Genomic DNA, 256953 nt, shown 5'->3' with positions numbered 1-256953 from the left:
TTCTGAGAAGGATATTTTGTGTAAAAAGCATGAAGAATTTCATCCACTAAATATTAAATATTTAAGGGGGGTTTTTGGTCAAGATTTGTAGTTCCATAAGCTGTAGACTTTCTTATTTGTTTCTTATTTTTTTCTGCATGTGAAAATAAAGTGTAAAGGAAAAAACCCAACATAGATGCTGGCAAATACTCATACTATCCAATATATTCAGACTTATTTAATTAACTTGTCAGGCTTGGTTTTTACCAAGCTAATTCTGTGGCTATGACAAATTGTATCTTCCAGATCTGATTATTCATTAAACATCTACTGTGAATTTCAGGTTCCTGCATGCTTAAAATACAGTACATGTATAATGGGATTAAGAATTAAAATGTTTCTTAATTTTATTTAATTTATGACTTTCAATTACAGAATTTAAATTCTAAGGATGCTGCAGAACACATCAGTTAACTATACTGAGCTAATTAACAATTATAATAACTTTTTTGGACTGCAGCTCACATATTTTCAGACCTGAAAGAAATGACTGGATTGCTTATTACTGATATTAGCTTAAAAGCTTTGCTTTTGTTTCAGTGGTGGGCACATTTTAATCCACTTTTGGAGTAAATAATGAATGACTGAATCATCATTGCATTTATCAGAAAGATTCAATGGTGAAATTAAACATTATTTTAGAGTATTGTTTTCCACTGTTTCTTGAATTGCATAGTGAGGTCTTGGGATGAGCATTTCCCTGCTGTACTACTATACAAAACTTTGCTCTCCTGTGGTTGTGGAGCAGGATTAGAGTTGAGGTTCTTGGTAGCTGCTGCTCAGAAACCCCAGCCTGACCCAGCACACACAAATGGCTACAGGGAGGTTCCCTCAGATTCCTACAGATTCTGGCTTAAATAGGTAAGAGCTGTGTTACAGTTGATACATTATTTTCATATGTCTGTTTCTCTGGAAAAAGTGGTTTCATGCTTTCTATCATAAAGATGACATATCACACACACATATATATATTATTTTTTTTATAATGAACTATTGTCTCCTTGTGGCTGACTTTATTTTTTCCATTCAGTGCTATAAGAGAACCGTAAGCACAATCTTAGGTAAAATTTGCATAAGAAATGATTTGCAGCAAGCAGCCAACCACCACTTCATTATACTCACAGGAAACCCCTTCCCCTCTCAACAAAAGAAAAATTTAAAAATAGGGCTCTGTATGCAGAGCCTGATGTTATCGCTGCTGACTTCAGCTGCACTCCTGTCATTTATGACAGTTGTGTAGTTTGCACAGGTCTTCACAGGCTGAGAATATGCAGAGAGAAATGCAACATTTTTGAAAACGCCATTAAAGTAACAAGCAAGAAGGAGGACTCAGTGTTTTAAGTTTAAAAAAGAACACAAGCTTCCCAGTGTCGTTCTGACAGATCTTTTAATCTGTGAAGGAAAGTAACACCTGGACAAGTTGCCAGAGTTTGCTTTTTCTTCACAAGTAACTTCGAACTCCAAATGAAAGACTTTTCCAAGAGATATTTTCTGGTTCAGCTACTGCTGCTGGGCTGGGAAATGCATTAATTCAAGCAAGTGCAACAGCTTGTGTTAAGAAGGCCTCACCAACCCTGAAATGAACTGAAAATCAACAAATTTTTGTATTTTACCAGGCAAACACCTGTCAGGAGGATTAAGATTTGCTGTCAATAGGGTGCACTTCTCACAGCCCTTTTATATGTGATATCTATGATGATACCTTATTACCTCCTTTCCCTCCATAACACCTTCCTCCGTGGCATCCTCTTGTGCATGGAGGAAGCCCCATAAGGCCATCTCATCTACTGATAATATGTTTTCAAGTCTCTTTTCTGCTGCGGTGCCTGTAAGTAAACAGCTGCTGTTTAACAGTTTGAGTGAGGTAGCTGTAAAACAGGAGCTGAAATAAAAGCATAAAACACTGCGATACAGAGGGCTTTTTTGCATTTGTCAGTCTCCCCCTCTCCAAAACAGTTATGGTGTTGTTCTCTTAAGAGTCTTATCTACGAAGGGCAACTCAAGTGCAACACAGAGCACTATGAACCTGTGGGAGGTTCTAATAAACATAAATTAAATATTTTAAACCAATTATATGAACACCCAGCCCCAGTTAACTGAGGCTGATTACATAAGCAGACATTTTGCTGCTGATGGTGTTTCTTCCCTGCTTGGCAAAAATAGCTGGAAAAGGGTTTTTTCTGATTTGTAAAAGTAGTTTGTGCCACTGCCAGTTTCATAGTAATATGAATCCAGTTTCACAGTCTGAGATGGAAAGCCTGGTTGAAGCCATAGTAGGCAACAAGCCCTGACTAGAAGTAAAATAATCCTTAAATATTAGGTTTTCCTCAGTGACACATTGAAGGGGCTGCACTTAAGGTGCTGTCTGGCATTCATGGTGAATTTTGCCTTTCAGTTTTTGAGGAAAGAAATGAATTCTGCAGTTAGGGATGGTTTCAATAGGGAAAGATTCAAAAAACCTTCCTGTTTTCTCTCCCTGACTCTACTCTGGTGACTTCACGTGTCATTTGACTTTGGGCGGAAGATAACACCTGCCTCCATGCTGCCATAAGATTAGCCTCATGTTTGTAAAGCACTTTGGCAACATTAGGAGCTAAGTGTTACTTGGGAGCCCTATGCTCCTGTTTCTGACACCACCCCAATACACAGGGCTTCAACAGAAGGCAGACATGTCTTTTACAAGCCCATGGCAGAGGATGCAAACAGCCTCCACCATAGCCACTCTTTTGAGGAAGCCACCTTTGTGAGGCCATGCAGTGCTTTAAAATGACAGTTTAATTTGTTCAGCCTGTCATTGTTAATATGCAGCTGTATATATTTTGTTGTCTTCCATTTTGTGGTTATATTGGGCAGGTTTTTCTTTTGAGCAGCAGCTCTGATTGGAGGGAATAAGAAAACAGAAGTAGAAGGGCAGAATTGTTTTATGCTTAGTGTCATTTTTCAGATGTTTTACTCGCCTGCCTCTGCTTCTTTGGGAAATGGGAAGTGTTCTTCCTCTCTTTTTTTAAGCATCTATGCATTTTCCTGTGCTCGTGGGAAAAGCAGCGGGGCAATGACCTAATTCAATGCAAATGAAAGGGATTTCCTAGCAAAGGATGGTAATTGGTGCAGTGCTGCAGGTATGTGAAAGCACTGAATTGTAACCTGGGACTACTGAGAAAGGAAGATCTCTGCCGTAACAGAGCTATAATCACCTCGCACTTTCACTAATTGCCAAGAGCTGGAGCTCTAAAGTGCCATGCTATTTTTTATACAAAATCTATTAAATTTCTACATCTTGGCCATTTTCTCCAGCTGTTCCTATCAGCCCTCATTATCACTGTCCCTCAGTAGCCAGTTTCAAAAATGAATGCAGTTCCTGCAGCCTTCCATTCATGAAACCCCTGTGGTAGAGGACACTGTAAAGAATAAAAAAGAGACAACTGCTCAGCACAGTATAATGAAATGGGCTGTAGGCCTGGCTTCCCCTCTCAAAATTAAACCAGGAAAGATCTTCCAAACACAATGCCTTGCCTCAAATCAGATTCTTACACACCTATCGCTGATATTCTGTGTCATGGGGGTGCTGATGGTCACTCCCCCTTATATTTTCTCACGTCCTTCAGCAGGTTTTCAGGAATAGACAATATGCATTGTGTTTTCGTAATAGTTCTTCATTCTCAGATGTGAACATCTTCTAAACATTTCTTTTATCTCTTACTAATTTTATCTATCTTTTCCTTTCCCAAAAAGTTCTAATGATATAGTTGTGTGTTCCAAGTATGAATTTCTTCAGAGTGATAGAAATCACAGGACAAGGTAAACCAAATAATTGAAAGAGAAGATTCTGTGGGAGCCTTGAAAAACAATTCTATTTTTCTTGCTACATGTGCAGATCCATCCAAGTGCAGAGGAGGCGAAATATGCTTTTATCTTGCTCACGGATCCTCATTTAACCCATCAGTTATGACCCCTCAGTTCAACATGTTAAAGCTAAAGACTGGCTCATCCTGGATTCTGGTTTCCAGGATGCTGATAATATTTTTCAAAACCAGATACTTTCTGGCAACATTTTGGTGCTCCTTGTTTAGAGTTTGTGTCCAAAGGTGGAACAGGGGCTGTTACAGCAGTGAGATTTGTTCAGTTTCTTTGAGACTGCTCTGGGAAGACCTGAAAAGGGAAGACTGATGGAGTCTCTGAGAGGACGTGTTACCAAGAAGTCAAAAGAGGGAGAGCAGGACTTTCTCTAGCAGCTTACTAAAGAGCTCCTTGTTTGCTTTTGGAGGCAACAGCATTTTCTATGCTTAACATTGTGACACTGTGACAATACCAGAAAAAGAAAGGTATTCAACAGTCACCATGTGCTTACTTAAATACTTGTCAAAGCAAAAGATTTCACAAAAAGAGTAAGAACTGTAAGGGCCAACACCCTTCTGCTAGTTAGGTACATCTTAGAGTGTATTTGTGCTCACTTTTATGCCTAAACTCAAAGTCTTCTTTGGCATTGAGGCCCTTTATTTTTCTGACACAGACCACAAAGTGTGGACACAGTGTGCAATCACAGCTTTATATAAGTATTCATTGCAAGGTCACTTCAAGACAGACAGAATTTAGGTGCATCTGAAGGCAATGAAATACCTGCAGGTAATGGAGTCTGATGTGATTATTGCTTGCAGATGTCCTGGGCACACTGGGGACCACTTGATGGCACAGATTTTCTTATTGAAGTGGATTTTTGATATGGGATTCACAGCTTTTAGGTGCAAAGTGGTGGAAGGGCTTGTTACAGTATTTTCTTAAGCAAAGTAGAATAAAAAAACCCCTAGGATCTCTCTGTAAATAAATATCCCGAGCTTCAGCATAGTCCTTCAGATAGGCTGTCTCTTTTTTTCCCTCCTGAATAATGCTTTGGATAGTATTTGAGAAAGGATGAAGAAGGGGTAATGATAAATTGATGATAAACTTCTAAGAATTAAGAAACAGGACATAAAGTTATTCATTTTAAGGATGAGTAACAGCTGAATCACAACACTTGAATTGGCAGACCCTTTGAATCTCTATTCCAAGTGAAATTCCAAAATAAGAAGTCACTTCAAAACAAAAAAATAAACTTGAGGTTGCCCATGGAAGTAGATTTTTGGATTTTTTTCCCCAGCACAACATTCTGAATGACATATTTGTTTGTCCTTTACTAATTTTCCCTCATGTTCTTTGAACAGCCAATAGTTTTGGCTCTCTACCATGCAGTGACGTGGGAAGCTGAAGAGAAGAAAACTAAAAAAGCCTGATTTCCTCAGATTTTTGGACTGTTGAGAAGCCAGGACTTGGAAGTCCTGGAAAAACCGTCACATGAGCATCTGTTTTGGAACCTGGATCTGAGGTATTGTGGGATAATTCATACGACGACAGAGACTAATCACAAGGGCCTTGTCATTTAAATGCTCCAATTACTTTTTTTCTGCAATAGCTTCTGCTCTTCTCCACATCCCACAATGCATTCCAAGGCTACTATGATAATTGGAAGTATATTCCTGTGTGTGAAGTGGACTTTAATTAGCACCTAAGGGGCACGTTCTGGTGTCCTGACTCATGTGACATGGATGTACTTCTGAGTCGCTCCATCACAGCCTGTGGGACTGCTCATGAAGAAAGGTACTTCCTGGCCCAGACAAAGGCTGGCTTGGAAGCTCTGAGCCACCCAGATGGGACAAGAGGCTCCACTGAATCTCCAGCATGCAATGCCATGGCCCGGGGCCCTATAAAACAATAGTTACACTAACACTTCCAATTATTTTGCTCAACTAATAAGCAATATGAGTGGCTCCAGATTTTAAGTCTGTGAACAATGTAGAAACACTGTAAAAACTGGGATTGCAGGCTGCCTTGTAACAAATTAGTAACTTTAACTATTACATGAGTCATCTGTAAAATGGACCCTGAGTTACGAAGATACACACCAACTGTGGGGGATATAATGGAAAATTAAAATTAATGTGACATAATACTATTTCATTTACAATAAAAGTACTGCAGATGGAAGTGATGGGAAAAGTGTGTGGGGGGCAAAAGTCCACTGATCAGTATAATTACACCCATGCATCTGCTTCCCAAAGGCAATTTCAGCTCAGTATCAGCACCTCCTGCCAGCCATAGAGAGAGACATCTGTGAGCTGACATCCCAGCTCCTGCTCCGTGGGATGAAGCTGGCAGCCAGGGTGAAAAGAAACAAAAGGCACTGATTGAAACAAAAAGCCTAGTCAGCAGGTTCTTCAATCATGACGTAATCAATCTGTTTTTTCTTTTTTTGTCTCGATGCTATTAATTGCGTTTCGAAGCCTTTGCAAAATGCTCTTCCCTGATGATAAGAAAACATTCTCTCCAGAATCAGTTATCTGGCTCTTTCCTTATTCCAAACCCACTTGCATTCAAAATCCTTACCTGGAGGACCATAGGTGGAGATGTCACTAAATACAGCTTCTTTCATGGTTACTACAGAATGATGCATGTCTCTGTCCTTTTCATGGACATCCTGTGACAATCCAGCAGGAAAAACCAGGGCCAAGTTATAAATCCCCTGGGCAGTGTCTCAATTGCACTATCTCTGAGAGTCAGGTCCTGCCCATAGTGACACCTTGGGATTAAAATGTCAGCAAGTACTTAATGAAAGTTGTTATCTATTAATTATTTCATAACTCTGTAGAATATTTATGAAACTATGCTGTAAAGAATTATTTAGACTTGAGAATTATCTTAATTGCGCTTAGACTGTAATTACAATGTACTGAGGTTACTGATCTCTTCTGAATGAGCTCAATGGTAGTCAAGTATTTTAAAATCCTTTAGAGTGAGGAAAGAGCTGAAGTTATTTAAAAACAAAGTTCTGCCTCAGAGTACTCTGAGTAGCATGTCCATCACAAATGTAGTAAGGAAATATATGAAAACTAAAAGGTGAAAAACAGGTCTTAATCGTTTAACATATTTCTTTCCTGTATTATCAAAATGTTGTGCAGGATTTTATCAACACCAAATCTATTTTATATTGTTAAAAGACAGTAAAATGCTTTAATATATAGCATGAATAGGTTTAATGTCTCCTGTTGAATCTAATGTAACTCATACAATGTGAAAGTCTAGTTATCTGCCAATGAGACAAAGCCAATCCTTTTATATCTTACATTTTGGAAATTATGCACCATTCTCTTCTAAATGAAATAACAGTCCAGCATACATCCTGCTAGGTAAAGAACTGTCATCTATAATATATTGCTTTTGGCCAAATAACCCTTAGCATGAATGAAGGTAATTATTTTATTGTTCAAAACACAGGTCTCGGTATAAACACAGTGACTGGGTATAAATGTTGCTTTCAGGATCAATATTTATAAATCATGATTGTTGTTGGGCTGATGCTACATTTACAAATGGAAACAAATCTTTTTTAACCCCTTTTATCAGCAAGCCTTGCAATCTCAGCTTAAGATTTAGGCAGCATCTTTGAGACTTCGTTTTGACACATAACTCCCAGCAGCTCGGGTTTGGCAGAGCTGCGAGGCCCTCACACAGTCTTGGTCCCATCTTCCCTGCTGCCCTCCGGAGGGTTGGTGCGGACGGGAATGGCGGGAGCGCGGTGAACAGCCGAGCTCTCTGCTGCTGCAGCACAGGTCACTGCCTCTGAAAGCAGGCTCCTCTCTCACCAAGACACAGGAAGGTGTGTCTGCCTTGGCCCATCACACAGATCGGAGCCCACTGGTGGGACCACACCTGCCCATCATTCCCACCATTTCTAACACTGGAGAGACGGCGAGCACCCCTTCCTTCGCAGAGGTGCAAGCTGGCACACAGCCTGGGCAGCCAGAGCACACGTGGGTGTGGGGAGATGGCTAACTCATCTCTCTCCAGTGACTTGCCAAGGAGGGCAGCTGACTGGTTCTGATTAATCACCCATTACACAGATGACTGAAGTCATATGAGGCAAACCCTTTTTTGGGGGCTTAAGTGATCAGCAATATGCCACCTGCAATTCTCACCTCCAGTTATCTCTTTTGGTAATGATGCTATACTCTGCATGAAATAAGTAATAGTTTAAATAATTTTTCAAGGTGATGCACTGTCCTTTGCTGTATATTTAATGGCTGATGAGGAGATAAGTCTACATCGACTTTACCTAAAATGGAAAAAGCTGGGTTTATAGTTGTCCACAATAAAATATCCAACCTGGCCTATACTGGAGCAGCTTACAGATGTAGATTTCATTTGTATATTAAAATGTTGAATTTATTGTTACATAACTACATATCTTGCAGAATGGTAGTGGGATATTTTGGGTCAGCTCCCATTCATCTGATTCCCCCCTCTGCCTCCTGTTGTGCTTGTTTTCATCTGTGGCTGCCAGTTGCTCACCATCACACTGTGCCCCTCTGCAGCAGCCATCACTTTGGGGTCTTGCCCTTATTTTCATCAGCTGGTGCTTCTCTTACCCCATCCTTGCTGTCTGTAGTTTTGGCAGTAATTCAACCATATTACAGTATTTCTTGTCTAGGCTTGACTAGAAATCTTAACATAACCGCTTTGGTTTGCTGTTGCAGTGAAGATCCTCTGTTATCTGCTATACAAGATGGGCAGGTTCTTATAAAAATTGTTTTTAACAATTACTGGTCTTTTTTTCAGTCATTCCAAACATTTCCTAATCTCATAGGCTTAGTCACTGTAACAAGGATTTCCAGTGAACACATATTTCTCTACAGAAGGCAGACGATGTTACAGAAATGTATGTAACACCCTGGCACACATTTAAGAAAATAAAATACAATGGCAGAATTCCTTGTGTATTCACTGATGATTTGATTTGAGTATGAATAGTAGGGTCACAGCACAGCTAAAGTACAGTGGGTGCAGTGTGGCTCTAGATATTTATAAATAAAACCACCTGACTTTCATGAAGACTGTATCATTATAAATCAATGTCCTTTGAGTTAAATACAGCCTTTAGATATTATCAAAAAATTGCCTCCAACCTGGCTGGAATCCCAGGGACTCTGAGATATCTTGGTAACTTTGTCACACATGACCTCTCTCTACCCTTTCACACCTGATGCTGCCAGAGAGATTTTGGTGTTTTTGAAGACAAGTCAATCTGTTGGTTTGCACAAACCACTGCACAATTTTATCACTGCTGCTCCCTAGTCCTTATGATAAGCCAAACCTTCCCTTACTAGAGGAAATTGTTCGCTCTCCATCTTGCCTTGAAAGAATGAACTTTTAGCTTTGGCTTATCCTAGTGTATTTAGCATTGAAGCATCTTCCGTGTAAACTGTCACAGCTGTGCCCCAAACGTTTCTCCACATTCAGTGTTTTTATGATGGGACAAAATGAGTGTCTCAACCCAAAGCAAATTTTAGTAAGGGTTTTACATGCTCTTATTTCAAATACTCCATTGAAAATTTCCCCTCCAGTGCAAATTAATCTACTCATGCATTCATTCATTGATTTTCTCACTCCTCCTGTCTCTCCACTTATGCCTCATTATCCTCTTTCATTTCTATCTTGCACTTAGCATCCCTACTCCTAAGAATAGAGGAATGGGCAGGACCTTCTTGGTCTGTTCCGTTGTGTATTAACCTCTATCTTTTAAGCTGCTTGTGTCCCACCAATACTCCAGCTTAAAGTCTGTTCCAGATCCTCACTTTTTCACACATTTAAGAATTTTTTCTGTTTTCCAAAATAGAGTTATTAATAGCTACCTTAGTCTCCTTTGTTTGCATGTTGTACTAGCATGGACAAAAACCCAACAACCTTATTTTCCCACTTTTGCTCTCTGACCTTCCCAGCCCCTTTACCTGTATTGGTATTCCTCATTTCTCAATAAACCACTGGGCTTCAATTCTCTGTCCTGGGGGTCCACAGACTGAAGGATATTAGCAGGCAGATCTTAGTAGAAGTAGGCAGGGACTTTTTACTAACTAGAATCACCCTGTGATGGGAAGACAGAGATAGGAAAATGTCATTGCAAATAATGAGACAATTCCTCACTGGAACAAGAAATCAGTACCATTCTTTCCACTCCTCTTTAAAAGAACCCCTCAGTTCAAAGACAAGCTGTAAACAAGAGTGACTTTCAAAATGGGAAAGAAGCACATCACTGACAATGGTCTTGGGGAAGAACAAGAGCTGTGAGAGCCTCTTCTTTATTTGCTGAAGAAGACAGGAAGGGCTTCCAGGCAGCTTATGCCTCATACTCCTTTCAGTATAGTATCTCCAGTACTGGCATGATGCCTGCTAGCATGCTTTTGGGCTTGTGCAAGCAGGCTACCTGGAAAGAAATTCATGTGATTTAGGTAAGGCAATATCACCCCAGGGCAATAAGGAATCAGCAGTGTTTGTATCATTCAATCTCCATTCCAGAAGACACAAACACCATGTGGGTACCAGGAAGTGGCAAACCTTGATGTGCAGTGCCTGTCTTAAAAACAAAGGTCATGCAGCCCTGCGATCTTTTAATTATTTTTTAATTTTAAATTTTGACTGATCTGTTATGTACTGTTCCAAGTAGCATTGCTTCTTCAGTGACAAGGTCACCTCCATTAATGCCTGGTCATACTACATGTGGTGACTGGAAGACAGACATTTGCAGGGATGGAGAAGTTTCTGTTTGCTTCTGTCAGTTTGTAAACACTTCTTGTTAAGTATAGATCCAAAGAAAAGTTTAAAAGAAGAAATAAAAGTAAAAGCTGCAGAATGGTATATGCATATTCAGCAACTATGCTTCTTGCAAGACTGCACTGGCAGATTCAGGAAGCAGCAGTGTATGACTAAGTAGAGGAGACATGCACAGCCTAAAAACATGGGTGGGCTGGTGAGGACAACCAGTTGCTGGCTTCTGTTGGAAACAATTCTCTCTTTCCTCAAGGCCTGAAACTGGATTTTAAACATGGGCACTAGACATTCACAAGAGATGCCCAGCTTTTCATTATCACTCTATGGCTAACAGTTTAGTCCTACAGCTATTACAGTTTATTAGACCTTTGTGCAGTGACATTAGCCTCCTACTCCCATGCCTTCCTTGTCCAGTTCAGTGCTCCTACAGTATGGGACTGTTTATCTGGTGCGACCTATTTGCTGTGGAGATTGTGGGTGGGGCAAGAGGTAAAAAGCCTCTTTACACACATCACTTCCACCAGGACAGTCAAGCCCTCTCCCATTTTCCTATCGAGTGTATTTAATGTGGATCTCACTTCTACAGCTTGAATTCTTGCTTCTCCCTGCCACTGCACATCAGTCACATTATTCTTAGCTCCCTGCCTGTCTCTCGCTTTCCTCTCTAAAATTTTAGTTTATCCCCATTTGCCCTTCCCCCTGCCTCCCTTCATCCTCAGGACACAGTGTCTGTTTCTTTCATTTCATGCTACCTCCCTAAAATACCCTCACCCAAAAGAGTGATTACTTCTAAGTTCACAACAGATAAACTAAGGTACCCATGGACTGAAGTCAGTCCCAAGTTATAGGCTGCACAGTTCTGAAAAGCAAAACTTAAGGACTTCCCTTAAAAACTGAAAGAGCAATTTTAAGGAATGTTTATAAACTTAAAATACTTCTCTTCAGGTAAATGTACAGTGCAATACTGTATAGATGGGATTGAGCCTGCTCTGTCCCCCTCTTCTGCACAATACTCTGTCCTGCCTTGACTGCCTGACTTCTAGGCAGGAACAGGTGAAATCCCACACTGATGCCAGTATACTACTGCTGACAGCAGGGGCAGCTCTTCTACGGCTAATTGATTTACCTCTGGTTTTCAGATACTCTGAAGAATTTTTTTTTAGAAAATTTTAGGAGGCTCTTGAGGGGTGAGAACAACATACACTTGAAAGGACTATTTTACTTCTTTGATGATATTTTTATGCTTTATCTATTCTGTGCTGATTAACTGTTTTTAGGTATATGCAGGGATTTTTTTAGACAATCACTGTAAACAGTGTGTAAGGACAGCATTAACGCAGGTTCAGTCCAGCTTGTTTGTGTTCTTTTCCTTATCCCTTGCAACTGATCCCTGTTTCTCTTTGAAAGGGAGTCAACAGGAAGCATGACACTCTGGGGAAGGATGTGTGACAGCATTAAACTTCCTGGTGAAGCTTCATTCTTCGTACTATCACAGCCATAAGCATCAGTGCCATGAGTATCCTTACCTACTAATCCATGAGAAAGTCTCTTTCTTAATACGTTAGCAGTTAGATTAGATTCACCTTATACACTGCTTTGCATGGATAAAGAAATTTTGCAAGTTTATGTTAAATGTGGTTTTAGTTATCTAAAAGAAATAAGATATTATGTTAAAGAGTTGGGGGTTTTTAAAATGAAAGACAGAAAAAGAGTGGATTATGTCTGTTTTGATTGAAAAGGAATCATCATAAAACACAAGCTAATAGTTGCATATTCTAAGGATCACTACAGAGAAAATGCTGAGAATGCCAATTTGAATCCATAAGAAAAAGTGATCAAATATATTTACTGATAGCTGAAGTACTCGAATCCGAATGAAGTCATGCTTGATAAAGTAATCTCAGGATGCATGTTACAATGACATAATAACATGTTTCTACCCATCAAAATCACTTTGTCATTCAACCTAAAGGTCAGATGACAGAATGGCTCCAGATTTAATTTTATCATCCCAATTGACAAGGAGTCAGTTCCCACTTCCAAGATATTTGGATCCCTGATGTCCTTTATTATTCATCCTTGCTTCATTCAGCAGGCAGCATCTGGAAAATACATTCCTCGTTTTCATGAGTTGCAGAGTGGGCAATGGCCAAGGCAGGGCTTCCACATGAACAATGTTTATGAGATGTGTGGAGACCATTTTATTTTCCTAAGAATTTTACCTAAGAGAAAACAGACAAAGCCCGTGGGAGTCAAAAGTAGCTTTGCATTTGTCAGCCTTTGCCCCTGGGCGTGTCAGGCAGTTCTGTAAGCCCTGCAGTTCAAAGCATTTTAAGGAATGTTTTCTTGCAACATATTTTACTTAGCGCAGCCAAGCCTTGAGTGAAGGTTTCTGGCACGCTCTATGCAGAGAAAGTTTCAGCACACATAATCACTTTAAAAAAACTTGTAATTACTGCATTTCCAGACATTTATACATGACAATATTTTCTGGATAGTGAGCTTTTCTGGATAGTGCATAAAAAATTACCTGAGTGAGGAATATTGAGCGTTGGAGAAAAAAGTTTTGCTGGAGCAGCATAACAAATCAAGAGATTGACTAATTTGATTTTTGGGCACCTACTTGTAAATCCATGGCACTTACACTTTCAAGAGAAACTTTTTAAGCCTTCCCCCAAAACCATGGGTGTCCACAGAAGCTTGTGCTATGGCAGTCATGGTGTCTGATCCTGAGAACATTCAGTACCTACTATTTTTAATTATATGATGGGAAACTGTTTCATGTCTGAGAAATAAATGCCTTTTCTATACCTCAGGGAAAGAGTTGTGCAATCCCGAATGATTTGCCATGCCTAGGCTAGTCTTTAAACTCCTGGTTCCAACTATATGAGAAACTGGAGCTCCAGAAAGTCGGGTTCCCATCCCAACCATATGCCTTATAAGGAACTTTTCTTGCCTGTCACTGTTTAATAATCCCATAGAGTTGAAGCCAAAGCTTTGGCATGCTGCAGGATGGCCTATGGGTGCGCATTTCCATCTGAACATCAATATGTAGATAAGACTGATCCGTTGATCCTATAAAATGACAGATCTTTTATTACTCTGTGATTGCATAGTAAACCAGAGCAAAACAGGGCAAGTGCAAATCTCAGCCCTATGTGTTTCTCATCTGGAAACTGAACTCAAAAAAACATTTACAGACCAAATACTGCAAATAAAAGCCTGGGGTTCTGGTTATCTTACATCAACAGGATCTTTTTAATACCAACTTCAGGTTTATGGGGAACATATTTTTGTATGTTTTACTACACTAGAATAGCTTTTATTTTGGCTTCTCCAGGAGAAGTGTGAAGGAGTTGGGCCTGTTCAGCCTCGAAGAGATGACTGAAAGGGGACCTCATTAATGCATACAATTATCTAAAGGGGGGATGCCAAGAGGAGGAAGCCAGGCTTTTCTCAGTGTTGTCAATCACTAGGACACGAGGCAAGAAGTAGAAACTGATGCACAAGAAGTTCCACCTGAATATGAGGAAGAACATCTTTACTGTGGGGGTGACTGAGCACTGGAACAGATGGTCCAGTAAGGTTGTGGAATCTCCCTCGCTGGGGATATTCAAGAACCATCTGGACATAATTCCGTGCAATGTGCTGACCCTGCTTTAGGAGGCTGGAGCAGATGACCCACTGTGGTCCCTTCCAACGTGACCAATTCTGTGATTGTGTGAGCACAGCAACTCCCCAGCTAGTGTATACGGCTCCTCTGACTTAAAGGACATGCGTGGCTGCTCTTGTTATAAATATTGTCAACGGCTTAGCCTAAATTAAGAATTAACAACACCAGAAGGCTCGAATCCGCTATATATAGATTTCTGTAACTCTCCAAGTTGGCTCGCGTATTTCTGGCTCCCCAAGAAATGAATGCACGGCGTTGTGCCGGCGCCTGTTGAGGATGAATTTATTCTGCATTGGTTTCCCCGCGGCAGCAGTGGCAGGGGAAGGGGCAGGGTGCGGGCGGTGGCAGGGGCAGTGGCAGGGGCAAGGACAGCGGCAGTGGCAGGGTGAGGAGCAGCGGTCCCGGAGCCGCCCGTGCCCGTGCCGCCGGCCCTCGGGCAGCTCAGCCCTCGCGCGTCCCTCCCACCGCTCGGTTGGGGCGCGGGGTGAGGCGAGGCCGGGCCGTGCCGTAGCAACCACGCGGTCTCCAGGCTACAGCGGCAGTGAGGGCGGCCGGGCAGGCGGCGGTGAGGCCGCGGCCGAGACAGGTGAGGGCGGCCGGCCGGGCGCCCCCGCACTGGGGGAGCAGAGGAGGCGGCGCAGGCGGCGGCCCCGGTCTCGCCGCAGGGCAGCGGCAGCCCGGCCCCGGCGCAGGGGTGTGCCGCCGAGCCGTGGTCCTTCACCGCAGAGGCCCGGCTTCCCTTCACCTCCCGTTCCCGGGCGGTGTATACGGGGACGCGGCCGGTCGCCTCAGGTGGCCGCTGCGAGGGCGCAGCGCCGGTGAGCGACACGGCCGGGACTCACGCTGGCCCTTGCCCCGCTCTCCGCTCTTCCTCAGACCCCGCTTTGGTTTTGCTGGAACACCTCTGCCCTGTTTGAGAAGGGACCTCATTAGTGTATAAATATCTAAAGCGGGGGGGGGGGGGGGGGGGGCGGAAGAGGTGCCAAGAGGAGGGAGCCAGCCTCTTCTCAGTGGTGCCAATCACCAGGACACGAGGGAAGGGGCAGAAACTGACGCACAGGAAGTTCCACCTGAATATGAAGAAAAACTTACTTACTGTGCGGGTGACTGGGCACTGGAAAAGATGGTCCAGAAGGGTTGTGGAGTCTCCCTCACTGGAGATATTCAAGAACTGTCTGGACACAATCCTGTGCAATGTGCTCTGGGATGATCTTTCTTGACCAGGGAGATTGGAGCAAATGATCCACTGTGGTCCCTTCCAACCTGACCCATTCTGTGATTCCATTATTCCATTTCTGCAGTGGGCAGCCACTAACCTCAGGCCCCTGCACTCCCTTCATCTGGGGTTCAGTCCTTCAGGTGGTATGTGAGGCAGCTTCTTGGGCTGTAAGGTGTGTGGGCTTTCCCGAGGCATTCCCACCTGTTGGGGCAGCCCAGCGGAATGGCCTCAGCAAACATTGCCACCCGCACATGTGTTACACACGCTGAGCTGGTGGTGGGTTACGGCTTTAGCATTTTGTTTACACTGGCCAGAGCGGAAAGGGTAGAGGTGCCCAGAAGAACTCTGGTTCATGTTTTGAAAATAACCTGTTTGGATTCAGATCTTGGGCTGAAGATTATCCCAGCTATCATTGTTTTTGAGCTCGCTGTTTCCAAGACTTGAGGTAAAACTCACTGTTTCCATTGGAAGTTGCTTCATCTGCTTTCAAATGCTCCTTTTCATACAGAGCTAGCATTTCACATCCAGGTGTTGTTCAAGGAACTGGGGGTGGTGCTGGAGGCTAAGGCAAGGAAAAACCTGTTGCCATGCCCCTGGGCATCTGGAAAATGAGGTAGCACCTGGGATTCATTCTCTGATGCAGGCTGCTGCTTGAATTGTGTCTCAGCTATTACCGTGGTACTTTTTCTTCATTTGGAGAGAAAAATGGCACAAGCCTTGTGGCTTGCTGTGGCCTTTCACTATAGGCGTTGTCTGCCATGGCTCCCCTGTGGCAAGGGCTTCCTTTTAATGCCCTGATGCCAAGGCTAGTCAGGGGTTGTGCTGCACAACACCTGGGGTGTTAGGGTGCAGAACAAAGTCCTGCTTTTTTCAAGTCCTCCCTGCCCTTCACACTGTTCATGTCTTTCTTTGTGAGCAGGGCAAAGACTGGAATGGTTTATATGTTTCCACATGGGTATTTAAACCTGTGTAAGAGGAATAAATAGCATGTTCTATTCTGCATTGAAGAAAGAGGGAGAAAGCTAAGTCTTTGGGTTAAATATTTTATCCTGTTTTTGCTTTTCCTGTGGGAAAAACTGCTTGATGGCAATGGCTAACAGCTGGCCTGCTAATGATTCATAAATATCCCTCATTCATTCATCTTACTTATTAAAAGAAAAAACCAAGTCAATGGCAAAGAATGATGTCTGAAAGCAATACACTCAGCCAGTGTATGCTACCTTGCTTTCTCTGGTGTTTTGTCTTCTGTTCATCTGCTGTCTTATTCACAGTTGGGCCTTATACCACATTCACACACGTAATTCCTTTTCTTTGTGAATCATCTTGTAGTCTTAGGCAAAGTTATAAATCTCTTCACAAAATTGCATCTCAGATACTCCTAGGTTTCCTCATAAATAGAATTATAGCAAAGGTAAGGTATACTGCAAAATAAAAGAATATGATACAACTGGCTGACAGCAGGCCAAAGCACCACACTCATTTTTCTAGCATATTGGCTCTTTTTTATGATAATTAAGGGTGAAGGAAGGGAAACAATATTACCAATTTCCTGATTTCCCACTTTTGAGCTTGTGTATCCCTGTCAAATATGACTTCGGCCTTTCTTGAGATGGGAAGTAGCTATCCATTTTAGTTTGTAATATTTTTTTGCTTGAGGAAAATCCTGATCTCATCCTTCTGCAGCTTATTATTGACTGGGCATGTGGAGCTGGTCTCCAGTTCATATTGACCTGTGCATGGCAATGTTTTAATTTTTTTATAACATAATGATTCCTCAGGGTTTCAGAATAAAGCAAAGAGGAGCTGCTGGTCAAGAGATCTGTCATGACTGCTAATCCATCTAAGAGACTTGCTTGGAGTGACTGTGAGTATTTCATCACTATTTTTGCATAGATTCCATGTTTTCCTAGATAACTTCCAGTTTTCTTTGGAGTACTGTGGTGTGCAATGCTGGCTGTGTACAAGCCATTCTGAAGCTGTGCCACTCTCACCTGGGCTGTGTATGGGGTGCTGTGCTGGCCTTTATGTATTTTTGGAGAAGGAAACTGGGAATGACTGTTCAAGTGACTATAAACAGTGCCTGACTATATTCAAAGCTCGAGCAGCTGCAAACCTTCACCTGCCTCTCTCTAGAGTTAACATTTGTCACTGCTGCTTCTGCACAGAGCAAAGGAGGGCTGGTAAAATGCCAGCCTCTATAGGCATGCCAACCTCTATAGGCATGCCAGCCCAGCGTCCTGCTTGTAGGACTGATGACTGTGAAAGAACTCGTGCCAGTCTACACTGTATAGAAGCCCTGTCACTGTAAGATGGTTTCTGAAGATAAGACTCTAATTTCCTTTATGTAGTGTTAACTGAGGAACTGTCTATCTAACGAACTTTTCAAACCAGGTCAGTTGTTATAATACTTGAATTTAGCAGGGAGTTCTGATCACTTTCCATACTAGACTGAAGGTTATTTTGAAGGCATTAAAGATGGAAGTACCTTTCTTTGTATTTTGGGCCAGTTTGATACATGCTATGCATTTACGGGCAGTTTATGGTATATGGGCAATGGAGGACTGGGATACACTGGATGATGTTGGTACTGGGGAAAATGAACAGAAATTTCCAAAGTCTACAGCAAGTAAACTTAGATACAGCAAGGGTATTTAATCAACTAGAGCCAGCTTAGCTCATGCAGAGTATTTTGGGAATGAACAGGAAATACCAAAGTCCTCCTAGAACCTCTGTGCTGAGGAACAGAGGCATTATTGTTATTATTGCTTCCATTTCTGCCTCAGCACTCTGGGCTCTGAGCTGCCACTGCTGCCAAATACAAGTAGAGCTAGCCTAGCAAACCATACTTCCTTGCTGAAGTGTGTTCCACGTCCTGTAGAACTTCAAATGAACCTAGACCTTCATGTCCATGGTTTCTTATGCATGCACGTGGTCCATCACAGCCCAGAGCGGAAACTGACAGAATCATCATTTACACTTGAGGCAAGTGATGTGATCAGAGGGAATTTCACCAGCCTTGCAATAAAGTCAGGATCTTCTGGGGACAATGCTATTGCTTATGGTAGGAGTTCAACATGCCATTTTTTGGAACTACTTGTTTATTGCATAATACTTCTAATGTGTACATAGTGATGGTCTGACAATTTTTGAATGCCTATTATGTGTTCTGATTTCCAAGACTTAGGAGAGATGTCTTAGGAGCTGGGAGAAGTGCCGTTTGGCAAACTGGACTTAGATTTCAGGGCTTGAATTTCAGCATACAAGAGATGTTTCCTTTAATAAATTGAAGGTGAATGTATATGGATGAATAAAAAGATACAACAGCAAGTGGATGTGTAGGACTGAGAGCAGCTTTCCAGATTAAGAATATTATTCAGTATGAAAGAAAGAAAACAAGAGGTGAGCTTTATGTGTATACAGAACCGTGGAATACAGGTAAAGAAAGGAGGCAATAAAGGTAAAGAAAGGAGAAATTCATCTTGTTCAGTTTTGAAATTGTTTGGTTAAAATATAAAGGTTTTGTTTCCCTCGTTTCTCTTTACAGCAGATGCCTTTCATTCAAAGCACAGACAAGTTCCTGAAGATTCCCACGAGGTCGACAAGAAGAAATCAGAAGAGAAGGAAAAGAGACTGGCGGTCAGTCAATGGAGAACAGATGTACAATCCCTTGTTTCATCTTCTAAATGGCTTCAATGTTATGGTCTCAAAAGAAACAAATTGTCCCTGTCCCAGATTTTGTCACAGATTGGATTCCAGCACAGGAAAGGTATAAGACAAATCGATAATAGGATAATAAATCCCCCAACTTTGAATAGTCTAGAGGGTCGCACTCATTCTGCACCCAATGTACACAGTGGAGATTTTCATATTGTCTATTACGGTAATGGCAGAAATGAAAGCCGTATCCACAGTTGCTGACATTGCCAGTTCAGAGAACTGAGACACTCCATCTCCTTTTGATATGAGAAGGATTTAGGGTCTGAGAATGGCTTTCCTTACTCAGTTGTACTGTTTCTTTACCCTAGGCTGCAGTTCACATCCTCACCAATTTAGCTGTAGCTGGGAAATAGCTGGTGCTGCTGAGACTGTTAATCTTTTTCTTGCAAATAACACGCGATAAGATCTCTGTCTCCTTTCAGATGGCAAATATAATGTATGCCATGCCATAATCTGTGATTTAATATTGATCATCAGGGTTAGTAAATGTGCTTGGGAGTAGTATATTATTTCCAGGTATCCAGCTTTAAGGAAAAAGTTAAATTTAATTAGAATTCAGTCTGCTTTTCATGCAAAGTCAGACTATAGAAAAATGTTCCTTTGCAGTTATCTGACAGCTGGAGGGGAAGAGTTTGCTAATAATTATTAACCACTGCCATAATGGTGCTTTGCCGAGCATGGTAATATATTCTTTTCTTTGAACAGCTTGCTGCCTGAGAAGTAGGAATTGTAATGTATCACAATAGTTCTAGGTTGCATAATTTAAGATTTTGGCTGGCTTGTGTCCATGGGGCATTCAAAGATCACCAGTGCAGTTCCTGATATCTTGTGTGTTGCAGATTAAGAAGAAGCTGTTAAGCAGGGTTAAAGTTGTTACAGTATTAGGAGCAAAATGTACTAGCTTGGCAGGGCATCATGGTGCACAGATAGCTGCTTTATGACGTTCACTATTCCCACCCCTAATGTTTCCCTATCAGTGGAGATCCTGGAGAAGATTTCTAGCTACTGAAAGTGCAGAGTGCAACCTTTTCCTTAGATGCACTCACTTCTGCACCCACTGAGTTGTGTAAGAGAACAGCATTATCTGTACCAGATTTTATATTATGTTTGATAGACAAATATTTGCAAGTCCTGTTGTGAGGTTGCCTAAACCTCACAATAATTAAAGTCCCATGTAGTTTTTGGCCTATAAGTAATTAGATGTGGTTTTTTTCCTCACTTCTGACTAAACTGGCAGGAAGCAGCAAAAGCAGGGCTGCTCTATGGGTGGAAAGTGAGCCAGGAGCCAAAAGGGACTGCAGCCCAGGCTGTGCCCTCTCTGAACAGGATACAGTCCTGCAGCAGGGCAAGGTAATTAATCATGTCTAGGGTCCAGCCAGGGAATGCAGCCAGGCACAACAGGAGATGCAGCCAGAGGCTGAGAGCCTCAAGTACCCATCATAGATATAACCAGAAGATAACTGTAAAATCAAAACAGAATTAGAATTTCTTTCAAGTTTCTTAATGTCAAGAGTCAATACTGATGCATGTGCCTCACACATGGATGACATACACATCAGCCTGAAAAATACCTGTTTGAAGTAGTCTCAAAGATTAGCAACTTGATCTTTTGTAAATTTTACTGTAGATTATGTGACCACTTTGGGGAAACCAGTGGCTTCTCGGTATGCAGATGGTCTGTTTCCTCAATACAAGAGAGCACAAGATGGCAGCGTGTATAATGTAAGTGTGGCTGACTTGTGGTAACTTCCCTACGTGCTTAGAAGTTATTATCACTGTTGCAGAATGATATGACTAAAATGCCTTCCTATGGCATAAAATACTTACATTCTTTGTGAGTACTTTATCTTTTGATTTTTTTTTTCTGTTTTGTCAAACTGTTAGTGATAACTATCAGTGGTAGAAAAGCTAGACATCTTTTTTCCTTTCTAAGTCTTAGTCTCTTGCCTTGGTGCAGCATTGCAGTAAATCTTTTCCAGACAAGATTGCAGTTTCTAAGCAACATCTACCCTGTCTTGAAATACAGAATCCTTAAAGAGAAGATGCTCAGAATGAGTTAAAAAAAATAAAATTGTAATCAATAAAACAAATGGGGACATGGAAAGAGGAAGACAAAATGTGCTGTCATTGCCAATGCAAAGCAGTGCTTTGCTTAGTGCCAGCAGGTCACAAAAGGCTCACCCTATTCTATAGAGACAGCTAGCTGGATCTCTGCCCGTGCTCATGTTCTAAGGAATGTCTTAGCAACAGCTGCTGGCAGCCCCATTGTTAAGAGCATGGATTCTGATTGAAGAGATGTGCATGTGAGTGTGGAAGGGAGAGAGTTAATTTATAAAGGATTTTACAAAAGCAAATGGCTTGTCATTTTTTCTGATGACTAGAGTAACTTTTGAGGCACAAAGCTTAAAAATGGGTAAAGAACGATTTCAGGGAGCCTTTCCCCCTCATTTTATGCCCATTAATTCAATATGAAATACCTACACATCTTCTAATCTTTGGACATGGTGTGAGCAGCAGGAAGGACATTTTTGCTACTATACAAAATCTGGTCAGATCTCCTTTAGGATATTAAGTACAAAATTGTGTACAGTTACCACAGGCTTAGAATAAGCCATTCAAACCAGAGCAGGTACTGAGAAGAGCTGGTAGGATGAACTGCAGTGGAGTGATGATCTTATAAGAGGGCTTGGTTGATGCTGAAATATAAGCCTGAAAGAAAACAGAAGAGGGGTAGTATTATTGCCCTTGAATGCTACAGAAAGGCAAATTACAGGGATAGGGCAAAGCTGTAGTTTTCTCTGCTAAAGGGCATGCTAGTCCAAAAATAAATGGGTATGAACGGCCATGAATAAAATTAGACTGGACAGTCAGAAGTTTCCTGGCCCTCAGAGAAATGGAAATCTGCACTTGCTTTCTATGAGTGAGAGGATATTTGAAGAAAAGTGCTTTATTTTAAGATGGAGTTTGGTCGATGTAGTGCAGTAAACTTTGTATGAATCTGACTGTCATAGGAGGAAACTGGATTTCTAAGTGCTCCTTCCCAGGCCGACATTCCTTTGGCAGACTGCCTGAGACTTTGTATCTGGGAGGCACATTACAGGGCCGAAGCTGATATTAAAGAACACAGAAAAATAAAAATGAGAGGGAGATGTGTGCAGACTGACACACAAAATATCTTCTCCCTAAGAAATGTTCTTGTTTAAAAACATTTGTGTTTCCAAGGTTTTGTACTTAGTCCTGGAAAGGAAGTTAGAGGTAAAAGGCAACCAGTAAATCAGCTCACATGGCCCAGAGCTATTGGGGAATCTGTGGTGCAGTTTTAGACTCACAGGTCATGGTGAATCTGTATACACTTACTCATTGGGAGGATGTGCTGGTTTTAATTTTAATACTGATTCTAGATTTTTCTTTACTGAAAAGGTATGGGAAGTTTTAGTTGTTGATTGCAGTTATCTGAACTAGATTTGCCTAAGTACCTATCCACAAATAGTTAATCTGTAATGCTGGGCATTGTTAGTGTTCAAACAAGAAACATTTTATGTTTTCCTTCCAAATGCTAAAGACAAGGTGGAGATTGAAGTGCCCTAGAACCAAACCGTATGCTGCCTTGTACTGCTGTAAAATTTTTTTAAAAGCCAGTCAAAGTTCTAGTCTAAGAAGGTACAAAGTTTCTGTGTCCTTGTTTGTTCACCCATCTGCTCTGCAGCCCTTTCTACATCCTAGCCTGTGTTCAGCTCATTCTAATTGCTGCAGTTTTGAGACAGACTAGTCAGACAACCCATTGGCACCGTCCCATGCTCACATAAAAAGATTATGAAAAGCAATTAGGACAAAATGCAGTGCCTTTTCTTTATAGCTTAGATGCATTTGTCAAGTATTTGCTCTTGAAACAGTGGAAGGAAAATGGGTTGTTTTCACTGCTACCTTGGCTGGCATGTCTGACACTTACAAACTAGCTATTGCAGCTGTGCTAAGCTTGGGGCTGCATTTGTATTATTTGTTTTGATATTCAATTTCCTTCTCTCCCTTATTTGAATAAAGCTGACAGCCAAAAAAGAACTGATTCTTCATTTTGTGGATTGTCTAATGGGAGCTATTGAGCTATATAAGCAGCGAATGGAATGGTTAACCAGTGAGAGCCGGCAGATATTTGGAGTGATTCAAGAACAGTGCATTGTCATTGTGTTGGATTTTGGCATTGCAGCTCCAACTGAATTTGATCTTTGTCGGGATGCACTTTCTATGGTACTTGTGGAACAGGTGATCCAAATTGCCAGATTCAACCTCATTCGGTAAGCAGAAAGAGTCAGAATCATAGAATGAATGGTTTGGGTTGGAAGGCACTTTTAAAGGTGATCTGGTCCAACACCCCTGCAAATGGGCAGGGACACCTTCCACTACACCAAGTTGCTCAAAGCGGCATCCAGCCTGACTTCGAATGTTTCTAAGGATGAGGCATCTCCCACCTCTCTGGGCAACCTGCTCCTGTGTTTCAGCACCCTCATTATAAAAAAGTTCGTCCTTTTGTCTAGTCTGAATATAGGTTCTTTTACTTCAAAACCATCACTCCTTGTTCTATTGCTACAGGCCCTACTAAAAAGACTCTCCCCATTTTTCTTCTAAGTCCCTTCAAGTATTGAAAGGCCACAATCAGGTCTCTCCAGTCTGGACAAAGAAGTCCATGTCGGCCCATTGCTGGAGAATAAAAAAGAGTTGCATGTTATATGTGTTTGGATAAGGTGCTTTCTGTACTGGAAATTGTCGTGATTCATGTCATACTAATATCTGTAGATTTCCCACCAATTTTCACCCACAGTTATCCTGAACTTGCTACTTCCATTTAACAGAAGACCACTGTTAGCCCGAAGAACAGATAAAGGGTACCAGAACCCAAATACTGACACATGCCTTCTACAAAATCAGAAGGATTTGCAACAGCAGTAATACCCTTCAGATGTTGCAGTATTAGTGAAACAGTGAGGTTCTATCTGACCACCTATTGCATTCTTGTGTCTTTAGACATTATAGGTTTCTGCCTTGCAGCTAAATGTGCACTCCCCGAAGTGCCATAGGCACAGGCACAGCCATTTGTATATCTATAGATTTCCATGGTCACAGAAATCAGTTGCAGCAGTAGGAAAGAATAATAGATTTCCATAACAAAAGAAGATTTCCAAGCGCTTGTTGCCTAAGAGGAGTAAATGAATTTGCATTTAGTTAGAAGAATAGAAGCAGCTATTCAACTCTTACCTATCTGCATAAAGTCTCATATATGCATGAGAGTTTGAATGTGTAAGCTTGGGTTGGGATAGATGAGTGGAAAAAAATTATGCACAAATTAGGTCATATAATTTTAAAATTGGTTCTGCAATGTTAACTTACAATTGCATGGTGATTCTTAATGTTATTTTACCCAAGCATTGTCCTACAGATTTGATTCTGGTACCCTATCTTAATTCTCTAGATTGTGACACAACTGAGATTTGAAAAGGAGAGTAATACAATCACAGAATGGTTTAGGTTGCAAGGGACATCATAGACCACCTAGTTCCAAGCCCCCTGCCATGGGCAGGGACACCTTCCATTAGATTAGGTTGTTCAAAGCCTCATCCAACCTGGCCTTGAACACTTCCAGGGGTGGGGAATCCACAGCTTCTTGGGGCAGCCTGTTGCAAAAGTAGATATTTTCCAAAGAAGATGTTTTCCAAAGCAGATAACTTCCATAGTTTTTGATATCAGAGAACTTTTAAAAAGTGAAATGCAAAGCCAGGTCAAAATTGAAACAGTAATTATGGTCATCAATTTGTTTTTGCAGGACAGAGACTAAAGACAATATAGCATATAAATTATTACTTTAAAAGAATCTTGGGAAACATATTTGTCTTTTAGATTTGCAGGAAACCCTTCAAAATAGTTCTTGATGGAATGTCACAGATACTGGAACCAGTTGGTTTTTTAGTTCCTTTCTGCCTTTTTATGTACAAGTGCACAGGCACAAATGCTCATTGGCTTTGTACTTCTGTTCTTCCATTAAGACTACGGTCTTCTATCAATTAAAATACCAAAAAGCTTAGCATCACAAATTTTATTTTTGATGGGTAGCCAAAGATCAGCTGTATTACAAAAAAAAGTGTCAGTTAAACTGCTCTGACACAAAGGTCGTGGAGCAAGTTGTGGAACGAGACTTGTGCAAGATGCTTTTTTTTATGCACATATTTTAAAAACCTGCTTGAGTTTTTATGATAAGGAGAGTTATGAATCAGGAACTCTTTTAAAAAATACTTTATTTCTCCTGACCCTACTTTGGAAACAATTGTCGCAAAAAAATTCTTATAAAATTACGGTATTTTTCTAATGGTTTCATTTTTTCTCTGCTTCCTTATTGCAAGTATAGATTTAGTATCTGTGGTATATTGTAATTCTTACTTAAGAATATAAAAGAATTGTAATAATAGTAGAGCTCCACTCTCTTGTTCTGCCAGCGTGATTCTCACTGTTTCTGATTTATAGTTAATCTCATTTTCAGGGCTGCTCAGGATCTTATGAAGTGGCAACAGAAATGTACTCCTGTGTCTGAACATACTGTAAAGTCTGCAGTTACGTGGCTCTGGAAGCTGGACCATATGACAGCTGTCAGCCATACCAGCTCTGCTGAAGCTCTGCTGGAAGCCATGGGTGATGAAGCGGTAAGCTCATACATCTTTTCAGAAGCCTCGAGTAAATCCAAGAATATTCAGTGCTAGGCTGGCTGCTATGATTTGCCCTGATCAATGTTGCAAAGATAAATATTAATGACAGCATTTGGAAAGTTTTTTTCCCCTCAAGTGTAGCTGCATACTATGCTTAATGATTGTCTTTTTATGTAAATGCACTGTACTTTGAATGCAGAAACTTGTTTATTTTCTTTCCTAGAGTACCCAGAATAAATAACATTCAGTCGTTAAGGGAAAAAAAAACCATCTTCCTTTCCACTTTCTTTGCCATATAAGTTTTTCAGGGCTTCAAGTTTATGAGAAAATTTCTAGTACCAACATTATTGAAGGCAGAGAAGCAATTTTTATTTTGCTATGTATCCGACATGCTCATGAAAAGTTATATTTAAAATTCAAAATAGTGAGTACAGAGATATATGTAAATATTAACTCATGATAGGGCTATGCAAATCCTTTTTCATCAGCCAGGTGATAGCTAGACTTTCTTCCATGATAGAGACAAAGCATGCACAGTATTCCTGCAATTAAATGCTGTTCATTTCCAAAAGTACCGTGTTACTTTATTCATTAAAGCAGAGTAACAAGAAATGAAACATATATGCCAACATTTGAGCTAGTCACTTAAAACTTGTGTTATTAAAGGGATATTTCATGACTTTTCCTTACAAGGTATATTCTTTCACTTCTCTAACCCCTGAATTTAATGGAAAATTTGGCCTACTGTCTGTGGAGTAGAATCATTGGTTTTCACTGCCATTAACATCCATCCCTGTGCACAGATCCAATCCTAACTCCTTTGTAAATCTCTTTCTGGGACATTGTTTGAAGGAGAAGGTATTTTTGCTTGAGTTACCTTCTGCTTTCCTATGCTGCTGGATTCTCATCGAGATGAGCCTTGATGATTGGTAACTAATATTAAGAAGGAACTGAGTAAGGAGCAAATTGTTGACCAGTGAGCTTTTTTTTCATGAATTCTTTTTAAAATGTCCCCTCCATAAATTTTATTAGCATTTTCAATTTCCAGTATAATGCTGATTTCCTGATGAGTAATTAAAAAATTTTATTTAGATTTCAGCATTGTCTGGATGAAAATAAGTCTTGTTGGACCTGGTGGGTCTGTTTGAATAAACAGAAATTAAAATCTGTCAGACAGTGAGACATCTATTATTATTTTTTCAGATATTGGTGGGCCAGTATCGGGGGGAGTCAGTTGTGGCAGGTGCTCAACATAAACCAAACTTCAATGGCTCCTAAACAGAGTCATTATTATTCATAACTGACAGTTCACTTAAGTGCAACCTTCACTGTAGTGCAGATGGAGGATACCCCATTCAGTCCTAGGCAAAAGTTGTCTACTTACTGAGCAGTCATAAATAACTCATTCCTAAGAACTGGCTTCATTCACAGAAGTTGCTCCAAAACAGTAGCTCTTTTTTTTTTTTTTTTGCCCTAGACATGGCTCTTCTTGTCATTCCTTTAGCTGGTCTTTTCTTCCCATGTGTGGTGACTCCTTAGATTTTCTTTCCTTATGACCTGTCAATCCCAAACTGAAGATCAGTCTGCTGTAATGTTGCAATCCTTTGAGCTCTACCTGCCACAAATGCATCCACACTGTCTAACCTCCAGTTCTGTACAGGTGCCATTCCGTGAAGTGTGGATAACTCATCCAAAACACCTCCCAACCAAGATCAAGACTATGAGGAGCTATTCATGCTGTTCTCCTTTCTGTTCTTGTATGAATTTTGTTTAAATGTAAAAATTACAATTTTCAAAATGTGAAGGATTCATTTGAAAGGTTTTAATCTTTCCCCACTAACCTGTAAGGAACATTTCTTTTGTGGTATGTCATTGCTGGGTTTGTAGTTAAGTAGAGTGAATTATCTGGGGTTCACAATTTTTTTTTTATTTTCTTGTGAGGGGTTGGTTCTGTATCAGCTATGCCAAATAAACGTCAGCATTTTAAAAGTTGCAGAGGCAGGCAGTAAATCCCTTGGAGAAAGAGTGAAAATTTCTGTTCTTGTTGAATATCAAGTTTATGAATTAATGGCAGTCTTAAAAGGGAGAGGAAGAAGATGTGAATCCGAAGAAACACTGGGAAAAATGGTTGTGCAATATGCATGCATTCCTCTGGGCCAGGAGCCTCTTCAGCAAAAGCAGTAGGAACATGGTGTTGTCCAAGGACTGGGTCTCATCTGGGAGATCTGTGTGCAGGCTCAGATAGCTTTTTAGCTGGAGGAAGGCAGACAGGGAACTTGGTAAAACTGAACTAGAACACAGATGCAAGAGTTCGTTCTTTTTGTTTCTGTGTACCTTCTTCTAAAGCTAGTAAGTATTTTGTTAATCTTGCACTTTAATAAAACACATTCATTTTTTTCTTTACCCTTGGTATTTATCTAGAATTATCAGTGATGCAAGTACATCTGGTCCTGCTTGCTCCCAAGCAAGTGGAGTCTGTAACTATGGCCCCTGCCTCCCATATGGAGTGTCTCGACCCTCTGCAAGATCCAAGAGAAGTTCAAGGTGGCAAGATGCTGCTTCGTTAGTTTGCCTTATCCAGCCCGAAATTGGGTTGCTGCTTGGGAGAGACGTCTTCCAGTGTTGAGGAAGATGCCAAAAGGTAGATGAAGAAGGAAGCTTGAAATGCAGAAATGACTCAGGGAGCTAGAATACAAATCAGTATCAAAGGCAGTAGTGGAAATGTATGAGCACACTTGTAGGTGATACTGAATTTGCTTTACTACTGCATGAAATGACGTGAGTGCAGAAAGGTTTCCTCAGTGCTACCCCAGACTCAAATAGTTGTCTTTTGTGGTGCATGTCCTGGGATTCCTAGTAATATTCATAGAATCATAGAGTCACAGAATGGTTTCGGTTGGAAGGGACCTTAATGACCATTTAGTTCCAACACCCCTGCATAGGCATGTACACCTTTCACTAGACCAGGTAGCTCAAAGCCCCATTTAACCTGACCTTGAACACTTCTTGGGATGGGGCATTCCTAACTTCTCTGGACAATTGTTCCCAGTGCCTTACACCCTCATAGTGAAGAATTTCTTCCTTGCATCTAAATCTACCATCCTTCAGTTTAAGGCCATTCTCCCTTGTCCTTGTGAAAAGTCCCTCTCCAGCTTTCATGCCCCTTTAGATCCTGGAAGGTGCTATAAGGTCTCCCCAGAGCTGCCTTTTCTCTGGCTGAACAGCCCCAACCATCTCAGTCTGTCTTCATAGGAAAGATGCTCCATCCCTGTGATCATCTTTGTGGCTCTCCTCTGGACTTGCTCCAGCAAGTCCATGCCTTCTTATGTTGGGGGTCTCAGAGCTGGACACAGTGCTCCAGGAAGAGTCTCATGGGTGTAGAGTAGAGAGGCAGACTCACCTCCCTCGACCTGCTGGCCATGCTGATTTTGATGCAGCCTTAGATACAGTTGATTTCTGGGATGCAAGCACACATTGCTGGGTCATGTTGAACTTCTCATCAACCAACACCCCCAAGTCCTTCTCCTCAGAGCTGCTCTCAATCCATTCTCCACCCAGCCTGTACTTGAACTTGGGATTGCCCTTACCCAGGAGCAGGACCTTGCACTTGGCCTTGTAGTTCATGAAGTTCACTTGGTTCCTTGTCTCGAGCCTGTCCAGGTCCCTCTAGATGGCATCCCTTCCCTCCAGTGCATCAGACACCACACAGCTTGGTGGTGTTGGCAAACTTGCTGAGGGTGCCATCAGTCCCACTGCCCGTGTCACTGACAAAGATGTTAGAAAGTGCCAGTCCCCATATCGACCCCTCAGGAGCACCATGGACATTCCACTTGGACATCAAACTGTTCGCCCCAAGTCTTGGACTGCAACATCCAGTCAATTCTTATCCACTGAGTAGTCCATCCACCAAATCCACATTTCTCCAATTTAGAGTCAAGGGTGTTGTGCAGAACAGAGTCAAATGCTTGATGCAAGTCCAGGTAGATGGGGTCAGTAACCCCGTTGTAGAAGGTTACCAGACTTGTCAGGCATGTTTGCCCTTAGTGAAACCTTGTTGACTTCTTATTTTCCATGTGCCTTAGCATAGTTTCCAGGATGATCTGCTCCATACTGGGCACAGAGGTGAGTGTATTCAAGTGTATTTTTTCAGTTAAACAACTATTTATCAGGTATTTATCAGCTGGTATGTACCATGCTATAGGGCTGATATACTGTACATATTGTCTTGAAAGTCATCATGGGATAGCTGTTTGTTACATTTGTTTTTAATGATGGTGAAAATTTTGGAAACATACTCACCGTGAGGATTGTTACATGGATAAGTGCAGGTAACATAAAATCCCTCAAAATGCATTATTCAAGCAATAACTAAAGGACATTTCTTCAGCTTCTCTCTCTTCTTGCAATAACATTTTCAGAATGTAAGTGTGTGTAGTTATAGTAAACCTGCCAAACTCCCTCTGCCTTGGGAAGTATAAAAAATACAAATTATCTGTAAATACTAGCAGTAGCATTCAAATAATCACAGAATCACAGAATATGCTAAGTTGGAAAGGACCCACAGGATCATTGAACCCAACTCCTGGCCCTGCACAGGACCATGCCCAAGAGTCACACCATGTGCTGAGAGTGTTGTCCAAACGCTTCTTGAACTTTGTCAGGTTTGGTGCTGTCACCACTTCCCTGGGGAGCCTGTTCCTGTGCCCAACCACCCTCTGTGTAAAAAATTTTACTAATATCCAACCTAAACCTTCCCTCAACACAGCTTCAGGCCATTCCCTCACTGCTCACCACAGAGAAGAGATCAATGCCTGCCCCTCCTCTTCCCTTCATGAGGAAGTTGTAGACTGCCATGAGGTCTCCTCTCAGTCTCCTCCAGACTGAACAGACCAAGTGACCTCAGACACTCCTTATACGGCTTCCCCTCAAGGCCCATCTTTGTTGCTCTCTTTTGGACACTCTCCAATAGTTTAGTGTCTTTCTTATATTGAGGTGACCAGAACTGCACACAATATTCAAGGTGAGGTTGCACTAGTGCAGAATGGGACAATCACCTCCCTTGATTGCCATCTTTCCTAACCTCAGAATACATGCTGCCAGTAAAACTATGTCTGGTATAAAAGTTCCTACTTTTCAGCCCTGGCAAGGCACCAACATAGCATGTCTCTTGATAAAAGTGGCATATGGCACAGAACCTTTTTCTGACTAATGATGCAATTGTCTTTCCTTACACCTCTCTTTGGCTTCAGTTAACTTCTGTGGAAAGAGGCTTGCCTTGGACAGAATCAGACCCAGGGACTGTGGGACAGGTTCTTGTCTCACTTGAGGAAATTTTGTGTGGCCTTCCTTTGAATTACTAGCATAAATGAGAGGAAGAACCAAAGCTCTGAAAATCTCATAGCCCAAGTAGTGTATCAGTTTTACCAAATTTTCCTACCAATACTGAGCACAGGATGGTGCTGGAATAAATATCAGACATTTATGTAAAACAATGTCTTCCAATTACCTTTTTTTTCTGTTTAATGACAGGTTGAAGCTGTTTATTACTTTGCTGTGGGGGATGTTCCAGTGGACACGAAGCAGCTACTCCTTGAGAAGGTTTCAGATGGCTTCTGTCCAGTCAACACAGTGTCTTTCAATGCTAGGGATGATGAAACTATTCTTTTTCTGAAGGAGCTGAGCCGCTTGGCCTCTGGCAGGTAGGATAGAGAAGGACAGTAAAGATTTCAGTACTCATGAAGTGCTTTGCTGATAGGAATGGTATTGGGACATACCTGAATATAATCCATGAGGAAAATGAGACAGAGTAGTTCAGTAAGTGATCCGGGGATGGGAAAATAGGAGATATGAGTAGAATGCAGACCCTACTTAAACAGACCAGCTTTTTTTCGCTTATGTTCTCACTGGCTTGGAGAAAGGCCATTCCCTTTTTATGCCCAAAATTGTCTGTCATTTGCCTTTCTCTTGAAGTCTGGAAAACTGTTCAAGGGAAATGGTCACAACATGAACTGAAGTAAGTTTTTATTGTGTTGCTTTGTACATTAGTAGTATCCACAAGCACCAGAAAACGATCTAGAGTTTTGCTGGATCAAGTGCCATAGAGACATGTACTGGAAAGGAAATGCCTGTCCTAAATGAGCAGCTCATGGAATAACAGAAAATTGATGGGGTGTTATTCTTCAGGCCTGGTTGTGTGGAAAAGCAGTTCTGTACCATGCTTTCTAGCATCTTTTTTTTATGGTTGGTGGAAATTAATATATTCCACATGGCTTGTTGACTGCTTTGTCCTGGGAATCAGCCATGTGGTGAGAATCAGCCTTCAGTAGAAGTGGATAAGACGACTTAAATCTTGATTCTGTTATCAAAATAAGGAAAACAAATGAACAAATACCAAACCCACAAGACCAAATTCATGCTCAACAGCAAGAAGGCAGTAGGTGTCAGTAGGTGTTTGTCTGCTTAACAGAAGTCACTGTACAGATACAGACTTGTGAAATGGCTGCTAGCTTTTTCTGTTTCACTGTTGTTTGTGCAAGAGTGGGAAGCCCTCCAACAGTAGAAATCTCCCAAATGACAGCAGAGCAATTGGTAAGATGGCAGCTGCTTAGCTCTTTTATAGCCATCTGTGTTTAGAAATAGCTTTTAGGAGATGGGAGCGTCTGCCAAAAACAAGACTGTGGGAAAGTGTTATGTTTGCTCTGGTCTGATGTGTGTTTAAAATGATTGTGGTCATTTAGAAGCATGGTACCTCTATGGTACCAGGTACATTGCTAGTCACTATCCCTCATTTTCTTTTGGTAGTGTTTTTACCTTCTTTATTAAAGGAAAGTGAATGCTTCTAGTGTGGTAGAAACAGGCAAAAAGGGTTGTGGCAGGGAGCTGAGAGGAATTGTTTTGTTTGATACGATTCTCACTGTCGTCTTTTTACATGAGTCTAGCTTTTGTGCACAGACTTACAGGGACAGTTAATAACTTGCTGGTGGATATTTGCCCAATAACTGTCTATAAGTTTAAGTCAGCTTTCCCACAGGAACAGCCAAGATCATGGGCTTTTCATGGCTTGAACCTGTTTCTAGTGTAGTTCTGTTTTAGAAATGCATCTTTTTCCTGCTCTGAGAGCTTCTCTGTTTTGACAATGAGGATAAATGAAGTCTGCTTGGCATCCTGATTTGTATGTTGATAATGAAATAAATGCTCCTGTTAGTCTTTCAGCTGGGAGGATAATCTGATAAAAAGGTGTTAGTGTCATCTCAGACATCTTAAATTACATGCCTGCTCCCCCTGTTAAAAGCATTAATTAAAAATAGATTTCCAGGAAGAGTAAGGTGCCTTGCAGTAAGTAATATCAAAAAGAAAGAATATTCTACATGGGAAGACTTCAGGAAGTACATAAATGTAAAAAAAAGTTTGATAATATTAGTAATCTTACTGTAGTTGAAGCTTTAGATAAAATTCTGAAGTTGTATGTGTGAAAAACATCTCTTTAAAATTGGAGAAGTATTTATGTAGTTTGTGTACTGGTGGAAACTCATTTTGTATTACAGATTCCATGCTTTTGCTGAGAAGAATGACTGTAGAGATTCTGCTGGACCTGCACTAAAGTACGAAGAGGATGGAAAAAGTTTAATTGCCCTGAGCTCCAGAAAAGTGAAAGGGCGAATGCCACTAGGTAGACAATATAAACCCCAAGATTATTCTGATACTATCAGCGATATGTCAAAATGGAAATGCAGTATAGGAACTTGATGAGTGTAAAATCAAAAGAAACCTGTAGGTGTGGGTGGGGTGAGGACAGGACTGGTCTAATGGAAATTCTCTGGGTGGGAAGGAGAGGGCAAGGAAAAGAGGAAAATGGAGTAGAGGATGTGCATGTGATAATGAAAGAGAAGAGGAAAAAAAGGGAGAAGAAGATAATTTATTTAGGAATATGAAGAACAGTACTTGTGTGCTTATGCCAGTGACCTTGTGGAAATGTATAGAGAAATGGTAGAAAGGAAGAGTAGTGCAGAAAACCATATGATACAACAGCCACATCAATATAGGCCAAGTTCTTAGGTAATATAAGGGGATTAAATCAACATGAGATTTACTTGCTTCTCCCAAGAATTTGTCACTAAGACAGGCAAAAAGCACAGTAAAGTGACTGTCAAGAAAGCAGTGCAAAGTGCTGGTGGGAGAATTGATAGAAAAAATACCAGGAGGAAACAACCAAAATAAACAGTTTCACTGGTGGGTGGAGCTGGGCAGAAAGCTCAGTGTGTTTCTCATTAGTCACACTGCTACTTCCTCTGGGTACGTGTTCAGTGGGACTGGACTGTGGTTTCAGGCGGGGTGGGAGGAGAGGGGCTTGTGATATGAAGTGAGGCTTTGTGTGTCAAATTTGATGTCTTTTTCAGCAGGAGAGTAAAAAAAATACTTCTTTTAGACATCAGGGATCATAAGACGTTTTTAGTGTAATGGCTTAACACACACAGCCACCCACCCACACACCCACCCACGCCCCCTCGTTATGGTGGGGGCATTAATGTTGCCCCAAAGGTAGAACGGTGTTATCCTCTTCTCACTGTTAGGGCATATGTGGCATAAGGTGGATTTGTGGCTCATGTAAGGCTCATGTAAAGCCAGTCTTGAACTAACTGGCCTATATTTGGGTTGTAATCAAGTTTCTTGTGTACCTATCCTTCACTAGGACCATGATTATAACAGTACAAGAGAAAGAACCATTGTGGGGGGGCGGAAATAAAGGAGTGAGGTATCACCTGCTTTTTTGGGTTGTGAAGGGACACTCAAGCCTCACCCATGCAGAGTTCAGAAACCAACAGCAGAGTCTGCTTCAAAACACTATCCTTTCATACTAATGTGGAGCAGTATAATGCCTTCAGTCTGCCATGAGTGCTTTCTTGCTGTGCCACATTTGGGGGTGTGTGTGGGGGGAGCTGGCTCCCTCTTCCCCTGGGGCAGTCAGCCTGTTTCAATAGATGAGTCTAGAGCTCCTGTATGACTGAAATTACTTCCTCACCACTGTTTCTAAAGCTGAAAGCTGAATAGCGTTAATCGCTCAAAAGGACAGTAATCCCCTTGAAGTGCATTGTCTGTTGTGTCTTATTGCTATTATGGAGTAGAATTTACACATTAAAAAGGAACACAATTAGCTTTCTGCATTTACTGGGTATTACAAGCACAGTCATGACATCACTGGCAGCCAATTGGAGTGTTTCAGTCATATGCAGAATCTAAAGTCCTTTCAGAAAAGAAAACACATTGAAGACATCATTCTGGTCTGAGTCTGATTTCTCTTGTTTCAGAGACTCCTTCAGGGTGTAGTAATAAGGCAATAAAAATAAAAGTGTCGATTACTCACTAATGGGCTCTGAAACTGGTTCTTGGATGTGTGGCATAAACTACACAAGGAAATAAATAGAGAATGAACCAGAGATTTAATCTTCCAAATGCGGTCTTTCTAGAAAATAAAGGGAGGCACAGCAATATTTTGATTATGTTCCTTTTGCACCACAAATGCAGCAGCTGGAAACTGAAACTCATAACCATGTTTTATGGACTGGAAAAGCTGTTTTAAGGACATCTGATAGTTTCTGCGTATCCACTGAATATCAGCATTTTGCAAATATGGGATATCTTCATGTTCGCTCCTTTTCATCGGCTTAACCAAAACAAGTCAGAAGTGAACTATTTAAAATTTTAGATAAGCGCTCAGTTCTCCCCTATTTTGCTTCTTGAGCAGACATTTAGAAAACAAGTGTGAGAAACTGACAATTTTGAAATTTTTTACATCATATTGAGTGGGTGCTCAAGATCAAAACAGGTGTAACTCATTAAAGAATTAAGGTCCTTATGCTGGCAGCCTCAGATTTACTTATAGCAGAGAAATGCTTTTACATAAAGCCTAATTTCACCAATGTGATAATACCTCCTCATCCAGCACTAATTTTCCTGTTATCACTTCTGCCCACATTCTTTGTGCAGTTTATTCATCTGCAAAAAGATGTAGAATTAAGCAATCTTGTTATGTAGTTAAAATTATAAGTGGAAAGGAGGTGACGTTTAAGCTGGAACTTGAAGACATAGAGGGCAAGGAATGGTGGAAGCTGTGGAGAAAAGATGTCATTCTGAAAAAGGGCACATTTGTGTGAACTGCTTGGAGTAACAGGGTGAAGAGTGCTACATAAGGCTTGAAAAGCAGTGGTGCTTTGAACTAGATCCTGAAATGAACAGAGGGTCCTCGGTGGCTGACATACAAACAGTAAATTTCTGTGTAGTGGTTTCTGTGTGGTGGAATAGATGAGCTGGCATGTGTAGGGAAAATGCAAATGGACTGAAATCAGGATTTTACTGATGTGATAAATCCAAACAGGGAAGTGTCTGACCTCCTTGTGAACAGTATAAGGCTCTGTTCTTAGGTGTGCTTGGTTTTTTACATTTACTTGATTGTCACAGGAAAAATTTCAGGTTGTGTGTGTAAAAAAGGGAATCATAAGAGCGTCATTCCCCTGTATGACATTGAAGTCAATGACCCCTGTGCTGTTTATTTACACTGACATGGGAAAGATCGAACCCTCTCTTTGGAGAGCCAGGATAATGGCTGAAGAGCAGCTACTTTGCTACTCTTTGCAAAGATCATTGCCTCTGCTTTTTTCTCGTGTGCTTTGTCTAGTCTCAGCAGCCTAACCTTGGCCTAGCAAATCTCTTTGCTAATGTGTAGAGAGTGATGCAGATAGCTGTTCTGTGATACCACATGGGATACAAAGTTCATTTGCTTTGTCCATTTGCCCAATGGAAAAGGGACAGGATTGGGCTGCAGTGAGTTTGAGTGCTGTTTGACCTGGCAGGTATGCAGGTAAAAGCTGTGGACTACCCTCTTATGCTTCTTTGTGCCTTCATTCATCCCCCTCTAAATGGAGATTTTAAAAATCAGTGCTTGAGGGTATATTTCTGTGTTCTACTGCCACATGGAGGCTGAGAAAGGGACTGGCAGTGAAGAAAATAAATTTCCCCATCTTCCCTTGCTAGCAAATTCATTTTCAAATAGATTGTATTCCATTATATTTGGATTTGCTTGCTTCCACGGTCTAAGTCAGATAATCAGACAAGTAAGAAATACTTCTGTTTTCCATGATTTGCTTTTGTATTGGTATTTGCTTCCTGTTTCAAAGATATTGTAGATACTTTGTAGGCTTTTTTTTTTTTTTTTTTAAATATAGGCTTTTCCATTAGCAATATGGAAATCAAGTAGGTTACAGTGACTTGTCAAACCAGATGAGTTTGTTTGAGTGGAGGTACATGTGGGGAAGCTGCTTCTTTTGAGATTGTCTGCCAGTTAAATAACTGGGAAATGGAAATGAGGGAGTTATGAGTTTCCTTGTACATGTGCAAGTGTGTTTGTGCTTTTGCTTAGATCTACTGTCTTGCTTCTCTATTCGCTGGCGTCAGCAAAATGCTTCTGCCCCTTGCCACAAGCTTTCCCCACACCCTTCCTCATCCTCTTCCTCTTTTCCAAGGCCTCCCTTCTCCAGAGCAGAAACGCCTCTACCCGCGGGCAGGGCACTCCCGGAGCATTAGCCAGGGTGAGGCGCTCTGCACGGTCAGGATGGCTGCGGGCAGAGCCGAGGGAAGCCGACTGCGCTTGGCGCAGGCCGACGTGTGCGGCAGCGTGTTCAGGCCGGTCCCCTCCTGTGGGACTGGTGGCCACCCTCCTGCCATTGCAGTGGGGTGGGTTTTGAATCAGAACCAGGGCGTCCCCAGAGATCTGGCTGTTACACTGCCAGCCAGGGCACGTGGGGAAGTGCTTCATGGCAGGGGGAACCAGGAGGACCCTTTCTCTCCCTGGTTAAAGTCATTTTTAAAGACAAAATTATTCCTGGGACATGGATGCCTGAATGTGTGCAAGAGACAGTGGGCTTGGAGTGGTTGTGAACTGCACCCTCCAGAAAGGTGACTTTCTTTGGCTGGTGATCCCCAAAAAATGGCACATCTGAGGTGCGAGCAGAGGGAATTTAAACCAAATTAAATTTGGGTTCATGCTTTCTTGGCCATTTACCAATGATATGCTTTGAGGGATGGGCCACAGTTGAGAGCCACATCTGGAAGATACTATGCCTTGCATGTGTATGTAGGTTTTGATTTTGGGGGTTCAGTTTTGAAAGATACAGGGTTTTTTTTCCATTCCTCCTTAGCTGTAGGAGAAAAGAGGTTGAGGTAGAGGTGCAGCTGAGCTTCCTGTGTAGAGAGAGAGAGCTGCTGTGGATATCATTGCTTGCAAGCTTCTCTCCCAGTTGAATCCAGGAAAAAATGTTGTAAAAATGTTGACAAATAAAAGGTTTTCTAAGCAACCAGAATTTCCCAATGTGCAATTCTTGGTGCCTGCATTTGTCCTGTGTACCAAGTGACATCAAGCATAGTTGCTTTTAAGGGGCATGCAGTTTTACTTTGCTGTGCTGCAAGCATAAATAGGTAAAAAATATCTTCTCATATAATACCAATTAAATACATTTATCTTAATGGGGACAGTAACAATAATCCTGTAAAACTGATGAGTCTATAGCATCAATTTAAGGGGAAATGAAGCAACAAAATGATATAGTTGTTATTGTTTTAGAGGTAGTTGAAGTATACATATTTCTTTCACTATTTTCAAACTTTACATTAAAAATATTCATAAAATTAAATCTGGATGAAAGTAATTGATAGCTTGTGGAGGATATCCAGATTTAGTTGGAGACAGTGCCACTGGAATTGCATTCTTAACACCCTTAAACTTAGACTTATGTGCATGCATGGTTTGAATGCATGTGTTTGCATTTCTGGGGAGAGATTGCTTATAAAATAAAAGCTGACTTCTTTCTGAAATATTTGAAGAGAATACTTTTCTTAAGTTTAACAAGTAATGATTATAGCTGAGGTTTTTTCACCCTTTTGTGTTTTATGTTGTAGAATGATCTGCCTTACTAAAGCTTTTTGTGATTTCGGAAATGTTGATCTTTGTCCTAATGGTTGCAACAGATGTTTTTGAAATGCAGGAAGGTCCCAGGAGATGGCAGTGTATAATAACACAATTCAAAATATTTCTTGGAAGCTGAAAGCATTTCACAATTAAAATTGAGTTCTTATTTGTATTACATTCTTCTTCTTCTTCTTCTTCTTATTTCTGGAAAGTTTATCAAAGAACAAAATGATCAGGTTTGTTTGTTTACTGGTAGCCTACTTTAGTACACAAGTTTGCGTGTCTTATCTTTCATATAGTGAACCATCACTGTATATTAACTGAGCTACTGAATGATAATATACAGTTTGTCTTGTTCAGCATTTTTATGTGCAATTCATTAATGGGTTGTGATCTGCAATAGTTTGTAACATATATTTGTAGTTAGGATAGCTGATGATTCAGTTTCTTTTATATTTTTACTGTAACGCTGCACACAGTATCTCTGCATTGTCCTATATTACAGTTTAAACTCTGAGACTAACCTAATTTAACACATTTTTAATAATGATCATACTGCTTAGGTATACAAGGGGTCTCAATTTTAGTAGTTTCTCTTTGTGAAATAAATAAATATTTTTATTATTTTCACCAAGAAAGACATATCAGTCAAAATTAAGAAAACCTAAGAAAACCTTGTCTCAATTCCCGTTTTGGATTTTTCCATTTTTTTTTTTGACAATATAGCCTGGTAGTAAAAAAATTTTTTTTGGTAGCATTTGTTTATGACTGTTGAGAATTGTTGGGATGAAAATAAACTTATCTTTAGCAAAATTTCATCAGATAGTCATCAGGGAAAGAAGATTTAAATAAAATTAATTATGTACTTTAGGAAATGGAAAGAGTCAAAAATGTCTTCTCTTTAAAATGTCAAAACTGTGTTTAATATTTGGAGCCAAGTTTTGCAATGAAGTGCAGGGGGCAACAAGTGAATTTCAGTGTGGAGTTTTCTTATTATTTTCTGGCAGTGTTAAAATATATTTGCTTCCACTGTGGGAACAATCTGTGGCCAACTTTGGAGGTTAGGTCCAACATACTGAGCACCTCTCATATTGTGGAGCCAGCTTTGAGCCCTTTTTTGAAGTCTGTCAGAGAACACCACTTGTCATTGCAACAGGACCTCAAGAAAACAAGGTTATATGGCAACATCTGGATATACCGATGACTTTATGGTGATTGAGGAGTTATAAAAAGTTGAAATTGTATAAAAATGTGAAGCTCTATTTATTATTTCTTTTGCAGTAGCTGGTGTCTGTGAAGATGTCTTTTTGATCTGGAAGGAGCTGGAGGAAGCCAGGAGTACAGTGAGACAAGTTCAGAAAATTTTATCAGAATCTGACCGGTCTGCTTCTCAAGACGGTATCATTTATGTTTCTTTCAAGACAGCTACCATTACATTAACAATCAACATCTTTTTGTGAACAGTTTTGATTGCACATCAATTTGGGGATGATTTTCTCAGAAATGTCTATTTACAGGTTATAGCACCTCTATGTCTATATAGCACCTTTAATTGTTATCTAAATTTAGGATTGCTTAAAACTTTCCGATACAAATCTCTGTTTACTATGGCTTAAACTTGCTAAACTTTAACAGCTCAGGCTGAAACACACTATTTTTATTTTACCAGTGACTCGGTTTAGAAGTTACCTGGATTTTAAGATATGGAAATTACTTCGGGTTATTTTTCATTATCTCTTCCTGTCTGCCTGAACCAGTAAATCTTTAGCTTGTTCTACACAGTGCTGGGGAAATACCAATACTGTCCCATCACAGTTTTCTTGGGATAGCCTCCAACCTGGTAGCTAGTTCATTCCGTGTAAAGGGAAGAAGCGGAGGGATTGCATTTTTGCAAAGGCAGGGGTCTGAAAACAATTCAAAATAAGCACTCTGACAACTCCTGTCTTAAGAAACATGAAGGAATACCTACATGTCTTCATTAAACCAGTAGTTCTTGCCATTATGTTTGGCCTAGAACATGACTTACCTGTTGTTCTGTGCATATTGATTGAATTGAGCCCTGTTGGAGACAGAAGCATAGCTGGTTTCTGTAGTTCTGTTCTGGAAGGTTTTTACAAGGGACAGTGAGAAGCTACTCAGCCCCGCTAGGATGGAGATGCTCTGGGCATGCTATGAAGCAGAATGATGCCACTGACAAGACTTAAATACTAAAAGCTTAGGAATCTGTGGAGTCTAGGCACCTTCAGCATTGGACTGCAACTGAGGGGGTGGGTTTTCAGGATCACAGCCAAGATCATCAGTACTTAGTTTCTTAATTAGTCCTGGTTTTAAAATACTTACATGGTATCCAGTGGTATTTTTTTGTGTAAGTTGATACAAGATGCAGGTTGAATTAGCACGAGTCATGGGTGATTTTGTGTAGCTCTAGTACTGTTTTTGCAGTTGCTTTCACTTTGTCCAGATGGAGGCTGGGACCAGGTGGCCTTTTCTGGATCATCTGCTGAGGAATGCTTTGTACAATCAGTTGGTCAGTAACTTGAACTGTTTTGACATGTGTGACTGGTGTGGTGATGATAAAGATTTGAAGCTGAGAACTCTCTCTGGCTGCACTGGGTTTGAATTTCTGTCCATAAGATAACTATAGTTAAATCTAGAGGTTTTTTTCATCTCTGAAGGCACGATGTCATTTGTTATACTGATAAGAGCATCTTCTAAGGTAGCAGGACTTCCCATACGAAGTTAAACGTCTCTTCTGTAATGCATATGAACAAAGAGACCACAATAAAACTGCAAGGACAGCCTTAATGTCAATGTTTCCTGACTGCACAGCTTTAATGTTCTTTTAGTGTTTGCCTTGATACATAATAACTTCATAAATAAATTAAAAGAAATGAAAGTACAGTGTGATATATTTTTTAAGTTCTTCAGCATTATTTGGCTATTGCCCGTTGATCCAAATAACTGTAGTTTTTCAGTTTTCATGTGTTTTCTTCCCGGTTCTGCCTTCCTGATCTGTTTAAAATGTTTTGCAGCAAAATATCTCTATGTAAAGCATGTGGAAGAAAGAAAACAACAGTTTTCTTTTCAAAATTGTGAGCACATTTGTGACACTTGTTCTAAGGACCACAAGCAATCATAAAGCAAAGGTTTCCATATAAACAGGCTCTGATCGTGCACCTGCCCTGATGTTGGCTCATCTCTGTGTGTGTAAGGGCAGTGGATGCCTCCATAGGTTTATTTACAGGCTCAGGATCTCACTACTGTGGTCACTGTAGCTGCATCTAAACTGAGTAGACATTTATACCACCTTGGTCCACCAAAATTGAAGTGTGACAAAATAAATTCACCCTGCTATGAGACCCACTGCCTGGTCATTTGGTTTAGGTGTGGTTTACTGGGATAGTGATGAGTGAGTGGAGAGTCCCGTATCCTATTATTTTATCTGTATTATCTGTATACTGTACTGGTGTCCAGAGATGTGCAGTGCCCTACCTTAAGACAGCCCTTGGAAAATTTATAAGACAATATGACATTGTTGTTTGCCTTTTACTTTAAATAGCTGTCTCTAAAAAGATTAGTGTTAACCAATGGTCTTGACTGTATTTTCAATTATATCTCTATTGTTTCATTTGCTCAAATGATTCTCCTTGAAGTTAGACGTCTTATTCAGGAATACTTTCTGGCATTTTGTAATTCAACTACTAAGAATATTCCTTTTATATGTTGATCTTACTATTTATTGTCTTTGCTCCCTGTCTTCTGGTGTTTTTTTCCCAGTTACAAAGGAATTTGTTGTAATGAGTTGTCTGATAAGAAAAAGCCCCACAGCCGAAGTAGAGACTACTAAAAATCACTCAGAAATATCTATTCACTGCAGTGCTGTCAGAGCAAGCAGAACAAGTTTGAAAATTTTGATTCCACAATCAGAGTCTGTTTTTGAAAATAGCTTATCCAGAATGAACCATGTTATGCAGGAGATTTTGTTTGTTTTATTTTCTTTATTAGCAAACAAAGCTGATCATCCATTACCAAAACATATAACTGACAAATATTTGACATCCGAGAAGTGGTTGCAGAAGTATGGCTTGAAAGCTCAGAAGCTCACACTGTATGATGCACTTGCTGATTGTGTTTTTCGCCATGTAGATGGGCTTGTTGACATAAAAACTAAACCAGAGGATGAATGTTCACAAACTGATGCTGTGAGTATTGTTCATGTTCCCTCACATCCTGTAAGTTGTTTGTTTTTTCTTTTAAAGTTTCAAAACTTGATTGATGGATAAATTGATGATATAGTATATGGCCTTGTTGTTTTGTAGTTTTTGTTAAAATCAGATAATTAATTACTGAGACAAAGAGTGTCTTAAAGAGCTTTTTGAGAATGACTGCTTTAAGGACTCCTTGCTGGTTCACATAAAATCTAAAAGGGAGAATCAGAACTGGCTTAAGCAATGCCTTGGTTTTCTTTGTCTTTGTGGGGCAAAGATTGCTTGTCATCTTTAGAGGATATGCTAGTCTCAGCTGCTGCAGTGTCTTGCAGGTCCTTAAAATATTTGGATTAATTTGTCTTCTGTTTGTTTTTCTCAAGCTTTACCATTGCACTGTTTGGTAAGCTTCTGGTTTTTACTAGCTGCAAGAACAAAACCAGTTTCTATGGAATCTTGCTAGGAGCAAATTCTGTGACCACCATATCCCATGTTTATTTCTACTCCTGTTCATGTGCAACAAGCATGTACCTTTGAAGTTTGTTCCCCAAATATTAAAGGCACTGCAAAATAGTATGTTTTGGACATAAAATGTGTTTTCTTTGTTGTAGGAGACAAAGAGGAAGGTAATTCATGCAAGATACTGTGACAAGTTTGTACATACTCTCTGGAAAGATGGATCTGTAGTTCATGTATATGTTACTACAGAAAAGTATAAGCAGTACAAAGAGAAAATGAGGACAGCTCTCAGACAAGTGGAAGGAAGGTTAGTGTTCTGTCACATAAAATCAGTTTGATTATTTTACGTGAGCGTTGAAAAGTTTGACATTTACTGTCATAATAAGTTGAAGTGGTTGATAAACTGACAGCAGTTTATCAGTACTAAGCCAGAAGTCTATTTTAAATCAGAATCCTGTATGTAGGATTTCTTAGTAGCCATAAAGGAAACCTGATGAGGATTTCGAATTTTTTTTCTCCTTCTTAAACACAAGTGTGAAAGTCAGTCTGCACATTTTTGAATTACTGCTAAAAGTGCCAAAAAGTATTGGGACTATAAGGTGGCAGACAACTTCAAGAATCATCAAGAAAACTCAGTAAACATTCATCCTGTGTACTTAGGATCCCTTGCAACACCAAGAAGCACAGCTTGGCTTGTGCTCAAGTGGTTATCTGCGTTTTTTGCAATTTTGTGTTGAAGACAATTTTGAACAGTCTAGATCAGAGTCAGGGCATAAGCTATTAAGTAATGCACGTGATCAGAAGTTCACTGCTCAAACTAGCTGCCTAGTTTACATTTATGCAGCTGTACAGACACTTAGGTTTTGTATGAGATCTACAGAAAAATAGGCAGTCTAAGGTAGACCTATTTTAGAACAGAAAAAATAAATGTTGCTCTCTGTTTTGTATATATGGACAACGAGATGTCTCACTGAAGAAAGCAGGATGTAACTTTCATTTTATTGGTGAATTTTTCATTTTATTGTTGCCTCTTGACCAAAAGTACAACAGCCTGATTACCTTTATCAAGGTCAAATAGAGTTTTGTTATTGCTTCTGGTTTATCTTCATCTTACTGTATTTAAGGTAACATTTATATATGGTCAAAGGAAAATTTGAGAAAAGCAGTTTTGGTGAGTATGTATTTTTGAAATCCAAGTCAAGATTAAGGGCTTGCTGTTCTGAATGTTTCATCTAAACGTTAAGAAGTCTTGGTGGACCTCATCAAACACTTTGGGGGAAATAATCAGTGACAAAATAGCTATTGGTAGGTAATGTAACAGGATCCTTAAGTTTCCATGATATCATTATTTTTGAAACCTTTTGTAGAAATGAATATTTTTCCCAGGGCCATTATGTTCCATGTGTTAAATGTCTCTGTTTCAGAGTAGATGAGCATTTTATGACTGTCAAGGGAAATCAGATTTGGACTTGCTGCGGCCATTACTGAGGAAATGTTCTTGTGCACAGCAGTATGTATGCATGAATTTAACTGGCAGGCACATTCCAGTCCTGTTTAAAATGTAAATCTAATTCTGTATTTAAGGCTCAAGGTCCACAAACCACTGAAGCATCTGTGTTGTATTAAGCCTCTTTGAAGTGCTTAAGGTCCTTGGAGAATAGGTTCTCAAGTGGTTTCCTGAGAAGGGAGGCATAGTACTACGGACTTAAATGATTTACTGAGATAAGTCTGGAGAACAGATACAGGGACAATAGTTATAGTTGCTTCCACATTGGATTTCCCAGCCCAAACTACCTGATAACTGACTTTATAAAGGTGCTGTATTGTTTTGTCTTTTTTTTTGTCTGTGTCCAGATTTCTATTGAAATTAAAAATGTCTTGTGATGTTACATAGGGACAGGGGACTGATTCATCAAGGGCTTCTGACAGTGACTACTAACAGGTGCTTAGGGAAAGAGAATAAGAAGTACAGCAGCGACAAAAAGATCCTACCTTTCAGATTCTGATACACAGAGCCCCAGAGATGTTACAGAACAGGTTTTGATATTTTTTTTCCTCCCCCAGGATTAAGTGGCTTCAACAAGGAAGTAGAGGGCTTTTTGGGAATGTGTTTGAAGACGATGTCTATATTCTTATTGATACATCCCAGTCCATGAACAACAAGCTGCCACTAGTGAAGGAAAAAATATTTCAGCTAATACAGGTGTGATAAAGTGATGACTCTGAAGGCTGAGGAGCATTTTAGAGTAAACTGATCTTTTCTCGGTGGTTGTTACTCTACTTTTTATTTTTAAAATGTGTTTTTAAAATAGCAGCTTTATAAAAATATTTAGATTTTTCTTCATGTGCTCATTTTTCAGGTAATAATTTATATTTCCCCCTCATTTATACAACTCTTTGAAAAAAGCTAGAGAAGATACTAAAAATTATAAAGGCTTAAGTAGTTGTTTCCCTCAAGCCACCCCCTTCTAAAAAAAAAAGAAAAACAAACAAACAAACAAAAAGAAAAACAAACAACAACAACAAAAAACCCAAACCAGAAACAAGCTATGCAATGAAACACCTTTTGGCATTTTAATTTTTGCTTTGAAGCAGTGTCATCCAATTCCATTGGCTTGTTGTGATTTGTAATGTGTGTTCTAGATTCACTTTCATACTTCTACAATAGAGGGTGTAGAACATTTTGAACTTCCTTGCACCTTACACTGACTCAGAACTTTGCAAAGGGACTGGCAAAGTGCAGAAGTACCTCAAAAGCTGTGAGTACTGGAAGACACACCTAGAACAGGATTTGTCTTGCCTAGTTTTAGAAGTCTACAGTGATGTCACCTAAGCTTACATTAATATTTCAGAGACATGATTGATCTTTAATTTCTTTAGTGCTAAGAGAAGTAACTGAAATAAAAATTCAGCTTGGCATTGATAACAATCATTAGTAGGACTAGAAAAATTAAAACTATGACAGAGAGGTTTTTGAGCTAAGTGCTCAAGACATAGGGCATAGTATCTTGTGCTCCTCTAAGCAGATCAGCACTAGAAGTATATTAGATACTGTGCCAGAAGGTTTCACAGGCAGCTGCACAAAAATTGTGATGAAAGAGAGGCAAAGACTCCAGACTCTGAAAGTTTGTGCTCGCTTGCACAAATCTTCCCTGACTTATAACTTCTGTCCAAAAGCAACTTCAGCAAATTCTTGATTTTCTCCTGCTGTCTAGTTCCCCTTGCTAGTGCTCTTTATATGATTCTTGTTCTCCTCCTCTAGATGATATCTTACTTTCTTTCTGATTTCAATTTCCTCTGGTAAGCAGTGATATCTCTTTCTTACACCACTGATCATATCCAGTTTCATCTCTCTCTTTCATGCCCTCCTAGACATTTGCTATTTAAATTGTTTGAGAAATAGGAGTATATGGAGACTTATTGGGAATTTCAAGCAATCTTAATAGTTGCAAGCAATAATTATCTCTGGTTTTGTATGTCTCCCTGTACACCATAACATTTATTATATATGTTATAATTATTTATTGTAACCATATAATTAACTATATATTAATTAAAACTATTGCTATTACTCAGTATTTCAGGATACAAGTATTCTTTCTTTTAATAGTAGGTAAAATTCAGATGCCATCTCTTGCAGGAACAACTGAGACACAAGAAGAGATTTAACTTTGTGAAATTTAGTGCCCAAGCAGTGGCATGGCAAGAGAAACTTGCTGAAGTTAATGAGGAAAATTTGCAAGATGCTTGGCTTTGGATAAAAGGGCTTGAGGTAATGTGGCAGCTAATTATCACAAAGCATGCTTGCTTTGTATACAAAGTTGTATTTGTTTCTCCACTTTCTGTATGGCTGGGGTGATTTTGCATAGACTAAGTATTTGACTCGAGTAAGCTGAAAATATAGATGATGGGTAAACTTAAGTAGAACTGAATACAGTACGTCTTTCAGGTATAATAATGCTTTAACAATGGACCTGTTTATAAGATCATAATAATTCAAGTTGCAGCCTGCTATGTTTAGCAGCCACAATGCAAGCGTTGGCCAATTTGAATTCCGTAGGAACCGTATCATTGCTCAGACCTTGCATCTGAATTTGTCATTCTTGCTGCAGGGCTGCTGCATGGTTGAGAGGTGTTGCTGGCAAACTTACGGCTCAGAGGTGGTACAGGAAACCAAACCCAGCAAACTGGAGAAGCGTTTCTAGTTCTTTTTGATGAATAGACAGCTAACTTTAGGTGCCCTAGAAACATGAGAACAAACAGACCAAACCTCTGTCTATCTACCTGGTATTCTTTCTCTGACAGTTGCCAGAGCAGAGCTGCTTGTAGTCAGCCACAGTCATCCACCAGATTGTAACTATCAACAGCTTTAGGGCTACTTAATGTGTAAAATGTGGACAGCAATGTTATGAACACGGGACTGAAAATCAGTCATACAATGGTATAGATACATTGCACTTCATGTTTTCTAGCACAAAAACCCATGTTCATGTAATAAAACTCCTCAGCATTATGATAGCTCTTCCTCAGACTTAATTGGAAATTCCTGGGGAGGAGGGAATTGGGGAAGCTGTATAATACCTCTGAGACTACAAAGCAAGATCAATAACTTGGTATTCTCAGAAAATACTAACAGACCAACACACAGAGAAAAGGAAGTATTAGTGTGGCCTCCCTGAGTAGTTGAACATTTGTAACTGAGCTTATTTAGCCTTATTTTGCTGCCCTGCTTGAGGCTTGAGAACTTGGCTCTGTTTAAGTCATGTATGTTGTACAGCATCATGCAAGTTTAATAATACTTTGACCGACCGTATTTTGATACCACTTGTATATACATTAGTGAATGGCCTTTTCCATCATTATTCAAAAAATTTTGAATTTTTTGTTTATAAATTTCATTCTAAGTTCAGATCTAGATATCTGAAATGGAATAGGAAATGGCACAAGAACAATCTACTTTTTTCAGGGATGACATCTGCTGCTGACCTTTTAGCCTCTTTTAAGCATTGCAGGCATAAGTCTGAGATCAAAAAGCCGGATTTACAGTGAAGCTGAAATGAACAGAGGATTTCTCTGGAATATTAATCAGAGTAGATCTTTTGATCCCATTTTATGTTCTTTGGTCCCAGGATTATGAATGAGGAAGCTGAGCTATAAACAGTAACTTACTGCTCCTTAAAAAATACTTTAGATGTGATAACATTTAAAATTTTAGTGGTAGCAATGTCTTATAGTTGAAATAGGTCATCATTGTTTAAATACTGAGAAAATTGGTGTTCATTTGTAACAGTAGCAATTGAGAAACCTAAAATGAACAGCATTTACCATAAGGTACATGGTTATTTTCTGCACATCATCAGCATCCACCCTGTGTTCTGATGATGTGAAAAGAAGTGAAAGAAGCTGTTTTGTTTCAAATCTGTTCAAAACTATTATTGAAAGAGCCAAGATGGCCAATGAGCGATGTGTCTAAAACTTTATAACTACTAAAACATCAGGAGTATTAGATAAATTTAACAAGAGGAAAATGGCTGGTTATTTCTTATGAGTGGGTACTGGTAAGGTTTGCTTGTGAGTTAGAATAGTAGATTATAAAGTAGATGAGCTGTTGTGTTGCCTGGCCCACACAGTCTTATGCAGTCATACAGAGTAACTCTCAGAATGTACCTCCTATTCCATCTCACCTGATTTCCTTTGCCCTTTTAGATAGAACTGACTGCTCTTGGGAAGGACTGGAAGAAGTTTTAACACAATTAATAGGACTGAAGAAATAATGCTATCTCTTAGCATATTTTTGCATATATGGGTCAGTGTTAGAGATTTATATTTATCTTCTCTAATGCACTATATATGTGGATCCTAAGTCTGTTCTCACACCACTGCAATCCTCACTGCCCTCCAGAGCAGTACTCAGGTGCTATATAAGCATAAAACAGATTCTTGTCTTTTTAGAGGTTTTGCTTTGGTTCCATTAAAAGACTAAAACTTGATGAAATAGTTTTCCGTACTGGTAAAACCTTACATATACCTTTAGTTTGGAAGGTTTTGTACACAATGTTTGAAAGGTGGACGTTTGAAGATACAAAATGTATCTAATGGTTCCTACGCCATGAAACACATTTCAGTGAGTTTAGTGTAAAGAGAAGAAAGATACACTAAGTATGTGAATGACACAGGAAAAGTTCTAGAATTACTCCAATGGATTTTTTTTGTGAGAACAGTATTAGTTTACTGGGCATCTTTTGTTGCTATAGCTAACTTTTTTTGTGCTAAATCATAAATGATATTTACGTTAATGTGCCAAGGGGGTTCATGGGAGAGAATCTGAAAAAATAAGTTTGGACAACTAAGAACTCCTTTACCAGTTTTGGAGAAATAAACTTTTGCAACTCTTTTGTGTAACCTTTGAACTGTTTGGTTAAGTAAAATATGTGTTTCAATGGAGTGTTTCAAGGCAAGCAGGAGCATCAGTGGGAAAAATGAAGAGAATGCATCTTTTGTCTTACATCTTCCTATCTGTTTATAGTCTTTTAGTGATTGCTTTTGTTTGTACAGCTCAGATTGCTGCTGCCAGCATTTTGTTCATGTGTGTTTGCATAAGCACTGAATACCAATCTGGTACCAATTTATGTTACTTTGACACTTGCGTAGCTTTTTCTAGCTACGTGACATAAATGTTTTCATCATTTTATTAGTCATTTTGGTTCTGTATTATCCCTAGAATCAGTACACTGTCATTATGAATTTAAGAACAGAGGCAAAGGACTGTTAGTATTTATGGCTGTTTCTTTGTCTTTTTCTCTTTGGTTTCTTAGGTTGGAAGTTCCACAAATACACTCAAAGCTCTCCAGATTGCTCTTGCTGATACTGACACTCAGGCTATTTATCTCTTGACTGATGGGAGACCTGACCAGGTGTTTCTAAAATGAGAAAACAGAAAATGCAGAAAAGTGGTGTCAGAAGTTGGAATTAGGAGATGATTGTCATGCCTGCAGTGCTGAGTCTCATGGAGTCTCTTGCATGTTTACTGGCATTGTTTCACAGTTTTTCTAGCTAAGAGCATAAATTAATATTTTACCAAAGAATAATTTGGCTTCATGTACACTTATTCATATTCTTATTTTAAATATTTTTATTAAGTTCAAAATGAGTGAATAATTTCTTTTTTCCCTTGTTAATAATGTCTTTTATGAATTATGTTATACCTTTTTAACAGTTAAAAAAAGGAAATGGCTGATATTGCTTTTAACTATCAGAGTGCAACCAACACAACAATTATATTGCAAACATTGCTTAATTTGTCAAGATTTTTGAGTATTTTGAACAACTGAAATGTTATCAGAATTTCGAGAACTGAGTCAATAATTTTTTTCTACCAGATCCTTCAGCATTTTTGGAGATGGTAGATCTATTTTTTCACCTAATTTTTATTTGTTTATGGGAGGAGGAAACTAGCATTCTTATTTTCTCAGCCTCTATTTTGTTTCCTGGTATTGAATCAAATTTTCTTGGAACTAATTCAGTTTCAGAAAAATATCTACATTCATATACTTTCAAAAATATTTATATATATATATATATCCAGTGATACTAAACACTAATGTAGTAGTTTAATTTCCTATACATTAGTAATTTCTTTTAAAACTTCATAAACAAAGAGTACTGATTATATTACAATTTACATGATGTGCCTTAATGCATTTATCAGTCTGTCCAAATCTGTTTTAAATTAGCTCATTTAGCTAATTTCTGATTGAAATGGCAATCTGTATAAAGTGGATGTTTTTAACTGATCTATATCCATCTCTGACCAACTGATCAGAACAACTGATTAAATTCTTACAAATTCTCCATGTTTTGATAAATATGTTTCCAGATGCCACATTTTTAACATAAGGGTTTTTTTTATTTTTAGCCCCCCCAGATAATTTTGGCTGAAGTCCAACATCACTGTAAAATTCCCATCCATACTGTATCCTTCAACTGCGATGATATAGAAGCCAATAAATTTTTGTATGAACTATCAACTAAAACAGAGGGACGGTTTCATTATTACAACATTTATTTGAGTGATCCTGATACTACAGAGTTTATGGTTGTGAGTATCTGAAAATAAATACATTTGCTGCTTCATGCTACTTGGAAGAGCCACATGACTTGCATTATTGTAATTTTGTACTACAGTAGATTACTAAAAGAAGAGAGGGTTAATCCTAGTCAGATTTGACATGATATGAAAGCAATGATTTTTTTTGCTTGTGAAATTTTTCCAGACCACAACGAAATAGCCCAAATATAATGCAAAGTACATCTATAGTGCTATTGTTGCAAACACATTCTCCCTTCCCTGATGACCCCATCTGAAAACTAAAACCTGAAATTACGTGTAGACCAAATCAGCTCTGGAAGAAACACGTGATCTCTGGTGTTTCAGAAATAAGCTACTGTTTAAAATGAAAATATGGTTTGTATCCTGTTAATAAATAAGAGAATGCAGAGCTGAATTTGAATGATAATGATTTTATGGATTTTGTTACAAGTTTGTTCTACAGTAGCTGCTGGGATCTATAAGGAGTAAAATGACTAGAGTAACAGTCGTCTATGAAGTGTCACTAAGCAGCTCAACAATCCCCAACAGGAAATTTCTAAATAGACTAACAGAAGCACCCATTTGAAATGTATTCTTGCTTTTAATTAAAGTTAATTTTAGTTAACTCAGTGAATTGATTGCATAGATTTCAGATATGCTGGTAGTGGAACCATGAGAAGAAGCTGGAACAAGACAGTAGCGGGAAATTTGAACTTTGCAGACACCAGTCAGAAGGAAGATGTGAAAATAATCCAGCCCTTGAAAAATATCAGTGTACTGGGCAATTTCAGTGATTCTGCTGGTGTGGACTGTGTGACACTGCTCATGTTGGAAAAGCGAGGGCCAGAGTCTGTGTTGTCCATCTTCAGACTTGGAGATGGGAGCCTGTGGCCCTGTGGGAGCTGTAAAGGGATCATCATTGGAATTCCCTTCCTGTTTCCTCCTCTAGTCCAAATGATTCCTCGTCAGTTCCAGTGTTCACTTGAAGAGTATGTTTTTTGCTTCCCTGGGCCTGGGACAGTATGTGATACAGCTGAGATCTGTAGAATGACAGGCCACCACTTGTAATGTACATATCTTGTATTGTATTTTATTTATTTCCTTACTTATTTTCTTGCTTGCTTGGAATAAGTGGAGCTACTTATTACCTTATTCAGAAATACAGCTGTTCATATCTCAAGGGGTAACTGGCTAGTTAGGGAATGCTTGTCATTTTCCTAGAAAGGAAGAATAATTTGAAAGGCTATAACGCCTAGCACAAGAGCCTACCTGAAAGAGTATACAAAATTTGGAAGCTGTCCTGAGTCATTATTCAGAATTATTATCAGAACTTACATAGTTTCAGTTCAGAAATGAAACATATTTAGGAGTAATTGTACTGAAACATTTAATTTTTTTTTTTTAGAATAAAGACATACATCTTTTGAAAAGAGAAATTGATCAAGGAGAGAAAGATCTAGAGAAAGTAAAGACCTTTCATGAGAAAAGTCTGATGATGAATTCTCATAATGAAGATGATTATCCAGAGAATAAGTATGTCCTCATTCTGTTATTATCTTAATAATAGGTGGAAACATTTCTCCTTTTTCATTGTCTTGCATTTTTAACCTCTGACAGTCTATTTTTAAAATAAAGGTTGTTGCTCTCTTACTCTGGGGTTTTTTTTTTAACTGCCAAGGTAATGGAAAAGAAAAATCTGGAAAAATATTTTAATACTGTGATGCCTGAAACAAAATTATCTCAAATATACCAATAGTCTCAACATATTATGAATAATTAAAGCAAAGAGGGGAAATTATTTTTTTGTCTCCAACACAGTTGCTCCCTCTGACCTAGAGAATTCATGAAAAATTATTGTCATCTAAGTAGAGCTGGCTTGATACTTCATGATTAAATGGCTGCTCATTGGGATATGCTGATTGAAACATAAATTATGTACAAATATATTTGTGTATTTATTTGTACAGTGATAGTAAAAAACCATAAAAAATTGCATTAAAAGAAATCAGATTTTTAAGACAGAGATCTATTTAAAACAGTAATTTAAAGTAAAGGTATGAAAATAAAACAGATTAACAGTGGACAGTGATGTGTTATGATTTCATGTGTGTGGAACGGCAGGTAGGATGTCCAGAATGAAAATTTTTTTAAGTGTTTATTTGAGAATTTGCATATTTTGTTTTTTATTAATGCTGTGACATAGATATCTATGTATGTGTATATATATATGTGCATATATATGTATGTGGCAGATATTTTCATTGCTGATAGTAGACTTACTTAGCTCTTGGATTCAAAGTAGCTATTACAGAACATTCTGTCCTTACGAAAAATAGGGTGTTACCTTAAAAGTAATGAACGTCTTTTAAATAAACTAAGAAATTACTTTTAAATAATTTTAAAAAACTAAGAATATTTTAACCTCCTTTGAACTCTCCTTTGAAATGCATATTAGTATAACAGAAGAAAATATTTTGCACTGTTTGAAGCATTTGAAATCAGTGTTTAAATGACCAGAAAACTTCAGCTTAGTGTTTTTTAAACAGGTGTTATATATTTGCAGTAATTTCTTTTTGTCACTTATGAGCAGTAGTCACAAGCAGACACACACTGTGTCCCTGTATCTAAACACATTGAAGAGCTGAGTACTTCTCTTAGCAGTAGGCCGTGCTGTGCTTCAGAAGAACCATCAGTGCCATCACATGAGCAAACCTGGCAAAGCACTGCTGACAGTCCAGCCCGAAGAAAGAAAGCATTATATGCAGGTAAGACTCAAATGAGCTGTAGTTGTTAGCAGAATTCATTCACTGACTTGAAAAGATTCTGTGGCAAATGGCAAAAATCATCCCTCGTTTTGGGAACAAATTAAGTATTTGCTGACTTAAGTAATCATCATTTTGAAAATCTTAACTTCTCTTCATCTCTACTTTTCAGCCATCCTACTCATTTGGCCCAAACAGACAACAAATGTCTGCTCATTTGTGCTTTGTCACAGGCCCTGCCGTGGAAAAACAGCTATTTTAGCAGAATGTTTTTAAAGCACTGTATTTTAACAGTAGATATTAAACCCTAATCTATTTTTATTCTAAATAAGTGCATAATTGGCAAGAATGAAGAGGTGATCTTTCACCAATTACAGCATTACTTATACTAATGTTTCCCCTTACTACACTCATAATACTACATTTCTCCTGGAAGTGTCCTTTGTATGCAGTCTGAAACCAAAGTTACCCAGCTGAAGTAAAATAAACCCTCATCCTTGGGGAAAGTACAAAGTACACCTTAGTGTTGAAGTAGTTTTGTGTTTGAAGTCTTGTGTAGGCAGTCCCTTAAAAACTGAATGCCAAAGAGGAGCTCAAAAATCCCAAGCATGTATTTGAGCAGTAAGTTAGCTCTTCCTTTCTTTCCCTTTCAACAACTACAGATCAAACAAAGACAAGTCTGCTGCGAATCCTGAGCCATGTGAAATCTAGGGAAGAAAGCCCAGAGGAAGGAGTGTCTCCAGAGGAAAAGAGTTTTTCTGTCAAGAAGGGTGTGAAATGTACAGCCATTTTCAAAGGCAAGTTGACAGAACAAGAAGTTCGGAGTGGGGCAGGTGATAACATTTCTCCTGTTACATTTGTATCTAATGGTGCCTCGTTTGAGGCAAAACTGTGCAGATCTGCTGTACAAAGGACTGAAATTCAGCAGTTGGACATGAAGTTGGGTATTGTGACAATGCTCTTACAGCTGTGGCCAGACTCCTGCCAGTTCCCAAACTAGCAGTTTACAACAGGGTTTTCAATGGGGCTTAGAAATACATCCAGATAATTAATACGTAGTAATTAATACATAGTAATTAATGCATAGTATTAATTTCTTTCAGTAATTTGTCCAACTCCAAACTTTTTAATACATCCTCTAAGTCATGCTATAACCTTACCTATGACACTTAAAGATGTTTGACTTCTTTACATTTCAGCATCTTATGTTTAGTTTTTTACATATCTTTTATACAAATTTTCATAGTGGTGTACCTTAAATTAGCTACTCCTGGCCATCTCATTAGTGGTAGTGCTTGTTATCACATCTTGACTTGGGAAATAAGCTGGTTAACCATACGTTTTGGTCAAAAATAAATATACTGAAACAAATTTTGGTTTACAAAAGAAATTGCCCACCTATTTTATAGATTTCCTTGACGGTTAATTAGGGCTCATGAGGCATATGGTAACACTATTGATCAAGCACCAAGAAACCTAGGAAAACTCATTCTCATTGATTAATTTAGAAACTGAAATGTTGTATTGTCTTTGTGTGTGATGCTGCTTGTAGGCTCAAATTTTAAAAAGGGTGCTATTATATTGCAACTTATTTATGCATGCTTTTTTGTGCACAAAACTTCTGAGATAACAAAATACAAATGTTTTCTCTTAGATCTGAAAATGCAGAATGTGAAAAGGGCATCTAAAAGGTATGTGTGTGCAGATACAAATGTATAACAAAACTTACGGCTTGTGTTTTTTCTTCAGTCATTTCAAACATTTCAAATGTATTTCTACCTTGTGCTACATCTCACAGTCTCTCTTTTCTAGCTCTCTAGATATCTCTTCAGCTCTTTGGTTAAAGACCCATGGCTTGGCTGCTAGGCGACTCACCATCATGGATGCCTTAGCTCCTACAACTGTCCCTCACAGTACAAAATACATCCCAGTTCTGGACAAGCATGTAGTTTCCAAAGTATTTGATAAGGTAAAATTCTTACGCTGTTTGAAAGCTGGAACAAAACTTGATAGTGTTTTCAGAAGGATTTTTAAAATTAATTTCTATGAATGTCATAAAAACATTCTCTGGTATTGTAGATTGTTGATGTGCACTAAATGTATAATACATATCTGAATGTTCATTCATGCATCAGTAAGAAGATAAAGCTGATAGTTAATAGTACTATTTCTTGCATACTTTACCCTTAAGTTCTTTCACAGTTACCAGCTGATGGCAGTATGCAGCCATCGGGTGTTTGGCAATTTCTTGAGCACCACAGCCTCCAGTGATGCTTACTTATTCACTGGAGTATGTGTTTTATTCCATAACGTCATCTGGAAAATGGTGCTGGTGCACGGTTTGTGCATTTCTGCATTCTCAGCTTTTACATGTGACTGCTAAGACTTTTTGAAAAGTATTGTAATTCAGTAATTAAAATTAAATTTTGATAAGTGTAGACAGTTGTAAGATTGTGCAAAATTTATGGTGAATTGTGTATCATAAAGTTCTAATTGCCATTCCATTTAAAGGAAATCCATTTCATGGCAAGTTGCTGTAATTTTTCTTGTGTTATGCATCCTGCAAAAGTCCCATGAATATGCTGCAGCTCATTTCATTTAATAAAAACTGTTTCTTTAAACAAGACTCCAAGAAAAAGCTAAACAACGTTTCCTTTTTTAAATAATAAAGAAAGAACAAGGGATTTGCAATAGAATGTGGTATAGAACTAAGTAAAAGATTTATAACAAATGTACACAATTTTACATTTTGAAGTTTTCATGCTTGTTTTTTAAATTTAGGAATGGGAATTTTTGCTAAAGCATGCAGACTGTTGAAGAAAAACCAGTTCCTCTCTTTTGGTAAAAACAGGTCTACTCTTTTGGTAAAACCAAGTCAAAACCAAGATCTGTAAGGATTTTTTTTAACTGTGATTTTTTAAAAATATAATTATGTCTTTTTATATGAGAACATTTGAAAAGGTACATTTTCACATTTCGGATGTAAAATAGCCATTTTTCAAAAAAAAATCAGAAATCCAATGATTACAAAATTGTGCAAAACAATCTACTGTAAATGTAAAACAAAAGACTTTGTGAATTTCACAAATCTCTTACATCTCATTTGTGAGCAGTCACTTCTTTTTCCATCTTCTTTTGAATATACCTAAGAGGACCTCTTTCTTCCATGTTTCTCAATGAGCAGCCCTTTGAGTCCTTTACAGACAACCCTTGCAAAAAACGAAGCAGTCTGTAAAACAGACTATCTTTGAAAATAGTCTAAACCATGATTCAGCAAGTACTGTGTACAAGTAGTTCTTAGTGGCAATTCATAGGAACTCCTGGTAGTCTAGTTCAGGACTGAATTAAGTTCAGTGTTATTTGAATGAACAGGTGCTGTACAGAATCCACAGTGATCCATGGGCTTTCTTTAGATTCAGGGATGTAAAGGCAAAATAATAATTTTTGTAATTTCTTCATACCTACTCCATTAGTTGTAATCAGACATCCAGTTTCTCAGGCAGTGGAGAATTATTGTTCTATGTGCAGAGGAATGGATTTTTCTGGATCTGAAGCTGAGTATAGAAAAGAAGGTTGAGGGTTGCACACAAGATGAAAGCAGTAGAATTTCTGAGCTACAGAACCCACTTTACCTCAAGCTTCAACCAGCATATCAAGAAAATAGGGTGAGACTAGACATTGAGCTTGAATAGACTTTGAGGATCTTGATTATTCCAGTACTTTAGAAGATTTCATTGAAGATAATAAATGGACAGATAATTTTGCATTCTTCCTTCTGGGATCTTAGTTTTCTTGGCGTGAAATGCAGACATCTTTGCTTTTCAGGGGATAGTATAATTTTTATTTTTGGCCTTTGCCAGCAGTGATGATGGAATAACTATGAACAGTTTTCTTACCTTGGAGACGCAGCAAGAAAAAGGTTTCCATGACAACTGTTCATTAACAAAAGGCTGAGCTGTTGTTTTCAGTTCTGTGTGATCCGTCAGTTCCGCCTGAGTTATTTCAAAGAGATTAATTTATTAAACTACCCATCCAGATTCATATTCAGAAAAAAAATAATAACTTGGGAGCTTGTCTAAATTATGCTGTGGTAATTCTGGGGGAAACCTTCCCCGTAGAATCATGCGAGTGTATGTTGCAGGTTGTGGTATCCTAAGTACAGGTTTGCTAGTCATGGAGTTTTGACTCAATGCTTTGCTCAAAAGAATCCAATTCAGCCAACAAAAACATCTTTCTTTGGTCTAAAATAAGTAAAATTTTCTAGGGTTATTGTGCTTTAGTTTTGTCTTTAAGATTTTGAAATTTGGAGTTTGAAATAAAAGCCATTTTGAAACAAGTGAATTCTTTTAGCGTGAAAGTTTAAGTATTTAATTTAGAAAATGACAAAACGTTTTGGCAATAAAATTTCTCTGTGATTTCTATCAGCTGAATCTGTCAAATTACACTTGACTTTGTGAGCAGAGTTCATTGTTCTCAAAGCACTCATAGTATTTCAAGTTTAGTATTTGCTAAGAACACATTTCATTCTGGTTTTTGTCTTCAAAAATATAGTAATGTGTTTATGCTTGTCTGCCCCTTATACTCTATTCAAAGTGTTTTATAAACTATATTAAATATTGATGTTGCAAATTATGCTGTTTGTACTTGAAATTGCTCAGAATTTCAAGGCAGTGTAGAAGTGTGCTCCTACATGGTGAGGCCCTTCTGAACTTCTGTTAACTTGGTTTGAGTAACATCGTAGACAACAATCATGGCATTATGGAACTTGAAGAGGGGCCATCACTTCCCCGCCTTTCAGCTTTCAAATTCACCTGGAAATGATAAGTAGCCAGATGTCACTGCTCAGAATTATGGGCAGAGATTTACCTCATCTGTCCCCTGTAAGATACTTCACTGACATGTTCCCATTGTCTTTAGCAAGTGATTGTAAGATTAATGTAATATTAGGAGCTCTGATGTGGTCTGGCACCGATGTGACACAGATTCATTAATCAGAGAGATGATGTCCTTGGAAAGAGAGGGTGATATAAAGTCACACCACCGCTCCTAAAAAAATGATTTATACTGCTGTAATTTGGAATCCAGCTATGCTGAGATGATTCAAACACAAATAAAGCATCACTGAAAAATGTTCTCAATTAAATAATTCTCTTTATTGCTCTATTTTCTGATTGTTTCTCTTATTCCCCCAACAGGGCTTTTAGTTTAATGTTTTTCTCATCTATATCCTGATCTCAGACAGGCACTTGGGGAAGATTCCCACTCAATCATATGCGTTGAAGACAGTTTTGGGGAGAGTAACATTCTTTTTCTTCTCCAGTTCTTCCTTGGATTTTTCCTGTTTATATTCAGCATCAGGACACAGATATGTAAAATAGCTTTTCTTTTACAAACTACTGAGTAATTTAAGAGGCTCAAAGATGGTGGGACTTTAGACTTGAGAGTTTGGAAGGCATCTTTCCTCCTCTTTTGTCATCCATTTCTACCCTTTTCTCTGCCTTTTGAAGATCCACTCGCAATTGTATTCATTTTTATTTTATAATGAAGTTGAGTTATGTAGGTGTTGTATTGGGAGATTTGAAAAACACTGAAGTTCCTGATTCTGACAAACCTGATTAGGTTCCTAATTAATCAAGGCAAGTTTCAGTGACCAATGTCCACCTTGTTCGCTCTTTGGTGATCAGTGTGATGGTGAGAAATGTCTTTCTATAGCTTTACTACTCTAATTCCTTAGAAAATAATTTTCTCCAGAATAAGAGCATTAAATACATTTAAATATCTACTGTCACACCTGTATGCTAGAATTAGATGCTAGAAAGTATGAGAGTGTTTTAAGGCAATAAAACCTGGAATATGGTCATGTACTAGATGTACTTGTTTCCTTCTGACTTACATTATTAGAGTGAGTTGTTTGACAGTACTGACTTAGTAGTTAGGAACCTTAATTTGTAACTTCTGCATAATGGGTTTGTATAATTTTAGAAGAACTGGCTGGAAACCGTGTCTTAAATTCTGACATTTGTGGTGCTTAGATTTTTCTTTCTGCAGTCTTCCAGTGTTCCTTCTGGCTTTTATGAGCCTTGGCATACAGTCATTCTGGTGGAGGAAAATTTGTATGATAAATGGATCTGTGTCTTTTATTGTATAATAGATGTTACCGTTGGCCCGTGTTAGCAATGACAAGAAGGGGATCTCACTAATTAATCCTCAGGCAGTGAATCTTGATGCCTATAAAGAGAAGCTGGAACAAGCAATTAAATCCTATGAAAGGCAAGTCTACTCACAAGAAATTTATGTTTGCAGTTGTGTTTCAGTTTTTTCTTAGGTACTGGCTATTTCCTCGCACATGCTTTGCTCAATACTGATAATTCTGCATGTTGGCAGACTTTAATCCACCTTCAACATGTAGGAGAAATGTTTATTTTCTTTTAAAAAAAGCAGACTGTAAAAACAGATAATAGGTAAGGAGATAACAAATAACAACATATTGCTCATTTTATATTTGTTCAGTGACAAAAGCAAAATTCTGTTACTTTTTGGGAGCAAACTTCAAACCAGTCATCCCTCAGGAGGAGTCATCTGTAAACATACAATGCTGGCCAGACTTTTACCTTAAAATTAAGCTTCTATATCCATAGACTGACGCTTAAATTAGGGACCTGCTTTTTGCTGCCAGCTCTCTACCACCCAGCTATGCATGCAAGAACGTAACTGAGGCACCGATAAGATACTGACAATTAAAATTTGGTGGGGTTTTTTTGAGAGGCATATGTGTCCTACTTGTTAATTAAATGTTAGTAAAAGCAGAACTGAAGTAAACAGGAAAAAGGCATTAGATCTCTAAGCTACTCCTTTCCATGATCCAACTTTGTGGATTTTTTTGAAATAAAGCAATTATTTGACTATAGTGTAATTCAGTAATCATATGGAGCTTTGGCTAGAATTGTTTTAATAAATATTTTTAGGCTGCATTCTAATAACATTTACAAATGTAATTAGTTTATATGACCAAAACCCCCTTGATGACAAGTGTTTAGTCCTTGTTTTTTTGTTAATTCCACTGAGGCTCTTTAAGGTTTGAGGTTATTTTCCTTGGTAGCTATATGATCATACCAGTTCTTTCTAAAGCATGTAATAGCTTTCTTTTTCATTCCTATTGTCCTATATACATCTTTTGTGGTAAAATCAAGAATTTTGATTTGAAAATACTGCTTGCTATGTCTAATATTAATGGAGTTCAGTGAATAAAAATCTTTTGTTTTGTTTGTTCTGTCACTGAGACAATACTGTTGTTACCAGGCTGATGAAGAATTCATAGAAATTGATTTGTCACTCATTTTAATAGAAGGTTCAAGTAGTGTATTTGTGATGGTGAATTCTGAAAAAAATTCAAGTTTTTCATTGCTGTGCCATACCACTGAATATTTTACATTTATTGACTTTGATTTTAAGGGAAATGAAATTGTTTTCTGGTTAAACTCTGGTAATCTTCTACTGACAGCATTTCTGTAAAACGTTGGTGATAAAGATTACTGTTTACTTCTGTTTTCCAACAGAGATCAATGAATTAGTGTATTTATAATAGTAGGATTGAGTTCTTACTTCCATGAAAAAGAGGTATAGAAGAGGTATAGAAGAGGTATAGATCTGCCTGAAGATCCTTATAATTGACAGTGTACAGAAGAGATCTCTTTACTTTTCATCTACATGTGAAACGTCAACCCAGTCAAATTTATTTTGCTCTAGATGTCACAGCCCTTTTCTAATAACTGAATTTCCAAAAGCTGCAGTTCAGCTTTGTAAATAGTGGTTGGTCACAAATTTATTCTGACATAAGTAAATGAAACAATACATCAGGGCATCCAGGTTTCAAGCACAGAAGCAAACATGACAATATTTTCCTCATATGTAGATTGACTTTGGCATCAGGTTTAGAGGGAGAGAAGTGGTGAAGGCAGAATTTTTGTGCTCTGGCAAAGACAATATACAGTATTAAAGAAGAAAAACACTGGAAGCTTCATAATGTGTATGATCTTGTATAGCCAGAAGTTTTTATAAACAAGTTAGTTATGAGTGTGCGGATTTAGAAGGATGAAATAGGCAGTGGAGCATGCTGAGACTGTAGATTGAGAATGAACTAAGTAGTCTGTATTCTTAAAATGCTGGGATAGCATTCTAGTAGATAAAATGAATCATCAAGAATTTAATATTCAGAATCTGTTTTTAATGTGCTTTTTCTTTTGTACATGCTCCAGTAAATCTGGCAAGATTACTTGTAGTCAATCAGGTTACACTCTGAATTTTTCCTAGCAATGAATTGGTTCTTGTATATCCAAAGGAAATCTGGATTTTTTTCTAGAATTACTGTAATTAGGATCATCAGTAAAGGTTTATTTCTATAGCAGAAATGAAGTAATTGGGTGATGGCTTAATTGTTTGAGATGTCAATAGAGAAAACCATAAACTAGATGATTTTACAAGATTTTAAAATTTATGTCTTGAAAAGCAAAAGCAGAAAGTTTAGTGGTGCTTTTAAAAGATCTCAGTACTGCATTGCTTTGGGATAATCACTTCTGTTTTCCTGTCAGTAGTTTTTCTTCATAGCCAGAGTTTAATGAATTAGAAGCCTGAATGGCACAACTGAGGGGTACTCTTAGCAGGGAAAAAAGTAGAAATCAGCATTACTACATTCAGACTACATTTTCTGAAAATGTTTAATTGGAGGAACTGTGCAGTTTAACTGGCTTTTAATCAGTTTTGTTATTTGATTTAACTTGCTGGTGCTGAAGACAACCATCCATAGAAAATCCTGGCAGGAAGCAGCAGTGATTGCTGTTAAACCTTCTATGACCCTGAAATAGTCATGCTGTTACTTGATGGAAGATACTGTTTTCACATCTTCTCTTCCAGTTGATAATTTCATAGCTGAATGATAACGATACAATTTGATGATACAGTGTGCTTGGAATACAAATCAGTGCAGATATCTTAAGAAAGTGTGTTTATTTGCTAGTTTTGAAATGATCAGCTGCACAAGGAACTGCATTCCCTCAAAAACTACTTTGCTTTCTTTAATAGGCGCCTGAACCTAGTTATTTGGAGAGCACTATCTCAGGAGGAAAGAGAGAAGTAAGCTATCACTTTTGGTTTTCTAATGTGCCTCTGAAGGGCTGGTCATAGATATCTGATAGTTTTTTATCACTATTTCTATAACCAACTGGTTTAATTTTCAAGTATTTCATAACTATACCTTGCTTTCAAATATGTATATATGATATGGAGTAATATTAAATTCTGGACATCCTTTTTGTGGGGCTGATTATTTTTAAAGGAAAGGACATGCATTCCATTTGAATGTTGCTTCTCTATCCTTAATCAGTGTCAAGTGCAGGGCCTTGGGAGGGCAGCGTGTCATTGCTTTTGACATCAAAGTAAATCTTCTCTCATCCCGTAAAGAGCACTCTAGTGGCTGGTTTGTTAAGGTGTAATAAGCACCTTAAAAGCTTTTGCTGGAACTGTATATCACTCTGGAAATTTTTACTACGTTAACTAGCCTATTTTTGTATATTGATTTAGAAAATTAATGGCTGTTTAAACATCAGTGAAGTTAGCATCTGTTTGTGCTAGAGAATAAAGTGAAGATCAAGTAATGAAAATGGGCCTGAAATATTTCTTAACAGAAAAATGGGAATAAAAACTAGAATGCTTTTAAGAAGACATAAGCTAATGAGTAAAAACCCCACAATTCTACCATTAATAAGGAGAACTAAAACTCCATTCTGGTGCAGAGAGGGAATGAAGACTCTTAAACAAAACAGCATGTAATTAAAAAAAAAGGGAATAGATGTCTGTTGATAGATGAGTTGCTGAGTATAGAAATTTGACATGGTGTCATCCAAAATATTTAATTTTTGATAATGTATGGCCAATTATGCCTGTAATGAGAAGACAAGTCATAGCAATTGCACAGTCTATTGCTAGAGGAGCATATTAATCACTAATATTGGTGCATAAATATTAAAATATTTGATTTATTTCTAAGAAATTATGGCTCGGCCATTTGAATTGGTCTGTAGCTGTGTTTCTGTAAGATATATTAAAACTAGACATGAGTGTTTGACCAAACACAGCAGTATCTGGATGAAATGCAAGAATTTGTAGCATACAGAAGATAAATTGGTTGAATCTGATTCTTTATTCTGCCTTTACAATTGGTGACTCTATCCGTAAAGCACTGACGTAATTAAAATTTTTCCTACTTGTGATTAATTTTTAAAAATATATATTTTTTTAAGATTTAAAGAGGATGGGCCAGTCCAATATATACAGCATAAAGAAATTTTGCTGGAGGCTTTAGAGAATTTGGGATGGCCAATTTCCTATGAAGATATAAAATTATTAGAAGATGAGATATTGACAGCATTAACATATATACAACAAGCCTCTGATCTTCAGGAAACTGTCAAAAAGGAAACTGAGAAAAGCTCAGAATCACGCATAAGCAACAATAAAAAGGTAATACATGGGAAAGGATTTTTTTCCCCTTAGATATTCCTCTTCACTATGTACCTCTGGAATATTTTTTTCCATCATAGCTGATAAAGTAGACATTTAGCATGATGCTAAATAAAATGGATAGAGGAAAAAAGGTAGTTAAACAGAGAGAAAGCTTTCAATTAGTTTTTTTAAGTATTGGGGAAGTAGAAGTTCTGAAGTTGCAAGAGCCACAGAAATCGAGCCTCTAAGAAATAAATTGCAGCAAAGGATCTTTATCTCCTCTGCAATGATAGCAGGAAAGAGAAAGAACAGATATATTAAAGGCAATTTCGATATAAATTATAATATTTGGTAAACGGGACTAAAAGATCTTGTAATATTGGAGTAAATCTCCATCATTTTCCATGGTACATTTCTTGTAACAGAAAAGATGGAGAGAGGAGGTGGGATACAGCTTCATTTTTGTACACTAAAATTTAACCGTCCCTAAAATGTGGGCACACATGAAGTGGTGGGCAATCTCACAGCATTGTGAACTGAGTCAGTGGCATCTGGAGCTCATTCTGAAGTGGACACCTGCTTTTGGCTAGTCAGAGTGGGGTTTTTTTGTCTCTCCATTTCATTAATATATTAGTCTAGCTACTCTGAAACTGTGATTGAAGTTAGTGTTTTTATATGTGTGTGTGTGTTTTCTGTAGTTTTTGAGATTTTTTTCCATTAAGACTGTACATTTGAAAACATTTTAATGTCTTCAAAAAACAGATGATCTTGATTCATTTTACATTAGTTTAAAAATACTACATTGCTGTTACAGCTATTTTGATTATTGATTTACCTATGCCGTATAATGTCCCAATACAAGAGCAGCAGAAACATGTTTATGTTTCATTTGTTGAGTGTAATTTTACTGTTGCCTTGGAACAACCAGTGTGTGCTCTCAGACATGATGTGATTAACATTGTGCAATCACTTATCCTGAGTCAACCTGCTTTAGGAGTCTAATCAGAGCAGCATCTTCAGTAATTGCTAATCTGCAACTGAAAGGCTTTAAGAGTGAGAGGCAGAAATGCAGATGTAATTAGAATTCTGTTTATGTGGTAGCAAAACAGTGGAAAAAAAATGAAAAAAATGAGAACTTTTAAGAGTGTTGTTGAAGGTTTTGCTGACTGTAATGCCTGCCTATGAAATGGGTATAGAGAAATAAGCTACCAACTGAAATATATGACAGCAAGGAAATAGCTGATTATGGCACCGAATGAAAATTTTCATTGTGACATGGTAGAAAAATCACAATTATCCTGAAGTTCTACTCAATAAAGCAGACTTTTTAATTTCCTGATGATTTTTTCACTAAATTTTAAATAAAACACCTTAGTTTTTAGCATTTATGGGTTCTGAATTACCTACACAACTTCTTAAAAAAATTAGTGATCCTTTTTAGATGTCCTTGCTATGAGAGCTTTCTGTTTAAGGCTACAACTGAACTAATGGTCTGCACTTCTCTGGGAGTTGTGTTCAGGCTGCTCCATTTGCACAAATCTGTGAAAGGTGGGCTGTGCCAGTGCTGTATTGGTGCTGGATGAAGGAGACATCCACCAGCATAGGGCTATGAGATGACTGAAGACCTCTTGTGCTGCAAGAAGTAAATGCTTTAGGAAGTGAGAAAACACATTTAGTTATTTTCAGACAAATACAGAACACTAAACATAGATGTAGGGCTAGTTGTAGTGCTAATTGTAGATTGTATAATACTCCATTTGCTCAGTTCTTTTTGCTGTTCCGACTAAAGCATGAGTTAACAAAAGTCTTCCTCTTCAGGTTGGTTTTCAACTTTCATCTAAGATATGGAAAATGAAGAATTTATAATTTTTTTTTCTAATAAGTAGCTGCTTTGACTTAAAATATTTTATCTGTTCTGAACTTTTCATCCACCATTTCTAAGTGGTTTTTTCTCACTGAATTATGAAACTGTTTACAAGACGATGGCACCTAGTGAAAGGAATTGTTCAGGTCGCCTGCCCACCTGTCATTAGACAACCTCAGTCTACTGGGGTCGTGGCATTACTGTTCTCCAAATGTGGTAGATTCCAGGACAGTTTGGTGCTTTCTGTTAATGGCTGCAACATTTTAGTGTGAGGTATTTATTTCCCCACTGTTGTAATCTGGCCTTTGAGCACAATGGAGAACATTTCCTTGCATAGTAATTATTTCTGTTTCTGCATAGTAGTGGATTTCTGCAAGTAATCTCATGGCTTCTGCAGAGAAAGCAAGCTGCGTTCATTGCAAAGAATTAACTCTCATTAAGAATATACTTTTAAAACACTGGGTTTCACTAAGAATGAGCTGGAGTGTGCAATGCTCACTCTTGTTTGTCACCCTGCTGTTTACCATATGATTAAAAAGAACATAAAATAGTTAATAAGCATAATGTGTTTTGTAAAGCATGTTTATTTGGGTGGAAAGGGCCCTCTAGTGGCTCACTGAGTCTCTTCTTTCTGAAAAATTTATTTCATGTACAATTGATTTAGTTATTCCTAATGCAATATTTATTGCTAAGACTTGATTCTTTGCAAGAATGGAAATTCTGGATCTCCCTTTCATTTCCTGGTGTCATTTTCTTACACTCCTAATTCTTCCTCACTGTTTAAGGATCACTAATCGCTATCTGTTGATAACTTTTTTTGCATTCATGTGTTCCTAAACAGCTTGGCATCTCCTGCCTTTGTTCTTCTGTCTCTTTATGGAGACAAAGGAAGAACAAGCATCCCAAATAGCACAACTAAAAAGTTATAACTACCTAGAGATGTTTAATCAAATTTTGCATTGTCACCAGTGAAGTAACCTGCTGGACAGAGACAGACAGTAGGTACAAAAAGATAGGCTCTTTCACAGAAATGGGCTGGTTCCACCCAGAATGGGCTTGTTCCCACTGGCAGCCCAGGAAGAGTAGTGTTTGCTTGACTCTGGAGGTGTCAGGATTATGAAAGCCCAAAGTTTGAGCCAAGATACATGGAGATCTGTGGGTATGCTTTGTGTCTGTTCTCACTTATAGTAGGAAAGTGCAAAACCTATTCTTTTTGAAAGGGAATTTAAAAATGTAGCAGCTATTGGAGGGAGTAAACAAACTCTCCTTCACCCATTGTGGTTTAATGCGTTGCCTTCAACAGAAGCAGAGCTAAACATGGTAAAAATCCCTGAGAATCAGATGGGGCTCTTTTGTAATAAAAATACTGAATGCCGGAAATGGGCACTCTGACAGTGTCTGGGTCAATCCTGCTGAACACCTAAAAGCTGTGTGAGAGAAAAGAGAGATGGATTTGAATTTAGACAGTGTTTCTGAGCCACCTGAATTCTGCAGGACTTGGAATCCTCGTTGTGGATTCTTGTGTCATCTTTAGTATTTGGATTAATGTGGAGTGCTGGAAGTTGCCCAAGTTATTAGTCAAGCATTACAAATTAGTTGATAATAAATATTCAGCAGCAGCTGTCCTTTTGGTGCCTAAGGAATTAAGTAAATGCTTTACCCAAATACCTTTTTGTGTCTGTGGAACTGTAGGTCTGCTCTCAAATCAGCCTTTGTTGAGTTGTATTTCAAGCAGTCAGTTAAGCAATGTGAAGAGCCTCTGGTTTAGTCTGAGTTTGAAAACCCAAACTGTTGATATAATTAATATTCTGTAGGGGGAAAGAATAAGCTAGAAAAATCCCATATATCTCCAATTTAAAATAACTCCTTGCCTCTTTTGTGTGTGTGTGTGTTTTCATATTTTTAGGACTTTTTTTCTAGTGTTGTTTGTGATTTTTGAGGGGGAGTTTGAAAAAAAGAGATTGTGATAATTATAGTGAAACTGAGAACAAACAATTTAATCAAAGTTATTAATATCTCTTCCATCATTATTGATTATTAGGGAAAATCAAGTATCAAATCAAATGCATTTTTGTAGGAAAAAAAATGTCATCAGACAAAGAAGAAAGTCATACACATCCTATCAAGCAGGGGTTTTATTAAGAGTCTGTGAGTTATGGTAGTTTTTCAGAACAATGTGTAGATCTGTGGAAAAGTTTGAGATTTCGAGTTGCGTATTTTTATGATTCAGAAGAACTGCGTAAGAGATGGATGCCGGCAAATTGTTCATGAGGTAGGCTAATAAATATTTTAAAAATTAATGGTGAAACTGATTTATTTAATGGTGAAAATAAATGTCACCATTTTAATTTAATGGTGAAACTGATTTATTTTAAGTGAGTTTTGCACTTGCTTGTAATTTATATTTAGGAACATTATTGTGATCAGAATGGCAAAAATAATTAGTGTATGAAGAACTCAAACTAGCGGAGCAGAATAATGGACAGTGGCAGCTCCAGAATATGTGGTATAATATTTTGCTAAACTGGAATGTTTTAAAATTGTTGAAAATGTCAATTAAATTTTGAATTTATAGTTTGGAAAGAAACCTTTTTCCCCAGACACTTGAAGATTTGTCTGAACATTTTTTTACTTCATATTTGATTTTTTAATGATTCATCCCATATAGTGAGGTGCTTCTAATGCAAATCAGATTATTATGAAAACTCTCCTATCTGGACAAAAGGAATGTGTAGAGCAAATTTTCTTATACTGAAAAAAGAGTTGATTTTTCCTTACCTCATCCTTTAATATGAATTGTGCAACTTCATAAAATTTTTTGCAGGAAAATGGTAGCCAAAACTATCATTCATCAAGATAAATGTCTGCCTGAACACATGAAAATAGAGGTATTGTTATGACCGTATAGAACAGGGTTTTATAGTGAAAACTCTTACATGAGTGCTTCCTGTACTTAGAACTATTCTGAAAGTTTTAAGTATTTCCAGTTTACTGTGAATTCTGTACAGATGTCATAGCATTACGTTGCCTCAATTTTTAATTAATTCCAAAGAATAGATCAAGGCTGACTGGATTAGCTGTTGTAGTAGAAATAATTGTGTCAAATTACAGGGACTTGAAGAAGAAACTGTGAAGCTGAAGTCTAAGACAAGACAAAAATGTCAAATATTTGTGACTCACAAAAGCCAAAAGGTAATTGCAAGATCAGACATCACAGGATTTTATTATCCAGGTATCTATTTTTGTCCACATTTTCAATATTATTTAGTGTTCCTTAATACTGATAAAACATAAGTTATGGTCATAATTAGCTACTTCTTTTTTAATGAGATTTAATATTACATGTGTATATTCATGAAAAATGATAATATATTTTGTATGTGCACATATATATACATTTATAAGAAGACATTCATTTTGTAAAGTTGGAGAGCAATGATATGTTTGTCTATGAAAAGTATGGAAGGAAACTGTAAGCCAAGCTTTTGCATGTGTTCAAAAAGATCACTAAATGCTGCTGCCTTTTCGTTGAGTTTTAAGCCAGAATGATTAGTAGGTAAAACTGAGTTCTACTGTTTCTTAAGAAAAATATTCTCTCTGTGTATGTGTTTATTTTTGTGTTGCCTTTACTTGTTTGGTTGGGTTTTTATTCAATTACATATTTTTAACTGTGGTAGTAGTTTTATTATGTTAACTGTCAGTTTTATTATGTTAACCTGATCAGCTTAAAAATTTCAGACCTGTGCTTGAAAAAGACTTCATTTTCTTTTTATAGCATTACTAAGAATGATTAGTAAGGCATGGGGTTTTAGGTACAAATGTCTCCATTGCCCTAGCACAGCTTACTGTAGCTAAATGAAAATTAAGAATGTATAGTATAGACATGTTTGACCTCAGTGATATGTGACAGCCTATAGGATTTTTTTACAAAATAATTACCACAAGGGGTGAAAGAAACATAATTTGAATATTTTATTCTGTTGTTTTTCAGGAACTGTGATAAAGAATATCAGTTCTACCTGTGCACTTGTTGACTTCAGCAATGGGGAGAGCTGTGATGTCCCTGTCAAGTTCACTATACCTGTGGGAGGTGCTATGCCATGCCCACATCTGCAGGTGAAAAACTGTATTTTTTCATGATTGCAAATATGCATTTTATATTTAGTTTATTTGCTCAGACCTAGAATGAATTACACATTTTTAAAAAATAGTTTAAATACATCTATTTATCTTAAAGAAAAGATTTTAATTATAGTAATATTGTGCTATATCAACATGAAGTTTTTCATTTGCTTGAAGCTTGTTTTCATTGTAATCCTATTCCTTTGTTTATCAAAATTATGTATTCTAAATTAATCTATATTGTTTTCTTTATAAAACATTAATATTTCCCCAGCCATATTAAAAAGGTGAGCTTTTTATTAGCAGAATTGTTTCCTAGCACATAGATTATAAATGTAAGAGAACATTTTATACTTAGTGTGATTTACAGCAGGTTTTAACCCTTTGGTTTCCACAACATGTTTTAAATCCAGCAATTAACCATATACTAAGGCAAATAAGAGTAATTAAAAAAAATACAATCCCTGTTCTATTTCTGGTTTCTTTTAAAATGATAGAATGATGATTCATGTGAAAATATCTTAGTAGTTACTTTTTTTGTCTTGTAAATGTCACAAGTTACATGGCTCTAGCATTGATGCTTTCCTCATGTGCAGGTTGGAGACTATGTGTTTGCCAGAACTGGGACACAGGCAGGAAATGAATATTATGTACCTGCCATTGTCATAGCAACACCAGAGAGGGTGGAAACAGGTGACAAACTCTACACGGTACTGATGTTCAACAACAGGGAAGTAAGTAAACCTAGAAAATTATACCAGTCTGGCAATTTTACCATTATTCTGTTTTTGAAGAGGCAGAGAGAATTTTCCAGGCTAATGAGTTCACTGTCCCAATCCAGGTCTCCAGCTAACCGGAGTAAATCAGATTTCAGAGTGCAATGAAGACCTCATGTAATAGACCTGAACAAAGAAATTCTGTAGGATAATTTATTCTTAAATCATACTCTGTTCTTTCTTCTTTAATACATTTGGTGGCTTTCACAAGTTCCATGCTTCTAAAATAAGAAACATAGGAAGTTTTAACACAGTCAGTATAGTCTGAAATTAATTTAATTACGTTTGTTTGGTTTGTTTTTGTTTGTAAGCCATTATAATTTTACTGCATTTTTCATAGCATGTATTAAAGCAAATTTACTTTGTACTTGAACATTTTATATTAATTATCTTTATTAGAGGCTGATTACAGTTCCATTTAAACAGCTGACTTTTTATGCATGTGTATCTTCGTTGCTTTTGAGATTTCAGTTTAAATTAGATGAATGTTGATTGTGTTATTGCAGGAACACTGTGTAAGAAGCGAGCTCATTAAAATCAGCCAGACCAAGTATGCCTATTCGTGTCAGTACATAAGAATGGTGCAGATGGTGGATTATGAGATGTGAGTATGTTTGAACCTAAAAATGCCAAATTTTTAAAATGTGAATCATAAATGTTGCACTTGGAGTTCAGCTATGCTGTCAGGTTTCCATACGTAGTACTCTTAACTACAGCTATTGTGAACTGGCTTACTCTACGCATGCAACTAAGTTTATATGAGAATTTATTGCCCTATTTTCATTTTGGAAACATTGGTGGGATGTGATGGTTTGAAGCTGAGTCCCAGGAAGTTGTTAAGAGGATTGCTGAAAGGTGAGATGGAGTTTCTATTTGTTGTAGACCTTATTTTCCTTTTAAGATACTTCTTGTTATGTAAAGCTACACATTAAATTGCAATTTTTTTCTAAGATACTTGTTCATCTTCTGGGCTTAAAACTGGAGAATGACAGAGAGAGAAGTGTGTAAGATGAGTATGAGCCCTTACTTAGGTTCTGCAGAATTGATGTGCAGCAGGATGTGAAGTGTCCACTGAAAATGCAGTGGTTCCAAGTGATTGTGGATTACATTTTCGTCTTGTATTAAGTTCTAGTTTAATCCAGTTGAAATAGCATTGAATTGTGACATCCTTCAGAGCACCAACAACCTCAGAGAGCTAGAAACAACAAACCTTAGGAAGGACAGTAAGATCAGAACAATCATCTAGGAATATTTCTCCAGAATATATTCCCGACCTACAATAATTTGGGATTTAAAAAATCTCTGAAGCAGAACTGGAGTCTCTGTATTAATCAACCGTAATGGAATTTTCTTCCATGAATTTGTGCAGTTACTTTTTTGAAACCATGTAAATCTTCATCATCCATAGCTTCTTCCCAGGGGGAGTCCCACAGTTTCACATTTTGTGTGAGAAAACATAATTTTGTTTTGAATCTTCCATTTGCCTTGACATCCCACAGGATGAAGGATTTCCTCTTCCATGTAGTATGAGCACTGCTGCCAAAGAATTGTATAATCTCCATCATGGGAAGTTTATTTCCAAGAGGTTGCATGAACAGGACAAATCACAGAATCACAGAATTAGCTTGGTTGGAAAAGACCTTTGAGATCATTGAGTCCAACCTATGACCCAACACCACCTTATCACCTAAACCATGGCACTGAGTGCCACATCCAGTCTTTCCTTAAACACCTCCCTGACTCCACCATCTCCCTGAGCAATCATGCCAATGCCCAGCCTCTCTTTCTGTGAAGAATTTCTTTCTAATGTCCAGCCTAAACCTCTCCTGGCGCAGCTTGAGGCTGTGTCCTCTTGTCCTGTTGCTGGTTGCCTGGGAGAAGAGCCTGACCCCCATCTGGCTGCAACCTCCTTTCAGATAGTTGTAGAGAGAAATAAATTCCACCATTAAAGGCAATTTCAGATCACAGAATCATAGGCTGGGTCAGATTGGAAGTGACCACAGTGGGTCATTTGGTCCAACCTCCAAGTGGGGTCGCTGTAGAGGACATTGCACAGAATTGCATCCAAATGATTGAATATCTCCAATGAGGAGGCAGCACACCCTCTCTGGGCAACCTGCTCCAGGTGCTTGGTCACCCACAGATGTTCTTAATTTCCATTGAAAGGTTCCAGTATGATCATCATCATTAAAGACTACATCTAAAAATTATGGGTGAGGGTACCAGTTGTGGGCGAATCTATGGATTCTCTGAGAATGATGGAATGAAAAGCAACTAAGATTCAAGTCCTGTGATTCCCACATATTTTCTAGTAGTGACCCCAGCACAGTTTAAAACTCAAATTTCCACCAGCTTGCAGCCACAGCACACAAACAAATGCCATCTCTTAACTGAGCAGAATTCCACATCTTGAAACACATCGATGCCTTTTCCCGGGCCACAACACTGATATGATGTAGCCTCTTCTCACCTAAAAGCAAACCTGAAGACCACGGTTTCCTTCTTAATGCATACAACCAGTTGGAAAGGGGCAAGTATATTACTGGTCTGAGTTCCAGCAAATTCAGCAGCAGTCTTTCCCTTCCACTGAGTTGGATTGTATTCTAAATGAGGTACCATATTAAGAGAAGAGGTGATTAATGTATAAGCAATAAGAATAGGGTCCATTCTACATGGATGTACATGCTTTGTTGCATGAAAATGTGCTTTAATACAAAATATTTGCTCTCCAAAGAGAATTTATTAGCAAACTGACTTGCCATTTTTATGTAAAAATGAGGAAAAAGTTGAGCTATGCACTGGCAAACAGAGGAATTCTCTGGAGAATTAACTGAAATGAATGTACTAAATTGAGTTTCCATTAGAACCCCTTCCTTTTAAGAGGGCATGAAAGTGTGCTTTCCAATGAAACTTGTTATTTATTACATTTCTGAAAGAAATCCCTACCTCCTATGTCATACTTTGAGGGGAACACTGCAGCATATTGCTCATGGGTGTGCACAGATCTAATGAGAAAGTGCTATTGAATTGAAAGTGATATTGTTGATAGGAACAATGTAAAAGCATAATTTAATTGGAAAAGAATCAAAAACTCTGAATGCAATATGATATTAGAACCTCAAAAAGAGACAAACCCTTTGTGTTAAGTCCTGGAGTAGTAAGGGATAAAAAAATTAAAAGGCATATCCCAGCTTCCCATGTTGACAAAGTCCACAGTACATGTAGATGTATTACAATGGCTTGGCTAACTCCAGCTCTGACTTCTTTGGGATTGTCTTTTAAGGTTTTTGTGGTGTGTATTAGGGATTATGTGTAATTGACTGATCTTTAGAGGTACTAATATATCTCTCATGACTTTAGTATCAGACATTAGCAGCTGTTTGGGGTATTTTCCTGCCATCACTGTGGAAAGAAATAATTGTGGCAGAACAAACATTTGCAAATGTAGCTAACAAGTTCTATATGCAAAGAAAAACACTGTGTGATCTGGACCCACACACCTAAAGAGCATTACTGCCCACATCCTTTTCTGGAGTCATAAGAGACAGATAAGATTAAGGGCCAGAGCCCTGTTTTAGGCTATCTTTCACTGATTCTATAAGTAAAAGGGAAACTGAATTGTAGGACATTTATAGCCCTGTCAAATGGTAAAGAGTGTGATTAGTCGTTCTCTTGTCAGTACTGTGAGATGTGGAAAAAGGTGAAATCTATGTCTTGTTAAAGAGAAGTTATGATATGTGTGCTTTTAGCTTTGTGAATTTCCTTTTCTGCTTTTCTAGCCTGGATGGTGAGACCACAAAGCCCTGCCCTCTCCCACCTGTGGAAGATGAAGGAGGAGAAGAGGCAAAGAAAAGTATTGTAAAAGAAAAGAGGGGAAAAAAGAAAAAGAAGAGGACAACAGTAGACAAAAGGCATCCCAGGGAGAAGATGTCAGACTTTGATGATCTTTTGTTTGTCTCCAAAAGTGAAGTAAAACAGAGAGGAAGAAATTCACTGTCTAGCAATGAGGAAGAATTTAGATGTAAAGAAGTAGCTCTGGAAAAGTATAAGTATTAGGAATTAAACAGTTCTGATGGGCCTTTAGCTATTACCCACACAAGGACTTGGTTTCTACACTTCTGGGTGTTAGCCAAGTTAGCTTTTCCATGTCCTATATGATGAAATTCTTTCACCTCCTTTAGAAACTGTTCTTGACACTTTCTCGGCATGTGTTTTCACAGCAAGGGCAAGAAATGAATAAAGCTATTTCCAGCATATGCCGCCTTAATTTCCCTAACAGTTGTAGTAGCAGTAAGGATGCAGTGACACCAAACCTTAGTACCTGCTTGTGAACAGAGTATATATTCCAGTCCCTCTACTGTTTGTTCTGTGTTAGATGAAAGTCTATATTGCAGGTACTAAATTATTGCACCTGTAGCTCAGTGCTTCAGAGGTTAAATTGCTTTTGGTGTATGAGCTAGCTCAGTTAAAGCTGAGAGCAGTACCTATACTCCTTGTCACTCTGCAGCAGAGACTGGGCTAGTGTAGGCCTGCCATTACATGCCAGTCAGCTCTTCATTTTCAAGATCCTACTGTCAGTGGAAAGATAACAGGGTTTTTATCCTTACTTGCTAGGTGTATCTCCTTGTACCATTTAAAATATGTTCTCAACAGCCTCATTATTTATTTACTTCCAGAAGTAATGGGTTATAAATTCACTCAATCATCATGTTGTCAATCAACTTGAATTGGCTCCTCTGAACATTCCTTTTGTGTTCTCACTCATCCTTTAAAGATTGCCTGCAAATTCCATTTACATTGCTTATAGTGGGTGTTATGGTGCCCATTACATAATGGGCATTTTAAGAGTGGCTTGATCAGAATTATATGAGAGCAGAGGTGTTGGGCTTGTCCAGTGAGAGACCATGGTTTCCAAAGATGGGCTACGTCACTGGAAATGTTCAGTTGTCCAAGAGCCTTCCTCTTGGACATTTTGAGATGCAGATGCTGAGGAAATGTGAAATAATGCTACTGTGATCAGCAAGTCCTGTAACTGATTCCATGCAGCTTGGAGGAAAGGTTACACAAGACCAGTGGTTATCTACACATTTTAATTCTGCCTAGACTTAGCAAATAATCTCATAGTATTCTAACAGGCTTCAATGTGGTATGCAGGTCGAATACGTCTCTTCTTGTGACACCATCAGTATTGAATATGTTTTTCTTCTTTTTCCTAAAGTTTATTTTCCTTTACATATCCTTCTGTGTTTTATCAGAAAAGAAAAAGTCAGAGAGGTGATAAAGATGTTAAGTAACACTATATGGTCATCCTCACATGGTTTCATTAGATACCTCTTTATCCAGTCTCTGTACGTGACTGTGTATTTCTCCTCTTTGGGTGTAGATAGTTACTCCATTTTCATACCATGCAAACGTTTCACAGCGCTCTGTGTATATAATTTTGTAAGTTATATCAAATGTGTTACCTGGCCCCTGACATACACATCTATTTGAACTGTGTTAATGGTGGATTTCATTTTAAAGATGAAGAGAACAAAGAAAACAAATTTGCCTGGCATTGCTTTTTCCTTCTGCGCAACTTCCAGTCAAGTATGAACTATTAGTTTATACTTACTGCTTGGCAGTTCAATATGTGTTGAGCACCAGATCTGTGAGTTTCACTTTTCCTTAGAAGTTGTCATATTTGATTACAGTGATGTGAGTAGGTGTTAAATAACATGGATGAGAAGTTGGGAAGCCCTGCCATTTTAATGAATTATTCAGTTAGTCTCTGTGGACCAGATATTAAAAATATTAGGTATCTAACAATGGACTTTCCCTTCATGGAGTTTTTGCAATGCTGAAATAAGGCTGGATATTCAAGTCAGGAGCCTAAATTGCACAAGTGAGGTAAAATACCCTGTTTTCCTCTTCAGACCCCTGTATCACTCTGATACAAATGCTGCCTTTCATACGCTGGACACACCAGTGTTCATCAGAGTCATCCCTTTCCAGGTTTTCCTAGTATTTGCTTTCATTACTTCATTATTTTTAGATTGTTTATAACAAAGGCAGATTTTTAAAACAGTCAGCATGTCAGAGAAATGTTTTGAATAGCTGTAATAATTACTTTTGTAGTTAAATGTTTTGTATATGTTATATACATATAACATAAAATGTTACACTTTTTTTTTTATATTTCTAAATGCAGTCTGTTAAACTGAGTTTATCTGAAAGATGTCTATTCCTCCCACATATTCTTTTCCTTGTAATATCAAATACGTAAATAATTTCGATATCTTTTAACTTTTGAAAAAGCTCAATAGTCCTGATCTGTTTGACTGAAGTAAAGGCATTTTCTTCATCTTTATATAAATGTTTTCCCTATGTGTGTATTGTGTAATGCATTAAAAACATTTAATGCCATCAGCATTTCTTGCATTTCTTTTCTAAAGGTTTGTCTTGTCACTTCTTACGTCCAGATACATATATATGCACACACACACATATACATATATATATTTAGTAATCTGACTGGGCTATGTTTTATAACTAACTGATGTGTTAATCAACACTTCTGTCTTCGTTTCTGCTGACTTCACGTGTACATTCATCTCTTATATGAGGATGTAAGTTCTCCTAAACTTGAATGAGAATTGCCAGATCCTGAGATGGATTTTTGTGCTCCCCAAATAATGTGGATTCAGCTACATCGCTCTTATATACGTGGTTGACGAAGCTTTGTATTTCCATAAAGCCTTATATTTCCACAGAGCTGTGGGCCCTTTATGAATTAAGGAGGCATTTTGGGCTGTTTGTGGTTTGGTTTATGCTCAGCTAAAATATTTCTGATTGTTAAGAGGAATTAACAGCCCATTCCTGCTGGTCCCACTTGCAGAAACAACATAAACAGGAGTGAATAAAGATTAAGTAATTGTGTTCGTCATTTAACATATATTAGCTTCATTATTGTGTTGAAGTGAATTGTCTTATTTCTTCCAGAACTACTATATTTGAACCATTATTATTTTGATGTGTATGCTTGCCACTCTTACTGTTTCAGTTAGCTCTGTGTGTTTATAAGAGAGCAAATGAAGGCCTGGCAAATTCTTACTGACTCTTGGCTAATGATTCTTTGTCTTGGTAACTCAAATAATACTATTTGATGTAACAAGATCGTTGATACTTAACTCTGTCCTTGGTTATTGCAATAGTTGTTTTTATAGATGCAATAAAATTGTGTATCTCTTTCTGTAGAAAAATTCTTCTGTCTTTCTAGTTTTCTCTCTCTTCTGTAATGCCTAAAATCAATGTTCATTCCACATGACTTCCTTGTCAATTTTCTAAAATGTGTATCTAGTAAAAACAAAATAAATCAGAAAAAAATTTGGAGTGAAGTACAGGTATGATACACAGTAATATTCTGCACTGCTTGATGCATTAGCAAATAATCACTATGAGAGCCAAAATCTCAATTTCATTTATAATGAGATGTGACTTGAAGCAATTATGCTGATAATTACTGTAACTGCCAATAGGGGGTAGTTGGGAGGCCTTTGAAAATGAACATTTTCTATCCTTTCCTGTGGCAAACATAGTTCCTCTGAATTGGGTTCAAGAGTGGAGCAGCTGTGGCACCTGGCATTCTAGTGGATTGGCTAGATTTCCCACAGTAGGATTTCCCATTTTTAGCACCCACTCATTTTCCAGTCTCATTTTCCATCTAGTCCATTCAGCATTTGGAGAAGGCTATCATAATAAAGCAGTGTTCCCATCTGTTGGTCATGGCTTGTTTAACGAGCAGTTGATGTCAATTCAGCTATGCCTGCATCTGTTCCTTACTGCAGCTGTGTGTGGCTAAGGGCTCCCCAACAGCTGCCAGATTTAGCTTTTGTTTGTCTCTTGATACCACGTTACAGCTTGGCCAGAAACATTCTGTCTTCTCTCGGGATTGTCTGCTCATGGAAAGAGGAAAGTGTGCTAAACTCTCCATCTCCTTCCCCATAAAGAATGAAACATGGGGACAGGCAAGGGAAAAAAGTGCAGTTCCATTGTTTTAGGAGGCATGTTTGGGGGTATCTGAGGGCAGAGGTGGAGGACAGTTCAGTCCAGATCCTAGGAGCAAGACCAGAATGGGTTCTTTCAGCATCTTAGGAAGAAACACAAAGAGCCTGTGCACTGGCTAAAGGAAATAAACAGCTTGTGAACTGTGTGTGGTGGGGAACACTCATTTAGCAGTGCAGCTTCCACTTTACTCATGGAAACACTATGGCCACAAAACCTTGTAGTATTTTAGTCTGGCAATGCTTTTGTACTGCAGACAGACAGGACACAGTCAGAAATTTCCTGACACTTACACACGGGAACTCTAGATTTCTGTCTCTTAGGGTGCTGAAGAAGAATCAGAATGCTCCTTTTGTGTGTGTAAGTGCTGATGGTGCACAGTCATTAGGCAGTTTTCAAAGGCACACTTTTAAGCTGCAGTGTCAAGAGTTTAAGTGGTAGCTATGGATGAAAATCACTCCTAAAACGAATCATAGTCAGGTCTCATACTCTATATATTCAATCTGTGCTGCTGCTTTCCCAGCCTGTACATCATATACTTATCCTTCTTTATTCTTCTGATTCCTTCCACTGTTTTGTTTTCTACTACACAAGTTCTTACATGATCCTTGAAAATCAAAGTTTGAAGCAAAATAGAGTATATGCTTTTGTTTACTTTGTTTCTTCCTGTTTTATTCTCTTTCATTTTTCCTCCAGCTTCTGGTGTTTTGTCAGTCATTATGACTGTCATCATTTTGTGCCAGGAGGGTGCCTAGTAGTTGGTGGTCTCATTTGATATGACTAAAAAGTGACTTTTCAGTGACACATAGAAAAGGAAAGAAGATAAGCATGGGTCAGACAAAGGTCCATGTAGCCTGGCCCCTGTCCCCAGCAGTTCCTGGAAGATGATTCCTGAGAAAGAGTAAGATCAAAGGTTGGCCTGTGAATACAACAGCTACAAGCTACAGACTTAGAAAATGAGAATTCTTAAAAATACCTAAAAACAAGACTGGTTTGAACTTGTGAGGATGAAAGCAAAAGATCTTTATGCAAAACTACTGCTCTGTTAACATAGTCATTGAGTTATTTGTTCCATGATAAATTTCAGGGGTGTTTGAACTGTGACATCCAAGTTCATGGTGGGTCAGTGTGTTCTCTCACTAAAGATACCGGTTCTCTCCTAGCATCTTCCCTCTCCATTTCATCATCCTGGTGTTCATCAAGGTGTCAAACTGCAGTTGTTGAGAACTTCACCTTCCAGCTCACTGAAGTCTCCCTGGTGCTTGCACAGTCCAGCTATGGGAAATTCTCCAGAGCCTGGTAAAAGCAACATCCCCAGGGTTATTAGAGTCAGCATGGAGCAGTGAGGATTGGCAAGACAGCCTCAGCACCACTGCACAGAGCAAAGGAAGCTGCAGGAAGGGTGCATGATGAAAGAGCTTGGGAGGAATGGATGAAGCTGAAGACAGGAAAGATTTTTAGCACCTGTAACTGTGAAATTTTAGTTCTTGAATCAAAAATAAACTTATGAATGAATACTAAATTATTTATGATTTTGCAGACTTACTTTGGAGGTATGAAAGAGAAACAGCAGCAGAGGGTCAGCTGTGCTGTTGAAGAGTGTCAATATCAGAAGAGTTGTGAATGGACATTAAAGAAATTCTCAAGCTTGACTCTGCACTTTCCAGGCAGATGAATGTATTTATCTTTACATCTGAAGTAAATGGTGTTGGAAAGATACATTTAAGCAAATAGAAACAGGGAAAATTAAAGTGTACACATGTATACATTGTAACCCAGTGGTACATTTATATTGGGTGAATTCCAGCTTTTATGGTAGTCAGTTTGATTACAGATCTTTTTTGTGTGCATGACACGTTTATAACTGGGTCTGGCTACTGGGATATTGCTCTGCTTTGATGTAGCAGTAATATCTCAGGTCTTGTCTTTTCTGGAGGGAGTTGTGGGTAGGGCAAGGACAGCAGCTACTCCGTTCACGAACAAAACAGATCAAAACCCCCAAAAATTGAATGGGGTAATAAATCATCCCCAAGACATTCTCCCAACAAGATGAATTTTCCATTTGGATTTGCCAGATAGCTGAGCTCGACCAGGAAGGCCTAATTTCAGATTCTTTCAAGGGAGCATAACCAGATCATCAAAAATCCAGGTTGTTGCTTCATCAGACTGCCTCACACAAAGTTGGCAGTGGTGGGGTTTGGGCTGCTGAGACTATGCTCAGACTACATCTTTCTGATTCTTTTCCAACTGCTAAGATGGCACTTTTCCTAGTTGCTCAAGAAACATAGCCTACACAGCAAAAACAACGAAACAAAAGCCCCCTAACAAACAAACAGAAAAGAATTTTCACCTGCATATGTATTTGTCATTCTGGATCAAGCCTTGGACCCAAGGTTGGGACTCAGCCCCTGGCATTCAGCACTGCATGAAAGGGATAGGGAGACAACACCTGTTACCTGTCCTGTTGGTACCAGCTGATAGAATGTCAGGAAAAGTGTTTGAGCCTGAATTCCTTTAGAAAGTCATCAGTAACCTCCTACTCAGTTGTGAAAATGGGAAATCAGATCAATGTACTATCTTCTGAGAAAAAGGGAAGCTTCATGGAAGTTTGGATAACAAACCTTGGCTCAATCTGCACAGGTATGCAATGGACCATTTCCTCCAGGGCTGTTTCCTTGCTTGCCTACAGCTTGGCTGCTGCATAAATCCAGCAACGCTCTGAGAGAGCACATAGCTCCTCTTAATCACACATGCCCACAGCTCTGAGTGCTCTGGGGCCAACTGTAACCCTCTCCTGTTGATAAAACGAGAGTGTTGGCATCAAAGCTGAGGTTTTCCTCCAGCTGGGAGGTGCTTCTCCTGGGAGGGGAGAGTGCTCGCCAGAAAAGGATGCAGGTTTATGCTGAGTGCTCTTGAAAACCGAGCAGTTAGTGATCCCAGTCCTCCTCACAGTGGCCCTGGAGCCAGGCCAACAGCATTAAGCAAGTGCTGTCTCTGCCCAAGCCATGGGACAAGGTTTGCTGATGCGGCCTTGCTGCTTCTGCAGAGACACACCTCAACCCAGCTCAGTAGTGCCCAGGTTTCAATTTAACAGCAAACGTGCTGAAGGGCAAAACTGTGTGAGGGATGATTTCAACACATTGTAAGCTTGGTCTTCTAATTACAGGGCTGTAAGAAAAGGTGAGAAGCAAACAAATACAAACACGTCTGTGGCCTAAACTGAACACCTGCTCTTTTTGCCCAGCTCTTCCGCTCCAAAAGCTATTAAGGTTAGGATCTTAGCACTGGGAGTGTCACCCCTTCCTGTGAAAGCTGCCTCATGTATCAGTCCTTAGCAGGTTTAAAAGAGGTAAGTGTCCATCTCCAGTGGCATTCCCTGCTCCAGACAGTTTCCCTCACAGGTAACTCAGGGCTGAGCATTGCACAGTGCAAGCAGCTGCCTCTCTGCCTGTTTTCCACGTGATCTTAAGTTGCTTGTGGCTTTTGAGGAAAGGATGTTGGGAAATTTGTGACACAGACTTTGATATGTAGTAACAGCTAGCTACATGCACTGATGTTGAGCTCAGATTTGTGACTGTATGCCCACATATATATTTCTGTCCATATATATATTTCTTTTCCACGGGACTCCTGGTTTGATACACGCGTGTTGCAGTATCTGCACTGTAACAACCGTATGCTGAGTTTTTGCTTTGTCAGACAGTGATGAGGAGAATGGAGATCCCTGCACACCTCATCTTTGTTTTATGTTGTACATATGCAGACTTTTTTTTTCCAAACAGATCTGTCAGTCCCCTGAGTCAACCAGAAGCCACCTGACAGTGGCTATTGCATCACTGATGCTGCATTGATCAGCCCAGACAAGAAGCAGCCTGCACCGGTTTAAGACCTACTCTACAATGCTGGAGCTACACAGATGCTCGTAGGCTCAGAGTTAAAGTAGAGCTTGGGTGCTTGTGCCCGAAAACAGAATCCGGGACAGCAGTAAGTAATAAATATCTGGGGATGATGACTTTTCAAGCCCAGCATTCTCCTCAGAGAGATCACTGACGTGACACCTTCCTTGGAGTGTCTTGTTAGCCCCTGCCTGGCGGCACAGCTGGTGCAGTGCGCGGTGCCGCAGTGCCACTGCCTCTCCTGCGCTCTGGGCGCTGCGCTGCCGGAGCAGCTGCTGCAGGCTCTGGCTCTTCAAGTCTTGGGGCACTGCTCTCCCTGCTGGCTGGGATGCTGTGGAACTGTGCTGGGAACATGAGAGGGGTTCCTGCGGGGAGACGGTCTCCTTACATGCCAGAAATTCACAGAATCACCATCTCCCCATGCTCTTTCTAGTACAATATGCTGTGAATCTAGTCACTTTTCACAGCTGCAGTGGAAACCCAAATCTTTAACCAAGAAATGTGTGAGGGGAGTAATTTCAGGCAATGCAGTGAATGCAGACAGCAAATATAGCACAATGGTTTTTTGTTTTCTTTCTACTATACTTCATGTTTTCAACTTTCTCTGCCTGTCTGCAGAGCCTGGCTTTGTTCTGAGTCTTTTCACGCATCCTGCATTCGTTTACCACCCACAGATGCTGCCTGTTTATTCTCTTCTGCTGTTTTCATTGATCTAACATGAAAGTCACCTTGAACTGCAAGAGCTTTGCCCTTGCTAGGTGTGCAAATTGTTTAAAAAATATAAATACAAGCATACAAAATACAGGGACTAAGCAAGTTTTTGTAGGGATTTCTGTTACAGGAAGTCATGGATACTGAATCTGAGTTGTCCATAAAAAGGCAAGATGTTCTTGGATTTAATTGATAGGTCATAGAATAGTGGCAGACATGACACCAAGGCACAGTGTGTTATACCTTTCAGTATTTATCTTGGTCCTTTTCTTCCTCAACAGAAGTATATTTTGGTGTTTACTGACCATTTTTTAAAATTTACATATTAATGGGTGACATGGGGTAATTTACCCGTAGGTAAACTATAAGAGGTATTGCACCAGAGAAAAAGTCTTCCACAAGAAAATTCCTGCCAGGACTTACCATCAATCTTTATTTTATGCAGCTGTTTTACAGATGAAGGTAACTCAGACCCTTCCTTGACAAAGAAGAGGCAGCACTTTGGCCTAACAGCTTGGTATTGAGTGCCTAAATATCGTTTACACATGAATTTAAAAACATGTTTCCAGACAATTACATTGTGAGTATGCCTGCAGGGCTGGCTGCTGAGTGTTGGCCTGTTTGTTCCCTTAATTAAATATATGGCTAAATGCATTCAGCCATGTTAGCTCTGGCTGGAATGAGCAATGCTGTGCTTGCTGATCCCTTCAGTTCTGCCAGCCCTCATGGTCAGAGAGCAGCTACACTCTGTCACTGTGTGGTTTCAGCCCAAGCACAAAAGCTACACTGACTTCCTTCGTGTCCTCCAGGACAAAAAATAATTTTCTTTGCCTCTTCTTTCTCATTTTCTTACCATGGAATCTTTAGCTTAATTCTGGCTGTAAGAGCAGCAGGAGATTGCAGGTTTTAACTCCATGGAGAGATGGGTTACATTGGAAAGCTTAAGGAGATGTGCTTTTTAATTGGCACAAAACAGCAAAGCCCCAACATATTTCATGGTTGGTGGGAATTTTGGGAATTCTTTCTTTCATAAATGTGTGATATTTTGTGCAGGGTGTCTGATCCACCAAGAGGAACTTTCCTAGTGACAAACTGGCTACTGACTACTAGCCTGTGGTCATTTTTTCTCCCTTTTCTAAGCCTACCCACTTTGTATTGCTTTAAGAGATCAATACAATCAAATGACCAGTCTGACCAGTTCTGACCATTACCTGTACAACTGAGCTGCAAAAGCCTCGAAGTTCACAGCATGCCAAAGCACTGAACACAACATTCCTCACCTCCCACCAGCTGAAACTTTTGTTCCTGTATAAAAGTGACCTTGTGTGTATGTGGTTTGCAGGTGCTTTGGCAAACACCTTTTAACTTCAAAGAAGTCAGGGAGAAGCTGAGAAGACAAGGCCATTCCTGCACAGAAACCAGCAAAGACAGTTCTCAGAATATTTATGCAGTGGTTCTGGCAAAGTTGGTAATAATAAAGAAATTTTTATTATACATTGTACCTACATGCACATCTATTTCTGTTTGGGTTTTTTTTTTCTTGAATTAAACTACGAGCACTTCTACAAGGGCTTTGGACTTCTTACAAGCTGTGTAATGCTGAGCTCAGTGGCACTGCCCTTTTGATCTTCCCAGCAGTGGCCCCAGATAACTGTGAGGGCTTGCTGTTACAGGAGCTCTGGACACCAATGTACATGATTTCAGTTAATTCCCCATAATACTCACCTGGTACTTAAAACTGTACAATACTTTAAAAATGTGTCTCATTTGTGATGTTCATGGGGTTTTACAAACTAACATGTACATTGAAATGTACAAAAATAAAGGTAGTCAAGTTTGTGGTAAGACCCACACTTGCCGATTTTCATCTGAGAGTTGAAATCTAAATGCAAGCACTTGGTCCAGGACACAGATTTAGCATCTAAGTGAATGGAGAGGAGGGAAAGTTCCATGATTCAGGATTTTAGATGTGATGCTCATAAATGCTGTAGCCACAAATATGTTTCCTGAGGAAGTCTAAATAAATTAAGGAGTTTTAAAAATCTCTCAATATATTCTTTCTCTTCAGACCCACAGAATTGAAACAAACAGGATGAAGGCCAGCTGCCTAAACATCAGTCTAGTGCTATCTGAGACGTCTAAGGGTCTCCAAGACATTTGGTTCAGGTTGGCCTATATGATATAAGACTTATTAAAGACTCATTTTGTCTGGCTGCTAGATGCTGGGGGAGATAATCCACAGCACCTAAAATAGCACTGAGCCCTGTCAGTAAAGTCATTCCCTCTGGGGAGTACTGCAGGAGAGGCTTAGGTTTGTTCATTTATATCCATTACCATTTATATCTGCCTAATTATGTGAAGAGTGGAAGAAATTGTTTTGACATTAGGAAACTGCAGAAAACAAAGGCAAATCTAGTGATACTAAGGCATGCCATTAAAAAAAAAAAATCTAATTGAAAACATTTTCTGAGCTGCTACCCAGAAAGTCATCAAAAGAATAATTATCCAATCTGCAAGCCCCACTGAAAAATAATTCAAGTCTCCTAATCAGTCATAAATGACATAAAAATAGGGGGGCAGTCTCTTCTGCCAGGTAACAAATGACAGAATGAGAGGAAATGGCCTCAAACTCCACCAGGAGAGGTTCAGATTAGACACTAGGAAAAAACTTCTTCACTGAAAGGATTGTCAAGCACTGGAGTAGGCTGCCCAGGTAGTGGTGGAGTCACCTTCCCTGGAAATATTTAAAAGACATGTAGATGGCACACCTGGGGATATGGTTTAGTGGTGCCAGGTTAATAGCTGGACTCTGTCTCAGAGGTCTTTTCCAACCTAATTCATTCTAAAATTCTGTGATTTTTAGAGGGGTTTGTTTGCAATTCCTTTTTTTCCTTTACTTTGCTCTTGAGGTGAGGTGATGGACAGGTTCCCTATTGCCATCTACACCGAGACACGGCTGTACTTCCAGCACCTGATTTCTTTTGCTGTGAATTGTATTAAACAGGGCATATTCCACAGAGTGAACTCAAGTTTTCCTTTAAGCTAACACCCTCTACTGTTCACTCTTGCATATTATCCATAAACAAAACATAGCCACAATTAAAGGGACTACTGACTTCAGTGTGGTACAGCAATTTCTAGAGTATTGTCGTAATTTTAGTTTTGTTATTCTTTGAAATGAGTGCAGCAGTGACTTAATCACCTGACCTACCCTACATCTTTCGGAAAAAGCAACATGCTGCAATGTTCCTTTTCAATAGTTTCGATTTAGTATACATGTTTATGATTTATTTTTGAAAATAACTGTGATTCCTACAGTGCCAAGAACATCCTGATCACAATTTGATGTTGTTGAATGCTGGGGCTTTCCTTTAGCAACCAGAAGCTTCTGAAGTTGACTTCTCTCTTTTTTTATGCTGTATTTTTGACATAGTTATGAAAGTTGAATGAAGTTTCCTTGTGTGTGATGATTTCTCACATTTCAAGGTTTTGTGGAGAAGATGGTCCTCTTCTGTACTTAAAGAGTCCATGTGAATGAGTTATCTGAGTCAGAATGGCCATGCAAACCAGACATCTGGCTTGCCTACCTCCGAATTACAGCCACATGCCATTCACCAGCTGCTCCTATACGGATCAGTCCACGCTTTGAGGATAAGGACAACATAAATGAAATAGCCCTAGAATTAAATATTATTTGTCACTCAAAGAAGGCTGCTAAAGCTAAAAGGACTCTTAGTTGTTCTCTAGAAAAGACAGCAGCATGACAATGAAAAGGGCAGGAGAAACTGCAGAGCTCTCCTTCCCAGCTCTCTATTCCTACTCTGAGTAGCGTGACACAAGTGTCTGAAGCTCAGTTTTAATCTCCTTATTTTTGCATAAAAACACCTAGCACATCATGCTTTCTAACAATCCCCACCTCCCTTGGGAAGAACAGGGCTTAGGGATCAACTTTAGGAATGCTGCTTGCTAAGGTCATGAAACTTGTCCTTCAGGGCTATTCTTTATATGTAAGGCAATAAATGGGAAGCTAATCTTAATGAATATATTTTGTGAAATCATTCCTTCCCCTCTAACCATTACCAGCATCAAATCAGCAATTATTTGTTGTTCTGTGCACGGGAAGGTGTAAGCATTGTTAAGTCACTCAAGATTTTAGCAGTGTTAATCTCATGAGTTTTTCTGTCTTACTGCCAGCCGCTGAAGCTTTTCTCAAAAACTCTATGGGTCTGTCTCTAGCCCTCAGGAAAACCACTCAGAGTTTCCCCTGAATTTCCTCTGTGCTGAAAAGAAGGCACCATTCTGGGAAATCCCTTTTCTCAATGGCAGCTGTGCTGCCATTTCTCATTTGACTTCCAAGTGACATCGGAAGATTAGTTGCAATCTCTTTGCAGGCTGCTAATCCAGAGTGCTGCATTACAGGGCCCTGACGTCCCTCTGAATATGACATTAATTTGACAAGAAACAGAATAGTGTTCATAGGTGCTACAGAGATATTGGCAAAGACATATTGACACCCCTGCCTTGAGCTCCATAAAAACGGCTGTAACACCCCCAAGGCAATTCCACAGGTCTGCTTGTGGCAAGAGGCACAACTTGATCGTGTTGACGCTGTTTTGTCTCATCCTGTCACTGGCTGCCTGGGAGAAGAGACTGACCCCCACCTGGCTGTACCCTCCTTTCAAGTGGCTGTAGACACCAATAAGGTGTTCCCCCTGAGCCTCCTCTTCTCCAGACTGAACAACCCCAGCTCTGTCAGCTCCTCCTCATAAGTCCTCCTCATTCCTCATGCACTGGCAGTATCAACTTTGAAACTTAGGTTTTGCCGGTAGTTACTGCTATGGATTGTCTTTGACCATTGTACAGGACTTTCAAGTATGTTATTAATTTGTCGAAATAAAACTCCTGTCGGTATGGAACTAGGACAGGCTGGCTTGAAACCAGGATGATTTCACTGTCTTGGTGAATATCTGCATTCTGCTAAGCTCTGATGGGCTATGCCATGCGCTATCACGCCTTAGCCATGTGGGTGTGTAAGCTGAAAGGAGATAGGGCATGGGTAGCCTGGTGCTCACACTACAAAAGAAGGTATCCCCCCAAAGAGAGACAAGAGTCAACCAACAGGAACCTGTCTCTCCCACCAAGATTCCAGTGAGAGCCAGGAACATGCTCAGTTCAGGTACATCAGCAAAGGATGTGCTCCTTTGCTGATGTCACTGACCCCAGCTCTCAGACTGCTTGTTTGTTTAAGCAAAGCCTGTATACAGAATGCTCCCACTGGCAGAGATTTCCTGAGTCTCTGGCTTTGTTTCTATTTCATAAGACAACAGTTCCCACCTGTCCCAGCCAGTGATATTTGTTCTTTAAAAGTGTTTCTTATTTCAGCATTTTGCCTTTGCCTTACCTAACTTGTATGAGGTGGGGAACCATGCTGGGCTGCTCCTGCCGTGCTTTAATCACTGCTCCCGAGAAAGCCTTAGAAAGACATTTAACAGTGCCAGATAAATGAAGATTCAGCAGAACTCAGCACTCTACTGAAATACTGAACTTTCTGTCACATTTTCAAATGCTTGCTTTTTATGACTACTGTAACATGAATATTAGTGAGACATGTCTTGTACATGACATGAGCCTTGTATAAAGTAAATGGAAGTAAAAGGTATTGGCTAAAATAACTCCAAGGCAAATCATAGAATCATAGAATGGTTTGGGATGAAAGGGACCTTACAGATCACCTAGTTCCAACCCCTAAAATGAAGTTGATAGGATTTTTTCTTCTCCTTTTTACTCAGTTGTTGAGGTAAGTCACTGCTATCTGCTATGAGGCATTTGACTACTCAAACTCCCAGTAGCCCTCCTATAGACTTTTCTAAGTTCTTTGATTTCTTCAGTTCTAAGTTTACAACTTGAGACAGTGCTTACAGACAGCAGTTAGAGATTTACCACTCATCATTTGTCTCCTGCATCTCAGGACAGTCCATCACAGCGCCTGTGAAGGCTGTTGTTAGGTCCAAGTAAATATATTTCTGGGTTCATGAAAGAGACGTCTTTAATCTGTGATTACCAACACTTGGCTGCAGACTGTCAGCTGGGTTTCCTCAGACTCATTAGCGAGGCCCAGCAATGGCAGTGACTGCCATCATACAACACAATGGGAAAGGCTTTTAAGCCCTAATTTATATTTCACATAAGTGCCTCTCTTTCCTGTGCTTGCTGCTAATGGACCGTCATTATGTGACTGGAAATGTCAATTTATTCTGTTTGGAGGAGCTGGGCTGTCTCCCTATCAGTGCCTCAGGCCTGACTAGCATTTTGCTGAAATTCCCCTAGAGACAGCAGGATAGTTTTATTTTCACCAAGAGATAGGATTGTCCTGAGAACCAGCATAACAAAATAAGTGCTCTTGTGTATACTTATTATCCGAAGCTAGCCACCTGGGAAACATTAACAAGGCTGCATTTGCAATTGTGTTTGTTTAAACAGAGCAGCACGAAAATTCACAGGAGAATTTCACAGCTCCCTGATCGTCTGTAGCGCTTCTGCGCGGCTCGCGGAGCCCGTGTCTCCGGGCAGTGTGACTCACACCAGGCGATAAGTGAACTCACAGCTCGCCTTGCAGGCAGCAGGAATTTCCACACCTCTCCTAGGCCAGGAGCCAGTGTCCCTGCTGATGGTGACCATGTGCTCCCCATCCCTCGGGGCTCTCTTCTCACAGAGAACGGGGCAGGGGCATCTGGGAAACGCTGTGGGACAAAACTGCTCCAGCTGAGCGAGCGCTCGCTGGGGCCACGGGCGGGAAGGCTCCTCGCCTGTCCATGCCCTGGTCTGCTCTTATGCAAATGCCTCCGTTTACTGTGGCAGGAACACCAAACAGTGCTAGAGGGTTACCTTCATTCTTTGGATAGTTCAGCCTGTAATGGCTTGCATTGTGGTTTTGCCTGGAAAAATAACTGGCTCTAGGTGGATGCTAAGGCCTTCGTCTATGCAACAAGGACCCAACCCTGTTACACCAAAACGTGTGGGATGCTTTTCACTGATTTCAAAGGGGCACAGCAGCTACTTTGCATTCAGCATTTATTTTTACTCAATCCAGGTAAAAGCTCACTAATTTTGCTTAAAAAAAACCAGCAGAGTCCTATCTTTCCACCTTACTGTACCTCACCTCAGTGGTGCAGAGTAAGGTAAAATAAACAGAGCTCATTCACAATTAGGACAACATGGAGCTTACAGTGTAGAACACTAAACAGGTACATGTGACCTTTTGCTCTTATTTATCAGGACATCCCTGGCTCTAGGGGGGCTAGTTTATGAAAGCAGCTTGGCCATGTCCAGTTTTCTACAGTAGTCAGTTCCTCACAGGTTCAGGCTGTTAAAAAACTGTGAAAATACCCGTGATGTGGATTTCACAGGCCTCATTTGGATGTTTCTATTCTCTGTTTCTGTTTATTCTGTCTTTTGAGTCTTTTTGTCTTGCATTTGCATGTGTTAACTTCACAGTTTTGTTCAGTGGAGCTCCAATTCCACAGATCCTCTCCAGGTCATAACTCACACTGTTCAAATGAGAATGGCTTTCTAAGGCGGATCTAATCAGTGTTTCTCTTGGGAAGGAAACCAAATGAGCTTTTTTCAGGTTGGCAATTCAGTCCAATTATTCCACAGATCTTTGTTCATTTACTTCCTCTGAAGTGGAACAATCAGAAGAAACAGGGCAGTGCTACAGTGCAAACAGGAAATTACAATTTCTCAGTTTGAAGAAAATGAGATTTTGTAACACATTTCTCCATTTATTTATTTATTATGCTTTATTCTTTTGTCATGCATCCTGGAAGTGCTTTATTGCTGAGCCCAGCAGTCTTGAGAGAACTATCAGAATAATGTCAGTACCCCTCAAAACAGAGCTGTGTAGCCAAAGCCACAGGTACTGTAAATAAGCTCAACTCCATTGATTACCAGGGACATATATCAGTTTAGAGCAATGGAGAACTTGAAGTTCACTGCAGTGAAAGGATGCTTTTTCACTCCTTGGAAAACATCATTACATAGAATCATAAAATATTCTGAGATGGAAGGGACCCACAAGGATCACTGAAGTCTAACTCCTGGCCCCACACAGGACAGTGCCAGGAAACACTCCATGTGCCTGAGGGTATTGTCCAAGTACTTCTTGAACTCTGTCAAGCTGGTGCTGTGACCACTGCCCTGGGGAGCCTGTTCCAGTGCCCAAACACCTTATGGGTGAAGAATCTTTTCCTAATATCTAACCTAAACTTCCCCTAACACTATTTCACGCTATTTCCTTGAGTCCTGCCAGTGGTCACCAGAGAGAAGAGATCAGTGCCTGCCCTCTGCTTCCCCTCACAAGGAAGTTGTGGACTGAGATGAGGTCTCCACTCTGTTCCCTCTTCTCTAGGCTGAAACATGTGCTTAATGACCACATATGTTATCATTAATCACCTAAGAGATTCAGAAGGAGACTTCTAGTAATGACACTAAGCACTTCTTTTTGACAACAAAAGTTGATTAGGTGTAGAATTTCTACTCTGGCTATTGACCATCTTCCCTGCAGGGCCTGCCTCTCTCTGTGTTTTGCTCTGTGAGGTGTGCTGCCTCAGATGACTGAAAAACTGGGGCTTATGCTCAGATTACTAATGACAGGAATTGGCCTCAACATGTGAAAGGACAGCTCTGACACAATGCCTGCTTCCAGCTCAGGGCCTGACTCGGTAAAATTATTTAAACTGAACTCCAGGTCAGTGCTCTGAGCCCAGGCCAGCAGAGAGCAGGGCAGATTTACAGAACAGGTCACAGTCCAGCTGGCTTTATCCTCTTCTCAGATTTACTTTTTGCCTCATGGATCTGACATTCCACAATGTGGTCTAGTGCTGCTGGATGCAGGAGGACACTGCAGTGTTATCTTCCAGCAAGTGATTAGTGAACAACTGCAGCATGTGGGAAGGACTCATACTGGAGAAATTTGTGGACAACTGTCTCCCGCGGGAGAGACCCCGTGTTGGAGCAGAGGTGGATGGAAGACGGAAGGAGCAGGAGAGGCAATGTGATAAACTGATCATAGCCCCCATTCCCTGTGCCACTCATGTGGGCATCTGATGTCCAGCCCGGGTCAGCCCCCAACAGCTTCAGAGGAGTTTCACTTACAAGCTGAAAATAAGCTGGAAATGAATAAACTGAGAAAATAAGCTATGACACAGAAGACTGTGTTTAATAACCAGGCATCTGAGGATCAAGGTATGAAAGATTAACATAAGGAGTTGCTTTTTTTCTTTTTCTTCTTCCCCTCTCTTTTCTAATTTGAGGTGCTGGAACTCCAGATTTTCCTTTTCTTATTAATTATAATTTCCAATCACAAACTCTCATGGATGCTTTGCTTAATTGCAGACATCTGGGAACAAAATTAATCTTTAGTTTGGATATAAAACTGAAAAATACTTTGTTGAAATTAGACATGGTAATTCATGGTTGTCTTTTAAAGAGGTGTCTATCTAAGACCAATAACTTTAGACCACTGAGATAGATCATTAGTAGTGCCTTGATGAACATAATAATTTTGATGGATGATATCTTGCAGCTGTCAGCAGGTTGAACCTACTTATTGATGGTTCTCAGGGGACTGGCTTAATGATTGCACAAATGAAGCAAGAACTAAACTGACAATTTCATGGAAATTATGAAAATGCTGGAAAGAAGCAGTATTTGTTCCCTGAATAAGCATGTGTTAATTTCTACCTAACAAGTAAGAAAATGGAAAAGGAAAGAGGTATTTATTTTTTTCCCTGTCATCTTCAATTCCTAGGCAACAGGTTTTGAGGTACTGTGAAGATGTATTACAACTTTAATACAGTCTTTTCTCTAGAATTTCGTGCACCAGTACCACTGAATGCAATGACAGATTTTGGAAAGTGATGCCATTCTGGATGTGGATCTTCATTTTTGTTGTTTCAGCCTGATCCCCTTAATGTCCAGATCTGGGACCTTCTGGAAGCCTCCACGGCTTTTTCCTGGGTTCCTTTCACAGGCTTCCTTCACATAGCAACCAGAACATAAGGGCAAGGTGTACAACTAGACCTTGTCTAAGTAGGAAGCCAGGACCTGCAAGGGGCACGCATCTACGTGTAACCCCTGGGAGGCGCAACGAGTGCTTGAGCCTTTGGAGGGACAACAGCAACTTGGCTCTTGGTGCACATCTGGTTGGTTAGCTCCAGTACCAGTGCTTCCAAAATGCTGCCTGGAGTACTCCTGAGGGGTCAGTCCAGCAGCAAAGGACATGATCTTCTTCAAATGCTTTCTGCCTTCTGCCTTTCTGCCTAAGGTTTCTATTCTGATCCTCAAAAAACCTGTTACTCTGAAGCCTGGTGTGATAGCAATAGGAGATAAAAAACTCGAGTTTCTGATGGGGTTTTAAGAGTTTTAGCCATGGCCTTTCTCATCTCCTCAGTCCTTGTTTTGTGATGTGGTTCATCTTTCTTATGTAAAACAACCCGAGCACTTAGAATGCATTTCTAATGTCCTGTTGTGTTCAATCTAGCTCAAATGACATGCAGCAAAGTGCAGCAGCCTTTCAGTTAGAAATGACATGGCTTCTGCTGACATTTCCCAGCTGAAGAATCATTTTGTGAATCATACACACTCTTTCTTTCCAGCTCTTCTGAACCCTGTGAAAAGCAGAATCAGAACTGAACAGGTGGAGTTCGGGGGAGTGTGAAAGCCTTGAGGGAGCTGCAGCAGGGAAAAATTAGGGTCAGCACCCTCAAGGAGGTCAGGGAGCGAGGGCCACAGCTCTGAAGAAGAAACCTATTCATCGGTACCCCGAGGAGAAGCGCCTCTCGTAATGGAGAGGGTATCGGCCCCAGCAGCAGTTCTGGGAGCGGCTGTGGGGTACCATCCCCTCGCGGCTCCCCGCGGTCAGGACGCGCAGGGACGGAGGGGCAGGGGCCTGGGAAATCCACTTCCCGACGGCTGCCGAGGGGGACGCGCTTCCAGCTGGCAGCGGCACGTCCCCACCTGCCTTCCTGAGCATCGCCGCTGCCTCCGGCCCTCCGCCGGCGGCCGCGGGCGGTGTGTGCGAGGGGAGGGCGGCGGAGAACCGGCTCTCCCTGCCGGTCCCGAGCTCTCCTCCCGAGCGCGGTCGGGAACGCCGCCGAGCCTCCCCGCTCCGCCCGGGCTCTCCCGGCGGCACGGACCGCGGGCGGCGGCTGATGCGCGGCGGGAGGCGGATGGCAGCGGCCGGAGCCTGCCCGGCCCAGGGGCGCTGGGGCCGCGGCCCCCGCCCCGGCGAGGAGGGGTGAGCGCCCGACGGGCACGGCTCCGCCCCGCCCGGGGGACAGCGGCTGCCGCGGGCACCGGGGCGAGTGGCCGCCCGCAGCCGCCCCGCACGGTCCCGCCGCTTCTGGCGTCGCCGCCCGGGGCTGCGGATCCTCGCTCCGCCAGCGGCCCCGGGCCGGCCCTGCCCTGCCCTGCCCGCGGCGGGCTCCCAACTTTTCCTCGGCGTGGCATGAAATGTGCCGGGGCGCCGCCGAGCCGCTTTGACGTCTTGATCCTCTCCGAGAACTTAACAGGATCGCAAAGCCCTTCGAGCGGCTTTTCCCGGAGAGCCGGGCTTAGGCGCTCGGGCTGCGGCCGTAATCCGCCCGCGCCGCGCGGAGGGGCGGCTCGGCGGGCCCTGCCCTGCCCCGGCGGGCCCTGCCCTGCCCCGCCGCCCCCGCCGGGCCGGGCGCGCTGCGCTGCCGGGGCTCCCGGAGCGCGTCCGGGCCGGCCGAGGGCAGCGCTGCCCGCACCGCGCTCGGGGAGAACGCCCCGGGGCCCCGCGTCCAGGCGGACGGACGGACGGACGGAGCGCCAGAGTTCGGATGCTGCGGGGAAAAGCGTGGGCAGGTGAGTCTGAAGCAGGAGGCAGTAAGCCTCCCTTTCTGTCATGCTCATGAGAGTGGCATCGTGTCCTGCATCAGACTTCGGTTCTAAGCCTTAGTTCAGAAGCTTGAAATGGAAACGTAAGCTGTATTTATTTAATTTTGAAGAAAAGTGTTAATTTGATTAATTGATGCAGAGATCTGTACTTAACAATTAAACTGGATTCAGGGCACAAATCTGAACAGAAGTGGGGCTGAGGGGACTTATCCACTCCTGTTGACTGAGGCTTAATTTTACCAGCTTGTTCCATGTGTCTCTTAACTTCTCCACTGTCTGGTGCCTGTGGTGTAAGCAATGAGGCTGTCAAACCCTGTATAAAGAAAATGCTAGCAAATACTGCAAGCAGTGAAAGGGAATAATTTTCCAGTGATTCCTGGTAGTTCCAATAAACTGACCTTGTTTCTAGCAATATGACATCTTTTATAAAACTCCTGTAGTGTAATCCAGACCATAGTCTTCCTAAGAATGTGCAAGATATAATAATAACTATAATCAGTGTCTTTCTCTAATGCAAGGTCCCCTCATTTGCCAAGAGGAAAAAGTCAGAAGAAGACAAGGAAAAATGGCCTGAATATTTAGATCTCTGAAGAAATAATGTTAAATGTAAATATTGGTACCTCTTGAACTACCTGTTTTAGCTGTATTTTGTTTTCCAGATTCGTAGTTGTTGCATTCAAAGCACATTTAAAATCTGTAATTTTCATTGTTACAACTGAGCAAAGTGTAGTTTCAGATGTTATAGCTTTCGAAATAGCATAACTGTGTGTCTTCAGTCAGCACAGTGTTTTTTTTCCTCTGGTATTTCTCATGTTGTTTTCATTGAGCATGCATGCTAAAGCCATCTGATTAGAAAAATACATGTTGCAGATGATAATGGGACTGTCAGGATGTCGAATCAGCAAGGGTGATCATGGTAAACAAGTAGTGCATGACTTGAGGGAAGAACACATCAGCTTTAAAAAATTATATGTCATCCTTCCATATCAGCATCTCTCAGCTTTGCCTTCTATATATCCCAGTCTTTGTCATCCAATTTGCACCCAGCTCAGTCATTTCGGTTCAGCACGTTGTCCTGCAGCCTTCTCTAATGTTGCCATCTCCTTTCATTAGCATCTCTTAAATCCTCTTCGGTAGGATGCCTCGTTACTGCTTGTGAAACGTGACACGATTACCTCTCGTGCTTCCCTTCCCCAGCCAAATGGGATGGCTCCGATCGTTCACATAAAGTGGGCAGGGAGTGAATTTAAATGGGTAACATTCACACGTATGCACGTGCACACATGCAAACATACATATTTATTTTATAGGCACGAATTCAGGAGTGTAAACCTGCTGTGTTCATGCTGGATTCATGCCCCTGCTATGTTCACTTTTAAGAGTTACCTTGGTACATGAATGCACTGACAGCAGATGTTGGCAGAACCGGTGAATTTTAAACAGTGGGCTACAGAAGCCTTGCACAGAGCTTACTTGCTGTACAGAAACGTGGATACCTGCACCATACTGGCAACAGAAACAACACGATGTGACTTGATTGTCCAGGCAGCTGTAGTTTTTAACTTACTATGTTTTAATTTACAATGTTAAATTCAACATCCACAGCTAGTTTCTCCTGAAAAGCGTCCAATCTAAAAAATAATTCATCTGCAGAAGATGGTCTGCAGAAAACTTTAGTAAATCTTAGAAAATTGAACTGCATTGCTAAGAGTTCATAGTTACAGAAGGAAAACTCAGTCCAAATAATTAAATTTATTTAAATGATTATTTTAGTACTACAAGGTGCCAGAGACTCAGCCATCAAATAGATCAAAGGTAATCATGTGCATTTCATTCTAAGACTATAAATTATACATACATGAATAGTGAAGTGCTTTGTGAGGTGCATGCACATCTAAAGTACTTGTGAAAGGTAGAGAATTTGACACCTTTGGTACTGAGGCTACTAGGCTGTGCATATAAATTATGTGCATTCTCAGGAGATGGCAGTGCTTGTAGACTGTAGAAAATGCAATATGATGTAGCAGAGAGTAATAAATTTTGAAAAGTGTGCTTTTAAAAGAGGTCCTAGAATTTAAGAATTATTGATTTAAACTGTAATGAATTCGTGAGGGTAAGGTGTACTGCTGGTTGCTTTTTCAAATCCCTGGGCTTGATACAATAGCCTTCATACAAAGCTGATTTCCGTGACAGTGTGCCAGAGTCCAGTCTGCAGGTGAATTTACAAACCTCCAAATCATTGAAGCAAAGGTTGTGCCTTCTCTTCAAATCAAATCTAAGAAGGTACTTAAAAGTTCCAGTGCCCAGTCTTTGAGGTCCATTTGTTGCCAGTACTGAATCATTGGAGCTGCAGCCTGTCACACATAGCATACACAAGATACATAATGCCCAGCTGAGCTACAACTATTAGCAAGTGATATAACAAGGATCATGTAGGTGGAGGTCAAATCCCAGAATAAATCCCAAAGACTTATCAGGGTTGAACCTGAAAGGCTGTGTGAGGATTTGGAATGTGTCTTAACTAAAGTGATGTAAGTGATCCTATGCAGCTTATCACTGCTTCCATAGCAATAAATAAAATGCTGAAAGCTTCAAGAGCAACAGTATTTAACAACTACACAAACACATAGGATCCATTACAAAATTGCATGTAAAGTCATCTTTTACTTTGTGATGGTGATACATATTTCACCTTGAAAAGCTGTTTTTTGAATTCTGCTATATTTTCTTTCTGTAGTCCTTTTACTCTAAGTAAATAAGCTTTAAGAATACTAAGTGGTGGTATAAATAGCTTGATCTGTCATTATCACCTGATTAACAACTATATTTACTTCATATCAGATGTATTAATTCTTGGTTGGTTAGCAATTTTGAATTAAGTTGGGGTGGGTTGACATATTCTGCCCCAAAAGGGAACTGCTAGAGTAGCCCAAACATGAACTCTCAATGCTCTTGAGAGAGAGACTACAGTAATTCAAAGTTCCTTCACAGATGTTTGACAGGCTGTAGAGCTCACTTTGATGGCTTAGCTGATAGCTATCAACTTCCTAAATTTGTTATAATTTGTGTTATTAAAGTGTGTGCCTGTGTGTTGGGTTTTTTTTTCCTGCAAAAAAAGGTGCTAAATTGTCTGAAACCCAAGCCACAAAGCTGCTCAGAGGTCTTGACTCTGTCCAGATTGCAGTGGGTGCTGAAAACAGATACTCCTGCTGCCATACATGTTCTCAGAGCACTGAAAACCCATGAGAAAGTTATGTGTATCCCATAATCTTCTGGTAGCAGGCTCTGGAAAAAGGAGGAAAACTGGTTTTGGCTTGCTTAATTTGAAGCACACTTGAAAGGTTTCTCATTTTTGAGGTGCAGCTGCTCAGCACAACGCAATTTGCTGCAAGCAGGTGAATTGACTTGCGAAAGAGGGGACTTATGGCTGTGAGTTGGGTACCGCTCCTTCTGGGCTGGAGTTGGAAGCCCAGTAATTCTCGGTATCCCAATTTAGCTTCAGTCATTTTGCATATGTAGTGTCCTTCTTAGTGCCTTATTCCTGCTTACCTGCATTTCTGCATGCCTACTTTAGGAAATCTACTCGATGGCAAAGTTCCTAAAATTTAGATACTACAGCCTTCGTAGCTCTAGTTCTAGGTCTTTAATGATGTAGTTCTAAAGAGATAATAGAACCTGATTTTCAAAACTAGGAAATACTTATGTGAATCCGAAATTTTCATATGTTACTTGAACTCATATTTGTTGTCAAACAACTGGCTGTCTTGTTAAAAATACTTATTTTGTACCAGACAGTGCATTTAAAATAGTTGGACACAAAACCTCAGTTGCTATTGAATCCAAAAGGAAGAGGATAAAAGAGCATGAACATTTGCATTTCAAGTAGAGAGTGCTATCACTAATGTATATAATTTGTTACATTTTTAGTACAATAATACATCTATCTTGTTTATCTGTAGTTTCAGTCTCAGTGATGTAGGCATTGAAATGCAGTGTTCTTGAGTGTGGATTTATTATTCGTCTCTTTCAGGTAAGTACATTTGGTAGCAAGGAAAAAAGTCTAGGTGAAAAAGCGTGTTAAAATTCTGCTTAATGCATTGGTAAAGATGTCAATCTTTCAAGAGCTAGGAGGGATTCAAGTTTTACTTTGCTGGTGACTAGACTGAGGCTCAGAGGACTATGTGTCTGTCTGTCCATCTGTTTCTCTTGTTAACTCACTTGTAAGATAAATACCTGTTCTAAGTGCCTAACTTAGTACCAGACTTGTCAGCCTTTAGGTAATCAAGTTTTACCCTCAGTGTAATTACTGGCTTTAAATATCCAGAGCAGTGAGTGTAGTTCCCAGGTAGGAGATACTTTTTTATAAAAGGCGGGTACCAGTGTGGGGTGGGTGCAGTGCCCAGGGGCTGGCAGGGGCTGTGGGGCCCCTTGTACAGCAGCCAGGGCTGCCTGTGCTGGACACAGACGGCTCCAGCCAGCTCCAACTCATCCCCTGCGGCCAAGATGGTGTCACTTTAGGGAAAAAGCATTGAAGAAAAAGTAGGATACCACAAATATAGTGTATGGGGACTGAGGGGAAAAAAAAGGGTGAAAACCGTTTCTGCAGAAACCAAGGTCAGAGAAGAAGGAGCAGATGTGGTGTTCTGGGTGCTGGAGCAGGATTCCCCTGCAGCCCTTGGAGGGAACCATGATGGAGCAGACATCCACTGTGGAGGACCCTTTGGTGGAGCCAGGTATTTCCTGAAGCAGACTGCAGCCAGCGAAGAGGAGCCTATGCAGGAACAAGTTCTCCTGACAAGAACTGTGGTCCGTGGAGGACTCACACTGGAGCAGGTTTATCCTGCAGGACTGCAGCCTATGGAGACGACCCACACTGGAGCACTTTGTGAAGGACTGCAGCCTGCAGTAAGGACCCACACTGGATCAGGGGCACAGTGTGAGGAGGAAGGAGTGGCAGGGAGGAAGCATTATGGACTGACTGCAGCCTCCCATTTCCCACCCCTTGTGCTGCTGGGTAGGGTAGAGGAGGTGGAGGAGTTGGGAATGTAAGGGTGAAGTTGAATCTGGGGAAAAACGAGTGGTGGAGCATTTTGTCTTTGTTTCTCACCATCCAAATCTATTTTAATTTGTAATAAATTGAGTTTTCCCCAAATTTGAGCCCTTTTTGCTTGTGATGACAGTTGGTCTTCCAATGTCATTTTTCTCCCTGTTTTTTTTCTTGACCCATGAGCATCCTCATCTTACTTTCTCCCACTGGGCTGCTGAGGACGGGAAGTGTGATAGCAGCTGGGTGGGCATCTGACAGCCAGCCAAAGCCAACCCACCATTCTACCCTAACAATTGTGGTTTTAAATATGAAACCGAGCTCTACTCACTTCTTAAAACTGCCTTGTAAGACCCAGCGTTTTGTGGCAGTTTTGGGATTGCAGGTCCCAGATGGTCAGAGCCGTCTGTCCATGGCCCTGCAGAAGGTGTTTGCTGAGCCTCACGACTCTTCAGGACTTTCCTGCTGGCTGACTCCTGTTAAGCTGCTCTCTTGTCGGTTGCTTGCCATATTTTGAATGCAAGGTTGAAAGGCCAGTCTCCTCCCATGACTATTAAACACATTTATCATTAGGATCCTTAGAGGCCTAGAAGGAACAAATATTTCTCCTTTATCAGATAGCCAGTAATTTGTCAGAATTTTAGGCAGTGCCAGACTGCTTTATGCAGTGCCAAACCATGTTGCTTCAGGAGGTCTCAGCACCTGCACTGTATCCAAATTACTACACTGTTTATTTCTGTCAGTCCTGCATTTAGTCTCTCTCTACCACAGCTGGGCACAAGTAACACACACTCATCCACTCTTCCTACCTCCTTCCAAAAATATATTAATGTATTTTATTGATTAATAGTAGAGTTGTATTTCTGGGAAATTTTCCCCCCCTCCTTTTCTCCAATATAGTGCAGAATAAGAGTTCAGATCACACTGTATATTGAATGCGAATTTTGCAGCTGAAATTATTGTAAGGGTTCTGAAATGAGCTGAAATTTTACTTATTTTTAATTTATAGCTTTCTAGTGTTCACTTTCTAGGGTGAGCAAGCCCCATTTTCCTTCTCTCCCTTTTCTGTGTCCTCAATCATTCTTGCCATGCTGTTATCCTTGCTTTATCCTTTCTGTTTAAGAGAAGGACTTAAGAGTGTTCCAGATAAGTCTGCACTGTTGTTTCATGGAGCAGTTTTAGTGGTTTTTGTGTCATCAACACTTTCCATGTATACACTGTGAGTTGTTGTGTCAGCAAGCCTGCCCTGCAGTGAGCACGCTGTTTCACTGAGCTGTACATACGTCATAAGTTCATAAAATGGTTTGGGTTGGAAGGGACCATAAGGGCCATGTAGTTCCAACTCCCACTAGGCCAGGTTGCCCAGAGCCTCATCCAGCCTGGCCTTGAACACTTGAAGGGATGTGGCAGCCACAACTTCTCTGGGCAACATGGTCCCGTGTTTCAACACCATCACAGTGAAGAATTTCTTCCTAGTATTTAATCCAAATCTACCCTTTCAGGTTCCCTTTCTGAGAGCATATGGTTCATTTGGAAGCTTGTAGGGCAGTAGCTTACATGCTTTTTGCCTTTATTCATGGACTTCCATTTGCCTGTGTTGCACATCACTTGTCATCAGATTGAAAAATTGCTGTAGTTGATGTGGGCCACCCTGAGGGTTCCCTGCACTCCTTTTGTTTCTCTTGCCTATAGAATTTTTTACCCTTCTGAGATCTTACTGTATCGCCACTCCTTCTTTTCATCAGCATCATTAACAACAGGCTTTCCTACAGAGCCCTGAGGAATACTGTTATTAAACTTTTGTAGTGGTGAAGGTGGCTATTTAATACTGTTCTTGCTTTCTGTCTTATCGTTCATTTAACTCAAAGTAGTGTTTGGCTTCATACGCTATTACTTGCTTTTTCTTCTTCAGTGGCCAAGCCTTTGGAAGTCTAAGTAAGGTTTCCTGTATTCAGTGCTCCACTGGCACAGTCAAGCCTTTCAGGAGATTTAGAATATCTAATTCCAGTATCAATTAAAAGTGTTTAATTCCAGACTAGTAATACCCAATTTCAGCCATTTCAGTTTTAAATTTAAGGAAATACTGTGCTTAATGTTTTTTAGCCAAACTGTCGGGTACTGATGCACAAATGTGTCTGGAAATCCAAATGCCACCCCTACAGCATCTGAAACACAGAAAGGCCCTGTTCACTGATCTCCACTTTCAGAAGCAATGTATCTTCTCAGTGAGGGAATACATGGTGTTGGTAGCAAATTATCTACATCATCCCAAGACTTTGGAAGGGTTTTATTAGCTCATGCTTTAAATGTTTTAACAGTTTTATTGTTTTAACAGTTACTTACTTTGTTGGAGGTTATAAACCAGGTGACCCTTGTTTTTAAGAACTGCTGTAGGTAGACATCAATCTGACTGTGACTCACCAGAACTGACTGTAACTGTTGTGTCAAGTGTCAGAACTAGTCAAGAACTTAACTCAGTTAAGTTTACTGAATTAACTAAGTTTGTGCTGAAATTACATCTTTAGAAAAAAGGTTTAATGCTTTGTTATTTATCTTATGAATAATTCTTCCCACCATCAAGCTTTTAAAACTCTGAGTTATGTTTTTAGCATAAATTGTCTGCACTTTAGAGTTGATTCTTCTGAGCGAACATTCCAGTCTGAATGTGGGTTGAAAGAATTCAATTTTTTTATATCCATGTGTAATAAAAATGCATTTTTTCCACAATAAAACTTCAGCTAATTGGCATGAACAAGGCTCAGTTTAAGGTGAGACACAGTTAGACATTAACTGCTTTACACTGAGGCAAAATTAGTAATGGGAAATACTAATAAAAATTTTGGATATTAAGTGATGCCCAAGGCTGTTTCTAGAGTAATTTCATGATTTCTGAATGAAAAAAATATTTAAAATATATTAAATGATTTTAAAAGTTGTACATGGTTTTCTTTAATTGTCTGGGAATTGAGTGGAGGGTAAGTCAGGTATCTGTTTTTTAAGAAAGTGAATGCATAACATTCTAATCATGGATAGTGAGCTTTGCTCCAGGAATAATTCAGGTCACAGTTTCTGAAAGATCTGTATTTCATTTGCTGTTACAGGTGAATCTTGTGTGGTCAGTAAAACAGAGGATTACAGGTGAAAAATGGACACTACCTTGTCTGAGGCAGTTAATTGATCCTGAGAGATTTTCATTCTAGTAATATTTCAAACAAAAAAGGCTCCTGAATGGAGTTTCAAAACTTATATTTTTCCTTTGCTAAAAATTCAAAGCTTTCACTGAAAGTCTTTCAGTCCGCATTTGTAAGACACTTGTCTTGAGTCTTAAAACTTGTTTTGCAAGTGGTAGATATGATATGAATTTGGAAAGGCATTGAAGATCAAATCTGGAAAGGAATTCAGATAAATTTTGTAAAACTTGTAGGAGATGAGCTGCTAAATATCTTAACAGAGACTGTTTTGAACCAGGATAATAAAATCCCCTAGGGTGTGTTTAGGGCAGAGTTTTAATAATATAGAACTATAGCATGGCCTATAATAAACTGAGGGATGAATGTCATTAATTATATGCTTGGTTGGTATGGATTTTTGGAATAAAAAGCTTAATCATAGATAAAATTAGGACAAGGGAATTAAGGTAAAGTGGAATGGGTTGTCCTAGCACATGCATTACCTGGCTTTTTTTGGTTGACTTCCTAACTAACCTCCTTTTAATGAGATTTTAAATGCAATTTCACTATGGATAATAGGTATGACAGTGTAGGTATCCATAAAGCCCGGAGACTAAAAGAATATAGTGTCATGTAACCCTTTTCTTTGGTCATGATGAATCTTTGTTAGACTTTTACCAACACTTTTTTTTTCTGCCTACTGCAAATAAATCAAGAAACACGTGTCATATGTGTGTGTAAATATCACTGACTGTTCTTCAAATGGTTGAAATTGCTTTTTGCTGTTCCACTGTTCTAATAAAGAACTCTTTTTAAGTACTGAGGACATTCCTTTTGCAGCCTTCATAAGTTTTTTTTTTCCCATTTCAGCTGTCATGTAGATGTTGATATGTAAAGCAAAATGGCAAAAATCAACACCCAGCACTCCTACCCTGGTATGCACAGCCTGTCTGTCAGAACTATTGATGAAGATATCGAAAGGATTGAAAATGGCTATATCAGGTAACATTTTCCTTTCATCACAGTCAAGAGGATAGATTACTCCATAATTTGTGGAACTCCTGTATCTCCAGGCATGGGAGCTAGAATTATGGGAACACTGTGTCATGAGATTGTTGACCCAGTGCACTTAACTGACTTAAACACATATATCCCAAGTACAGGAGAGATGGACACAGGGAGGTTGTCATGGCTTGCCGTTTTGGAACCAGGAGCTGTATCACCTAAGGAATAAAGCCCATTTTCACATCAGTGGGAATTACATTAACTCATTAAAAAGAAACCTCTTTCTCGAGTCACCACACAGACAGCAGGGTCTGTGCTTCCAACAGAGTATGTAGGATCTGGTGAAAAAAAAGATCCTTCCAGCACCATGCAGTGAAAAGCCTTGGGAAGTTTTTTTAAAAGCAGCCTCTGCAAATTGCCTAGTTCCTGTGATAGGGAAAGTCTGTAGTGTATAAAGAATATCAGTATTTTTGTACTGGATTTTCAGAGTCTCTCCCTGTACAGAGGAAATGTAATAGTTTCTTTACATTTACCTTTCTCTAGTTTTGATAGTTTTAAAGTGGCTGTTTGAAACGTGCCAGTGAGCTTGCACCTTTTGCACAGTAGCAGTCATTCTTCTAGACTGGGCAAAGCCTGCTGGGCCTGCAGAAGGATGTCGGATTATCCATAGCATCTGTGAAGACTGGAAAAAGTTTTCTGCTTTTGGCTTGTTAGGGCCAACCACCTCCTCTATGTGGACCTTGTCAGATTGTTTCTTGCTGTTCAAATGCATACCCAGACTAGAGCACCCAGAATCCTGATGGGCTGATAGGACTCCCTGTATTATGAGGATTTTTGGATTGCATGTCCCTAGCAGCTACTATGGATGCTCTGTTTGAATTGTTCCTTTTTTTCTTCTTGCTTTGCTTCCATGATACCTTCTGTCGCACAGGTGTACCTGCAGTACTGAAAGTGGACCTGATTTGTTCTGCACAGTAAGGCTTGCTTGATATAGTTACACTACCCCGTGGTCTCCTTAGGGAGATTTACAAGAGCCCTGTCCCTTTCTCTCCATTAAGTCATGTCTTAGGAAAAGTGAAAACACAGATCAAAATGAGCCTCTTCCTCTCCTTTTTTTAAGTGTCCTATTTGTAGCGGATGTAAGTGATTGGCAGCTCACAGCATGGAATTACTGGCAGGGGTGTGAGAGTGGGGTTATCAAGGTTTGAATGTAGAATTAAATCCCTGTGGTCATCTGCAATTTCAGAGGCAGTGACTTTGACAGATAGAGGAACTGAAATATGAATTTCACTGTATCATCATGGTGATGGTCTTGAAGAGGCATTTATTTAAAAGAAAGTTTGATATTATCAGCATTAATTGCAGGAGTTCATAGATGAATAAAAAGATACAGTCTTGCTCTGTAAAAGAGATCTCACATTTAAGATTTTTGGATTGTTGAAATGATTGCTAGTAAGATGTATGCAATATCTTTGTAATACCATTCAAAATTTTTGTTATATATTTTTTTAAACTCAGATTTGGTTCAGAATATGTCTGTACCAAAAGACAGAAACCATCCAGAATTTTAGCTCTTCTGGTATTAAAATATGCAACTATAGACTTTGGGATAAAAGCACCACATTTTCTAGAGTAACAGCATTTCTTCTTTGCCTTTACCTTCCTCCAGCTCCTGTTAGCTATAGTTCAACAAAGCAATTAAACACATTACTTAGTTCTTATTAAAGTCAGTGGGTGTTAAATTTATGCTTAGTGCTAGGGATGTGCTTAAGCACTTTTCTGCTGTGAAATGAGGCGTTACCAAGAAAAAGCATTCACTGCAACAGTTAACAGAAAGCTGCTACTGATCTGTAAAATGCTGTGCTCATTTATGCTGCAGTGATTCATGTGCCCATATCCTTACTCTGTAGCGTGTTATAAAGTTGGTTCATTTTGTTAAAAAAAATCAAAAAACCCGAAAAATAACAAACAAAACTCCATTCTTAAAACCCAGCCTCTGTGTAGAAACAGCTCAAATAGGAGAGGCAGCCCATTGGCTTATAGACACAGGTTGGCTATCTCAAGGTTGGACGTAGGATTCAGCAGTGCCCTGCAGACATCTGGATTTCGGTGTCTTCATGTGAGTGGGTGCCTATGTTCCTGCTGTCCTGAGTGGGGATGTAGTCAGTACTGATGGTCAGCAGCATGCAGGGAACTGCTCAGCTTACCCTGAAATTCAGTAACTCTGCAGGCTTCTTCGCCTCTCATGATTATGAGAGGTATTTAGTTGCCTAAAATAGGTGGCTAATGCTATTTGAGATACCATAGAGTATTTGAAGTGTTTAGCTGGTGCTGGTGGATGTGAGGAGAGACCTATGTGCCCTGGAGAGGTCCAATAAAGTATTGTGAGATGTTCCAAATGGTACCAGACTCCTATTCTGTAGCAGCTGACTTAAGCTCTGAGATGGCCATTGGCTGTAATGGGAACTTAGATGCTAATTAGTCATGGCCATTAACAATATTAGAATTTATTGCTAACATCTCACAAAATGTATATTATTCTGTAAACAGGAATAAAAGTTCTTAAAACCAGCCATAGTAGTGCAGTCTGAAAGACTGACTAGTCCAGTACCCTTTCTCCAGCAGGTCTGTAGGCAGTTTCTCCAGGAAACAGTAAAAAAGGGTGGACAAACTGTACTATTCTCACAGCATTCATCTCGAGAGAGTTCTTGGGCTGAGTGTGGGCTTTATGTATCTGTCAGTCTGTAATGAGTGTCTGTTCCATGAGTTTGTTCACTGTCCCATAGAAGGACGTTAACTTTGGCAACCACAATATTCTCAGCACTGGCAACATAAACTAGGTTATAAAAGTTTTTCAATACTAAATTATATCTGTTGGTGTTTTGTTATTGGAGGAGAAGTAGAAAACAGCTAATAGTTGAGAATCCTGGGACCGTCAGGATCTATTTTAGCGTTGTTCTTTGGGTAGAAATAATGAAGTTTCAAGTCTGTTAGTTTCTGAGCTGTGAGTGCACATAAAATTGAGCTGCTAATTATCCTCTTGTGGGTATTCAAAATGCTGTTTCCAGTTGTTATGAAGATACTGCAAGTATCATTTTAGTCAGTGTTTTCCTGGCAACACAGATTAACAGACTCATGGGAGAGTTCTTGTTTGCATTACAAAGGGGGAGAAAAGTGATCCTTAATGGATGTAACAAAGTCTTGTAAAAGTGAATACTGAAGACTCAAAAACACAGAGAAAACCGAGGAGTACTATAAAAATAAACCTGGAGTGAACCCTAATAAAGTCCAGGTTCCAGTGAAGTCAATTTCAGAACGCCATTACCGGAAGATGAGACTAAAATTTCATCTATTTTTCTCAAATGCTGATTTTTGTAAGTGCTAATAAGTAGTCTTTAGCTTCTGAGCTTGCTAGAATGTCTTGCAGAGCCTCTACTGACTTCAATTCATACTGGATGGCTCCAGAAGAGTAGGAACATGGGCTTAGCAATATGGTTATCAAATATATGCTGTATTACTAGGGAGAGGACAATTTGCTGGACTGTTTCCTGATGCAGTGGTGGAGAGAACCAGATGGGGGGAAGTCTGGTGAAGTCTGCGTGGAATTCTTAAAAAACCAACTTGTTTTTGCAGAACCCATTCACTGTATGAGGATGCACCCTCAGAACTGCAGGGAGTCGTTTCTGTGGAGGGAAGGCATGTACCTGAATCCCAGGCGAGCTCCTTCACGGGCAGGGGAGCAATGGCAAGGTAACATACTAACTAATATAATTTCCAGTATTAAGTTCAATTTGCTGAAAGAGACTGGTCACAATTTGGAGGCAAAGAAACAAGAGCCGTTGCTTTCCAAGAAAATGGATGGAGTCCAGCTGAAGAAAGTCTATAAGAAGTAACAGAAGTTGCATTTGACCTTGATTCATCACTTACTTACTTCTAATAAAAATCTCTGAATCTGAGAGAGGCTGAATAAGCCCAAACAAATTTGTCAAATATAAAAAAATAAATTATTTTTACATAATTGTATCTGAAAATACATTAAATGCTGGGGAAATGCATGAAGTGAGGCCGACTGTAAAATAAATGGGTAAGTGTTTGGTTCTGGCTGATAGCTGGTGCAATGTTTGTTTCCTATCAAATAAAACATAATGATTGTTCCATTTTGGTAGATGGCTCTGGCAGGGGAGGAGAAGAGGGATCTTGTGTTTTGAGTGCAAGAATTTCTCTCAGTTTTTAGAATCCAGTTACGTTTATAATGCATTTGGAGCCTTAGCCAGCAACATTAAAGCCAACCATTGTCTTAAATTGTTTAATTTACTGGGACTTAAACCTGTCCCAGTGGAGCTTCAAAACCTTATTGTGTCTACTTTGCATCTGAGTCTGCAGGGCTCTGCCTTCAGATACCATTGTTGGACACAGCACAGATCACAGTCAGTTTAAGCATAGTGTTTTTCAAAGAGCAAAGAACAAAATTATTTTAAAACTAGGGTTAAAGAGTATTGTTTACACTTCAGCCTTTTGAGTAGTGGAGAATAAACTAGTATTTCCCTGTTTGCTTGTCGGATAATGACACTGCCAGATGTAGATTACAAAGTCTGCAAGAAGTTGAGTTTAGATGAAAAAAAGATTATAGATGTGTCTTTTGTGTAAAAATAAAGCACATGAATATATAAATTAATACTGAGAACTTGCATTTTAATCTTTGTTTATAGTTTCCTTTACCCTTTTTCAGGACAGTTTGAATTACATGTGTGTGTAGCTACAGTTATATATACTCTGAATATACAAGGAAGTTTCTGATGTAAACGTGAATGCCTAGCAATTTAAATATGAGTGTAGCATAATATGGCTCTTGAATGGAAATTCTCAAGGATCTAAGACACCTGAATCTGATAGACTTCACTTTGAGATGTAAAGGCCCCATACTCAGCAAGAATATTCTGTTGCTCTTGCAGAGCTGATACAGTAGAATAGGAACTGTTGCATGAGGTATTTTTCTGATCCACTGCAGAAAGTGATCTGTGAAATTGTGGAAAGTGACTGGGTTCACACAGTTACTCTATCACATTTAATTTCGTAACAGGTGGAGATGTGGAGAAAAATACTCCTGGGCTGGTGTTTGTGTGGATGTTTTAAGGCATCTCACGTTCCTGTCTGGTTCAGTTGATTTTGTATGTGTGTTCCATGCAGGCTGTCACGATTTGTCTTATCTGTAAGGTCATGGGCCATGAGACACTTGCACCATGAAGACCAAAGGCCTGATTCTTTCCTAGAACGTATCAGAGGGCCGGAGCTCGTAGAGGTGTCCACCAGGCAAAGCAATATCCGCTCCTTTCTGGGTGCCCGTGAGCGGCCCGGGGGAGCAAGCAGGTAAGAAGACATGTTTGTACTTTAAGTGAAGATGACTCAAGTTAAGGTGTTTTCTTGGTAATTAGGATGTAAGTTGTATTTTAAGAAGAGGGTAGGGAGCTTAGCATGGGAGATGAACAGAGTATCTAATGCTGCCCAGGAATCTTCACTAACTGAAGTGCTGCACTTTCAGCAGACTTTTTCTTTCGCCCTCAAACACACTGTGACCAAGATCATGAAGTAAAGGATTTTGATCATGCTGCTTCAGGCAGAATAATTTCTCAGAACTGGAATTTTATCATACGCAACTTGATGTTGCTAAACTGCTCTCGACTGAGGGAGAATGCAATTTCTATTTCAAGAATCTAGGATGTTTCTACTTTTGTTTTTTCAGGATCTTAATGTGCATTATATGCAAGTGTTAGGAAACTCAAAGAAGCAGTTGTGCAAAATGTGTCATTACTTTGTTATACTTACTCATAAGTCCATCTGATAACAATACAGAAAGTTTCTGATGCAGAAATGACAAAATCGTTTGGATGCTGATTTCACTTACTAGCACATACACAGTCTTTGGTATGGAAGGCAGGCTTAGTCTTAATTTTTTTCCAGTAAAACAAAAGAGACGCCTTTATGTGTTTACAGTTTTTGATTTGATGAATTATTATTACTTTATAAATGGTTGATATAGTGTTTTAAATTTAACTCCAGCTAAAATGGGAAAATGAAGTCCTAAGACAAAAGCTGACTTTCTGTTTGGCATAGGCTTTGAAGCAGAGAGTCCCATATTTTTTTGCATAATTAAAGATTGGTAGGTAAGCAAGTAATTAATTTCAAAAATCTCAGCAAGTAATTCAGATTAAAGCAAAAACCGTTGAAGGTCTGTGCATTGTACAGGTTACTTTGATTTGTTGTGGTCCAGCACAGCCTTATTATTATCACTTGATCTACTCCTTAGAAATTCAGCTCAAGAGCACGTTTTATTGAATAAGCCAGATTGTTGCCTGATTTCTCAGGTGTCTGGATCAGTAACAACTGCAGATGGGAAGTAATTAGAGAGAACTACATTGATCCTGGGCCAACAAACCTCTGTATAAGGCTATTTGAAGTGAATTTAAGAGCATCCATTCTCAGAGCCTTCTCAGTTCTATGCTGTTGCTGGTTGACAGTAACTCTCCGTTGTTGTATCATGAAGGCTTAATTCTGCAGCAGTGGTAGGTATGCTCGTTACTTATCCACAAGCCTTGACACTGCATCTGTGAAGAAGACTTGAAAGGATTGAGGAAAGCTTAAAATAGTAGCCCAATGAGTACAGGCCTAAAAATAGTGAGGTGCATCTTGCCATGCACTAATACGCCTAAGGACAGGCTTCAGACATCAGATGTGGTCACAAATGTGTATGCCAGGCACATGGCAAAAAGGAACTGGTGCCTTGAAGTAGTTATGCAAAGGGGCTTATCAAAGCAGTAAAAAGGGACCTTGATAATCTTATCAGAGTGTATGTGAGAAGCTCGTGAGTCGGTCTGTTGTGTCGGTAAACACGTGTGTGAAATACCAGCAGTCTTTACACTCTTTAATGTGTTTTATTTAACTTGCTTGCAGTCACTGGCCCTTGGCCAGGTTCAATGTCAACTTTAGCAACAACACCAATGAAGAGTAAGTACTGTTAACTTCCAAAGACCTTTCTACTACCAGCAGCTTCTCTTTTTCCCTATCCAGCCTAGTAACATTTGTAGTGTAAACTCCTTAGTTCTTCCTAATCCTTTCCTAAGAATATATTTTTATTATAGAGATCCTAAGAATATAGTTTTATTATAGAGAAAGATCTAGTTTTCTTAGCATGAAAAGCATCCTTTGTGCTCCCTGTGAACTTCTTTTTGTCTGAAGTTACCCTTTCCTCTCAAGGAGTGAATTTAACTAAGCATTTAGTCCCTACCTTCTGTAGTTCAGCTGGCTGATTTTACTGCATTGCCAATTGATGCATTATTTTTTCAGTTTTTAAATGAGATTCATATATTAATATATAATAATGGTCTTCCTCTTTTAACACAGTGGTCCCTTTTTGCAAATCAAGTGCCCCAAAAATTTCAGGTTGTCAAATGAGAAGTGGATACTGATGAGGGCACCAAAACCCACTTATGTGTGCATCTTTTTAAAGTGTGTGTTTCAGTTCAGCAGGTACTGTTGTTTTAGAGTGAGTGACAGGCACCATAATAAGGCTGGTATTGCCACAGAAGCTCTGACAGAAGTTGTCCTTTTGAGTCTATTTAATATCATTGACAAGCTATTTCACAGTGTTACACCAAAGAGAAATTTATGGAACAATGTGAAGAGCTCCTGCAATTTAAATTCACCCAGCACCAATGTTTGTTGTTTGTCTTAGACCACAGCTATCTGAAGACACATCTGCTCTTTAGTATCCAGCAGCAGATCTGTTCTCATGCATAATGATAGGAATTTTTTTCATTGCTTTCCAGATGAAAACAAAAAATTTAAAAATAATCAGTACATCTTCTGATTGTGTCAGAGATACTTCTAGGAAACTCTTGGGGTTTTTTTTCTCCAAGTAATTCTATCATAGGCAAGTTTAAATTGTACCTTCTAAATGATGCTGCAAAACCTTTGTGCACATAGCTGAACAAGAGATATTCCTGCTCCTAAAGCAACTTTTTGGTTTGGTTTGCATAACTTTTATTCAAAAGGAAAATCTGTGTGCAGTGAACAGTGACAGAAATGTGCAGATTTTTATTTAGACTGGTGTAAAAGAAATGCTATAAGCCTGGAGCCAAGCCTGCTAGACAGAGCCCAAAGGACTGATTAGGACAGAAATACTTCTGCCTTACTCTGTTTCTGACAATGACTCATGTACCTTGGGCAAAACTTTCATCCTTTCAATGTTTCATTATTTTTAAATGAAGACAAGACCTGTCTGTCTACCTGCCAAACAGTCTGAAACATACTTGATTTGCAAAGTACTTGACAGATGAGAAATGCAAATATTTGACTCATTCAAAGACTATAACAGTGTTTTTGTAAGGGCTGATGAAGTAGTTTTCTAAGTCTAAAGCTGCACACGGCTTAGAAACACAGCATGGATGCTGCTGTGTTGGGGTCAAAGAGAACAGACATAAACTGTTTTGTTAGTTACTGGATTCCAGTTTATTCAGTGTCACTGGTAAAGAAAAAGAAATGTGGAGTTTTCATTATGTTAAAGACCTAAGTGTGCCAGGACTTGGGGAACTGTACATGGTGCTTTCAAGTCTTTGATTTTAGCCAGCCATTTCCTCTGAGTGACTTCCATTGCCAGACTGCAAGTAGATGGGAGGGGGACAAGTTGGGAGTTACCACAACAGAAAGATGAACAGAGGCAACATAAATGGAAGAACCTCACTTACGAAAGATACCTGTAGTTGACAGATGAGTTTATAGGAGATCTCAGGCCAGAAAAAAAAAGTATTGGTGTTAGATGTTGTGTGAAATAAAGTTTTTTCACTTTTTAAAAAATAAAACTTAATCATAGGAGGCAGCTGGAATTGTCAAAATATTCCAAAGTTCACCACCACTGAGACTTTTTGATGGATTCTCAATCTCAGCCTACTTTTCCCTGCATACCAAGAGCCACAAATATACAGTGGCCCTACCCTTTGAAAATTCTGTTTACTCGTAACTCTGCCTTTCTGGTAAGAATGCCAGGCATTTGAAGTGTTGAGGAGCTATGTTAATGCTAACAGCAGCAACTGTGCATTTGCCTTTAGATCAGACACCATGCATAGTAATCTGCAGTGAAGTCCTGACATGTTTTTTAAACAGGGAGGAGTTCTGGGGGCAGATTGGAAAATGAAGTGTTAAAGTTCTGGGCAGTCAGTGACAGAAATAAATTTTTGAGCAGCAGTTCCCACTGCTGTGTAGGAAATCAGCCTTGGCAAATGAAAAACTCTTTCTTTGATTTGAGATGCATGTAGAAATAGAAGATCAGTCAAGCCAAAGGTTCTTTTCCCCTCCAGTTTTACTCCCTTGCACTGTGTAATTTTGAAGGTTTCAGTGGTGTTGGTCAGCTTGGTAGGTATTTCCCCGGATGTGGCAGAGTGGAGGATCTCAGCATTTTTTAGCAAATGAGTCTTGGCTTTTCCAAAGAACACTGTGGTGGTGCATCACTATGGAAATGTCTAAGGGTGAGAACTGGAACAGGTGCTCACTGCTGGTTGGTGAAAGCTGCTACTATCTTAAAATTGGTGGCTGTCATCTCCTTTGGAGCCCTCCTTTCTCCCTGTAACAAGCACATTCCTAGATGTGACTGCCATTCACAGCACAGACCTTTCTGGCCTGAGCAATGTGAGCAAGTGTGCATGGAAAGTACAAGTCCTGCAAGCAGCATTATTGCATATTCTGTCCTTGCTGTGGGATGTTGCTGTCATTAAACTAATTTGTCCATGCTTGACACCAGTGCAAAGGGAGACTCAGACCCAGTCTTGGCCGTTCAGAGGAGAACACAAAGCTCCCAAGGGAGCAGGAATCCATGGCATTCATTCAAACCAGACATTATGTGTGGGGAGTTTCGTTACCCACATACACTGTAGTGTGAGGAGCACTCTTAGGCTTTTCTGTCTAAGGGGGGCACTTTCTGCTTCAAGGACTAGACAAATTTCAAATAAAAAAGAAGGAGATCTCAGATGATGGATTTTCTGCTCGTGTAAATGAGGACGGTTCTTCACATCACATTACATGATTCTTGACCAAGGCATGTAGCAAATCTAGCTTTAAGATAAAGTATTGACAGAATCTTGAGAGAGACATTAACTTTCTGCAAGTTTGAAAAGTATTTGTGGGCTTGTCTGCATAAGCTAACATATTACAAGACTCTTCTGTTCAGACAAACCTAAGAATGGGGCAAGTCAGATGCAGAGGCAATTAATTAATTAAAATTTTGCTGGTTTTAAATAAGCATGAGAGGAGATTTAGCCTCATTTTGTATAATTACCATGAAAGCTTCAGACAGTCACAGTGGGGTTTTGGCTGTGCAAAGAAAGTTGACAGTTTGTTAAGCCATTTCACATTCTGTCATCCTTTGATAGGTTTCTTTTTAGATGCCTGGGTTCTTAAGAGTCAGTCAAACTGAAAGCATTTACTTAAAATCAGCCTGGTACACTGATGTGTGAAAAGGTCAAGAAGGTGTGGGTGACTAAGGCAGAGAATCAGCCAGCTGGTTACCTGATGTGATGGTGTGGTGGTGTCAGAGTGAGAGGTCTCAGCCTGTAAACCCTCTTTTCCAGTTGGATCCCTGTCCTACTCTGTCTGGGGTCTAGTCTAGTTTCCCAAACCTCCACCTTCCCCCTTAACCACTCAGTATTGGTAATATTGCTAAGCCTTGCATTATGTTGCACAGCAAAAAGGAAGAAAAGAAAGAGGTTAAAGAGGAGAAAAAAGAGGAAAAGAAAGAGGAAAAGAAAGAGGAAAAGAAAGATGACAAAAAAGATGACAAAAAAGATGATAAGAAAAAGGAAGAGTAAGTATAAAGAATGTATGTGTGATTGTAACACGTCTCCTACACTGCAGAACATGGTATAGCATTTCACTGTAACACTTTTACAACTGTTGTTCTGTAGACTGCAGATTCTTAGCTTGTCAAATCTTTAATACATTTTCCCCTTTGGGAAGGTTTCAACTGCTCAGCAAAGTTGTTTCATCTTGAAGACCTGTGTTTAGATCTCTCAGAAACAGCTTCCTATGTCAGTAAAAGGGAATTGAGCTACCTCTGGTTACTTTGAGTTGAAGATCACTCTTTAATTATGAGAACACTTTAGGACAGCAGCTTGCTTTGCAGAGCTGCACAGACTTTTCATTGTTCCAGAATTTCCATAACGATTCAGAGCAGATGAACCAAAAGTCTGGCTCGTGTTACCATGTAGAAATATCTTACATGTAGAAAATTAAAGGTTTGCTAGTAAGTTTAGTTATTTCACTGACTAGTATATTTAATTACTTAATATGGTGCAGTTCATTGCTAGTGATCACTAAAATTTGCTTCTCTTGGTTAGGGGATGGTGTATTTCTGCAACAAAATGAGGTAATTTGAATGCTTTTGACAGAAATGGATCCTGTTCTTGCTTTGTTCCCCTAAAGCTGACCGAAATATGGTACCATTTGTATTTCCAGTGATTGAAAGTAACAATGATGGCAGATAAAAAGAGAACGTATTTGAGTGGACTTCACAGTTGAGGAGTATGTTAGAGTAATATACTGTAGGTTTATATGTATGTATATGGTGGCACATGCTATATAGACTTGGGGGCATTCCAAATGGAATCTGATTGATCTTAAGATCTTTATTAATCAAAGCTTTTAATTTTTTTTTCCAATTAGAAAGCCTTTGTTCTAAGCACTCTCTTTTGGCTTTAATTACTCTGTAGTGAAAGACTGAGCTTTGCAGTAGCCGAAAGTGTTTTGAAAAATTTTGTCAAAGAAAATTAATGTTTTAATGTCTATAAGGTAGTGTACTCTGACATATAAAGACCATATTTCATGATCACCAGTTTTGAGGTGGTGACCAGTTTTCTAGAAGAAATGGTTTAAAACCAGTAGTGAAGATGGTAAAGTAAATACTTCACAGAATCACAGAATCACCAGTTTGGAAGAGACCTCTAAGATCATCAAGTCCAACCCAAACTTTTTAGATTAAAGCTGCTTCCTTTACTCACATCACCTGGACATTCAGCTGACAGCAATGGTAATGCCAGAAATACACACAAATATGAAATAAATTATAATTTCGTTTTAATATATTTACATTCTTGGAGATTAGGAAAAGTCACACAAATATGTATTCAACCACTGCCTGCTCACACAACTATTATACAGTCCATAGATCACACTTTTACTGTTGAAATAATTTTGCAGCTGTGGACCTCAAACCCACTAATATATATTTCCTCTGATTACATGCCTAATTGCTCTCTATTCCATATCAACCTTTCTCATGCTGGAGGTGGGCACTTCTGAGCATACTCTTTGCCATTAGTCATGCTGTTCTTTAAGTCTTTACATTCCAGGCCTGTATGCTTCCTTTAGCATCACTTCCTTGTTGTGAGGCCTAAGGAGCCAGGACTGTGAATGTGTGAAATTTGCCTTTACATACTAAGACATGTTTCAGCTTTAGTCACACACACTGTATGTGCATATGCACACAAAGATTCTTACTTTTACAGACATGTATTTGAATACATGTGCTTTACTTGTTCAAATGTGTGCTTATGCAGTCATTTCCATAATAGAATTTGCTACAAATCAAAAATTAGCCTGCAAAGGAAGGCTCTTTCTCTAGTGATGAAAGGTAACCTTCTAACCAGAGTGATCATAAGAAACATTTAACAATTAACTTTTTTTTCATTGTGGTGCTTAAAACACAAGGCTGTGGGTTTCAGCCTGGGAGACACGAATGTCTGTGTTTCTCTTTCCACTCTTACTTTTTCCAAAGTTGGGTCAAACAAAGAAATAGAGCTTGTCAGATGGGCTCCCTGGTATCCCATCTGCACTGCCTGCATGGATACTTTCTCTTCTCAGGTAGCTGTGAGTTTATGATGAGATGAGCAGTCTCAAGAATAGGGAGATCCAGCAGGTTGCTTGCTTACATTTTCAGTGTAAATCTGCATGTTTTGCTTTTCAGGCAGAAAAAAGAGGTCTTTGTGATAGATCCTTCAAGCAATCTGTACTACAACTGGCTGACCATAATTGCAGCACCCGTGTTCTATAACTGGTGTATGCTAGTGTGCAGGTACGGATTTTAGTTAGTAACAATTTTGCATTTCAATCACTATGTTTCCTATGTAAGTCACTCTCTTATCTCCCTGCAGTATCTTTTGGGTGACTTACCTAGAAGATTTACAGTTCATATACCCCTTGGGATATATGTTATGCGTACCACTGGGAGTAGGTGCCAGTGTTTATTTTTTTTTCCCTTTTTGTCTAAAAGCAGGTGGATGTAACTTGCAACCTCATCCTGAGCATCCTCATGAGCGCTGGTGTGGCCTTTGTGTGCCACCTGCTGGCTGGCGGCTGAGCTGTGTCCTGGGCACTGCAGCCGTCTCCCTAAGCACTGCGCCAGGAACGAGGGCTTCTCATTACCCAGGAGACAACAGAAGGGAGGAATATGGGCAGTGGTGGGGCCTCTTAAATTCATATAGTGCCTCTTTTGGATGCTCGAAGGGCACGAAGATTTAACTCGAGTATTTTTTTTCATGGTAGAATGTGGAAATCAGCTTTAGTGAAAGTGATGGGGGGCTGTGGAAATGGTTTCCTTACACTGTGTAAGATGGTAGGGAGAGATGAGGATGGCTTGCCACTGAGAAAAAAATCTTTTATTTGGGAATTATTTTCATGGAGATGTTTATTCTGTGAAATCTGGTGCAGTTTTAATTGTAGGGATATGTGTAATCCTCCATAAGTGCACTTGTGTGGCATATATGTGTTTGAGTTTTATTCCTGTCCAGAACACCTTTGAATTCTGAAAGATCCTGGTGTCTGTTTGGACATAGCTCCAGTGTGCAGATGTCTGGGCATGGAGATATGCTGCCTGTAATATTTCTGTTCCAGAAATGTGCACTAACATGCTGCTAGGACACATAATGCAAGTACTCTGCTTATGCAGTTGGCCTAATTTTTTTTCTTTAAATCTTTTGTTTCTTTAGAGCCTGCTTTGATGAGCTACAAATGGACCATATTAAAATGTGGCTGTTCTTGGATTATGTATCTGATATTATCTATCTTCTTGACATGCTCGTCAGATTCAGAACAGGTGAGTCCTTCTGGGATTTTAGTGTTTTCAAATGCTGCCTGTATATAAAGGGTGGAAACAAAGATTCCCCTGTGGGGTCTGACCACTGTAATATCCTGTCAGAATGCAACACTGGAGGCTTTGGGAAGATTAAATGTCTGATCAGTTTGGATTTTTTTAAGACTGGACATTCCAACACTTGCTCTTCACTTGTCTGTAAATTCAGTTCTGTCAGTAACAGGCATGCCAGATACTGAGTGAATAGCCACTGTAACAGGCTGTGTGGGGAAGGGACAATAGGGCACTTGGGGCAGGAAACCAACTGCACCTCACAAGTGCTGTTTTCTTAACCAAGCTGTGCAGCATCCTGGTCAGAAGTGGTTATTGAGTTAGTCAAGTGCAACACCTGGCACCTGTCTCAGACTTCAGTCTGTTCAGGTCCTACACTGGGAACAGGCAGTGCAGCCCCTCTGCCACCAGCTGTGCTTCTTGCAGCCTCTACAAGGTCCTGGCTGGGTTTCCCACTGCCTGGTGATGGGATAGGTTTAACCTGGGAACCTCTGCTTAGGTCCTGCCTTCCTGGAGGAAGTGTGAACCCAGAGGATCTGTGAGGGCTGTGCCATGCTATGCGTGAAGTGGTTCTTTTCAACTTCTTGCCCCTGTTTCTGTAATCCAGGCAGGCTGAGATTCTAACCCTAAAGTGCTATCTGTTTTAAACTGAACAAGGTTGTAATATAGGCCTAAGTAATGACATACAATGAACCATATCACCAAGTTGCTGAATAGTCCTTGATGCACTTTGGTGCTTGCACTTTGGTCCATGCTAGTGAACACCTGGTGTCTGGGCACAGCTAGGAAGACAGCGGAGGTTGGGTGTTGTTCATGGTGGTGTTTTTGGAGGGGCCTGGAAGAACTTACATGTGAATAGAAGCTGTCGTGGTAGCTAGTCTTGGGCCAGAAAACATTTCCTGTCTCATTCTCGTCACTGGTACAGACACAGCCTCAAAACGTCCCTTGAAAGGGTCCAAAACAACACTGATCATTAAAAAAATGAGAGTAATTATAAATCTTTCATTTTAACATCTTGCCAATTTTATCTATTTATTTATTTAAAGTCATACTAACAGCTTGATATTAATTATGGCCTGTGACGAGTTGTAAACATAATTACAAGACGGGCTAAAAATGCTGTCATGTGGGAAGCACACAAGTCATGGCAAGCCAAATTCTTAAACTTAGCAAGTACCTTTTTCAACAGGAAAGTCAGTTTCAGGTACCAGCCTAAATCACAAGACTGCTGTATTTGGGGCAGGATGGGAGGGCTTAATCTTCTTTGTGTAGTTAAAATGTCAAATGTGCCAACTAAATTTAGCTTCTGCAGTTGTATCTGTTACTGTAATGGGAAAGAACAGAGCAGAAATTAGGCATGTCCAGGCAAGGCAAGTTACAAATTTCCATGAGTTGTCCTGATAATGATTATATGGCTGTTAAAGCCTGGCTGGAATTTGAATTTGCTGCCTGGCTTGCAACTGCAGAATTGCTGGATGCATCTCCCGAATGCATCAGTGCAGGTGTCTGCTGCAGTTCCAGGCACTCCAAGAAAGAAGTTGCTTCTTTTAGGTGGCAAAATCTTTGTCAACTCTCTTAACAGTCCCTCCTGGCTCTGCCTTTGCCTGCTGCCTTTTCCTGTGAACCTGCAAGGTCCATCTGCCCTGGAAGCCTTTGGGGAAGAGTGTGGCTTCCTGCTGTCTGAGGGCAGGATCTGCCTTTGAACTGAGATCTGGGTAGCCCCACAACTACTCTGATCATCAGCTTCTCCATGGTGCTTTTCTGTCTAGCTGCAGGACCAGTTGGACTGCATTTCACCTATTTGGTGACTGTACACTGTGAAACAGAAAAGATTCATGTGTCAGCAGCTGGTAGTGTTTAGCATAGCCTGTATTCTAATGCTTTCAAAAGATTTTACTAGAAGACTTTAGTTCCATAAGGGAACAAAAAGCAGAGAGATTTTATCTCCCTTCAGGAGGAAGGTGTTTTCAACGTTAATTTGCATAATTGTGTATCAGAAATTCATCAGGCTAGCCAGCTTTTCTGTTTAGTTGTATAACTAAAGGGCATATTTGACCAGCTTTTTCAGCAGTTTTCTGGGAAGCAACACATGCATAGCACAGGAGCTACTTCCATTTGTAGTTGCCATCAGTTTGCAGATCCAAAGCCAGATACACACAAATAGATGAGGCATCTACAGATATACCACACATTCCAGAAATACAGACGTGCTATGTCGGGCACAAAGAAATGCAGATACTTCCCTGAGAAAACTTTAGATTGCTAAGGGATTAATCAAATGTGATAATCCTGGATATACTGGGAATGCTTTGGTTTTTTCTCAGTGGACTTTTTCTCCTGAATAGCCCGGTTGGCCAACAGTTGGCTATCTCCACTTGCAATTGCAGCAAGTATATTGCAGTGCATAGACTGTTCCTTGTGGAACATTTTTAATGCTCTCAGAGGCACAAAAGAGCACTGTGGCTGTACTGTCTGCAGTAAAGGTTTCTTACTGCAGTTTAGATCTACTCGTAAATTTTTTTAATCTAATACTTTTCAAAGTCTTTGTAATGAAGAAATATTGATGTGTGAAATTCCGCTTAGTAGCTCTCTCACTAGAAACACAAAAAAGTGCAAACCAAGGAAAATCCTGTCGGTTTTAACATTGGACACAAGAGGAAAAACATGATTTAGGGAGGGAGGTAACTGTATTTCTTTATTTCAAGGATATCTATATTGTTTGGAAAAAGTTTCCAACAATCCATTATACCTACTTGGTATTGATTTAAAAATACTCCACTCCTATTTTATATGCAATTGCTTAATACTTGCTTAACTTTAGTTATGACTCAGGCCATTGCTTCATGAAAAATTAGACTCTTTTTTTTTTGCAAAGATACTTACAAGAAAAAGATACAGCTGTCCCAGAATAGAGTGGAAAGCCTCAGAGAGCACTGCGGTGATAATAGAGTCATTGTTCTTAATCATTATATATCAGCTTTGAAACTTGATTGAAATATTTAAATATGCAATTAAATGACCTCATAGTGTATCAATGTCTGTAGGCATAACAGTACAAATTTTAACATGCTCAGGTCTGAAATGTAAGTCACTCACTACTGCTGATGGTATTTTTATTCTAACAAGTAAAATCCTTTTAATTCTCCGAAGGCTTCCTTGAACAAGGCTTGCTAGTTAAGGACGAGAAGAAATTACGAGAACATTATACCAGCACTATGCAGTTCAAACTGGACGTGCTGTCTCTTGTGCCAACGGACCTGGCATATGTCAAGCTTGGTTTGAACTACCCTGAGCTCCGATTTAACCGCTTGCTGAGGATCGCTCGGCTCTTCGAGTTTTTTGACCGTACTGAGACCAGGACAAATTATCCGAACATGTTCCGTATCGGCAATCTCGTGTTGTACATTCTTATCATCATCCATTGGAACGCGTGTATATACTTTGCGATATCGAAGGTGATCGGGTTTGGAACCGACTCCTGGGTGTATCCCAACGTGTCTGTTCCGGAGTACGCGCGCCTGTCCAGGAAGTACATTTACAGCCTGTACTGGTCGACCCTCACGCTGACAACCATTGGAGAAACACCGCCCCCCGTGAAAGATGAGGAGTATCTCTTTGTGGTCATCGACTTCCTGGTGGGCGTGCTCATCTTTGCTACCATTGTCGGTAATGTCGGCTCTATGATTTCCAACATGAATGCTTCCAGGGCAGAGTTCCAGGCCAAAGTGGATTCCATTAAACAGTACATGCAATTCCGAAAAGTGACTAAGGATTTGGAAGCCAGGGTTATTAAGTGGTTTGATTACCTCTGGACCAACAAGAAAACAGTGGATGAGAAGGAAGTTCTCAAAAATCTGCCTGACAAGTTGAAAGCTGAAATTGCCATCAATGTCCATTTGGACACACTGAGGAAAGTGCGTATATTCCAGGATTGTGAAGCTGGACTTCTCATTGAGCTGGTGCTGAAACTGAAACCTACAGTCTTCAGTCCTGGGGACTACATTTGCAAAAAAGGAGATATTGGAAGAGAAATGTACATTATCAAAGAGGGGAAATTGGCTGTGGTGGCGGATGATGGCATAACCCAATTTGTAGTCCTAAGTGATGGCAGCTACTTTGGTGAAATCAGCATCCTAAACATCAAAGGTAGCAAATCTGGCAACAGGAGGACAGCCAACATTAGGAGTATTGGTTATTCTGATTTGTTCTGCTTGTCTAAGGATGATTTAATGGAAGCTCTCACAGAATATCCAGAAGCCAAAAAGGCTCTGGAAGAGAAAGGACGTCAAATTCTAATGAAAGACAATTTAATAGATGAGGAGGCAGCAAAAGCGGGAGCTGACCCAAAAGACTTGGAAGAAAAAATAGGACGACTTGAAGTAGCTCTGGATACGCTGCAGACTAGGTTTGCGAGGCTCTTGGCAGAATACTCCTCAGCTCAACAAAAGGTGAAACAGAGACTTGCCAGAGTAGAAACCCGAGTGAAAAAATATGGTAGTGGCAGCTTATCAATTGCAGAAGCAGAGGCTGAAAAACCTGAGGAGGAGAAAAAGCAGTAATGGAGTATTTGTATTTCCTCATTTATTGGAGAAAGTTGAAGCACTGAAAGCCATAAATGTATGTAAATATGTGTGTGCATACATAGACATAATTATTTTTATATGAACTCAAGAGAATGGTTTTTAGCATTTTTAACTGAAGCAGTATTTTCTTGTAAATAGAACACTGTCACTTTCTTCTTGGGGGAGATTTGGTCTGGCACTTGGGTACTTTTTTGTACTGAGAGTGGGTTTCTTACAAGTCATGCTCAGAATGTCTGTTTTGTTTGGTACCTGTGGGTCTTGACACATTGTCTCTTCCTGCGCATCATGCGTTAAGAAGGCATTGTACTTGAAGGGATTAATTTCTTTTCTTTTTGAGAGCTTAAAAAATATTTATAGGGTACCCTGCTCTAACTTGCTACTTTAGTAGCTGATTAAATACATGGATGTATGTCTGGGTTTCTCAAAATCTTTGTTCTTTCACAGTCTGTGCAAACAGTTGGACGACAGCTAAGCAGTGTCAGGTACCTGGCCCTTGCAGTGCACCCTGCACGTGTACGGAATAGCCGTACATCCAGATGCTTTAGTCTGATTCTCTCTAATGAGCTGGGCTCTGCACAAAGGACCATGCTGACAGAGTAGCAGTGCTTATTCATGTCCCTTCTGGCAGGGTCTGTGACAGCCTTTGCTGGTCTGCAACTGCTTCACAAGGGGACAGAGGGGGGATCCTCCCTTCTGCTTTTTTTAGCCCAGTTCCATCCCCACTGGTAAAACCCACACTTGGAAAGGAGTCCCCTAAAGCCTGCTGGTGGAAGGTGTCTGGGGCAATATGGCTTCACCGAAGCTGGGAAAAGAGGGCCCTGGTGCATGCAGCTCCCATATGTAGGGTGCTGAGTGAACTCCCTGGCAAGTGGGCAGTCCCTGAGGGAGGCTACTGAGAAATCCCATGGCCCAGCAGGGCAGGCTTTCCTTGCCTGCCAGGCAGCTTGCTCCCACAACAGGGTTGCTGAAAGGCAGGGAGAACAAGCCCTGTGTTGCAAAGTCATTCCACTCACTTAGGCCTTTGTTTTCTTCCTTTTCATTTCTTCTAAGCATGTCTACTCCATCTCCCTTTGCTGTTTACTGCCATCTTTTCTCCAAAATAGTTGTCACATTACCATGTTTCCATTAGTTAGGGAGGATGCAGAAGATACTAGCTTTCATTTTTTGCTGTACAGTATTTTGCTGTCATGCAACTTTCCCTATGTTACTTTCATCCTCCTGTATCTCACTGGCTTTTGAAAAGTATGGAGTAGCAGAGGCTGTTCAGCATGTACAGCATGGGATCCTCCAGTGGCATTAGGTATTACTAAGGGCAGTGCTCTGACTTTTGTTTTCAGCCCTTACAACAGTATCTGGGATTGATGGCCTGTTGGAAAATTGGTGAGAAACTCACTGAGAAGAGGGTGGTGTAACTGGGTGGTAGTGGAATGAAGAGAGACAGTTTTGCTAAACTGAGTACTACTGCTCAGAGTAAGCCCTTGTTGCTAGGCAAGCAGCTCTCCCCTTCTATTGACATTTCTGAGCCTGATGAGGGAGACAAATCTGTCAGTGATTAAGGAATGGGGCTTTGCCAACAACACTGGCAAAGCAACCACTGGGTAGTAAAGTCCACACATGGCCCATGTCTAAACTCCTGTTACTGTTAGCCTAGAAGCCAACTACACTTACAGATCTTCCCTAAATTGGGCTTAACTGCTGTTACCAAAATATCCACTGATGGTAACAAGTGGTTTGGAAAGTAGCCAAGATCTGTATGTGGCCAGTGGCACTCTGCTACTCCGTACTCCATCAGCTGAATCTTGTCCTTATTTTCTTTAAGGGCTTGAGAGAAATGGGGGAACTGCGAGAGGCTGGTTTTGTCAGGGGTGTAGTGCCCTTGGTCCCGCCCAGAGGCAGGCAGGGCTTAGGTGGAGCTGGGCTTATTGCAGGGTGCCCCTGTGAGCACCGATGGTGCCGTCACAGGCTGCTCAACTTGCAGCTTTCACCTCGTGACAGAGGTGGGTACTGCACTCGCCTTGGCTGACATTCACTGTTGTGTGACTCAAAGCCACCTGGTATCTGGTAGGGGTTTTGTGCATATCAACATGTTCTCCATCAGTCATCATTCTCTGTAAATACCTGTCACCCAACACAGCACAGCTGTTCCAGTCCACTAGGGTGAGTAAAACTGTTCAAAGTACTCTATACCGAATTTATACCTGTTTAAAAACCCTACAAACACAGGACTGCTTCTTTACCTGATGGATCAGAACAGCCTAATCTATCAGTTAAATACATGTTTGCTCTTCCCTTTCCGTGCCTCTTGATCTGGTTTTCATATGCCAGAAAAAGAGCATTTTGATGCTATTGGCTTCACTTTGAAACATACAGCTTCTGGCATGATGAAATCACATCCTGTGACGTCTTTCATCTCTGTAAGATGTTTTTTCCTCTTCTTTAATGTGGCTACAACATGTACATTAAAATACTTTGAGTACTGTTCAAGCACCTCTGTGTTTTCTCTTTTCCATATCCCTCTAGATTTTAGTGTTTCATGACAGACTTTGATCATGTCAACATTACATGGCCCAGAAAATCGTTAGCTGGAACAGAGATCTGAAGTGACAGAAAACCAAGTGGGAATGGTGGTCTCCCCTCACTGCAGGGCAGCTGGCACACAGCTTTGGTCGTGGGCCCACTTTTGACACCATCCCTGTTTGCAGATACCACACAGGCACAAGAGCCTGACCATTATCCCACTGCCCAAGGGGTGCCAGGTCCCATGGGGCGCAGAGCCTGCCAGGCTCTTCATGCTGCTGCCACCTGTCTCCTGTCTTTCCCTTCCCAGCTCCAGGCAGGGTGGCACAGCAGGGACAGTGTCTTGTCTAGCAGAAGTGTGTGCAGCTTTCTGCTACTTGCACACAGGTCACCTACCAAAAATTGCCTGGCACAGACTGGGCTGGACTTGTCCTTCAACCCTGCCCCAAGAGAAAGCACGGAACAGGGCAGTGCTTACAGAGCATTTGAACGTAGGCCTTGTATTTAGAAATAGGTTTAATGGCCACAGCACTCACTTCACATGGGCCTAAGTGGGTAGCCATGGGCTGGTACTGCTGCTCCAAACTGCCTGTGCAGAGTGAGACACCAGATGGGCAAAGTCTGAGATGTCTGAACATCTGCTCCACATACAAAAGGAGAGGAAAGGTGGTGGAGTGGCACAACAGGCTCCAGCTCCTGCTCAGAGTGGGCTTTTCCAGGGAAAGGCTCTCAAGCTATGAACCCGGTACTCTGACAGCAAATGATTTCAGCCTTGCTCCTCTCTGAAGTGCTCTCAGTAGTAGCACCCCATCCTTTTACCCTCATTCCCTACTATTATTCTACTTTACAGTTTTTACAGCAGAAAACTACCCTAGAAAATTCAATTAACTGGACTTCAGAAGTAGCACAAAACAGCTGATGTATTTATACAGCCAAGGGTTGGGGTTTGCTTGACAGTGCACTTTCTTCAGAAACAGCCCAGGGAAGGTACAATTATGCTTTTTAACTCTTTTCTCCAAGGCATCAGCTTTAGCGTTTCATTCCTGCCAAATATTTATTAATGTACAATAAGAGGGCTCTACTTTACATTAAAATCCAAACTGCTCATTGTCCTTTTCCCCCACAAAAGCATTAGTGCTTTCTCTGAGCTGGTCCATGTGTTGCCGGCTTTGGAAGACACACTCGTGTTTGCATCACTGCTGATACCAAGGATGAGACATTCACAGGCCAAACCGAGGCCAGGTTGTCCAGCGAGGTGACACAGGCAGACTAAAGGAGAGCTGCTCTTCACCCTCAAGATTTGCAAGATGACAGCATCTGCCCTTGACTTCGAGGTCCCTCAGCTGTTCTAGTAATGTTTCCAACCTGGAACAAACAGAAAGAATCAAACCCTTGTCTACATAATTCAGCGTTTGCAGAAACCCCTCATGTATCCCTGAGAGCAAAACAAATTATGCACTAAATGGATCTGGCAACTGTACAGGTGGTTAAAGCGCAAGGCTGCAGTTGTGGCAGCTTTCCTGAGGAAAGCCATCAGTCTGGGACTCCCCTCTCCTCCCAAGCCCCATCCACAGTCCAGAGCATGAGAAGGGTGTTTGAGGAGGGAAGAACACAAGCCCTGAGGAACAAGCTCTAGGGCTGAAAATGGTCAGGCCTTTTGTTTCTGAAATTCAGATTTTACAATCATTTCCAGCTCACCCTCAAGGGCTGAGGCTTGCTGCTGCCAACTGCCCTTGCAGCTTCACTGTGGCAAATACAGTTCTGCTATTCTGTTTTCGCAATCCTCCCCATTCCACATCCTAGGAGCGGAGGGAGGAGGAAAGGCTTGCATTCTTTAAGCCGTTATTTAAGGATGAACACAAACATTAGCTTTACTCCAGAAGCAACAGCAGGTCTCACAGACTTCCTTCATCAGAAGCTGGGACATCACCTGGGCTCCTGCAGGGAGTGTGCAAGTTGCAGTGCAAATGGCTCAGCTTCCATGGGCTGTCTTCCCAAGAGGCTGAGGAGGACACTATCCAGTTCTAACAGAGACCTGTCTTATTTGTACAGGTAAGTTGGGGTAGAGTACTAAAACCAGAAGTGCAGAAACATGGAAGGAATTTACTAACGGATGCTATTTCATTTTTCTTTCCTTAGCATTTGTGGTGGCTGGTACCAACCTTTCTGTAAGAGGGCAACTGAAGAATACTAACACAGAAAATCAGGAAAGCACAGCTGTATTCTAGAGCAATGGGCAGCTTGATGAATAGCTATTAATTTCTTAGCTTTTTGTCTGTTTTAATACATTGTTTCTTTAGTCTCCTGACAAGGAAAAACCCCCAAACCATTCTGTTCTTATTGTCAACAGTTATATTCTCTCATTGCCCTGGAAGGGGAGCCACCCCACAGCAGTCACACCTGAGCAGCCCCTTTAGGTGAGTAGCATGGCAAGAGCCCACAGGCACTACCTGCCTTTTCAGAGAAGGAGAGAGAGAAGCACAAAAAGATTTTACTGTGTAGCCTGTCTCCAGGGCTGATGACTCAAACCAACTGTGCTGTAAAGATCTACTCTTTTTAGGAGAACCAATTGCCAGTTCCTCATCAAAGTACAAATACTTTACTTGCATAAGTGCATATAATTAATCCAACTTCCTGCAGTGGGATTCCCACTGTTTTCAGATTACTCGTAGATTTAGGCTGTTTAAATTAAGTCCTCAGGCTGCTTGTTCACAGGTCCAATGCTTGGCCCAGGAAAGCCTCTCTTACAGCAACAGCTTTAGGTACTCTCAGTGAAGGAAATAATCCAGAGGTGGGATTTTTAAGTTCTGACTATTGAAACCCAATGCCTCATCTCTTTGCAGTAACAGCTGCCTCTGACCACACTTGCATCAATGTCAGGAAAAAAGCTTATTTCTAGCAGCACAAAGCTGCAGAGCTGTTCTAGAAAAGCACCTCATGCCTTTCCAAACACATCAATTACCACCACAGCTCATTTATCCTGTCAGCCACAGCCAGGCTTCTCTGTGCATAGTTCAACCTGAGCACTGACAGCACAGGGAAGGCTCTTGGCTCAAGGTAGATTGACAGATGAGCTGCCCCAAGGAGAAACACTTTCAATTCAGGGCTTCAAGGCTGACACTGTTGTTGCCATAACCTGACTGCACCAGCTGTGAGCACTGGCAGCCAAAGAAGGATGAGTGCAGTGAGGAAGGAGCAAGAAAAGAGCCATGCAGCACCTTGGGGCAGCTGCTGGCAGTTCAAACCCACAGCCAAGAGCAGGGGTGACAGACATGCTGGGCAAGGGAGACACCCCAAGCTGCTCAGCTTCCTGCCACAGGGGGAGGGAGGCTGGTACAGAAGGGGTGCTGCAATCTGGAGCCAGAGAGAGAAAGGAGAGAGGGGAGCCCCTGCAGAGTTTTCTAAACTGCTTTACACTTAGTTTGGTGGCCAGAAGGGGCCCAAGCCAGACTGATGGGTGACAGGAATGACTTCAGCAGGGCATGTTCCCCCTCCCCAGCCACTGCCTGCCAGTGCTGAGAGCAGACCTGCTGTGCAGCAGAGTTGCCTACTCCATATGGGGGTTTAGTCCTACACAGCTTCACTCTTACTTGGGAAGGGTGAAAGGAAAATTTCAGAGCAAACCCAGGAGGTGATGAGACCGACTGATGCTGCCATCAGTCACTAGGACACCCCCGAGGCTGCAATCATCCTCAGGATCCAAGATTCCCAGAAGAAAGGTAAAAAACAGCGGAGTATGGCTGCTGGAGGCTTCCACCTTGCAGATGCCAGAAAGAAACTGCTGAAAGAGCCCATTTTTACCACCCACAGCCCTGCAGCAATGAGGCTTGGACGCAGCAGGCAAATCACTGCCGCCAGCTGCCCCCAGTGTCACTGCTGGGCTGCAGCAGGACATGGTGTCCAAAAGTGCTGGCTCCAGGCCAGCCCTTGTCCTGCAGAAGAAGCCAAGAGCACCAAAGAGAAAGAAGGGACTAAACCCATCCTCTGAAGGTGGCAACAGAGGTCTCAAACCCAGGAAACCTTTCCTAGGGCCTAAACCACACAAGAAATCCTCTCTCCTCCAAAATCAAAGCTAGCAAGAAAACTGCCTTGGATGATAACACTGCTTGTCCAAACTGCTGCAGGTCTGAAGCAGAATTGCTTCTGAAAGACCTGAGAATGTTGTCTGGAACAAATCCTAGCACAAGTGCAATGCTCTCACCCAGGCTGGCTGCTGGCCACTACAGCTAGGGCAAAAAGGAGAGCCTGGTGGCTCCAGCCCTACACCAAATCAGCCAGACAGGAATTTTGTTAGAAAGGATATCATCATCTTGGGGATTTTAGTTTGGGAATTAGACCCTCCCCAGAGAGATTCAAGGTGTAAAAAAACAGTGCAAGAGCAACCCTTATCAGATGCTCATAAGTCTGTTTTGGAGTACCCAAACTGGCAAAGCCAAAATGTCTTTTATTTCAGGTGGCTTGCTACAAAATTCATAGTATTCTTCATGCAAAGATGACAAAAATTAAAAAGCAGTGTGCATGGCCGAAAGGAGTTTTTTCTTTAGAAAAAAATATTTCATCTAGAAAACATTCTTGTGCCAAGTTTCCCATTTTTATTAAAATCAGTTAGGAAACAAAACCCCTTCAATTTTAACATACTGGCTCACCTGATCTTTACCCCTTGCTGCTCAAACAGAGTGCTTGCAAAGGGAAATGTTAAATCAAAGGTAGCAACACATGATGTATGGCAGATCAAAACATGGAACAGGAAAGTTCAACTAGTTGCCATTTCATGGCCAGTTACTCCTGAGCACTGTTACTCATACTGCTGTCCTGTACAGGTTTGGAAGCAGAAGGATGCAGTGGGAAGACAGATTTAAAGGATTTTCTCTGTGCATGACATCAGTGGCACAGCAGATACCCCAGAGCCTTCAGTGACATTAACAAGAAAGGCTTCATGTCAGGTTTGCATGTAATGGTTGAGCTACAAATCTCTGCATATTTTATCTTGACTTGACATTGGTCAGTCCAAGCTGTGAGCCAGCGCTGCAGGAGCAGCAGGTGCAGTTGTTTGTAGTTGAGCTGTGCTGTCTGTCCTTCCAAGGGCAGAGGTTTAGCTCCAGCAATTGCTGTCTGACTTTCAGTCAGCTCTGGTCTCAATTTTTAAGTCTCAAAACTATGCACAAACCTACCCAGCAAAATAATGTAGGAGTTCCTAATGCAATCTTATTGTCCTAAAACAAGAATGATTCCCACCCTCCACTTGCATCTCCAATGTCCTTGTCTCTTAGACATGTCCCCACACAGAACTCCCAACACAGGATATATATTGAGCAAGACATCCATAAACACAAGCGCACTAGGCAAACTTCAGTTGTTTATCAGAATCGCTCTCTTGATGTATCCTACAAGTGCTGCAGAACAGAACAAAACTACACTTGTATATCTACAATTAAAACCATCTTCCCACACACTTTTAAATTTGGTTAATGAAGAACAACAATAAAAATCAACAGCTGAAGACATCTTCAGATGGAGCACTGGAGAAAAATACAATGACATTTCATGGTTTTCCTAATGAATTCATCTGTGTAAGAAGTGATCTGTCTAAAGACTAATGCCAGTTGTCAACTCTTATTTCTAAAGCAGTGTCCCTTCCATGATACAGTATAAAACTGAATTTCTTAAAATTAACTTAATATTAAGTCCCCGATGCTCTTACGAGTTTTATGACAATTTAATTAAAACTTTCAACTATGAACAAGAACTGTAAGGAACTTAACACAAACCCTTGTGACTCAGGCTAAGCATAATAAACTCAGCTTTTGTTAGGCAAGGCTTGATTTTGAATAGCTAAACTTGGAAGAAATTCCTGCTCCATCTTGCATGCTGAAATGATGGAGTTTTTCTGCATAATAAATAAGGCACAGCTCAAACATTCCACCCAATTAATATTCATCATAAAAACTCTTGAGACAATCAGGAAATTTTTAATCCTCTTGTGAGATTAAAAATTTACCTGGAGATTAACTGGCTACAACAGTGCAAGGGAAACACCTTAAAGCTGAGGATGTGGGGGTTGTCCTCTTCCAGAACATCAGCAGCATGGAAACCTGTGTCCAACTCCCTGCTCCACAGAGCAGAAGCCCTTGCAGGCACCTGGGCAGCTCACACTGCAGCTCCCTGGAGGCTAAGCCCCCCATGTCCATCACACCTGTGTGGTGTCAGATGTGACAGGAAGCTCCTGCTTCAGCAGTGAAGCCAGTTGGATGAGAGGCACAGACTGACTACTGTAACATGGAGTTGCTTGGAGCCCTGGGCCCATTTTCAGCCCATTCCAGCATCAGCTTTCCTCAGAATGCAAGGTTGGAGGGGGCCCCTTGGCTGCCACCATCCTGTCTCAGGCCGCTGCCTGCCAAATGGAAGACAAGCCCAGTGAGAAGTTCACAAAACACAATTACTTAGTTAACTGAACTATGCTCACTCCTGACGGTAATGCCTTAGGTTTTAACTTCTATATTTTTCAAATCCTGTACTGCCTAGTGTGTAACTCTGAAGTTTCTTGTAGCCCGTTAATTTCTGCTCTCTCGTGCTAGGCAGACATAACAAAGCCTCCCTGGGCCTACTCTCCAAGGACACCAAGACTGTCCTAGGCCAAAAAGTATAAACCAAAGAGCCTCTAAAGGGGAGGGGTAAGCTGAGGGGAATTACATCATTAAACTGAAGCTTTAATTGGAGAATTAACCCTGCTATGCAAATGAACCAAACCTGTAAAAGTGTGACGAACTCGTGACCCGTCATCCACCTTGGGGTCCATCTTGGCAACAGCCTCTGGCTCCCCAGGGGTACCTCTGAAGGCCTTTCAAATACATACCTGCTACTTTTATTCCCTTACTCCTGTCTAGTCTCTGTGTCTTGGAGGCCTCTTAAGGCATCAACGGCTGTTCCTGAAATCTTTTTAGCAAGAAGCAAAACCTTTCATCTTTTAAAAGGTGATGCTCTGTTTACGCAGCATTATGTACTAACATACCTCCAGAGCTAAACAAAACCGCTTCTTTACTCCTGATTAAATCTGAAAAAGTGCCACATTAAGATGATTCTTTTCAGTGCACTACTTCTTCTCTTGCACTATCATCATTTTTGAAGCATGTGATTGTATAAAACACAGATGGAAGCCTGATGGCCCCTTTGCACCAAGGCTGGAAACATCCTGGCAGGCTATTAGGGTGCAGGAGATACTTGAAGAGGTATTTTTCACTTGTCAAATGAGGCAGTGCTGAGATGTCCAAAATATTTTCTCGTCAACATATTGAAGACACCCTGTGGAGAGAGCACCACCACACTGGCATCAGACTACTGCCTTGGAAGAGGAATCTTATGTCTCATTCAAGAGAAGTATTTCCATGACACATTAGTACACTTAAATCTCCAAGTTTCCTAGACCTAAACTTTGCTAGACATTGTGTAAGACATTCCAGGTATGCCTGGAGCCCAAAAAAAAACCCAAATCAAACCCAACTTAAAATGGCATTTTCCCTTTCAAACAACAGAATTCTGGCTGAAACTTCTGTAGGGCAGAAATGCAGCCTGCAGCTACAAGACTTCAATGTTAAATTCAAACCTTATCAACTGGTGCTGCTGAACAACTAGTGCACTTATACCAGCACTAAGGAGATCAGGTTTCAATACAGTGGTGTTTGGGGGGAGGCAGTATATATTTACATGAGAAATCAGTCAAACATGAAGTACTTATATCTTACCTGAAAATGATTCCTTGAAAAACAACTTATGCTTTTGAAGGCCAATGCAATTATGTATTATTTTAATCTTAATGCTAAAGGAAAACAGAAAGAGCATATTTACAACGTCAACAGCTGAGTTAGAGAACTTTGTATTGCTATCCAGTTATGCTGTCTGCACAGCTTTCAGACCTATATAAAAAACGCCAACATGAATCACATACACCTGTCAGCTGGGCGTAACCACAAACCACAGCTAAATCAGCATAAGAAGAGTTACAGGGATATAGCCTGACAGCATTAGACTGTGGAGACAGTACATACCACACAGCAGTATCATGATGTGTTCACGCTTGTAGCGAAGCACCTCAAGGCACTTGGCAAATCTTGGTCTTACCAGCTACAGTGAAAGTTGCTCCAAACTTGAAGAGCTCAGCAGGCACTGTTGTCAACCACCCTACACTGAGAGGTAGGGCATCTTGTGTCTTCTTCAGGAACATACAAGAGGGCAGGTCCTAAGGGCCACCTCTGAGATCAAAGGCCAGAAGACAGACAGCACCTCTCCCTCCCCAGTAAGTTTCAGTCCCGTGTGTCCAGGCCACCTGGCATTGGCTTGAATTTCAGAGGGGAACATCGCTGGACCCCACATCACTACAGTTCACTTCCGGAGAGTTTTCCGTACCTGCAACCCTCAAATTATGCAGTACTACAACAATTTCTAATCAAACGATTTAATAACTAATTTATCAAAGTAAGAAAGTAACTTGTTTTCTTTTTCACTGAACCATGGTGAAAAAAGGTCATTGTTTTATTCAGCATCATAGTTACATAACAGTTGTCTGTTTCTATTACTAGAAAGAATTTATTAAAATAGTCCTGAAAGACATCTTTTCTTTTTCCAATGATTTCAAAACTAAGCCTTTTAATGCCAATTCCACACAGTCACGGGTTTGATCGGTAGTTATAGCAATTGTCAAGGCACAAGCTCAGCTCTGCACACCCGCTGCAGCTTGTATTGGAAAAGAGATATGCCAGTTACATCTGCAATTACAAATGCATAATCCCTTCATCATATATTGCAACAGGAGAAATTAACATTAAACACAGACTACGAAAGGTAAAGGATTTATTTCTGATATGATTTGTAGAGTTAAATTAAAAACCTACTGAATACTTTATGTAATAGATGAACATAACCTTAGTACTTACTTTCTAACAGTTTATTTAATGGCTGGAAGTGTACAACATGAAGTAGGCCTCACGTTTAATATTGTTCAATTTGCTTATTGTTAGATGAGATTAAAATACAGTAGCCATCCCTTTAGATTATGGTGCAACACTGATCATGTGCCTTGATAGGTAGGAAAAAATATTCATTAAATAAATGATGATGACATAACATGTAGGGAAGACTTTGGATTGTCTATTTAAAATGTCAACATAATAGGCAATTAAGAATAGAACTTCATTTTAAGTGCACTTCCACATGCTTTGTTTATAATATAGCAAAAACTTCCTATCTTTTTTTCCAGACACTTCACTCCCTACTCTAAAGCTGTTCAGTTGAAAATGCACTTTCCCCAGTAAACTTCTTTTTTTAAAAAATTAACTAAAATTTCTACCCTTTCATATGCTAAGAAACGTTTCCTAATTAAAAACACAGTTTATTACAAGACATGTGAAGACAACATATAGTGAAATGAATTTTAATTGTTGTGCTGTGACTAAAGTAAAGTTCTCAAGGCTGCAATTTAACATTCCAAGTTCTCCCTTCCATCTTTATTGATTCTTAAGATTTTGCACAGAAACTCTTTGGGGGCTAGAACAGCAGTAATTGCATCACACTGTTTTTCAAGACTTCAAGTTTCAAAAGCAAACTCTTCAAAAAGTACAGTTTTTGATTTGATTAGATACAGGGACAAAAATATAGCACATACTTGAAGGTTACATGGTCTACAAATGATGGCAATATTTTCCTTGGGAGAGTACAGTTTGTTTTCTTGTAAATACTCAAAAAGGCTCAACTTCAAGCAGTAATAAACACAAGCAAAAGTGATTTAACCCTTAAAATAAATATTCAGGAAAACCTCTCTGTACATACAAGTGAAAGAATATGTAACACTTTCACGCTAAAAGAAAAAATAAAGATTTTGTTCATATAAGCAGCTGAAATCTGCTGTTCCAGCCCAATGTCCCCAGTAAAGAAGGGAGGCACAAACACAGGTGACTACTGTAGCTCACTATCTTATGGCCTTTTTGGACAGGGACATCATCACCATCATTTTTTAATCCCTTTTGTTATACTTATTACAGCATGCCAAATCCTTTGGCATATGTGATGGCCTTCAATAATCTTTCTTTAAGCTTTTCTTTGCTTGAGTACTCCGGAAGCAAAAGTACATTAAAGCATGTGTGAGATGTAGGTAACCTGTGGGACAAAAAAACAAACAAGAAAAGAATTCAGAGTTTGGAACATGCAAAAGAAATACATCTCTATTATACAAGTCCAAAAAGAATGAATTTGAAAAAAATATACTTTTCTTATAGATTCAACTTTCAGATTTAACTAGGTCAATAACTTAAAAGCAGGGAATTCACTTTCATTTATTAAAAAAACAAGCAAAATGAATTTTTTTTTTTTTTACCTCTCTGTATCTGGGCCATTTTTGGCTATGATCATCTTTAACTTTCCAAGTCCTCCCACAGGGGCTCTGTCTGTGCCTGTTGTAAACTGTAAGAACAGTCTTTTCTGTTCATCTGTAAATGAATGGACTATTTCCCAGAATTCCCTACCAAGGAAGAAATCAAAAAGTAAATAAACCATAAACTTTCTTTGATATAAATTTCAAAAGTAATTGAGCTTTGAAGGTGTAGTAATTCTAATCTGTCTTAACATCAAGCTTACAAGTTGCATTCATAAACCAAAACTCTCAGAATGTACTTACCAATAAATGAGATTCAGAAATAGAAATCAGAAATATTACCAAACACTGCAGTTTAACTGGCTTTAAAAATTAATTTGGCTGTGTTCTGCAGATATTTTATTATTCCTGTTTCCTAAGGAATTATACTGATTCAACAATACTTATACCATCTCCTCTTCTCTAATGACAATACTTGAGAAAAGTGAAATTACACAAGATGTTTGCATCTCCAGTACTACAAAAATACTAAATCTAACAATATTAAATTCATTATGAAGAAAAAAGCAGATAAAGTGCTTTTTATCTTTACAAAATTAGAAAAAATTACCTAATAATAAGAGAGTCTCTTGTATAGCCACCATCATATTCTGTAGTTTCTTCTAGTGCTTGAAAATCTAAATTCTGTAAGAAGATGATATTTTTAAAGATGACCACTAATTGTATATTTAGGATCAAAAAAAAGCTCCACTCTCTAGTGTACATTCAGAATTCTTACCCTACTTCCACAAATAAGTAATTCAATTTCCTCTGGTCTAAATAAATATTTCAAAGGAGATTCATTGGTCACCATGTGGAATCCTCTCCGAAAGGCCTTGAACTGCTTTTCTACTGATTTATTGAGTATATAGTCAGCATACAGATTGACAAATTCCTGCAAGGAAATAAACCCCAAAAAAACTTAGTGCTTCAACACATGCCACTTGAAGTACCTCCCAAAAATACAAGACCCCAAAATCTAAATGATTCTGTAATTCTGTGCAGATCATCTGCGCTCAGCTTCTATTCAGCAACACAAAAGAATAAGTCTCAAATACTGCTCAAACAGGCCCAACATCCCACCCAGAAGCTATGTGTACATGTATCGATGCTTTCTCTAAGAGAAACCTTTTCTGTTCGCAACCACACTGTGCTATGGCAATTTTAAAAGCCTTTTAAACTTTAAAATTGTAAGTGAGACCAAACCTTTATAGGGTTCTACATAATTCTACATACAGTAGATCTAAGAACTACAGATTCTGTTTAAAAAGCTCAGTGTGCAACATGTACCTTTCTGTTTTCATTTGTAATAGGAATTTTATCACCGTTTTCCTTTAAATCATGCATCATTGGATTGCCAAAGAGATCCGTGTGAGATATTTGAAACGTTATCATCATATCATCTTCCACACTTCCTTCATACTCTAGTAAGTCTCTCAAACTCTGATACAGAACCTAACAGAGTAAGAAATACATGTCTGTCACAAATAAGCTTTGATAAGATTTCACTAAGCAATACAAGAAGACATGAAACCACCCGCCTCGAAAAACGGTTGTTATATTCTATGACACAAGTCACATAAAAATCTCCCATAGCAGTCCAAACAATTGTTTACTAAGCTCAGTATTTGTAAAGAGAAACAATAGAAGATATTAAGATAAAAAAGAAACATGGCAATCAGTGATAACTCCCTTAAAAGAGCCTTTTAGTACCCACCAATCTTCCAAAATGCAATGGTCAAACCTGCAGTTTAAAAGCCTTTGATAACCTCTTCTTTTAAGTCTTTTGAATCTGTCTTTACTTTAGGCAACCAGAATATGTTACACTAGTAAGGGGAACATTTTTAAGTTAAAAATCAGAGAAACCCCTGTATTTTATATCAGATAAAATTCAGACAGCAGGCTTTTATCTTCTACTTCTTATTTAAAACACAAACCAACTAGGAAGTAATCCTGAAGCAACACAGATGGGGCAGTCTTTAACATAAGACGACATTTATGAACCAAAAAAAAAAAAACCAAACCAAAACAAACAACAAAAAAAACAACCAACAACAAAAATACCCCACTGAACCTCAAGTTAGGTCAGAATTCACCAAGTAGAATCTGAAATTACCTGTAAGAGTTTGCTCTATTCCAAGGAGCAACCAGCCTTCCTCCCTGCTATGCCTTAAGAAAAGCCCAAGAATCTCTTAGAAACCACAGACTGTGCAGAAAAGGAACTATTATTTGGCTGTGATAGAGGTGTAGGGGCTAAAGAATACAAAGTGAAGGTGAAAGCGACAACTGTGTGCAACTGTATTTTTATAGTGAAGTAGAAGAAAGACATTTCCCCTCAATGTTTTAACTGAAACATGAAAGTTTACATGTAAGCCTCAACCTCTCACTATCTGTGTGGTTTTGATTTTTCCACAGGATCTTTAAAAAGGACCTTGTACTGAAAATCACTGGACTTGAAACCATGGGTGGTGAGGGCTGGTGAACATCCTATTCTCCATGCTCTACAGCATTAGAAAAAGCACTGGGAGGCTTGACTACTGTGAATTTCATTTTGGGTTTGAGAAGCTCTGAAGTGTTAAAATCATATGAAAACATAAAGAGTTAAAAAAAGGATTATTTTAAAAGGAATCAGTGTAGGTGTTAGAGGAGAAACATAAAAGCAGGGGAGAAAAATTAGGAAATGCCCTGACTGCCCTGTTCCATAGAAATGCATCCACTTTTTTTTGGTCATAAAGAGTTCTGAATATGTAATAAAAGTTAGAGGAAACTTGGGGCACTATTTCTCAAAATCATTATACAGAGAAACTGGTTGAATCTGGCATGCTGTTGTATGTAGCCATGCAAAGCAGACCAGATAACATTTTTTGATTACACATGACTCATTTTCAAAAGTGAAAGGCCAGTTCTTTTTAGACAGTATTATTTTACTAATCTTTTTTGAAAAGATGAGGATTTTGTATAACTGCTTATAAAAGGGAAGTGTTCCAGTGTTTGAAACAAAATTAAGCTTCCTAATAACTCCTCTAGCAACATGAGGGGAAGCCACTGGTGATCTTTGATTGCAGGTGGAGCAGGGCCAAGACATCCTGCACACACACTTGTGTGCTCTATCTAATAAAGCACATGGACAGCTCACTGCTTGTGTACAGCCACTGGCTGGGAATGAGTGTGGGAAGATGGACATTGATCACTGCTCTGATACGGGATATTCATTAACTGTAGGGATATTAATACATTGCCTCATCTGTCTTTTGCTTTAGACAAAAACCAGTAAGAGCATCACACCTTTGCATGTTTACTCTTTCACTTTTTTTTGATAGAAACTCCACAAATAGCTATAAACAGCCTAATTTTAGAAGTCTCTTTGGGAAGATACATACTTGTTTATGTTTAATAATGCTTAGTAATATTTAGCAATTTATGCAGTAAAAAAATAAAACAAAGCTTTATTGATACTGAGCCCTATTCATTGACACTACAATTCTGCCTCCTCCAAACCAAATGTAGAAAGAGATTTTACTGCCTATGAATTTATTTTAACAAATACAGACTCTTCACTCAGGTCACTGGTTATTTCACTTTCAGTTCTGACAGTGATCTTGTGTTTAACTGAAATATAGATTACATTATTGCATGGAAAATGCACTATTAAAGAACATAAGGAACTTACAGGATGAGAGTCTGCCAGATCACGGAAAGTTCCTTTTTTGCCCATTAGCTTCCTGTAGACAACCATGGGGAAATGTACATCCAGTATACAGTTGTTGTAAATAGCCAGTCCCAGTACTATGCCAATCAGGGTAAACTGACCCTCAGTTTCAAAAGAGGACGGATTAAACCAAAACAGTTTTGTAGACTCATCGTATGTGAACATCCCTGTTGAAAAAAAACCCCAAAAAGTTGAACGATTATGGTAACAATTCAATAAAAAGGGCACATAAAACATACCATTATAAACCCATTTGCACTAGCCTTTAAGACATGTTTAACTTAACATTATACTGAATTGAATGCCAAAGAGAAACTACTTACCTTAGGGTGACTGGAGCTGCTCAGAACACTGTTACATCACCACTAAAAGTGTGCAAGAGAACTGTTATACAATATCCTGCAACACTCACTGAAGCTGCATGTACGCAAGCTTTCATCCCCTCCACTACTGAGGAACCAGCAGCACATCTCCAACAGCGATTGTGACTTTGATAAATACAACAGTGCAAGAAAAGAACACGGTCAAAAACATGTGGATGAAACAATCCTGAAGGACTCTAATTACTAAACAGTGACAGCCTTTCTTCAAAGGCCAGTCTCAGCAAAGGAACAGGACTAGATGCAGCCCTACTACTGAATTAGAAGCTATGATGATGGAGCAGGGAATAACCATCACACATGATTTTAGAGTTAGATGCCCAACGGATTTGTTTGCTTGTTTCAAGGACCATTGTTACGGCAGCTATTACACACATTTTAACTTGAGGGGAAAATGGATCACGGCTTCACAGAAAGGGTTGCAATTTTAACACCTTGTCACTGTCTAAAGGGAGTGGTTTTGCTTCTCTCACTCAGTTCACTATTTCAGGTGACCAATTTCCTGCTCAGTTCATGAGCTGAGCACTGAAGACTTCAACAAACAGCTGAACTGACACATGCCAGAAGCTGCATAGGGAGAAAAACGTGCAGACAAGAGACAGGCAGAGTTCCTTACCCTTTTGGCTGTAGCAAGACACAAGATAACTCTTGTTTATGGAACTGGAGTTTGTGTACAGGCTATAAATTATTTAAATGAAACCTACAATAAAATCCATTGCTTACTTGACTAGATACTAAAGCAATATAAATGCAAACCCCATAGACTTAAGGTGAGAGAGACTACCCTGGACAGGTATGCTTGTACAGCTAAGTCTCATGATTTTCAGGCAGAGCCTAAGTAAAAATGCCCCAGGCTGTTTATTCTCAAAACACCAGAAGTCAGATCCATGTGGTCAAGAATATCAACTACATTTGCCATAAGGATTTATCTTGTCAGCTCTTACAAGATAGGCTTGTTTACAACCTGTGCAGATGTACAAACTGATTACAAAGCCACATGAACAAAAAATTACTCTGAAGACTGAAAATATAATCTACAATCAAGAGATAAAGACTCTTTTCTCATTTCATGTAAGGAAATGAACTACAAGCTCATTCAAAGACTCCAGCTACTCCCCAGAACGGATTATGTTCCTAAGTGACTAGAGCTGGGTCAGCCATTAGGGGAGCACAGAAATAATAGACTGACCCATCAGATAAGGCAACTGGAAATCAGAAATGGATGAGCAACTCAGACATATGTAAGACAAACATTATATAAAATCCTGTATTCCGTTTTCTGAACTTTTCTGAAGTAACTTCTGGATTACTGGTACATAAAAGCAATGACTTGTACTAACTGGAATATCATGGAAAAGTTAAACTGCCAAAACAAACAACTCCAGAAAATATCTAATAATGAAGGATCAAGAGTTTACCCAGATCCACATCTGGAAACACTTTAAGGCAAAATACAGTATTTTACTCCCTTAACAAAATTAAGACTACAGTACATTAAAATAATAATGAAACACCAGAAGAAACTGGAACCTGCAAGAAGGGGAAAACAATTGCCCTTGAAGCTATATGAAGTTATCACTTCTTCCCCTTTACCATGGTGACTGCTGGTCATAAATCCATGATTTTTTCTGAGTTATTGCCTCATTTGAGTAAAACTTTAAGGTAGTTTAATATGGAAATACTCAAAAAGTTGAAGAAACTATAATAACAATATACATCTCTCCAAATAAACCTATTAAAGGACAGACATTTTAAATTCCATTTAAAGGATCGCCTTCATTTTCTCAGGTAAAGAAAGCATTTATAAATCAACAAATGTCACACTTAGTATATCTGATGCATACATGAACTGCTATACCGCAATGCATATATATATATATACACACATATATACACACACACACACACTGAATGCAAGCTACATGTTCTGCTTTTACACACTTAAGCCAAAAGCCAATAAAAAGCTTTGTCCCCCCAGAGTTACTATGAATACAAAATGTGTATGTACTTTTTTTTACATTTTTAATACAGAAGTAAAATTTACAATATGCATGCACATCTAATCTATCTCCTATCTTTAAATGCAGGGAGTATATACACAGTGCTTGGATCTTCGCTTAAGCCGACTTTAGCATCACTAAATAAACAGTATTTCAATACACCCATATAACTTCTGTTTAGATAATCTCAAGTTGGAAATGTATTTATTTTGCATTGAAAATAAAGTTTCATCAGTCAAAGTACTAAGATTTCCTTATTTTGCCATACTTCAAAGTAAGCTAATTCAGATTCCTGATCTCTCCAAGTTCATAGCATTTTTCAGACTGAGTAAGACTTGTCTATGGTTCTGCACCAGTTGTTATAAGAACTGGTTTGCATATGGTAAAGGGCAAGTGCCAAGGTTCAGATTTTTGTTACTGATTCTGGGTACTTGATATTGATACTTCCTCTCTAACCTGGTCAAAGTAGATTTCTGTGTATTTTCATCAATTTTCTAAGATACAAAACTAAGAACAGCAGCTTTCTCTTTTAAAATAGTCTAGTGAAACCAAATTAACAGCCATGAGCTGTTAGGCTTCTTTCATGGAAGCCATTACAGGAAGTACAATGTAACATCATATTTCACATAAAATGTGAAATTTGTATAGGAACCTGGCAGCTCTAATTTCTATTCTAACACAAAGTATTCTTATAATTTTATAACATTTTCATCTTTTCAGTGTAGCAGACAAGCTGCACACTAAAAGAAGCATGTCCTTGCATAAATGATTGGTGCAGGGAGCAAGGAAAAAAAGAATATGATGGAAATATGACTGCTGAAACACAAACAAAATTATGGCTCTAATATATCAAATTACTCTAAATTCTTTAACTATAATCAAATTTGACATTGCTGTCACACTTTGGATCTGTAGAATGGAGACTATCAGACTTATTAAGCTGGAGGAAGTGGAGGAAATAACTCAAAAACTCACCATAGTCCTACTCTTGCATTATTGCAGAAGCTCTTCCTCTTTGGTTTGATTACTAATTCTAGAAGCTAATCACAAAGCAAAGTGAGGAGAAAGGTGAGAGAACAAACAAAGGAACCCTGCAAAGAAACCCTGTACTACTGATTTGTATCCAAACAAACAATGATAGCTCTCACTAACTATACACAGTTACTCCTTCCATCATTCCTCCTTTAGGAGGATGACTGCTGATGACATGGGGAGCCTCAATGTGCTCAAATACTCTCCTCACCATCAATGAATCTGGAGAGCTTCAGAGAGAAGCAGCAGTGGACATAGAAAGCATAAACATGGAACAATCCAGTTTGGAAGATTATCCAGGCCAACCAACCTTTTGTGAGAAAAATCTGTTACATCAGTAAATTATTAGAACACATACCGATATCCGGATTGAAGATTTCTTCCACAACCAACTGAAAAAATTCTTTGGAAACACCTCCTTCATCTACCCCTTGCTCTCCTTCAAATTCAACATACAATTGCTTCTTCAAGTCTGCAGGATTTTCCATGGCAATCATCTCTAGCTATTGAGTGAAGAGATAGAAATATTTAATTAGTAAACCTGTTTACTAGAATAGTTTAGTATCAAATAATGAAACCAAAAGTACCCACAAAAATAAAGAAGAAAGTGAGCACAAATCGCAACAGTAAAATCAGAGAAATCAATAGTAAGGCTAAATCACTCTAAGCATGTTTTAGAATCTGGGGATTAACACAGCAAGAAATTTACCACAGAACCGATCTGTTAGCCCATTAAAGCTCACAGGCTGTTAGCCTTCTCTATTTCTATTCTTCTAAGCACTTATTTAAAATAAGTTATCATTGTTTTGCACACAATTCACAGAAAAAGGAAGAAAAGATGTGTTACTGGGCTAATTAAATTCATCTGACAATGAAGAGTCTGCAATATGATCCACATGTTTGACAATAAACGGCTTTGTGAAGGGATTACACAGACATGTTTCCAGACTGGAAGACAGAAAATAAGCCTTTGATGAGTAGTTGCATCTCTCAAACAAAGAGCTGGAAAAAAAACCCTAAAACCAAAGAAGACAGTAATATTACAGTCAAATCAACCCCCTCTCCTTGACTCTAAATGAGGAAGTCTCAAAAATTTCTTGCTCTTACTTCTTCAGTGCCTTTAAACAGATCTACTGCACTGCTGCTATGAAAGTGAAAATTCATTTAAGGCCAATAGAAAATCTGAAATTTTACAAGAAAGGGTTTCAAGTCTATCTAAAGGCCATTAGAGGTCACAGAATCACAAAACAGTTTGCGTTGGAAAGCACCTGGAAAGATCATCTTGTTCCAACCCTTTTGCCATGGGCTGGGACACATTCCAGTAAACCAGCTTGCTCAAAGCCCCATGGCCTCAAACAATTCCAGGGATAGGACATTCACAACTTTCCTGGGCAACCTGCTGCTGCGCCTCACCACCTTCTCTGTAAAGAATTTCTTCTGAATATCTAATATAAACTTCTCTATTGAGGTCATTTCCCCTTGTCCCATCACTACATGCCCTTGTAAAAACTTCCTCTCCAGTTCTCATCAGCCCCCTTTAGGTGCTGGAAGGTTCCATAAGGTCTCCCTGGAGACTCCTCTTCTCTGGCTGAGCAACTCCAACTCTCCCAGCCTGTCTTTACAGGAGAGGTGCTCCGGCCCTCTGATCATTTTTGTGTCCCTCCTCTGGATTCAATCCAACAGGTCCACATCCTTCTTATGCTGGGGACCCAGAGCTGGATGCAGCACTCCAGGGGGCAGTCTCACAAGAATGGAGTAGAAGAAGGGGACAGTCACCTCCCTTGACCTGCTGGCCATGCTGCTTTTGATCAGTCCAGGGTATGGCTGGATTTCTGGCTGTGAGCGCACATTGCCAGGTCCTTCACTTGATTACAACAAAAATGTATCCTTTCAGTAAATCAAAAGTTAAGCAAGAATATTTTGCAGCTGCTAAGAAATAAGCTACTTAAAAGCATAAACACATTGGTTAAACTTACACAGCACAATTAGACTAAACATACCTACGTGGTGAAGAAAACTCAGCAGCAGTAAATTAAGGCACAGATGGACCTGCATACTCCTCTACCAAGACCATTTACTTGAGAGATTTGCCTCTGATTCGGGCTACTGCAAATTGTACTTACCAGCAGGTCTCCTTAGCATGCTAAACCTTACTTTTTATTTCACTACCTTACCTTATGCACACATGCCAACACTCTTTACAGCCCGTAATTTTACTACAGAAGTGTAAAGTAAAACTGGAACAGAACAGAGAAGGTAAAGGCAGCAGTAATGACACCATTGACTCATAAAATCACACCACCAGCAAGACACATTTTCTTCTGCTAACTGCCAAGTCAGCCAGACATGATCCAAGCAGCACAGCAGGGCAGGATGGGTGACAGAGTTAGGGTGGTTATCATAACAGGTTTGAAGACTTTGAAGCACTCCATGCAAAAGGAGCATGTGGAGAAAAAATTGCACTGCCTGGTATTGAAAACTACATTTGGAAAGAGAGGGAGTGTAACTTCACAGCATATAAATCTCAGTTCAAAAAACATGAAGGCAAGCCTGCAACTTTTCTTGAAAAGTAGAGAGCTAGCACTTATTTAAAACTGTAAATACAGGTTAAATGTTCAAGCTGGAGAGACAGAAATTCTTCTATTTGGATCCCTTCCACTTAAAACTGACAGCAATAAAGTTGTGGGGTTTTTTTGTCCCCAGTCACGACTTTGTTGGCTTCATAGTCTTTACCACCAGTAATTTACTATATTGCATGTTTTATGAATTTTGATGAGTTCTGAGAAAGCAAATGTTGTGTCTGCTTTTCTTTTGGGACAGCAACCCTTTGTGCTAGTGTAATGATTCTCTTGTGTCATGGAAATGCACTAAGGAAAGTGATCATATTTATACATCTAGAGCAGTTAAAGAAATTTCAAAATTGTTTTCTGGCTGAGAAAAAAACAGCATTAAAAAAAGAGGAAGGAAACAGTCTTAGTTGAGCAATGCTGGCTAGGCAGATTAGAACAAGTGCACTGGATATATGCAAGGAAGACAGATAAAGGATTACCCAAAAGCCAGTATTTTGAGCAAAGCCTGATGCTCCTTGAAGTAGATTCTATAAGCAGGAAAATGCTGCTAAGCTGCTCAACTGAAAGTTGTGGGTTTAGCTGCTCTTTTGAATATCCATGTCAACACTGATGCTTCACAATAAAAACTGAATGCAGTGGGAAACAGCAGCAGACACAGCAGTAAGGAGACACTGGATTTTAGCAGAACTGCAGCAGTGTTTCTATAGCAGGGAAGTATGAACTTCAGTTATAGTTGTCTGGTTCTTGGGTTTTTTGGGGCCTTTCTTTTTTGTTTTTAGTAATCACAGCTACCTCAATCTTGTCAACACAGATACTGCTGGATAAACACAATCCAGCTGTGTGAATTACCAAAGTTTTAGAAGTTGTTTTCTGTCACGATAGTTTGACTGGCCAAGTCATTGAAATAATCGTGTTTTCCAGGGACTTCCTAAGAAGCAGGTGTGTAGCATGTCTAAAGCAGCAGAAGAATGTCTGAATTGAAAAGCTGAAAGCTGAGAGACAACGTTATAAAGAATATCTGTATTTTGTTTGCTGAAACACAACACTGTACCACAGCTTAAGAGATTGGGTGATTTTACTTTGTTTACAGAATAACACTGCTTTCCTGAAAGACAGGAATGTTCACTGAACCTCAGAAATATGACAACATTTAAAAGCTTAATGCAACACCGGAGTTTGGCAACCTGCTTAAAACTGATAGCAACTGAACTAATTTCTATGCAGTTAAAAATGATCACAAACCACCTTAAGTTCTAGCATAACATAAAGTTCTCTTTAAGGCAAAGGCAGGAATATTTTCCACACTACATAGCAAAAATGACAGAATACAACTAATTAAAGCTTGAGAGTACCAGTGACACATCATGACATAAGTTGGTCAACACGTTTTTCTAAAAACTGGCATGGAAAGTAATAGTCACTATTACTGACATATAATGACACAGCAGCCTTTTCCCCAGCTGTACTTTACAGTTCGTGCATTTGGAGCTTGCAAACATCAACAGTCACATGCTCTGCATCCAACCAAGGCATACCAGTGATAACATTTTCACCTGGACACACAAACTTTGACTAAAACAATGTCAAATCTCCTGAAGTACTTTGCTGCTAATATGGGAGAGAACGTGCCTACTGGCTTCAGGTGTCACGTAAGAGTTTTGGTCATCAAGACATTCAGCCAAGTATTTACTAGCAGGAGAGGGTTGCTGCCCACTAGCTGTCTACATTCCATGAGAAGTTTGTCAAAGTGAATTTCTAATTTGCAAGCAAGTACAAGCCAGATTCTGCTGAAGGAATCCACCACATTTTCACTTGCAGAAGTTGTGTGTCATAACTCACACCCTTTAAATTACTGCTACCTGAGAAGAACGCCACATATAACCTGGGCCATGGGGGTGGGGCAAGAGTAAACTCAGAGGAAGGGGATGAAAGAAATAGCTCTTGGGGAATGACAAGGCAGAAGAGGGGATTTAAGGATATATTTCCTTTCATTACCACCACACTCACACAACATGACTCAGCAGTACAGCTAACCTATTAAACCTGTTAGATAGAAAAAAAAAAAACCATGTTAACTGCTTTCAGGAACTGCAAACTGAGCTTTCAGGAACTACAAACCAACTCCCAAATATAAGGGTTCCTTAAAAAAAAGTGGGGACTAAAGTGTTACAAATTCCAACATTCTACCCTTGTCCCCGGGTGACTTTTCAGACTAACATGCAAATGAGTATACAAGAAGTATATTATACAAAGAAAGATGTTTCGTTAAATGATTTCCAATAAAAAATGAAAAATAAATTTCTGAGGCAAGTTTCATACATGCAAAGAAACTGAACCATGGATTTGTAACCAAAATTTTTCCTTAGATGTATGTGTTTCAGGGAACTAAGATTCTCTTAATAAGCAACTTAAAACAAGATATTGCTTTTAAGGTATTTAAGAAGCATAGCTTCAAATTCTTAGTAAAAGAAAAAAAGTCCTACGGTAATAATAGTAACAAAAAAAAAATCACTTACCAGTGTTCATATTAGCTTTAATGAAGTCCAGAAAGTGAGAAGATACACATATTGAATTATAAAAGCTAAAATATTAAGTATTGATAGAAGAAAAACAGTTTGGTAATGACTTCATTAGCTCAACTAATTAAGCGGCCAGTATTTAGAGTGTTTGCAAGTAATTGCAAATGCTGATCAAAGTATTTGTTTGAAAAATATTCAACATCAATAAGGAAAATACGATCAAGACAATCTCAACCTCATTTTAGTCAATATTCTTGAAAATAATTTTATCAGGAAGTCATCACTTATTCCATATATACTCAAAAAAGTCTTCACTGACTCTTCTGTAAAGACGCAAGTCTAGTGACCTAAACAGTAGTTCCTTACAATTCAAAAAGGTCTGTAAATATTCAAACCCCTTAAGTTAAAAAAAATATGAAATCTGAGGGTAAATATGTTGGTAGCTGTCATGGGTAATCAATCACCTGTAATTTAAGCATGCTTAGAAACATTTTGTCACTGAACAGACCTGGGAACATGCTTCCACTACTGAAGATCATTATCTTGGAAAGATCTTTCTCGTATTTTTCAGTGAGATACTTCCTAAGTTAAATACTGTACACCCAAAACTGCAGCCATCCATGATGCAAACTCATCCAGTGCTGCTTTCACTCAGGTTTGATGCTGTCACTGCTGCTACAGAAGCTCATGGTACCCATCTTAGATTCCCATCAGAGATAGAGCAAACTGCTTTAAGGCTTAGGACACGAGACTGAAGAGCTTCCTCCAGACCTGTTTCAGACCAACTAGGAAGTAACTGTGAAAATTACTAAAATCATTTCTCAACCAGGTACAGAGAGTACGAGTAACAACAGCTCGCAATTCTTGAACAGATCAGGCACTCCCTGATGAAAGGTGACAGCATGGAACAGTATCTCCCCTGCAACAGCTTCCCAGCTACCAGCACAATTGCAGCTTAGAGATTTCCTGAGGTTTTTGTGTGGCTCACATCAAAATGCCTGTAATGTACATTAGCTCTTGATGGATCTTTCTTGCACAAAGAGTTACAGGTCCTGGGCAAAGACATTCAGCATTTTAAGGCACACAGTGTGAAAAAAAGGTAATTTTGCTTACATTAAGCCTGATTCTTGATAATAAAACAAGGGGCTACCAGTTGAGAAAACCATTATTTCTCACTCAACTTCTCCATCCATCTTTTATGTCCTCTCCATCATCTTTTTTACCCTTAAGGGGACTTTACAATTTCTCTGAAGAGACTCTCAGTTCTCTAAATGTATTTCTACTGCATCCTTTCTGATATTAAAATGAGAAGAAACAAATGAAAGAGACCTAGGCACACTATGGTCAACAGTGAAATTACATGTTTGCATTCACTAACACTTCCTGGGGAATATTTAAAATATATTCCTTGAGAACTGATACTTTGTATCATCAGTTAAGACATATCAGTAGTTAAAAGGTGGATTCTGTACCTACTTCATACATTTATCAATACAATTTTCCTTAAGTCCACATGATCCCACAACAGCTACCCTGCAACATCTGTTTGAAACAGCACGTATTCCCTTCCTCCACTGTGGATGGCACATCTGTGTTCATCTCCATTTTATGGAATATAATCTATTTTCCACTTCTGAGAAATGCCTGGGCTGCACTTGGTCTTGTTGGCTACCACTACAGTTTAGTTCAGACTACATGAGTTTAGAACAATTTTATCTTTTCCCTTTATTTTCTGTCCCAGAATAAACAGTTTAAAATCCTTACTTTTCTTGGAGCTCTGACAGTCAGGTCACCACAATTTAGCATACTCTGGCAGCTTAAATTAACAGCCATAGGAAGATCCATGGCAACTGCCCAGGCATGTAACTCAGGCTGCTAGGCTGTGCAAGGGCTGCTGCAAGTGCATCACAATTTAGATTAGTATGTTTGAGCTTAATCTGATTTAAATTTCCTAAACTTCCTACAGGCCAAGAGTGTGCACAGCAGTGACTGCTGTGGCCCCGTTGCAACTCGATGTTGCCCATAAGCTTTTTAACCTACACTAAACATATTTTTTTTTGTCCTCAAAGATTTCAACTTCCACGACAAGCAGTATGTGAAAGAATGCCTTTTCTCTTATTTATGGATTTTCCTTCTTATATCAGCATAAAGACGAAGGTTTGCTTTTCTTCTGCTGCAACTGACATTAAAAAGAATGTCCTAAAACTAGCTCTTATGCTCTTTTAGCTCATCCTCTCCTAAAGAGAAAGTACTGTCCCTCCCTTTTTTTCAGTATTTATGTGCCCAAAACAGAACATTTAGGGAATAAACTCCATTACAATAATAAGACAAAACCTAACTAGACACAACTCTAAGTCTGACAGATAGTGAAATTACAAAGACTATTCTTAAATCAAAAACCACAGTATTTTTGTATTTATTTGTCTAATAAAAAGTTGAGTTTACAGACAGGAGCCAATTTCTGCACCACAATCTTATTTTTTCTTTTGGTACTGAAGACAAATATTCTCCCCGACAAGTCACAATATCAGCAATTCCCATGAAGCAGCTAACCCAACTAGAAATTGCTAGGCATACAGAAAAATCAAGGTAGGAGCTCATTTAGGGCTCTCACATGTGACCTTCACTGGCAGTTAAAGTCATCAAATTTAACTACAAGTAACAGCTGGGCTGAGAGGCAAAAATCAGGTAATTTCCCCAAAACCTCTCTAAATATCTCTCTGGCTCTTCAGTGACAAATTTTAAAGCCAAGGGTAAGTTTAAAAATTTGCAAACCTTGTGCTTTAGTAACAGAACATGGGAAAATGAGTTTTTGAAAATTACCAGCTTAAACAAAAAAAAAAAAAAAAAGGAAAGGTCCTAGAATTAAAGAATGTATTTCAGTCATATATGGACCTATTTACTGTAAAATAGTTTGTATCCTGTATGATTCCCCTCTTTCAAAAATGCACGAAGACTTGGCTTTAAGTTTTAATTCAGTAAATCAGCATACTCAGAAACAGGCTGCTCTCATACTTCTCTGTATTAACAGGTCTGTCTTTTCCTTTCTCAGTCATATCAGTATTTGCACCAAATTGCAACAATGCTTTATTTCTAGAAATTTAGAAGTCCGCAAGAAGAGTACACAACTAAAAGGTTTTAATTTCAACTTCCATCTGAAAATCCCTCACATCGGAAGATAATCCAGGACAGTGCAGAGGACAAGAAACAGAAGTTGGTTATGCTCACCATTCAGATCTGTGCAGGATCTGATAATGGGGAATAAGAGCTATTTGGCACTTGCAAACATCTAAATCTGCAACCACTCTGAGCAGAAGTGGTTCTGCTGAACATACAAATCTTCAGCATCATGCTTAGAATTCAAACAATAAAGCTATCTGAGATTCTTCTAGAGGAAATCTAGTATCTATGCACTCACAGAGAGTCCTTTTCAGTTACTCCAAGCCCATGTAGTTTGCAGTGGTCAGACACAACAAACCCAAGTTCCACGTTGCTGCATGACTTACCCGGACAAGAGCATCATCGATGATGTGATCACGTCTCACTTTAAGTCGCAAATATGGGTTGAGCTGCTGCCCTTGAACTAAGCTGTAGAGCACAGTTATGCGTCTTTCACTGTACATCCGGATCCTATTGTCATAATACAATCCCAGGTTCTTGGTAACAGCATTCAATATAAAGGGACAGGTCATAAATGAGAATTTATTCTCTGTTTCTACTTTGAAGAAAGTGTAGTCTTTGTCCATTTCTAGAACATCATTCAGTGGTTCATTAATAAATTCTTCAAAAGGGATAAGTGGTTTTCTGCAATCTATAGTTTTAACACCAAGTTCAGTTTCCAGTGGGTCCACTCGAGGACCTTTTTTATTTCTTCTTTCCTCACCCAACAGCTCTTGAAGAGTTAGTTCACTTGATTCTGGGATGGGTTCTTCATCTTCCTCTTCATTATGATCTGTATCCACATCCCCTCCTACTACATTTGCATAGTAAACCATTTTCAAGCACTTTGAAGCAGCAACAACAGCATCATCATCATTCACTAGGTTACGACTATTGAACTCGTTGCTTATGACTTTGTAAGTAATAAGCTGCTGAAATGTTTCCATCATTCTCCGAATTTGATCTGCTCTGTACTTAGACCACAATCTGACCAATTTTGCTTGAGCTGCAAGCGGTAGTTTGCTCATTGCTTTGCAAAACAATGGTAGAGCCATTTCCAGATATTCTGGGCTATGAAGATTGCCATTCTCCATAACGATAATAAACAAATTCAGATAGTTAGGATCCCGAGAGTACACATTATGGTAAGTCAAGTCACATTCCACATTAGGTGACAAGTACACAAGTGCATTTAAAAAGGCAGTTTCTATTTTTTCATTAGAAAGTAACCTATCATAGACCCGTCTGACTGCTTCAATATCTACAGACACTTCATCTGGGCCTAGTTTTTGGAGGTTATTATCTCCCTGTGTGTTATCACCTATTCTTGATGATGAAGATGACGATGCACCAGAATCCTCTTCCATAGCAGCAGCCGAACAGGCAGCTTTTTCCTTTTCATCTTCATCTTTGTCTTCATCCTTTCCTTGAAGAGACTTGAGCTCCTCCTTGGTGTGCTGCTTGGTTTTTCGGAAACTCTGTACCAGTGCTTCAGCACTAGAAAACACTCTCCCAATTACCCGGATTAAAGGGGAATAATCCTCTTTTTCTCGACATAGTTCAAGAATTTCATATATCTTGTCTTCTGTTAGAAAAGTCACATCTATAAAAAGATAAAGTTATTCATTTTATTAAGATAAAAATTAAAATGATAAAATACTTCTGGCTTGCCCTACCCAAGAGATCTGTGCGTCATATCACCCTTAAAATTGAAAAAACAGTGTCAGCGCTGAATAAATTCAAGACAGATACTTTATAATTTCATTAGCAAGAAACATCATGATTTCATTCACTGACTTTGTAAAATATTTTATTCATGAATGTCAATCAGAGAATGTGCACAATGGTGAAACTGTTTTGCAGCCAATTAACTACATTTGGTAGTTAACAGCACTCTATTGTCTAAACAAGAGCAATCAGTAAGAGGTTTAAACTTTACGAGACTTAATGAATAAGGCTGCAACAATACAGTCTTCTGGTAAATCTGCACAGTTAATGTGTAAGTCATTAAACTAAACAAACTAGACTGCATCAACCTCTTTTTTCGAACACAGCTCATGTTTATGGACTTCACACATTTTTTCACCCTTAAAACAAAACCTTGAAGAAAAGGCTCAATCACTTGTTTTGTGGTATTTAAATGGGAATGTAAGATTTCTTATTTCTCTTTTTCATGCTTTCTGCAACTGTTTTTATACTAAATCGATGCCTGAAAACCCTCCCAAAGCCCTCAATATATGGTCTGAAATTTATGCTGCCTTCTAAATTACATATACAGTGGGGCATGTAGATTATTTCTTTGTACATTAGGCCTCACTAAGATAAGCAATTTGGGTATACTCATCAACATGCTATTCAGATGAACAAGATAGTTTACACAGATCATCTGCTCCAAATACCTGTCTGTCTTCCCTCTCCCCCAACTCCTGATACAAAATAAGATATTTGAAGGGTCCATTTGCTATTTGAAATCTTCCTTTCTCTTTAGAAAAAAGAAAGAAAACATTATTTATAGCTTTCTATGTTACTTCTCAAACAGAACCCACAGATGCTTTCATATCAGGTGATGATTTACAGTAGGATTACCACATGATCAGACCTTGAAAAGATATTCTGGTTTAAGCAGATTCTTCTGAACTGACACATAATTTAGAATTAAAACAGAATCTGTTTAATTGCATCTCTAGAGATCTAGAAAACATCTCAGAACTGTATTCACTAACCATGCTAAAACCACCTACCTCTGCAGAAAGAATTCTATCATTTTAATAAAGACATGTTTAATAAAGATGTTGTACATTAACATATTTTGAAATGTAATTACCTAGACTGATACTCATTCCAAGAAGTCATTAAATTAAAAATACAAACTAGATGATGACAAGACAGACAACCTACTGACTTTCACAGAATCCCAAGCCACTCTTTGAGCACATCTAACACAGGAAAGGTTAACCTTATGTCATGCTACTTAGATTGACTCCAATCTGAAAATGCTGACAAAGCTCAAAACTAAAATCTGTCCTGTTAAAAAAACAGCTCTACTGAAACCATTATGAAAGGATTCAAGCTTAATACAGCATCTATTTTTGTCTGCGGCAGTGCATGCTCAGGAAGAAAAACTTGTTTTAAAAGAAGTTTTAATTTTCTTGTGTTAAGAGAAATTTAACTGCTGATACAGATGATGTCCCATGAGACAGCTCCTCAAAATGAGGACCACAGTCTCAAGTTCATTGAGTCTGGACCATAGACATTATTCATAGCATAAAAATTATCAACACAAGTTGACAATTTAACAATATAACACATTTCAGATTTCCATACTTAGAATAGGAATTCCTCATTCACTCTTTCAAACGTTTTAGTATTACAGGAACTAACCATGTACTATTTCCAATTAAAATATTTAATAATGCCATCAGCAGTTTCCTAGCAGCTTTAAGTCCTATCCCATGACCATCCTGTAATTGAGCTGCCATAAGGGTCTGCCCCATTTTTACTGTACAGCACTGAGAACAGCTGGAGGAAAACAAACCTAAGTGAAGCTTCACCATAACACAAGCCAATTTTAGCTGACTTGTGTCTGGATCTGTGAGCTTTTACATGCTTTTTCCTCTCATGTCCTCTATTTCAAATAAGCAATCCAGTAAAGCAACTCCTCTCAGACCTTGTTCTCAGTAATATTGCACCATGAAGTCAAAAACCTGCACATGAAGTCAAGTTTTAACAGTGATCCTTGACTGTGAAAAAGACTGCGTGTGATCTATATATTGCCAACAACACACTCCCTAATTAGCGAATTCATTAATTATATTTTCTTTATCTCTTATGGAAGCTTTGTTATCATTGTCTCCTTGCTGCCTATCAACGGACCTTCTCTGTTTCCAATTTAATATTTTGGTGATCAAAATTGAAAATAGATTCCCAGGTAATGACAACATCGATTTTTAAATGATGCTTCCTCTCTGATTACAATTGTAACCTATGCTTTCTATATATTTGTGATTTCTCTATTTCCTTGTTTGTGGACTGCTATCTAAGGTATTACTGAGATGCTGACAATGGCTTCCACGGAATTTTTTCCTCAAAGGTAACAGTCTTAGGGCTTAGAACTCGAGAAAAGTAATTTAGGTAATTACTTCTGAAGGATATTTCTTTCAATTTATTAGAACTTTCAATCCTATGTCAAGCATAAAAACAAGTCACACATCCTTTTCCTTGGCTTTGCTAAACTTAGCTGCAATTTTCCCAGTAACTGTTGTAGCACATAGACCTTAAACAATTCTGAGTGCTAGATTCCTTAGACATCATCCAATTCCAAAGGTAACTAAGCCTCAGATGGGCTTTAAGAATGCATTAAAGTTCTCTGTCTATACAGGTACAAAGAAAGGTCAGTACTTGTGATGCTCCAAAAGAGGAAGTCTGAGTCACTGCTGTAGCCAAAAGACTGTCTCTGGAGGTAGGTTGAGAAGACTCTTAGGTACCCGCCTTGGGGAGAGGGGATGGTTAGAGAGAATAAGGAAAATTCTGTATCTGAAAAGCTCCATAAAAAATACAAAAAAATCAAGAGAAAAATCACAAAATAGACTTAATGTGCCTCTTTCTCATCTAAGGCTACATTGCCTTCCCTTTCCCAGTGTTTGCCTCTCTGCTTATTCAGATCGTAAATAATTTGGGGAGAAATTTATCCTTGCATCAGATAAAGAACAAACTGATGCTGCTATTGACTGGAACATCTTGGGTTGCTTATAACACAGTACTATGTTTTATTGCTGATTCTGTAGTGTTTATTAAATCTTTGCTGTAAACAATTTCACCTTCTTTAGCTAAAATAAATGGATCTGGACTTGTGTTTGTACCACTTTTTGCCGCAATAGTTAAAAAAGGTCTGCTCAAAGGTTAACGGCTTTAATTACATTTGGCCTGGTTTCTGGATGTGTTTGCATCACGGGTTTTGGCAACAACTAACACTATTCTATTAGTATGTATTTACAATTAGAGAGAGTTTGAAAAGCTAAACAGAAGTTAGAAAACATATACAGAACAGTATTTCATTTTACACTGGTTTAAAAATAACTGTGCTCAAACATTTTTAGCTTAGTGAATGCATTGCCTATCACCCACTGTATCATTTTCTTCATCTGTTAAGTTTCTTAGCAAAGAATCTGGAATTAGCTAAAAGTATAACTTTTATAATTTATTAACTGCAGAAGAGTTACGAAACTAGCAAAACCAAAACAGTCTTACAAAAGCACTTAAAGCTTTTTCTATATTTGCAAAAATCATTATTATTGTAAGACAACAAATGAATGTTGATTTTAACAGAGATGCGGTCAAGATCTAGGTCTGGAATCAGTGTTCAGCATTAATCCCCCCATTTTTCCAAAACCATAGTAAAATACTTGACTGTCTAACACTGCATTTTACTGAAGTCAGCAGAACACCACCAGAGTGAATTCTGCTGGCTTGTACTCGTGCAAATGAAATGTGTTTTATTTTATGAAAATTGTAAACATCTTACCTTTAAAGTCATCTCTTGGGCCTTGCATTTCCTTCTTGTTCATTTTTCTGTCAGTGCAGGAATTGTTATGGGCACCTTTGGAATTGTTTTCTAGGTAAGCTGAGCTCGTTCCTTTCTTGGAGGGATGAGGATCACAGAGTTTTGCATTAATCTTATAAAGCTCGAGGGCCTTAATGGCTGCTGCATTGTTATCCATACGGAGAAAAGTTGGACAGGAAGCACAAAATTCATTTGTACAGGCTTCATTTCCACAGCCCTCGGTTAACTGGTGGTAGTAGCGCTCTATTAGATGCTTTGCAGCTGCTCGCTTCCTGTAGCAAACATTCAAACAGTAAGTACAAGGATTAGTGGAGCATTCACATACAAAGCTCATTCAATAGCATCAGCAAGGCAGAGATTAGTCAGGCACTGAAACACAAGATTTCTGTCAGAAAGAACATATCAGAAGATTTTTTAAAATCCAGGATTCTCATCTTGACAAATGCAAATATATTTAACACACAATTTAATTTGTGGGTTCTATGTAAGTGAAAAATAAATCCTGTTCATGCGTAGTTTTTTATGGTAATGCTACAGTGGAGACAATCTTGTACAGTTCTGAACAATCTCAGCTGTTGCTGCAAAAGAGAGCAATTTGAATGCAAAACAAGGCTGCAACCGAAACAGAACTGGATGTTGTACAGGTGTTGAATCTAATATATAGTACTGAGGCATGGTCACCACTGACAGACGGAAGAGGCACAAAACACAAACAATTCAGACATTTATTTAGCAATGCTATCAATACTACACTATTTTACCCATTTTAACAAGATTCCAGATGACTAAATTATCATATTTAGTCTATTTAAATCTGCACAAAAAATATTCCTTTATTAATTAAACTGATGCCAAAAACACAATTACAGATGTGCTCAAGGCTGAATATATTTCTCCTCAGCTTAAATAAATTATACGGTTCTCTAAAAAAAAAGAAAAAAAAAAAAATCCAAAAAAGCAGTATCTGCCAAATCCTTCTGTTTCTCTTACCATCATAGGTGGCAAGTAGGTATTCTGAAAAATCACAGCTGTATTGCTGTACAAGTTTATGTGCTCAGTACTATATATATATGCACAAAAGAAAATGTAACTGTCTTATTAATAAGGTCACAGACTTCTGCAGAAACGTGCAAATACTAAAGAAATCACTGGAAAGCCGCAGGTAATCAGGACAGAAGCAGCTACATGCAGCACCAAGAGCACAACGTTTGACCACATTTTGGAAAGAAAGCCCCAAACCTCAACTTCATTTAAGATAGTAAGTTATTAATGAAAACTACCAACTATGAAAGATTTCAAACATTTTGACTAGGTGTAACATATGGGCCTTTTACGTAACTTTAGTGATACAGTACCATAAAGATTAGAGCATCAGAAATTGTAATAGTAACTTAAAATTGCTTTTCCTGATGTTGATGCATGCACAGATTCTGCATAGAGCAAGTACGTCAGAACAGAAGTGCTAGACTGGTACTACTCAGCACTTGCTGCACCTTGCTGTTAATAATGGCTGGTTAAATAGCCGTCTCAATGCAGCTACTTTAGAAGGGAAAACGTTCAGAGTGACTGCTGAGGTGTATATTACTCAGCAGTAACACCTTTGCTTCTTTCTTTTCATCCTTCAAGACCTCATGATGCCAGAGAAGAAAATACATCTTACAAGCAAAACAATTACTTTGATGTCTATCTGAACTTTCAAATGCCCCAGTATGTTTCAAGGGAAAAAAACCAAACAAAAAACCAGCTGAGGAGAAAGGTTTCCCTGGGACTTTGAGATGGATGTGGGGGGGAAAAAAAAAAAAAAAAAAAAGCAGCAGCATGAGCCATATGACTAAAATCATCACTGTGTAACAGGGAATAGCTGTATTCTAATCTAAGGAAAGAGTTCTAGTCTCTCACATTTTTATATGTAGGCTTAGGAGACTCTGCCTCTCTCCATGTACATCTAAAAATAAGTGGTTTTTTTAATCTTGTCTTTCATACTTCAGCCATTAGTATAGAGACTTTAAAAAAAACCACCCAAACCCTGCCAAAGCAACAGTGTTTTAATACAACTTGGACCAGTACATGATTTAAGAAACAACTATTTCTGATTGCAAAATTTCGTGCTTTGATCATTCCTGACTTTCAATCATTCCAGACCTCCAGATTTAGAGTGTGAAATACTGTAATTTGTAATCAGGTTAAGTATTTTGTATGAAAAAGTTGAATTGTTACAACTGAGCTGTGGCCATCTGTCTCAGCAACATGCACATCTTTCTAGCTCACACACCTAGTTTGATTAAAGTTATATCAATGTATAAACACTGATATATTAACAACACATTTTTCATCTTAAACAACACTCCATTTTAATCAGGTCATATCTGAGATGCCAGTAGATGAAGCTAAGCTTAGACTGGTCTCTAACAGTTAACTTCTGATAGACTCAATATTTTTTTTTTTATTTTAGTTTTTAGCTACCAATTACTTCTCAAAGTTTGCTACGCCTACAATAAGGCTATTTACAAACACTTTTGACCTGTAGCTGGAGACTCACTGACTCAAGTTCTGTGAAACTCTATTAGAGACAGAAGGTCTGATTGAAGGCTGTATTTTTAAATTTTGTTTTAAAACAAGTATGGAAGCAAACAATATGGTGTACTAGAATACAGCAGTATTAGAATTTCATAGGACAACATCCTTAGTTGGAAGGGACCCACAAGGATCATCAAAGTTCAGCTTCTGGCCTCGCACAGAACCATCCTCAAGAATCACACCATCTGCCTAACAAACACTTCTTGAGCTCAGACAGGCCTGGTGCTGTGATCACTTCCCTGGGGAGTCTGTTCCAGTGCCCAACCACCCTACAGGTGAAGAACCTTTTCCTAATATCCAACCTAAACCTTCCCTGATACAGTTTCATGCTATTCCCTTGGGTCCTGTCACCACACAGAAGAGATCAGTGTCTGCCCCTCTGCTTCCCCTCATCAGGAAGCGGTATACCATGACGAGGTCTCCCCTCCAATGTCCTTCTCCAGGCTAAACAGACCAAGTGACTGCAGCTTGTCACCAAGTGACAGTGGAAATCCAGAAAGATAACATCAACTGGCTTCCCTTGATCAACTAGATGGGTTACCTTGGCATAAAATGAAATTAAGTTTGACATGAACCCATGCTGGCTGTGACCGATGACTGAGTTGTCCTTCAGGTGTTTTTCAATAACTCCCAGAATAATCTTGTCCATAATTTCACCAGGCACTGATGTGAGACTGACAGTCCTGTAGTTTTCAGGGTCATTCTTCCTGGCCTTCTTGAATATTGGGCCAACACTGGCCAGTGTCCAGTTGACTGAGATCTCTCCAGATTCCCAGGATCATTGAAAAATCCTTGACAGAGGCCTTGCGATGACATCAGCCACCTCTTTGAGTATTCTTGTATGAGTTCCATAAGCCCCCATAAACTTACAAGGATCCAGCTGGATCCTCCCCCCTCTCCCTGGAAGCTATTCCACAGTCTTTTCACATTACCTTAGACAAATGATTTAAGTAAATAAATAAATAAATTTAAGTGAGGACACAGCCCTCAGAAGGTAGAAGAGAATTTACCAAGCCTTCCACAAGAGCTACATTTCTGAGGTTCATTGATAAAACGACTTACAGAAAAGGCAGTTCTGAGTAAGTCAATGTGTAATTTTACAACACAGTTAGACATTCCATACCACATTCCCACTGGTGTATACTTCAGGTGTTATTATCACCTTTCATTGCCAAAAGCCCACATTTCCCATTTCTAAATTTTTCAGCAGAAGAACTTGTAGCATACTCTATATTGTCCAAAAGTGAAAACTTGATCTCTTTTGACATTCCCCATGCCATTTAATATGCCGAAAACTAAAGTTCTTGGCCTGAGGCATTAAAACTGGTTCATCAAGCAAGGTAACATAAAACCACTCTCTATTCTTAGCTCACCCTACCCCCGTGAAGACTGCGGCTCTCTTTAAGTTCCTATAAAGGGATCTACTGAAGAGCAACTGGTCCCTTAGAAAACTCAAGGCCTAGTTTGCTGTACATTAGCACACAGTTACTGCTGTAGTTAAGGCTACAATAGTGACTGACTTGCATATACATTTCCAAATACTCATTGTTGTTGCACATCCAACTATGAAACTGCACTGGTGTGGCTGCAGTTGTAAACATTTCACAGGCATATCCTTATGACTGAAGGATAACTTCCCACTCAGTGGGCCTTGTATAACCTCCTCAAGCAATACGCATTGCTTCAGTGAGGAGGAGAGGCGCCTAAAATAGATACCCAACTTCCTTCCCCAAAGTCCAACAATTTCACAAGCACACTTTTCTGTTTCAAATTAAATTAGCATTCACTGAGTTAGTTTGTGGTAGTTACAGAAAAAAGAATGCCTTTAGGCTTTTCATACGTTCTTTAGCTAATAAAAAGCCAGATAGTAAGTACTTTGCATTTGTAATTTAAATTCTGCCAAAACTGTGGAGTATCACAAGAAACATGTACCACCAAGACAAAGGTGAACTGGACTACATTTTTGGTAGTAATTTTTTAATGTCTAAAACCTATAAAAAACAAGGATTGAGGGTACTTGTTCCAAAGTTCATATGAAACAGAATGTAATTTGCATTTCTCAAATACCTTAAACTAAGTACAGAGAAATACCATGTAAAGGAAACTTTTGCCACAGAAAAAATCAGAAGTTTAAACATTAAAGGAATTTTTGAAAAAATTGAAGCATGTAGTAATTTGAAGTTCACATACAAAGCATTTAAAATCATGTTTACATTCAAAACGTGCCTGAAGTTTAAAATACCTGCATAACTGCATCATTTTTGCTTGTAAGTTTACCTAAATTTTAGAAATACACATGGATGTTTCATACTTGTCTGGAAATACCAGCATGAATTAACATACTTCTGAATGGTTTCTGCTTAGGTCACAATAATTTTTATATTATTTTTACACATAAATCTCACATTGGACAGGAGTGTTGATCTGCTGGAGGGCAGGAAGGGATCTGGACAGGCTGGACTGATTGGGCCAAGGCCAACAGCATGACGTTCAACGAGGTGAAGTGCCAGGTCTGGCGCTCACAACAACCCCAGGCAGCACTACAGGCTGGGGACAGAGTGGCTGGAAAGCTGGCCAGTGGAAAAGGACCTGGGGGTGCTGGTCCACAGCAGCTGAACATGAGCCAGTGTGTGACCAGGTGGCCTAGAAGGCCACTGGCATCCTGGCCTGTATTAGCAATAGTGTGGCCAGCAGGATGAGGCTGTGATCATCTCCCTGTTCTTGGACCTTGAATCCCATGTCCAGTTTTGGGCCACTCACTGCAAGGAAGACACTGAGGTGCTGGAGTGTGTTCAGAGAAAGGCAGTGGAGTTGGTGAAGTCTGGAGCACAAGTTTTATGAAGAGCAGCTGAGGGAGCTGGGGGTGTTTACCCTGGAGGAGGGTCAGAAGAGACCTTATCACTCTATAACCACCTGAAAGGAGGCTGTAAGCCAGGTGAGGTTGGTCTCTTTTCCCAACCAACCAGTGATAGGACAAGAGGAAAATAGCCTCAAGCTGTGCCAGGGGAAGTTTAGGCTGGACATCAGAAATAATTTCTTCACTGAAAGGGCAGTCAAGCTTTGGAATGGGCAGTCCATGGAGGGTGCGGAGTCACCATCCCTGCCTGAAGTGTTCAAGAAACAACTGGACATGGCACTTGGTGCGATGGTCTAGTTGATAAGGTGGTGATTGGTCAAGGGTTGGACTCAATGGTCTTGGAGTTCTTTTCCAGCCTTGATGATTCTATGATTGCTAAATTTAGTAAGTGTAAATCTACAACAGCCTGTTTTACAATGGCTATTAGGAATTCAGAAGTGCCAAAATGTTCATAAGCAATTTTCTTAATGCAAAAAAAAAAAAAAAAATTCCAAAAAAGCATTAATGTGCATGGAAACTGTCTTCTGGGTAAGAAAAAACCTAGGAAACAGGTTTTTTAGTACTAATAGCAAAACAACTTCCAATATATGTGTTAACAGAGGCATAAAGAGACACATCTGCAACAGTTATACTACACTCTGGAAACAACATGACCAGCATATAAAAAACAGTTAAAAAAGGTGTTGCAGATGGTCATCTTTGTGAAGTTACATATTGCTTTCCACAAGTTTCAGCTTCAAACCTTGCACATTGGTTTTCCTGCTTCTGTTTAGCTAGAGTAAGAATAGCAGTGCTAGAAAAGACAAGCTTCCAGTAATAGCACTGCCCACACAGAGCCTTTTGAAGAGCCCTGCACACCACACTGCCAAACACTCCACCCAGACCTGGAGCCCAGCCCTTTGTTCCAGCAGTGCTGCAACACCTTTTGCCTGACTCAGCCTCTGGCACCACAGCAAATATGCATGGAGCTCACATTTTCCAAACTTCATTCTTTCCAGTGTGGTGGACTCCAACAGCAGGGCTGGATTGTGAACCCCCCTTGGACCATACCAGCTTAACCCAAGGGACCTCCCTCCCGACCATGTATTCTAGATCTACCATGCTTCTGGGAACATCATGCGCTGACAAAGGCAGGGCACTTCCTCAGGAAGGGCAACCCTGAGAACAGAAGGTCTGTCCTGGCTATATGGAGCAATGCAGGAAGACAGAGAGAGGGAGTGAAGAACACAGCATCTATCCCACAATCTCGTCGTAGAAAAACTGCCTTGCTACAGTCCTATTTGAAAAGGAGAAAAGGGTTTCAAAATTGCAAAGCATGCTATCCTCAAAAGCAGAGAGAAGGAAAGATGAATGCACAGAAAGCCGTATGAAGATGGCCATACCTTTACCTTGGTATGTGACATCATAAAATAGAGAGTGAAAACACAGGAACAGGTAAGAAGTTATTTTTTAAGAAAGTTATATTAATTGAAGCTGAAAGTCAATGGAGATGTGTGACAGTAGCAGACAGAAGATGCTGACCTTAACAATTCTAAGACCTGAATGAATGCTAAGGTAAAAAGACTCCTGACTTTGAGCTAGCACCAAGATGTTCATCACATGGAAACCCAGAACTTGGAAAGCTTGGGATAAGCAAGCCTTACACATGGAAGAGTTTGCTGTGTAAGAAACTGAGTATTTTCTTTAAATTTCTTTTCATTCACACATGTGAAACATATATGAGTATGGTCCTGGTATAAAGCTTTGCAATGCAAAATATGGAAATAAATAAAGCAACTGTATCAGCCAACCAGAGCAAAACCAATCATTCATTGTGCAAATAAAAAACCACTTGTACAGGTCCCTGCATTTACTAATGAATTTTAGGCATGTAAATAACATAGTAACTATTTTAGCAACACAGTAGGCTTGCAGGTCACAACTCTACCACCCAACCTGCCATTCTACCTTACGTGGCAAGAGCCACTCTGCTGCAGAATTGCAAAAATTCTCTGTAACAGGTGTAGTACCCATCACATTGTGATACAGTTTAAAAAAAATTTAGTTACGCAAGTATACTGTATAACTACTAGTCAAATATGTGAATTCCTACAGCTTGACTGGCTCACATTTATTTTAAAGAAGTCAAGGTCACTCTGATCACTGGTCTACATCAAAAAGAAAAAGTACTCAGCTATCACACAGAAAAGCTTACTACTGTAAATTATTTTTTCATGTTTGGTTTTAAGGAAGATAAATCATGCACACACAAGAACTGTCAAACTCCTAGAGGGAAAAAAGTTTTACTGCCTTTTCCTTCTGATTTATCCTAGGTCTTTAGAGTTTTTGTTTCACACCAGTCTAGATGAGTGCTACTGATACATCTTTCCTTAAAACGTGTAAAAACAGTAATCTAACTGACAAGATCCAGAGTGGACTACAGCCAGGCTGCTGTAGTTTTTCCTACTTATTCTCCTACTCCTCCTCATTTCTCCCGTTTGGCTAGGCCAGGGAAACAAAAGGACACAACTCAACTTGCTGCAGGAACAATAAACCACAATGCAGCACAGACCACTACTGGAGCAGGAATAAGAGACCATGGCAGAGCTTTTGTTCTGCGACTTCTAATGCATGTCCACATAGCAACATGCAGAGGCACCTGTCAGGTCTGGATCCCTGAAACCCTCACTCCTAAGAAAGCAGCTGGACAGCACTTCTGTAACATGGTATGAGTGAGGGAAAAGAAGTTTGTCATACAGGAGAATTGCTTCTCCTAGCGCAAGAAAAGGTTTCACTGCAGTTGAGTTGCTAATAACACATCAGAAAAGCCCTGACCGTTTCCTCCTCCCCATTTTTTAGGTATTCAGTCCAATGTGGGGGGGCTCACAGCAGCTTTGCTCCTCCTTAAGTTGGGCAGCTACAGCAGAGAAGTCCTTGAGCAATTCACACTATGTCCCTAGCCTGCAAAACATCCTGAAAATGGCATCCAGCCCGTGGTGTGTAAAATGCTGAACTGCTTGGGGGGAAGGCGTGAAGGAGACAGTTTAAGGTCAGAGAAGAAGTTTGTGGCAAAAGAGAAATGAACCCAGATCCTTTGAAGCCTCAGACAGCACAACAACTACTGGGCTACATTCCCTCTATTATTGTGGAACTTGTGCTGTAAGCCAGAAGAGCAGTTTGTGGCTTCCCTATTAGAATTCTGTAACAGAACAGTTTGAATAACTGGAAAAGAATCTTTGTTTGCTAACTCACAGAAGAATAAAGTCTCAAATAACTTTTTTTTTTAATGCAAACCTGCAAACCTTTTGAATTTTTAAACTGAAATGAAGGTTTCAGCCCATCACAATCTTGCTTCTAGTTAATCTTGACTTCCAGACTAATGAAGATAAGACAAAAAAGGTTCAGACCTGTCAGCAATACGCTCTGCGAATACTGTTAAGTGAAAGAGAGCTAGTTTTCTGTTTCCAGAATTTATGTCAGAAGTAACTGGCATATAAATTCACCAATTTAAGTCACAATCTTTTTTCTTAGTTCAACAATCCATCTGCCACAACAGATACCAGCAGGTATTGTGACTTAGTACTGAAGTGTCTTCAAACCCGTGCCAGATGTTAGTGAATGGCAGGTAGAAATTACATCCCTGCTGTCAAGTCTGAATATAGGCTGTAAGATTTCTGACACTGTATTATGCTACCATCTACTGGTTCATGTTAAATTAAACCTCTGAACTTTCCCTTCAATTCATTCACGCTCAAAAAAAAAAAAAATCAGTTTCTACAGAGGCTTAAAATTGCAAAATATTAATTTGAAATTTTCTAAGGCAATTTCACAGTTCTACTCAACTTTTGTCTTCTTTTTATTAAGCAGATGGAAGAGTGACTATTATATACGTTCAGAACATTTTTAATCAAGATACACCAAACTCATCCACTCATTTACTTACATTCGGCTAGTTTCAATGTTCTCAGAGTGAGGTTCTCCTGGTGATCTGCAAAACCAGACAGAAAACCTTAAGCATTGCTTCTACTTCTAAGTCAGTACAATATGAAGAGTTACGAAAGATGGAATGTGATAACTGTATTATTGCCACTAAAAGCATCAACTTTTTGATACTTGCAGATTTAATTTCTCAAACTCTAGAATACAGTTTATAACATAAAACATGATAGTATAATTAAGCCAAATTTCCTTAAGAAGGAGAGCACTTTTTCCCCACTGCTTACACAACAGGAGTCATTAAGGAAGAGATCTGCCAGTACTTCTGCATTCAGGCTGCACAGTGCACCAGTTCTGGGCTAATTCTTCATAACCACTTCTGTAACCAAAACGTGTACTCAAAGACTATCAGTGATCAACTGCAACCAAAAATTCTTTACAAAGCTGGAGTCTAAGAAGTAGCAGCTTAGAAGCAGGGTCCAAAAGAATCTCAAAGCAAATCTCACATCTCTCTCCACCTGAATTCATGGAGCTAATCTCACAGACAGCTTTGTTTTCTTCAATCCAGCCAAGAGAACAGCCAGTAATATTCAGAATTAAGTGTTATTGCCTGGCATTTTTGAACACACAAGCAGCACCTGTGTTTATCTTGACAACCCCCACTGACTTAATTTACAGAGTAATTCAAGGGGTATAGCTCCATACTAACTTCAGTAGACTAAATTATAGTTATGTAGCTCCTCTTTATTCCCATCTTCCTTAAGACAGCACGGATGCAACAGTTGACTTTTTTTTTTTTAGACAGTATTTTTCTTCTCCCTTTCGGACTTTCCCCTAACCAGTGAGTTTGTAGCCAGACATGCCAGAAGACAAGGCACTACAAATGCAGCAGTTCTGATTCCCATCATCGTAGGATGCCTTGAAATCATACTCTAAAAGACCTTACGGAACCTTCACTTGGGTACAAACTTTGGTACAGTTGACCAGAACTGCCATGCTGGAAATACTGTGCAAGGAGTGGAAAGAGAGCACAGTCATTACAGTAAAACTCTGCAGCTTGGATGAACAAAAATGTCTTTCATGACAGCTTTCTAAAAACAGAAGTGAGCTAAAATCTGCAAATAGAACTAACTTTGCAGGTTTCACCAGAGTCTGCTGCGGGATTTCAGTTAGGACAGATAAGCAGACTTTCCCATAGCTTTACAGGGAAAAAAATCTTTACTTACAGGAATGCAATTTCTAAATTTCTCTATTTACTACATAACTATCTATAATATTCTAAACGCTATTGGAAATCTCCAGTTGTAGCCTGATAGATTCCTTTTTTCCTGTTTCATTGTGCTATTTTACTGGATGGTCTCGCCTATTAAAGCTTGGACTGCTCTCTAAATTCTTTACTAAAATTTTAGTTCCTTTTCTGAAGCACCAGATCTTAACAATATTCTGGATTCTACCAAACAGACCCAGTGCCTAGAAGGTATTTCTGGCAGACAACTTAGAATTCCTAGGCTAGCTGGATACTGTGCAGTGACAGATGATGCAGAACACAGGAAATTATTTGTTTATATTTCATTAACTTATAAAATTTAACTGACACTAGGGACAGAATTCTGAACTTCCTATCCAACTAATTTTATACTCATGCTTAAAATGTAAATACCCTTTTAACTGGAAAATAGCATAAAAACTGCCCAATTAAAATTTTGGCCTCTATTTATTACCTCCAAATTACATTTCTCTTACTCATTAAATTCAGAACTGACAAGATAGTTGCTGACAAAAATATTGTTCAGCAGCAAAACAAATAAAATTTCTCTTCAACTCCAGCAACCAAAGCAAGCCTCTAAATGCTTAGTGAAAAGAACCTCAATTGTTTTTTCCCACTTATTCACCTGGGCATGTAAGTGTTAGAAGCTGGAGTAGAGGAAAGATGCACGTTTATATTCATACTGGTTAGCTCCTCTATTTACTTCCAGGACTTCAGTAAACAGTAGCAAAAGGTCTGGACATTTGAGGCTTTGCTCTCTTAATTCTAGTATTGCGACATACAACACATTGAAGCTTTGGGAGAGTAGTGCTTTTAGTTGCTATGAAAATGCAAGGGAAATAGTGGTGTTAAAAGAAAAACATCAAGAATACTGATCACTTTCAGCCTTTAAAATAAACAGCAGTATGAAGAATTACAGAAAAAGAGCAGATTGGCATCTAAACTTTGCATGTAAAAAAGTTAGCCTGGCGATCTGTAGTACAGACATGTAAACACAGGTATCAGTATACCCAAAATCTTTTCCTATCCTCATCATTTGTGAGAATTTTATCTGGGCTGTAAAGAGACAGTACAGTTCATGTTACTGTATTGTCTGTTAACACAGACAATACAGTCTATGTCACTCTAAAAAAACCCCCCAAAAAGATGCTTCTGTAAGATAAACAATATAAGAAAAAAATACCATCTAGCTGGGTCAAAAAAGGTTTGGTCCTCTAAGGAAAGTGGTTCTGCAGAAAACAGGGTGAAAATTCCTTCAGCTTATTGTTTTCTAAAACATGAGCAGACCTACTATAACTATGGTTTGCAGAACTATTAATGCACATATTAACTCGATTTTAAAAGGTTTCAAATGACAATGTAAGCACCTAACAAAATGAGCTTTCAGTACTCATTAAAATGAAGTGGAAGATCAATCTAATTACAGGTTGCACTTGTTTGCTGAGAAGCTATTTATTTTGCAATACCCAATTGTTTACAAACAAGATACCTTGTTATTTCCTGTGAGCAGGCAACAGTACTGAAAAACAACTATATAGTACGGCAAGACGTCCTTTCATCATGCTTAAAATCTGAAACAAGAGTTCTGTTCAGAGAAAATCTCAGAGCAAATGCTCTTAAAATTTCAGCTTTGAATTAGATTGTAGATACTGATCACAAGACACCAACTAATCTGAATACTGCAGTATGAGCTAGCAAATTCAAATGGTGGCTCACTTCCAACAACACAGGGAGCAACTTCTCCATTCTACAAGCCACTCCTTTTACCTCCAGTGTACCCCTCTAGATGAGAGAAGTAATGGTATGCCAGCTTACACATTTTAACACCATCAAGCCTCCTGGATAAATACTTTTAAAAAAAATTGAACAAATGCTTGGCTAAGTATGCTAAACAACTTATACAGAAATTCAGTATGACAGTAAAAATCACCAGAGACTTTTAACTGACAGTATTTTTCTTAAGAGGGATATCATGGAGCACCACAGTGCTTATATTTTAAAAAGTAGGCAGAGACAAACTAAGTGAGCTTTGAAATCACTGTTAGCAAGAGTGTAAGTCAACTTTGCCAGCTGACTTATCTTAAACAAATAATGTAACTCAATATTATTTATAAAACTAACTTCAAGCCATACAAGTTAAATACCTTAAAATAAACATTATAGTAGAAAAATTCCTGAGAAACAACCCAGTATGCTTCATGCTTACCTTTTACAAGCTGTGGCCATTCGGTGACATCAGGGTGATCACAATTTTGAGTCACTGATCAAAACCGAGTTGTCACACCACTCCTGTATCACGCTGGGCTAAGCATAAGCTTAACAATTCTAAATAAGTAAAAATAATTTAGTTAAAAGTCCTTAAAAATTATTTTCAGCCAATTCTCTAAAAATAATAAAAAAAAACAACATAAAAAGAAGAAAAATATTGATGCTAAGTATTGTTTTATCAGTGAGATTAAGACTTACATTCATTTTTTGCATGGCATTCTAACTTCTAGAGTTACTCACTGCAGTACAATCAACTGGTGAACTTGAAAATTCAGCAACTTATTTTTAGTCTTTCTAAAAAACCAAAATCCATACCCATCTCTTGGACCAGCAGAAACACCCCATGACAAGACAACAAACATTCAAAGATCTGGAATTGTGTGCATAAATATGAACTGTAATTTCTACCTACAATAAAATTCTGGTAGGTGTTTTGCTGCTACAGCTGGGTTAACATTGTTTCTTAGCAAGGCTCTGTTCCCACGGAGCAACAAGTAACCTGAACTTTGTTGTGTGCCTCTCCCCAAAAAGAAGTAAGCTACAGCTACTAAGTTTCAGAGGAGCAACTTTCGCTATCTATAGCAAATCTTTTAGGTTCTTTGCTCCATTTATATCACATGTCCTCTCTCCTCTCCCTTAAACTTTCAAAAGTATATTTTACCTGTCAATTGTTTCCCGTGATCTGGCTCCACTGGTATAAATTGAAGGGTTGGTCCTTTACTTTGTCACGCAGGTGGCAGCCAATGATCACTCAGCAATACTCGTGCCCAGAGCGCCCTGGGACCACCCCAGCTGATTACTTCCATGGCTGAAAAGGAACCAGTTAGTCTCTTACCTACTGCTATTATCTACTCTAAACTAAAGTTAATGGATAACATATTTCCAAACATAATCCTCAACACTCAATTCATCCCATTCTCTCTCCCCCCCCAAGCTCCTAAGTGCGCTGGAGAAAGCCAGAAAAGAAACAAGGCCTCTGAAGGAGAGTCAGATGACAAATAGCATTTCCTTTCTGCTAATATAAATTTTTGATAAATACTGCAATGTTAATATTGTATTTAGTAAATAAAAAGTTATCTTACTTTCTCTTAACAGCAGCAGCTATGAAGACAGACCTCTGTATAGTATCCTGATAAGTTTTATTCCTGTGGTAACCCAGATGAAACCCCACATTTGCAGGTTGCCATGCAGCAAAAGCCTCACACAGAATGAAGGTGCACAAAGCTATTGAGGGCACACCCGCAGCTCTCTGCAACACCTGCAGACATAACAATCTGGTGCAAATACTAAGAGAGCACATCAGACAGCTTTAAATATGTAGTAAAAACCATTTATTTCTTTACTGCACCTTCTTAGGTGCTTCAGTCCAACCTATACAAGAGTCGTGCAGTAAGATCTTAGCAAGGTTCATGATTTTCTAAGGTTTGTCAGAAAAACTGCCCAGTTTTGCCAATCTACTATAATTTGCCATTCTATCACAAACTCTGCACAGAACAAAATTTGTGTTAGTTTCAGAATGATGCTTATTAGTTTTATCACATACATTCATTGAGATAGGTAAAGTGCCATTTGATGATTTTAACATCAGTAATATTTGAGTGTTCTCATCATAACACAAGTGCAGTTGACACAAGGAAAGTAAAAAAGAAGCAGGCTACCAAAAATCTCCAAAATAAAACAGAGGTTCTCTAGTACTTATGTTTTATGGGTGTAAATTGTCAAAGTTTAACTGAGTCAATGCTAGGAACATAGAAAAACAATTAAAAGTCAGTTGGACAGGTTCCTGATCTGTCAACATTACAGAACAGGGTAAGTATTTTCCATTTAATGTCTGCTGACTGTCAGCTGTACAGAAAGGCAAAACCTAAGATGCTGATGCAAAACTGAGAAGCTGTAAAACACTGCTTAATACATTCTGATTAAGACCTGAAAATGTCCAGTTTCAGGCAAGCCTTAGTTTTGAGGAAACAGATGGCTATTCTAAAGCTGCTTCTAGCACCTAGCCCAAGCAACTTCTAGTACACTGGTCAGAGGACAGTGGTATCATCTCTAAAGCTTCACTGGCTGGGAAGCCTGCACTCTGACTGCTGGAAGTACCAGCTCATGTTCTGGAGTGTGCCTGACCAATCACTCCCTACCTAGACTTGGTCCTGTATCACCCAGACTATTGGCAAAAACTTTCTACAGCAGATTTCCATTCAAATAGAAGTATTTAGAACACCAGGCTGCCATGAACCTTAGTAAAACAAAGTCTTCCTGAGGCTGTTTCATACGGGAGAAGTCATGAACACGACTGACAACAGTGAAAGAGTACATGAAGTGTTGGTGCTGGATTCAAACACCACCAGATTTTGGAATGTTAAAAAATATACATTAAATTGGCTGCTCCAAAGTCATAGGCAAGACAAGTTTGTTCCAAGGCCTGACACAGATCCAACTCCGTTAGTCAGATTTATCACACCACCGAACATAGTATCTACAGCACTTCTGTGATGGGAGGAGTATCTGAACTGTCACAAATCTCACTGAGCTGAAGTAAACTCATTGAAGCTTTGTTGTGAAATTTGTATCTACAAATTGAACTTATCATGGGTCAGAGCTTTGAATCAGGTAGTTTCAGGATTTCTGATTTGTTGCATGATACCTTGAAACTAGACTTTTACTGTACTGCAGTTGAAAATTCTCATGCTACTTTTCGCCAACATAGATGCAAAAAACCTTAATGAATCATTTTTCTCTTTTGTCTCCTTCTCATCCTACCTTCCCCATCTATCCTTGCTGCCACTCCTGTGGGACTGAATATGATTGGCAAGGATTCCCTAGCACAGATGAAAGAATTAATTTTTCTAAAACCTTACTCATTCATGCATCAGCAGAGTAGAGTCTGCTGGCAAAGAGACCAGCATGTTGAAACACAGGGTGGGTGGTGAAGGAGACTGCCACCAAAGATCCCTTATTCTGAATATAGCTCAAACAAAGGACATTTTGACTGCTTAATCCAAACAAGCCAGAAAAACCCTCCAACCTGGTTAAGAGAGTCAAAAGACACTACTTGATTAGGAAGGGAAAACCACACTGATGAATACATCGAGATCTTGGAAAATGGCATTATGGAGAATTGTGAATTGGTCTAAACCAACTGCTTTTCTGTCACAGGAATTTCTCTACAAAAAAACTTCTCTGTTTGAAACTTACCTTATAGAAGATGAAAACAGCAGCCCCAGAGCAGATACTTATTGGTATTACTCAAACAAATTCCCCTGGTCTTCACTGTTATGATCAGCATGGCTTACAGTTTAGGCTTTCACAAACACACTGAGCAGCTGAAGGTATGAAAGGAAATTTGTGGCTGTGGAGTATGTCTGAGAAACCCAAGATGGCTGCCAGGCTCTTTGGGACTGGGCAGGCTCTAGTACAGACACATCTGTGTCTGCCTAGCGACTATTTACTAGGGGTAGAATCAACCAGGACTGCAACAACCCCTGTTACAGTTAGGAAGACAATACACAAGGATCCATGTCTTCAAACCACTATCTGAGAACTCTGTGACTTAACCTAGCCTTCATCAAAAAGGAATGGGATAAATAATGTTTATGCAGTGATTTGGAACAGCATCTATTTCTCCAAGATGGCACACAGGTGAATATTTTCTTAAAAGAATGCTCCCATCAACTCAAGGAGGAGTTAAAAAATGAGTGAAAGAACAAGATGTCAGGAAGCAACTTCATGCTAAAAGGCTAAAGGCTAAAAGCAACTTTGTTGCACAGTTTGATAAAATATACCTACATAGTTCATTAAACCTTGAAAGTCTACAAGCAGTAACACCAGGCAAGAAGAGGTCCCCAACTTCAACATACAGAACCTAAAGCCACACCCTGGAGATTGTAAATACTTATTCTTCAGCAACCAAAAAAAGGCAAACAATTTCCAGGTACCAATAATTTAATTGAACATTACATGGTAAACCTACTATGGTGCCTGGGTATTTGATGTTCACTTTCTGTGACAGCAGTGAAATCTGGCAGCTGATACATAGTATCTGATGCCTAGGAAGATCCCTTACAACATGAACACTATCCTTACTTAAACTGTAACTTCTGATTGACTTATTAAAAGAGTGGGACTTGTGGGAAGTGGCACTTGTAAGAATTTAGATTTCCTTTATGAAAGAATTTTAAGTTATCTACCCAAGTAATCTTTGATCCAAATTTTTTAAGATTCTCTTTTTGATCTATGATGAAAACAGGGGTGATTTACTGTACAATGAAGTACCATGATCTACATTACCTTCCAGTACCAGAATTTGAGTTGCTTAATTAAATGTAAGCATCTCTCTCAAGAATATAGCACTGAAGACAGCTTTTGTATGTTTTCTCAAGAGTCCCTCTGAATGTCCCAAGAACGAATTTTATGTATTTCCAGAAAGACTTTGAGTACCACAATGAAACAGTCATGTATACAATAAGGAACTGACACCTAATATGAGAGCTGGCCTTTTAAAACTTGAGATTGAGTCAAATGTCCTGGAGAATATTCACCAAACCCCTAAATTCAATCTTAATTGTCATAAGTAGAAAAAATAATAACGTAATAGGCATGTTTGATTTCTTCATAAAGTTGGAAATATAAATTATTTTGTTGCCTGCATGCTGCTTCCAATGCACAAAACATAAAAAGAGAAGTTTTCTTCATGCATCTAATTTGTAGGCAAAATTACTACTGATCCTACAATAAAATAAAACAGCCACTAATACAACCTGATCATAAAAATCCTAATGGAGCCAAAAAAAGCCCAACCAAACGATAATATGGACTCTATATGAATTTTTCCTACTGCATGGTAAACCAAGCAACTCTACTAGTAACAACAAATGCAAAATCACATTAGTTAGAAAACCAAAAGAATTGGGTTCTATCCTGGAAAATGCCAACCTAAAGTGACTAAAGCAGTCACAACTGATGCACAAATGTACACATGCTCCCATATATTACAAAAAGAGTGACAGATATGACTCATGAAGGGTCCCTGGAAGAGTGTCTGTTCATCTGCACAAAGTACTTCACACATCTTCCAAACTCTAACCCAGTTCTCCAATTATTCAATATTCTTCAGAAGTGTTCCAGAAGTAGTAAAAAAGAGCCACAAAGACAGCATGAAGACAGAAGAAAATGCCTTGTGATTAGACAATGAAAAGAGTTCAAAGTTAATCAAGCCTATCAATATAGATACTGGAAGAAACTAAGTCTTCTCATAGCACAAAAAGAATACATAAAGATCTTCCAACTGAAAAAAATGCATATGAAATCCTCTTGAATAGAAAATGAAAGCTGACAAATTCTAATTAGAGTAGGAACACAAGCATGCAGGATAATGAGAAAAATTAACACTTGAATAAATTATTTGGGATGGGAATCTGAATTTGCTACTATCTTCAAATTAAAGTTAGTGCTACTCTGGAATTTACATTTCAGTAAAAACACAAGTTACTGAGTTTCATAAAGGCAGAATTTTGTGCATCTCAATACAAAGAGATCAAACACAGGTTCATATAAAAGCTCCATCCTATAATGTCTGTATACTTACTTTGCCTTGATGTCAATACTCTCCACTGTACTGGTTTTGACTAGGATAAAGTTCATTTTCTTCATAGTAGCTAGTGTGGGGCTGTGTTTTGGATTTGTGTTAACACAGGGATGTTTTTGTTATTGCTGAGCAGTGCTTTCATAGATTCAAGGCCTTTTTCACTCTTCACCTCACCAGGCAGGAGGCTGGGGGTGGACAAGGAGTGGGGAGGGGTCACAGCTGGGACAGCTGACCCCAGCTGACCACAGAAACATTCCATATTATATGGCATCATGCTCAGCATATAAAGCTGGGGGAAGAAGGAAAAAGGGGGCATGTTCGAAGTTACGGCATTTGTCTTTCCAAGTCACCGTTACCTGTGATGGAGCCCTGCTTTTCTGGAGATAACAGAACATGTGCCTGTCCACGGGAAGTGGGGAATGAATTCCTTATTTCGCTTTGCTTGCATGTGCGGCTTTTGCTTTACCTATTAAATTATCTTTATCTCAACCCACGAGTTTTCTCACTTCAACTCTTTCGATTCTCTTTCACATCTCACTGTGTGGGGAGGTAGAGAGTGGCTGTTTGGTGTTTAGTTGCCAGCGAGGTTAAACTATGACATTCATAAATCACAGAGTAACAGAAGAATATCTGATGTTTGCTCCCATTCCCGCCCCTCAGGCCAAAGCTAGAGGCCTGTGTGTTATTCCCATTTTCTACAACTGCCCCGGCAACTTTGGATTCTAGATTCCGCCTTCAACATCTGTTCTTGGTTTGATATTTCAGTGAGATCATATATGTATTTTGTTCACCTTTGCAAAAGCAGGAAAGATCCAAAATTATCCTTAGCTTCGGCATTTTTCACTTAGACCACAGTCTGATTTTTGTCTTCCACTACAAACACACCTGATTTTTTTTTGCAGCAGAACCATTTGTTTTTGTTTCTATTTCAGTTATATTGTATCTATTACTTCAGGCTCCCTCCAAAATGATATAAAGCCATGAACAAAACGCCCCTTCTACACCAGTAGGTGAAATCCAATCACCTATTTAAATGTCTTCTAGTAACTCTCCTTTTACTGGCTACTTATCATGTTAAATTATTTTGCAATCAGGTAAGTTTTACAGCTTTGCTTCAGCATTACTATTTAAATTTTTATTCTGTCTGTCCTTCTGCTTATGCTCTGTTTTGATTTCTTTTGCCACCCATTTGTCATGCTGCCTTCCATGTAAAGCATCTTTCTGTTCACCAAGTTCTTCAGCATGTTTGCTTAAATATAATTTATATTAAAACCAAGCAACCATGCAATTCTGTAGCACAACATTCAGCTTTTCTGATGTTCCATTAGTATTTATTACTCACAATTTGTGGGGGATTAGAGGGGAATTCTTCATCAATTTATGAAGCACATACCATTACAAAGACTCAATGCATACATACAGTGGCAAGCAGTTAAACATCCAGAAGAAAAGCAGCCAGCAGGAATAATGGCAATAAAGAAATAATGGCTTAGGTTTGAAGAAGAGCCATTGTACACAGAACTGGTATTGACACTGGAGAGCAAGAAGCAGGTGGGTGGTCCCAGTGGTGCTGTGGGTGCAAAAATGAATATACACTACCTGCCAGATGCCTACTAGAGTAAAGGACCAATCTATGCAATTCTCTCAGGAACATCTGGATTGTGATAATGTAACATTGTAGCTTTTTGAGAGACAATTTTTAATTAGTACACACTACAGCTAAAGATTCAGCATAGAATTAACAGTTTTATTAGAGCCTGTCTATAGCTACCTACAAAACAGAACTTAAAAAGATACCAAACAACTCTTTTGCAAACTTGAGATTTCAAAACTTTATTTCTAAGTCAATTATCTTGAAAAATCCAGACATAAACCCATGGCACAGAAAACTTGGATCAGCTGTTACTGAGCTCTTCCCCACATTTTAAGTGGTACACACATTGCTTAGAAGCTGTTCTTGAAATAACTACATACAATCTTGTATATGCATGAACAGACCTATTTAATATGGCAGAAAAATTAACCTAATAGTTGTTTTTCTGAATGCAGTGATGCTCAAAGTTTCAAAAATTCTCTATGTTCCAAGTTGGTTCATAGTTGGTAGAACTTAAAGAGACACTACAGAGTGGTGCAGTAATAGCAGGTATTACCAGAGAACCACACCAGAATTAAGTTAGGAAATGGCAATTAAAATAACTACAAGTTCAAGTTCCAACCCTGCCACAATGCATGTACATATTTTTAAGCTGACTGGACACTTAAGAGCCTAGACAAAAAAGAGATACCATGTGCCAGGGGTTTATGTTAACACTGATAATAAAGATTATATTTCTGTATTTCCCAGCATTCCTATTTGTAAATTTGACTTACACTGATGACTGCATAAATTTTCTGCAAGTTCTGAACTTATTTTTCAAGTCATACCCCCACTATAAATATGCTCAGCAGCAAATAAAAAAAAACTGGTACAGCTTTCAGAAACACATCAATTCTTATCCAATCCATGGAGCAATAAATGGATGGTAGCAGCATGATGATGAGCTTGTTAAATCAAAAGGGAATTCATCAATGTTATATCTTCAGTATTTATCTTCCCCAAGAAAAATCAAGTCAGTCAGTTTTCTAGAAAATTATGACTAAGTAATAGATACCATAGTAAAAAAAAAAAGGGGAAAAAGTGATTGTGTGCTTCTTCTTGAATTAATTTTCAACCCTTTTTTTAATCTCAGGAAAGAAAAGTATCATTATTTGCTATTATAATTATTAGCATACAAACGAAGTAAGTGAAAACAAACATACCATATCTTTTCAGAGCTGCAGAATCTTGTTCTTTCAAATTCTATAATGGACTTCTACAGTTCTTGTACCTATAATGCAAAACATTACAATTCAGATCTTGCAGTATGCTTCATACCAATCTGAAGCTCAATACAACTTCAAGACAATACCTTCAAAAGTGCCTATTTGATAAGTCATGAGCCTGCAACTAAAGGAAACATAGAATCATAGAATATGTCAAGTCAGAAGGGACCTGCAAGGATCATCGTACCCAGCTACCCACTCCTCACAGGACTGCCTAAAACTAAGCCATATAAAAACTAAATCACACTTTTCATAAAAATGCACAACAGAAAATAATTATTGTTAGATAAACTACAAAAACAAAGTTCATGCACATAGTATTCCCTATTATTTCCCTTGCAGTGATGCAATAGTTTTACAATTCCATTCATCCAGTTCATTACAAATACCAATTTCCTTTCTCCTTCCCGGCCCATATTTAGTTCTGTTTTTTTTTCTTTTCTTTAAGAACTGGCATTTATAATAAGAAGAAAAATGAACTCTCAAAAGAAGTCACAGATAGAACCAAATCTTTGTTCTGGGTGCATAAAATCGCTGGAGTTCAGTAAGCTTTTCTATAAATTCTTCATTTTCAGAGAAGTCATAATTAACAAGGGACTAAAACATACTTGAAATATTTTCAACAAACACCTAAAAGCACAGCCAGCTTTGAGAGAAAAAGTGACACAAACAGACACATAGGCATATAACTGAAGAAAGACAGGGGCTGTGGATTCCCCATCAATGGGGGTGTTCAAAACCAAGGTGGATGGAGCTCTCAGTAACCTGGTCTACTGGAAGGCGTCCCTGCCCATGGACGGGGGGTGTAATTAGATTTTTCTTTAAGGTTCCCTACCAACTCAAACCATTCCCTGATACTATGAAATCTACTTACTACTTTTCAAAAAAGTTAGTAATTTGGCACAGAATACCACATTTTCAGTACTGTGAAGACTTAATACATAATTTCTTGGTTTAAAACTTTATTAAGAGCAAACAAATCCAACACAGCTGATTTAGGCTGATCTCCAACATGGATCAGAGGTCCCACAAAGGAAAACCTGATCTGGTTACCTGAACAGTACATTCAGTTTTATCTTAAAAGATGTCAAACCAGCAAGAACTCATTTAGTGTCAAGGGCCCAATTCTTTATCAGGGAACTGAAACCCTGGACCAGTTTTACCACTAAAACTCTAAGCACTAACAATGTGAACACACTTCCTTGTATTGAAAAAAAATTCGTTATATAGGGCACCCTACATGTTTCATGAAAAAAGACTGCTATTTCAACAAACAGTTCTACTAATTATGTAGCTTTCTGTACAGTTAGGATCACTGTGCTAATGATACGCAACTGCATCAATAAAACTTTACTACCATTCAGAAGAAAAATAAGAAAAATTTATCTGAACAGCATGAGACAATAACTGATGATTTTCTTGTTTGCAAGTAGCACTTCCACTCTGTATCAACAGCAGAAATCCAAAATACCTTATATTCTACTAAAGAATAATTATTCATTCACAGTGGTGCCATTAGACAAACTCAGTTAAAAGTATTCTGACAAATGCAACCAATATTTTCACACCTTATGTCATCGGACTTCCAGATTAAACTTCAATGTATGCATTTGTTCTGTACAGACATACAGCAGTGTTATCTGTATAAAATTCTCTCATTCTCCTCTAAGATACAGAAGCACAAATTTTCAGTGTTCACAGAGTAGGAAGAGAGCACCAAGTACAGCACGAAAAAGCAGTGCAAATACATCTACCAGAGATCTTATGATTATTGTCCAGCAATAGAGACAAGAAAACAATGGTTCCCAACAGAACTGAAGCTATGGAGTAGTCTAGGACAGTACAACTGACAGAAGAAACAAGACCACAATGGAGGAGATGCAGACAGCTTATTTGCATAATAACACACAACAACAGAAGAGCAAATCCAACAACACAAAACTGAAGTTCCTGGACTTCCAGTTCTTCTTCAATCTCTCCTCACCAGCTACCACTGAGGCAGAACAGAGTTCAGCAGTCTACTAAGTCTAAAGTCTACATTCGCTCAAAGGCTACATGACCAACACAAAAGGAAGTAAGGCTCTGTAATGCTTGTCTAAAAGGAATGAAAATGATTTCATGAAGTCAGATGTACTTCAACATTCACCTTTAGTATACTTAATTAGCACTAAGCCACATCTGCCTAAAAAAAAATGCAAATGGCAAATGTGACTAAAGGCTTGGTCAACATTATTGCTTCCATTCCACATTAAAAAATCTTCATCTATCATGTGACCAGAGCCAAAAAAGCTGCTTGTTTACAACTATGTCAGATATTTTCAATTAAAAAAAGGAGGCTTCAAGGCAAACCAAATTATATTAACACAGACAGTAAAGCACTGAACTAACCACACTATAGCATATGTAATTACAAAATATTTAAGGAATTTATTATAAATTACAAAAAAAGCTTCACAACTCTTTTGTCTGGCTTGATAAAAGATATCATGAAATCATCTCTAACAGCTTAAATTATGTTTTCCACTTGGAGTTTGGGGTTGTTATGTTTATCTGGTTTTATCCAATAACTGTAACACAACAGGAATAGAAGAAAAAATTCTGAGAGCACTACCCTAAAGAAATAATACCTAGTATTATAAATTTTCTGACACAATTTCAAATATTTAAGTTCAATTAAGAATAATTTTCTTCCACAACTAACATTCTTAACAGTAAACAAAAATCACATTAGCCAAGTAAAAAACAAATATTCACAAACATCCTTCTTTCAGTCAGATATTCAGGTTATAGGAATTGTGCAAATGGAGTATTTTTCACAGCCTTACTATGTAAAGGGCTCCATCTTTGCAAGCAAGAAATACCAGTGTCTCACAGAAGTGATACACACTCTCGGGAGCTCCCTTGTCCTTGAAATCTGATGGGATTTGCAGGTTGTGCGGACTCTTAAGTATGTATTTCTCTTGGCTACAATAAGCAAGTTTTGCTACACCAGCTGAAACACAAGGTGTTGTTACTCAGACAGTGTACACTAGTATACCTTGGACTTTCTAAAAACAAACTTGGGTTGTTTATACACATAGTAGAACACAATATTCATCACCAAGACTTTGGACAAGATATTTCACTATGAAAAAACAAGCAATCGTTATCTGAATATAGCTATACAAATACGAAAACCGAAAAATTGTATTGGAAACAAATTCTGAGGTAGTGACAGACCTCTTCAGTATTATCTAGCTTTGCAGAAGTTTTTGATTCCTTTTAAGAAAATGGCAAATACCACATTGTAAAATAAAGACACTTAAAGCATTAGTCAGCTCAAACACACAACTAACCATAATGCAAAAGAAAAACTCATCTACAACTGTGATAGCCTTTCTTCAAGTATTTTGACCTACGTCCTATTTGAGAAGTTCAGCTCCTTTAAGAGCCACTCCACCACCTGCTAACAGCCCAAGCCTGCTGAACTGCAGCTGCTCCAACCTGGGTCCCAGGGAGCATACCAGAGCAGGAGCACACGAGTAATGCCAGACCCTGGCTGCCTGGACAAGCCTGGCATCTCTCAGTGCCTTGCAAGCTTGGCAACACAATATAGATCACTCTTGTGCCTCCCCTGCACACAGCTCCTAAAGGTAAGGGAGAAGGTGTTTGTCATCCTGACATCCTCATTTCATCAATTTCTTTGGTGTAATCATTATCAAGGAAATATTAAAAAGTCCTAAAAGCAGTCTGCCAAAGGAAGCAAAGAGCATGGTCTTCTCCATGAAGGAGATATGAACTAGCTTCACACCTAGAACTCTAGCTCGGTCAGAAGTCCTGTCAGTCCTCACACAACACCAGAATGAAAAGAAAACTAAGTGGACTAATCATTGCCAGACCATTATGCAACAACCACCAAACCCAAAGAGGTTGTGTAATTTTCTGCTTGAGATCCTGTTGGATCCTATCGATACACAGGCCACCAAGATCAAATTTCCTTTGGGTTTCAAACCACTCTAAAGTTTTTGATACTTAAATTTTGTCTTTAGTTACTTAGGTCACAGCTTTGACATTTTGTCACGCAAGGAATGAACATGAAAGCACATGGAGGACGGGGAGATTTGAGATATGCCCTTTCACCAAGGGCAAGTCCTGCTGGACCAACCTGGTGACCTCCTATGATAGAGTGACTGCATCAGCGGACAAGGGAACAGCTACTGATGTCATCTATTTGGACTTCTGTAAGGCCTTTGACATGGTCCCCCACAACACCCTTCACCCTAAATCGGAGAGATAATGGATGGATTCTTTGGTGGATGAGGAATTGGTTGGATGGTTGCATACAGAAGGTAATGGTTGAATGTTCAGATGGGCATCAATGACAAGAGGTATCCCTGAGGGGTCCATATTGAGACTGGTATTGTTTAGTATCTTCATCAATGATAGACAGTGGGACTAAATGCACCCTCAGGAAGCCGGCAAACAATACCAAGCTGTGTGGTGTGGCTGATATGCCTGAGGAATGGAATGCCATCCAGAAGGACCTGGACAAGATTGAGAAGTGGGCCCATGGGACCCTCAGTCAATGAGGCTAACTGCAAGGTCCTGACCCTGGGAGGGGAAAACCCCTGGTATCAATACAGGCTAGACAACGAGGGAATTGGCAGCAGAAAGTAACTACAGAAGGACTTGCAGATCCTGGTTGTTGGAAGGCCAGCCTTGTCCCAGCAATGTGCGCTTGCAGACCAGAACGTATCCTCGGCTGCATCAAGAGCAGCATGGCTAGCAGGTTGAGGGAGACCAGTCTGCCCTTCTACTCCTCTGAGACCCCACCTGGAGTGCTGCATCCAGCTCTGGAGTCCTCAGCACACAACAGGCACGGACCTGTTGGAGCAAGTCCAGAGGAGGGCCACAAAAATGATCAGAGGGCTGGAGCAGCTCTCCTATGAAGAAAGGCTGAGAGAGTTGGCATTGTTCAGCCTAGAGAAGAGAAGGATCTGGAGACACCTGTTTGCTGCTGTTTAATACTGAAGAGGAGCTTACGAGACAGACGAGGACAAACTTTTTACAAGGGCCTGCTATGACAGGACAAGAGGTAATGGCTTTTAACTAAAAGACAGTAGATTAAGACTTGATATAAGAATGTAATTTTTTACAATGAGGGTGGTAAAACACTGGAACAGATTGCCCAGGAGTAGGAGATGCCCCATCCCTGGAAACATGCATGGTCAAGCTGGACGGGGCTCTGAGCAATCTGATCTATTTGAAAATGTCCCTGCTTATTGCAGAAGAATTTGGACTGGATAACATTTAAAGGTCCCTTCCAATCCAAACTATTCCAAGTTTTTGGAAAAAAAAATAATGCACTCCATACCAAGCAGTCAAGTGGTACATCAGTTCAAATTGTCTTTTATCCACCACCACTGTAATCCACCTCTGGGTGACAGTCCCACTTCTGTCATACTACATAAGATGAGCACGATTCTCAAAAGTAAATTATGTTAGTACACAGAGCACGTTTTTAAAGTTATTTGAATGGATGCAAACAGCAATGTTTTTCGATGAAAAGTACTGGGAGAGCTACAAACTGTGAATGCACTTTTCAAGCCACCAGATTAAAAAAAAAAAAAGGAATTCAAAGCTCTGCTTTGCTAACTAGAAATTTCTCTTAAAAACCCCATACATACTTCTGTTCTAAGGAAATTCAAGTAGCTTCAAAAGAAGCAGATCACCCCTCTTACCTAAGACAGTGAAGTGAGGGTCCAGAAGGAAGCCACCCATTTAGTTCCACTCAGCTGAATAACTGCAGCTTCTCCTAATTCTTCACCACTCTGTAAAACATGGGTAAAGAACCATGCAGGACGGTAACGGAAAGAGTATCGGTAAAGACTGACTTCCACCCCCTTCCTCCATTCAGCAGTTTGCATAATACAGGGAAGCAGGCTCAACCTATTAAAGTAAGTAAGAAGTAGTTAATGCTTCCTTTAAGAGATTCATTCATAAGAGTATTTGTTAGACATAACTACAATAATATTTAATTTATAATGTAATTTTGCACCCAGTAAGTTATTTTGTCAATAAGCTCTGTCCCTCCTAACCACAGGAAGGTGCAGCTATTCAAAAATAGCAATTTAAAGTGCTATTTAGTCAGATGTTACATTGCCAAACCTGAATCCTGGATCTCAACATTATTTGATTTTCTTTTTCATATTCCTACTATGAGGTTATTTTCCTGAAGAAATGTGTCACCAGCTGGTGTAGTTACTGAAGTATTGCTTCATTGCAAAATGTTACCTTTAGACTGTATTTGCTGACTTTGTGCTAACCAACCAGATGCATTACACACATTACTATTCCTATGAACCAGCTTTTTTCCAAACTTTTATTCATGGGCAACACAGGCTTATGAGGCCATCAGGCACTGCCTGTAAATACAAGAAGTTAATGTAGTAAATGTTAAGGTCAAAGTATTTAAGGTGACAAAATTAACTTCAAACATGAGATTTGCTCACTGCTGTTGTCTCTGGAACCAGTTGTTTAGCACAGCTTTATAGAACTTCTGTGAGGGGGGCAGATTTTTGTTTTTAGAAAGTAAGCAACATACTCTACATTTTTTCATTACAGACCCTGATAGCAAATGTATTACTCCCCTCCTTCCATGTACAAATCAGAATTTGATTAGTGACAGAAAACCTTTTAACACTGCTTCTCTATAAAATTCACAGCTACCTTAAATGCACTGGATACTTCAGAAAAATTGTAAAACACACCTCCTTTGTTTAAAAATCAATATCAATTCATTAATTAGAGTGAAGACTTGGCCCACACTACCAGAAAGGAAGATTGATGCTGGAAATGCCTACATACTTTATGAATTCTGTTCCCTTTCCCCTCAATTGCATGTTCTATTTTTAAGAATTAGTTGCTTTCATCTTCAGGTGTATGAGTACACTGGTGTGCGGAGGGAGAAAGACATTCCCTGCATTTAAAAGAAGATGAACTCTCTCTGGATACTCACTAAGTAAACTAAAACTGAGGGGGGAAAAAAAAATCTTTCCTGCACAGCAAAAATTAGGATGATGCATATTTACAAAAGCATAAAAACTAAATTAATTCCATGATAAGTGTCATATCATGTACTAGTGTTTATAGAAAATGTTGTATGTTTAAATGAGTTCACAATTAAACATGTTTAGGACTTAAAACTCAACTCAAAGATATTTCCGCCCCCATCATTTATCTGGTTAAGTATAACCTGTGAATTCAGAGAACTAGTGAAGAATATATCAACAAAGAACATAATCATAATGAAACAAGCATGATTTTATGCTGTGGTACACATGACATTTCATACTTTCAAAAGAGAAGTTAAAGGATATGAAAACAAACCTGTTTTATTTTCTCAAGTTGATTAAAACAATCGGGGACTCTAACAGGGACTCCAACAGGCTAAGAATATCCCTAGATATATTCAACATATACACACAGTTTTCAATTCCATCCACAAAAGAATCATTGTTCCCACATTTTTAAACAGCAGCAGCAATTAAAAAAAAGGAAAATACCAGAAGTCTTGTTTGCTAAAAAAAAGGATCAAACCTACACAGCTTTGGAGTTCTGAAGAGGACTTGGACTGAGAAATGTAGGCTTTAAAATACACTGCTGTGAAAAAGTTTCTGCTTTTTCAAGCCTGACTTTTTTTGCAAAGTCACAGAACCATGCCCTGAAATAGACCCAAACAAATGAAACATTTATTTTGGTATCTAGCTTGGTGCTTTTATTTCTATATTCTTGGGAGACACTCAGGACACTCTAATGAGGAGAAATAGCAAACACCTCTGATAAACAAAATGAACTCCTTAATTCCAGCAGGAAAGATGCTACATTAAATAGCAAACATTTAGGAAGGAATGGAAGGTCTTTGTAAAAGAGAGATGAAGCATCTGTAATATTGTACAGAACTAATTTCAATTAAAAGTATCAGCTCTGTAAATGTAAGTAGTGGACTAGGTTTTCTTTCACTATTTCTCTGTACTGAGTTGACAGAATGATACCGTTAGGAAGACAGGTCATAAGCACTACAAACTGCATCTATTTTAAAAGACAAACACATGTGATAGTTTTCTTTGCATATCCATATCAATTTAGCAATACACATTTCATACTTTCAACACACTCAAACTGAGTTTTGCCTTATTTTCAAATTTCTAAAAAGTACCTTCAACTGTTTCCACAATGAAAGGGCGCAGCATTATTCAGACCCAACATCTAAACCCAGCAGTTCGTGAGAACTATAAAAAGCCCATTTTCCAGCACTTTTCATTCTTATCAAGTAGTATACCTCTCACTATCTCCATCATTTCCCTCTCCCCCCCATCGTAAGTGTCTAACAACACAGTACAACTCAGAGCACTGCTTTTCCCTTAGCAGGGAATCTCTCTAACTGGATGCTATTTGCATGAATTAGGAACTTAATCTTATCTTTTAGACCTCTCCCTTTCAAACCAGTCAACCAGACCAAAAAAAAAAAAAAAAAAAAAAAAAAAAAAAGAAAAAGAAAAAAGATAAACCAGCAATACAATCACGCAGGCCTTACTTTGTTAAGAAATCAAACTAAAATTGGGTATAATTTTCCACTGAGAAACTTTCTACTAGACATGCAAGAAGCATGGTAAAACCAGTCTGAGAAGCCGATTTCTCAAAGGGCCTCAGGTTTGCAGACTCCTACTAAGGCAGGTAAGTTTCCATACAGACAGAGGGACCATCCCTAAAGTGATGTGTAAGACACATGCTTAGTCCTAGAATTAGACCAACACATTACACAGAAGGAAACATAAACGAGTATTTCCTTTAACTGGAGAAAAAAGAAAAATGATAACTACAAGCCTGTAAATTACAAGTTCTTGTCACTTAAAGGAGAATTGTGAAATATGTTTTGTTTCTTAAGCAGTAGTAACTTCTGAATGACCACAACACATCATCTGAGACATCTGATTTACAAATCAACAGTGAACTGTAACGTTCCTTAAGAGATCTTAATACTGCAGGTATGCTTAAAAACTAAAGCCCAGAAAGTCCTGCAGTCAGGAGCGACAGATCACATGCATCAGCAAAGCAGCCTGCTCAGGTTCAGATCCAACTCTTCACACTGGACAGAAGGTAACAGGAGCAAGTGAACAGACCTACTTTGTCTAACAGGCCTTGGCCACTAGTTAAGAGACCCTCGCAGCGCTTCCCATTCCGGCAGCCGGCCGCGCCGATGGCACTGAGCCGTCCCATGCCCACAGCAGCCCCGCAGAGCCGTCACCGAACCAGGAAACTGAGGAAGGGGCAGGCTGGGTTCACCCAAGGTCGCCCAGCGAGCCCGGTCTCCCCGGGGGGGGCCGGGAGAAGCTCGGAGCCACCCGCCCGCCCGGCCTTCCCGGGGCGGCCCCGCACCCATGTGTCTCACGGCGAGGAAGGAGAGGACCCCCGGGGCCGCCGCCTTCCCCTCCCCGGCGCGGGGGAACTGCCAGGGCCGCCTCCCTCCCCTTCAGGGCCAGCGAGAGCCGGGCGCCATCCCCGCTCCCGGCCCTGCGCAGCGCCCACACCGACCTGGGCACCTCGGTTGCTGCTCCCGGGCGCTCCCGCCGCCGCCGCCCGGGCTCATGCGGGGGCCGCGCCGCACTCGGGCCGGGCCGCGGGCGAGGAGGAGGCGCCGCCGCCGCTGCTACTGCTGCTGCCGGTGCCGCCGGAGCCGCGGCCTGGCGGGGCGGGGAAGGAGAGGCGGGCGGACGGGCCGGGCCGGGCGGGCGCGTCTCCTCCTCCTGCTGCTCCTGTGTCGGCCGGGCCGCGCTCAGCGCGAGCCCCGCACCTCCATCTTGGGACAACGCGGATGTCGGCGCGGCGCAGGCTCGGGGCGCGCGGGAGGGAAGGAGAGAGGGAGGGAGGACCGGCCGTGTCCCGGCGTGCAGCGCGGGCGGGGGCGAGGCGAGGCGAGGCGGCGGCGGCGCGCTACCCACCGCGGGCAACCATAGAGAGCTGCCGGCCGCGCCTTCCGGCCGTGTGCACTCGGAAGAGGGGAGGCGAGGCGGCGCCTGCGCGCCCGCGCGCGCGAGGCGGGGGCCGCCATGATGGAAGAGGGCAGCGCGGGGCGGCGGGGTGGGGCGCGGGGCCGCGCGTGCGCTCGCGCAGGAGCCGGGGGGCGACCCGCGGGCGGGGCGGTGCGAGGGAAGAGGCGAGTGGGTGTGGGATACGGCGGTACATACTCATGTACGCGTGTACACACATGTACGGATAGGTATACACAAACACACATATGCACACGGATACATGTATTCACACCTACAGATACATGCGTATTCACACACCTATACACACATACGCGCACCCGTACGCACGCATCTGCCCAGACGCACGTACACGGGTAGATTGGCAGGTACACACGTACACACAGGTGCCCAGTTGCACACGCAGCCGTGGGGGCCGGCGGGCAGCCCAGGGACTGGTGGCACAGCAAGGAGCCATCGCTGCTGTGGGCAAGGAGAGTGGCCGCCACCACCTCTGAGTCCCTCCGCAGGTCCCCTCTGAGCCACACCAGAGTCCAGCCTGTCCGGCAGGCCCCATGGCAGCCCGCCCAGGGTTTATCGGGTTTAATCTGGGCAGGGAGCCATGGCTGGCTGGCAGGCGGGAGCAGTGTTAGGGGAGCGGCCGGTGACCTCTGGAGGGGAGCCCATGCTGGAGCCATGTGTCGGCCAAGGCATGAGAGGACGGGCAGTGCCAGGCCTGGCCAGCCCTGCCGTGTGTGCCCCCTCCCTGGCAAGGGAGGAGAGGACGGGGAGACCGAGAGCTGGGTGACCCATAGGTGGCAAAGCATGGCGACAGCCTTGCTGTCCCAGCCTGCAGCGGTGGGCAGAGAGCCACTACGGTGTAAATTTAGGTCATCAAATGCCTGGTGTTATTCAAAACTAGCACCCTTGGGGGCACAGAGGGCAGAGCTGGCTGGTGGGGCTGGAAGAGTCGGGGACTGGGACCCGGGGATGCAGCCCGAAGGGTGGGCGAGAAACCCTCTGGTCCTGTGCAGCCCTGCCTGACACCTGGCTCTCTCCTCTGCCTCACACATAATTTTTCCATTGCCTCTTGGGTCATTCCTTTCCTTCCCCTACCTACACCCAGCCTATGCATTGCAAGTATGCTTTTTGTGTGATGTTAAAAGCACGAGTAAAAGTTGTGTTTTGGCAGGTGAATGTTAAAAGCAGTTTGATAAAATAAATTTAAAACTGGGCAATGCATGCAAAATTTTTCTTTCTTTGGATACTGGCTTCTTAAAGCTTTAAATATGTGGAGCTACAAGCACAGAGCAGGGGAAGGAATAAGTAGAGAAAAAAATAAGGAAAATAGATCTAACTCTTTCCTACATTATCCCTTAATAAAGGCAATTAAATAGAGGTGCTTCTATCCTGGCAGAGAGTATGCTTTTGTTTTGTTTTGTTTTGTTTTTAAAAGTATAAACTAGAAATATGAGTAGTTCTCAAATGTTAGAATAAGCTGTTAAAACCATAAACATAAGCTCTCAAAAATATGATACTAAAGCCAGGCTCTGGGCTAGGAAATAGGTGCTTAAGAGGACATGTTTTTTGGCATAGTTTTGGAAGACCTATTGTGTTTGTTGCAGGGTAATAGCTGGTAAGACCAGGGGACTCAAATGGCATTATTACAAACCAGTGCAGAGTCCTGCTACTTACAGAGGACATGGTGGGCAGATGTATAATTGAAATATTAAGACTGAATGGAGTATTCTGGTACTTCAGTGTAGTCTGAAAGCAGGGTACATTGCTGTGCTCAGATGGACATTTGTAATCATCTAAAAATAATCACTGGCATGAACACAGCCTTCTGCATCTGGAAGCTCTCTCCCACACAGTAGCAAAACCTGCCAACTTTTGTGTATTAAAATTTCAAATTCAGGCCAAAGTGTAGTGTGCCATGAGCTTTCCTGTTACCTCAGAAGTAGTAATATTGCAAAAACTGCATCTGGAAGATGAACTGTCTTGCTACTTTTCCCTTGCTCTGTTGCAGAGCTCACATGTTGAGTCCTTATCTCCTGCTTGACTGTAAGGATGCTATGGGGAAGCGTGTCACAAGCTGAGTCCAAGTAAACAACATCTTATTCTCTCCTTTCCTGCAGAGCCTTCTTGTCTCAGGCTGGTCAGGCATTATTTGCTTTTGGTATATCCATGCTGGCTGTTCCCAGTCTGGAAGTTCTTGCTCTTACTGTGTCTGGAAATAATCTCCCAGACTTTCAGGTGAAGCTGCTCAGCCATATCCTCCTTGATCCCCATACCTCAGATCCTCCTTGCCTGCAGCACTTGGGGACCTCTCACAAACACTGTGGTCATTGAGAGATGGCAGAAGGTGGCCTCACAGTGACATTGGCTAGCTCTCAGTTTGTGTCATCACTTGCCATCTGATCCCATGAGCTTATGTATGTCCTGTTTACCTAAGTAGTCTCTAACTTCATGCTCCTCATCCGAGAGCACCATCTTTCTCCCTCAAGCTTGGCTAATCTCCTTAAGGATCTGGGAGCTCCAAGACCACGCCATACCAGCAGTCACGGCACTGATGTGCTGTTTTCTGCACCCTGTGCCACTGGTGCTCTGTCCCATTTAGGAGCAGTGCCACAATTTCCCTAGTCTTCTTTTTGCTGCTGATGTATCTACTGATGCTCTTAGTGTCCTTCACATCCCTCACCTGTTTCCAGTTTAACTCTGGCCTTTACAGTTTTATCCCTGCATGCTCAGATGATGGTCCTAAAGACTTTCCTGGAATTTATGGCAGTCAATCATTGCATGGAATCTGTCTCCATAACTTTTATCAGGACATTGGGTCATCATCTTGTTTCCTTATAGCAGAAAAGACCAGTATCCAAGATGGGAACACAACTGATTTATACGATGATGGGGTTTTTAAACCCTCTGTGTTTCCAAATAGTAGCTGACACTTGTTTGGGTTTTTTTAGCCTTTAGAGAGCATCAACTGCATCTTTTCCCATGGATTGCAATCTTGAGATCTTGTCCCATGTTAGTACTGAGCAGTTCATAACCCAGCACTGCTCTGAGGTAATACAGCGTAGATGTGTCACTGGTTTTCCTCTGGAGAAACCAGTGCAATTATGAGGAAGGGGCAGATGACAACAGATGGTGGAAATGTGCAGGGCAGATCGAGCTGATGTGAATGCTGGGTGTTTTTTATTGCACTGGCTAGATGCAGAGGTAGGGGAAGGAGTCTTCTCTGAATAGGACACAGGTGTGAAAAGACTCACTTTTCCTTCTGTTTTGAGGAGATGTGGGACAAATCACACTGGCAGTGGACAGGTGAAGAATGACACATTAAGGAATATACCCAGAACAAATTGCAGAATAGCAGTGTTGCACGGATGACCAAGCTGCATGATGGATTTCATTTTGATTCTGCCAGGGACAAGTTGCCATTTTGGGGGAAATACTAAATCACTTTTAGGTTTTGTAGCATGTGCTTGCAGCTTTTTTTTGACTTTGAGATAGCTTGACTAGCAGTAGACTAACTGTGGCCCTTGATGTGCCTAAGTGGCTTGTGTTACAGTGGGGATGATTGTACTTTCCTGCCTCATTTAGGTATGTTACATATTCTGAAGTAATGAGATACTAGAGTACAGAAATGCTTTTGCTGCCATGAGTGCTTTCAGCTACTTTACACTGGTATAGCCAGCTGCTGGAAAGCAACTGGATCTGCCCAGCTGAGCAGGCTTCGAATTTGGAGAAATCTGACTGGAATTCCCAGTGGAAAAGCCACCACTCCCTCCCTGCTTCCTTGCTAATCCCTGCAGCTCTAGGGCCTGGGTACAGACTGTAGCTGAGGAGAACAAATGGTTTGACTGTCTTTTGCAGTGATCCCTTCCCAGAGCAGGCTTTGGTGAGATGCTTCAATTACATTATTGAAGCAATGGTTGGTAAAAAATTAAAAATCAACTATTATGGCTAATAACTTGGTCATGAAGTGGAAGTCCTGCAGAAAATCTAGTTTTAACATCTGAATATTTGGAAACAAAGAGGTTTTTTTAACTGCTGAAGGGAACAAATACAACTTGTCTCATTGACAAGTTGTATGGAACAGGCAGTAGTTCCCAGCAGGAGGAAAAGGACTTTAAAAATAGAATCCCAAGCCTCGTTCACAATTTACTTATGATGCTGGAGAAATGCCATCATGAACCAAGTCTGCTGCATATTAATTTCAGTAATGTTGATATCTCACTTCAGAACTTTGTGGCAAATAGTTTCCTCTGTCTTTGTAAACACACAGAGAGTGCTATGTGTGTCCTGTTCTCATTTAATTTGAGAACCCCAGTACAAATGGTTTGATAATACCTTTTTTGGTGTTTGTTTCAAATAGTTATGTGAGTGAAAATTAGTGAAGCTCTGTAAGTGTAACCCCTTAGGTGATAGGAGTACACTGAAGTGTACCGAGACTTTGTGAGTCAAGCCAAATGCTTCAGCATCCCTTTGCAGATAAAAAAATAAGGGATGGGAAAAGATCATCAGTGATGGAATGAAATACTGAAGTTTTGAGTTAGAGCTTAGTCTGGGCAACTGGGAGATTCAAGAAATCCCCTTTATGTGGGCATTTCTGAAGGGTTATGCATACTTCTGAGCACTGGTTCTCCAAGCATACTTGTTCACCCTGTTCTCCACACAAATAGATGAACTGGCCTCTTGGTTAAGCTGTGATGGGGAGGTTCATGTAATCTTGAAGTGGCTCTCATTTTTGAAGACTTATCTGAATTGAGTGAGGTTTCAGTTCCTCCCTGCGAGGTGAGGGAGGTTTCACGATTCATTTTGCTGAAATAAGCTTGTCAGGGAGAGTCTTGTTTCCTGAATGCTTTTCCCAGCCCAGTGGCCTCTGGGAGGAAATAGGGTGAAAGGAGAAGCAGTTCACATGCACCTCTTTGTCTCCAAGTCTAATGTATCATCTTTCTTCAAGCCTTGCACTTAGGTCCTCCAGTCTTCTTGAAGATGGAGCAGAATATACGCATTTCAGTTCTTTCTCAGGGGGTGAGAGTTTGTGGTCTGCTGCAGGTCTTCATCATATTTTCTTTGGTCATCTGCTCACGTGAACTGGAAATGCTCTTTTTTTGGCCAGTCTGCATTCTTTCCAGTTCTGGGCTGTGAGGGTGCCAGCACTGCAGTGATTTTCAACATCCTACCCCCCCTTTTCTTTTTTTCCCCCTGCCTTTTTACTTGCTGCTGTGCTGTATTACACACTTTTCTACATTCACAGTCTGGCCCTGGTTCCTGAAGTCTCTGTTTTCAGAAAGAATTCTTGAGCTGCTGTAGCTGTGAAAGATGCTTAGGAGCAATGCTTTTGTTTACTCAGAGATTTCATGGGGACATCTTGGTATGTTTTGCAGCACTCAGCACATAGCCATGCAGGTTTGGGCTAGCCATTGTTTTGGTTGTAGAAGAGGAGCCTGACTGACAGCTGTTTTTCTGACCACATGCCTACATTTTTTTTCTAGGATATATATAGAAGTCTGATTTGCTGAGCAGAGCAAAATGGCTTTGTGCAATTAATGTGACATACTTAATAATGCTTGGAAGAATGCAGGCAACTGCATTTATAAACCTGCCATGTCTAAAAAAAAAAAAAAAAAAAGAAAAAATCTGACAAGCAATCCTGGTGCAAACACGTGTTTTTCTGAAGAAGGGACTGCATAGTGCTTAGTTGAAATGTTGCTTTTGAGACAAAACACTCTATTTTTCCAAGAGAACTTGTGTCATACCAGAATCCCACTTTGTCCTTGGGTTATCCTACACAGTGACAAATTCAATTTATGACTTTTTTTTCTTCTTTGGCATTTTAATGTCATAATTACTTTCCTATTTAAACAGCTCATTCCTTGAATACAGAGTATGGTTTGATTATTAGCACTGCAGTGGCACCTTGGTGAAATCAGGTTCAACCAGCTCTCCATATTTTTTCCAGTCAATAAATGATTTTTAAAAGGTCATCATGACATAATTGAAACGTTGAAGGCTCAGGTAATTAGCATCAATATGCAGCTTTCTCCACCCAGCATTTTATAAGCTGCTTTAATACTACTGTTGACTGGGGAGGTTTTAATTTGAAAAGGGCACTCCCAAGGGGTGTCTGTATGAAGATGAAACCTTATTTAGCTTGAGAGGAAAAGGCATCAGCCACAGCTCCCATGTCTCTTGTGTTAGATGCAAGAGGATGTTAGAAGTCCATCTCCCCTCCTTTCCTCAGCAGCAGTACTCATTTTACTGTAGGTGTTGCTGCTGCAGGTACAGCTACACCAAGTTCAACCTTCTGTAGCTATAAGGACCTACCCTGCAGTATGATCTTAGTCTAAAGGTAGAGTATACAACTCACAACATTTCTTCATCAGTGTATAAACACCAGATGCTTGGCTGGCTTTCCCTTTCAGGAAAGCAAGAGGGATGGGGAAGAAGATGGAGAGCTGAAACTGCTTCACATGCCTTGTCACAGTGAATTGCCTGGGTTTAGTACCAGGTGGAAGTTTAATTATTGTATTTTGTGTCTTGCTTTCTGTCTTACTTCCAAGGAACATCAGAGGAGGAGGAAGGACAAGGATCTATGAGGCATTGATCATTGAAGAGTATAGCTGAGGAGAAAAGGATGAAAATATTAATTTATTACCAAAGTGGGGATGAATTGTGTTTGAACCCAGAGGTTAAAAGTACTACAGTTTGTTTGTGTCCTGAGACAACCACTATTCCTGGTGCTGAGCTCTCCACAGTAGCATAGGATTGAGAGACACCATACAGATAAAATTTTATCCTTGGAGTCCTGCTAGAGTGTGTTGGAGGCTGAATCTGATGCATGTGACCTTGGCATGTGACCCTGTCACACCTCTTGACCCCAGAACTGAAACTTACTCTAGACTGGTAATACCCATATTGCAGAAGAGATCACCCAGGCTATTTTGTACCCAGAAAAAGCATTCAATAAATGTTTGATCTGGCAGAGCATTTAACATCTGCCCAAACATAGATTTACGGTAAGGGACCTTGTTTGCATTTGTTCTTCTGCTTTCGGTTTTGCTTTCTTGATTTTGCATTTTGCAAGATCAGAAAATAAAACTTTCTGTCTGGCATGCTAAAGCTGTTTTCACTGAGAAAGTGAAATCCTACATGATAGAGGAAAATCCACTTGAAATATGTGTGAGTTTTTCTCTGAACAAGCACTGAAATGTTTGGCCCTCGGGATGGAAATAGACCTTGGAGTTTTACCAAGGTGCTTCAGAGATCCCTGCTCCTGCTGCTTTTCTCTTTCAAATATGATGATTGTAGCTGTCTGGATGCAGGACTCATTTGAACTAAAAATAAGTATCTTTTAAAAAAGGATCCTCATTCTCTGGTCTTTCAGAAAGTCTGCTAAGGTATGATACAGTTTTTGGTGCTGATTTTCTAGGCTGGTTTTTAATCTGTGTAAACTGTGAAATGCTGATTTTACTTACAAGGAAAAGGCCAAGCTTGTGAGTAAATTATTGTGTTGCTAAAGATCTGATAAGCTTTTTAGTACTAGTTATTTCCTAACCTTCAGCACTCATTTATTGCAGGTACTTAAAAATAAAACCAGCTACATCACTTTGTTTGGGGACATTGAAGAAGAAATATAGAGCTTTTCATGCACATGAGAATCAGATTCAAACAGATACTATGAATGTTAATTGTGATTTCTTGTAATGTTTTCCTTTCTAAGCCTAAAAGTTCCTTGACAGCCTTGCAATTGTGGAAAGAAATATATTTAAAAAGCCTCAGAGCAGATGTGATTCTGTGCCCAGGGATTATTCTGTAACCCTGAAAGGCTGAACTGACACCCCTTTTTCAGAAGGAAGCAGAGGGCGAGTGCTTCTCTGCTTTTTCACAAGTGACATCTGATTTAAGAAGTATCCTCACCATTCTAGAGAGGATATTGAAAATGAATATAATCTCATGCTTCTAAATTGATCAAAATTGATGTCATTGCAGACTTAAAGCTGGATGAGCACTCACAAGGAGAGGTAGGGTAAGACCCTTAAACAATGTAGGTTCTGTAACAATGGTCATCACAGCATGGTCTGCTAGGTTGCGGTTTCTTGCATTTGCTATATGAACAAGACTGGATGCTTATCTATTATTTCAGGCTTCTTATCTGTACTGACCATAAAGGAGGTGAAAAGGAAAAGTTAATTTTTAGCTGGTGTGCTGTTGGACCCAAAGCTGTAAGAACTGCATCTTTGAAACTTGATCACAATCTCCTGTGTTGGAATGGAAAATTTTCCTTCAAGGCACAAATTACCCTCTCCAGCTTGGAGTGAGCAGCTGAAAATTGCTGAAGAATCGGTCCCTCAGAATGAATGCAAATGTGGCAAGATGCATTGTGTAGAATGGGAAGGTTATCTTTTACTAAAATACCCACAGTGAACTGATGTTACTAAGGCTTGCATGTTACACTCCAGAACGAGTATCTTTTGGTTTCCAATTTTGGTTAATTCCCTGCTTACAAATACTGTTATGCTTTTCACTCTTAAACTAAATTAATGAGCTCCTAAATGAAGTAAGTAGCACCCCAGTACTTTTTTTTCCTTATCCATAAAAACACTCCTACGGAATTCAAAAGCAAGATTTGCACAAGAAAGTATTTTCATTGAGAGTGAATACTGTGGTTTGATTTCCCTGTCAAGGCTGCAGGTTTTTCAAAAGCTGGTTTATAAGTGATTAGGGTCCTCAGCTAAGAGTTATATAGCTCAATAAGTGCTTGCAATGATTTATGAACTGGAATTATAGTTGTAGAGTTATTTCTAATACTATATGCTTGTAATGCTGGAAATAGTATTTTCATATGGTTTGTCATATGCTTCATTACTAATTAAGATATAACTCTAGCTATCATGTCTAAGTGATTTTTTTTTTCCTTTTTTATTGTCTTTCAGAAAAATGATGCCAAATCTGTGAACTAAAAATAGATGAAAATAATATTAAAATTAGTGTCAAGACACTCAGGGCTAGATATGAGCTCTGAAGTTTAACACTAAGTGAAGTTCTGATCCTCAATCTTACTGTGACTATATGCAAACATGGGATACATAAGGAACAATGGCTTTCTACTTCATGTTGAACTTTCCTTATGTACTGATTTTGTCTGGGTTAGAGTTAATTTTCTTCACAGTGGCTGGTATGGGGCTGTGTTTTCGATTTGTGCAAAACACGGAGTTGATAATGTAGAGATGTTTTTGTTATTGGTGAGCCGGGCTTACACAGACCCAAGGCCTTTTCTGCTTTTCCTACTGCCAGGCTGGTGTGAAGACCGGGAGTCTATGGGAAATTTAGGGAAGACACAGTTGTGACAGGTGACTCAAACTGACCAAAGGCATGTTCCACATCATACAACATCCTTCCCTGTATATAAAGTGGAGTGAAGAAGGAGGAACGGAAGGACATTTGGTTTGATGGCATGTGTCTTCCTGAGTCACTATTAAGCATAACGGACCCTTGCTGTCCTGGAGATGGCTGAACACCTGCCTGCCTGTGGGAAGAAGTGAACTAATTTCTCCTTTTGTTTTGCTTGCATGCATGGCTTTTGCTTTCCCTGCTAAACTGTCTTTATCTTAACCTGTGAGTTTTCTGGCTTTTACTCTTCCGATTCTCTCTGCAGTCCTGCTGGTGGGGGAGTGAGTGAGTGGCTGCATAGGGCTTGGCTGCTGGCTGGGGTTAAACTGTGACACCTTAGAAGAAGAAAAGACCTCTCGTGCTGTCCCACAGAGGACATCGTGAGGTGTCATCAGAGACACAGAGGGCATGTGTCCCTTATCTTCCCTGCATAGACACACATTTATGGTGAGTGAGAACTGGAGAGGCAACCTCACAGACTGACACCCATTAACAATTCCTTTGTGCTCATATTTCAGTTTCCACTCCCTTAAATTATAAATAAATAAATATATATCTAGCACAAGAGAAGACTGCTTTTCATGGTGTTTACGCTACAGACTACATGTAAGTCATGTGAATGATGAAATATTTGAACTGCAAGGTCTTTTATATTACATTTACATTAAACAACATCCTAGATAAAGTCTTTCCTGACCTACTTGAGCAACTAATTCTCTTGTGTACAGAGATCATGACTTGTCTCATTTTCAAGTGTCTTTTGCTAGCAGTGGTTGGTCTACAAAGTATTTTGATTTCCTTAGCTTTTCTGTTTGTATTTATGTGTGTGTGTGGGGGACAATGATGCAGGGAAAAAGAAGGCAAATGTATGATAAAGGCTAACATTTGGAAAGGTTGCTTTGGAGTATTATAACATACCTGTGTTGGGATATCATACATCTAGGAAAAATACAATTTTTATTATCCTGATGAGGAATTGGTGAGGAAAACAACAGTGGCTTACTTTTAATTAAAAAAAAAAAAAAAAAAGGCGTTTGAATGAATCCATATACTGTTAAAGTAAAATTAGGATAACTGGAATAAATTGCTAATTGTTTATATAGAGGTATTGTAAATCTAAATGAGTATTCATAAGGAATGACCATACTGATAAGACCCTTATATCATGTAGATTATACATCAGTGGTTATCACTGTCTAGTCTGCTGTTTTACAATTTCTTTTTTTTTTTTACCATTTGAGGATGACTTGATGTTTGAAAAGATGCGTGATATAGTTAGCTTTGTGGCTGTGAAAATGTTTTCAGTCAAGGCAGCATAGATAAAAGGGCTGCAGGGAAAGCATCAGGGAGGGATGTCATTGCTCCGCAGGTGCTAACAGAAGCTGATTATTGAAAGAGAGTTGTTCCCTGGACGTTTGTGCCAGGTTCTGGTAGCTGAAAATAGTGGTGATTGCTGTAGAGCTGTCTGTGAAGAACTAAATTTTATCTGTAGATAAAGCAATTATAAAGGTACTGTATGTACTGCTACCACAATACTAATTTCTTACCCACTTGGGAAAATAATGTGAGAGGCTTTCGACAGCCTCTGTTGACCTGTAAGCATCAGGATCCTCAAGATGATGAATTACTAGGCTGAAAATGCCTTGTACTGGATTTGGACCAGAGAACTGGATTTGGAAGCCAATGGAGTTTATGCAGCATCAGAGTCGTGTGGCCCCAGGGGACAAACTTGGGTGTGCAGCTGCTTGAGATCTGAGTTAAGCACAGAGTAGCAGCACTTGGAGAATTGTAGCAAAGTCTACACCTCCAAGAGGGGCTTCTAATTCCTTAGCCAACTGGCCCGGCAGAAACATCCCTGGCTACTGCTGCTAGCAATCACAACAATGTGGGATCCAAGCAGGAGATTTTACATTTGGGGGTCAGATTTTACATTTGGGGAATGTAAAAGGGCCCCCTCACATTTTCTGCACTGGGAAACAGGTGAATCATCCTCCCTGCAGAGTTATGCACTGACTAGGGATGGAATTTTTCAGTACTGACCTAATAACTTTCTTATTGATGTTATGCAGAAGAGAAGTGGGCCAAAGCTAACTTTTCAGTGCAGCTATTTAAGTAAATGGCGCAAGTAACACCTCAGGTGTGAAACTTGCAGGAAGTCCCAGGGTGTCTAGGTGGATGTCTGAGACATACTGAGGGCGTGTCACAGAAAAGGAGTTTCCTTCTCAGCTCTCCTGGCTTTTGTTCTCAAAGATTTATAATAGGTTTTACCGGGATAAATCAAGTGGCTTTTCCAACTGCATCCTGTAGGTCTGTGGTGCCCAAACTGAATGGCCTTTAACATTAGTCTTTAAATCTTTTAATGCAGTGATTAAACATGACAGGGATTAAGTCCCTGCCCAATAGCAGCTCACCTGGGTGCGTTGTTGGTTAGATGTGAAGAACAAAGCCAAATGCTCTTAAGCACCCAAGCATACGGCTGTTTGAAAACATAGCAAACCCCATCACGTCTTGTGATTAGGAAGCATTTCTTCTTTATTGAAGATGGAGTGGAATAGAAAGGTGGCAAAAAGAAAGCCTTTCAGAGCAAAAGGAATAGATTGTGAACAGAAATTCAAAGGTTTTATCCTGTTTTTAAATATATGTATATGGTATGGTTTAGATATATTTATGAGGTACCTGGTCTAATGGAATAACAACTTAAAATTTCATAATTTCCTCAAGTATCCAGGCAAGTGTCTAAATTACTCATATAAAGCAAATCAAACAGAGTTTGTCACACAAACCATTAACTAATAAAAATATTCTTCTGGTTGCCAAGTCACCTAAAAATCTCTCAGGAAATGTCAGAAAGGAGGTATATGTGTGAGCCATAGAGCCTTTAATTACGCCAACGCATGTTATATTTACTCTTGCAGTCTTTTTGCCTCAGTATGTTTTCTTCCTGTTGTTTTATGTGAGTTTTATGATTAATACACAGTTCTTGCATGATTTAAACCTCTTTCTGGAGACAAAGTCCTTTGTTTCCTCATTGGCCTTTTCCTATGATGCTAATTACTATAGCAACTGAGTGCTTCCCATAGCTTTATTTCCTAACATCTCAAAATGATGGGAGGGGGTAGCATTACTGTGCTTTACAGATTAAAACCAGAAAGTTTGAGGTAAAAAAATGAAGTATGTTTTTGCATTTATGGAGGTAAAATGCCATTTCAAGAAAATGAAATTGTCCATTGATGGGTTTTGTTTTTAGCTGGAAACCACTCTGGGAAGTGTGATTGTGTCACTCTGGAAGTGTGATGATTTTTTTTTCCTTCAGAAGAATAAAATCAAAATATTTTCCTTCCACGTGCTTGAATTTAAGAGGAACACATTTGGGTTGCACTGGCTCCAAGTATTTCATTTGAAATCTCTTCTCCTAAAACGAAGTGAACTCATAAAGTGGAGCAGAATCCTTGGCAGATCATGTCTCCTAATGCCTAGTCTTTGTGCAGGGGTTACGTGATGCTATGTGCTGCAGCAGATGGAATCACGATTGTGAGCCTGGGTTTCTGAAAAGCAAAGAAAACACGTGGATTTACCATACTACTGATTTGTGTGGACATGCTAACAGCCAGGACAAAAATGTCAATTTTCCTGCAGAACTGGTGCCAGGTATGCAATGAAGAAGGTGGCAGAAAGCAGCTGCCAGCTGCCCTTTGTGGGTTGCCTGGGGCTTTTGGGAGATCTGGGATGCTTTGTCAGAAACTTTCATAGGCATTTCTGGACAGAAAATTTAAAAAAGGAGACCCTCAATGCCTCTCAGCTCCCAAAGCTATTGCTTTAATCCTTCTACTTTTTCTTTGCATGCTGCTTTGCACCTCTTACTCTCTCCTGGTGCCACATACTTGCCTTTCTCTGCATCCCTGGTTCTCCCCAGCCTTCTGTGCTTCTTGTGCCATGTTTTATTTATGCATCACTCTTCCTACTGCCTTGCTGAACACCAGCCCCTACTTTGCCCTTTCCTGCTTTCACTACTCAGCCAGTCCTAGTTTTCCAGTTCTACTCCCCCAAATGTTGTTTTCCTCATTGTCTTGACAGTGTCCAAAGCCATGTCCCCCATTTTGCCCTCCTGATCTTCTTTGCCTTTTCCTGGTGCAGTTGCTGGTCCTCATCTGCCCCCTGCCTCCCCTAAACCCTGCAGACTGATGATCCCCATTAATTCCATGTCTGAATTCAGGTGCCTTTTACATGGTGCTTGGATGGCATATTGCTATTCAGTTTCAGCCTCTGCTCAGTCTGAAGTGTCTGAGAGTCATGGAAGTGCACCTCCAGGCACAAGGGAGCAGATCGAGCATGTGACAACATCATCAGTCACTTTGAGGAGACCTTTCTGAGGCCAGAGGGGCTGTGGACATTGGAAAGGCTGCTCATGGACAAGCAAGATGTGTAAAACAGGAGCCTTTGGCAGGTCTGGGGAGGATGTGGGGGGCAGAGGGTAGTGGGGAGAGGGCATGGGTGGCAGGAAGGGGCCTGATGTGGAGACTGCCTCATTCCTCCAAGGTGGCCTTTTGGACAGCCTTGTTATTGCCAGCTCAACTCTGGGGTTCGCTTTTCCCATCCCCTCTGAGGCAGCAAGAGTTAACATAAAGGGAGGCAGCTGGACATGGCCAAAGGCCTTGGCATGCTTGCCTGATCTGTCCAGTGGCACCTGCCTCCTTCACTCTCTCTGGCCAGCACCCTCCATGCACAGGGCTGCCTCCTCTCTCAGGCAGAAGGGCACCATGAAGCAGGTGCTGTTTCGACCCTGTTCTCTTTTTTTGATGCACAGTGGCATGATTCAGCTAGGATTTTGTGAGGAAAGCAAAGGATACTCTGACCCTTCACAAAATCCCTTTGCATGAACTGCTGCTAGAGGGAAGCTGCCCCCTCAATGGGGAGAGATTTTTCAGCAGAGGAGATTATTTGCAACAAGGTGTGCAGGGGTGTTCAGAGCAGTCTTCCACTTCAGCCGCTGCCTGACCCTAATTTTGAGATTGTTCAAGGAAGGCTGGAGAAATGGGGAAATGGTGCATAAACTGAGGACGAAGAATACTGAAACTGAAAAACTACATGAGGCAAGACATCATCCACATGGCAAAGAATCCACAGATTCCACAGAATCCACAGTGGTCTGTACTTGCTGCTGGACTTATCTGTACCTTGTTTCTGAAAACTGTTCATCTGTATGGGTAGCACAGCTGAGTTAAGTTTAAGGAAACAAAGACTTTGCTCAAAGTTGTTCTCTGCTCCAGCAAATGAACTGAAAATATAAAACATATGGGGCCATCTGATTTTTAACAATGCTTAAAAAAAAAAAAAAAAAGGGAAAACACTTTTACTGTGCATTTTAGAGTTTCAAGGATAGCAAAAAACCACTGTCATGATTTAGCTGTATCTGGAGAGCTGATGCAATCCTTATCAGTAGGGAGTTATTTAACACATCTGGGCAGAGTTCCTGCTGGTGGCCTCTGTTGGACATCTTTGCAGTGTAATAGGCAATATGTGAATGTTTTAGGGCCCCTGCTCTAGATTCCTCTGTTAGAGCCTGTTAGTTCTGTTTGCTGACAGTCACCAGCTGGGTCCTGACTTTGGAGCTGGGCTGTCCCATCAAATGAACGCACATGTTTGATCCAGTGTGCCTTGAACCCCCAGAAAGTACAAGTAGAAATGGTAGAGGCCTTTCTGGTAGCTTAAATTGGGGTATTTTGGTATTATTTGTATTTCTTTTGATCTGAGAGGCTCACAAAAGAGGATTTAAGTACCCTTGCATTGAGTTTCACAGGCAAAATAATCGTGAGCGTTGACAATAAAAGTTCCTGTATTTATACCCTTTGTGGAGAGAAGCAGGAGGTGAAGACAGCAGGTGCCTTGAACATTGCCATGATGATGGTCACTGCAGTAAGCAGAGGTCCCAGGAAGCCTATTTCAGCCAAAACGAACCACTGCAGCTTCTCTCTCACAACAGACCAGAGATTTACGCATTTTACACTCAGTTTAGGATCCTCCCAAAGCTCTTGCAGCCTCTTCTGGACTCCTGAACACATACAATCCCCCGCTCCTGCTAAGTGTCCAGGCACCCCAAAAATAATTTATATCTTTATGCTTTCAAATTTCATTGTTGCTAAGGGGAAATCCCCACTGTTTCCTCCTCAGCTTTCTCTTTGCTTCTCTCCCCCTTGCCAGCGAGGGTTAGGCTTGACTGCAGCTGACTTTGCTGTCTCACTTCCTGCAATGGGGTGCCAAGCGTTCCACAGTGATGCAGCTGTTTTTTTCCTGTTCCCTCCATTTTCCCTGGCTGCCCCCACTCACTCAAAGCCACAGGGCTGATGATTTTGCCTGGTTCAGGGATGTGATAAGACTTTGAACTTTTGCTGGGGGCTGGTTTGCTGCAGTGGGTCTGAAAGGTGCAGCGAGGGAAAGGAGCAAGTGAGGGGCCACAGGATTTTCATGGACTTTACTAGGAATGAACCAATTCAGAGTTTACTAATATTCTGCATTGGTAAAACAGCACAATGTCTTTTTAAATTTTTTTTTTTTTGTGGGAGCAAGGAAACCATTATGAAAAAAGTTGTAAGTTGTATATCCATGCAGGCGTGTGTGCACACATGCTTGTTTGGATTCGGAAGTGGAATTGATGGCAACTAACACTGTAAAAACACAAGCACATTTCTTATATTTCTGTCAGACTTTTTGTGAGCTTAAAGCATTGTCACAGGACTCGACTGGTTGCTGATTTTCAAAAATTCAATGAATTTGTGATGTCACTGATATTTCTAAGAGTTTCAATAAATACAAGTAATTACGATATTGAATAAAACCTAAAAGACCTAGCTTTTCTCTTGATTTTGAAAGATGGTGATTTTTTATTATTGTTGTCATTCTTGCTGCCAGTCTGAGGTGTAGAGGCTAAATTTCAATATTCTTGAATACACTCCTGGAAGACAAATGAGAAAGAATTCTGCATTAGCATGGATGGTTCACATTCTACTCTACCTGGTACATTATAATTTTCTCTCTTCTTATTTTCCTTCTGATTGGCAAAAGTAATTTTAATTTCTTTAAATCACTCTGTAAATTTACATTCTAGCTTAGCTGGTCTATTTGTCTACTTTAGAAAAGTCAAATTGAGTTGGCTTGGCAAAGTAAATTACCTTCCTTCAGATGAGAGGGGTTTCACTGAAGTGCTCATTCACAAGACGCACAGCTCCCTGACTGCTGAGCTGCATTAATTGACACATGCAAAGTTGTCCAGCTGGAGTTGTTGCTACTTGTAAAGGCATGAGTAGGAATGAAAGTTGTTCCCTTTCCTTCCTGCTCCCTTCCCTGTGTTACCTGTATATCCAAGGCCAAGTCCAAGTCTTTGGGTGTGGTGCCTGCAGGGCAAGCCTAGGATGAGCAGAAGTGGAAGGGATCTTTCCTCTGCTTTTTGTGTTAGGTTTCATACTCTGCCACAATCACTTTGGTCTTCACTGGATTAAGTTTTTAACTCAAGCTGCCTGTCTCAACTGGATTTCAGTAAACCTAGGAAAGCACATTATCAGTTTACAGGGAGAAGGATGCAGAACCAGGCGATATGAGAGCACCTGGTGCCAGTGAAGAGGCTGAAGATATCAGACTTATTTTATTTTTTGGTTTTCTATTTATACTTAATCCCACTGTTGTCTTCAGAGCAGTTTGAGCTGTAGATGAGCATGTAGACAAGGTTTTCTTTTGTGTTTCATTGATGTTCATCATCTGTTCAAAAAGTTTTATACACTTTAAGCTGAGTAAAATCTTTTGACTTTAGTTTTTGGTTTTTTTTAACTGAAATCCTTGTACCTATCTCTGACTTGAAAAGTCTTATGCAAACTGAGAACCAGACTGTGAAAGGTCTGTGAATAAATAACTCTGGCCTGGTGCTGGAGAGCAAAATATCTCCGTCTGTGTTAAAATGCTAACCATTCTAAGCACTGTTTCAAAGCTTATATTGATTATTGCAAAACCTCATCAACTTTCTGATCATTATCTGTGTACTGGAACAGCCCCTCTACACAAAAATTAAAAATCAAAGCAGATCAGATTGATGGTGTTCTCAGTCATATTTCTTTCTGTCAGTATGTGTTGAGGGACTGAAGGAAAGAGGTGTGTGAATTTCTTCCCAGGCTGTACTTGGCTGTTTTTCCTTGCTGCTCTGCCTGGCTCTCCCCTCCGGCTGTGAGCAGAGGATGAACTCTTGTGTGGAAATGGGGAAAATCTCAGAGCGAGTGCATGGCCCTCAAAAAAAGCAGCTTTTCCTTTATAGAAGAAACAACTTCTAGCAAGTAATGTTTTATGTATCTTTAAGGGAAAGGAAAACTACTTGCAAATGACTGATTTTATATGTCACTGAATTTCAAGTCACTAAGCAAAAAGAAATACATATAATGCATGGATAGAGGTGTCAAGGGAATCTTTTCATCTGGACTTTTGGAAAATGGTACCCATTAGTTGTGTAAGAGCCTATGCTCACCTCTTCAAGCAGGGTGGCTGCATAATTAACCATGCTGCCTGGAGAGGATGCTGCATTAGATCAGGTGAGAGAAGTGAGGATAGCACAACCAGAAAAACCATGGAGCAGAACTGATGCTTGAAACAGCCATCCACACACACAAAGGAGTAGCAGTTGCATTTCAGATTCAAGTCATAGCAGACTTCAGAACCTCTGCTGACTGGGAAGAGACAGAACATCTCTGAAAACACGCTGAAACAAGGAAGAGGGTGGCACATTTCTGAAATACTGAGTACTTGTGTGTGTATGTGTTACACCATCTCTTTCTGTTCCCAAATCTTTGTTTGTAGGCTAGGTGTTTGGGCCACTCTGAGTCTCTGAACAGGCAGCAGAAAGAGAGGTGTTCCTGGCTTGAATCTCCAGAAGTGGTAAAACATCCCTACTTGTTCATGAAATCCCTGAGAGCAACACAGTGGGCCTTACTGAAAATTTTAACACAGACCTGAAAGAAGTGGAGTATGGTAGCTATGCCAAAATTGGTCCTATTTTTCTATTTCATATCTTCAAAAAAAGCCAAAAAAGATTTAGTTTTAGCCAAGTCACTAAGAAAAAAAATGAAATTAATGTATCTGTTCTTACAATGTGTTTCAATGATAGCAGAAACACAGGAAAGCTGTCAGTGAAAGCAATACATTGAGTATGAGATGGTGTGTGTGGGTGTTGGGTGAAAGTGAGACCAGATAGCAAAATACAGGGTATCTTTGTTCCTCTCTAGAGCAAAGACACCATCTCCAGTCTTCTCATGACACAGTGACTTGTGTCAGTTTATTAATCTCTCCTGAAGACCAATGTGCCCAGAGCTTCTCTCTGTTTTCCCCTGCTGGTTTCCAAGTGGGAGCATTATTCTCTCAAAGTTTGGATGTTTGGGAGCTGAGCAGAATTGTGGGTTTGGTTTTCATTTTTACAATCCTTCAAACTCTGTCTCTTTTGGTCTCTCTGTGGCCACATTTAGTGTGTTCCAGATTTTTCCTCTTTGCTGGTGCAGTAGAACAGGACCTGTTGCTCCATAAGCAGCCACTCCTGTATCTGCTCCAGCATCCTCTCTGTGACAGTGGAAAGTGCCAGGTTTGGCAGTAAAGGTCTGAGAAATGTTAGAGCATGACAGTTAAATAGAATTTCCTTGGAGGGGAAAAAGTTTACTCTTGCCCCCCCTCAAAGATCACTTTATGTCCTGCAGCCTGCACTGGAAGATAGCCTCCATTAAGATCAAGTCACCTCATTATTTTTAGCACTTGACATATTCTCTTTTTTTTTCCACGAAAATTCCCATTCCCTTTTAATTCGCAGAAGTCCTGGTCTCAGTTGTCTCTGGTGGAGAGGAATAGCACCAGACAGTTGCTGTGGGAAAGGATTGTTCTTCATCCTTTGTCTTTCATTTTCAGCAGATGCCCTTCTTCTCTCATATGATGGGAAATGATGGGCAGAACACGCTTTCTTTGGTGCCATTCATTAATTTGAGCACCTTTATCTTTTTCCTTCTCTGAAGTGAACAGGTTTAATTTTATTATTCATCTAGAAGCTTTTTGTGCCTCTAATTATTTTAATTGTCATTTCTAAACTCATTTCATGTCTGTTTTGTCCTTCTCAAAGTGTCCAGAACTGATTGTGATGTGCTCAGTTTGGGTAAACAAAAGTATTTGCAGTATTGCTTCTCTGTTCCATTCTTTTCCCTTCCTAACTGTTCCTCTTTTTAGCACTAGGAGACATCTCTGACAAAATGCCAGTGACACCCAAGCGTTTTTCTTACTCTTCACAGTTAAATTTAGAAGCCAGGAGATGTAGTTTATATTCTTCCTCTCAGAAAGCACCATCGTCTGTTTGAAAATGCTGCATTCATCTGCAATGGCATCTTGCTTTACTGGTATCTCACCCAAGTTCCTCTCTTGATTTACTTAAATTTTTTGCCTTCCACCATTTTCACTCTCCCATTTCTTTGTTCATTTTCAAACTTTCTCAGCAAAAAATCTTTTGTGCTTGACTGTCCAAGACTCTTTTGCATCTGCATTTTATTCCTCTCCATTCCCAGAGCCTGAGTTTATAACAAGATAACTTGAATAATCTTCTACATTTAGTGTTGCACATATTTAAAATACTTTTAATCCAGGTCAAATGAAGGCATTGCCATGGTTTAATATCAGGTCTAAAAAAGTTTGGCTTGACTGTTCTGTACTTATGGCAAAATCACTTAATCAACTAGGATAAATCACTGAAGTTCACTCGGAAACAGAGGTGCTGATCATCTCATCAGTCAAACAGGCTGGCCATGGGGCAGCAAACAGTAATAACTAATGGAAAATTTGTGGGCTTTTTTTTTTTTTTTTTTTTTTTTTTTTTTTTTTTTTTTTTAACATGAGCCATACTGACCTACAAACAAGAAGAACAGTGTAGCTGGGTATTTCATTATTACATCAGCCATCAGAGAGGCATATTTGTGGGTCAGGAAAGAAGATTACAAACTTTATTTTTAAGTAAAAAAGCTTACTCAGGAATTGATAAATCTTTTTGCATGACTAAAAAATAATATTGGTTCAGAAAATGTAATTATGTATTAAAAAAAAAAAATCTAAAAACCTCCCCACAACCCCCAGTTTCTTCTTTCTCAATTGCCATTTTCTGACTTGGGGACTGTTTCCGGGGCGACATAACAAACACTGAAGGAGGTACATGAGAGAATTCCCTCTTCTATTTTAGGAGAGAGTTATGTCCCTCTGTTATTGCTAAGGAAATGAGGAGTATTTTGCGTTGAAAAGTACTTATCTGCCTGAAGTACGCAGAGCCCGTGCAGTCTGTTTTGTACCTGATGTTTGCCAAGAGATGGAGCTGCAGAGTAAGGCACCTACCAAGACTGACCCTGTAAATCAGGAGAGATATAATAAAACCCTTGGCAGCAAAAACCTGTAGCCTCTCATACTGATGCCTGTTACTCTTCCCCAAGTGACGACGAGGCTTGTGTTGTGCTCTTAGCCAGCTCTGTTCAATCTATTTCAATTTATTTCATTAAGCTGTGGCTCAGAAAAGCCAAGAAACAAGCTGTATTAATCTTGCTGGGTATCCTGGCCCTTGCTCAGATAATGTTGTAGAAAATGCTCAGCAGCCCCACAGCTGAGCAGTTACAGGATGAAAACAGCCGCTCTTTTGGACTTGCCTTAAAGCCTCTGTTCCCTGCAAACACTCCGGTGAAATGCTGGTTGTGCTGTATTGTTGTTACTCAGCCGGTAATTTCCTGGGGCTGCCTTCACCATTTAGGCATTATGCAAAACATCGTTTCAGTTTCTAGGCACCTGTAGTGTGAGACAGAAGATAGCAAAAGGATTCCCAAAGTGCCAGAGACCTGAGTTTGTCAATCTATTAAGTGTTCCTCCCCATATGGATTTACAGGCTTAGCTCTGGAAGCTGTAAACCTGTGTTAGTACCGAGCAAAGCCAAGTATTTTTGGAGCAGAGCTCGGGTTCAGCTCTGGGTTAATGCAATGATCTGGCATGACTGAGCCAGCTGCCATCCACAGCATGCTCCTGTCCTCCTGTCCCAGCACTCTGGCAGGTAGAACAAGTCCATGTTTGTCTGCACCTGCCCACAATATCCCAGGATTGCCCGGAGCTACTTCGGGATTAGGTACAGCATGGGGAGCCTGCTGAACTAATTGGGCTCCCACTCCTCTCTAAGCCCCAGGGGATTCTCAGAGTAGACATTCCTGCAAACCAAGTCACTCCAGTTTTTGGATCTCCCCAACATCTGCCACATCAGTTCTCATGCAAAAAAAAAAGAGCTGTGAAAGGGCAAGGACTGACTTACCCGAGTACCCTCTTGCGCCTGTGAGCAGTCAGTGCATTTCTTTGTTTTCAAATCTGTGTTCTGCTTCATTTGCTTAATTCAAAATCCTTGTGCCTACTGATTCTTTTGGTGAGAACCAGCAGATTAATATGGGATAAATTCTGCTTCAGTTGTGCTCCCAGGTGAGAGAGGAAGGGAGAGAGGGATGTAAGAGAAGAGAGGTGAGTCTGCCTCTGCCTTTGGATTGCAGTGCAAACCTTGGGGCTGTGCTAACCAGTTTTGAGCCTTTCTTCTGAAGAAGATTTCAAAGATTTCATCCTTTGTGTTATGTCAGTAAGACAGAGACTCAAAACTAAATAGATTAGAAGAAAAGACACTTGTGTATTTGCTAAACAGGATTGAGAACAGTCTTTTTTCCTCCCTGTTTCTTTCATGGGAAAAGGCTGACCTGGGTTATAAGCATAACTCCAGCAGGAGAATCGTGGCTGGGAATACTGATCAGACTGAGGGGTTCAAATACTTTTGAGGATAAGGATTTGGAAGCCTGTGTCTAGTTGGTATTTCCCTTTGGGTGTTCAATACAGCTCTTTGCTTGCTAATTTCTGTTCTTTTCCCAAATTTTGGGCTAAGATTGGCCCCAGCTGTCAGATACACGGAAAATTTAGCATGGCAGCCCCAAGGTTGCTTTGGAGTTTTAAACTGCACAGACTTGGTAAAATATTTTGTAATCTGATTTCCCAGGGAAAAGTTTGTTAGTCAATCAGTCTGTTGTTTTATAGTAGGGCAGGGAAGAAAATCCAAAAACAGTACAGGAGAGAAGTGGACTTTATCCATACTTGTAGGTGATGGGTGTCTGGTCAAAATACATATATGTTTTGGCCATATGTAAATTCAAAACATAACACACGTTGTGCCTTGCTCTAGTGTCAAAATAGAGAAGATTTTGAGTTGTGGGAAAAAAAATATACCTGACTTCAGATGATAACTTTTTGAAATACCTGTGGGGTTTTAATATGGTAAATAAATTATGGGAGTTTTTTTAAAACCAAAATAACCCTCTTAGACTTAAAGTCTTCTGATACAATGACTTCCAGTTCCATACACTCCTCTGGAACAGTGACTCCCAGTTTTCATAGCCATATCTCTGAGCCCAGCAAGTCCCTGTGGAGCCCACAGTGGACTGGTGGAATTGCTACCTTGGGCACTGGGCATGGTTCAGGTAAAATACGTTTCTTCCTCACCTCTGAACACTCACCACATCGCTAGTTAGGAATTGTAGCTGTAGGTAAGCTCTGGTAACTCACTGAACCTCTATGCCTCAGTCTCTGTATTGATAAGTAGAAACATCAGTAATGGATAAATGTAGTATGCTCTGTCATAGCTTAGAGATATTCTGCTTTACACAGGTAAGCAACGCTTTCCTACTGTCTCCCACTGTCTCTGGTTTAGAGATATGGTTACTGACAGAGCAGTGGGAAAGCAACTCCACATGGAGCTCAACAAATTCACCAGGAAGCTCTTAAGAGGTTTCACTTGTTGTTGGAGAGATGCCAGTATATTTATGTATGTATACCAGCTGGTTACAATACAGCTTGTTGGGAGATTTTGCTCTGTGAAAGACCTGAGGCAATTTGGTCCTGTCTCCTCTGCATATTTATCGCAGTTTTCAGGGATTAGTTTCATGCACTGGAGAGCAGACAAACCACATGCATGTAGCCGAGCTGTATTTTAAAAAAGCAATTGAGAGCAACATTTTTGCACTGCACAGGTAGTTGATATTTTAAATGATGTAATTTCATGCACATGTTTTGTTTATTAAAGTTAAAGCATCTCTTTTAAAGTGCTATAATTAAATAACCACCTCTTGTTGGGGCCGCTCTATTTTCTACACTGTAGAACCACTTCCCCCCAGCACAAAATTTATACCAGCACTCAGTTGCCCCCTGAGGCCATGAGGATATTGCTCTGGTCCACCTTAGCCAGGAACTGGTTGTGTCTGGTGCTCAAAACATGCCAACTCTCAACAGAGGAAGTAGGCTTTGGTGGTTACTTCTGGAGTTATTTCTTGAGACCAGACAAAGCCTTTAAACACTATTTAAACAACAGCTTTTTTCAGTCTCTAGCTGAAGTTCTATGCTAAGAGGATATTAGATACTTGAAGAGTGTGTCAGGTAAAGCAGACATCTCTTGGACATTCCAATTTTGCTCCTCTGGTAAGCTGTGGTGTAGTGTGACTCAGACTTTAGGACTTCTAAAAATCATGTGATACTGGGACTATTTGAGCTCTGCTCCCTTTCTATGCTTGCCTGTTTGTAGAACAATGATTCAGTGCCAGTTATAATGGGATCATAGTGGGATGACTATACACCACATTATTTAAAAACTAATTTATATATCTATTGTTGGCTGATGCCATACATAAGATTGAAGAGTGGGAAAAGAAAAACATCACATTTGGGCTTTTTAGATGAAAATACTAATGGAGGAGCCCGGAGTGACTGGACAACAGACGGCATTGGTCCACGTGCTTCCCTTTGCTAGATAGGGGTTTGGTTTGGCTTTTTGGGCATTCCTTTGGGACTACATGAATAACATTTTCTAGGGTGTTGTGTGTAAGAATAGTTTGGCCTTTGAGAGGCTTGGGATGAACGTAACAGATGAGCAACTTCAAAGACCAGCGGGGATTGCTTTTCTCTCAGACCTTTTTCTCTGACTTTTCTTAACCCACTGCTATCAGGTTCAAGATTTATCATACTATATGGGTCCCACAGAATTCTCTTTATTCATGAGGGTGGGTGGGCTGTGCAACATATCTCCCAGTGTTACCAATGCCAGGTAGTGGAAAAGAGAGGTAAAGCCCTTTCACTTTTGGAGCTGTCAGTCCTGGTGCTTTTCACAAGCAGCACATTCAACCTTTCTTCTTTGCTGGTGACTCAAGCTGTTCCCTCTGAGCCTCCTGTCCTGTATCAATATGGCAACAGGCTGACAGATTTTACATCAAGACCAGTGCTGCAGCACTTCGTCCTAACAATTTATGGTGGTCGATTCAGGATATCTGGAGAACTTTCTGTGCTCCTTCTCTTACCTCTCTGGACCTTCAAATTCAAACCTATTTTTCTTCCCACAGAGATATCAGATTATTTCCTTTCTTGTTGCATTCCCTTCTGGAGCACTCTCTCCATTGGAACATACAGTTCTGTGGAGAGGTATAGGCGATGCCTGGCTATTTTTGAAGTATACTTTAGCAATGCCAAATGCTTGCAATTCCTGGACTGTTAGACTGCTTGAAAGCCTAGTTCCAGAGGAAATCTGCTTAGTTTCCCACCAGCTCACAGGCTCAGACTTCTGGCCAGTGGTCCAGAGGCAGCCCTACCTTTCTGACAGCTTTTGATTTGTATACTCTTATAAGGTCAAAAAATGAGTCTGAGGCTCCCTGGCAGGAACTGGACTAGAGGACACTGCAGGATGTGCCTGTTAACTGGGCATCTGAACTACCTCTGTGGTTCATAAGGGTCAAGGCCTGTGTTTGAGCACTGCTCTGTGGTTCCCCACACTGCTTGGCTGGGTTACCCTGGCTGCTGGCATGGGTTTTTTTAGTACTGATTACCAGCTGCAGATACTGGGCACCATGAGGAGAGCTGCATATGCCAAGGACCCTTCCTGCCAAGCACTCTGAACGTGGTGACCCTAATTTGGGGAGGAGAGGAGTTTGCTACACACAAGGGAGAGCTGAGTTCTGCCTTTTGTCCTCAGTGTCAGGGCACAGCCCATTTTACTAGTCCGGACAAAACAGTAGGTGAGTGCCGAGAGATTAATTGTGCCCTGGCTACTCCAGGGCAGGATGCTCCCACAGCAGTATGAAGGGCTGTATAAAGCAATCCTGTTCAGATGGCTTGAGGCTGGCTGCCTGTAGGACAGGCTGGAGCCAGCCCGTGGCACAGCCGGGCATCATGTGCTGCCCTCTGCCTCTGTGACTGTTGTTGCTGCTGCTATTACTGTCATTGATATTGTGATGAGGTGTGACTTTCTGGGCTTCCTACCTTCAAAACGATTTGAAGGCACTTCTCTAGCCTGCCACAGCAACACTTTAATGTCAGGAAATTGCAGGTGCAAGATTCATGCCTTGAGATGGGGCATAAAAGCGTGCAGGAACCCATGGAGGTAAAGAATGGGCTGGGATCATGCTGGATGGTGGTGATGGGTAGACAAATGCAAAGCTGGTATCATCACTTCCACACTGCTCCTGGAGCCTGCTGTCACCCAAAGCTGAGAGCAGAAAACCACTTATCCAGTGTAGAAGATAATCAAAGGCCAGGGCTTAACAAGGAGCATTTTTTTATTTGAGAGCAGACATACCCTAATAGTTTGAACTAGTAATTATGAAGCCCCAGCTGTGCAACTTCTTGTGGGCTGCCACCCTGGGGTGCATCACTGTGCTGTCTGTCCCCATGACTTGTCCCAAGCATGCTGGAGACTTCCTCAAAGACTGACATGCCTTTCAGTGGCTCCTCGGGAATGATGGGGCTGTGACTATCAATAAACAGGGACACAAGCAAGCAGGTATTTCCCAGTTTCCCCACCTAGACTAATGGGTGTCATGTATCTGAGTGTTTTCTCTTCCTGCGGGATGTCAAAAATGGGAGGCTGCACCCCAGCAGCATTTGTGAAAGCTCACAGTGAGTCCTTCTAATTCACTGTTCAAGAAACATGAAAATTCCTTTTCCCCCAAAAGAAAATAATTGTTTTAAAATAATTTGACAATATAAAGAAATAATTTCTTTTACTTTAAGGGATGAGGAAACAAAGTTTGGGACTATAACAGAGTCATCTGGGTTCAGTGAACCAAAACTTCAGAGATGTTATTTTAGGATGACTAGTTTTACAGTCCTGGTGGAATTTCTCCTTTTAATTAAAACCAAAGAATTTTCAGAACATGTTATGTGCATCTTGCATAAGAACTATTCCAGGAGCCTGCAAAACTAAATCTGAAGTAGCTCTTAAGCTTAAATAACTGACCCATTCAAAAGAGGGATAAACCTTTCCACTGTGAATCTTAAGTGCAATATCCTTGCTAATCTTCTTTTAATTGATGGCAAAGACAGTTCTTGTGTTTTACACATCAGCACTTTCCAGTTGGTGCCATGCTGAATGACTAGGCCTTAAGGTGGAAAAGGAATTCAGGCCTGAAAATGCTGCACTGCTTCCTAGGATATTGTAATCACTTTGATATTATTATAATTTAGAATAACAAAACTTCTTCCTTGCCGTTGTGATCCCACATATATCCCGTGTTTTGTACCTGTGCTAACACATCATCTGAACATAGAAGGAGGTAGCAACATATCCTTTTATGAGTCACACTCTTGATGTTTTCGCTTGAGCCAGACCCATGAACTCTTTCATGGTTAGCTTCATTTCCACATTTGAAGAACTGGAGCTCATGGGAGCCAATTATGAATAACACTGCTGAATGTCCTACTATTCTTTTTTTGCTTTAGTGATATGCTTGTAGTTCTGGATTGTCTAAGAAGGGATAAAAATATGTTCTTAAAACATGTTGAATAGGTTAGCTAAGATGTTTTAATATTTAGACCAGGCAGGAATACCTGAACCTAGCATCAGTAATTGGTTGGCTTGGAGTCTGATGTTAAAAATACTTCTCCAAGGAAAGACCAGGCTCTAAGTATTGTAATACTGATATATTTTTCAAAGATATTGAAAGATTTTTTTTTTGTTTTTAAAGAGAAAATAACTTATTTCGTGATTCATAGAAGTAATGTTTCTTGAAAGACACAGTAAAACCATCCACACTGTCATTAAGAGAGACATATTAATTGCACTAGTTGCAAAACTGATAAGAAGTCATGGAGCTTGCAGTGAGTTATATATCCAAACAGGAATAGACATATCAAGGTAACTCCTGTTATGGAACTCCAGGGTAAAAAATGGAATGACAGGTGACATATTTTTGTTGTATGTTACTCAAAGATGAACTTTATTTTTCTACTGTCAGTGCATGGTTAACAGTTTTTAAAAAGGGTTTATTGCAGAATCAGCTGTAGTCAAAGAAACAGGAATTGCTTTACTGAAGGTGAAGTACTTGACTCAACTACCAAGAAGCATGATATAATGAATAGACTGAATTTTCCATCTCTGTCGCATTAAAAGTACACGTGAAATGTAATCTTCCTGCACTTTTATTTTTTTGGGTTTTTTTTTTTAGAAGTAATCACTGACAACTAACAAGAGACAAGCTTTTATCACGTATATTTCTAGTTATTGTGAGTTTGTATTTTATTAATTGAGTGTGAAAACAATAACAATATTCTTAAAGAATATCCACCTGTTGTTTCTCACTCCTGTCCCAGCTGTGGTAAGGATATGTATTGATTACATCCGGGTATGACACCTCCAGAGCTGGAAAGCTATGAGAATACCCAGACACAGCTATGCTTGGACACCTGAGTGGGAGAGGAGGAAGAGAGAGGATAACACCCCATGTTGTTTCATTACATACAGATAGCCACAACTCACACTTATGCATATGCTCTTGCCTTTAGCTTGGTAGTCTTTTCCCCTGTGCAGCTCCGTGCCACTCTGCATCACATATTATGAAACTGTTGAAAAGCGTATAGGCTGTTACAACAGGAATGTTTCGCCACCTAAGTACCATCTGCTCACGAGCGCTGGAAGTTGAACCCACCAGTTGAACTGCTTGGAGGCAGCTGAAGCACAATGCAGAAACATGATCAGAGAGGACTGCTTGATGCTTTTGCTTCTTTCTGGTCCTTTGGTGAAACCATGCCATCCCCCTGGCCTAAGGAAAGCAGGAGTCTGTCTGTTCTTGGTTGTTTTAAAACATTTAAAAAATGTTTGGTCTTCTTAGAAGTTGCTTTAGTTTAAGGGGAAAAAAGGCAGAAGAACTTCACTTTGAAGAAGAGAAGAAAGCTGGCCCAGTCAGACCATTCCCTTATGAAAGGAGGCTGCACAAGAGAGGAGAGAGAGAAAATGAACTTGTTAGTGCAAAAGCCAGGCTTGGCTCCATGCCTTACCTTTACTTACCTTCTTTCACTTTTCCCAGTCTCTCAGGCAGGGTTAACATTCCTAGAAGCAGTCGTTGCAGTAGGAGTAAGTCACTGTAAATCATCTCATTTTCTAACCTCTCCTTGTGGGAAGCCTGTATTTCAAAAGACTGCATTGCCAAGTGCAGTACACCGAGAGGCAATGCTGAGGTAGATTGCAGAAACGCCATGCCTGTGCTCTGTCTGTGATAGGTGGGTTTGCTGGGAAGCTTTTCTTTTGCTACCTTCAAGGCTGTTTTGCATTATTTATTGTGGTGATCTGGGAGAATGCAATCCCTTGGGAACAATGAAGGTGTCACAGCAGGACTCACGTTTAGCTACTATTAAGGACAATACTCTAGGGACAAGGTATTCTTAGTGCCTTGAGCTATGGATAAGGAGACTTTGGGTCAATACAGATATTGCTCATGAATTTAAAACAAGCTTTGAGCCTCACTTCAACCAGGCAACTCAGTCTCCTGAGTGCATGTTAACGGTAGGGTAGCTCTGAGATTTTGAGTAGAGAGCAAGCCTGTTACAACCCCAGCACATTTACTTCTAGTCCTAGTTTCTGGACTTCAAACATACTGAAGCAATACTGAAAGTTAGATGTAATTGGGATTCTGCAGATAGCACAGCTGCCTCATATAAATCCTTAGGGGTTTCTTCCTTCACAACATAGCCTGGAAAGGCTGGCCAGGGTGTCCTCTGCAGGAGCTGCTAATTAAGACAAAAGAGTGCAGAGACATTTAGTCCCTGTTTCACACTGTGTTTCAGAGATACAGCATTTTACCCTTCAACTTCTGGGTTTTCTGCTTGTCCCTGAACAGAGAAGGCTGTTTATTGCTTTTGTGTCTCTCTGGTCCTTTGCTGAATTTACTTGTGCATTAAGAAGGAGTAAAGGCCTTCCATTTCTTACTGTCTGGTCACCAGCTTACAGTTCTCAGTCTTTTTAAAGCTGCTCGAGTCAAAGGATACAGCAGAACATCTCTTGTTTCAGTGTAAGATAGAGAGTTGACCCTGTCTAGTTTGGTGGGAAAAGCTTGAAAACAAGAAGCAGGTATAAACTCTATTGGCACAAAGAGAAGAAAGACTCCTCAGCCTATTTTTTGAACCTCACTCTTTTGGTGTTAACTTCAAGATTTTGACTGCTTTGCAGAAGTGCTGTTGCCGATATGCTAAATTTGAATGCACACCCAAACACATGCATACATGTGCAGATCTTTGGGGCTCAGTTACTCAGCCTCCTTCTTGGTGCAAGTTTGTTTAGCAATCATTCTGCTTGCTTTAAACTCCAGCTTTTGCCTTGCAGATGCATGTTGATTGCTTCACAGCGAGACAAGTTAGTCCTGCCTGTGCAAAAACATGTATTTTCTGGTGCTTTCTTAAGTGCTTTGTTCAGTTGTCTTTTGTTGGTGGGTTCCCATCAGATCTCCCCCTGTATTAGTGCATGAGTCTGAAAGGGCTTCCTGACACCCGCTGTGTCACCTCCAGCTCTGTGGTCTAAAACAAGCGAGGCTGTGGTTCTGTCTGTCCCAGCTTTCCTTCTCAGTGCTGTGAGCTGAGTGTTGACTCTTCTGAGTAAACTGGTGATTCATATGAAAATGCTCAGCTATGTGGGAAGAGTCACAGAGCAGTAAAATGAAAATGAAGGTTTCTTTTTCCAAAGAATCTTTTGCAAGGTTTTACTTCTGAATATCTTTTATTTCCTTCTTCAGACCACAAAAAGAAAGTCAGATGTGTTTATTATTTTTTTCTTAGTTTAAAAATTATAGTTTCATGTGTAATTTCAGGTGAAAATGCCCCTGTCTCATTAATAAAATAGAAAAAGAGCTTTAAGACTGGCCCCTATTTCAGTATATTTCTTTCCTTCACAGTCTCTCTTCCCCAGTGTCTCTCTCCTCCATCTCTCTGCATCTCCCAAAGTTGGGGGAGAGTCTCCTAAGTTCTCCACTTGCTTCTCATCTGTTTCTTCCTGGCTCTGAATATTTCACCCCGCCTCGTGGCATTTGCCTCACTGCAGATGTTTTCAGTAGCTTCTCTGAGGATATTTCTCACCTTTCTTGAGGCATCTCTGTGTCTTTCTGTAGGTCAGGTTTTGATAAACAAAGCAAGAAAGTAGGTTATGTGTTGATATCTTCAAGTCAGAAGGCTTTTTGGGCAGTCATTCAGAGCTACCTTCCCCAGGAAACTCCTATTTAAAATCTGTGCTTTGCCTGTATCCTCCACAACACCAGAGTCGCCCGCCTTTGGCCGGGGGTGCCGAGTTAAGGCATGTTCAGGTGTGGGAGGGACCTGCTGGGTGGTAATTACCTGTATGGTACACACATACAGTTTGCTATCACTTCCTCTTCTGTTCTGGTGATTTATGGACCAATGAGTGGCTCCAGCCTCATGCCCTGAGTTTTGTAAGGCATTATTCAATTTTGCTGAGGGAAGTATATAAATTACTGAGTTATGCATTTGGTAAGACCTTGTCTTATCATTGAAAAGTGTATTTATTTCAGACCATGTTTCCTTGGACAGCAGGCACACGCAGAAGAGGAAAAGAAACATGAATCCTGGAAATACTGTAATGGAGTGACATTAGCAGGGTTCTCAGGGAGGAGAGACTGAGGTGTAGGACCTTCAGAGCAGAAATCCCTGATGGGGTTGTGATGTGGGGTACCTGAACCTTGAGGTGGAAGGACAGGAAATGTGGGGACCTTCATAGAGGAAGGATTGGATGATGAGGTCTTTTTGGTGGAAGAAAGACAGCTTGAACTGAAGGCAAATTTGGGCTTAGCTACTGGTACCAGGCATGTTCCTGTAGTGAAACAAGCTCAGGTGCACTGCATTTTCCTCTTCCTTCAGCTGAAGGCGAGCACTTCTTGCACCGCTGTATTTCTAGGCCAGAAGAGCAGCCCAGTTTGGTGAGCCGGCATTTCCCTGCAGCAGGATGTGCCTTAGAGTCAAGATGTAAATTGTTTTCTTTTTTAACGTTACATAATGATCATCATGAGCTGATAGTCTTTAATTGCAATACCTCTTGTGTACAATAACGTGGGAAAAATGTGTCAGAAGAGTTAAATGTTATGTACAGGATATATTTCTGGTGCCTACTGCTGGGCTTGTAGCCACACACCTCTCTCCTTGGGCACTTTGGAAATGAAAGGGGAAACTGGAAGACAGAGCTCTTGCAAAATCACCTAACCACCACCATACAGTCAGAGGGCTGCTGACCATAATAAAGACCCTATATGGTGTCTGGATCCTGCATTTTAATGTCATAATAATATTTTTGAGAGGTATATTTCTAATGCCTTGAAGCCAAGAAAGTGCACAGCTTGCTGCATGGCAGGCCCAGTGCTTCACTTGGAGTGGCAGGTTGTATTTTTCCTAATGTAAAGATTTTTTTTATGGGAGGGGAAAATGTAATATTGTGTCATTTATACAGGACATCATGCTGCACTCTGGCTGAAAAGACACCCCAGTGCCTGGAGCAACACAGTCCTTTCTGTCCATTACTGCTGGAAATTCTGCCAGGGATTTTCAATTTTAGGTAAGTCCTCTAGTAAATATAATAGAATAAAGGGGGAGGCAGTGGGGGAATCAGAGTAGCACAGGTGGGAGAGAGATGAAGGACCGCAATGCTCAGAGAGACACATGGATAGAAGCTCCTATCACTCAGCCACTGTGTGTCATGACCCCATGCCCCCCACACACATACAACCTCCAGCACTTGAAAAAGCTAGCTAACAAAATAGATTGGATCCTAGTGAATTTTATCAACTGCTCCTTAGTACAGTCAGACAGGTGTAGTACTGTACAGGCCTAATTGTTCCTATTGGGAATGAATGGTGTGCAGCTAATGAGCCCTGTGGGCAGTGGAAGTGCCCTGTCTGCCCCTAATGGCAGAGGGGAGGAGGGGAGGGAAGAATGCAGGAGGTACAAGGGAGGGAGGTGTGCAGGGATGCTGGACACCTGAGAATACAGGCCACCTCCCGGGGATTTATCCCAGCAGATGTCACTGTTCACCCACCAAATAAAAACACTCCCAGGCAGTAAAGGGCCTTTGGAAAAAGCCACCGCAGGCTATTGCTTAAAAATGAAATACGCTGCCTCAGAAGAACATTTCCACTTGGGGATATGAGTGAGAGCAGTTTATTTTTATAAAGATGGCATGGGATGGAAATTTGCTGTAAACCTGGAGGAGGGCGTTACTGCGGGAGCTGTGCCTGCAGCAGCCCCCTGGCCCCACACTGCCATACCTGGCCCGCAGCTTTAAGGTGAGCATCGGGGGGTGGAGGAGGAGGAAAGCTTTAGCTGGTCTCACTAATGTTCCTGCACTGCAGGGTTTAGTAGGATTTAATCATGACTAACAATTTAGTGATTTAATCATGACATAATTTTGTGGTATTAAATCATGACTAGCCCTGCTCACGCTTTATTTATTCAATATATAGGTCCTTATGATGTTATATAGATACAAAATTCATATTCAGTATTGAAGGAGCTGAACTACCTTTCCCTCAGTACATAAATTAGCCATGAGCAATTTGAAACTAGGCAATTTCAACTAGAAGCAACTTACATTCTTATTCTCTTTTAAAGATTTTCAGGGATGCTCTTCAGTACTCTTCAGGAGAAAAGTGATAGGAGGGCTTTGTTTTCCATGCAGTATGACAGAGCTGTTCCTGGCATACACGCAAAGTATCACTGCAGAGATATGCAGATACACCGATAAAGAAGCTCAGACACCCGAGTGACAGACGAGCAGAAATGCTGCACTGCACACAGGAGACAAGGGTAGCTGGGATCTTGCTGGCCTAATGACGGGGCTGTAAATGGGATAATGGGCACATTCAACGTGGGACATCAGAAATGTCCACAATGGTATAGTTGCAGATTTCATCTTTGGTGATTTTGCATTTTAACACAGGAGGGAAGGCATGCATCAAGAGAAAAGCAATCATATTGCTGGGATATCATTAGCCTGTAACGTGCTGACACTAATAGGGGCAGCACAGAGCAGCAAAGGGCAAGACTGTGTGCTACACACTGCTTATCTCAGGTCCCCTGAGTGCAGAGCACTCCTGACGCTGCAAAATGCCTTGAAGAAGGGCTTCTCCACCTGAAAACATGTTCATTTTTTCCCGTTTCAAAATCCTATCTTTTCCTGCCAGCCTAACCTCCCTTGTCTGCTCACCCCACTGACACACTTGTGCTTTCGTAAGCACAGCAGGCTCCAGCTGGGAAGAAGTTTAGACTCTTTTCCCCATTGTCCTACACAAAATCTGATGCTGAATCCCTCCTCTCATCTGAATTTCCAGAGTGAATTATTCATAGTCATTTAAACTTGTGCCAGCATTGTCTTTTGAGGTGAGGAGCTCCTCTGCCCTCCAGCAGGCATTTCTAGGAAAGCAATTGTATCCCACTCTGTCTCTCCTCCACAGGATCAACAACCCAGGCTCTCTGGGTCTCTGCTTGGATTGGCTCTGCAGCCCTGGTCCTCCTAGCAGGCCCACATAGGGTCTGGGCATTTAATGCTCCTCCTTGTGAGGGGGATGTGCATAAGTGGACTGTTGTGCTTTGTGAGGCTCACTTGCACCCTCTACATTTGTTTTACCAGACATTTTTTATTTCTCTAAAGAGCTCATGATGGAAAAGTTTGAGCTGTCAATGATGTCAGAAAGCAAGTGTCTGTATTCAGACTGAAAGCTATTGCTAAGACACTCCCCGAGATCGCTCCAAACATGATTTCCTTGAGGAACCTCACGAGTGATTTCCTGTGAGCTCAAGAGCACTCCATATGGGGCTGCTTCAGTCTCATCTCCAAATAGTGCTTCATCTACTTGGCATGTCCTGGCAGTAAACTTGATTTCCAGCATTATGAAACAGCAGTGAAGGTGACTCTGTGTGGAAGATGAGATATGCAAAACATACCATGGGTAGGCTCAACCACTGCTATTGTTTTCATTGTTCATGAAGCCTCAATAGAAAAATAATTGATTTAAGCAAAAGAGTCATTAAGTGCCCAAACCCTGTAATGACTGTGTTCACTCATGGGGCTGGGTTCCTGGCTTGGGCTCTGACCTTCCCTCTAACTCATGAGGGGTTTCCGTCAACTTTAGCAGGAATGGGAAGAGTTTGTTACAGAAAACATTGCATGCAGATCATTTTGGGGTCAGGGAGGAGACGCCTGTGAGATACCGATGAAAGGGAAGAAGCCAAAGCAGGGCAGGAGGCCAGAGCTGGATCCCTGCAAGGTGGCAGAAAGAGGAGCTGATTATGCCTCAGATGCTTTTGCGGTCCAGGGTGACTCCCCTCCTGCATGTGCCTGTCTAGATTGTGGGACCAGCCATGTCTGGGAGTGAAGAGTCCAAGTCAGCTGCCAGGGTGAACCACTTCAAAGCTCTTTTTCTCAGACAGTGGGTGAATATTTTCCTAAGGCTGTAGAGTGATAAGGCATCCGAGTCTTTCCCTGCTTGAAACCAGATTGCCACACTTGCCGGCTCTCGGCTCAGCCAAGAACCATTATAAATTGTCCCTCATGAAATGCAAAATGCTCGTCTGGCAGAGTTAGAGAAGACATATTCCATTCCTTGGGTTTTGCTGTGACTGAATTACACTGCAGTGAATGGATCAGCCCCTGGAGAGCACCTTGTTTGGGAGAGGAATTTATCAGTGTCGGAGGTGTAAATTAAATGCAGTGCAGACCTGGAGTCAGAGAAGAGGGGAAGCTCAGTATCTGCACATCATGCTGGTGCAGTGTGTGCTCCTCTGACAGCACCAGGAAGAGTTTGGCTCACCCAAAATAGAGCATTGCAAGCATGGGCATGAGCAGATTTGGTCTAAATAACATCAGACTAAAGACGTAGTTTGGACTTCAGTTCTAGAGCTCAATGATTTGTAGTTAGATGTGTGCATGTGGACTCCCAGCCATAAACCAGGTATCCAGGCCTTCTGCTCAGTTCAAGAGCTTGATTCAGGCCTCTCAACACAGGTATCGGGACCAGTGGGAAACCCAGGTCCTTCTGGAGTGGCAGCTGAAGACATCTCAAGTGGCCCTGGCTGGCAGTGGCACTAACCCCTAACTCACATTTAGGCACCTGGGTAGGAAACTCTCACTCACACTGTAATCTAAATACAAGGAAAAAAGGCTAGTACTGCATCTTAAAAAACCACTTTGTGGATACCAACTCAATTAAAGCAAGTGGTGGTGGGCTGACTTGCTGCAGGCTCTGTTGATGGGTTAAGCTGGAAACAGTCTGTCAGTACATGCCTGGGGCTCCTGTGCGTCCTGAGGATGACCCCAGGAAAAGGTTGTGGAACTAACAAACTGTAAAAATGTTATCTAAGCTGTTCTTGATGGAAAGTTTGTGCTTTGCTAAATTATACTATTTCGTGAAAAATACCACCTCCTCACAGTAAAATGCAGATTTTTGTTGTCAAAAGGCAGGTTATAGAAAATGAGCACAGAGCCAGGGTACAAGGATTTCTTCATGTGGGATGCTGGGTTGTCCTGTGGGATGGATCATCTTAGCTAGCTGCTCACACCATAGCAGCTGCAGGAAAATGAGTCTCCTGAATCAGTGCTGTTGTGAAACACAGCAATACTCATGGCCAAACTTTCAGAGAAAAGCTCATATTTAGTCTGAAAGTTGATAATTTCCATGGAAATACCCATAAAATCTCTTCACTTATTTACATTTTGGTTGAGAAAATAGTATGCTTTCTGGCCAGGCCTAGGGAGGACCATCCTGGGGGAGGCAGGGACTGCAGCTCAGCAGTGTTCAGCAAGGCAGAAGGCAGAACCAGCAGTGCGTTTCAGATGGCAGCAGTCATCAGCATCCAGCCTGGAGTTACAGGAGGGGTTTATAAAATCCAGGCAGAAGGCGAAACCCAGAGATTGGCCTCACAGGCAGGCAAGATAGTATTTTTTAATAGGTGGCTCCAAGCAGAGCTAAAACACACTAATGGTGAGAGAAATGACCTTTGTGAGAGAGGCTTGGAAAAGTGAATTACAGGGTTCACAAAGAAACCTTCTTCCAGAATACACACATTTTTTTAAAAGCTGGAGATGTGAAGAAGACTGAGAAAAATCAAGGCAAAGCTACCAGGTGAAACAAAAACCAGCTGTAATCCTCCTGCCATTTCTCTGTAGGCTCATTAATAGGACTTCTCTCCTGTTTTTTACCACCCATCTTGATGAAATATCTATGAAGCATGGCAGAGACTGCTACTGCCTCAGTCAAGAGAAAATTCACCAATATGTTCAGAAGTTGCTAAGAAGAAATGGACATCCAGGAAAATGCTCTGATCACATTAGGCTTGTTTCCTTCAATGCACAGGCTAATAGCAAACCTGTAATGTACACATGAATTGATGGCCCTGCTGAGCCTCCCACTGGACTTGGATGGACCATACCTTGCGTGGTTGATGCTAAGAAGTCAAACAAGGCCACAGCTTCTCAAGGTAGTAGTTTAAAAGTGTCTTTGACAAAGAATGTGGGGAGGCACAGAAAGGTCAGGCATTGTTCAGTGGCAGATTGAGGGAGCTAATGTCTCTTGTTCTCCTGCTGTGACGATGGCATCACAGTACAAGAAGTATTTTCAGTGTGTGATACTCAGTTTCACAAACATGTGAATCCATAACTGGACCAAAATAATCAGAAACAGAAGCTTACCTAAAATACTTCAAAATGCACAGGGTTGTTACTAAAAATTTGCTTTTTAAAATTTTCAAAGTGACACAAAAGTCTTGCCCAGCACTTAACACCTGCAGATAGTAACAGCTGCATAATCTCAGTAATTATGCAAACAACGTTCTCTGAACTCAATTTAACTTCCCCCATCCTTTCCCTCAGCTAGAAACTTGGTGCTAATAAAAAGGCCTATGTGTGTTTATTTAAAAAAAAGGAAAATGTTGGCAACACCATTTCAACCAAATGAAGAAAATAGAACTGAAGACAGAGCTCTACTGCCTTATATTCTTCCTTGATGCTGTTAAATGACTGTGCAGTGAAAATCTGGGTTGATTTACTAAAAATGTGGGATTTGTTAGTTTTCCCATCCTGGGGAATCCACACTCATACAGTTCTCCACCACTCTGTGGGAATCATTTGATTTCGAAACACAAAAGCTCTTTAATTCAATGAATGGCAGTAGAAAAAGTGGGAGTATGACCCTTTCACAAGTGCAAGAAATTTGCCTGGAATCTACCTTCTTCCACAGAGTGGAGCAAACCTTCCTTTTCACTCTAGGCTCTAGGAATTAATATGTGTAGCAAGACGCACATATGATTAAATAAGAACATTTATGGCAGAAAACCTAGCCTTAGTCTAATGCTTATGGGACTGTTGAATTAAAAGCTGTTCTAGGTGACTCCTCTTCCATAAGAGGCTCACTGACGGTCCTGCTAGTGAGAAGTCTCTTCCTTGATGTGAGAAGTACCAGACCTGAGAACAAACTTTGATAGAAAAACTTAATATTTCAAATTAGTTTCTTAACATCTCAAATAGTCTATATGGCAAAGATGTTCATGAAATTACTTCTGCAGCTTGGATAAGCCCCAGCAGAACTCTGTGCTGTATAAGAAACTGTAAATCCAACTGCACATGGTCCAAAAAAGCTGCCCTGCATCTCTTTAGAGCAAAAATTGCTGTCTTCCTTTCTAGGTTTTGACTGCACACTGACTGTAACCACTCCTCCTGTGGTCACATGGGCAGATGGAGAGATGGTAGGAACGTGTGGTTTGTGTCTTCCTCTCCCAACACCCCCATGCCCTGGGAGGAGCTGTGTCAGAGAGGGCCTGCAGAGGGGAGTCTCTCAGCATTTAACACCAGCACCAGAAAGAGAAGGGAGGTTCGAGATGGTCACCTTTGGGCACCTTGTCCCTGGGCTGTTACATCACAGTTTGCAACACGTGCAAAAGAGGCACAGCTCATCCCGAGGGTTGTGTATGGGGAGTGCTATCTGTATTTTACTGGTAGGAGGGGAAATTCCACATTAGGTAATTCTCACCCTGCGCACCCAAAAATCATGTAGGCACTACTCAGTGAGAGTGGCAAATTGCAGCTTCTTGTTATTTGTGTCCACAGCTTGAGCCCGGTGCTTTCCAGCCAGAATATCCCCAGCTTGGTTTTCATTTGCTTTGTTTTCTTTTGTTCACACAAGGGTAAGATTTCTCCTTTTGCTTAGACTCTAAGCTCTCTGAATGGGTCTGTCTTATCCCATCCCTCCAAACTACTTTGTGCTTTGTCCTCCAGACTCTTCCTCAATTGAGTAGAGCGGATGTTGATACACACTGTGGGCCAGATTCTTCCATTCTTCTCAGTTGGAGACGGTCATAATTCAAGTTTTGGTGACAGGGTGTTGCCTTAGAAATGCAGGGTCATAATGTGGATTTCCAGTATTTCTTGTTTCCCATTTAGACCCCTTAAAAAAAAAAAAAAAAAAAAAAAAAAAAAAAAAAAAAAAATCAATCAGAGGCCCTTGTTGTCAAGAGCTCTCTAAATCTATGTGATGATATTTTCATTTACTTTTTATTTACTAGTTTAAAATGCCACCCTCTGTGATTTGTGTCTTGCAGTGTTCACCAGCAGCCTTTAAATATATCATAGCAATGATTTATCAACAATTTTCAACAATTCCCTATTGGAAGCGAGGTTTTGTGTGAAAAATTAGGAATTACAGCACTCTCTCTCACATCAGGCAATAGCTTTCGACTAATAAATTTTGCACCCAGACATTTACCACTTCTTTAGTTTGCAAATGGTGATCATGATTCTTAATGGTGCAGTGTTAATAATAATTAGAAAAAAAAAAAAGAAGATGGCTTTCCAGAATATGACTAAATAGGACTGAATGCTTTGTTCCAGTATCCAGTATCAGCTATTACCAGGCAGTGAATGAACATTTATTCAGCTTTGAGAGGACCACAAAAGATACATGATTAAGACGAATTTTAATTATTAGCTTCCAGTGTGCAAGTGTTGTAGCAATGCAGTGTGCCCTCGGTGCAGTGCCCTCAATTTGAGCGACTGCTTCACCTCTGCCCATCCACATGTAATTTCCTTGCTCCATACAGAGCCCGATATTAGTCAAGTTCAAAGGAGAGTAGCGATAATTTAAGACTCTTATGCTTTCACTTGTTTGCCATCAAGATGAAATTAGGTCAGAGAAAAAAATGCTCAGAGGACTGGCTCCAGCTCTGCACGCCTTAAAATTAGACGCCGGAGTGAGACAGACTCCATGGCAGCTCTGCTGCCCTGCTGGGCCATTTCCATCATCAATGGAGAGTGACAGGCTAACCCAAAGGGAAATCAGCCAACGTGATGTTTGAATGGATTTCAGAAGTGCCTCTCTGGTGGCTGCAGTGGGACCTGGGCATGCTGTGTGCTCAGCATGATGGTGCTAAGTGAGGTGAAATCATGCCTTGCTCACCCTGCTCATCCTTTTTTTCCCCTTGTTGTTGGTACTCCACCTGGCTTCAGTTAGGCATTGCTATTTAGAAACTAGAGCCAGTCTTTGCTAAGTTTATACTAAGACCAAACTCCTCAGTGCTTACTATATCTAAGAGGGGATTTTCTCTCTTTTCAGGGAAAAGTGCTGGATTTTGTCCCACCTACAGCTTCCCAGTACAAAATTACATCTGAGCATGCAGAGCAGAGTTAGCGCTCCTGAGGTCGCATTGAGACTACAGCCAATGCCCAGCATCCAATTGCCTTTAGAGCTCATCCAGCTCTGCAGGGACTCATGGTTCCAGAGTGAAAAAGGCATCAGAGACAGTCTGTAGGGTTTAAGCCTTTTCATATCCTTTCTCCGATTGAACATCCTTTCCAAAATGAAAGAACTGTCATCTCATAATTCTTGTTGCATAAGGAAATGACACAAAAATGATCCACCTGTTTTTTGAGTGTATTATATGAACCTAGAAGAACCATCATCCTAAAGACAAATAAAAGATCTTTGTGAACTTCCATGCATGCATGACAGAGGATGTATAAATCCAAGTTATGGAGCTTGTCCCTCTTTACTACAAGTGAACTACTTGGTGCTGGAAGTGTAGCCACCTATGAAGTTGGATTAGTTGTAAAACTATATTTGTTTGTAGTAGACTTTTTTACAGAAGAAGCAGGATTTGGTTTGTTTGGTTGGGTTGGTTTTTTTTCCTTTTTATTTCATAATATAGACATTTAGATTCTTTCAGCTCTTACTTACTGGGTCTGGCTGGGATGCAGTTAAATTTTTTCACAACAGCCTCCAGGGTGCTGGGCTTTGCGTTTGTGGCTAAAACAGTACTGAGAAGACACCAGTGTTTTGGCTACTGCAGAGCCGTGACTGCACAGCATCAAGGCTGTCTTGCCAATTGTCTCACCCTGAAAAAGGCCAGGCTGGGAGTGGGCAGGAGGCTGGGAGAGAGAAGTGACCACAGGGATATCATATATGATGTTGTACTCTGTGATAAAAGCAGAGATAAAGGGGAGAATGAGGAGACAGCATGGTTGTGAAGTTTGTATTCCCAAGCAATTGCTGTATGTACTGAGGCCCTGCTTCCTAGGAAGTGCCTGCTGATGGCAAGTAGGGAATAAATTTCTCTTTTTGTTTTGCTTCTGTGCACAGCTTTTGGTTTTCTTACTCAACCCATGAGCTTTTCCATCTTATTTTCTCCCCCTGTTCTGCTGAGGAGAGTGAGTGAGAGTGTCTGGGTGGGCGTCTGGCAGCCAACCAAGGTGAACCCACCACATCCTGCCAGCACGGCGTTCTGCCAACAACTTCATAAGCCTCCAGCCTTTGTGTGACTTCGCAGTTGGATGTTTGAGATTTTAATTTTTGTATTTCCAGTGACAAATTGAAAGGTTAAGTTTTACTGTGAACTGTGCTGAGCCTCAGTGGGGACCATGATGACAGTAAGAGTAGGATAGGCCTTAAAATGGTATAAGGCAGGGAAAGAAAAACAAAGGCAAATGCTGTTTGTGATTAAAAAGAACAGGGAATCAATTCAGAATAACTTCTTCTCCTTTTAACCAATGTTAGTTACTCTGCGCACCTGTGCCAGACCCCCAGCTGAAGCTGTACAGCTTGAGGGCTCTTGGCTTGCCCAGCTGCCCATGCCAGCATTTGGACAGCTGGTGGGTGCCACTGTGTCAGCACTATCCTCAACCAAAATATATACTCCTTACACAAAAAAGCAGAAATCAGAGGAGATCCTCCAGGAGAGGGCTGAGGAACAGAGCCTCAAGCTGGGCTTTTTAATGACTGTCTATGAATAGCCTGAGAAACAAGATCATTAAACCTATTCTTGCAGGGTTTTGCTGTTACATTTTTTTCCTTTCTTAGTTTTCACAGAATCTCAGTGACTCACCTGAAAATTTTCCTCCTCCAACATCACTTGTGTTCAACATCAGAAAGCTGATTTTCCTTGTCCCTTTCCAGGACAAGAACAGAGGTAGCTGGAATTGGGCAGGTGAACCTGTGTGTGTCAGGTTTTCTTGCTGGACATTTCAGATGTTAGGACAAGGAACACTCAGTAATGCTTTGCATGCTAATAGACACCATTCTTTTATGTTACTTGTACAGACAGCAAGCCATCCTTACTCATTGATCTGACAAATAAGGTGGCTTAGGCATCTCAAGCTACCCCCAACTCCTGTTGGGATTTATCAGAGTTCCTGAGCAGGACGAGATCATAGGTGCCCTACATCCAGACCACTGCTTCAATGGGCTGCACTGCAGGAGCGGATCCTGCAGGGTCCAGGGGAGCCAGAGCAGCTGACAACCATCACTGCACAGCTGAGAGCAGTGTTTTGTTGTGTCCTTATTTCAGTGCTGTAGGTTTGGGGGTCCTGCCTCCCCCAAACACCCACTCTATACCTAGTCTGGCTCCACATCTTAGGGCAAGGGATTCAGTGTAATGCAAGGCAAGGCACTTCTGCCCCCTTTATTTTAATGAACTTTATGCATTTTAAGCTTTTCAGCAATGACTGTCTAAAAACACACAAATAGCTCTGCAGCAGTGTCACATAAGTAAAAGGTGTGATTTACAGTAACTCAGTTACTCCCGTAGTCATAATGATCATAGAACCAGTGTAGAATGGTTTGTTTGAAAGGAACCTTAAAGATCATATTGTTGCAACCTCCTGCCATGGACAGGGACACCTTCCACTAGACCAGGTTGCTCAGCTCACCATCCAGCCTGTATTTGAACACTTACAAGGGTATCCACAAGTTCTCTGGGCAATCTCTTGCAGTGCCTCACCACCCTTGCAGTGAAGAATTTCTTTCTAATATCTAATCTAAATCTGCCCTCTTTCAGTTTGATTATGCGCTGTCAGACCTAGTGGTAAGCCAAGCTTCTATGGCCTCTAAAGCCTAAATGCTCAGGTGCTTATCTGGATTGCTTAAGCTGGGAAAATAAGAATTCCTATGTTAACTGCAGTATCTTATTTCAACTGAGATTTTCATAATTTCCTTTGGACTCTGCAGTTTTACCCATCACTGTGTCTGATAAATCTGACTCTGCTAAACTGCAGAGGTTATAAGCCTGTAAAACAGTGTGGCCTCAGCAAAAGCGCAGTAGTGAAGTCTGGGAGAGCTGGATGTTTCAGAAACAAAATGGAATTTTACTGTGTATGCTAAAAATAATATAAGTGCATTGGCTGGGACAAGGACTCTCAGATAAGCTGAAGCAGCAAAGCAGAGATCTTCATTTGGCGATCAGAGATGTGGAAGGGTTTGCAGGGAAACTTCTGTGAGGGTAGTTGCTGGTAGTGATTTCTCTGGCCCTAAAGCTCCCTGATCTTTTCCAAAGTTTCATAGCCTTTCACTGAACTTCCCATAGGCAGAGCATCCCACAGGATTGTCTAAAGCCTTCACCTTATGTGGACCCGCTCTCTGTTTCTCAGCATCCTTCTCATCATACACTCTTTCATTTTGTCCCCTTGGATTCCCCAGCTTTCAACTGAGAGACCTTGGGATCAATTTGCCAGTGGTGCAAAACCAGTGTGTGCCAAGCCAACTCAGTGCTGATCCCCTCTGTGAGAGCAGGCTGTTTCTGTTCTCATTATATACTACTTGGCCTTGGGTTTTCCTTGAGTCACTTGGGGTACTCCTGTGGCTGTGCTTATGTGGGGGTGTGTGGGTGTCCATCTTCAGAGTTTCTTGGGAAGCAGAAGCTATGCTTTGAGTGTGAAATTGGTGTCTGTGTTGCAGGATCTGGGAAGCAGCACAAGAGCTTGCAGGCACAAACGCAGCTGGGGTAATACAAGAGGTCTGTGTGTGCTGGAGACAAACAGACCTGGGATTGCTTTGTCCTTTACAGCTTTTTTCAGCAAAATCTGGGGTGCAGTATCCCTGTGAAGTTACTGTGGCTTTGTTTCAGGACAAAAATACATTAGGGTGAGAGTTACCATTGTAGGTTAGACCCAGTGCCCTGCGCACACTCTTGCCAGCAGCCAGTGATCGAAGCCGAGGGCAGGTAGAGAGGATGTATGTGGTATTACCTGGCAGGCTTTTACAGATTCACTCTCTGTGCCTCAGGGATTTTCCTCAGTAAGTACCTGCAGACAGACCATCATGTTAATAGTCTTTGGTGGTGTTTCATGAACTGTTCTAATACCCTTTTGAAATGATTACCATTTCTTCACTTTGCATTATCTTGTGTCTTGAGTTCAGCGATACAGTTACGTGCTGGGTGAAAAAGTTCTTCCCAATCTTTGTTTTAAACCTGCTACCAGACCATGCCACTCTTCCCAGAAAAACAGCAAGTAGGGAACAACTTTCCCGATTTGTTTCAGCGACAGTGTGTTGACTTTGGGGCCCTGTACTATGTGCCCCTTCAATCACAGTTTTCAAAGTGAACTCAGTCTCTTTAACCACTGTTTCATTTGGAAGTCATACCATCCTGCTGCCCACCAGCACTGCTTCCAACTGTATTGTATTCCTTTTGAGATGGCATGACCAGAGTAGTACTCAGTAGTCCATGTGTATGTACTCCGGGATTTTTACAATGGCATGATAGAATTTTCTGCTTTTTTCTCTATTCTTTTGCTAGTAATTCCTTAAATGCCTTTTAAACCACTGCTGAACATGGAGTTACTCCCATAGAAGTAATACATGGTTTCAGGATTTCTTTCCTGACTGATTAAACCTTCTTCAGACTCCATTAGATATAGTCTGAGGTTTTGTTTTTTTCCCCATGTGCATTACTCTGCAGTTTCAGACACCGAAATTTGCCTGCCATTATCTCCATGTTGTGTAATCCCTCTGCAGCTCTGCAGCATCAGCTTGCCTCCAGCTTTTCCCCACAGTCGGGCCCGGCTGCTCTGAATCACTCTGCACCCCCTGTGAACTTGTCGCTTCAGTTATCCCCCTTTTTCTTTCCAGGTCACACATGGATATGTTATTTAATACAGGTCACTCAAATCCTCACTGGATCCTGCTGTGAAATTTGCTTCACTGTGAACTAGGACTGTATCTGTGTCCTTTGTGTTATGTCTTCTCACTAGTCACTGACTCAGAAGAGTGTATTCTCACATGTATCCTGACAACTCAGATGCTTAACAGTCTTTGGCAAGGAGCTTGTTCAAAGCCTTTTGCAAATCTAAACATGTACACCTCCAAGATACCATCCATTTGCTTGCATACTAATGTCTCATTTCTTTGGTTTGAAGTTGATATTTCTCATTTTATGTGAACTCTAGAAGGATTTTCCTGCATGTCTGTGTAGGGTTTGAGGGCTGTTACTCATGTATAAATGTCAGAGAAGACCATTGGCAAGGAGTAGCTGCAGCTACATGACTGTTTACTGAATAAGTTTAAGTTAACCCACATCACCTGGCTTTGAATTCAGTTAACTATATCACTGCAGTTTATTTGACTGAGAGGAGAGAACTGACTTCTTCTTCATTGTCTGATAATGTGTGTTTTGTCAGAGAGGTAGCTTTTTGATGAAGAGATCAGGCCAAGGATATTCCCAACCCCTCCTGATCATATTACCACTGAACAATTCACTTAGTGACAAAGACTGCACTCAGAGAAGTGGTACCTGGACCTTGAACACTCCATCTGTCAAAACAGAAAAATAATCACCTCCAGTCCATGCCAAAGGTGCCATTATCAGCAGACAAGACACAGTCCTTTCATTTTATAAAAGGGCATATTGCAGGCTTTGGCAAACCTTGTAACAAAAGGCAATTACAGAAATATTTCCGTTTTGTCTTTGTTATGCATGCATTAAGAAATTTAGAGTCCATATTAAGGACTATATTTTCATCTCCATGTCTTAGAACGATGCTTGCTTTGTAAGTACCTCTGTGCCTTACCTATAAAACCCAAATAACCTTTGGTCTGCCAAAAGCCAGACATGAAGGCAGTTGTGGATGACTGGTATTATAAAGACTTTTCATTTGTCCATTGCTTCTCTGTTTTTCCTATTACTCAAAAATATCATTATCTTTAAGGAAGATATGCACTTATATTAGATGGATGTTCATCAAAGTAAATCTTGAATCAAAGCAGGTTTTAGGATGCAGATTCATCTGAAGCAGTAGAGTTGGCTCTTCCTTAAAAACACAAGCCCTTACTTCATTTGAAACATGGTCCCTCAGGAAAAGGCTGATTTTAGATCATATCTCCAGTTTTGTGTTTTATTGGTCACTTAACTGAACTGAACAGATAGGTGGGCAGAGCAGGACAATCTGTAACTGTGTGGCTGTTTTGCTTACTCGTATAAGGCAGGTGATAGTCAGACCTGACAAAAAGTGTGCACCTGGTACAGTCAGCCTCAGCTCCAGGCTGCTCTCTGCATGAAAGCTGTGGGGTGGCAAGGAGAGAGGCAGAGGCACTACCACAGCCAGCTTGGGTGAGGAGGTGGCATTTCCTTGTTATTCTGCATCCCATTTCCCATTGCAATATTGTACCAGGTGTTCAGGTTGTCAGTTTGCTTTCCCAGTGTCCCCCGCAAGGACATTTGATAACTGACACTGTCTTAGAGGGCTGCAGGTGATAAAACAACCATTCCCACTTGTGATCTCTGAAGGAACACGTTTAAAATTACATTAGACTCACACAAGAAAGCTAGTTATGAATAGAGGAAGAAGAAAAAATGTTAATACTTATCACAATATCATGCATAAGTTTTATCAGTGTTTCTTCAAGATGTTGTAAAATACAAACAGCTTGAAGCCAAAACCATGAGATTTAACTTCAGCTGTTGAAAAGTTTGTAAAGACACCTGTAGAAGAAAAGGGAAAGGAAAAAAAGTGACTTTTTCCTCTCCTTACTGGACATGGAGCACTGAGTGGTGTCTAGTGCAACACACAGGCAACAACGAAGGAGTTTCACAGGGGAGAAGCAAGCAAGCTTTGAACATCTTGGCTGGGGCTGGTGTGAAGGAATGATCTGTGTGCTTCTCAGAGAGAGGGCAGGTGGGATGATTGAGGAAAAGGTGCAAGAGAAATCGGAAACAATTTCACAAGAAAAAAGAACCTGATTATTTTGGAGGTATTACTGTGTAACCTAGAACAAAAAAAAAGGTAGACGCCAGCTGCTAGGGAGGAGGATCCTTATTGTTAAACATGCACTTGTTCAGGAAATTTACTTTATCTTTTTATAAGGTCATTCCATGATTGCTTATCAATTTAAAATAAACATTTTATTCTCAGATCCTGATTTGTGCTAAATCTGGTTCTGAGTGACTTGGCTGGCAGCAGATAACTGCTCTGGAAGTCTAGTGCAGGCAAACCCAGGGACCAGGAGCCCTAAATATGCGTACAAATCTCTGTGCATTGCTCCAAAACAAGGGTTGTGCCTACTGCCATTGAAATAGCATGGGTCTGGGTTAAAAGATGAAATCAGTGGGCCGGAAAAGATGGAATGTGTCTTACAAGGGAAAACTAGGAAGTTCTGTGCTAAGGAGGAAGATGCTTCAGCCCTGAAGGTCTACAGGGAGTTAATAATGTACCAGCAGACTCTCATGGACTTCAAGATTGTGATCTTGAAAGTCAAAAGCCCTTTGCATGCTGATTTCCAGAATATTTAAAAACAGAATACCCATGCAGACTTCTGAGTCTCAGGAACAAGAAAATGAAGCTTTCCATGTCTGCAGTAAGAACATCAGAAATAATGTAAACTACCAGCAAAGCCTCTCCTTCTCTTGAGAATTTTAAAAATAAATGGAGAAATTTGTCAGTTATATTACTTCACTATTACATGTATTTTGGGCCAACAGGAATTGCCTATATGAAGTAATTAATTGCCAGCTGAATCTGGGGCAGTGTAGTGGATTGACCCTCGGCTGAATGCCAGGCACTCACCAAAGCTGCTCTCTCACTCCCCTCCACGACTGGACAGAGGAGAGAAAATATAACTAAAGAGTCATGACTTGAGATAAGGACCATGAGAGGTCACTCACAAAATACTGTCATGGGCACAATCATCTCAGCTTGGGGATATTTATTCAATTTATTACTAACAAAATCAGAGCAGGATCATGAGAAGTAAAATAAATCTTAAAAACATCTTCCTCCCACTCGTCCCTCCTTCCTGGGCTCTACCTCCTCCCCCGCAGGAGTGCAGGGAGATGGGAAATGGGGTTACAGACAGTTCATCACATGTTGTTTCTTCCACTGCTCAGGGAGAGGAGTCTTTCTCCTGCTCTAGTGTGGGTTCCCTCCCATGGGAGACAGCTCTTCATGAACTTCTCCAATGTGAACCCATCCCACGCACAACAGTTCTCCACAAACTGCTCCAGTGCAGTTCTTCAAGAACAGCCTGCTCCAGCGTGGGTCCCCCACAGGGTTGGTCACAAGTCCTACGAGGAAACCTTCTCCAGCGTGGGCTTCTCTCTTCATGGGTCTACAGGTCTCTGCCAGGACTCTGCTCCAGCATGGGTTTCCCATGGGTTTACAGCCTTCTTTCAGGCATCCACCTGCTCCAGCGTGGATCTCCTCCATGGGCTGCAGTGGATCTCTGCATACCCTGTGGCCTTCCAAAAGCCACAGGGGGACAGCCTGATTCACCATGGTCTTCACCATGGTCTTCACCATGGCCTGCAGAGGAACCTCAGCTCCGGTGCCTGGAGCACCTCCTCTCCCTCCTCCTCCACTGACCTTTGTGTCTGTGGAGTTGTTCCTCTCACATGTTCTCACCCTGCTCTTTTCTGGTCCAAATTACACCTGCACAATAATATTTTTTCCTTCTTAAATATGCTATCAAAGAGGCATTACTATCATTCCTGATGGGCTCAGCCTTGGCCAGTGGTGGGTCCATCCTGGAGCTGACTGGCATTGGCTCTGCTGGACACGGGGGAAGCTTCCAGCAGCTTCTCACAGAAGCCATGCCTGTAGCCCCTCACTACCAAAATGCAGCCATGCAAACCCAATACAGTTCATGGTGGAATTTTGTACTTGCCAGCTGCAAAATGCACCACCCTCATTGATAGATTCAACCTCCACCTGTACTTATTCCTGTGATTCTTACTGCTCTTCATGTTTAAAGATGATTTTTATCATTGAGACATGTTTATTTCAAAGCATTTGAAGAGATTGGTTTCATGGAGATTAGCATTATTATTAGAATGGTGCTTATTTTACTAATCTCTATTATGCAACTGTTCGTTCTTGATTATTAATAATAATTTCCTTTTGATAGAAACACTTGCACAGCAACCAATTATAGTGCTTTGTGCAAACACAGGATTATGAATTCCAGTGGGGAATAAACAACAAGTGCAGTGGAATTTTAAAAACAAAGAGCTTGTTTTCATGCAAATGCCTCAGTGCTAAAAAATGGGGAAAATTATATGCTGGAGAAGCAGAAGTTCTTTCCAATTAGAATGTTTTTCAACAATTTCCACAAAACGCCTAAATTAAGAACTTAGCACTTGCAGGAGCAGTACATCTCATCTGGTATTCTCTCTCCAGCAGCAGCCAATGTCAGAAACAGGTAATCACAAATCCTCTCCAGATCAATTTTCCCTGGAAAGACTCACTGGATGTCGTAGCTGGTCCAGTCTGCCTAACTAGGCAGGGCTGCAGCCGTTTCCAGGCAGAGCTTTTTACTGAGCAGATTCAGCCGAAAGAGGATGCCCTGACTTTGTGATTTGTTTCCTGGCTCTAGTGCTGCCTACCTTGGGCAGTGCAGCTGGAGTAAATGGTGTCTCTGTTCTGCAAATACTTTTTTGTATGATTAATGCTGTACACTTGATGAGTTTTTGTACCTAACAATAAGCTGGTGACAAGGAATTTGCAGAACCTGGTACACATTTGCTCTTTGCTCTACAAAGGGTGTCTATCTGTGAGAGGTGAGCTTTGCAGTTTCTTTTAAACTTAGGCTTAAACCAGAATACCATATATTACACGTCCAAGTCTTCAGATTAGAACAAGATACACGCCAAAAATATTTTAAAACTGCTTATTTAATTTTGGTTTTATCAATCCAGAAATTTCCTCTGTGTTCATAGCTTCAATTTACTGTTTGTAGCTCCATAGTGTGATTTTTCCCCTAACAAATACAGCCTTATACACCTTATCTACAATAATGATGGCTTCAAATAAAATTTACTTTCTGCCCGTGAAAACAATTCCAAGGGTAAATAGGAATTTGCTAGTGTGTGCTTTAAATAAGCTTTATTTTGTTGATGTCATGTGTGATTATTTGGAAAAGAGATTTTATTCCCTAAGAATTGGCTTGTGCTGGGAGGGAACTTGATCACCTGACAAAAGCAGATACACGGTTACCTCATGGTAGAAAAAAAAAAAAGAGTATAAATGTCTCAGGGGCCAATTTCAAAGACACAGACAGCAAAATCAAAGAGCCTCCATCCTACAAAGGTCAGCCATGCTCCTGATGTCTGGAGAGTAAACAGACACTTCTCTCCTGAGATGAATTTCCCTCAATTTCAAAAAACCAGTTAGGGTGGTGAGGCAAAGCAAGGATGGCACAGCATATAATGATTTCTTCTTTGAGCTGGGTCTGTGCATTTCTAGTGCGGTGTAAAGCAAATGACTTAAAAAAAAAAGACCAAAACCCCTACTCAGGCAGGAGTTGTGTGTTTTGGGCTGTATGGGGTGCAAGTACAAGGTACCAGGAGGGATAAGCCATGAATCTCTCTGCCAGCCCCACGAGGGCTGTGTTACAGGAAAAGATGGCCCTAAGGTGTGGTGGAGGTTGGCAGGGACGTGCCTGGGACCTGGTCAGTGTTGCTGGAGTGTGAGCCCTTTGCCAGGATATGACACAGCCCAGTGCACCTCTGGATGAGCCTGTAAAGACAACCCTGAGGCAGTGCGTGGGTGCTGCTGCGCCTCAAAGCACAGGTGTGGGACCAAAAGCAGTGCAGGATTGTGTTCACATGGGGAAGGTACCAGGGCTAAGAGATCCTGAGCTTTTAACTGTTGTGCAGTTGTGACTGGAGCAAAAATCTCATGGGTCCCATTTATCCCAAGTGCAACATGGCTGAAATCAGCGTGAGTGACCTCTTGCTTTGATTCCCCGCAAATGGCAGTGTCAAAGCTGCCTCTTAACCACTTGGATTTTATTAACCTCGTCAGTTTTTCTGAGCTATCCAAAGGGATTCAGGGAACTTAAAAACCAGAACAACCACTCTGGCTATAAAATAACTAGGTCTTAACCTGCCAGCCCTGTCCCTGCAGGGAAAGGGCTGGATTTTCACAGCTACCTATGTCTAATCGATGGATTCCCGTAGCAATAACAGAAATACAGGGGTTTTCCCCAAAAAAATTCCCCCAGAAAAATTCCTTTACCATTTCTGTAATTAACCTATTTGATAGGCTCTGATTTTCTCTGTTAGGATGCCTTTGGCTTTCCCACAAGAGAGCACCTGATCCTGCTCTAGCTGAAGTCAAGGGCATATTTGGCACTCGTTGCAATGGGAGCAGATGCAGAATTGCAGAGGGTTCTGTTTGGGGACTCCACAGTTCAGCAGGGCTTGCCTTGGCTGCTGTGGTGATTTCACCCCAGTGGAGTGCTTTAGAGATGCAAATGGTCCCTTTCTATTTCTTCTAGTGCAGCAGTGTCAGTAACGTCAACTCTTGTTCTGGGACATCGGGTGAGAAAACGCTGACTTAGGAGCAGGACTGGTTCCCAGGCACAGATGCTGTAGTGTGATTTGCAAGCCTGGCACACATCTGCAGGTTGTGCCTTAGCAGCAAGCAGACAGTGTGGCCAAAAGCATAAAGCCAAGGTTTATATTTTTAATTTTTTTTCTCTTTCTTTTGTTTCCTTCTTCTTCACATGAGTCTTTTAAAACTGGCTACTGCTTTTAACCCCAAATTGGTTTGTACTTCTTCACAGGAAGGCATTGCACTGTGAATGTCTGTAACTACTGGGCTGACCAATGATTTTTTCCACCTCTGCTTACTGTTTCGCAGTGGCCCTAGCAGTCCTGTGTCAGGTTCTTCATGAAACTCTTTTGCTTATCCTCCAAACTGCAGTTTTTAACTTTTGTCCTTTATTCATTCATTGGGAAAAACCTTGACTGCCCTAAAGCTCTGTCACCTCTTGCTATTTCTGGAAGTTCCTGGCAGCTTGGTTGTGGTTCTTGGTTCTGGCTTGAAGAGCATGCTCACAGGATTAAAAGCCACCACATTTTCTTCTTCACACTAGGTTTCTGTGGGAGCAGAGAAATATCTCATGTGCCACATGTGAACCGGGCTCTCAGAAAACCCATAATAGAATGAGAAGAAGATTCTATGAGTACAGTTTGACCATCTTCAGCTACACACGTAGAGTCTAGTGGACACTGTTGTCTAGTGATAAGTAAATTAGCCACCATCAGCCATAAAGACACTAAATATGTGCCTTTACTCAGGGTTGTGGAATGGGGGAAATATTGTATGGCAAATTGTTTTTTATTAAGTAGCTCTTCGTGTCATTTTTTAACACTTTAAAAAAAATTTAATAATTATGCTACACTCTGAACAGTGATAATTTGAACTTGAAGTTTCAACAGCATGAAAGAGATCCCATACTGAAGCTGGTCAGGAAAGCTGAAAATACAAAGAGCTTGATCTTTTCCCACTGCTGTAGGCTTTTTTCCCTGATTTTGCATAGTTCCTGCCCTTCCGCCTCTCGCAAGGGATAAACCTACTGACCTCATCAGCAGATGTATTTTTAGATGTATTGTTTCTAGCTAGAAGGTTGTAACAGAGAGGGCTGTTAACATGTATTACTTTGAATTTGTGCTTTTTGTGTTTCAGAATACAAATAACTGCAGCCTTCAGTGCCTTTGAAGGGGATGGCCTTGCTGCTCTTCCCTTGCTCTTTTATGGACTCTCTTGGCAGATGAAAGTTATCTCCATCAAGGAAATTGTTGGGGAAGATGAAACAGGAAAGCCTTATAAATATGATTGCCTGACAAAAGATTTTGGGAATATGAAAACTACAGGCGACATCGAAATGAAAGCCACTTTTGAAATACCAAATCTTAGTTACTGAACAACTGGAAAACAATGGTATGGCCGACTGAAGGTAATCCCCTCTTGATGGAACAATACCCTCTGCTTGCAAACAGGTCCAAGGGTCAGAGCAGACCCTACTAGCTCAGCAGAAGGGGTCCAAAGAGTAGTTTTTAGAAGTTAAGATGTAACACTCTATGGTAATATAAGAACTCTTATAGGCTGTATGTAAATGCTATAGGATTTGTATCTTGTATTAGATTGGTTAGTGACAATTAGAATATTCAGTACAGAAGATGATTTATTATATTGTAACCAGGACTTCACCATTCCATTCCACTCCATTCCTCTCTTACTCTTCGCACACTCTTACACTCGCTCTCTCTCTCTCTCTCTCTTACCCGCTTACTCTCTTGCTCTCTTGGGCCTGCTCAGAGCTGCCAGCTGCAGCTCTGAGCAGTGCCCCAATACCCACGCCCTTTGCAATAAACCGCATGTCCCAAGATCTGACTATAGAGATCTCCCGACCGAACCCACCAGAGTCCCTACAGAAATAGTCTTGGGTTTGGCCACTTTTGATTTGTAATGTATTTGATATTGTTTATAACACTGCTAAATAAACAGAATGATTACCATGGATTTGACTCCCTCTAAAACAGAAGGAAATACTGTGTTACATGGAAATACATGTAATTTACATTTAATAATTAGTACTTATTATGCAGCATCACAGACACACTCATTGTCGGAGCACACACTGACACTGCTCACCTGCCTCATGGTTTACCTGTACATTTTCTTACTTGAGTGATAATGTTACAATACAAGGTGTGCCTGGAAAGCTGTGATGCCAGCTTGTTCCTGAACCTCATCCTTCAAATCAAAATTAATTTTGAGTTATAGTTGTACAGGAAAAAAAAGTGGAAAGAATTGAGAAGCTTTTATAGAGGGCCTGTTTCATTAATACTCTTCTGCAACCTGGTGGGACAGACCACTGATTGTCATCTGTACACCACACTCTCCCCTGTTCTGCCGGTTTTGTTGACCATAAAAGCATGCTCCCAATTTCCTAATTTCAATAGTAAAATAGAGCATTTTTGTTGACTAGGTGCCAATTCAAGATAATGAGAGACAGCTCTCAAATATTTAAATTGAATGACAAATGAAAAAATATGCTAGCTGATGGTTATGTGGACACGTGGCCAACCACCTCCCTCTCTTCAGGGCACAGTATCCCTGTGCTGGGTGACCCCATCATCCATGTTCCAGATGAGTAATGCAATGAAAACGCACGTGCTTTTGGGCTGTGCTCTTGGACACCCCTTTCCCAAGGTGTGCAAGGTTTAAAGGCAAGGGGATGGTGGATGTCTCAGTGGGTGCAGTGCTACCTCCTGCTGGCCCAGCCCCAAGCCCTGGGTGCATCCCAACACCATCTCTGTGGGAAAAAAACTGCTCCTGGGGCACAGTGTGGGGGAAATTGTGTCTGTGTCAAGCAGGGAGGCTTGTCCTACACATCTGGCCCAAGTACCAGAGCCCAGCAACCTTAAAAGGAAGGGAGGGAGGAAGCTCTCTGGGCCTTGGCAAAGATGACCTGTGTTCTGGCCAGGGAGGACAATCATGGGGACACTGGGAAGAGCAGTATCATTTTCCATGCAACTTCACCTCCTTCTCATTGTGGAGAGAAATTCCCTTGGCTGCTTTGTAGATGGTGCTATATACAGCCCAAACACTTAGTGCCTCTACCTATATGGATACCTATTGTGTAGCAAAGAAAAACAGTGGAAGATAATTAATCCTGGAGCCCCAGTCCTCTCAGGAAAAATCAATAGTTTTCCTTGCTATGTTTCCAGGTAAGAGAAGAGAGAACAATCTTCATTACAACTGACAGTTCCCTTCCCTGGAGCAGAAAGGTTTTCCCTTACATGAAGCAGAGAGAATAGTGTTTTGCACCTGCCAGATGCCGTTGCTATGGCAATTGAACTTCACACTTATATTGAAGCAGCAAAGCCCCAGGAGTAGGTAGAGAGCAAACACAGCAGAGAAGGTGCTCTGCTGGGGGCTGCCAGGTGGCCCAGGACTTTGCCTCCCTGTTTCCCCATTCAATAGATGGGTAATTTAACTTTTTTAACAATTTTGGAAGGAGCTTCAATTGAGCAAATGATGCTGGCTGGGAATATTCTTGCCAGCAGATTGTGTTTGTGCTGCTTGCCTGTGGTTCTGGATGCGCAGGTCTGTGGGATCTGAGCGTGCCTTTGGGGCTCTGCCAGCCCAGGCTGCCCTGATGCCTTGTGCCCTACTGGGTCTGCCCCTCTTTGCAGCCTGTCCCCTCCTGTGCCCAGACATATGGGTCAGGTTGTGGTAAGGCAGCTGTAGGCTTTTTAAAGCACTCCTTATTTCCCTGAATTCCTTCACCAGTGCCTAAATATTCACAAGGTACCCTTGTAGGTGGTCCAAATCCACCCCAAAGTGCCCAGAGGCCATTAGACCATCAATAGGCAATTTACTCCCAACACCTCATTTCCCAAATGTCCCAATGCACATTTTGGCTGAGGACTTCCGCACCAAACTTAATTCCCAAACAACTTTTCACTGTTCAAACAATTAACAAGTTAGGGAGTGTGTGGTGTAATGAGCATCCAGAGCTCCCTCTTGGCTCAACTGCTGCTTTGTTATGAGGGCACTACACACGAGGATATGACAGATTGACCTTAATCATTGATTGGTGTCCCATACTGCCAGGGGTTGCATATGTCAAGAGAGACTTGGCCTCCTGTTTATCAGTGTACTTCTGGAAACAAGAGAGGGTTGTAATGTGGTGAGAGGTGCAGCTGACGACTGCAAAGTGCTGTGCACTCACTGGTGGAAAGGAACTTCAGTTGCACAGTGCTATTCTTTTAAAAAGATCCTTTTCTATGGAAAATAAACCCCAAAGCTAAGAGAAATGTTATAGGTGAGACATTTCATTAGGAGAAATGACTGACTGAATTAAATACTAATCAAGCAAGCTCTGAAGCAGCATGCTACAATCTTTAGCCTCTAGGACCTTGAAGAATTGGCTTTCTTACAACTTCTACTTCAAAAAATAAAAAACGGATTATGGAATAAGACTTCTGCTTTAAACCACGTACTCCTAACTCTGTTATCCTCTAGTTACCTTGGCTGAGAGTCATGCCAGTGTCTACATCTCACTTAGCATGTTCATTTAAGTTACTGCATGTTCATATTCAGGTTCATAGCCAAGGTCCTCTTGTAGTTAGTGAAGAAACACAGTCATTGCTCTCAAGGCAGACATCCAACACCAATCCAATGAATCTGACAAGTGCCTGTTCCCCTCCCTGTTTCCCAGGTGGAGCTGGTGCCACAAGTGGGGATGGGCACCATGTGGCATTTCTAAGCTTAGGTATCAGGACTCACTGTCCAGGTCAGCAGAGAAGCAGCGTGGCAGACAGGCAGGCAAGGCTGAAGTCCAGCCATGATCACTGTGTTTCCTTGAAGGAAGGTTGTGTTTGAATCTTTGTGGCAGTATAGCATGAGATAAACAAAAGGAATAAGTGGGGACAGAGAGTGCTGAGCTCTGACTACCTCAGTGAGCTATCCCGGCTCCTCCTTGACACAGGAGAAAATGTTTCTTTGGTTCTTTCTCTGCTTGCTGGTCCTGTCTAATAACACAGTACTTCATGGAACACCATCTCTTTCTCTGGGTCTCCACAAAAAAAAATCCTCTAGTCTCTCATGGAGACTGTCAAAGAGCAAATAATACACTGACCTGTCTGGGTAATTGTAACAAAATCAATCACTTGAATGGCACGAAAAAGGTGACATGCTCAGTGACTGAAGGAAGGATCTTCCCTTCTCATCTTTAGCTCTGTATTTCAATCAGTCAGGCCACTCAGCTTCGAATCATCTCCCACAAAATGCCAGAGGAGCAGGGGTGAAGCAAAGTTTAGTCTTAATAAAGAATCAGTGAAGATTTTGGGTGGGGCTCAGTGTGGCTGCCACTTGTGAACATTCGGTACCCTGGTATCACCACATGCAGCAGGTGAGGATGGACAGCTGGACTTTTTCACCAGGGCATATTGAAGGGGCCAGACAGGCCAGTGAGGGATGTGCAAGTTCACTGAGAGAGGGACGTGGCTTTTTAAAAAACGTTTGACCCCCCCTTGCCCCAAGGTAAGAGTGGCTTATGCTTCCTCTCCCATCCATATACCAGCTCCCCTTGAAAATGAACATATTGTACCCTGCAGAGGCGGACAATTTGCTGATTTTCATTTCACTCCTTCAATCTGCTTAATGAATAACAATAAGCTTGAAGGTTTCACTGGATTCCAGCACTGAGCTGAAATTTTCATTTCAGATGTCACTTGAATGTGGTTCTGCCTGCATCACCTACCTCTTGCCTGTCCTTGCATGGCTAAATTTTATGTTGCCAAACTAAACCAGTCACTCCATTTTCCCCTCAAAAGCAGAAAGACACAGTCTAATAGGAAATTCTTGAAAGAGATTTGTAATGCCAAAAGTTACTGCATGGACAGATTTCACTCTTCTGGTAGTTAATATGACTCATTTTGAAACTGGATAAGTGCTATATGGTGGTGAGTTCATCACTTCAAAACAAAACGAGGTGTGGGTGTGTTTATGTGTGTGTGCAGGGCATTAGCACTTACTAGCCATCAAAAGAAAGTGTATCTTCAGTCTACTACTTCAACTATTTTCCAAATCAAAGTGGAAACCCTCGGTTCTATAAATAGTTAAAGCCCAGTTGAATGGTGGTGGTCTTTTGGATTCTGACCACCATTCATCCTGGGCAGGTGAGCTCTGCCAGCTCTGTCCAGGAAAGGGTCAAGGTCCTTGCAGGAAGGACCCAAACACACACGGCTGGATGCATGACGGAAGTGAAGACACAGACTCTGGCAAGACTTGTGGTCATCTAGGCTGAACCTGCAGTGAAGAGACATGATCAGGGTAGAGGTGGAAAAGGATTCTAAAATAATCCTTTTGCCCTCATAAGCAATTCTTATGATTTCTGATTATCTTTTAGTTTACATATGCTTAAATTATACAGTAAGTAGAAATACATGCATTCATAAACCTTTTTCTCCCAGAGATTCTAGCAAATATATCTTTAGAACTGAATTCTTGAGCAAGTCAGGACGAGGCTGCTTCAGAACTTTTCAATGACATGGACTGGCTACAAGAGAAAATTAACTGTTCCCAAGGTGGAGACAGAATGGAAGAATTCCATCCCATGTATTTTCCATTGGGTGAGGAAATGCAAATGTCTGAAGATAATGGGGATGTTGCTCTGCCTTCACTGAAGACCTAGCTTCCCCTAATATTTAATCTAAGCCCTACAAATCACAAATGAATGCCACTGAACTTGAGTCCTTCAGAGATCAAATTCCATTTCTTGAGTCTTTCTCATATTCCAGAGAGACAGAAGAGTTGGATATTTTCAAAACTGATCTGGGGAAGACCTTGAACAACGTTTTGAAATTAACCTTGTTTGGAGCGTAAACTTGGACTAGATTACCTCCACAAGGTCCCTTTGAGCTAAATTTCCCAGTTAATCTATCTATTCTCCCCAGACAGTTTCCATCTTTCCTGAAACACAGTGTACATACACAGACATTGAACTACATCTTGGCTCTGAACAAAAGTTATTTTGGATGCTTTATAATCCTGTTCATACACATCAGTATTATCTTCACATAACAGTTCTGCCTCATGTTCAGCCCACGATGGATGCATCACAACCCCTACATCCTTTCCCGCATAACTCTCATTGAGTTCTTCCCAACTCAGTAGGTCCCTAGTTGAATATTTTTGTATACCTGAACTAGCTTGCATTTATCTCACTGAGTTTTTTAGTTTTTTTTCCAGCCTACATCTCCTGTTTGTTGAGATAATTTTGAATTCCAACCCTATCTTTTGATGTACTTTCACATCAAAGTCCCCTTAAAGCTTGGTATTTACAGATTAAATAACCAGGAGGTTATTAAACACTTCCTGATCTCTCTCTCTGTTCCACCTACTTCTAACAAGTAAGCCACAGAGGAAACATGAAAGACCAAAGGAAGATATTATTTTGCTATTGGATACTACTTCTGAGCTACATTTTCACTGAGAAAAGTAAAATCCTGTTATGGCTACCCTTAAATAAAGGCAGTGTCATGCCCCAGAGCATAAAACAGTTGAAATCCTACCAGGATGAAGGGTCATATCCTGAACCAAGCCAGCTAACACACTTGAGACACACATTCCCCTACAGAAGGACAAGGAGCAGAAGGAGCAGTGGGGGAATAAGCCTGGCACTTCCAGCACAGCACTGAGAAGCGTGCATTAACATTTTTCGTCAAGCTGCTGCCTTCCTTCAGAGAGCTGTGCTGTCTACCTCCTCCCACTGCAGGGTGTCTCAGCAGTCTCTGTGTCCCAGGCCGGTCGCTTATTGGCCAAGTGCTTTTATTTCACCCATGAAGAAGAGCATCTGCACAGCTGTTTCATATTAACTGACATGTGGTTCACAGTTGTAGGAGCCATCTGTGCTGAGTACCATTTTGACTGCTCTCCCGATGCTTCTAAGAGTAGCCTTGCTCTCCCTCTTTTTCAAATGTTATAGAGCCCCCAAGACCACACAGAACATTTATTAAGTGAACAGAATGTGTTCCACACTGATAGCACTCTCTGGGAACATAGCTCTGAAGCTAAATGCTTTTGGCATGCACAGATGTCAAGACCCATAAGGCTACCATGAGCCAGACATGGAAATGTCAGCAGCCTGTTAAACGGGGAATAGAGGGAAGCTTACATGAGTATCTCCAATTAGCTGGAAATGTGAGAAGAAATTCTTGCTAAAGAACTTTCAGACTTTTAATAACCTCTTGTTGACGGTTACAGCTCTTCCCAAATAAACATGATGAGGGCACAAAGTCCCAAAAGTAACCTTAGCTTTGCAAGGACCCAAAGCCTGGACTGTCTCTGCACAAAGCACTCCTTTGGAATATGCAAATAAATCTGCCACAGACTTGCATCACATTGGTGCTGTGGACAGCTTTCTGTCCATGCAGTCAGCTCATCACCACAAGGAATGATGGGCCAGGAAATAGCAATTTACTTCCAGGATGATACTACTGGCCCTCAGCTTTTCCCTCAGTGCTGGTTGGGGGGGTTCTGCACCAAGCTCCCAGATTTGGGATATATCCTTGTTGTTGCTGGCCCATGTAAGCTCATGAAATTATCCTTGAACAGGTTAATCATAAATATGAGAATATATCACTGGACTTGGGAGTGACTGTTGAGGGCAGCAGAATGGTATTTCTGCCCCTTGGTGTCGTTACCCCGTAAGCGAGATAAGCTGCCTGGGATAAGGGAAATCTAGCTGTGCAAATAATGTTTTGTATTTAAACAATTAAATTAAAGGGAAAATTTTACAGTGCTTTGATTCCATTGGCAGGGTGCCTATTCTCCTGCCATTTCTTCCTGCAGGTTATGGAAGCAGTTTCTCCCAATACACCCTATCTGCAGAGGTCAGAAAGGGCAGCTCACATCAGAGGAGGTCCTGCTATAGACACACAGACAACTTTTTCTCTGCAGCGATGGCCCTACTGCTTGCCCCAGTGTCCCGTCTTCCCTCTGATCCTCTGCCAGGTTCTAACTTTTCCAGCTCCACTCTTCCACTAAGCACACTCCACTAGAGAATACCAATTGGATCATTCCTGTTCTCACAAACTCTGTTGTATTACTAGTAACAGGCCAAATTTCAAATATCCATGTAACAGAAAGAGATAGCGCTCCTACTTCGGCATTAGCTCAGTTCACTATAGAAATCCAGTTTGTGTATCCAAGTTCAGACTCGGATGTTCAAACAGGAGACCCCACAAAGCCTTAAGTAGAAACCGTGATCCATAAGCCTACATGACTAATGTTAGGTGCGTTTTTTACTCAAAAATCATGTTTCCTCTCAGAGATAAAAGCTCTTCCAATAACTGATAAGGTAGGTTTAAGAGTGTTTAAATGCTGTCTATCAAAGCCTGTGTCCGTGCCTGCACTCTTACTGAGAACATTTTTGGGGAGATTCAGCTCATCTAACATATTCATTATTGTAGGTGTCTTCATCTGAACTAATCACTCTGGACTCCCTTTTATAATCAATAGAGGGAAATAGGCAATTTTACACTGTGACTCATCTGACATATCTTAATATCTGTTTTGTGATAAAGTGAATCATGCTCCGGAGCTGTTCCTTTTCTTTCTTATTTTTTTTTCTCTTGAGGCAGCTAGGTTTACTAAATTGGGCAGCAATATCTACACACCTCTCTCCCCTTCTGCCCTAGAACCTATCCAGATCACAACAGCTCCTCTTAGTCTCTGAATGCATAATTTTTGCTTCAGCTTTTTCACATATGCAGTTTGTGTTGTGGTCAGTGCTTCGCCATGGCTTATAATATGTTCGCTGGTGAAGTCCTTTGGGAGTTATCTCTCAATGCTTTTTTCCTACATCTCCCCATCATTCTGCAGCTGTTTTCTCACATACTTCCAGGGAATGAGCAGGACATCATAACATCTCTGTGCCTTGTGAATGTCTGCAACCTGTGTAAAACTTTTGTATTTTCCTACGTCTGGCTGACTTATACTCCTACTACTTTGCTTCTGTTTCCACTTTTTCATGGTGTCCAACTGAAACCTAGTTAGGTGGTAGTTGAACACCCTTCCACCCTCAAGTTAAACAGGAAGAATACAACAAATGTAGTTTTGTGATAAGGAGCCATATTTCAAAGTCACATTCTGCATGAGACCAGTTTCAAGTGAGCCCTGCAGAATGCAAGAGGAGTATTCTTGTGGAGAGTTCATCTACTGGCACCTGCAAGAGTGAGAGAGAGGTCTGTGTGTGCCATTAGTGTTCTCAGCACAAGCTGAGAATCCCATTTTCTTGAACCTTGCTAGAATTTCAAATATACCTGCAATGCTGATTACCCACAGATGTATTAGTTCCATGGTACCATTGCCAAATTCTCCTAGCATGGACTCAAACTCTATCTTGCATCACTACACCATTTACCTAGGTCCCATTGGCAAGCTGTGTTCCCCACAGCAGTAATCCCAGAGGCAAGCTGTGTTCCAGACAGCAGTAATCTCTTGGTTTTGCATTGACATGGTATTGGGGTGAGAGCTGCCTGGGGTGAACTCATGATAAAGATCCATAGGAATTCATTCACTCCTGCAGAAATTCAGGAGCCAGACCATGACTCCATTGTGATGTGTGAATTTGCTTGCTCCTGAAGAGCTGCTGTACTCCTCAGGTGGGGTAAAAAGCCAATCACAAGATGCATCACGCTGTGAAAAGATGTGATAATCTCTGCACCTGGAGATCCCTGAGGATCCCTGCAAGTCCTAAAATGTTTCTTTTCTGTTCAGCAGCAACTGGGGAGCTGGGTTGTTTCACCCTGCTATGAGACATCTGAGTGGTGCAGAAGGCTGTCAAACCATCATTCTAATGTGAGGTAACAATTTCCATCTTTCAGAGCTGCAGAGAGGAGAAGGCAGAATGCATTGCTGCTATGCCAACTGAGCAAAGAGATCATTGCTCATGCCTAGAAAGGCTCTGCTTAAATATCCAGTGCGGTACCTCGCTGCACTGCACAGTGATCCCACAAACTGAGCAATAAATTAACTCACTCGGGATGCAAAAGGGACAGTCATAAAGGCTGATCCTGAGAAATCCTGTGCTGACACCCTCTCTTCCCCAAATGTCAAAATTAGAAGACACAGGAAAGCATGGGGTGGGAGGCCCCTTCCAAGTCCACTGCTTGGGCCAGGCCGGGCCAGGCCATGGCCATCCTGGAGCCGATGGGCCCTGTTCCACCCGCGGAACCCCCACGGGGCGCGCAGCCGCCTGTCCCAGCACCAGAAACAAGACAGAGCGGCTCTGCCTCGGAGTTTCTATTCTTAAGTGTGCATCACAGAGGCGGTCACAACTTTAAGTGGCTTAAAGAATTGTCCATATTCAAACTGGCCACTGATAGGTCCTATCAGGTCACAGAGGAAGCTGTAAGCACCCCTTGGCAAGGACATCCCTTCAGGGACCATGCTTGCTAACCTATGACATCCACCAAGGGGACTTAAGATCACAAGGTTCATTTACCTTACAGGGCTTTTTTCGCTGTAATATTATGTAGGAGCTTTTGACAGGTGACCTACTTTTCTAATCTTCTAGTCACTTCCCATATTTCTAAGTACTTGTTTGTTTTGTTTTAAGTTCTCTCTCCTTTTTTTTAAAATTTTTTTTAATGATAATGGTCTAAAAAACTTTTGGAGAAAAGGGCAAAAATACAAGCAGAGGGATGGATTACAATCTATTTCTAGTTTCAGAAAAAAACCCAGCAATTTTATTACTGAAAAAGAATCTGTAGTGCAATATTAAAATATAAATTTCTTTAAGAATGAAATTAATCTAAGAAAGATGAATATTCTATTGCATATGTAAGGTTGGTGTTCATCCAGGAGAAAAAAGGACCTTTTATAAGGTCATATGAAACATTTGCAGCAGTAGAAAATGTTACTCATTTACATTCCACAGTTTTTCCTTCTTTTAAATATTTTCTAGCAAAGAAAATGTTTTCAGTCTAAGAGAACCCATTCACGAGATTTACTTTTCTCTTTGGTTAGCCCACTATGTACAGGCAAAAGTATAGTTTTGCTATCTGCTAAATCTGAGCCGTATTTAACAACAAGAGCAGCCCAGCTGAAACAAATAGTCTCCTTTGTGGAGGAAGAGAGAATTCAGTGAAAAAGTGGCAGAGCTCCAACAAAAGGCTCTGTCCTGAGAGATACTTAGTAGTTTGGCACTGATCCATCATGGCCCCCAGTTTGAAAACTGCAGATCTAACTGTGTCTGTATTGTCAAGCATTTCCTTAGGCACAATGCAAGAGCAAAACACCCCAGACCCTGCAGGACACAGGCCCAAACAAGAAGAAGAAATAACCTGAGCACATCTTCTGGGTATAACAGAGGTCTATGAAATGCTAGGACAGCTGATGAGATAAAAAAGCTGACCTCAAGAAGCACCCAATTTATGTACAACTGTTGTGTGAGACAGTTTTTTTAATAGATAATGACTGGTGAGGTAGCTCTATTACTAGCAGCTGATATCCTACTCTTCATCTTTAGATATAGGCTGGAAGTAATTAAAGTTAATCCTATTATACATGCTACATGGAAGATTTGAGAAGCAAAGAGATTGCTTGGCACTTGCTCTAATTTTTTTTGGGGGGGTGGGGTGGGGAGGGCATGTGGAGAGAGTTGGGATATTCCTTATCTTATTTTAAACATTAGCACCTCAAAGTTTTCATATTCTTGCAGATTCTGATTTTTTTGTTGTTGTTCTAAATTGGTGTATTGGACACTATGTCCTGAATTCCGTGCCAGATTTGAAAATTACGATATTTGAAAACCAAGAGTTAATTTTTTTCAAGGATACTTTAAAATTCTATTTCTGAAACTTTAAAATTCTCTGATTTTTAAAAATGGTTTCTTATCTCGATAAAACTGGAATGATAAATGCAAAAAATTGTAAAGCCATTCCATATTCACAGAAATCTATCTGAATTTTTAAATTCTATTGTCCATTTAAGTAAGCTATTTTAGTGACCACTGGCCACTTACTGCTTTATGAACATTAAAAAATTGACCATTTTGTGTCAGACCTTCATGGACTGCAATTATTCCCCAACAGTGGCTAATCTTGGATGACCTGGGAGGAGGACCAGGATATATAGGACATTTTATCTGACCTTTAGGCCTTCACAACTGAGGCGTTTCCTACAGAGATGCTTCCTAGCATTGCTTCTTGGTCACCAGCTTTCTGAGGAGGACATGGCTCAGGACTGCCCTAAGATGAGCAATCCTCCAAAAAACTCGTGCCTGAAATTTCTGGAGGACTCTTCCATCTAATTTATCTTTGAAAGGTAGCATCCTTTCCAAAAAGAATCCAGGAATCATTGCACGATGTAGATCAGAACAGATGCATATTTCTTGATTTCTCTGGTGCAGTCACACTGGAGAAAAATGGAGAGGATTAAATTGGGGTTTTGTTTCTTGCTACACATCTGCCTGTCAGGCACTGAGTCATGAGCTGGTAAAAAGCTGATGGGATGTGGTGGCTGGCGCTGCTTTCGAGATACCCTTTTCCCATGCTCAGGACAGCCAAATGCAGCTAATGGCTGTCTCTGTGCTGAGCCATGTACATGGGTCTCCTGCACCCCTTTCCCTCAGGAGCCAGGGCAATAGCTCCTGGCTAGCTCCACTCCTGGCGCTGCATGTGCAAGGGGATGTGTTGGCTGCTAAAGCATTGCTTTCCTCCTGAACATTGTCAGGCTCTTGGGGGAAGCCTGGGGCCACATGGAAATATCCCATATCTGTGGGCTGCCAGCTGGACCACTATGAATAGAGGCTGATATTGCCCCATGAGCACAGACAGAAAGAGGCCATCCTTCCTTCTGTGGAAAACAACAGAACGATAATTCTCTTGTTTCTTAATAAGGAGATTTCACAGAGAATTTTAGTTTAGTGAATTTTTGTCACACATTGCTAGTTAATTGTTTTTGTCTCTTAATTAAGTTCATCTGCCAGGATTTACCCAGAGAACTGTATCTAAGAGCTCTTTTGCAAATGTCTATGGAGCATTTTTTTCCCAAATTCTTTGGTTTGCTGTGTTTGAATATGTTGATCAGAGTTGTCAAAAGTTTAGGACAGGAATTTTGGTTCATTTAAGGAAGGCTTCAAAATATGTAATTGGCAAAGTTTAAGTTTGGATAATGATATTAGAAGTTCCCACATATCCCTCCCCCTCCAAAACCTGAAGAGCACAACAACAACAGATCAGAGGTGGATATAGATTTGCTGAGCTTCATAATAGCTACCTTAGAGAACCTGAACCCAAATCCCATAACTTGAGATGATTCATCGTCTTGCAACAGAGTCATCCAAAACTTGGCATTGTGTGGCTGCAAGGGAAAATTCCACAGCTTTGACATCTCTCTGATTTTGTTGTGCTTGCACAGTTAATTTTTAAAAGGCAAAACAGATGCCACTTTGAGAAAGTCTAGTAAAGAAATTAAAGGAAAAAAAAGGGATGATTGCTGACTGAACTAGAACAAAAGGAATAAAACCATTTTTTTTTAAACTTTGTACACTGCAAATATGTAACTGCTAATATTGTGCTTATCAGAGGCAATATAGAAATAAGAATGATCCCTTACATGAGTAAATCTTTTTTTTTCCCTTTTCAGAATAGTTTTGAGGTAACACATTGGTAACTTTAGTTTCAAGTGATTGTTCTTGCCTAGATTTTGGAGAGTCTTCTATGTAAAAAAACCTCCAAACTTGGCTCCAAACTGTAGTCAGTGTTTAAATATGTACCGTTGTGAGATACAGCACATGTCCTCCTGCCCTTGTATTTTAGTATTCATACTGATCACCTCTCATTTTCTTTTTCCTGGGTCAAGAAGAATTATCTGAACCTGTCTGACTTCAGAAGAACTGATGTCATTATTTATAAAATGTCTGCATCTTCCTTATATTTACCTCTACAAATTATAGGTAATGGAAACCGAATGTGACGGACAACAAGGCAATTGCTACAATGCAATTTCTCAGCCTGTGTCTATTAGGACTGCCATACTGCCAGAACATTGAGTCTGTATTTCCATTAAATGCTTCCAACAAACACATAAATGGTTCCAGACATTTGGGGTAGTGAAACATCTCTAATCCTGAACAACTAGGAGACAACTCCCCAGCAATCCTGAATAAATCTTCCCCCAAATCATATGAAACAGTCCATCTCCCACTGCAGTCAGGACTTGAAGAACCTAACCAGGAGACTGAAGCTCTCTAAAGTTCACTTTGGCTGTGGAGCAAGAGGACAAGGGAGCAAGGTCAGGAAGATGCATCACTGCATTCATTTTCAGGCCATGTTGTGCTGGAGAAGCTTGTTCACCTTCCTGTAAATCTGCTTAGCCTTATAAATCCCATGGGAATCATGGACATAGGGACTTTCTATGTATTTGTAAAGTGCTTGGTGAAATGGGCAGTCATTTTTGATGTTAAATGTAGTGGGCAACAAAGTTGAGAGAAAATAAAAAAAAAGGAAGCTGCCAGTAGGTGATGGCTACAGAGGAGTTTCATTCCCATATGGACATTCCCAGCTAACCCATATAAAACGAAATGGTTTTTTAATGTGTACATAAATTCCTAGTCAATCAGTTGAGAAGTGGTCTCATAAAGATAAAGTGTGAAGCGTAATCCTGCATGTTGGCACCAGGAAAAAATAAGAAAAGAAAAAAGGAGATA

The 256953-nt window shown here is 40.4% G+C and overlaps 3 protein-coding genes across 14 annotated transcripts; 2 read left to right on the top strand and 1 right to left on the bottom strand.

Moving 5' to 3' along the window:
• The first annotated feature begins 14732 nt into the window (after positions 1–14732).
• VWA3B (von Willebrand factor A domain containing 3B) lies at positions 14733–79081 on the top strand. 2 transcript variants are annotated; one of them, XM_039548355.1, is made up of 28 exons: positions 14733–14930; positions 17342–17427; positions 19108–19329; positions 20908–21002; positions 23322–23572; positions 25807–25966; positions 31499–31668; positions 33514–33638; positions 40209–40325; positions 42933–43129; positions 43744–43898; positions 45656–45794; positions 47232–47363; positions 50407–50505; positions 51507–51689; positions 53086–53213; positions 54339–54445; positions 55105–55275; positions 56097–56133; positions 56255–56411; positions 60594–60712; positions 63521–63571; positions 64738–64957; positions 69915–70035; positions 70795–70919; positions 71522–71659; positions 72208–72305; positions 75481–79081. In XM_039548355.1, the coding sequence occupies exons 2-28, from the start codon at positions 17388–17390 to the stop codon at positions 75755–75757; spliced, it is 3834 nt and encodes a 1277-aa protein (XP_039404289.1). In that variant the 5' UTR covers positions 14733–14930; positions 17342–17387; the 3' UTR covers positions 75758–79081. The 2 variants fall into 2 exon arrangements, with proteins under 2 accessions (XP_039404289.1, XP_039404293.1); XM_039548359.1 differs by having other exon boundaries at positions 14734–14930; positions 55105–55239.
• Positions 79082–96093: 17012 nt separating this feature from the next.
• CNGA3 (cyclic nucleotide gated channel subunit alpha 3) lies at positions 96094–126741 on the top strand. 3 transcript variants are annotated; one of them, XM_019282799.2, is made up of 9 exons: positions 96094–96237; positions 105355–105486; positions 109123–109239; positions 110704–110856; positions 112438–112491; positions 116219–116338; positions 118496–118603; positions 119517–119623; positions 122822–126741. In XM_019282799.2, exons 2-9 carry the CDS (start codon positions 105386–105388, stop codon positions 124228–124230), a joined length of 2169 nt encoding a protein of 722 aa, XP_019138344.1. In that variant the 5' UTR covers positions 96094–96237; positions 105355–105385; the 3' UTR covers positions 124231–126741. The 3 variants fall into 3 exon arrangements, with proteins under 3 accessions (XP_019138344.1, XP_010392510.1, XP_010392508.1); XM_010394208.3 differs by having other exon boundaries at positions 96095–96237; positions 110677–110856; XM_010394206.3 differs by lacking the exons at positions 112438–112491; positions 116219–116338 and having other exon boundaries at positions 96095–96237; positions 110677–110856.
• Positions 126742–128548: 1807 nt separating this feature from the next.
• On the bottom strand, positions 128549–189103 carry UBE3A (ubiquitin protein ligase E3A). Of its 9 annotated transcripts, none has more exons than XM_039548312.1 (17): positions 189003–189098; positions 185150–185357; positions 179367–179434; positions 171645–171791; positions 170922–171040; positions 170205–170286; positions 167456–167500; positions 158061–158371; positions 152887–154142; positions 144650–144794; positions 140841–141046; positions 138461–138625; positions 137910–138065; positions 137742–137815; positions 137135–137278; positions 133781–136917; positions 128549–133162 (listed from the first exon to the last, which is right to left on the bottom strand). In XM_039548312.1, coding segments are annotated over exons 7-16 (2580 nt in total). In that variant the 5' UTR covers positions 167458–167500; positions 170205–170286; positions 170922–171040; positions 171645–171791; positions 179367–179434; positions 185150–185357; positions 189003–189098; the 3' UTR covers positions 128549–133162; positions 133781–136796. The 9 variants fall into 9 exon arrangements, with proteins under 9 accessions (XP_039404246.1, XP_039404228.1, XP_039404224.1 ...); XM_039548294.1 differs by lacking the exon at positions 170205–170286 and having other exon boundaries at positions 133781–134070; positions 134511–136917; XM_039548290.1 differs by lacking the exon at positions 170205–170286 and having other exon boundaries at positions 185150–185239; positions 189003–189103.
• Between the last annotated feature and the right edge of the window lie 67850 nt (positions 189104–256953).

The sequence above is a fragment of the Corvus cornix genome, chromosome 1 (assembly GCF_000738735.6).
Source record: "Corvus cornix cornix isolate S_Up_H32 chromosome 1, ASM73873v5, whole genome shotgun sequence".
Classification (NCBI taxonomy): domain Eukaryota; kingdom Metazoa; phylum Chordata; class Aves; order Passeriformes; family Corvidae; genus Corvus; species Corvus cornix.
Note: the sequence above shows the minus strand (reverse complement) of the source record. Positions and strands in the feature narration are given on the sequence as shown.

What these genes read in the sequence shown, in the direction of transcription:
- UBE3A (XM_039548290.1), bottom strand. Translation starts at nt 170,941, where the DNA reads ATGGCCACAGCTTGTAAAAG. An exon ending in AACATTGAAACTAGCCGAAT is followed by an intron (nt 158,372 to 167,455) that starts GTAAGTAAATGA and finishes TGTTTGCTACAG; the next exon opens with GAAGCGAGCAGCTGCAAAGC. An exon ending in TCGATGATGCTCTTGTCCGG is followed by an intron (nt 144,795 to 152,886) that starts GTAAGTCATGCA and finishes TTCACTCAATAG; the next exon opens with CTAGAGATGATTGCCATGGA.
- CNGA3 (XM_010394208.3), top strand. Translation starts at nt 105,386, where the DNA reads ATGGCAAAAATCAACACCCAGCACTCCTACCCTGGTATGCACAGCCTG. An exon ending in TGGTGTATGCTAGTGTGCAG is followed by an intron (nt 118,604 to 119,516) that starts GTACGGATTTTA and finishes TTGTTTCTTTAG; the next exon opens with AGCCTGCTTTGATGAGCTAC. An exon ending in GCTCGTCAGATTCAGAACAG is followed by an intron (nt 119,624 to 122,821) that starts GTGAGTCCTTCT and finishes AATTCTCCGAAG; the next exon opens with GCTTCCTTGAACAAGGCTTG.
- VWA3B (XM_039548355.1), top strand. Translation starts at nt 17,388, where the DNA reads ATGACTGCTAATCCATCTAAGAGACTTGCTTGGAGTGACT. An exon ending in AGCCGCTTGGCCTCTGGCAG is followed by an intron (nt 31,669 to 33,513) that starts GTAGGATAGAGA and finishes TTTGTATTACAG; the next exon opens with ATTCCATGCTTTTGCTGAGA. An exon ending in GATGATTATCCAGAGAATAA is followed by an intron (nt 53,214 to 54,338) that starts GTATGTCCTCAT and finishes TACTTCTCTTAG; the next exon opens with CAGTAGGCCGTGCTGTGCTT.